Here is a 251755-nt window from a genome sequence, read left to right on the forward strand (position 1 = left end):
AGGAGATGCAACACCTGTCCCTTTACCTGCCCCCTCGACTCCATCCAAGGACGCAAACAGTCTTTCCAGATGAGGCAGAGGTTCACCTGTACCTCCTCCAACCTCATCTACTGTATCCGCTGTTCCAGGTGAGAATGGCTCTACATCGGCGAGACCATGCGCAGGCTCGGCGATCGTTTCGCTGAACACCTACGCTCAGTCCTTCTTAACCAACCTGATTTTCCGGTGGCTCAGCACTTTCACTCCCCCTCCCATTCCCAATCTGACCTTTCTGTCCTGGGCCTCCTCCATTGCCAGAGTAATTGGAGGAACAGCACCTCATATTTCGCTTGGGCAGTTTACACTCCGGCGGTATCAACGTTGACTTCTCTAACTTCAGATAGTCCCTGCTTTCCCTCTCTATCCCCTCCCCCTTCCCAGTTCTCACCAGTCTTCCCATCTCCTACTACATCCTATCTTTGTCCCGCCCCATCCCCTGCCATCAGTCTGAAGAAGGGTCTCGAGCTGAAACGTCACTCATTCCTTCTCTCGAGATGCTGCCTAACCCACTGAGTTACTCCAGCATTTTGTATCTACCTTCGATTTAAACCAGCTTCTGCAGTTTTCTTTCCTAACCATGTTAAACTAATCACCTCTGCCTCACAGAGTCCATATCCCTCCATATCCATGTACCTATCCAACATCGTACCTGCTTCCACCACCATACCTGACTACACGTTACAAATGCACATCACTGTCCCTGTTAAAAAACACTTGCCCCACACATCTTTCAGCTTTGCCTTCTCACCTTAAAGCTATGCCCTCTAGTCTGACATTTCCATCCTGTCAAAAATGTACTGACTGTCTATCCAATCTATGGCTCTCAGAATTTTATATACTTCTATCAGGTCTCCCCACAGCCTCTGACGTTCCAGAGGAAATAAAATGTCAGAGCAGTAAAATTACAGACATTTCATAAATGTGTTAACACGCTGAGGTAATGCTAATTAATCACAAAAAATATATATTTTGCACATCATTAGAAAAACAAGCACCTCATAGATAGCTGTATGGAAAACAGATGGGGAATCGGGAGGGTGGAATTGAAACCCTTCCCCAAAAAGATGATTGTGGGAGAGAAAGTGGTGGCAGATGGAGAAGGAGAGAGAGAGAGAGAGAGAGAAAGAGAGAGGTGGTGGATAAAGGAGAGGAGGGGAGGAGGGGAGGAGGGGAAAGAATGGGTGTGCAATGGAGGGGAGGGGGGACAAAGAAGGGGAGGGGGGCAGAGAAGAGGAGGGGGACATCCGAGAGTGGGGGGGAAGGAGGAAAGGAGAAGGAGGGGAGAGCCTGGAAGGAGGGAAGAGAGAGAGAGAGAGAGAGAGAGAGAGAGAGAGAGAGAGAGAGAGAGAGAGAGAGAGAGAGAGAGAGAGAGAGAGAGAGAGAGAGAGAGAGAGAGACAGAGAGAGACAGAGAGAGACAGAGAGAGACAGAGTGCGTGAGCAAAAATGAGGGTGGAGAATTAAGCAGCCCACAAATCTCAAGATCAAATACCAAACAAATGGCAAGTTGTCAAGATGGAATGCACATTTTAGTCTTTATCACTTTACCAGGGATTCCGCTGGATTTAAAAGATTTAACACACCCTCAATGTCTGTTCTCTTCCAAGACTAGCTTGGCTGAATGGAATTTGCCAGCTGCACAGGACAGCAAGTTACATCTGCGATTCACCTTTGAGAGCTCAAAGAGCTGTTATTCAACTTCCACGTTTGCCACATCAGCAGTTCTGGAAGGGCTACATTCTCCATTAACCTGAAACGGCCACGCTATCCCCGGCCACACAGCCGCTCCCACAGCCCGACCTCTGCTCGTCTGCAAGGGCCTCTAAACCACTGCATCTTTCGAATGAATCTTTTTTTAATTGACAGCTAAAATCTGGATCCATTATTAATGTGTAGTCACGTTGGCAAGGCGAAAGACATAAATGATTAACTATCTACATTAATAGCAGCTCATTATGTCACTTGGGCTGATTTACACAGGTGCATGGGGGCGCAGAAGGAATGTGCCCCAGGGCACATCTACCCCAGGACTGGGGCCCACAGTCTGTAACACAAGCTGCAGGTGCAGGGAACTATTACCACAGCAGTCAACTCACTCTTGTTCACACCACCTTCCCTGTGCTCCATGAAGCCAGCACGTAACCCATCAGGTCAACAGAGCTGGTGCACAAAACTTCACCCAGCATTCTCATCGGGTTTCAACCAATAAACCCACCTTGCTGAAAAGCCAACTTTAATAATACTAGTCGTACACATCCGCGTAATTTTAAAAATTCAGTGACGGTCTCAGTCAACCTTAAACAGAGGACTGTTCAGTATAAACAGAGATCTTCCTGGTAGCATTGAGTGTGATCCACTTAAACATGGGACTCTGTCATTCATAAAATCATTTATAATTTCTTTTTATTATGTAATACCAACCAAAAATGTCCAAAAGAAAAATATATTGAGAAAGGTACATCATACCAAAGGAATCGTTCACAACAGGTTTTTAGGCTAATGTTGGAGAAATAACTCCATTGGCATTTTTGCCCATGGATGCTGTTGGAAAGGCCAATACCTACTGTTCATCTATAAATGTCCCTTGTTTCGAGTCATTGTTAGAGCATTTCAGAAGGTAGATAAGAGTAGATAACATTGTTGGGTATGGAATCACATGTTGGCCCTACCGAGTGATGAGCAGTTTAGCTTCGGTCTACAATAACTTGCATCCCGACCCAAAATGTCATCCTTCCATGTTCTCCAGGGCTACCACCTGTATCTGAAATACTTATCCAGGAGATATCCAAATGCCCATGTGTAGTGATACTTGCACTAAACTGTCTGCAAAAATGAATTTCACTGCACCTCGGCACATGTGACAATAAAGTACCATTGAAGCTCAGTGTTCACACACATGGTCCACTCCAGTCCGGGAGGGGGTACCCAGTCTGATGGCAGTGGGAGGTGGATCAGAAACCTGAGCCATTTCATTGCAGATGCTCTCGACCTCCAGCTCTGAGTGGAGATGGTTAAGACCCAGCCACCCACCCATCCCCACATCACCGGCAACAAAAATACATTCGGAGGCCCGGGGACGGAGAGAGCACGATTCAAATCTTAGGAACCACACGACCATTTATAAACTGCTCGACTCCTCTGCTCAAGGTTTACTGTGCATCAAAAACATTCCTGAGGCTTTGAAGCTTCCTAATCATTCCCAGTTATCCCATCCTTCTCCTTTAATCAAGCTCATGTTGGATAAACATTGAGCAGAGTCGTCTGTTTGCTATAGTGTTGCACATTTTTATTCTTTAGACACAACCTGACGGAGAAATCACCATATTTTTAGCATTAGTGTCCAAGATTATCTATTTCTTTTTAAAACACAGATTTACACCTGCTTTTCATTCGTTCATTTTAGTCCAATTGTTCTGCGCGTACTTGTTAAAACTTGATAAATAAAACAACCACCATTTTATGTTGCACCTTTTAAAACAGCACATTTAAAAATTAAAAACAAACATTGATGCCATTGAGGCAGAAAGCCAAATTTTTTGGAGGGAGGTTTGAAGGAGTCTTAGAGGAGGCAGACAGGGGGACGACGTATAAAGGGAGCTTTGGATCACAAGCAGCTGAAGGCAATGGCCACTAAAGAGATCAAATTCAGGGATGAGCAAAGGACAGCACTGGAGGAGCAGAGATCTTGAAGAGTGATAGAGATAGGACGAACCTTGGTATGTATGAAGCCAAGGTAGAAATAGTCTGGTTTAGCTTTGGCCTGCTTCCAGAGAAAGGGAAAGAGGGATGAAGATTTCAGAGGGCAGAGCCACTGCCCCAGCTTCAGAGACCTCAGTTCAATTCTGTACACTGGGTACTGTCCATGTGGAGTTTGCACATTCTTCCTGTGACCATGCGAGTTTCCTCCTGGTGCTCCGGATTCCTCCCACATCCCAAAGACATGCAGGAAGACAGTTTAGTTTAGAGAGACACAGTGCGGAAACAGGCTGTTCAACCAACCAAGCCCGCAACAAACAATGATCACCCTGTACACGAGCACTATCCTACACCTTAGGGGCAATTTACAATCTTAACTGAAGCCAATTAACCTACAAACCTGTACGTCTTTGGAGTGTGGGAGAAAACTGGAGCACCCAGGGAGAGTTCATTGTTCACAGCAAAGTGTCCCAATTGTGGTGGAATTTTGGGAAGAAATTACGAGAGTTTGGGGAGAATAAGTTATTGGGCAAATGGGTGGTGGGGAGGAGGGGGAATAGGATTTTTATATGAGCTGGCATAGACAATAGGCCAAACGGACTCCTCTGTGTCACAAGGACATATGGAACATGGCAACGGCCATGGATTGGAGATGGCAAACAGAGATAACGCTGAGAGGTTCAACCCTTGTAATAACAACGAGAGGCCAAGGCCCTCCTCTATTCTCCTATCCACTTTCCTCATTCCAAGAGACAAGAAGTGTGAAAGGTGAATTTGGTGAAATAAATCCTGTGCAGATTATGCATACCCTTGAAATAAGATAACATGACAACCATGCAGATCATGTGACTGGCAAGATAGCCACACACCGACAGGAGAAGAAAAATAGTCTATGTTCATCTTTGTTTCCTGCAGGTCATAAGCGTCATGGTGACCAATGGAGCCATGTCTACCCAATGTGTGAGGCTACGACAACAATTCATCCAAAAATAATCCACACACATCAGTTATAAAACCTAGTCAGACTGACTATAGAATCTGACGAAGGGGCCCAATCTTCGTCATGTTCTCCAAAGATGCCGCCTGACCTGCTGAGTTACTCCAGTACTTTGTGTCTTTTTTTGTAAACCCACATCCGCAGTTGCTTGCATCTCCAGTTATAAAACAACGATTCTTTTCCCTTTAAAATCAACGTGCATCAAAATCATCTTGCCTTCCGTTTTCACTCCAATTTCAACCCGCTTTGGAAAGCAGGTCTTGAAAATATCCCGGGAAAATGGTTTAAAAGGTGGAGAACACAGAGTTTTTTGGGGGTTTTTTTTAAAGAAAAGAAAATGTTACTGGAGCGAGGGGAAGGACAAGATGTGGCCGAGGTTCTTGCAGGTTTTGTAATTTGCTGCTGAGCGCCAGCATTCCTGGAGCTGGCCGCGTCCACGACCCACAGGCGACCCCACAAAGCTGCAACCTGACGGCAACAACAGCGACAGAAACAGGTGGTGCTCCGTAAAAAAGTGAAATTACTTTATCCACATGCTTGGAAGGGAAGCTCCTGTCAGGAGTAAGATATGTACATTTCCTTGGGGTCCCGAACGTAACATTTTTAAATAAAGCAGCTGCTTTCTAATGGCTTTTGCCACGGCTCAGTTTGTAAAGCTAACCTCTCGAGACTGAGGTTGTGGGTTCAAGTCCTGCTCCAGGAAACCGAGCGCAGAAATCCATGCCGACCAGTGGAGTGGAGTTCCCCAGTGTCAGATGCCATCTTTTGCCGCAGAAGTTGAATCGAGTTCCTGTCACCTCAGGTGGTGTAAAAAAGGTCCTGCAGATATATAGGAGCCCACTTGGCCCCTTAGACCTGCCCTGCCATTCAACACAGTAAATCCTCGTTATAACAGAGCATGAGAGGGGGGGAATGGTGTCCGTAATTGCCGATTGTCCGCTATAACCGGGTAAGGAATTTACTCCAACCACCTAGCAGCACTTCCGTGAAACAATGCGGCTGTTTACAAATACAAGGTTCTTGTTAACAGATAAAAATGTGTTTTTGTTACTTCAAGTTAAAAATACTAAAGGCTTTTTGTCACGTCGTATAATGGAGATACGTGTCAATTGAAGTGATTGCTTGTCAATGCGAATGCCTCGTCAATTTCAATACGCTCTGCAGGGTAACTAGCTATGTTCTGACAGTCCACTATAACCGATATCCCTTATAAGCAGGTCTGCAATAACGAGGGTGTGCTGTATTTGCAAGGCTAAACCCCGCCAAGCCTCAGCTTCTCCTCTGTGCCATTTCCCAATACCCGAATCTTCTAGAAATTGGGGGCAGTTAAAGAAATAGATCAATGGTTCAGCCTATAGTAGAGTATTCCAGAGATTCACCATCTTGAGAGATGAACTTCCTGTATAACTCACCTTTAAGTGACGTGTAACTATATCTTTGCATTTGAGACTCTCCAATGAGATAAAGGCAGCTCAGTAATTTGAAGGCTCACCATTCAGATTTAATATGTAGGAGCTGCAGATGCTGGTTTAAACCAAAGATAGACACAAAAAACTGGAGTAACTCAGCGGGACAGGCAGCATCTCTGGAGAGAAGGAATGGGTGACGTTTTGGGCCGAAACCCTTCTTCAGACAGTCTGAAGAAAGGTTGAGACTCGAAACGTCACCCAATTCAGATTTAATATGTTCCTTTTACCACCTCACACACCAGAGCACTCCACCAACAATGCTGTGATTTGTTCAAATGCAAGCCCATCAGCCTGAGCCATTAACCTCTATTTCTCTCCAGATGCCCGATGATTTATTCAGATACCGTGACAATGTAGGAAACATGCTAACACGCACAGCAATCGCTACAACAACTGCAACGGGTTAATAATCAGAGAATCCGCTTCATTGATACGGGTTCATAGATAGCTGGGATAAATATCTCCCCGCCCTTTTTCAAAACCATTCCACTGGATCGTTGACTTCAGCAGACAGGTCTTGGTCCTGCATCTTGGCCGCAGGCCTACAGCCCTAATTGTTCTTCAATTATGCAGCAGAGTGCCAGCCTGGATCCTGTAAGTTAAACACAGGTGAGATCACCTGCTGGCAGCATTCCATTGGGATCCGTCCAACTCAAAGTACAACTGCTCGCGTTCAACCTTCCCCAGAAATGTCAGGAGAGAGAGAGAGACAGAGAGACAGAGAGACAGAGAGAGAGAGACAGAGACAGAGACAGAGACAGAGACAGAGACAGAGACAGAGACAGAGACAGAGACAGAGACAGAGACAGAGACAGAGACAGAGACAGAGACACAGACACAGACACAGACACAGACACAGACACAGACAGAGACAGAGACAGAGACAGAGACAGAGAGAGAGAGAGAGAGAGAGAGAGAGAGAGAGAGAGAGAGAGAGAGAGAGAGAGAGAGAGAGAGAGAGAGAGAGAGAGAGAGAGAGAGAGAGAGAGAGATACGGATGGGAGGGAGAGACAGGGAAATAGTTTCAAGCTGCAGTGTGATAGAACTTGGCTTCTTTGCAAACAGAATAGAGGTGTACAATAAAGTGATCTCGTTCTGCGTGCACGATTCCACCATTGGCATGGGAACCTGATACCACTACAGCAGACAAGGTTCGAAGAATGCACGCAAGCTGTTGTCTCACACATGTCCAAGCATTGCCCAGGGAGGGGGCACAGGGGAAAGTAAATGGGCAAGTGTTGTTAGCAGCAGGATTTGCAGAGCAGGCATCAGGAACAGAGCAGGTAGCAATAAAGGGTGACGCAGGGCATCAGGGACACACGTTCCCCGAGACACCAGGAGAGCAACCAAGGGAGAACAGATAGTTCTTTGTGGCATTGAGGAGTGTCTTTCTGTCTGTGTCGAGCATCCACCCATCTATCGTTCAGTTATCATTCATCCACCACCTAACAGTTCATTATATTTATTCACCAGTTTTTGCTTCTTCCCCTTTGTGCTCTTTAGGATCATTGTGCACCCTACACCATGGCTACTTCTGAACCAGTGTTTCCAGCTTCTCCAAAGCGTGACTTACTTTCAAGCAGCTGCAACACCTTGGATGGTTTCTGCTTTCTGTACTAGATCAGGGACATCTGCTCCGAGAATGCTCTCCCAGTGTCCAAATGCCAGTTGTAGCAGATGTTGGCAACTGCATGACGAGACTACTTGGCTCAGCGTCAACAGCAGCTTGTATTCACGTAAAGTCTCTAACATCCCAAGATGGCTAAATATGGGAAGTTTATTATAAGAAAATTAGCAAGGGTTCGTTTTGCAAGCATTACTGTGCGGCTGGTGTCAAAGGAGCGATTTTGTTCAGCTTCCTCGAGTTGACCCAACCAAGATCACATCAGTCACAAACAGCTCTGCACTCATACAAAATCGTGCAGTGCAGCTGGCCAGAAAAAGAAAAAAAACTATTTTGCATGACAAAGTTAATGCAGTTTGACTATACTGCGTTTAGTCCATAAACCACACACCCAGGAGTTTCCCACTTCCTGCAGACGATTGACCTTGGAAATATTCATATATACATATAAAAAAAATAAGAACTATGGAAAATGCAAAGGGCATATGGCAGATTCTGCTAATTCATTTAATATTTCTCTGGCAAGAACAGTTTTCCAAGTATGTAAATACTGTTCAGTAATCTCGAACTCAGTGTCCAAAGCAGTTAGAATCCTGATATTATCCAAAAGTTCAATGTGAAAACCAAAATGCCACAAATGAATCATATACTGCACTTTGAAAGCAAGCAATCTCCCAAAAGAGTAGGTAACAGTGTTCTACTGTAAATGGAATAGTGTTATTCAAGGGAAACCTAAAGAAGAGTTGGAAGGAATATGAATCGACATTCACGAGCGAATAGAAATCTAAATTGAGAATAAGTGTCAGACAGTCATGATGCAGTTTTATGAAACATTGGTTGGGCTGCATTTGGAAAATTGTGTGAAGTTCTTTAGTTTAGTTTAGAGACACAGGGTGAAAACAGGCCTTTCGGTCCACTGAGTCCATGCTGACCAGCGATCACCCGTACAATAGTTCTATCCTACACACTAGGAACAATTTACGGAAGTCAATTAACCTACAAACTTGCTTTGCAATGTGGGAGAAAACTGGAGCACCTGGAGAAAACGCACGTGGTCACAGGGAGAATGTACAAACTCCATACAAACGACACCTTAGTCAGGATCAAACTCAGCACTCTAGCGCTGTAAGGCAGCAACTCTACTGTTGCGCCACTGTGCTGCACTGGTCACCCCACTACTGGAAGCATGTAGAAGCTTTGGAGAGGGTGCAGAAGTTTCTGGTCAAATTGGTTACATTTATAGACAATAGACAATAGGTGCAGGAGGAGGCCATTTGGCCCTTCGAGCCAGCACCGCCATTCAATGTGATCATGGCTGATCATTCTCAATCAGTACCCCGTTCCTGCCTTCTCCCCATACCCCCTGACTAGCTCTCTCTTGAATGCATTCAGAGAATTGGCCTCCACTGCCTTCTGAGGCGGAGAATTCCACAGATAGCAATTTGCTGCAAACGCCCACCTTGCCTCCAATTCATCGGCCAGTGTTGTTGCAAACTTGCAGCACTGACTAGGACTGTCCTAGGTGTGACTCCAGTCCCACATTATTTAAATAACTCCAACACCCCCGCTGTTCCACTGCACGGTCGATGGGAAGAAGCTATTCCTGAACCTGAAGGTGACGGTTCTCACGATGTGCAGCATGGAGATGGCCTGGGTGGTCTGCGTCTTTGATGTTATGAACTGTCCTCGAGGCAAAGCTTTCTGTCCCTCTTGTTGCGGGAAGCCATGATCACGATGAATGGCGGTGCTGGCTCGAAGGGCCAAATGACCTTCTTCTGCACCTATTTTCTATGTTTCTATGATTCTATGTCTCCAACTTTCAAGATTCTCTTTGACCAAGTTTTGATCTGCTCTCCTAGTAACCCATGTGGCCTGATATCAGTATTCCACGTGGTAATATATATGGGAATTCCTCGAGATGTGGTTGCAACATCTTTGGTCCATACAAAGCGGTTAATGCCGCTATTGCATATAAAGAATTTCTACACTCAGCAATCCTGCATCCCGGGCAGTTTGACCAGCTCAGTCCCCATCTGTTGCTGAGGCTCTGAGGAAATGCACACAATTTGCACAGGGCATCAAGCTCACATTACAGAACCTATCTCGATTTTTGTGCTATTTATGAAAAGAAACCAACAATTTTGCAGTTAACAGCATTAACGTGGCACTGAAACTCATTGATCAAAGAAATCCTAGTTTCAGTCCCTGGTGGGTGTAGGTTGTGGGTGGCAACTGGAAAACCCCAAGACACCTTGCGCTGGTCCAGCACTACCTGCTGTGCCAGGAGTAACTGTCTATCAGTTATTCCCTTGCTCCACTTAACAGTCGTTTCCTTTATGTTGTTTACTGCCTATATCTCAAAGAATAAATGCCTGAAATCTCAGTCTAAGCGGTAGGTGTTGCATACCAAAGTTGCATTCACAACGAGAGGTTAAAATAAAAAGATACAATCAGGAAAAGTCTTTTGGACGTAAAAGGGAATTGATAAGATTGGCTTGGCAGCAACTGACAAAGTCTGATAAAGCACAAACAGGAAAGTGTTGAGTAGGCAGCTCTGCTGATAGACCAGTTTTGTTTTGTCTGCATGTATTATTTTTCATGTTCAACCGACATGGTTATGAACAATATTTTTAAAGGCTTTAAAAATTTGGTTAGGTGTAGATATGAAAAATCTATTTACTCTGATTTTTGGGATGTGGAAAATAACAGAAGCGTATCACATTACAAAGCTGGATAAATAAAAGAGAAATCAGAGCTGGGAATGCAGAGGAGGCCTGTTACTTCTTGTGAATTCCTCAGGATCCAGGATGATTTGCTTCAACTCCAACTCTGAAGTGAGAACATTTAACATAGAACAGTACATCAGAAGAACAGGCCCTTCCCACCCACAATGTCTGTGCCGAACACGATGCCAAGATCAACTCTTGTCTGCCTGCACATAACCAATATCCCTGCATTCCCTTCATATCCACATAACTTTCCAAAAGTCTCTTAAAATCCTCTAACGTATCTGTCTCAGCCTCCCCAGGCAGCACATTCCAGGCACTCACCACCCTATGTGTAAAAAACATGCCCCACACTTCGCCTTTAAACTTTGACCCTTTCATCTTATACGCACTCTAGTATTAGATTTTTCCATACTAGGAAAAAGGTTCCAATTGTCTACTCTATGTAAGCCTTTCATTATTTTTTACATACTCTTGTTGGGTCTCCCTGCAACCTCCAGCGTTCCAGAGAAAACAATCCAAGTCTGTCCAACCTCTCCCTTTAGCTAATACCCATTAATCCGTGCATTATTCTGGTAAATTTCCTCTGCACTTTCCAAAGTCTCCACATCCTTTCGGTAATTGAGTGACCAGAACTGCACGCAATACTCCAAATTCTGGGGTTTGGAGTAACTGAAGTCCAATGCGGCACCCACTGACTCAGACACAGGTGTGGTGGGCAGGTGGATTGTTGGAAACGTAGTGCTCATTGTTCACGACTTCCTGGGGAGACTTAAATTGCTCGATGCATTCATGTTCCCTACTCCACCAATTTGAGTGTGTATGGGGCCAGGGCATCTCATGCGTTGTAATAACATCATATTTGAAAACATCCTTGAGGCAGTTCCCCTGTCCTCCTGGAATCAGTTTTTCCACATCCCTGCCTGAATGAACACCTCAATTCATGCAGGGTGGGGTACACCACATCCATGGGAGACATGACTCACAATTTCCAGGACCTTGACATCCAGGACAACAATCCCACTGAGGAGTTGCTTGGGTTAAGGTAAGCTAGTTGACTAATACACCACCTAGGGTGTGTCTATACTTCCTCCACATGTGAATCAGCAGATGAAGGACAAGTGAGAGGGGTATTCATCAGTCTCAAGATCTGTGGAGACAGAGAGGGACAGAGAGAGAGAGAGGGAGAGAGAGAGAAAGGCAGATCATCCACCACCTCTCAGTCTTCCCACTGCTCCACGACAACTTTTGTGCAGAACATGATCTTTCCAGAGTAAACCTGCAAGCATTGGACCACAAAGTAGAGAAGCATAATTGAAATAAAGTAAATTGAGCAGATCTCGCTAGCCAATTTCCCTCAATAAACCACCAGCAAGGATTTATTGGTAATCCCCAGTGTTGTTTACATCAGGAAACTAGTCGTGGTTTATGGGGAGAACGGGGTTAAGGGGGAAAGATAGATCCGCCATGATTGAATGGTGGAGTAGACTTGATGGGCCAAATGGCCTAATACTGCTCCTATCACTTATGAACTTATGAATTAGCTCACAGTCACAACATTGCATTGATCTCTCCGGCCCAAGTTCCATACCTCAAATCCACAACAAAAAATTAAGATACATTCACAGTACAAGTGATATTTCTCGTGGCTGGTCACAGAGTCAGACAACACAGAAATAGGCCTTGGCCCATCTCGTCCATGTCAATCAAGATGCTCCATCTAAGCTGGTCCCATTTCCCTGCATTTGGTCCATATCATTCCAAACCTTTCATGTCACCTAATAATTTTTTTTTTGGTCTTTGTCTAACTATGTCATATGTCTAAACCAGCTATATTGCATTCAAAAGGAATACAAATCATTCAAATTAGGTTATTCACCAGCAACCAGAATTGATCCAGAAACCTACAACTTCCTCCACAAGCTCCTAGATGACAACACACAACATTCCAACACTCCATTATACTCACCCACACTGAATGACGATAATTGTAAATGGAATGAGAAAATGCCATTCCACCCATCACTGCTCCATTTTCTATGGCTAGACTGTAATCCAATCCTTCTACAAAACTGGCCCAGCCACATGGCTTCTAGGAGGGAAATTCCTGCATAAAGCTTCCTGATCTGCCGAGTTAAGCAATTGACGTTCTCATCTGTGCTAACCGCATCCGTGTGATTTATATCAATTCGCATTCATTGCAACTAGGTTGTTTACAGCAGCTGGTGATTCCCTTCAACCCACACGCATGGGATCAGCCTTGAGAAGAGGAGGACCGGGGGCTGGATGGAGCCTGAAAAGGAGTTGCACAAAATGGACCTTGAATAAAGGTCTTCAAGGGAACTGATGATTAGGCCCTTGTGTTGTATCCTTCACCACCTGGCTGACGGAAATTTAATTTTCTCCACAGGCATTTCACCTTTAGCACCCTCTCCTCCATAAAAGCAGAAACCCCCATGGGACAAGATGGTGTCAGCCCACATTTGGCCCCTTGGTGAATACTAAATCCAGACAATTTGCCGATGTTTTAAAAAGCAGATTAGCATACTTTAGACTGCTAGAGAATTCCACTGTTTTAAGGTTTGCATTAGCCTTGAACATTTCCCATTTCCAGAAGAACAAAAAAGAAAAATCAGGATATAATCCAAACTAAACACAATGTATTTATTTACCAGTCCTGCAGCTCTAAAAATGAATTTCTTTCTCTTTATATATTTTTTAGAAGAGTCAAATCATCAAATATTTTTTCCCTCTGGAAAGAAGAATTTGAAGTGTGCACTGAGAGTTAAGGGAGGCCCATATTTACTGAGCTAATGCACAAACCATGTAATGGAGCCAAATTAACAATTTTGATCAAAAAACACAGACACATCCACAATCCACAGCTGTTAATTTTGCTCTTCCTTTGTGTGCTGTAGTCCTTGCAACATGGTCACCTCCCTCATGAGATCATTGGCTACATAAATATTTTTTACATATTAAAAAAAGATGCTGGCAATTCAATCCATGAATGATGTTTAAGGAGGGATGATCAGACTCTTTTGAGCCCCCTTCACATCACCACCCCCGTTTTTATGGAGAAGGTGCTAAAGTGCTGTGTACAAGCTGCCAAGCATTGGGCCAAAATTAGTAGGAAGGAACTGCAGATGTTAGTTTATACCAAAGATAGACACAGAATGCTGAAGTAACTCAGCAGGTCAGGCAACATCTCTGGTGAGTAGGAATAGGTGATGTTTCAGGTCCGAATCCTACTTCAGACTCAAACTGAAATGTAATCTCTGCCTGACCCGCTGGGTTACTCCAGCATTTTGTGTCTATCTTAAGTATTGGGGGAAACCTGGCATCACAGTCAAGGGCAGATCATCAAGGAGCGATGGAATATGGTGGCAGGAGGTCACCTGGATCATGTTCCAAATGAGGTATTGGAGCATGGTCAAGAACTGAATCTGGGACACTAGTGCCAAAGAGTGACACTATGTGTCTGGGGGCTGTGTAATTCTTAAATGCAGAGCAGCCCCAGGCTACATCTGCAATAGGCAGCTGGAAACACAAGGCTTGCCACATGTTGACATTCACAGAACTATTTGTAGTTTTGAAAGACTGCCCGACAGCACTTGTGCCGTAAAAACTCTTGCCTGGCAAAGATAAGAAATGGATAGGAGAGGTTTGGAGAGAAATGGGTCAAACGCGGGTTAATGGGACCAGTGTAGGCATAGACGGGTTGGGCTATATAACTCCACAATAAGATTCACAGCGAGGAAAACTAACAGCATTTTGTAACATTCCACATCCTGTGTGGTCTGCATAAATAAATGATTTGTCATAAATCAGTTTTCGAAATATTATATAAGATTCCTTGTTTAAAAATCCCTCGGTGGCAACATACTGGAATACTTCCTCTAAATGCCTAGACCATTGATCTTCCCATAGAGAACAAGAATGATTACTATGTAGATAAAAGCGTAATTAATTGCAGTCATGGGTTTACTTGGTATGCAAAGTCTCCTTGCCTCAGAAACCAGTGAAGCAGCCAATAGAAAAGAGTCAAATAATGCGTCACAAGGAAATACGATCCTGGGTACACAATGGGAAGTATGAAAAGCAACAGAAAAGGACATTAAAGATAACAAAACACCACAAACACTTGTGGACTGTTCAGATAAGGCCCAGGACAGCAATAATGCAAATTGAAACAAAACATTAAAAAAACCCCAGGAACAAAATATTTAACCCAGTCCAATTTAAACATTTACAGAGTGGGAAAAAAAGGTATAATTACTCCTGGATGATAATCTGAAATCAAGCAGCTAATGTTTGCAAATCCCCTCCCACCATCCATTCAATCATTCTCGCTGTGTTTTCCCCACAGTATAATAAAAATAAGGTAGCTCTTGTCATGCACAACACACAATTCTCCCTGCAGATTTCAGGGCTGTAGTAAAATTGCCCACGTGCTTTACAAACCATAGGACAGATGGAAATCAGCCTTGGTGTCAAAACATATCACTGGGCTTCGCCAGATAACAGTGAAAAACATGTTCTTCCAATCTCAAAATCAGCCAATCGTGTTGTCAGGTTATATATTTCACCTCTGACTGTGATATGTTTATTATGAGAAGCAGTTACACAGCATTGTTTCTTACAAAATAAAATAGAAAATGCAGCACTCAGCAGGTCAGGCAGCATCTATGCAGGGAGAAACAATGATCAATGCTAAATTGAACATTGAATGTTATTTAAATTTCAGCTTTCCACGCTACACACATCACACCGCACCTAGCACCCCATTCTGCTGCCTCTTCCATGCAATCCTCTAACCACTGGAACACTACTCCTGAACCACTTCACACCTTCTTGTACCATACTGATTTAAAGTACAGAAAAAAGAAACTGCAGATGCTGGTTTACAAAGAAAAAGGACAAGAGCTGGAGTAACTCAATGGGTCAGGACATGGACATGGACTGGTGACATTTAGGGTCAGGACGAATGGTATGTTGGCATTCATAGCAAGGGGATTTGAGTATAGGAGCAGGGAGGTTCTGCTGCAGTTGTACAGGGCATTGGTGAGACCACACCTGGAGTATTGCGTACAGTTTTGGTCTCCTAATCTGAGGAAAGACATTCTTGCCATAGAGGGAGTAGAGAAGGTTCACCAGATTGATTCCTGGGATGGCAGGACTTTCATATGAAGAAAGACTGGATAGACTCGGCTTGTACTCGCTGGAATTTAGAAGATTGAGGGGGGATCTTATAGAAACTTACAAAATTCTTAAGGGGTTGGACAGGCTAGATGCAGGAAGATTGTTCCCGATGTTGGGGAAGTCGAGAACAAGGGGTCGCAGTTTAAGGATAAGGGGGAAGTCTTTTAGGACCGAGATGAGAACGTTTTTTTTTCCACACAGAGTGGTGAATCTGTGGAATTCTCTGCCACATAAGGTAGTTGAGGCCAGTTCATTGGCTATATTTAAGAGGGAGTTAGATGTGGCCCTTGTGGCTAAAGGGATCAGGGGATATGGAGAGAAGGCAGGTACGGGATACTGAGTTGGATGATCAGCCATGATCATATTGAATGGCGGTGCAGGTTCGAAGGGCCGAATGGCCTACTCCTGCACCTATTTTCTATGTTTCTAGGACGTCTGAAGAAGGGTCCTGATCCAAAACGTCACCTATCCATGTTCTCCAGAGACGCCACCTGTCCTGCTGAGTTACTCCAGCACTTTGTGTCTTTTTTTATTTAGAGTGTCCTCGTTCAGTAGTAATTCTGGTTTTCCATCAAAACATTTTTTGCATCAATTTATCTCAGTTAAATAGATTCAAAGTACAAGAGACATCAAAGGGTTGGGGGAGAGAGGGGAAATATGTTAGAGATAATGATCGTACTGAATGATGGAGTGGGCCTAATCTGCTCCTTTTTTCAGCGTTCTCTACCTATGAAATATTAGTCTTCTAACTTGCCTGTGCAAGTTTCCACATTCAATGAGTCAAAGCAAGTTCTGGAGACCCAGCAACCATCTGCACGACATCAAAAGCCATTCATGAACAGAGAACCCTCTTGGTGTCAGAGTAAACCTGCTACATGGGAAAAGCATAGGGGCTAGCATTTTAAAGTGCCTGTAAGAATCTCAGGTACTCCAAGGTTCTCTTTTTTATATATGCGCACACACAAAATCTCACACACACACACACACGCACCCGTACACCGTCAGAGAGGTATACAGAGACACAAACACAGGGCCATCAAGAATCCTTGCCAGAAAGACAACACAAAGACGTGGGTTTCAGGGGTTATGGGAGAAGGCAGGAGAGTGGAGTTAGGAGGGAGAGATTGATCAGCCACGATTGAACGGTGGAGTAGACTTGATTGGCCGAATGGCCTAATTCTGCTCCTATCACTTATGATCTTACGAAAGTGCTGGAGTAACTCAGCGGGTCAGGCAGCATCTCTGGACAGGGATAGGTGCTGTTTCGGGTTTCAGGATTTTTGCCACAGAGATGGAAATTCCACAGGAACAAGATAATGGCCAAAGCAATTATCAAGTGTTTAGTCCTGATAAAGCCAATGGAAATTGCCTCTAGGGGAGAAAAAGCAACCAGCTTTCACAATTCAGGAATGTCCTGCAGGATAGGTTGAGTATCGTACATTCATGTGGCCTTGAGAAACGTGACACTGACACACCTACAAAGAATGCACAATACATCATAAAAGAACACTTCCTGCACAACTTCTATTCCTCCTCCATCATCGCTGATTCCACCCACCGCCAACTCAGACATTTATGGTCAGACATACATTCTCCAAGATCATTACAAATCCCAACTCTCCGTCAATGCAACTCCCTGCTGGGATTGTGGATTGGTGGAATAATCCCACATCAATCAGCATGAGCAAATTTGAATCATCACACAGATCTTACCACATTTCAACAATATTAATTCATCAACTGCACGAAGTTCGTACACCAATAAAATATTATAAAACATATGTGTTAAAACCAAAACTGCTCATTTCTTTGCAATCTCAATTCCTGATTGGTTTTTTTAAAATCTGCATTTCAGAGAGCACGCTTGAATGCACTCCCCTCTGTCACCTTACGGGCCTCAAACAGCCCAACAAGAATAGCTAGAAACAAGAAACTGGCGATGTTGGTTTACCAAGGAAAGGCACAACATTCTGGAGTAGCTTAGCAGGTTTGGCAGCATCCCTGGGGAGCAAGGACGGGTGACGCTTTTGGGTCAGGAAAAGGGTCACAACCCAAAAAGTGTTCTCTGGGAATGCTGCTTGAACCGACCGGTGAGTTACTCCAGCATTTCATGTCCTTCCTCAACAAAAAAGGCTTCCTGGATTTCAAACTAATCACAAAGTGCTGGGGGAACACAGCAGGTTAGGCAGCATCTGGGGAAGGGGTGGACAGGTAACATTCCATTCCCTCCACAGATGTTGCCTGACTTGCTGAGCTCGTCCAGCACTTTGTGTTTGCTCAAGATGCCAACATCTGCAATTCCAGTGTCTTCATGTAATCCAAAGATGGTCTTAATAGGGAGAGAATATGACCAGCTACCACTGGCGACTTGTCTTAACTGAATACCTCCATCGCTTTGTCCTTTCTCACTGCTCCTGCGAAGAACTGCTCTCCACGCTCACCTTTCCAATGAGACCCATTTCAGAATGCACTGCCCCTCCAACCAGTGCTGTGCTTCAAATGGTTTACAGCATTTACTCTCCAAGCTTTCCTTTCAATAATAAACTGCTAACACTGTCCATCTTGCAAACGGTTGCCCCGAGCAACCACTGCTCACTCCTCAGCTCAATTGTTGAGGAAAATTGCAAAGGACAGAACCATGGCCTTCCAACATCTCCCACAGCATCCAAACAGGGTTTCACTATCAGTTTTTCTACTTTATCCCTACCACAGAAATCTCCTGGCAAATGCTTTCAGTAGACTCATTTTACTTTCAGACTGCTGAATATTGAGATAACATTTGACAAAGCCAACCTTGTCAACTCTTCTGTTGCAATACAACCAACTTCTTTCAAGATGCAGCCATTCAATATCTGGCTATAGACAGCATAGTCATATTGCACAGAAAAGGTTGCTAGAAAACATAGAAAAATAGGGTGCAAGAGTAGGCCATTTGGCCCTTTGAGCCAGCACTTCCATTCAATATGATCATCTAAAATCAGTACTCCGTTATTCCTTTTTCCCATATCCCTTGATTCCTTTAGCCCCAAAGCTAAACCTAACTCTCCCTTGAAAACATCCAACCAATTGGCCTCCACTGCCTTCCGTGGCAGAATTCCACAAGATTCACAACTCTCTGGGTGAAGAGGTTTTCCTCATCTCAGTCCTAAATGGCCTACCCCTTATTTTTAAACTGCGACCCCTGGTTCTGGACTCCCCCAACATCGGGAACTTTTTTCCTGCATCTAGCATGTCCTATCCTTTAAGAATTTTATATGTTTCTATAAGATCCCCCCTCATCCTTCTAAATTCCAGTGAATACAAGCCCAGTCGACCCATTCTTTCATCAAATGTCAGTCCCGCCATCCTGAGAATTAACCTGGTGAACCTACGCTGCACTCCCTCAATAGGAATGATGTCCTTCCTCAAATTAGACCAAAATTGCACACAATACTCCAGGTGCAGTCTCACCAGGGCACTGTACAACCACAGTCGGACCTCCTTGCTCCATACTCAAATCCTCTCACAATGAAGGCCAACATGCCATTGGCTTTCTTCACTGCATGCTGTACCTGCATGCTTACTTTTAGTGACTGATGTACAAGCTCACTCAGGTCTCGGTGCATTGCCTCTTCCCCTAATCTGACACCATTCAGATAATAATCTGTCTTCCTGTTCTTGCCACCAAAATGGATAACCTCACATTTATCCACATTATACTGCATCTGCCCACTCACCCAACCTATCCAGGTCACCCTGCAGCCTCACAGCATCCTCGTCGTGGCTCACACTGCCACCCAGCTGTGTCATCCGCAAATCTGCAGATGTCACATTTAATTCCCTCGTCAAAACTGTTAATATATATTGTAAATAACTGGGGTCCCACCAGTCACTGCATACCATTCTGAGAAGGACCTGATAATTCCTACTCTTTGCTTCCTGTCTGCCAACCAGTTCTCTATCCATGTCAATAGCCTACCCCCAATACCATGTGCTCTAATTTTGCACACTAATCTCTTGTGTGGATCCTTTTCAAAGGCTTTTTGAAAGTCCAGATACACCACATCCACTGGCTCTCCCTTATCCATTCTACTTGTTACATCCTCAAAAAAATCCAGAAGATTAGTCAAGCATGATTTCCCCTTCACCAATCCATGCTGACTTTGACCGATCCTGACACTGCTTTCCAAATGCGCTGCCATAACATCTTTAACAATTGACTCAAGCCCACTACCGATGTACAGCTAACTGGTCTAAAATTCCCCATTTTTCCTCTCCCTTCTTTCTTAAAAAGTGTGGTTACATTGAATCAGTTCCTGTGAACTGGAGGATAGCCAGAGTCGACAGAACATTAGAAAATGATCACCAATGCATCCCCAACTTCTAGGGCCACCTCCATGAGTACTCTAGGATGCAGACCATCAGGCCCTGGGGATTTATCTGCCTTCAGTCCCAACAGTTTACCTAACACCATTTCCTGACCAATGTGGATTCCTTCAGTTCCTCCCTCCACTAGATACTCAGTCCCCTAGTGTTTCTGGGAGATTGTGCCTTCCTTAGTGAAGATAAAACCAAACAAAGTACTCTTTTAACTGTTTTGCCAGTTCATTGTTTCCCATTATAAATTCACCCGTCTCTGATTGTAAGGAACCCACATTTGGCTTCACTAATCTTTTCCTTTTAACATATCTAAAGAAGCTTTTAGCGTCAGTTTTTATATTCCCCGCAAGCTTTCTTTCATGCTCTTTTTTTTCCCCTCTTAATTAACCCGTTTGTCCTCCTCTGTTGAGTTCTAAATTTCTCCCAGTCCTCCGGTTTGCTGCTTCCTCTGGCTTGATATCCCAGTTGAAGCGCACTAACCATCAAGCACAGAGACCACAGACTCATCAGCTCCCCCCAGATTCAACCATTCACCTACACTATGGCAACATAGCAGCCAATTAACCTACCAACCCGAAAGTCTTTGGGGCAGAGCTGAAACTGGAGTATTCAGGACACTAACATGGTCACAGAGAGCATAACAACTCCACACCGATAATGTTGGAGGTTCGGATTGTACCTATGTCATTGCACAGTGAGGCAGAAGCACTACTAGTTGTGTCACTTTGCAGAACTGTCAATAGAACTCTATTCCAATGATGCTTCCTTCAAGTAACTCATTGTGGTCATGTCATCCAATGAATGGATGTGGTCCATTTCTCCAACTAATCACTGTACTGTATGGTATTTTGATCAGCTGGGTATTACATTTTGGGAAGTCAAACTGAGGTAGGACTTGTGCAGTGAATGGCAAGGGTCTGGGGAACGTTGTAGAACAGCGTTCTACACATAGGAACACAAGTACATAGTTCTCTGAACGTGGTGCCGCTGGTAGACATGTTGGTGATAAAGGCTTTTGGCCCCCTGGCCTTCATCAGTGAAGGCATCGCGTATAGAAATTGGGATGTTATGTTGCAGTGGCACAAGATGTTGATGGGGTTATACTTGGAGTAGTGTGCTCAGATTTGGTCAGGCTGTTACAGGAAGAATGGCATTAAGTGCAAGATTAACAAGGATGTTTGAAGGACAAGGGACAAAATGAAAGGTAGAGGCTTGTCAAGCTAATAGTGCAGGAGGCTGAGAGGTGATCTTATACAGGGGTATAAAATCATGAGGGGTACAGTTAAGCTGAATGCAGGCCGTTTATTTCTCCCAGGAAGAGGGAGTGAACAACTAGAGGGCGTGGGTTTAGGGTGTGAGGAACGCACACACGAGCTGAACAGAACAAGCTGCCAGAGGAGGTAGTTGAGGCAGGTACAATAACAACGTTTAAAAGACACTTGGACAGGTACACAGATAGGAAAGATTTAGAGGGATATGGGTCAAACACAGGAAAATGGGACTAGGAATATGGGTACAAATGATTAAATGTCCAGCTGCATTTCATTTACCATGTTCCCACTGATAAAAGCTTTCTGTCAAAGTCAATGAAAAAAGAAAACACCATCCCGATACCACCACCACCAGTCAGAACTGTTAACTACCTGTTCTCTTAACAGCCAATTCTGCACAATAAATGTATCTTGCTTTTGCACGCTCCAAAGCAAAACAGATGTTCTGAACTACGTGCTCACAAATCCTGCTTTTGGTTTAGGAGCCTTCTAAAACCCCGGAGTGTATTATTACCTTATAATAGTTCCAGACATCTTGTTCACTACATCAGTATTCCCAGATGCTTATGTTTACTGCTGATTTATTTTTTTAAACAAGAACTACTCAGCAAGCATCCCAGTAGCCCATCACATTTACACAAGGTTTTGTGCCAAAGTAATATGATGCAGACTCACACCAACAAGCCAACTTCAGCCAGTCAAAAGAAAATGCTAGAATCTTCTCTGCACAAAGAATAACTCTGCCTATCGAACTACGACACCCAGAAGCACAAGATAAGCTCACAGGTTATAGGAGCAAAATTAGGCCATTCGGATTAGGCCATCTAGTCGACCCTGCCATTTTATCATGCCAGATCTATCCTTCCGTCTCAACCCCATTCTCCTGCCTTCTCCCAATCACCCCTGACACCTGTACTGATCAAGAATCTGTCAATTTCTACCTTAAAAATATCCACTGACTTAGCCTCCACAGCCTTCTGTGGCAATGAATTCCACAGATTCACCACCCTCTGAATAAAGAAATTCTTCATCGTCTCCTTTCTAAAGGTCTGATCAAATAAAGTACATATTTCCTGGGGATAGAATTGTTTGGAATCTGCTCCATTGTGGCTATTAAATTAAGTGGAGTTGGTTGTCATTGTGGCACCTTCAGTTGTTGAACTAGATCTGAAGATAACACAAGGAGGAAGTGACTGCACTACAGAGTTGCAGAGAACATTCACCAGGATGGTGGCTGGAATGGAACATTTCCATTATGGGCAGAGACTGGTTAGGTGGGTTTATTTTCCTTGGAGTGTAAGAGGCAGATGGGGGACTGGGTGGAAATGTACATCATGGAGAGGATAGACAGGGCAGGTAGTTGGAGATTTTCCCCACAGTCGAGGTATCTAACATAAAGTTGGAATAAGGAGCAGGAGATTTAGAGAGGATCAGAGGAAGGACTTTTTCGCCCAGAGGGTTGTTTGATTGAGTAGGTGGTGAAGGCAGAGACTCTCATAATCATAACATTTACGAAGCATTCAAATGAGTACTTGAACTGTCAGGGGAGAGAAAGCTAGAAATTAACTTCTAACCCTACATAACAAAGCCCAGTGAATGCCAGATTGGCCTCAAAAGATGTGGAAACTCTTCAAGGGTTTAATTATGCAAGTGTGAGTAAAATACTTGGATGAATATTTGCAAACACCTCTCACGTCAATTTAACTCACAGGGATGCAAATCTTTAAAATTAAGTGGCAATCTGCATTAAATTGTGTAGATAAACTGATGTTTACCAAGTGGACACGCTTTCTTCAAAAGCATAGTTTTGTATTTTTCTGGCAAAATCCAAATTATTTCCTTTCCCTGTTCTTTCCGAACACATCACCGTCAAGCAAGGATGTTTTGACTGCAGAGACTTACTATTTGCCCAATGGGAACCCACTTTAACAGGCATCATTTGCCAGTAGTTTTTTTTAATCTTCCCCCGCTTCGGAACACAGTAGCTGCATCGGTAAAGTCTCCAAACATCAGCCAAGATTTATGGCAAATAAACAGATGAGTCAAATAATCTGATGTCAATATTATGTCAGGAAGACCCCCAAGTCAGTTGCCACACAAACTGAGTGAAGACGTCGAGAGGTGGAGAATGGTGGCCCGCGTTACAGAGGAGAACCATCTCCTCAAATACTTAGGGATCCGACACTTTAAAATGTAAGATAAACACAAAAAGCTGGAGTAACTCCGCGACACAGGCAGCATCTCTGGAGAGAAGGAATGGATGACGTTTCGGGTCGAGACCTTTCTTCATTTAAAATGCATGTTTACAACTAATTACCCTTCAAAATGCGTGCCAATTAACGAAATGTTACAGCTGCAACATTGCAACATTGTAGGAGACGTTGCAAGCTGTTTCATTGACGAATACCAAAAGCAACAGTAACATTTACGAATGAAAATCTAGTCTCCAGTAAAATGAAATCGGCTCGTTTCCATCCAGGGAAACACGGGCAGCAGGTGTATTACACCTCATAAATCACACGAGGCACAACTCAGGATGATGACTTTAACATTTACAGTTAATATAATTCCCTTTCCCGCGTTATCACAGAGTATTCCGTTTCACAATGCAGAATTAAAACTCGCACCAAAATAATGTTTCCGAGTCTACACACCAAAGGGTTTTTTTTTTTTAAATTTACGCTGCATTTCACAGTTTATTCAAAGGAAGCCCCCAGCAGCAGGGTGGGAGATATCTAACTGAACTCCCGAAAGCACATGTCCTGACGACACCCACGCCGAGATCAATGGGCACTAACAAAAAAAGTAATTCTTGGCGCTAGCGTTCTCAGTACAAATGCGGGCGTGTTTAATATTTTGTTTTGTGGATTTAGAACAAAAAGCATTCATGCAATTTTAGGGACTGGTGCTGCGAACTACTCTGACCTGATAACATCGCTTCTAGTAAAAATGAACGTTTCTTTAGCCTTCATATCGATTCTTATCAGTTCAAAAAGGAAAGCTCCAAACATTGTAATCACTTTTTTTTTAAACGAGCTCTTTGCTGTTGACCTATGGATTTAAACCAGTGTGCGCTCGGGGAAGAGGTATGCATCTCTGTGTGTGTGCATGTGCGTTTAGTAAGATGTATGCGTGAGTAATTGGTGTGCATCTGTGCAACGTGCATGGCTGTTGAGCCAGATTTATAACGTTTCGGCTTACCTAGGTTCACGAAACTCATGACCATATCTGCCTGGTTAAGGAAAGAGCTATCCTGCAAGCTGGCCAACGGCGGGCTCTGCGTGGTGAACACCGGTCTGTACTGATGCGAGAAGCCTTCCTCCTCCTCCTCTTCGCCCCCGGTGGACATGGCATTGTACAAGTCAAGCATGAAGAGGGGCGCCGAGTTGTGCTTCCCGTGCGAGTGAGGTCTGGGCCGGTGGGGCAGCCCCAGGATGGAGAGAATCTCCCGCTGCATGTTCTTCTTCTCGTGGTGCTTGAGGCGGCGGTGCACAAAGCTGGAGTGGAGCTCGCTGTGGCTGCCCGTGTCCAGCAGCAGGCTGCCCGCCACGGACAACCACTCGACCACCAGGCAACAGCTCCACAGCAGCCCGAGCGCGACTCCCCGCTCGACTGCAAATGCTCCCATTGTCCAGAACGGACAGATGCAAAACTTACAACGTGAAGCAAAAGAGAAAACTTTTTTCCTATATATTTTTAAAAGTATATATATAAATATATATAAATCCACTGTGAGCCGGCCCCGGGGTACTGTGTGTATCCCACACTATCTCTGCTCTTCACATGTTATCAATGAACGATTCGAACTTCGCAGCAGGTAACACTCCAAACCCCCTCTGTTACGTCACCTGATTGACGGCCCGGACCAGCAACACAACGTTCCATCCTTTCCGCGCGCTACATTTGCGCCCAGGGAAGGCGGGCTTTTGCAACGGGCTCCTCCCATTCATGCCCCCTCTCTCCTAACCCTGGCTGCCCATTGCTGCAAGTGGGATATAACGTCTGATAGCCCCAAGACTTGGGATCTCAGTTTTACAGAAAATTAGATGACGTTTTTTCCCTCCCAACTATTCCAATGCCAAGGAGATGACATCCTTGTAAAGTAATCCATTGTTTGGATAATTTTTTTTGCTAACAGTCAAATATTCTGTTTCTTTCCCTCAGGAGAGGGAGGTTAAAAACATTATTTTAATTTAAATAAATAGCCTCGCGACCTTCTTATTCCAAGACTCGGTATGAATGCGGAGTTATATTGTCATTGCGAGTCACTGCATCCGTTTCAAGTGTAGCATTCACAATCGGGGCAGTTTTCCAAGTTGGCCATTAACTAAATGTTATTTTAGTCGTTATCTGGTGCATTCCTTGCTTCGTGATAATAGGACAGGGTGTTTCGCCGGAAACATTCAGTTTCGCACCACTTTATTTATCTGCAGGGATGAAGTCAGAGCGTTTGTTTTCCTATACAGTGGCCAGTGAGTTGACTTCTACAAATATAGGTGTTTTACGGAGAGGGAATTTCCTCTACCATTTAGTTATTAATTGTTTATAATCTGTTCAATTGATGTCACTGCCATCAACGCTTTGCACGAGTCATTTATCAAACGATTACATGATTCTGACTGAAACCAAAAGACTGAATTGTGCACAGCACTTTTACATAAACCGACTGACTATAAGGGAATAAATCGGGATCGAAACTACAGATTTTTTTGTAAACCATGCCGACAATCACTTGGTTTTTAACAAGCCGGGTGGGAGCGAAGGAGCAAACATATCTGCAATGCAACACCGGGTGGTTCCGATTACTTGTGAGTTTCACACCTTGTATTTGTGGTGGTATTTTCAGATGAAAATACTCTTTCACAGGCGCCATCTGGTGTAAGGGCTATGAAAAGCAGATACCGAAGACACTTCTTCGGGTCCTCCTCGAGATACGGCAGGGCTCCGTCCGTGAGAAAGCGTAGTAAGAATATAGGTGAGAGTGGGGCGTCCCTACAATTTGAGAATTCAATATACCGTTAGGTTGTAAGATGCCCAAACGGAATATGAAGTGCAGAAACCCACCTCACCCGTAACCACCCATCACTTGCCAGGCTTTGCCAATGCCCCTCCTCTTTTCCAGCTTTTTCCCAACTGCTCGTTCCTATGGACAAGCTGTACACAAGTCGGGTGTTTCTAACCGGGGTGGACCTGCATCAAGCTGGTTAACGCACATTGATTGATACACGGCCCCACACCACATGCTGGCTAATACCATGTCATCAATTGTTTTCTTTTGAGCTGAATTGATTTCTAAAGTGACCCAGGAAGATAGGTTGATCAGTTTTCATTCTATAAAACTTTAATAATCCGCTAGCTGACTCTGGAAATTCTGTAGGTTCAGCATCTGGCTCGCCCAGTGATGTTTACCGTGCTCCCAATTCCCGCGCTGCCTTGAAATTTACTAAGTTGACTATCGCAACGTTTAAGAAACATTTAGACATTAGACGGGTACATGTATGTATAGGACAGATTTGGAGGGATATGGGCCAAATGCAGGCAGTTGGCATTAGTGTAGATGGCACATGTTGGCCAGTGTGGGCAAGTTGGGCCGAAGGGCCTGTTTCCACACAGTATGAATATGTTGCCATGACAAGGAAATGTATTATTCTGCTATGTAGTATATAAAAATAAGTGAATTAAAATATTTTGGATATTTAATAACATCCAATGGTCTGAAAATCTACTGGCCTGGCACAACCACAACCCATGCTGGAATTACAGAATTTTAGTAGTTCTATAAACACTAGTTTATACACAGTGGTGTTTAAAGAATGAGAGTTATATAAAGTTATATAAAGATTCTGAAATGTTGAGTCTGAAACAAGGAGTGCCCTGAAGAAATATTTTCATGTCACTTCTCCTTGGGGGGAAATGGCTGTTCAGTTACAACCAAGAGTGATGTGGGAAATAAATGGGGAAAGTAGACAAGGTCTAAACTTATGGAATGGTGGATCAGTTGCTGCCTTACAGCACCAGAGACCTAGGTTTGATCCTGACTACGGGTGCTGTCTGTATGGAGTTTGAACGTTCTCACTGTGACTGTGAATTTTCTCCGGGTGTTCCTCCTACATTCCAAAGATGTGCACGTTTGTGGGTTCTGTACATTGTCCCTGTCCCCTAGTTGGGTAAATGGAAGTGGTCAGGGAGGGGTAGCACCTCTGGTGGGGGACATGTCGTGCGTGCTCCTTTGAGGGTATTTCATCCAGCTTTGGTACTCTGACAGCTCTGAGATGAGAAATATCTTCCATTGCTTGGCTGAGAATAAACAACAAAGGAATTATTTGACCACGTGCTGTACACAGGAAATATAAGGTAATGCCAACCAGTATTTTTTCATTGGGAAAATGCAGCTCAATTACTTTCAGTACTTGATGCTTGAAGGCATGAATGAAGTGTATTGAGATGTCATTTCAAAATCAATTTTAATCATTTTTTTCCGACTGAATTCTAGGAGTTTTCAGACTAAAGAAGGGTCCCAACCCAAAACCTCCACTATCCATTTCCTTCACAGAAGCTGCCTCGCTTTAGAGTTTGGAGATCCAGCATGGAAACAGGCGCTTTGGCCCACCGGGTCCACGCCAACCAGCGATCGCCCTGCACACTAATACTATTCTACACACTAGGGACACTTTACAATTTTTTTTACCGAAGTCAAATGACTTACAAACCTGTACGTCTTTGTAGTGTGGAGGAAACCGGAGCACCTGAAGAAAACCCACGAGGTCACAGGGAAAACCTATAAACTGTACAGATGGCACCCATAGTCAGGATTGAACCCGGGTCTCCGGTGCTGTAAGGCAGCAACTCTACCGCTGCGTCACTGTGCCGCCCAGATGAGCAACCCGATGAGTGACTCCAGCACACGATGTTTTATTGAGTGACGGAGTTGGGACGTCACTTTACAGTTGTACAAGACATTTGAGGTACTGTGTATAGTTCTGGTGGTCCTGCAGTAAGATGTTATTAAACTGTAAAGGGTGCAAAAAAAAAAAATGCTACTGGGTCTGGAGTGTTTGAGTTATAAGAAGAGGCTAGATAGGCTCGAACATTTTTCCTTAGAGTGCAGGAGACCAAGGGGTGATCTTGTAGAGGCATGTAAAATCATGAGCTGCATAGATAAGGTGAATAACCATAATCTATCGCCAGGGCTGAGGAGTTTAAACCGGGGAGAGAAACTGAGGGACAACTTCTTCACACAGAGTGGAGAAGGTACATGACACGAGCTGCGAGGGAAAGTGGTAGAGGGGGTACATTTATAATTCTTAAATGACACCCGGACAAGTACATGGATAGGAAAGGTTTAAAGAGAATGGATCTGGTGCAGACAAGTGGGACTAGCTTAGGGAGGCAAGTTGGTCGTCATGGTTGTTTCCATGCTATATTGCTCCATGTCTCTATGACTCTAATTCTTTGATTCCCCATTTATTCAACAAACAGCCACATGTCTATATCTTGTTCAGATACATAGTTCAGCAAGGTACAATACCTGCTGTAGAAGCCAAACTCAGAAGCTCAATTCATGGACCCACAACGAAACACTTGGTGGAAGCTGATGACAGGAAGTACTGGAAAATTTTAGGCACAAAACCAAAGAGACATGGTTTGGTTCACATAAAATACATGTTTAAACCATTCTAAAAAATTAACTCTTCTTACAACCACAAAGGGATGACATTCTCATAATGATCCATCAGTCCTCAGCTTTCTCCACAGCCACAGGCAAACTAGAAAAATAATACTTCTTATGGGTAGCCGATGGCATTAACATTGAATTATTTCATTTCAGGTCAATCACTCCCGTCTCAAACGTATCTACCCAGCCTCCCACTGTCTGCACACACCATTTGTTCCACTCCCCCTGCCCCTATAATCTAGTTCCTTTCCTCTCCTCTGTTTGCTCATCACCCATCCTCTCTACTTGTAACCCCTCATTTACTCACCCACTCAGCTCCCATTTACCTACCATCCCTCCCTATGGTTCTACATTTCAGTCTCCACCTTCCTTTCTTCTCAGATTTCACCATTCACACCCCTTTGTTTTCTCCACTTTATCACCTCCGGCCTTGGTTACTATATGCACCTATCTCTCTTCCCTCTGACTCAACGGCCAATTAAGCCCTCTTTACCTTGATCCTCCTAACATTTACCAGTCTAAAGAAGTGTCTCGACCTGAAACATCACCCATTCATTCTCTCCCGAGATGCTGCCTGACCCGCTGAGTTACTCCTGCATTTTGTGTCTACCTTCCATTTAAACCAGCATCTGCAGTTTTTTTTCCTAACATTTGCCAGCTCTTGGCCCACTCCTTCCCCTCATCTCTTTCTACCAGCTACCTCTCCTCTTCTCTATTAGGCTTAGGAAGGATTCCAACCCAAAAAAATCATCTGTCCATTTCCCTCTATAGATGCTGCCTGACCCGCTGACTTCCTCCAGCAGTTTGTCTTTTGTTCAAGATTCCAGCATCTGCAGTCTCTTGTGTCTCCTAAAGACCAACTAATCATCATATCATATCATATCATATATATACAGCCGGAAACAGGCCTTTTCGGCCCTCCAAGTCCGTGCCGCCCAGCGATCCCCGTACATTAACACTATCCTATACCCACTAGGGACAATTTTTATATTTACCCAGCCAATTAACCTACATACCTGTACGTCTTTGGAGTGTGGGAGGAAACCGAAGATCTCGGAGAAAACCCACGCAGGTCACGGGGAGAACGTACAAACTCCTTACAGTGCAGCACCCGTAGTCAGGATCGAACCCGAGTCTCCAGCGCTGCATTCGCTGTAAAGCAGCAACTCTACCGCTGCGCTACCGTGCCGCCCTAAGTTCAAGAATGAAAAACAACTTCTACAGATGTTAGAACTGAAATAAAACAGAAAAATGCTGGGCATTCTCAGCTGGTCTGTGGTGAGTTTAATCCTGTTTTACTGTGAATAGATGCTGTTTGAACTACTGAGTGTGTCGTACATCTTTCCTTCTTTTATGAAACAATTGATGATTGATCTACCAACATTTCAATTCTTAATGAGAACTTTCTCACATCTATTTCATGTTAAAATTAATCAACATCAAGTTAAATAACGACAAATTTTCACTGTTGTCAACTTCATTAAAACAAACATTTTTCTAATTTTTTTTCATTTTCAGACAATTTTTATCCAGTTTATGAGATTAAACAACATTCCTCAAACTGGACTCAATGTTCCCATTTTTAAAAAAAATACATTAATTATTGATAATCACTGGAATTGAAGCTGTGAGCCAGAACACTAACATTAGGCAATGCAATTAAGACAATCAAACTTGTCCCATCCATTCTTCCCTTTGCAAAAAAAAACTTTCTAGTAGTTTATATTGTTTAGACGGATATTTTAGTTTAACTGAATTTTCCTTGCCTTCCAGTTCCTGAGACAAAATTCCTTGCACAAGAAATAGATTCTTTCAAAATCACATTTTTAGCGTTGTCAAATTCATACGGCAGGGCTCCTGCGAAACTCGAGGCATCAAACATGCTGTAGTAGCAGAGGCTCTGTCCGTACACATGTAGTTCTGGGGAAAAGCAGATATCTGTTCTGCTAATTCCAGGGCACATTGGAAAAAATGGAAGAAAACAACAAGGCATGTGTGTAAGGTATGTGTCATATGGAATAGGGCAGTAACAATGTTGGAGCCGTGCCACTTGCATTCTTTCAGATAGAGGGTGAACAACTGATTTTCCAACACTCTTGGATTCAAAGCCTTTCTAGATTATCTGTTTTGCCGGACTAACAGAGGTCGCGGCCTTCGAGAGGAGAGGAGTCGAACGGTACTGGAACAGTTAGCCTTGGCCGCCGAGATACCGGCACGCAAGGTCAACCTCGGAAGTCGGCTACCAAAATGGATCCGCCATCTCCCGAGTTCCACAGCAGGGGGTAAATTCGACCCGCCGATTGGCCGCAGAAGTTTGAGATCGGCTGCCTCAGCTGGTCAAGGTGTAACATTTTCGGGGGACGTCCGATGCGGGGAGTTCAAGTGCACTCTCGGAATTTTTCCCGGATTACAGGAAGTGCCGGACTACCAGTTGCCGGAAAATCGGTGGTGGACCTTCACAACGCTGTTCAGTGTGGAATTTGCAAAAATCTGTGGGAGTCATAGTAAGAAAACATCCTGACATTGAACATTTTAATTTAGTTAAGTACTCTTGTTGTTATCTTGAATTACTTGTTCTTTTCCCAGTATCTTACAGATCATGTAGATTGGCAGCCAGTAGATGATCTGAGATGAGCTGGTGGTCAAATAACAAAACCCAATCAGATTTAGGTTCAGTAATGTCACGTGCACCAAGGTACAGTGAAAAGCTTTGTTTTACATGTTATCCAATCAAATCAGATGGGTTTAAGTGAGAGGGGCAAAGTTTAAAGGAGATATGTGGGACAACATTTTTACACAGAGTGTGGTGCATGCCCGGAATTTTCCACGCTGTATCTCTAAAGTCTAAAAGTAAAGTGTAAAGTGAAAACAAGTCTAAAGACATTGTGGGCCGAAGGGCATGTTCTTGTGCTGTATTGTTCTATTTTCGATGTTCTGCCTGGGCATAGATTCTCTAAGCTTTAGAAAAATGAGAGGTGATCTCAATGAAAATCCTCCAGATACAGATAGATACAGGGAGGATATTTCCCCTGGCTGAGGTGGCTAGAACCTGGGTGTCATCATTCTGGACTGAAGTGCAAAGGAATGACTTCACCCAGAGGACAATGAGTCTTTGGGAATCCCTACCCAAGAGGGCTTTTAAGATTCAATCATGGAGTATATACAAGACAGAAATTGCTACATTTTTAGATATGAAGCAAATTAGGGCTATGTGTTTGGTACAATAAAGTGGCTTCCTCTTACTGTGTGGCAGAGCAGAAATGAAGGGCTGAATGGCCAACTCCTGCCTCTATCTCTCATGTTTCTTACATAAGATGTTGGAGAATCTCATCTCCACCAAGCTCAGCTCCTCACCTCATCCACCAATCTCAGCTCCTCATCTCCACCAAGTCAATCTCCACCACCACACACTCTACACTGACAAACTGCATCACTGAAATAAAATCTTGGCTTCAATCAAATTTCCTCAAACTCAACTGCAACAAATCTGAAATCATCATCATTGGTCCAAAAATGCTCACCAAATCCACCCAAAACTTCATCCTCAATATTGATGGTCTCCCAGTATCCACCTCCCCTCACATCCAGAATCTTGGAATCATCTTTGATCAAACCCTCTCCTTCGACAAACACATCAAACACATCACAAAGACAGCCTTCTTCCACCTCAAAAACATTGCCCGTCTCCGTCCATCCCTCTCCTCCACACCTGCAGAAACCCTCATCCACGCCTTCATCACCTCCCGTCTGGACTACTGCAACAGCCTCCTCTATGGCGCACCCTCAAAAATCATCAGTAAACTTCAATACATTCAAAACTCCACTGCCCGTCTACTCACCCACACCCCGATCCGTGACCATATCACCCCCGTCCTTTATAAACTCCACTGGCTCCCCATCCCCCAGAGAATCCAGTACAAAATCCTCCTCATGACCTCCAAAGCCCTCCATAACCTGGCTCCATCCTACCTGACCGACCTCCTCCACAGGCACACTCCCACCTGCACCCTCCGCTCTGCTGCTGCCAATCTCCTATCCCCCCACATCCGGACCAAACTCAGATCCTGGGGGGACAGGGCTTTCTCCATCGCTGCTCCCACCCTATGGAACTCACTACCCCAAACCGTTAGAGACTCCTCCACACTCACCACATTCAAAACATCACTGAAGTCTCACCTGTTCAGTACTGCCTTCAACCACTGAAGGTCACCTCACCTTCTGTCTCGTTTACTTATTTATCTATGTATTCACTTCCCTATGTTCTCTAAATCCCTGTAAAGCGTCTTTGAGTATATGAAAAGCGCTATATAAATGTAATGCATTATTATTATTATTATTATTATCTCTGGTTATTTGCCTACATTCACTATCAAGCCCAGCATTGAAGCACTATCGTGCTGAGAAGACTGGCTAAACGCACTTCACATCTGGCCCATCAGAGGGAAAAGGTGTGTGCAGATTTGAGTTATTTCATTTAATATTTTGAATTATATGTTTGCACTTTACCATATTTTAAATTAAGCTATTTTCACTTTTTAATGAAGAAAATGACATATATTGATACACATCACTATCAGAAACACATGAAAACAATTCAAATTTGCCCCTTTGCCAATTTGGGGTTTCTGAGGTGGGGTCTCAATGATATTTAGTGTGGATCCTACTCATTACATCACTTCACCAGAGGCCTCTTAAGTATAAGTGGATGTCACGGGGGGGAGGGGGGTGGTGGGTGGTTGGCAGTAGGTGTGGTCAGTTTATTTGAGCGTCCACATCTGGAATTGTGCTGGTGCAGAAGGCACCTTGGGCAATGTGCACTAACCTCACCTACTGCATCAGATGTTCCTGATGTGGATTCCTGTACATCAGCGAGACCAAATGTAGAGTCAGCGACTGTTTTGATGAACACTTACGCTTGGTCTGCCTAGGCCTACTGGATCTCCCGGTTGGCAATCATTTCAACTCCCCTTTCCATTTCCATACCGACCTTTCTGTCCTGGGCCTCCTCCATTGCCAAGGTGATGCCACATGTAAATTGAATCATATTTTGCTTGGGTAGCTTACACCCCTACGGTATGAACAATGAATTCTATAATTTTAAGTAATTTCTTCTTGCATTCCCCTCCACTTCCCCATCCTCCCTTGCCCCCTTCTTCCACCCTGGTCGTTTTACTAGTGTCCCCCCCCCCCCTCCTACTTCCAGTCTGAAAGGTCCCGACCCAAAACGTCACCCATCTTTTTTCTCCAGCGATGCTGCCTGAACCGCTGAGTTACTCCAGCAATTTGTGTCTATGGTATAAACCAGCATCCGCAGTTCCTTGTTTCTACTAAAGGCCAAATTGTGGGCAAGGTCCAACACCACCCAGCCCAACTTGTAATACTGTTAAATGCGTAATAAAATGTAGACCACAGCAAACAAGACCAATAACACGGTTTTTCCTGTGCATGTTTACCATCTGCTTGGCAGGACACAGGGAATTCATTCCCTTCTGGAAAATTGTTTAGTCATTGGCGGACTCTTCGACGGTCCCATCCAATAGGGAAAGATACCAGTCATTCGGTGAGTGGGTCGTTTTCTGCCACTGCCGCCACATCCTGCACACTGATGGTTGCTTTCCTGGCAGCCGTCACACGTGGCTTCATTCCAACCCACCTTGGTCTGGGAACACTTCAGGGAGAGTCCCAAAAGGTCACGGCTACCCTTTAAAGCAATGACAGATGACACATGCACACTTTCCTGGTCCAGCTCATGAGTTCCATTCTCTGGCCACAAACCACACACACACTAACCTATTTCTGGAATGCAGAGCACATTTCAGCTGCTTGAGTCAGCACAGGTTTGCCTCACAATAGAGTCATGCTGAAGTCTGAAAGACCGCAGTGCTGCGTGATCCATATCAAATTAGTTTGTCATATAAGGATTATTTTTTATTTATGGGGTGTGGATGTTGATGACAACACCAATGTTAGTTGGACATCTCAGGTTGCCGTCTGAAGTTCCACGATCAATCAATTGGTGGGTCTGGAGCCATATACATGCAAGGCCAGCCAGGGATAGAAACATAGAAAATAGACGCAGGAGTAAGCCATTTGGCCCTTCGAGTCAGCACCGCCATTCAATATGATCATGGCTGATCATCCAAAATCAGTACCCATTCCTGCTTTCTCCCCATATCCCTTGATTCCGTTAGCTCTAAGAGCTATATCTAACTCTCTCTTGAAAATATCCAGTGAATTGGCCTCCACTGCCTTCTGTGGCAGAGAATTCCACAGATTCACAACTCTCTGGATGAAAAAGTTTTTCCTCATCTCAGTCCTAAATACCCCTTATTCTTAAACTGTGACCCCTGGTTCTGGACTCACCCAACATCGGGAACATTTTTCCTGCATCTAGCCTGTCCAATCCCTTAAGAATTTTATATTTTCTATAAGATCCCCTCTCATCCTTCTAAATTCAAGTGAATATAAGCCCAGTCGATCCATGCTAATCTCCTTCCATTTCACGGATTCATATTGTCACACAGTATAGAAACCTGCTCTTTGGTCCACCAAGTCTGCACTGACCAACAAGCACCCATTTACATTCATCATATACTAATTCCATCTATTCTCCCTACATTCTCATCAATTCTCCCCAGATTCTCCCACTCTGCTACACAGTGGGGACAATCAGCATGTCCAGGATGTAAGAGGGAACCAGAACAGTAGGGCGAAGCCCACATGTTCACAGAGAACGTGCAAACTTCATACAGATCGCACCACAGAGCAGGAGCGAACTGAGGTCACTGGTGCTGTGAGGTAAGAACTCCACAGCTGCACAACTGTGCCACCTCCTTTCCTTCTCCTTTCTTTTTAGAGAATGAAGAGAAAGGAAGTCATGAGAAGCAATACACCACTGGCTGTAACACAGAGAGACAGAGTACTAATCCTTTGTTGGCTGCAAGAAGGTTTCAGACCATAGTGATATGAAAGGTGCAATCCTGACTTCCAATGTCCTCATTGATCAATAGTTCCTGACAGTGCAGGTTATTTTCATCTCTGGTGTTAATTGAAACCAATGAGAGTGCATTTCCCCAAAGCTTCCATCACCAATCTTGGCAGTAGTGTCACAAACCCTATTAGAAACATAGAAAATAGGTGCAGGAGGAGGCCATTTGGCCCTTCAACCATTAACCATTTCACATGGATAGAGCCCTAACAAAATCCAAATTCACTTTGCTTTTTCTAGTTAAGTCAGACTTATTCCCAGGAGCCAATCTTAGTACATCTGTGAAATGTTTTCTCGGCCTATGAAAAACATGGCGGGTTTGCACTACGGTACATTTAAAAGAAGCACCACCTCTACATTTGGTTTATTTAAGTAGTGGAATATTTGGTTTGTAAGTCAGAATGTCTCACAATTTCCCTTGAAGAAATGTGTTTATCTCAAGGTCCGGTATGAATATTTGGGCATTTTAACCACTGGGTTTCTAAACCAGACTTCTCCATAGTTAATTCATCAACAAATATTCACGAGGTCCTGCAGACGTAAGTAGGGAAAATGCTGGACTTGGTCTATGTTTGGAATGGTTGTGTTCCACTTCAGGACATTTAAGCTTTATTTTTACACTCCGGGTCCCCGGACAGCAACCTTTAAATCACCCCGGTGACCATTCTTGTTGACTAATTTGAATTGCTGCCAGTTCTGGCACTGAAAGCCAATATTGACTCATTCACAAGAGCCCTGTTTTCCTAAACAGGGTGTGAGAGGATCTTGGTGTCATTAAAATAAACCAAAGACATAAAAAAATAAAAACTGACACCAAGTTTGTCAACAAATTGTAAGTCAGGTTGGAGAGTGAATAAGTCTGGGAACTGGTGTGGAGATGTGTCTACATAACTTCACATGTGCTCATGTTACAAGTCCAAATTTTAAGCAAGCGGATTGTGTGGGAGAGGCTCCATAAGTACAAGATACCAGTGGATCTCAGTGACCACAAAATGTCCTGGGTTACAACATTCTTGCATCCAAAGGCAACTTCCTCTGTTCTTGAGGGTGTCATTATATGATTCCACATCATCTTAATATTGGCTACCCCCCACCCTGCATGTGGATGACTACTTTGTCAGATAATTCCTCCAATGTGTCTGTTGGAGATGAGCTGGGAAACACATCATGGATGGCTCACATCATAAAATGATATGCAACCACATTTAGAGTGTAAGGTTTCCCATTTTCAGCTCAGCATCCACAGGAACCAGATCACCAAGACGGAAGAATGATGTGACTGTAGTCTATACACTACAATCTGCCCACTTGGCAAGCTGATGTTGCATGCTTGTGCTAGACACAAAGTGCTGGAGTAACTCTGGATACGTCAGGCAGCATCTCTGCATAAAAAGGATGTGTGATGTTTCAGGACCTTCTTAAAGGGTTCCAACCCGAAACGTCACCCATCCTTTTTTCCAGAGATGCTGCCTGACCTGCTGAGTTACCCCAACACTTTGTATTTATCTTTGGTATAAACCAGCATCTGCAATTCCTTCCTACACATTTAGTTACATACTGGTGTTGCTTTGCAGAGCATCTTTGCATTATTATTGCTCAACAAAGGATAATAACCCAAGAGCTGAGAGGGAATACAATTGCTCCTCATAGACATTCCACTTTCACATGAGGCTTATTCAATTTTTGATATGAAGGCAGCAAAGTAAATTTACAATTTACAGACGCCAATTAATCGACAAACCTGTATGTCTTTGGAATGTGGGAGGAAACCGGCGCACCCAGAGAAGACCCACGCGGTCACAGGGAGAATGTACAAATTCTGCACAGACAGCACCTGTAGTCCTCTGGATCAAATTCAGGTCTCTGGAGCTGTAATAGGCAGCAGCTCTACCACTGCGCCACCGTACCGCCCAAGGGATAGCCAAGATTATTCAGCAAGGGAAGTTTTACAGGGACTTTTCATAGAGGGAAAGGCAACGGAAAACCTTTGAAAAGAACTGCATATCATGGTTGTTTGAAGGGTCTGTCACCAACAGTGCCACCCATATCCTTGTTGAATTTTAAACAAAAGGCCAGAATTAACGGTGTCAATGCATCAAGACCATAATTCATGGTAATCTCACCAGTTGGATCACAGCAGACCCACGTATATGCAGATTGATGTCAAGCAAGGCTGTGTCATCACCCGCACTCTTTTCTCAATATCTCTTACTGCACCTTGCCTCAAATGAGCTGTGGCTGGATTGGAGATAATTTAGAGGACAATATTAAAATTCCAGAATGATGGTCACTCCAACCCAAATGTACAACCTAAGCTTGTACCTGTTTATGTTTGGAGGTTGAGCTCAAACTCACTGTTAACTGGTTGAGCTGAAATGTATGAGGCAATGGATCCCGCTCATCTCCCAGCCAAATTCCCCATTGCCTCCAGTGCACCAACACAGCAGCTGGCTGTCCTCTACGATAATCCTGAACACTGGTGCCCCACAAGGATGTGTTCTCAGCTCCCTCTGTAGACATTCACTCATATTGACTCATGAATGAGCAGCCAAATACCAATCCAACTCAAATTCGCAGAAGACACCACCAAAATGGGCTGGATATCAAATAATGATGAGAGGGAGTACAGGAAGGAGACCTGGTGTCAAGACAATAACCTCTCCCTCCATGTCAGCAAGACGAAGGAGATTGTGATTGACTTCAGGAAACGAAGCAATACTCATGCCCGAGTATACTATGATGGCATTGAAGTAGAGATGGATGAAAGCTTCAAGTTCTTAGGAATAATTGATACCAGCAATTTATCCTGGACCAGTCACATGGAAGCAATGACCAAGAAAGCACACCATTACCTCTACTTCCTTAGAAGACTCAGGAGGTTTGGCATGTCCCACAGCAACCTTCATCAACTTCTAAGGATGCACCGTAGAAAGCGTTTTACCTGGGATGCTTCACAGTATGGTTTGGCTCAGCCCCATCCAGGACCACAAGAAATGGTGGAGAATTCTGGACGTAGCCCACACTATCACAAATACAAGATTCCATTGACTCAATCTACACTTCACATTGCCTCGGCAAGGCCACCAGCGCAATCAAGAGCCAGTCTCACCCCAGTCACTCCCTCTTCTCCCCTATCCCATGAGGCAAGAGGTACAGATGTTTGGGAACGCATACCTACAGATTATGGGATAGTTTCTTCCCAGCCGTTATCAGTAGAGAGTGGTCCTGACCACCCCCCCCCCCCCCCCCCAACCACCCCATCTACTTCATTGGAGGCTTTCAAACTATCTTTAATGAGGCTTCTGGACTTTATCTTGCACTAAATGTAATACCCTTGATCCTGTATGAGGAATTGAGGGATTGTAAGGGTAAAAAGACCCTAATGGGAGTTATCTATAGGCCCCCAAACAGTAGCCTCGACATAGGGTGCAAGTTGAATCAGGAGATAAAATTGGCGTGTCACAAATGTAATGCTACGGTGGTTATGGGAGATTTCAACATGCAGGTAGACTGGGAAAATCAGGTTGGAAATGGACCCCAGGAAAGAGAGTTTGTAGAGTGCCTTCGAGATGGATTCTTAGAACAGCTTGTACTGGAGCCTACCAGGGAGAAGGCAATTCTGGATTTAGTGTTGTGTAATGATCCTGATCTGATAAGGGGACTAGAGGTAAAAGAGCCATTAGGAGGCAGTGATCACAACATGATAAGTTTTACTCTGCAAATGGAAAGGCAGAAGGGAAAATCGGAAGTGTCAGTATTACAGTATAGCAAAGGGGATTACAGAGGCATGAGGAAGGAGCTGGCCAAAATTGACTGGAAGGAGGCCCTAGCAGGGAAGACGGTAGAACAGCAATGGCAGGTATTCCTGGGAATAATGCAGAGGTTGCAGGATCAATTTATCCCAAAGAGGCGGAAAGACTCTAAGGGGAGTAAGAGACACCTGTGGCTGACAAGGGAAGTCAAGGACAGCATAAAAATTAAGGAGAGGAAGTATAACATAGCAAAGAAGAGTGGGAAGACAGAGGATTGGGACTCTTTTAAAGAGCAACAAAAGTTAACTAAAAAGGCAATACGGGGAGAAAAGATGAGGTACGAGGGTAAACTAGCCAATAATATAAAGGAGAATAGCAAAAGTTTTTTTAGGTACGTGAAGAGGAAAAAAATAGTCAAGGCAAATGTGGGTCCCTTGAAGACAGAAGCAGGGGAATTTATTATGGGGAACAAAGAAATGGCAGACGAGTTAAACCGTTACTTTGGATCTGTCTTCACTGAGGAAGATACACACAATCTCCCAAATGTTCTAGGGGCCGGAGAACCTAGGGTGATGGAGGAACTGAAGGAAATCCACATTAGGCAGGAAATGGTTTTGGGTAGACTGATGGGACTGAAGGCTGATAAATCCCCAGGGCCTGATGGTCTGTATCCCAGGGTACTTAAGGAGGTGACTCTAGAAATAGTGGAAGCATTGGAGATCATTTTTCAATGTTCTATAGATTCAGGATCAGTTCCTGTGGATTGGAGGATAGCAAATGTTATCCCACTTTTTAAGAAAGGAGGGAGAGAAAACGGGTAATTATAGACCAGTTAGTCTGACATCAGTGGTGGGGAAGATGCTGGAGTCAATTATAAAAGACGAAATTGCTGAGCATTTGGATAGCGGTAACAGGATCATTCCGAGTCAGCATGGATTTACGAAGGGGAAATCATGCTTGACAAATCTACTGGAATTTTTTGAGGATGTAACTAGGAAAATTGACAGGGGAGAGTCAGTGGATGTGGTGTACCTCGACTTTCAGAAAGCCTTCGACAAGGTCCCACATAGGAGATTAGTGGGCAAAATTAGAGCACATGGTATTGGGGGTAGGGTACTGACATGGATAGAAAATTGGTTGACAGACAGAAAGCAAAGAGTGGGGATAAATGGGTCCCTTTCGGAATGGCAGGCAGTGACCAGTGGGGTACCGCAAGGTTCGGTGCTGGGACCCCAGCTATTTACGATATACATTAATGACTTAGATGAAGGGATTAAAAGTACCATTAGCAAATTTGCAGATGATACTAAGCTGGGGGGGTAGTGTGAATTGTGAGGAAGATGCAATAAGGCTGCAGGGTGACTTGGACAGGTTGTGTGAGTGGGCGGATACATGGCAGATGCAGTTTAATGTAGATAAGTGTGAGGTTATTCACTTTGGAAGTAAGAATAGAAAGGCAGATTATTATCTGAATGATGTCAAGTTAGGAAGAGGGGAAGTTCAACGAGATCTGGGTGTCCTAGTGCATCAGTCACTGAAAGGAAGCATGCAGGTACAGCAGGCAGTGAAGAAAGCCAATGGAATGTTGGCCTTCATAACAAGAGGAGTTGAGTATAGGAGCAAAGAGGTCCTTCTACAGTTGTACCAGGCCCTGGTGAGACCGCACCTGGAGTACTGTGTGCAGTTTTGGTCTCCAAATTTGAGGAAGGATATTCTTGCTATTGAGGGCGTGCAGCGTAGGTTCACTAGGTTAATTCCCGGAATGGCGGGACTGTCGTATGTTGAAAGGCTGGAGCAATTAGGCTTGTATACACTGGAATTTAGAAGGATGAGGGGGGATCTTATTGAAACATATAAGATAATTAGGGGATTGGACACATTAGAGGTAGGAAACATGTTCCCAATGTTGGGGGAGTCCAGAACAAGGGGCCACAGTTTAAGAATAAGGGGTAGGCCATTTAGAATGGAGATGAGGAAGAACTTTTTCAGTCAGAGAGTGGTGAAGGTGTGGAATTCTCTGCCTCAGAAGGCAGTGGAGGCCAGTTCGTTGGATGCTTTCAAGAGAGAGCTGGATAGAGCTCTTAAGGATAGCGGAGTGAGGGGGTATGGGGAGAAGGCAGGAACGGGGTACTGATTGAGAGTGATCAGCCATGATCGCATTGAATGGCGGTGCTGGCTCGAAGGGCTGAATGGCCTACTCCTGCACCTATTGTCTATTGTCTATTGTCTATTGTATCTGTACACTGCGGATGGCTTGACTGTAATCATGTTTAGTCTTGTCGCTGACTGGAGAACATGCAACAAAAAGCTTTGTATTGTCCCTCGGTATACTAAAAAAGATCACCCCCTCATCCTTTTGGTGCTTGGTAGTCAGAATGGTGGGCCAGAGGATTTTCTTTGTGTGCTCTATAAAGCCAAAACACCGAAAACTATGACAAACATATGTTGAAAATTTAACTATAAACTTAAAAACATATATGAATAATTAAAGCCATTACTCTAAAGTAGAATAACTAGTAAGTTACTACCCTTCCCCTTAACTTGTGCATCGCTCATTTGAAATTGATGGGGTTTGGGACCCTGCCCCCAGTGTGACCTGGTGTAGGATCCATGAGTGGATTCCCACAGTGTAATGCTGGACAATGTCAAACTTCGAGCCCATATCTATTTCCACACTGTATAAAGTACAAGCAGAAAAAGCAAAACCACTGCTGGTTAAATGGGCAATGGTTGGCAGCAGTCTGCCAAATCAAATTTGGTATTATCCCTAGTATGTAGGATAGTGCTGGTGTACGGGGTGTACGGGGTGATCGCTGGTCGGCAGGCTGAAGTGCCTGTTTCCGCGCTGTTGCTCTAAAAGTTTAAAAGGATCCATGGCAGTGGTCAGGCTGCTCAGAGGAAACAGAAGAACGTCCGGCACACCTGGTGATGTCTTGGACTGGTAACTCAGAGAGCCGAGCTCAAATCCCAACAAAGCAGCTGATAAATGTACATAGTAAATTAAGGTAACATGGAATGATTGGGAAATAAGGAGCTGGTATCAGTATTGTGATGAAATGAGTGACACCATGCAATAATCACGATGGGATTACTCAGTGCAGAGTCTGTTAGTTCCTTGTCCCTGGAATTTCCAAAGGGAATTCTGGAAACTAACAAAGAATGTGCACTAGTCTCAATTAAGTTTAAGTCATGCAAGCTAGTTGTTGTTTCTCCTTTTTTACCAGGTCACAGCCAAAGAGGTTTACAAAGAGGAATCAATGCCCTGTGGGTGACTAGGAAACTGGTGGATTGCGCTAAAAAGCTATCTTGATCACTGCTGCATTTCAGCAAAGGAAACCTGTTGACCTTATCCAGTCTTTTCTGTGCAACTCCAGCCCGCAGTAAAATCATTGAACATAACTGCCCACTAAAATCACTCAGTTCAAGGGGAATTGGGGACAGGCAATGAATATTGTCCCCAGCAGGACGCCCACTTCTGCGAAAGTCTGATGAAATTAGTTTGTTTGTTTTAGATTGACCGAGGAAATAAAAATGATGCACTGGCTTAACACTATGCTTCATTAATAAGGATATAAAGATGCTTCCTCTATTTGTTGCAAATACTCATGTCTGTCATTTTAATTGTGATATTATACCTATTATTTTAAGCTCTTTACTCTCTGCATTTAAATACCAGGGAAATGCAATTCCTGCAGAATCCGTTAAGCATTCATAATGTTCACTCCGAGTAATTTCAAGGTCAATGATTGTAATGCAGGGACTAAAGCTTTTTTATTATTACAAACTATTGTGAAGCTTAAACATTCCTTCCCAGCTGAGTCAAATATTGGCAGTGTAAGAAAGTCTCTCTGTGGAGAAGCGAAAGTCACAGCGAAATGCTGGAGAGGTCAGCAGGTCAAACGCTATGTGACTGCGACCACAGACTGCAGTGGGAATGAAAAAGAATGGCACAATAAAGCTCTGGGTGAAGAGAAACACGATTCCCATGACCATGTTTAGCAAATGACCTTGCCTACAGTTAATGATTGCATTCTGTACTTTACTGGATGCCATGAACAATCTACTCTGATGGCTTTTTAAATCTCTCCATCTTTACATATTTGCCATCGCATCCGGACTCTTATCTTGATTCCATGCCGACAAAAACCATTCCTCCCTTGTGCTGTCCCTTTGCATTCATGGCAATTGACTTTTCCCTTATGGATCATTTCCAAGCATTCACGTTGCAATGCTGCCCCTAACTCAACCTACAGCATAAAACAAAGTGCTGGAGAAACTCAGTCGATAAGGAAACATCTGTGGAAGGAATGGACGGACGATGCTTTGGGTCAGAATCCTTCCTCAGACTGAAAAAGCTGGCCAAAGACAGAGATGCTGCCCGACCTGCTGAGTTCCTCTAGCGCTATATTTTTTGCTCAAAATTTCAGCATCTGCAATTATTTGTGTCTCACCTCAACCTATACTTGGTCTAATACATTCACAATTCTGTAAACATCAAGAGTCTTATAGACTCTGAACCCTTCCCAAGAATTTGCACTTTCAACAGCTCCATTTTCTTGCTGGATGCGATCAAGATTAGCTCACTGCAGCACCTTATGCTGAGCTCTGTGCTTCCTGCCTTGTGGACTCTTGTAATGCCACAACTGCTGCCATTTTACCTCTGAGCCTTCTGTGCTGTTTGAATAGATTTTTCCTCTAAACCGCCTGCCTTTGTAGTTCAAGAATAGCCCATTGTTCTAACACAGCCAAGATGCTGATGCTATTTACTAGGACTACTTATAATGGACTATCATCTTCCTGCCTTGGACTTGGAAATTGTTGCCCCTGGTACCTCAGCTGGACTAATTCTCTGACCAGCTTGTGACTTTTGAGAGTCTGTTTCCCAAACTCTTGGCCTTTCTTCAATGGATACCTTCTTCCCTCATATTTTGCCGTCTTCCACACAATACCTGGTTCACTTGTTGACCTGCAGTCAACACATAGCCAGCCTCTAATTGTTGACAACCAAACAGTTTTCAGTGCAAATTCACGACTTGCAAAGAATGAGTTCATGTTGGTCTTTACTTTTCTGAATGCATGTTTCTGAATACATCCCTGTTATCCATTCTCATTGCAAACCTATTCCTGGAAATATCCCATTCCTTTCACTACCATCGATTTCAACGTGGCTCTTGGATCCTTGTGAAATGATTTTCTTTCATGTCTTAGCCAAACGCCTATCATACCTCCCCTAGAGAAGGTCTTTCATTTACATGCTGGGATTTCTTTACAGCCCAAGTTTCAGATTCAAATATAGATATTTCTTTGTCATATACACCAGGGTGCAATGAAATTCCTTGTTCACTTGACGCACCCAGAATAACAGTATATTTACAGTAACCGCAATTGCCTTATGTCTGGCCATGTCTTCAGTAACTGTTCTCTCTTGTCCCAGGTTGCACTGCCAAATCTGCAGCTCAACATTTCCCAGAATAAAATGTCCCTTCCCAATTTTCACCGTGACCTAATGTGAGACCTTGTTTGCTGTTCGTGGCATCCTGTGTCGCTGGGTCCCCCATTTATCTTCTTCTGGCATAAGGGTGCGTTTCTCTGCTCTGCGTCCTATCCTTATGGTAACAATATTGTTCACCCTCAAGAGCATTTCAACACTTTCCTTGCACAGGAAGAAATCAGTTCCCGAACATTCCTACATGCCCCTTGCCTGCAATACCACTGCCCTACTTAGAGAACTCCATTTACACTGAATCACAGTTCTGCTTTCCGCTAACATAGAAATAAACCAAAGTCCACACCAGAGTGGTCCGGCTTTGCCGATTGTATTAGCAAATATTTGTAAGCACAGGTATAAACTGAACATCTCTTATTGAAGGTGGCAACTTTCAATTAAACTGCAGTGTCTGGTACAACAACGCCAATTTGTGCATAGCAAGCTATCAAAAAGCATCGCTGGGATACTGACCTGAATAAATAATGACGAGGATATCACGAAGAATAATCTATTGTTCAAAAAGAGTGATGGGATTTTTTACATCCACCACACAGAGCAGATAGAGCTTTAGGATTTAAATCTAATCCAAAAGACCACTGGAGTGTCAACGACAATTTTGTTGCTCAAGTCCCTGGAGTGGATCTTGAACCTATGACTTCTGTGATGGTTACGCATCAGCAATTTTTATTCACATACACAGAAACGTCTTTGCCAGATTTCAGCATCACTTAAGGACATATAACATAAACAATGCCATCATTACGGAGCATTTCTGATGTGTTACATCATGGGAAAATAACCAAGTGTTACAGGCTTATGCTAACATAGAGGGAGTCAGAGAGAGAGAGAGAGAGAGAGAGAGAGAGACAAACAGAGAATGACAAGAGATAGAGTGAAACAGAGAGTGACAGAGAGAGAGAGACAGAGTGACAGAGAGTGAGACAGAGAGAGAGAGAGCGAGACAGGGAGAGTGAGACAGAGAGAGACAGAGATAGTGAGACAGAGTGACAGAGAGAGAGAGAGAGAGAGAGAGAGAGAGAGAGAGAGAGAGAGAGAGAGAGAGAGAGAGAGAGAGAGACAGGGAGAGTGAGACAGGGAGAGTGAGACAGAGAGATAGTGAGACAGAGTGACAGAGAGAGAGAGAGAGAGAGAGAGAGAGAGAGAGAGAGAGAGAGAGAGAGAGAGAGAGACAGAGAGAGAGTGAGACAGAGAGAGATAGAGTGAGACAGAGTGACAGAGAGTGAGACAGAGTGATACAGTGAGAGAGTGATACATAGTGAGAGAGCTAGACAGTGAGACAGAGAGAGTCAGAGTGAGGCAGAGACAGAGTGCGAGTAAAACAGAGAGAATGCGAGTGAGACAGAGAGCGTGAGTGAAACACAGACTGAAAAAGTAAAACAGAGACAGAATGAGAGAGACAGACAGAGACAGAAACAGACGTAGAAATGCAAAGACACAGAGAGTAAGAGCGACCATGTGAGAGAGCAACAGAGAGAAAGAGAGTGGAATAGTGAGAGAAAGTGAGTGAGACAGAGAGAGTGAGTGAGTGTGAGAGTGTGCACGAGTGAGTGTAAGACAGTGAGAGTGAGAGAGATTATTTGGACTCACCATGTAAATCATCCCAAATTCTCCACCCTAGCAGGTTATCATTCTGGGCACAAACCCTCCATGTTTGCCCTCCAATTCCAGCACACCCATATTCTGCCCCATCACAGCTTTAAGTGCATTTCCACTGCTGGGGCTGTTCTATCCAAACCACTGAACGACTGCTGCAGAACTGCCACTGACTGCCTTAAGCTATTGAATATCAATAGCTGGAACATTCCCATTGGAACAGGCCCTCCAGACATCTGGAGAACTGCAGACGGCCAAAATTAAACACTATGATTCTACCCCCCACCCTCCCCACCCACACGAGCATTTGCAGCAAATGTGTCTCATGGACCCGAGACAGTCAATGTGGGTACAAGGCCGACTGTTCAGCTTCCCGTGGAGGTGGGGACGGAATAGAAATGGACCGTCTGCAAGGCCTTAAACTGTTTCCTTCCCAAGCAGGAGCCAACACAGTGCAGTGGGGCTGCACTACAACATCCAGCACCTGTGAACATGTCCATGCCCACTGCTGCAGTATTCAATCTACACTAAAACTCCGACAACTCGGCACCATCAGGGTTTCTGTTGGTCCTGGACTTTCAAACTTTGCGGACTGTTGGAAGTTGTTCCTCTACTTTCCACCTTCCCATTATGATTTAACCTGCACGAGACTGTTTATTTCTTAATTCCAAATGAAATACAGGAACATAAAATATCAGCTGAAAATCAATGGCTGTACAAACCTTGACCGTCTGGGATGACTCGATTGGCAAGGCCAAACTCGTGGGCTTCCTGTGCACTAACGGGACGACCAGTCGGTATTAGGTCCCATGCCCTGGATAACCCAATTAGCTTTGGTAGTCTTACAGTGCCTCCGTCGATGAGTGGAACACCTAGGAAAACAAATGCAGGCACTGCTTTATACGGCTTCAGCACTCTAGCCAATGCAACAAGTTACAGGTTTCTGCTCATTATATATAATTACCAAATCGTCTGCAGAAGACTCCATGACAGCGCTTTCCTCCATTACATGCAGGTCAGCTAACAAGGAGAGTGCTAATCCACCAGTATGGTACTGACATGGATAGAAAATTTGTTGACAGACAGAAAGCAAAGAGTGGGGATAAATGGGTCCCTTTCAGAATGGCAGGCAGTGACTAGTGAGGTACTGCAAGGCTCGGTGCTGGGACCGCAGCTATTTACAATATACATTAATGACTTGGATGAAGGGATTAAAAGTAACATTAGCAAATTTGCAGATAACACAAAGCTGGGTGGCAGTGTGAACTGTGAGGAAGATGCTATGAGGTTGCAGGGTGACTTGGACAGGTTGTGTGAGTGGGCAGATGCATGGCAGATGCAGTTTCATGTGGATAAATGTGAGGTTATCCACTTTGGCGGTAAGAATAGGAAGGCAGATTATTATCTGAATGGTGTCAAGTTAGGAAAAGGGGACGTACAACGAGATCTGGGTGTCCTAGTGCATCAGTCACTGAAAGGAAGCATGCAGGTACAGCAGGCAGTGAAGAAAGCCAATAGAATGTTGGCCCTCATGACAAGAGGAGTTGAGTATAGGAGCAAAGAGGTCCTTCTGCAGTTGGTGCTGGCTTGAAGGGCCGAATAGCCTACTCCTGCACATATTGTCTATTGTCTACTGTCTACCAGCTACTGCATAGCCAGTCACCACAGCAACCACTGGTTTTGAAAACTGCAGCCATTGTTACAAAGGTGAAGGAGACCATCATCAGAGATTTTTTGTTTGCTGATGACTGTGCCCTCAACGCCAGCACAGAGCAGAAGATGCAGCATGAAATGGACTGCTTCTCACAGGCCTGTGACAACTTTGGTACCAAAAAGTCTGAAGTTATGTGCCAGCCCGCACCTGGAAAGCCCTACCAGGAACCACACATCACAGTGAAGGGGCAGAATCTACAGGCAGTCGACAGCTTTACCTATCTGGGTAGTACACTCTCGCGAGTGGTGAACATTGACGCTGAGGTCAACAACAGGATTGCCAAGGCCAGCGCTGCCTTTGGGCGACTCTGTGAGAATGTTTGGGAGCAGAGAGGACTCAGCCTTACCATCAAGCTGAGGGTCTACCACTCTTCTCTATGCCAAACAGCTCAACCACTTTCACTTGAACTGCCTACGCAGACTCCTTCACATCAGGTGGCAGGACAAAATTCCCGACACAGAGGTCTTGGAACGGGCCGGAATCCCCAGCGTCCACACCCTCCTACGGAAAGCCCAAGCCAGATGGGCAGGCCATGTCGTCAGAATGCCCGAGAGTCGACTGCCAAAACAGCTTCTGTATGGAGAACTGTGTCAGAGCAAGTGCTCAATAGGAGGACAGAAGAAACGGCTTAAGGACTGCCTCAAAGTGTCCCTCAAAGACTTGGACATCAACCTCAGCACTTGGGAGTCTCTTGCTCTGGACCGTCCAACCTGGCGTAGCAAGCTCACCACAGGAGCCCGTGCAGCAGAGAACAGGCGCACTGCAGAGGCCCAGAGGAAACGCATTGCGGGCAAGGCCCGGGCTACCTCCACGTCCACTGCAGCACCCATCCACTTGTGTCCTACGTCTGGGCGTGCCTTCCGGGCCCGGATTGGCCTCACCAGTCACTTCCGGACCCACAGTCACCAATCCTCCAACTGAAAGTGAAGTCATGGTCATCTTCGAACCCGAAGGACGAACAACAACAACATTCACTGGAATTTAGAAGGATGAAAGGATATCTTATAGAAACATATAACATTCTTAAAGGATTGGACAGGCTAGATGCATGAAAAATGGTCCCAATGTTGGGGGAGACCAGAACCAGGGTCACAGTTTCAGCATAAGGGGTAGGCCATTTAGGACTGAGATGAGAAACTTTTTTACCCAGAGAGTTGTGAATCTGTGGAATTCTCTGCCACAGAAGGCAGTGGAGGCCAATTCACTGGATGTTTACAAGAGGAAGTTAAATTTAGTTCTTAGGGCTAAAGGAATCAAGGGATATGGGGAAAAAGCAGGAACGGGGGACTGATTTTAGGTGATCAGCCATGATCATATTGAATGGCGGTGCTGGCTCGAAGGGCCGGATGGCCTACTCCTGCACCTATTTTTCTATGTTTCTATATTCTATGTTTCTATCACACATGGAATAAAAAGATAAATTCAAGATAATCACTGCTGGTTAGAACACATACAAATCCCTGTAGTGCACGAACACAGGTGTGTGAACACCAACAATGTCTGAAGAAAGGCCAAAACGTCACCTATCCATGTTCTCCAGGGATGCTGCCTGACCCGCTGAGTCACTCTAGCACTTTGTGTCTTTTGTTTTGATCCTCAAGCTGAACCACATCCAAACCGACAGAAGGCTGTGGAGGCCAAGTCAATGGATATTTTTAAGGCAGAGATTAATAGATCCTTGATTAATATGGGTGTCAGGGGTTGTTGGGAAAAGGGAGGAGAATGGGGTGAGAGGAAATGATAGATCAGCCATGATTGAATGGCTTAATGGGCCGAATGGCCTAATTCTGTTCCTATAACTTATGACATGGCCGATCCCAACTGGGCATTGCCTGGTGATCCGGATGTAGGCGACGGCTGCAATGGGCCTTTATGGCCAGCTGCAGCTGGGACTTTGAAATTGCCGCAAAACCTGGTGTATATGGGCTCAGTGGGCTATATCTATGCATTATGTATTTAATCAAGAATTGTACTTAAGTCACTGAATATCAAAGAATATCACTGCACCTTGGTACACGTGATAGTAAAGAACCATTGAATGTCATTGCATTTATATATAACACCACGCCTTGATGATCCAGGGTGGTATATATCGCAAAATGTCTATCATAAAGCAGGAAATAGGAAGTAAGTTGGGAAAACCAAGTGGCCGTGTAGTCAGCAAGGGGAATTTTACAGGGACTTTTCCAAGAGAGAAAGGCGGACAGAAAATCTTTGAAAAGAACTGCACATCCTGGTTGTTGACCGGTCTGACACCAACTCTGGAGCTGTGGAAGAAAATCAGAACAACTCTACACAGAACAACTCTGCAGAGAACATTTACTAGAATGGTACCAGGGTTGGGGGTTTTATTAATCTGCAGTGGCCAATGTCCCCCGGGACGGGTTAAATTGGATTTGGTGCAGTTCAGTGTGAGTAGTTGGGTCAGTGAGTTCTGCCCTCTTTGCACAGCTACCGTTACACTTAGAGATGGCCACATTTCACACCAGGACCTAACTCCAAGACAATTTAGCTTTGTATATTTCAGGAGCCAGGTATCGTTGCTAAGGCTATTGTACAGCCTATTAAAAACAAAGTGCTGGAAATATTCAACAGGTCAGGCAGCATATGTAAAGAGATAAACAGAGTTAACATTTCAGTTCGAAGGTATTTATTCACAAAATGCTGGAGTAACTCAGCAGGTCAGGCAGCATTCCAGGAGAGAAGGAATGGGTGACGTTTCGAAACATCACCCATTCCTTCTCTCCTGAGATGCTGCCTGACCTGCTGAGTTACTCCAACATTTTGTGAATAAATACCTTCGATTTGTACCAGCATCTGCAGTTATTTTCTTACACTAACATTTCAGTTTAGTGAACTTTCATAATATGGCATCCCCTAGAGCAGCGTTTCTCAACCGGGGTTCCCTGGAACCCTAGGGTTCCGCGAGAGGTCGCTAGGGGTTCCGAGAGAAATAGTGATAAATAGGCTAATCGTATGTAAAAGCATTTTTGAGTCATTTTTGTGTTTAATTTCATATTCGTAATTTTATTATACACGTACAGCATATTCTTGGAAAATTCTTGGGTACTATAATAAAGTCTTCAACCTGTTATCTATTTGCCCTCGCCGTCAGCCACGTTCGACCTGAAATGGCACCCACCCGAGCGACGGGAGTGGCGGCCAATGAGGGGGAGGGGGGCTGCTGAGCCGTCCAGCTGCCGCTGCTGCTGAGCCATTGAGCTGAAACTTTAATAAATGCGCTCTCCCCACCCCCCCTCGTTAGCAGGACCAGCGCCCGTCCCGGCGTGCCGCGCGCCTGACCTTCCTCCCATGGTGTAGCGTGGCGGCGGAGGGTCAAACAAGATGGCCGTGGCTGCCGAGTTGCCGCTGCAGGAGAGGTTTCCACCCAACAGGTGGTCCACGGCTTGCTCTGGCCGACGCGATGGCCGTCCGGGGCCAAGGTGAGTGGCTCCCTCTCCCCTTTCCTGTCCACCGTCGCCTGCCAACGGCCCCGGGGGACACTCCCCAGACGCCAAACGGGTCCACGGACCGTCAGTTGGGGAAGGGTTGCCAGGCCCGCAGGTGAGGCTTGCACCCAACATGGGTTGCCACGCCCGCAGGAGAGGTTTGCACAGAGGGTTCCGTTTTATTTGTTTAAGTGTTATTTATCGTTAATAAAGATATATAATAATTTTTACGTAGGGGTTCCCTGAGACATGAAAATTATATCAGGGGTTCCGCAAGTGTAAAAAGGTTAAGAAACGCTGCTCTAGAGCTACAGTATGTCTTCGAGTAAAGTGATTAATTTACTGTATTACTATTCAGAGGCCCTAAACATTTGATCTGGAACCACAAGTTCATATCCCATTATTGCAGCTAAGGAGCTTAAATTTGATGAATGAAATGTAGAATCATTGAGTCTTTCAGCACATAAACAGGCCTTTAAGCCCAATGAGCCCATTACACCAATCCCACTTAATTCTCCCACCATTCCCATATCTTCTTCTTTGATTCTAATACTACCTACAGCTAAGCAACAACTTAAATGGTGAATTAACCTGCCAGCCCACATATCTTTGGCATGTAGGAGGAAATGGAACATTTAGGGGAAACCCAGACTGTCACAAGAGGAACCTGTAAACTACACGCCAGAGGTCGGGGTTGATTTGGAACTGTGAGCTGACAGATCTACCAGCTGTGCCACTGTGCCAGGCAGCTGCCATAAAGCTGGAAGAAACAGAAAATCTCTGTAAGGTGATTGAATTAAGCACCCACCCAGCTTACTTCAGGGAAGGGACTCTGCCAACCTTCCAAGTTTGGTTCATGTGCGACTCCAGACTCACCAACATGGTTGACTCTTATGGTCTTCTAAAGTGGCCCAGCATGCCACATTCAGCAGGAAATTAAGGATGGACAACCAATACTGGCCTTGCCAGTAATGTTCACATACCACAGATACACTAAAAAAAGATGCCAGACCAGATAGCAAAACGTCACGTTTCAGTTTTCATGCATTTTAGTTTACATTCCAAGCTTTCTAATATATTCCCTTTGAAACATGCACCCTCTACTGATCAAGACGGGAAACTTAAACTTGCAAAACAGAGAACAAAAAGTGCTGTAAATGCACACCAGGCCATTGGTAGCTGAGAAAAGACTAAATCAGGAACTTTCAACAAAGACTATGCTTGGCACAGAAACCTACATTTTCCACATCAGAACCCAATACAAAACCAAAATCCGCCCATCCAAAGCCACAAGAAATTGCAGAGAATTGTGGTCTCAGCCCAGACCATCACACAAGCCAACCTCCCTTCCATTGACTCAATCTACACCTCAAGCTGCCTCAGCAAGACCACCTGCATAATAATGTACGAGTCTCATCCCAGACACTCCCTCTTCTCCCCTTTCCTATCAGGCAAGAGGTACAGAAGTATGTAAACGCACACCTCCAGCTGTTATCAAGCAACTGAACCACCCTATCAACAACTAGAGAGCGGTCCTGAGCTACCATCTATCTCACTGGAAACCCTCAGACTATCTTTATTCAGACTTCATCTTGCTCTGTACTCTGCGGACAGCTCAATTGTAATCATGTATAGTCTTTCTGCTGACTTGTTGGCATGAAACAAAAAGCATTTCACTGTGTTTGTGAGAATATACTAAACTAAACAATTACTATTGTTATTGTGTTTTTCACATCTCCATTCAACAGGTCCAAATAAACCGAGGACACCTCTTGTTGACTTTATGTAACTTCCTTTTGTAGCCATGACAGGATCTAGCAGTTTAGTTTTGGTTTAGTTTAGAGTTACTGTGCTGGATCAGGCCCGTCGCCCACCGAGCCCACATCGACCAGCGATCCCCGTACTCTAGCACGAAACTACACACTAGAGACAATTTGCAATTTTTAATTGTAGCCAATTAACCTACAAACCTGCATGTCTTTGGAGTGTGGGAGGAAACTAGTGCTCCCGGAGAAACCCACGTGGACACACAGAAAACATACAAACTCCATACAGATAACACCCGTAGTCAGGATCGAACCTGGGTCTCTGAAGCTGCAAGGCAGCAACTCTACTGCTGCGCCACCAAGCTGCCCCCAGGAGTTTGCTTCATGAATGTAGAAATGTGAGTTAGCCGATCCTCACCTCGAGGATGCTCATCCACCTGTCTCTAACTAAATTTAACTGCCTTGGTTTCCTTCACCTGAATATCATTTAAAAAGGCAAATAATATTTAAAAACTGCTAAAATACAGGTGATGGAAATTGGAAGTAAACCTTCCTGAGCTCCAGAAAATGCTAGAAATAGTTAATCAGCATGTGGACCAGAGAGCAAGCTTAATGTTTCTGATGTGGATGGTGGTTGATCAACCCGAGTTCAACACTTTCTATTCTCTACATTCCCACTCAGCATCAGTAAGAGACCCAGGGGCGATCTTACAGAGGTTTATCAAATCATGAGGGGCATAACGAGGGTGAATACATGCAGTCTTTTTCCTCGGGTTGGGGAATCAAATACTAGAGAGCCTATGTTTAAGGTGAGAGGAGAAGAATTTAGTAGAAACCTGAAGGGAAACCTTTTCACACAGAGGGTGGTGGGTATATGGCACTATGCCAACATTTAATAGACATTTGGACAGGTGCATGGATAGGAAAGATTTAGAGGGGTGTAGGACAAATGTGATTAAATGGGTAAAATGTGTTTCTTGATCGGCAAAGATGAGTTGGGCCTGTTCTGTATGCCATGTCTTTATGATTTTATTTCCTAAATTTCCTCAGTACCAATTTGCTGGGTGCAGTACATCTTTTATCAATTAATCGGGTGGTAAGACAGTGCATCACCAGAGACCCTGCTTCAAACCTGCCTTCAGGCACTGTCTACATGGAGTTTGAACCTTCTCCTGTTGATTGCATGGGTTTCGTCTCATATCGCAAAGACATGTGGGTTGGTAGGTTAATAGGCTGCAATAAATCGCTTCCATCGCATAGATAAGGGGTAGAATCTGAGTGGGAGGGGAAGGTTGATGAGAATAAGAGCAGATTAAAAATTGGATTAATATCATATTAGTGTTTAAATGGATGGGTGGTGGTCAGCCTGGGCTCGGTGGGATGAAGGTCCTAGTTCTGTGCTACATAGATCTCTATGACAAGAATAGCAAAGGAGCAGTCATCTTTGTGCAAGAATATTGATCAGAACAATGCACAGTGAGTTGGTAGAGGCTTTTGGGGATCGTAAACACTGACAGGGGCTGCATTCACAATGAACCTAGAGCCTATTTCTGTCTCATGATTTTCTCTAACTCTGCACACACTTTCCATTTTATTGGTCTTTTCCTACTGTTCAACCACAATCTCTTTTTCAACCACGGAATCATGGAATTGTCATTGAACAGAAAGAGCCTGTCAGTCCAGACTGGATCTTCGCAGAGAAATCCTGTCATTCCCATTCTCCTACTCTTTCCTGTCCAATTCCTTTTTGAAGGCACCAATTGTCTCTGTTTCAATCAGAAGAGAATTCCAGATCATAACCATTTCCTCTGTAAAAAAAACCATTTTGCTTCAAGCCTCTTTTGTATTTCTTGCTTTCCGTTTCAAGTTTTAAATCTATATCCCCTTGTTCTTGCACCATCTGTTAATGGGAACAAGTTCCTTCCATTTCCCCGAATCCAGACTCAATCTTGGCCAGCTCCATTAAATTCCCTCTCAATGTTCTTTATTCCCAGAACAAACCTGGCTTCTCCACTCTAACCTTTGGAACTGAAATCCCTGTTCCCTACTTAATCTTTTCTGCATGAGAGCAAGCATATTGTTTAAAGAATAAAATCATAAATATGAGAGTCTAAAACATCAAAGATATATTTTTTCTTTACAAGTAAACCACAAGATCTTGGTATTAATGAAGGACTAGTTCCTTATTTTTGATCCCATTCCAACATCCAGGTGTTCCAGAGACAGAACTAATAGTCCACGCTTGGCTTCTTTCCCCAATCCCAGCCCTTATCTCTGTAAACTTCCACAACTCTAAACCCCCATAGATCTCCGTGTTCTTCCAATTCTGGTTTCCACCACTTTATTACTGGTGACTATGCCTTCAATTGACAAGCCCCCAAACCCTCAAACTCCCTCCATAGTGTCTGGAACTCCCTCTTTACCCTCTGTAGCTTCCTCCCGAACCTCTGGATCTCCCTCCTTAACCTCTGGAACTCGTTCCCTAACATGAGAAACTCCCTCCCCGTAACAACTGGAGCTCCCACTGTTATTCCTGGAACTCCCTCTGTAAAAGCCTGGAACTCCGTCCGTAATCCATGGCAATCCTTCCATTGTCATTTCACCTCTGAAGCCCCTAGGCTTCCTTACCAAAGCAGTTATCCTTTTTTTCTGTGGACCATTGTGGAATTATGTCTGATATCATTCCTGGACATTTCCCTCTGTTCGAATTTCTACACAAATGCATGTTGTTGCTGAGAGCTCTTCAGTGCATCATGCTAGTCGTCAACATATAGTGGATGAGAGTCTGCCTCATGGTATTTGATGATACATACCAAAGGACCTAGGTCTTTGGTGACATCTTATTCATACTTAGCAACATCTGCATCTTGAGCAAACTCCTTCAAGTCATAACCAACAGACGAGTTGCCTCCTGCAAAAATCCAGAGAGAGGACGTCAGCAACTGGTCCACTGAAAGACGCGCAAGTCATTGTATCAAAGGGGAATTCTTAAAGGGAGATTAAAAAGTCTTGTATTTCTATAGAGCCATTTACATTCCTTTCACGATATTGTAGCGACCATAGAGAGTGGTCCTAGGTGTCGAACCCTCAGATTGGCCAGCAAGGTCACGTGTGGGTGCGACCGTAAGGATTGGTCCAGGGAGTGAGACCGCTGATTGGACAGCGTCGTCACGTGCGGTTTTGGCGCCCAAAAGAGTCAGTTGAGAGACTTCTTCGAAGTGAACAGTTAGTTTTAATGGTTGTCTGTAATCTCGTTATGTAAACCTTGTGATCGAATATTGCTCTCGCAATAAACTTCTTCAACAAAGAACGAGCCTCCAGACTCGCCATAATATCCCAGATCACTTTGCAACAATTGAAGAAACTCTGAAGGCAGTTCCTGTTGTGATGGCGGAAAAAAACAACTAATCTATTCACAGTAACCTTCCATGCTCAACAATGTGATACATTTGCCAGATGTCATAGAAACATAAAAATAGATGCAGGAGGAGGGCATTAGGCCCTTCGAGCCAGCACTGCCATTCATTGTGATCATGGCTGATCATCCACAAGCAGTAACCTGTGCCTGCCTTCTCCCCATATCCCTTGATTCCTCTAGCCCCTAGAGCTCTATCTAACTCTCTTTTAAATTCATTCAGTGAATTGGCCTCCACTGTCTTCTGTGGCAGAGAATTCCACAAATTCACAACTCTCTGGGTGAAAAAGTTTCTTCTCACCTCAGTTTTAAATGGTCTCCCCTTTATTCTTAGACTGTGGCCCCTGGTTCTGGACTCCCCCAACATTGAGAATATTTTCCTGCACCTAGCTTGTCCAGTCCCTTTATAATTTTATACGACTCTATAAGATCCCGTCTCATCCAGTGAATACAAGCCCAGTCTTTCCAATCTTTCCTCATATGACAGTCCCGCCATCCCAGGGATTAACCTCGTGAACCTACACTGCACTGCCTCAATTGCAAGGACATCCTTACTCAAATTAGGAGACCAAAACTGCACACAATACTCTAGATGTGGTCTCACCGGGGCCCTGTACAACTGCAGAAGGACCTCTTTGCTCCTGTACTCAAATCCTCTCGTTATGAAGGCCAACATGCCATTAGCTTTCTTCAATGCCTACTGTATCTGCACGCTTACCTTCAGTGACTGGTGCACAAGGACACCCAGGTCTCGTTGCACCTCCCCTTTACCTAATCTGACACCATTGAGATAATAATCTGCCTCCTTGTTTTTGCCGCCAAAGTGGATAACCTCATATTTATCTACATTATACTGCATCTGCCATGCATCTCCCCACTCACTCAACCTGTCCAAATCTTGCTGGTGTTTTGGAGCCTGGAAATAGTATCTTTAGCCCATTGAGTTCATACCTACCATCACTCCCCATTTACACTTCTGAATGACAATACCACATGACTGGTAAGCTCCAAGAAATTTAGGTACTCCAGGGAATAGAGTTCCAGCCTGCTCAACCTCTCCCTATAGCTCAGACCCTCAAGTCCTGGCAACATCCTTGTAAAATTAAATGTGCTATCTCCAAGTTTGCAGATGACACAGTATCAGTGTGAGCTACGATGAGGTTGCTTTGAGGCTGCAGGATGACCTGGATAGGTGAAGTGAATGGGTAGATGCATGGCAGATGCAGTATAATGAGGATAAATGTGAGGTTATCCACTTTGGTGGCAAGAACAGGAAGGCAGATTATTATCTCAATGGTGTCATATTAGGAAAAGGGGAGGTGCAACGAGACCTGGGTGTGCTTTCAAATCAGTCACTAAAAGTAAGCAAGCAGGTACAGCAGGCAGTGAAGAAAGCTAATGGCATGTTGGCGTTCATTGCGAGAGGATTTAAGTTTAGGAGTAAGAAGGTCCTACTGCAGTTGCACATGGCCCTGGTGAGACCGCACCTGGAGGGCACCTGGTGTGCAATTTTGGTCTCCTAATTTGAGGAAGGACATTATTGAGGGACTGCAGCGTTAGTTCACCAGGTTAATTCCTGGGATGGCGGGACTGACATATGATGAAAGAATGGGTCGACTGGGCTTGTATTCACAGGAATTCAGAAGGATGAGAGGGGATCTTATGAAACATATAAAATTCTTAAAGGACAGGCTGAATGTAGGAAAAATATTCCTGATGTTGGGGTAGTCCAGAACCAGGGGTCACAGTTTAAGAATAAGGGGTTGGGAAAATAATGGCACCCAGACGGTTGTGAATCTGTGGAATTCTCTGCCACAGATGGCAGTGGAGGCCAATTCACTGGGTATTTTCAAGAGAGAGTTAGATTTAGCTCTTAGGGCTAAAGGTATCAAGGGAGGTGGAGAAAAAGCAGGAACGGGGTACTGATTTTAGATGATCAATCATGATCATATTGAATGGCGGTGCTAGCTCGAAGGGCCGAATGGCCTACTCCTGTACCTATTTTTCTATGTTTTTCGCCATGTCTCCCAAACCTCCATTGCAGTTATCAAGAGTCCACACAGTGGTCAGCTCTGGATTGAGACAGGCTGTTCGTTGTTTCCATGAAGCTTGAGAAGTGCCTTTAATCTCTACCTACTCAAGAATAGGGTGGCACAGTGGCGCAGCTGGTAGAGCAGCTGTCTCTAAGCGCCAGAGAGCCAGGTTTGATCCTGACCTCGGGTGCTGTCTGTGTGCGGTTTGAGCATTCTCCCTGTGACCGTATGGGCTTTCCTCCAGGTACTCCAGTTTTCTCCAGCATCTCAAAGACATGCAGGTTTGTACGCTAACGTGCTTCTGTAAATTCCGAAAGTGGGATAATATAGAACTAGTGTGAACAGATGATCAATGGTTAGCGTGGACCCGGTGGGTCTAAGGCCAGTTTCCATGCTGTATCTCTAAACTAATAGGCTTGCTGGGCATCACCAACAGCATATACCTGTGTGTACCAGCTAAGCCTGCATGTGTAAGGACTCTATCCTTGGTTTGCTTCTCAATAGACAATGGTTTCCTGGGATGGGATGGAAGGTGGGATTGAACACGTAAATTTCTTAGTTTAGTTTAGTTAAAAAAGATTCTTTGTCTCAAAAGGTTAATCCCGTTTCTCTTTCCACAGATGGTGCCTGATCTGCTGATGCTGTTTCCTGCGTTTTCTGCTTTAGTGCCAGATTTACAACATCTCCAATTTGCTTAACTTTCATTTACTGTGTCATCTAGATTTTGTCTTTCCAGTGGGAAGAAACAGCTCTTGTGTGTGAATTACATCTATTACTATTACTAATATCTATTACTAAACTCCAGTGCATGTCGACTCATCTTCCACAGTCGCTCTTCATAGGGCAATCCCTTGCCTCCACAATCAATCTAGAAATTTGGCACAGGATTAACTCCAACTAAGTGTACACATCTTTAGGTATGGACACCAAAACTGCACACATGGATCTTAAATTAACACTGTTACATTTCATCAGTGTACATGCAGATTAAGATACTAATTATGAATTGTCATTAAATCAAACTTCTGAGCTGACACTATCGTGAGAGGGCTGAGAATTATTTTTTCACAAGTTAACAGCCAGGAACATGGCCACAGTGCAATGATCCCAGGTTGAGATGGTACAACAGGGAATCCTCCCATCTCCAAGAAACACCAATGAACTGGTTGAGCTGTTCACCTCAATCTAACATGAATCTTTCACCAACTCCAGTTTTTTTGATAAATTTCAACTTTTACCTTGAAAGAAATTTAGTTCAAATCTTCAAACATCCACAATGGCATTTGACGACAAAATCTCCAAATTATTAATCCAAAAGTTTGTATTACCATATCCAGCATCATACCATCACACCACCACACTTCTCTGCTTCAATCCATTTGTCATAGGGCAATGTGCAGGAAGGAACTGCAGATGCAGTTTTAAACCGAAGATAGACACAAAATGCTGGAGTAACTCAGCAGGACAGGCAGCATCTCTGGAGAGAAGGAATGGGTGACGTTTCGGGTCGAGACTGAAGAAGGGTCTAGACCCAAAAAGTCACCCATTCCTTCTCTCCAAAGATGCTGCCTTTCCCGCTGAGTTACTCCAGCATTTTGTGTCATAGGGTAATGATAGGTTCTTGTATTTAGGTTGCAATAAATACATGATTGGTACCAGGAAACGATCTGAGTCCTGGACAAATTGTGAGCAATGACATTGTGGATAATATACAAACCTCTCCCATATAATACAGCTGCTGTGACAGCCCGGTCACTCTCAAAAGCGGTGAATGCTTCCAATAATTGTAGAGCGGTGGTCCTGTTTATAGCATTCCTTGTCGCTGGCCTGTTGATCCCAATAGTCAGTTACAATATGCATTATCTATCTTTAAATTACATTCAACAAGGGGCAGAAATCACTTTTACATTTTCATAATGAAAAAAATCATCCTGAACCAAGTTGGAAGAAAGTATTTCAAATTGAAGCCGCTGTAACATTTTACACTGCAGGAAAGTGTAAATGTAGTTATTAGTTATAGCATTTTTTGAACGCCAACCATTCATGAAGCAAGGAAACAGCCCTTTGACCCACTGAGTCCACATCGACCATCAATCACCTGAACACTAGTTCTATGTTCTCCCACTTCTGCATTCTTCACACCAAGGACAATTTACAGATGCCAATTAACCAACATATCTTTGGGGGGGGAGGGGAGGCCAGGGTGTCAAATTGGGAGATGACAAATAACATTATTTGGAATGAGCTGACGAGAGTACATTGGGAGCAGTTGTTATTGGGTAAATCCACATCTGACATCTGGGAGCCATTTAAGACCAGATGGCAACTGCTCTGCTCAATAAATTGCAGAGAGTTGTGGATGCCACCTCGTCCATCACATAAGCTCAGTCTCCCCCATATCCCCACTCCCCCAATCGACTCCAACTATACTTCATTCTGCCATGGGAAATCTGTCAAAATAATCAAAGATCGTTTACATCCTGGTCAGTCTCTCTGCTCCCCACTCCTGTCAGGCAGAATATACCAAAGCTGGAAGCATGTCCCCACTACCATCAGACTAACAAACATCAGACTAGTCATAAATTAAGGGTGTTTTCCCATCTCTCTGCCTACCTCACTGCGACTCTTGCACTTTTTCTAATCTGCATTTTCTCTCCAGCTATAACACTACATATTGCACGCTAGTATTTTTTTCTGTTACACTACCTGTTGTATATGTGTATAGTATGATTTGACTGGATAGGACTCCAAACAAAGTTTCTCCATCTCCATATCTCGGTACAGTTCCAATACCAATACCTCCGCAGATGCTGTTGGTTGCCTCTTGCAGTTTGCTTTTTTGCCCGACAGTTTGCACAGCCTAAAACCTGGCAGCAAGGAAGCCGGTAGGTCCAGGTATGAAGCCTGGCAGAGGCGGGCGTGCAAGGAAGAGGTGTTTCTGTGTATTTCCCCGCAGACTCACCTGCCAGCTGCTGCCGGCTGTACTGCAGCGAGCCCGTGAGGCCGGCGCTGCCCCAGCAGCCCCAGCAGCCCCAGCAGCCCCAGCAGCCCCAGCAGCCCCAGCAGCCCAGAGCGGCTCGAATGAGGAGCCGGCGGCATCGCCCGCAGCGGGACCACGCCCGGGGAAACCGGGACCCCAAACCGTCTTCACCCCCACTGCTGAACTAACCCACTTCTGCTCAAAGCAAAAATGCCCTCTACTTCCCGCGAGAGTGTCAAGAAAGGAAGGAATTCTGCAAGCAGAGGGTTTATCTTCCCAGTTTGTTGAACCTTTCATGCCTGTGACCGTGACCGTGTCCGCGCATCGAAATGTATCGGATCCGGCTACAATCTCACCGCCATGTAAAAGATTGCAACTGCTGTAATCTAGACTCTAGATTGCAACAGTTGCAATCTTTTACGTGAAAGAATCCACTAAATCCCCCCAGCACTTTTTGTCTTGCATACGTCACGGGCGGCACGGTAGCGCAGCGGTAGAGTTGCTGCTTTACAGCGAATGCAGCGCCGGAGACTCAGGTTCGATCCTGACTACGGGTTCTGCACTGTAAGGAGTTTGTACGTTCTCCCCGTGACCTGCGTGGGTTTTCTCCGAGATCTTCGGTTTCCTCCCACACTCCAAAGACGTACAGGTATGTAGGTTAATTGGCGGGTAAAATGTAAAAATTGTCCCTAGTGGGTGTAGGATAGTGTTAGTGTGCGGGGATCACTGGGCGGCACGGACTTGGAGGGCCGAAAAGGCCTGTTTCCGGCTGTATATATATGATATACATTCTTACTGATATTTGAGCTTGGTTTTCAAACGCCTTTCCCCCAGAAATCCCCCCTCCACCACTATTGGGTTCCCAACAAGAGCAATATTTGTATTTCCAAATTATCTTTCAGTATCTCCCAAGAACACAAGAAAACGGGAGCACGCGTAGGCCCCTCAAGCCCCACCCACGATGGCTCATCTACACCAAGCCTTATTCCTAAATTGTTTAAAAAAATAAACTTCCTCTTTAATAATCTATAAACGCTATCTATCTTCTAATACCCCAGGTGATCTAGCGTCTGCAACCTCCCAGGGTAGAGAACTTTTATACTTCGTGAAGTCCTCAGTTAATATTTGAAACACAACGATCAATTTACATACAGCAAGATCCGACAAAGAAATACAATGATCACCAGATCGTCTGCTTTAAATAAAAATGAGTGAGGGGTAAATATGAGCTGGAGAAAATGAGATGGGAGGTGGAGGGGGAAGGGAAAGTGCCCTTCTCGTGAAACAGTATCCAAATAGTACCACAAGGAATTGTCAGGCCTCCATCTCAGGATTATAACAGAAAATGTTGGAAGCACACAGCAGGTCAGGCAGCATCTGTGGAAAGAGAAACAGTTAATCGGTCCTGGTACCCTTTGATCTGACCTGAAAATATAACTTTATCTTTCCACTGTTGCTGCCCGACCCAGCAGCAACAGTGGAAAGACAAAGTTATCCAGCATTTTCTGTTTTTAATTTCATATTTCTAGCACCTGCAGTTTTTTTTGGTCTTATTCTCAGGATGTCTGGGAATTCTGTGCAAGCACTGATGCACTCTGAGGTCTGAGACATAGCAACTAAAATGCCAACGTTGAAAAATCCAACTGTTTGTCCTGTCGCTGGACTAACCACTGCTGGACTCACAAAATGCTGGACTCACAACTAAGCAGGTCAGACAGCATCTCTGGAGAGAAGGAATGGGTGACGTTTCAGGGCGAGACCCTTCTTCAGACTGATGTCAGGGGGGCGGGACAAAGAAAGAATATAGGTGGAGACAGGAAGACAGTGGGAGAACTGGGAAGGAGGAGGGGAAGGGAGGGACAGAGGAGCTATCTAAAGTTAGAGAAGTCAACGTTCATATCGCTGAGCTGTAAGCTGCCCAAGTCGAGTTTATTGTTGTATGCACAAATGCAGTGAGGTCCAGATACAATGGAAATCTTGTTCACAGTAGCAACACAGACATTTGGACTCAGATAACATCAAAAAAACATAAAATAGACAGTATCTGAATCTGGTGGAGTAAGACTTAAAGCCTCTGTACCTCTTATCTTATGGTAGCAGCAAGAAAAGTCATGACCCAGATGATGGGGGATCTTTGATGATAGAAGTTGCCTTTCAGAGACAGCACCTCATGCAGATGCTTCCAGTGGTGAGGAGGGCTGTGCTGGTGATGGACTGGGCTGAGTCCACCACTCATTGTTGCTGGAGTTAGCTTTGCTGTTGTGCTTGGGAGCAGAAAAGTTGATCAAGATGCCCATTCACACCTGTCCCTCACTGTTAGGGCAGGGGAGACTGGTGGAGGTTTGGCAACCACCGTCATTGAAACAGATGACAATCCCATGAAGAAGGCAAGAAGGTGAGTGTAAATCCAAAAATACAGATACTAGAATTCTGAAACAAAACAGAAAATGCTTGAAACAGGCAGCATTTTTGGAGAGAAAAACAATTTATGTTTCAGGTTGAAACCCCTTTGTCAGAACTGGACTGAGAGAAAAAATAGTTTAAAGTTGCAGAATGGGTGGAGACGTTTAGATAGGAACATCTCTGACAAGGTCGAGGTTGCTATAGGGATATGTTGTTAATGGGGCAATTAGATCACAAAGTAGTGTAATGTGCTGCAAGTGGTAGATCAGAGGGAGCTAATGGAGAGGGAAAACCAAACCATGCCCTCAGGTCTTTGAGATTTCCACCCTGTGAAAAAAGGCTGCTGTACAGCTCTTTGATTCAATATCACAGTTGGATGATTGACAGCAGAAATGGCCAATTCTGACATCGATAGAGAAAGAAGATTTCCAGAATTTAGAGAATTCGAAGTGGAGTCCAGCAGGCTGCAAAACATCCAGAGAGTTAAGGTGGAAGGCAATAGAATGCTCAGGTTGATTCCTGCCATCCGAATGCAGGTACTCCACAACTCTCATTTGGTTTCTCCCAAGAAGACCATATTGTGAGCACTAATTGTGGTACACGAAATTTGGCTTGGTTGCCTGGAGAACTGCACCCATCTTCTCTGGAGAATAATATAAGAAAATAACTGCAGATGCTGGTACAAATCGATTTATTCACAAAATGCTGGAGTAACTCAGCAGGTCAGGCAGCATCTCGGGAGAGAAGGGATGGGTAACGTTTCGGGTCGAGACCCTTCTTCAGACTGATGTCAGGGGGGCAGGACAAAGGAAGGATATAGGTGGAGACAGGAAGATAGAGGGAGATCTGGGAAGGAGGAGGGGAAGGGAGGGACAGAGGAGCTATCTGAAGTTGGAGAAGTCGACGTTCATACCACCGGGCTGCAAACTGCCCAGGCGAAATATGAGGTGCTGTTCCTCCAATTTCCGGCGGGCCTCACTATGGCACTGGAGGAGGCCCATGACAGAGAGGTCAGACTGGGAATGGGAGGGGGAGTTAAAGTGCTGGGCCACCGGGAGATCAGTTTTGTTAATGCGGACCGAGCGCAGGTGTTCAGCGAAGCGATCGCCGAGCCTGCGCTTGGTTTCGCCGATATAAATAAGTTGACATCTAGAGCAGCGGATGCAATAGATGAGGTTGGAGGAGGTGCAGGTGAATCTCTGTCTCACCTGGAAAGATTGTTTGGGTCCTTTGATGGAGTTGAGGGGGGAGGTAAAGGGACAGGTGTTGCATCTCGTGCGGTTGCAGGGGAAAGTGCCCGGGGTTGGGGTGGTTTGGGTAGGAAGGGACGAGTGGACCAGGGAGTTACGGAGGGAACGGTCTCTGCGGAACGCAGAGAGGGGAGGGGATGGGAAGATATGGCCAGTGGTGGGGTCCCGTTGTAGGTGACGGAAATGTTGGTGGATGATATGTTGGATCCGCTGGCTGGTGGGGTGGAAGGTGAGAACGAGGGGGATCCTGTCCTTGTTGCGAGTGGGGGGAGGGGGAGCAAGTGTGGAGCTGCGGGATGTAGAAGAGACCCTAGTGAGAGCCTCATCTATAATGGAGGAGGGGAAGCCCCGTTTTCTGAAGAACGAGGACATCTCGGAAGCCCTAGTGTGAAACACCTCATCCCGGGCGCAGATGCGGCGTAGACGGAGGAATTGGGAGTAGGGGTAGACTTTTTGCAGGGGACCGGGTGGGAAGAAGTGTAGTCCAGATAGCTGTGCGAGTCGGTGGGTTTGTAGTAAATGTCCGTCACTAGTCTGTCTCCTGTGATGGAGATGGTGAGGTCCAGAAACGGGAGGGAGATGTCAGAGATAGTCCAGGTATATTTAAGGGCAGGATGGAAATTGGAGGTGAAGTGTATGAAGTCAGTGAGTTCTGCATGGGTGCAAGAGGTAGCACCAATGCAGTCGTCGATGTAGCGGAGGTAGAGTTTGGGGATGGGGCCAGTGTACGTCTGGAACTGGGATTGTTCGACGTACCCGACAAAGAGGCAGGCGTAGCTAGGGCCCATGCGAGTGCTCATAGCTACGCCTCTGGTTTGGAGGAAGTGGGAGGAGTCAAAGGAGAAGTTGTTGAGGGTAAGAACCAGCTCTGCTAGGCGGAGGAGAGTGTTGGTCGATGGGGATTGGCTGGTTCTACGGTCGAGGAAGAAACGGAGGGCTTCGAGACCATCCTTGTGGGGGTGGAAGTGTAGAGTGACTGGACATCCATGGTGAAGATGAGGGAGTGGGGGCCTGGGAACCGGAAGTTATCCAGGAGATGGAGAGCGTGTGAGGTGTCTTGGATGTAGGTGGGGAGGGATTTAACCAGGGGGGATAGGATGGAGTCGAGGTAGGTAGAGATAAGTTCGGTGGGGCAAGAGCAGGCAGAGACAATGGGTCTGCCGGGACAGTTGTGTTTGTGGATTTTGGGTAGGAGGTAGAATCGGGTCGTGCGGGGCTGGGGAACTATGAGATTGGAGGCACTGGGGGGTAGATCGCCGGAGTTGATGAGGTCAGTGATGGTGCTGCTGATAAAGGTCTGGTGTTTATCGGTGGGGTCATGGTCCAGGGATAGGTAGGAAGAGGGGTCTGATAGTTGTCGTCTGGCCTCGGTGCGGTAGAGGTCAGCACGCCAGACTACCACAGCCCCTCCCTTGTCAGCGGGTTTAATGATTAAGTCCAGGTTGTTGCGGAGTGAGTGGAGGGCTGCACGTTCAGGAGGGGAGAGGTTGGAGTTAGTCAGGGGAGTGGAGAATTTGAGGCGGCTGATGTCACGCCGGCAGTTGGAGATAAAAAGTTCTAGTGAGGGTAGTTGGCCACAAGGGGGGGTCCAAGAGGAGGGGGTCCATTGGAGACGGGAGAAGGGGTCATCAGTGGGGGGTCGGGACTCCTTACCATGGTAAAAGGCTCGGAGGCGGAGGCGGCGGAAGAAGAGCTCCACGTCATGGCGGACGCGGAACTCGTTGATGTGGGGGCGGCGGGGAACAAACGTAAGGCCTCTGCTGAGGACCGACCGTTCGGTGTCTGAAAGGGGGAGGTCAGGGGGGATGGTGAACACCCGGCAATGGTGGGGGTTGGGGTCGGATGGAGGCAGGGGGGCAGGTGGAGGGGGAGGGGATGTATGGTGGGGGAGTGGTGGGTTAGCAGGGCAGAGGGGGGCATGAGGACCGATGTGGGGAGTACTGGGGGTCAACTGGCTGGAGGGGGAAGGGTGAGACCCAGTGGAACCCCTGCTGCAGTTACCTGTAGTAGAGGGTGGGCAGTAGGACCCAGCAGTGCTGAAGGGCTCTGCCTGGTGGGGGCTCTGGAGAATGCTGAGGGGGAGAGAGCAATTATGGAGCAATTGTAAGTGCTACTGACACACAAATCCTTCAACTCGCTCTCCTTGTTCCTTCCTTAAGACAGACCAGAAAAGCTGAAGAATGTTTGAAATGGGTTAGTTTGATGTGTGCACGTCACCCTGTGCTGAGGAACTCATCTACACCACCAGGTGGCACCACAGGACAATTGGACAAGTTTTGCTGGCATTACCATATGTGGGAACTGAAAACATTGGAAACACTAAGTTAAGATCTTTAAATGTAGATTTTTGGTAACTTATACTTCTGCTATGCAGCACAAATTGGGATTTAAGTTGCCAATTTGTACCAAACATCTTTCACTTCCTCTGTGAGCATGTGACAAAAATGGTTCAGGGATACGGGAACATAAGGAGAGGTGGTATGGAACCAATGGGATTACCCTGTTGGACACAAGGAGCCAAATGGCCTCTCTATGTCATGAGAAAAAAATTGTTAAAGTATAAAACATTCATAACTAGCCAGTGTTTGTGAACCTAGATGGTCATCTTTTAAAATAAATGTTCTAAAATATAACTGAACTCCAACAATCCCTGAGGCTATTATAATAATTTTACGGTCAAACATGAATTTGCAGATGGCACGGAACTCAGAAGTATGGTTACCCAGCGAGCAGCATAATGAAAGGTGGCAGGAAAGTACAGGCAAGCCAGAGGAATGAAGAGAGGCAACATGAAACTAAATGGCACAATTCAAAGTGGGTGCAGGGACAGGGACACTCGAATTTTGTTTTGTATAATCTGGAAAGTGATAGGCTGCATTGAGAGATAGCTGAATAAAAATGGCACCTTGAGATTCAGAAATAGAGATGTAGAATCAAGAAGCAAAAAAGATTTTTTTTAAACTTGAAAACATGTAATACCAGATTCAAGAACAGAACTTTTTGAATGGATCTTTCATTGGCTTAAGATGTATTCCCCACCCCCCCAATCAATCTTTAAAAAACACGAAGTGCTGGAGTTACTCAGCGGGTCAGGCAGCAGACCTGGAGAGCATGAATAGGTGACGTTTCAGGCTCAGAAAACTGGAAGAGAAGAGGAGCAGGACAAAGCGGGGCAGGTGAACACAGGCAAAGGACCCAGATGGTTGGACAAAGGCCAGAGATGAAAAAACAGAAGGTGTGAGACAAAAGGATTGAAGAGATGCAAATTGTAAAGCCAGACAAAGGAATATAGGTGGAGAGGGAGGGAGAAAGGAGATGTGCGTCTAGGTGGGACACAGGGGAGGAGAAGGGGGGAGAAAGGGGATGTGGGGGGAAAAGGGGAGAGGGGGTTGTTCAAGGTTACCTAAAATTGGAGAATGCATTGTTCATACATTGGGTTATAAGCCATCCAAGCTGAATATGAAGTGTTGTTCCTCCAGTTTGTGTGTGGTCTCATTCTGGCAATGTATGGCTGCCCAGGTCAGAAAGGTCAGTTGGGGAAAGGGAAGGGGAATTAAATTGGCTAACAACCGGGAGATCCAGAAAATATTGGTGGACTGACCGTATGTGTTCAGCGAAACAGTCACCGAGTCTACACTTGGTCTCGCCTACGTACAAGAGGCCACACCGGGTTCACCGAATGCAGTAGATGAGGCTAGAGGAGATGCACTTGAACCTTTGTTTCACCTGGAACGACTGCTGGGCCCCTTGATGGAGGCAACGGAGAAATGGGGACAGGTGTTACATGTCCTGATGTTGTTGGGGAAAGTATCTGGGGAGGGCGTGGTTTGGGTGGGATGGGATGAGTGAACCAATGAGTTGTGGAGGGCGTGGTCTCTGCAGAAGGTGGAAAGGGATGGAGATGGGAAGATATGACTGGTGTTGGGATCATGTTGGTGGTGAGGGAAATGTCGGAGGTTGGTGTTTTGAATGCAGAGGTTGGTGGGGCGAAAGATGATGACCAGGGAAACTCTATCCTTGTTCCATCTAGAGCCCTAAATGGCTTGGGAGTAGCATATCTTACAGCGTCCCTTCTTCCCTATGCCCCTACTCGAGCGCTCAGGTCTTCTGATGCTGGCCTGTTAGCCACTCAATGCCGCAGCAGTATGAAAATTGGGGAAGCAGCCTTTTTCAACTATGCTCCCAAGCTGTGGAATACCCTACCCAGGGCTTTTAACTGATTTAAAAGCTTAAATAAAAAGCTATGTTTTGAACTGCCGTTTAAAAATCTCAACTGAGATTTTACATTCTTTTACACTCCCAATTTTACATTTTATATTTTTATATAAGTCTATGCTTTGTATGCCTATGTCCTTACTGTTTTATATTGTATCTTTGTTTAAACATGTGTTTGTTTCTGTGGAAAGCACTGGGCTGCATTAAATTGCATGAAAAGTGTGATATAAATAAAAGTTATTATTATTATTATTATTATTATTATTATTATTATTATGATTTGGATGATGGGGTTGAAGGCTTTGTGGTCAAGTTTGCAGATGATATGAAAATAGGTGGAGGGGCAGGTAGTGCAGAGAAAGCAGGGACTCTGCAGATGGACTTGAACAGGTTGGGAGAGTGGACAGAGAAGTGGCAGATGGATTATAGCGTAGCAAAGTGCGGTATTACATTTTGGTAGTTGGAATAAAGGCGTAGACAATTTTCTATATGAGAAGGTAATCCAGAAATCGGAAGTGCAAAGGGACTTGGGAGTGCTGGTGCAGGATTCCTAAAAATCTAATCTGCAAGTTGAATCGGTAGTAAAGAAGGCAAACGCAATGCTAGCATTTATTTCAAGAGGGCTAGAATACAAAAACAGGGATGTAATGCTGAGGCTCTACAAGGCGCTGGTCAGGCTGCATTTGGAATATTGTGAGCAATTCTGGGACCATATCTGAGGAAGGATGTGCTGGTCCTGGAGAGGATCCAGAGGAGGTTTACAAGAATGATCCCAGGAATGAGTGGGTTAACATATAATGAGCATTTGACAGCACTGGACCTTACTCGCTGGAGTTTAGAAGAATGAGATGGACCTCATTGAAACATACTAAATAGTGAAAGGCTTGGATAGAGTGGATGTGGAGAGGATGTTTCCACTAGTGGGAGTGTCTAGGACTAGAGGTCATAGCCACAGAATTAAAGGACGTTCATTTAGTAAGATGAGAAGGAATTTCTTTAATCAGAGGGTGATGAATCTGTGGAATTCTTTGCCACAGAAGGCTCTGGAGGTCAAGCCAATGGATATTTTTAAAGCAGAGATAGATTCTTGATTAGTATGGGTGTCAGGGGTTCTGGGAAGAAGGCAGGAGAATGGGGTTAGGAGGGAGAGATAGATCAGCCATGATTGAACGGCGGAAGAGACGATGGGCCGGAAGGCCTAATTTTGCACCTATCACTTATGACCTTATGAAAGTAACTCTGTAAAGATCACCCTGGCAAAAGCAGGCACTAACAATGCCAAGGCTCAGCACATTGCCAACAAACACAGGTCAAATACTACAAGCAGCTACCAGATCAGGTCTGCAATAGGATGTAAGGTAATGCATTTTCCATTGGCGTGGTGTATCAGAATCTACAGACCCTTAAAGGAAATTAGAGTCTGACATCTATTTTAAGCGATTTAAAATCTGGCTGCTATGTCCTTGTGGTAAACTCCCAAAGTAAAGGTTCAACGCCTCCAAGAGCCCATCCAAGATTTTCACCATCTCCCAGATCTCTGCCTGAATCAGCAATACATTCATCATATGGGCAGCAGTCCAAACGGTGCCAATTTTTTCCTGCATTAAGAAAATGACAGGACAATCAGGACATGTTCTTCTTGCACCTGGCTGCTGGACCTTTGGACTTTGTGTTAGCTCGTCAAACCAAACTGTGCCTCCTGACCAAAAAGGGCTTTCACTTACAACAGCTAAAGTCCATTGGACGATGCGCAACAACATCAAGAGGCCTGCAATGAATGTCATCTGGGCAAGGATATCACTGGCTTAATTTAACAATGCCACTGCTGCGTGAATTGCTCAGGGAGAACCTGGCCGTCTACAGTAGCACAGGACTCAAAACTGAGTATGAGCTGTTGCACAATCGTACAACCATGCAGACTCATCAGTTTCCATTGCAGGAGGAGGGGGCAAAGCAGAAGAAGGGATGAGGCCAATGTAGGGAGAACCTTTCTGAATGGGGCAATCCGTGTACATCTCATTTGTCGAGATTCAATAAACGTAGTCAGTCATACAGTGTGCAAACAGGTCCTTCGGCCCAATTTGTCCATGCCGACCAAGGTGCTTGATCTACACTAGTTCCATCTACCTGCATTTGGCATTTATCCATCTAAACCTTTCCTATCCATGTATCTGTCCAAATTTCTTTTAAATACGCTAGTAGAGATTTAGAATGTGTTTTTTGTGCAGCAGTTTGATAGTTATTTGAAGGTCCTGCATACAGTCTATGCATCTGATGGGCTCTGTGTGCAAAGAGTGTTGGTTACACGATGGTAAAATGGGGAGAAGAGATCACAAGTGCAACATTACAAAGGTCCGCCTTTTGTTGGTTCCAAAGAAAACATTCCACGCTGAGGATCTAGCTGTTGCATATTTGTATGAATTATGTACAGACACAGTGCAACATCCATATCCACATGATGACACTCCATTACCTCATGAAAGATGTGGTCTAAAACATTGATCCAAGTGAAGGAATGCAAGCATGAATTTTAATTATCGTGGAAACGATGTTGTTTGGTTGGTGAACATATCATCCTAGCTACCAAATTCTCGCTAGCAGACACCATTACATTCAATTTAGTTCTTATCAAGGATAAACATGCACAGATGCACTTTTGGCAGAGAACAGAAATAGAAACTGATCGTCAAGGTTTATTTTGGATCTCCTGTTAGTCTTCTGGTTGGCATCTGCTTCATCAGAAAAGGCTCAGATTTAATTTTGTGAATTCCAGTGGGTTGCTTTGCCATTAACATCTTCTAACTGGGCCCTTTACCTGAGGAGGTGATGTAAATCTGAGATACGCAAAATATCTTTATATTTGCAGCTCTTAGAGTAAATGCAAGAGATAGTAAAACATTGATGATCAAAGCAACCAATGCCATTTTTGCACAGCATGTGATTGGAAATTGGAAATTATTGCCTAGGAATGGATGGATGCACATTGTGACAATCAAGACATAAGTTTTAAATATATGGTCAAAAATTGCAAGGACTACAACGAAAAGGCCAGTGGGGGGAGTTAAAAAATTGCTCCGGTCAAGTATAGGTTGCACATGATGGGACGAAAGGCCTGCTTCTGTGGTGTAACCCATTCAGTGATGGTCAGAAAGTAATCCTGATTAATCCGCACAAATGAAAACGTAAAATCCCTGCAACACTCAACCAGTCAGGCAGCATGTGTAGAAACAGAAACCGAGTTTATAGTTTTGATTGAAGACCTCGACACAAAAAGTTGACTCTGTTTCCGTTTCCATGGCTGTTGCCTGACAGGTGAGTATTTCCAGCATTTTCATGATTTTATTTCAGGTTTATGCTGTTGATTTTCATTTACTACTTGATCAGTTGCTCATTGGGGTCAATGAGATGAAAATCAGGTGATTTCTACCATGGGCGACCCATCAAGTTAATGTTTAGGTTAATGTTCATATTGAGGAAAAGCCTTTTCAGCCAAGAAAGTTGTGAATCTGTGGAATTCTCTGCCACAGAAGGCAGTGGAGGCCAATTCACTGTATATATTCAAGAGCGATTTAGATATAGCTCTTAGGACAAATGGAATCAAAGGATATGGGAAAAAGCAGGAACAGAGTACTTGTAGGAGCCATTTATGCTTAATTCAGTTATTGTCATTGTGTTATGGCTATGTTTTAATATTTCTAGTTTATGTCTTTTTTGCCTGCTTGTGGGTGTGACTTAATGCGTAATTGGGAGTGTCTAGATGGGAGGAGGCTAGTGTGTCGACAGAGGTTGTGGGTCAGTTTAGACTCGGAGGATGGTGAGCATACAGTTCTTTACCACGCGCTCGTACCATACGCTTGTATCATCTATATTTGTAAGAGCCATACGGTAATAACTGCAAGAATTTCTAGATATTGTTTGAAGAAGAAACAGTTGATAAAGTACGGAAACTGATGAATTACTCTATGATTTGTGCTACTTTAATAAAACCAATTAATGAAGAAAAGAAGTTTGGAAGATTCGTATTGTCATATCAGGGTGCGATGTGTGCGTAAGCTATAACTACATTTCATCCCCGAGAAGTAATGGCTATCGAAGTGGAATTTCAAGATGGTATAGAAACTGCCATTACAGTACTGATTCTGAATGATCAGCCATGATCATATTGAATGGCGGTGCTGGCTCGAAGGGCCGAATGGCCTACTAGTGCATCTACTTTGTATGTTTCTATGTTTCAACTGGTTAGGCTCAAAAGTTTCCCCAGAAAATCTGAATATTAGTCACTTTATTTAAATATGCAACAACTATTCACACAGAGAATAATACAGCTGTTATCAAGATTTATTTTTTTAAAAAGTAGGGAGATAAACATACATGCCCAGCACGCCATGTGTTTAAAGTGTTTATACTGATATATTCTGAAGTCAGTAGCAAACCAAGGTGGACGATGGAACCTGTAATAATTGGTTGGTTTGGCGTTGTGTAGGTTGCTTTATTTCCTGAGAACGGTTCCTCCTCTTTGGCAGCACAAGATGAGATATGAGATGACACATTGAGACTTAGCTCTCAGCACCAGAACCATGCTCCACCCTTAGAAGTTGGGTCCTTTGTTGTAAGCAATTGGGCCTCTGTCGTTGGAACTGTAGCAGCTGGCTATGTCGCAGACTCCCGGCGTTCCTGGAGGGCCACGCTTCCCTGGATTTCCTGGTATTCCGTTTCTTCCTGGTTCCCCATCCACCCCTGGCTGTCCGTGACCAGAAGGGCCTGGTAGCCCAGGAAGCCCTGGAATATTAAGCAAGGTTGTTATCATTACTGGTTATGTAATGTCTGACACAGATGAAACAGATAATACCCTTTAGGTTTTTGTACCTCTGACACAGCATGGCACAAACCAAAGGGGAAAATAAAGAAACTTGTGCACCAAAAATGTGCAGTTTGGTAGATGAATTGTCCACTGTTATTCCCCCTAGTGTGTGGGTGAGAGGTAGATTCAGGGTGGATTTGATGGGAATGTGGGAGAATAAAATGAGTCCAGTACAGGATTAGTGTAAAGGAAACTTGGTGGTCAGCATGGATTCAATGAGCCAAAAGGCCTGTTTACATGTTATATGACTCCACAGGCCCAATTTCCTCCCCCCTCCCACCTCCACCACCCTCAAAACCCTGCGGATCTCTCCCCTCCTCCTGACCAACCCACTGTCATTTGCCGTCTAGCTGGTTTGCCCTGAGAACTCCAACATCATCTTTCTGTGCAGTTTTCACCAGTACACAGCTCATTGGGCCTTGTGGCAATGATAGAACATTGCTGGCAATAAAGATGGCATGGGCACTAACACCAGGTACCCCACACCCTATATATTTTTAGTCTTTACAGAATTTTCAGATCCTTAAGTGTATTGTCCCTGAGGTACCAGTTACAACATCAGTCGGAAGATAGTTTCCCTTCAACTGGTTCCCTGAGGCTGATCGATTGAGTGTGCTGTTTCGCTCACTTCTTCCTTAGATTAGGAATTTACTGCCCACCACATGATACACACAGCCCCAAGTCATCTTATATAAATGTCCTTGGTTGTTTGAAGACCTACATCTTACCTGCTTGTCCAGGTGGGCCTGGTAAGCCGAAATGCTCTTCACCCTTCATACCTTTGGCTCCCTTCATCCCATGCTCGCCTACATAAAAGAGTATTGTTAAACTGCTGTATATGGGAAAAAAACTCATCAACATCAGAGCCCCTTCTGCAACTTTAAGCTTTGTTTTTCTGAAACAGCAATGAATTGGAGAGCTTTGGGACAAATGCAAAACACTTTCCATTTTCCTGTCAGCCACGTGAACAGCTCAGCATCTAATATCTAATAATGAAAACAAAGAAAGGTAACTCTTTGCATCCAGTTTTGTATCTAGTTTTGAATCTCTCCACTTTTACTACTTGCTCTCTCTTATCAGTATGGTGTGCATTTGATGCCTTAATTATCGTTCTCTGTAGATCTAGTTACCATATCTAGAGATTTTTGTGTGCTTTCTGACATGGTCCAAGTCGACTTATGGTCATCTGGAAAAAAGGGATCTATTTGTTATCTGGGAATGTAACGCAGTTTTTCTGTATCAATGTTTTTATTAACCAAAGCCATTTGGACATAAGGGAGAAAGATATATGGGATTATAATGTGGATCAACTGTGATCTCACTGAATCCTCAAACTGGCTTGAGAACTGTTCCACTGTTCCCAACTGCACGATGTGTTTTCTGACTACACATTACTGTACCTTTCATTCCTGGTAGTCCGGGCATACCAGGTAACCCCCTGTATCCTCGCTTGGCTGTTTGGCCTGGGTACCCAGGTAATCCCCTCCGTCCTGGCTGCCCTGGGGCTCCAGGTTGTCCAGAAGCTCCTTTAATTCCTTCACACTGGCAACTTGGTCTCATACTGTGAAGTAACGATGGCAACTGAGCTGTGTGATGGGGAGAATGTAAAATAGTTACTCTATTATATTTCACAGTTCTATTATTCTCCAAAGGCGAAATCAGTATTAATATTTCACGGTGCATTAAAAACCTCAAGCACAGTGGTGGTAGGGATCCTCCAATCAGGCACAGATCCAAACCCACACCCAATTCCTGATTACTACTCCATAACTCTTGAAGAAAGTTCATCAATGAGGACAATCCATTGTCTCCATTGTGATCAACTGCATAACTAAACATTCTTCCCATATTCATTCTCTAGCCTCAGACATGAAGAACAGCCCCTAAATGAAGTACTGGAACCTGGTAGTTCATACAACATGATTGAGCTGCAACTTAATATCTTGGGAACCAAATAATAGGGTTAGTAATAACACAATATTTGTTTCCTGAAAGTGTCTTCACAGGTAGATAGGGTCACGAAAAAGGCTAATGGCCTGTTGGCCTTTGTCAGTCAGGGAATTGAGTATAAACATTGGGATGTTATGTTACAGTTGTTCAATACCTTGGGAGGCTGCACTTGATATGTGTTGTGTTTAGTTTTGGCCACCCTGCTACAGATGCTATTAAGCTGGAAAGAGTGCAGAGAAGATTAACAAGGAATTTGCCAGGATTTTCCTGTGGGGGAGATCCACAGTCTATGGTCCTTCTGCTGGCGAACATTGAGGGGTAGGGTCTGATGGAGACACCCCTCAAACAAGGGAAGGGATATATCACCCTAGGGAGCCACATGAGTGGCAAGAGGTCTTGGTATAAGGATAGTTTGCAACCTCTACCGAGTATGACACGGATGCATGTACAGACGCTGAGAATGTCGGAAGAGTTTCTGTACTGTTCCTGTTTAGTATATATTTTTCACGCTGAATGAAGTAGTCAAAAGTCAAGTCAAAGTCAAAGTCAACTTTATTGTCAATTTCCAGTTAGTTTACACAGACAGAAAATCGAAATACCGTTTCCCACAATCCCGAGGAATAAAGTGCATTAAATTAAGTTAAAATTAAAAAGGCACAGCAAACAACAATCAATATAAAATATAGTCACTTCAATGAAAAAAAGATGAAGATGAATATAATACAATAAAAAAAAAATGAACAGTAGTGCAAAGCCTGTCCATAGCAGCGTTAAAAAAAGTGTCTGGTGCTGGATGTGCGTGTGTGTGGGGTGTTAAAGTCCAGGTCCAATGGGGGCAGGGGAGAGAGGAGGAAGGGAGGGGAGAGAGTTCAGCATCCTGACAGCCTGGTGGAAAAAACTGTTCTTTAGTCGGGTGGTGCTCGACCTCAGGCTGCGAAACCTTCTCCCTGAAGGCAGGAGGGTGAAGAGGCTGTTGGAGGGGTGGGAGGGGTCACCCACAATGCTCAATGCTTTGCGGGTGAGGCGGGTGGTGTAAAGGACCAGGAGTGTTGGGAGTGAGGCGCCAGTGATCCTCTCAGCAGTGTTCACTATGCGCTGCAGGGTCTTGCGGCTGGAGGCTGTGCAGCTTCCGAACCACACAGTGATGCAGCTGCTGAGGATGCTCTCAATGGCGCCTCGGTAAAAAGTGTACATGATGGGTGTGGGGGCTCCCGCTCTCTTCAGTTTGCGGAGGAAGTAGAGGCGCTGCTGGGCATTCTTGGCGATGGACGTGGTGTTGTTGCTCCAGGAGAGATCCTCGGTGATGTTCACCCCCAGGAATTTGGTGCTGCTCACCTGCTCCACAGCAGCACCATTGATGGTCAGTGGGTGGGGGTGTTGGGTGTGCGTTCTCCTGAAGTCGACAACAATCTCCTTTGTTTTCTCCACATTCAGGAAGAGATTGTTGTCTGTGCACCACGCGGCCAGCTGGTTCACCTCCTTCCTGTAGTGGGTCTCGTCGTTGTTGCTGATGAGACCCACTACGGTTGTGTCGTCCGCAAACTTGACGAAGTGGTTGGAGCTGTGGGTGGGTGTGCAGTCGTGGGTCAGCAAGGTGAAGAGCAGGGGGCTTAACACACATCCTTGTGGGGCCCCCGTACTCAGCGTGATGGTGTCCGATGTGTTGCTGCCGACCCGTACAGACTGGGGTCTGGCAGTGAGGAAGTCCAGCAGCCAGTTGCAGAGAAGGGGGCTGAGGCCCAGATTTGTTAGTTTACAAACCAGCTGCTGGGGGATGATGGTGTTGAATGCTGAGCTAAAGTCTATGAACAGCATCCTAACATATGAGTTTTTAGTGTCCAAGTGGGTGAGGGCTGGGTGTAGAGCAGAGGAGATGGCATCCTCAGTGGACCGCTTAGCTCGATATGCAAACTGAAACGGGTCCAGGGAGGGGGGGAGGTTGGATCTGATCTGCTTCATGACCAGCCTCTCGAAGCACTTCATGATGGTTGAAGTCAGCGCTACAGGGCGGTAGTCGTTGAAGCAGGATGGAGAAGACTTCTTGGGCACAGGTATGATGGTGGTATTTTTAGAAAGAAAAATTCTGTGCACCTAGAGCCCTTGAGCGTTTGATGGTTTGGCGGTGCTGTCAAGGTAGTCTAGGTGAGTAACGGCAGTGCAATTTGTAGATTGCACACATCGAAGCTGCAGTGCAGTAGTTGTGGAGGAAGAGGTGCCAATCAAGTGGGTTGTATTTGTGCTGGGTGGTTTCAAGCTTCTTGTATTGCTGGAGCTGCATTCATCCCGACAAGTGGAGAGACTTATATTCGTTTCAACCTAAAGGACACCTAATTCATAATGAAAAGGAGCACAAGACTCATGGACATATGAACTAGTGTTTGGGAGACCGGCATGAAGAATGGGTATGGATTTGCCAGCCGCAGGGATCTTCTGCTAGGTGAAAACGTGAGGATTTCCATGTGCCTTCTCTCCTCACGGCCACCTCCCTCACCCCCCCCCCCCTCCTCCCGCCTCCCCTCACTTTCACCTGAGCTGCACACAATCAGGGGTTGGGTTGGGTCGGGCCACGCACTGCTGGGAGAGCTAAGCATTCTCATCTGCTCACTCTCAATGGGGCTGGCTGGCTGGTTGCTCTCCCTGTGCCTGCTCGCTCTTCACCCTCAGCTGTTTTTATGATTCTCTCCCACACACTGTTCTCAGGAATGGGGACCCTGTCATAGTTTGGAGATTATCATGCAAACAGTGCAACAGGCTTTTGAGAAAGCATTCTAGTGATATTGTGTTAGTCTGAATAAGGGTCCGACCTGATATGTCATCTATCCTTTTTCTCCAGAGATGCTGCCAGACATATTGAGTTACTTCAGCATTTTGTGTCTATCTTTGGTATAAACCATCATCTTTAGTTCCTTTATATGACATATGACATAAGGGGTTTCTGCGCCGAGCTTTCGCCCGACCTAAGGTCCCCGTGCCTTGCTCTGATCCCTTGACCAGGCCGTGCACACTGGTTCCCCGTGAGTGGTTCGACCCACTCACCCCTTACGGTTCTAGACACTGGACTTAGGTGCAGGAGCTCTTATAGTGTTGGTGTTGGCTCCAGTCAACAAGTGAAACTGCAGGTACTTACCACGTAGCATGTTGTTGCATAATGTCATCACACGTTCTTCTGTGACAGGCTTTGCCTAATTAGAACAAATGGAAGTTATTTTTGTTGTAACTCAACATTCACAAGAAATCAGGTGGGAGCAGTTTTCCAATTAAACCTACAGGTTTCCCAGGGAGTCCAGGGGCACCAGGCAGTCCAGACAGGCCCTCCTGCCCTGATGGCCCGCGTGGTCCCAGGGGTCCCATTGGCCCAGGTTCACCATTCCTGCCTTCGGTGCCCTTCTCACCAGATGGTCCTGTATTCCCTTTCTAAGCAACAAGAAGGAAAAATATTTTTAAAGGTGAAAATAGAGTGTGAGAAGACTTGAGCAAAGCAGCAGGAGTATGGTTCCCCCAAACTGCTCCATTACACAATAAATTACATTTAATTATCAATCATGACTCCTACTAATTTCTTCAGATGCCCCATAGAACTTAGCCCGTAGCATGACTCTGAGTTTTGTGCGGACGTGAACAAAACAGTTGCCATTCCAAGCTATAATGCGCAAAACTCAGAGTCATGTTAGCAGCGCAGTTCATCATGAAAGTCAGCTGAAAGCCCAACCCCTCCCTCCTCCCCCACATTGACTCAATATACTCTTCACGCTGCCTCAGGAAAGCAGCCAACATACTCTCACTCCAGTCATTCCCCCCCTCGCATTAGGCAAAAGATGCAAAACCATGAAAGTATGTACCACCAGATTTAAGAATACCTTCTTTCCCCCTGTTATCAGACACCTGACCTGGCATGTCATATATGATGATGATGGAGCTGTCTACTTTGTTGTCAGCTTTTGTACATTTTTTCTTTATTTGCACATTCTCTGCATCAGTAACACTCTAGTCTGCACTTTGTTCACGTTCTCTTTTGCACCAACTAATTGAAAATATTGGTAATCCTCTGAGAAAAGGAATTCGTCCTCATCTTCATTTCAAATGGCCAACTCCTTGTTGTGAAATCATGCCTCCTGGTTTCATGTAGAAATGTTATCACCACTGTGGAGCTCTCTAACAAATAAGTCAGTATATGTATTCAAGAAGAAGGTAGATATATTTCTTAAGGCTAAAAGTATCAAGGATGTAGAGAGAAAGCTGGAAAAAGGGCACTGAGTGGTTGATCTGCCACGATGGTGTGGAATGATGATGTCGGCCTGAGAGCTGAATGGCCAACTCCTGCTCCTACTTCCCACATTCCTGGATACCCCCCATCCAGGTGAAGTCTCTTAGGATCTACCCTGTCAATCCCATTCAGATTCTTTTTCCAAATTCCCTTTCAATTCTTTCAGTGATTATATTAAATTTCTACTCTCGTGTTTTGATCTCACTGGCAAGTAGACATTGGCTATTATTAGCACCAGAGACACAGGTTCGATCCTGACATTAGGTGCTGTCTGTGTGGAGTTTGCATGTCAGGCATGTGAGTGAGGTAAAAAAAATAAGAGGAAATGAGCCGAGCGCTTGTGAGCGCTTGTACATGCGGGGGGCAAAAAATTGGAAAATTTTGAAAATATTCCCACAAAATCACCAGTTTCAAGCCTCTTTTAGAGCATTTCAAAGTAAAAACGGACATTACAAAATGTGAATATGTCACTGTATACCAATAACATTTTGAAGTAAATTTGCACATTAATTGATAATCAGTCCAAAAAAGTGGTAATTGGCTTTTCTGCTGTGTTTTATATTTTAACCGTCTTAATTAATTTTGTTATATAATCTTGCACTTAAATTTAATATTTACTCATTACAGTTCCATCACTGATTTTCTGGCACTCTTGGTTCCAGAGCTTTGCTGGTTTATCCAGCCAGCCAAGGATCCAGCCAGCCAAGGATCCCCAGCTATGGGGAAAGATTTGCTGGTTCCAGCTGGGCTGGAGTTCCAGAGCCCCGGCCGCAGGTTGCAAATTCAACCCACCGATCGGCCGTGGAAGTCCCGATGAGGTCGAGATTGGCTGCCTTGCCCAGCCTAGGTGCCACATTTTCGGGCAGACTTCCAGGGCGCGGGGGATTTCTCGCGGAACCCCTAGCGACCTCTAGCGGAACCCTGGTGTTCATTACAAGTCTCTTCCCCTCCCCTTCCCAGTTCTCCCTCTATCCCCCTGACATTAGTCTGAAGAAGGGTCTCGACCTGAAATGTCACCCATTCCTTCTCTCCTGAGATGCTGCCTGACCTGCTGAGTTACTCCAGCATTTTGTGAATAATTACAAGTCTATACATCGTTTATTTTCTTTTTTTTCCGATCCAATTTCTCCGCTGGTAAACGCGATTTTGGCAAAGTGAAAAACGCGGAAATCATGCAAAAATCACGGAAAATGGATTTAAATGCGGAAATCCGCTGAAAACGCGGAAAATTCACATGCCTGGCATGTTCTCCCTGTCACCACGTGGGGTTTTGCCAGGTGTTCCGATTTCTTCCCACATCTCAAAGACATGCGGGTTTGTAGCTAATTGAGCTCTGTAAATTGTTCCTCGTGTGTCGCAAGTGGAAGTGGGATGACAGAACTAGAACGGATTGGTGTGGACTTCGTCGGCTGAAGAGTCTGTATCCATGCTGTATCTTTCAATCAATTCAATCCATCATTGATCACTATAGATATCATTATCCTTCATAAAGATCTCTAGCAAGTTACCTTTTAACAAGATAGTTAATTTAATTAGTTTGTTAATGGAAATGCTTTCTTATAACCATTCCTCACGGGGCACAGGTAAGTGGGGAGTGGGGGAGGGGGAGTGGGGGAGGGGGAGTGGGGGAGTGGGGGAGTGGGAGTGGGGGAGGGGGAGGGGGAGTGGGGGAGGGGAGTGGGGGTGGAGTGAGGGTAGAGTGGGTGTGGGGGGAAGGAGAATGGGGGCGGGGAGGGGGAATGGAGGGTGAGGGGGGGAAAGGGCAGGGGGTGATTGGGGGGTGAGGGGGATGGGGGAGTTGGGGGGTGGGGGGGTAGTGTGGGTGGGGGGAGGGGGGGAGTGGGGGAGGCGAGGGTGCTAGACCTATGTAGGAGAGGCTTTGGGTCCACGGCTCGCTCTGGCTCCAGCGCCGGCGGCATGGGGTCGAGGTGAGTGGCACCCTTTCCCCTTCCCTGCCCCCTTCGCCCGCCCACGGCCCCGGGAGACACTCCCTGCCTGGCAACAGGCTTCGTCAGCTGGAGAGGGTTGCTGGGCCCACCGGATCGTCAGTTGGGGAGGTTTGCCCCAGGAGAGACCTGCAGGAGAGATTTGGACCCAACGGGTCCACTTGGTCTTGTTTTATATAAAATCTTAACTTTTGCAGATTACTTCCAACATATTTATTTATTATTTTTTCACATTGAACTGGATCAGCCATTCATTTTGTGGGGCTCATGACCTTGACGCAATATAGTTTCATGAATAAATATCCATTAATTCCTAATTAAATCGCTTTGTTATAGAGTTTAAAAAAATATGTATGTGTTTGCATATTTGGTGGGTCCTTCCCATTTTTTCCATCCTGTTTTCTTTCTCCCTCCAACCAATCCCAATTATTTGACCACATTCTCTTTAATTTCTCAGACATAGTCTGCCTTAAATCTCTTGTGTAGTAGTTGCAGATATCGTTTTGAAAATCCATTTGAATTTTCCTTCCGAATAACAAATTCGACAAATTATATACATCTGGTTGTGCCCAACCTATGCTTCTGATATGTAAGCTTCTGGACTGTTATAATACACATTTTTAGATGTGCATGAGAAATTTCAATCTCTATTACCAAGGATGGCATTTACCAACAAATGACATAAACCTGTAAATTCCTACTCTTTGCCTTCTGCCAGTCAGCCAATCTTCTATCAATGCTAATAACTTGCCTCTAATGCCATGGGCTCCCATCGTGTTTAGCAGCCTCACGTGTGGCACCTTATCAAAGGCCTTCTTAAAATTCAAGTGTACAACATCTACCGACTCTCCTTTGCCAATCCTGCTTGTTACCTCCTCAAAACACTCCAACAGATTTATCAGGCAAGACCCCTTAACAGAACCATGCTGATTTTGGCCTGTTTTATCTATGCTTCAAAGTGCAACTTTACACTGACTCCTTTGTCTTTGGCCTCTTATGCTGTTCCAACCAATCCCAATGTGAGCATTTGGGAGAGCACCTCTTCTGATTAGACCAGTTATAAACTTGATGACTTAACATTGCGTTCAACCTGAATAATCAGCCGTTCTACCTTGTATGTGTGCCAGTTCCAATCAAAGGTAACATTAATTCAATCTCTGCAAATTCTGCCAGATTTTATGGTATTTACAGTGTTCCCTCTCATTTCAGATTTATGCAATGATTTTTACCTCAAAGTCCAGCACTGTAATTTAATTCTCTCTTCTCTGTCTTCATTCACCTCCCTCTATTTACACCTCCTCCAGACAGAGCAGTTGAGATCAACAAATCTTCCCCACGTCTCACTCTCAGCCAGCTACATCACCATTTGTGTTATCCAATCTCTCTTGGTCTCCATCCTCTTTGGTCTCTGCACCTCTCTCACTTCTCTGCAACTTGATTTCTATTTTCTCAGTCCGAGTGAAAGGTCATTTCCCCGACACCACCAGATGTGCACCAACCTTGTCACTCTTCAAGTCACAGCTCGACAACTTGGACATGGATCATCTCACCAAACCTGCCCACATAAAAATCTAAATAACCTTTTTGCAACCAGTACCCACGCGACCAAAACCTGCACGAGATAGCCCAGCTGTTGGTGGTTGTGCAGTCTAAAACAGAAACAGAAACATTACCTCTCCACAGATGCTGTTCGGCCTGCTGGCTCTTCCCAGCATTCACTGCTTTTATTTGTTTTGTATTATTTCCCAGAAACTTACCATTCCCTTTACACCTTTGGTACCAGCAGGTCCCTGCAGAAATGTAAACACAGAAAGTTATTAATGAAACACTAACTGAGTGCTGTGATTTATAAATTATGAATATATTAAAGTAATTACCTGTGGCCCTGGAGAACCAGAAGGTCCTTCTCTACCTCTTTCAGCCTAGGTGAGCAAAATAAATACGTCACTCAAACACATATCTGCCCCGAGAACTCCACTCTCTGCCACATTGTAAACCAGTTATCACAGAATTTATCGTAGACTTATTTCACCGTATGCTCAAAATGAAAGTTGCAACACAATTCATCATGTTCTGACAGCAGTCTCATCAAAGCTACAGAACAGTCACTCATCTGCCAATGAAACCCCTTTCACCTGTATTCACCTATCACTGTGTGGGAAGGAACTGCAGATTCTGGTTTAAATGGAAGATAGACACAAAATGCTGGAGTAACTCAGCGGGACAGGCAGCATCTCTGGAGAGAAGGAATGGGTGACGTTTCGGGTTGAGACCCTTCTTCAGACTTCAGTCTACAGAGATGCTGCCTGTCCCACTGAGGAACTCTAGGGGTGTGCCTATCTTCCACCTATCACGTGCTAGGCTTTGTTCCACCCCTTCCCCTCTATTCCTGTTTTCCCTCCGTGCTCCCATCAATCTGAAGAAGTGTTCAGACCCAAAACATCACCTATCCATTCCCTCCACAGACGCTGCCTGGCCCACTGAGTTCCTCCAGCACTTTGTGTTTTGCTCAGGATTCTAGCATCTGCAGTTTCTCGTGGCTTTGTAGAATAGTCCCTCTGGACGCAGAATGCTTCAATCTACTCCAGGGGAGTTAGAATGGTTTTTGTCAAGACCCCAGGGCTCTTCTGCTCTATCACATCCATGACCCAAGGGGCAAATGTTTTCCATCTGTAACCTCATACTATTGCAATGAGTAAGTAAGGAACAGGAGCTGAAGACAATGATCTAGGAGCAGGAGAAGGCAGGAGGGGACTGGGGTTGTGGAGTGAGGCATGACAAGAGGATGATGATTATCAAGTTCACTGAGAGTGACAATCATTTTGCACAAAACAATTATTTGGCCCAATTCATCAATGCTGATCAAAATGCCCATCCCCACTAGTCCCATTTGCCAGCATTTGCACCCATATCCCTCTAAATGTTTCCTTTCCATGTATTTGTCCATGTGTTCTTCAGGCAGCTCGTTCCATATTCCCATGGCTTCTGTGTGAAAAAGTTTCATTCAGATTCCCAGGGCCAAGGGGATTTGAAAGCAAGATCCGAGGTGCTGTGAGGTTATTGGTGAGGAGAAGGATGACGAAAGAACCCATGGTGAAGAAGCAAATATCTAGGATTCTTGGCAATAGTACAAAGCAGGATCAGACCCTTTGACTAACAACAAAGTAAGCCTCTGCCATCTGGTTAAGAGAGGCTCCAGTGTTCAGGGCCTTGGCCATTTAGGAACTGATACATTTGGTAGATCCCAATATTCTCATCAAACCCTCCCACATACTACCATTTCCCTATGCACGAGACACTTTACATCTGCTAATTAAACTACCAACCTGCATGTTTTTGGAATATGGAGGGAAACTGGAGGACTTAGAGGAAATACATTCAGTCACAAGGAGAACATGCAAACTAATCACGGACAAAAAAAGCTGGAGTAACTCAGCGGGACAGGCAGCATCTCTGGAGAGAACGAATGGGTGATGTTTCGGGTCGAGACCCTTCTTCAGACTGGTATGGGATAAGGGAAATGAGAGAAATAGATGATGATATGGAGAGATAAAGAACAATGAAAAAAAGATATGCAAAAAAGTAACAATGATAAAGGGAACAGGCCATTGTTAACTGTAGGGTGAAAACAAGAAGCTAGTGTGACTTGGGTGGGGGAGGGATAGAGAGAGAGGGAATGCCGGGGCTACCTGAAGTGAGATAAATCAATATTCATACCACTGGGCAGCATAGCGCTGGCAATCAGGATCGAATCTGGGTCACTGGAGCTGTGAGGCAGCAGATCGACAAGCTGTGTCAATTGTGATGCCCATTTTAAGTGGTAGATCTGCCACCATAACTTTCTAAAGGGATAAATACCAAGTGGAGTGGAAGCCGAAGGGATGTAGAATAACCTGCAGGGACATGGGAAATCACATAGGTGTGGGACATACTGTATTGCCCTTTCACCCGGCAATTAGGGCTTAACAGACGGAATGGCCTCAAGTGGGATAATATCATGTAATTCTGCAAGTGAAAACTGTCCAGTTTGTAAGAAACTGATGCCGTGGATGTTTAGTTAAAGCAAAAACTGAGAAGGATGCAATTATTACCTGGCTGCCTTTCTTCCCAGGACTTCCTGCTTCACCCTGTAAAATATTAATACAAAACACTGCAAAGTATTATTGCATTAACTGGTTGAGAATGTTAAATGCAAATCATTCAGTTGCCAAATTGAAATTCATTTGTCATAATCTGTTGTTCAATATGTGGGCACATTGCTTTTGCTTAATGCCCTTCAGCAACAGCTACATTCCTACAAATACATGGTTCTTGAACCAACCCACATGCCCCTATTCTACCTCGACAATTCACCCCTTGTCACTACTTTGCATTTGTTCTTGTTCAAAATGTGTTTTGCACTAATGTCTTATTTTTCTGCACAGTCTTTTTAGAAATGTAATGTGTAATTTATGTATAATTTATTTTCGTCTGTGTTTGTCTGAGTCCATGCGCCTGTGATGCTGCTGCAAGCAAGATTTTAATCGTACCTGTACCTCAGGGTACTTATGTATATGACAATAAACTTGACTTGACTTTATTTTGTAATTTTAAAAACAATGAAAATTCTCTCAACAGAATCCTTGTTCATTGCACATTATTGAGGTTTCTTAACCTTTGTAAAGAAGGGTTTAATAAACCAAAATAAAGATGTTTTTCATTGGGTAGCATTTTTGGAAGTTGTTCAATTTAAAAATGCTTAATTTGTCCATACCTTGTCTCCCATTGTTCCAGGAATCCCAATTGACCCAGAGTGGCCTGGTATTCCAGGCTCTCCTCTTAACCCCTGTAAGTGATAACAAATTGTGAATTAACTTTATTTTAGTTTTTCTGGCATTTGTTATATGAGGGAAATAAATCAGACAGAAATTGTATTCATCTTGATAATGGAACTTTGGGCAACTCTTAATGACCCAAACATTTTCAGAAGAATAAAATTCTAGTGGGTTTAACACCGCTGTAAATGAGTTAATTCTTGTAAGTCCATTAGGATTGTAATGGTTTGTGAAAACCACTCTCCCTTCCACGAAGACAAGTTAAAAATAACACTGAGAAGTGAACATGTGTTGGAAGCGAACGGAAGTGAACAGACGTTGGCCAAAGGATGAGGTTGAGTCTTAGCTAACTGCCTCTTTAGCAGCCTGTTTATTATCTCCATTAAAATTAACAGATTACTATAGCAATGTACAACATTAGTTTTACAGCATGTTGTAGCTGGGGTTTGAAAGAGGACCACGGGTACAGGAGTAGATCACTTTGACCCTCAAACCTGGTCCACCATTGAATAAAATCATTTTCTAACGTTGTATTGCTCCTGTATTACTTATCCCACAATATCACTGGTTAACAATCCCAGATTTACAATTAGCAATTGATCTTGCTTTCATTTCCCTCAGAGGTTATGGTGCCAGAGAGCACAGAAATAGGCCCTTCAACCTCCCCGTGTCCATCTTGACCATTAAGGGCCTGCCTAAACTAATTCCGTTTATCAACACGACCTGTAGATTGGTAAGCTTGGTGATTTTAGTGCTTATATAAATACCTCACCGTGTCACAGTGTTTGCTTCCACCACATACCTAGGCAGTGCATTCAAGACTCAAACCACTCTCTCGGTGACAAATTCTTTCTTGGATTTGCTCCAAACCTTTTACCCTAAACCTATGCCCTCTAGTTTTAGACACTACTACTATCCAGTCTGTCCAATCTATGCCTCTACTTTTGTATACACACATCAATGGCCTCTTCTGCAACACTTCACTCCTGGTAATATCTTGGTGAATCTCCTCTGCACTCTTTCCAGTGGAATTGCATCTTTTAATAGACAATAGAAAATAGGTGCAGGAGAAGGCCATTCAGCCCTTCGAGCTAGCACCGCCATTCAATGTGATCATGGCTGATCATTCTCAATCTGCAGTGTGGCCATAAGAAATGTACACAATAATCAACAATTGTCTAATCAATGTTCCATAAAGTTATGGATGAGAGTTTAAAACTCTATCACTCATGTGTACAAAGTTGTCTGAAATTTATTCCTAATGGTTTGGCTCTGATGGGCCTTGATTGGAACAACTTGGTTATTGTGTTTGCTACAGTCCAACAGTGAGTATACAGGTACTTCATGTATTCTGCATTATCTGTAAAGCACAGTGCAATATCTGGAGACCATGAATGAAGCATAATAACTTACTATATTCTCTTGTCATTGAGTATTTTGCCACAAGGGTGGTTGAGGTAAGGAAAGAGTGCATCTTGGAAGGGGGAATTAGATACACTTTTGACAGTGGGTCTCAGGGAGACTATAGTTCAAGATATAGCATAAACATGATGGATCATAGAGGCTACCTCTCAATATAATTTATTGGTTCCATTTGGAAGGACTGTTATCAATTACCATCAAATTAAGAACTGTAATTTTATGAACATTTCATTATAAATCAGATGATCCGAACATGAAAGGATAAGCCCATATTTATGTGTAGGATGCATACAATCTCTTTAGATCGACATGGATCTCTATTGGTGGCACATTGGCACAGCGATACAGTTGCTGCCTGTATGGAGTTTGTACTTTCTATCTGTGACTGCGTGGGTTTTCTCCTGGTGCTCCGGTTTCCTCCCACATCCCAAAGACGTGCAGGTTTGTAGGTTAATTGGCTTCTGTAAATTGTCCCTAGTCTGTAGGATAAAACTAGTGTACGGGTAATCATTGGTCGCCGTTGACTCTGTGGGCCGAAGGGCCTGTTTCCGCGCTGTATTTCTAAACTAAACTCAATTACTGAGAGTGCCATTTAGCATTATTGTTTCCCTGAGAAAACAGCAGCCATTTACAGTAGTCAATGACAGCGGGCACAAGATGTAACAAGTGATTTCATGTTCATACTTCCTCATGACATATATAGAGGCTAAACAGTCCATCAAGTCTACATCCACAGAGCATTCTCCCTCCCCTTTTCCCCACTTATATTTCCTTCTAACCTATTCTCTCTTGCATGCCCAATGAATTCCTCTCCCACCCACTGATTATTCTACCTCCCTCTGATGCTAATTGGCAAAAGCCAATTAACCTATTACCGTGTCTTTGGGATGTGAGAGGAAACCGGACACCTCAGGGGAAATCCATGCGGTCATATGGCAAACGTAACTCAACACAAACAGCACCTAAGGTTAGAGTAGCTGGAGTCACAAGGCAGTGGCTCTACTAGCTACACACCTGTGTTTCTCAATCTGAGGACATTCCAAACAAGTTAATTCAGAAACTTAGATCCAGACACAAACTAACATCATAATAAACACCAAAACAACATGCTGGTGTGAAGAGTTAAAACTGTTACAAATTTATCATTAAGTACATTAATTAGGCAATCAATGAGATTTTGATGCTACTCACTGGTGAACCTGCACGTCCTGGGAGACCTGGCAGCCCCCACTCTCCAACATCTCCCTAAGTAAAAATAAAACATTAACAAAAAGTAGTCTGAGCATTAAGGTCATGCCCAGTGAAGCATAATAAAGATAGGGAGGAGTGTAAAGGTCAGAGGGGGGTTTACAGATATAGGAAAAATATGTAGCACTGAGAGGGGGTGACAGAGATGGGGGAGGGTTTATGGACCTGAGGGGTTAAAGGGATAAAAAGGAATGTCAGAGCAGAGGGGGTTTCAGAGATGTGTACAGGCAAGATGGATCTCAGAGACAGAAAGTGGTCTAGAGCTGGGATAGGGAGGGGTGTTGGGTCCAGAAGGGGCTACAGAGAAAGAAAGAGGTGCATTGGACACATAAACCATTTGATTCCCTGTATTGTCGCAGATGGGGAGAAGGACTTAGAGCATGTTTCAAGTGTAATCTAATTACGACAGGATAGAGAAGGGAAGGTAGAGGAGTGAGGAATTGAATTACTGAGACTCCTTTGTAGGGATCAAGGGTAAAGGGACCAGCAGGGAAGGGAAGCATAAGAGGGAAAGAAATGGAGAGGATGAAAGAGAGTATGGGGAATTAGATTTGGCATTGTTTCTCTCAGTTCAGAGATAATCTGCCTGCTAATTTGCCACATCCAACATATTAAATAACTTATTGAATATTTTAATGAATCTAAATTGTTGCTGAGTTCTTGTATGCTGCACTGTATTTCCTGTCTCAAGAATTGCTCCTGTTCCCTTGGTGCTATTCACTGGAAGCACAGCTGAACCTAACATCTATATACTAAAACTCTTGTTTATTTGTTTGTTTGTTCCTGAACTACAGCCAAAATGGTACCCGACAGCATGACAGTTTTAGGCCCACCTTACTCACCGTCATCCCTTTGGTGCTAATGGAAGAAGTTTCATTGAAATCGGTGTTATATTTTTTAAGTTATTCACATTTTAAAGTTTAAATCTATCTCCTAGAGAGAGAGGGGGAGGGAGGGAGGGGGAGGGAGGGGGAGGAGGGAGGATAAGGGGGTTTGAGGGGGATAGAGTGGGGGGGGGAAGGGGGAGAGGGGGGGGGGGAGGAGAGGATGCTGCACCAACGCAGGAGAGGTTTGGGCCCAACGGGTCCACTTGGTCTAGTTCATACATAAACAGGACATTTACTGAACTAACACCAATAAATCAAGACCTGCTCTGAGATATTTCCTGACCATTACACTCAGAACTGACTGATATTTTTTTTAATTGCTGTTTCTTTGAAGGGTTATTTATTGCCTTTTCTTTGTGACTCTGAAAGAGACTTAGTTAATTTTGCTTTAGCAGGAACTGCCACACATTAAAATGATACCAACTAACAAAATACATAATTGACATAACAAAATGTATTGTCAACAGTTAGCTTTATCAGTGGAAAGAAAACCTTCTTTGTGAAGGTTTCTTTTCAGTATTATCAAGCAAAGATATCAATATGTCAGCCCTAAAGATATTGCAATAGACAAAGGACAAGCAAAAGATTAAATGGAGATTACAATCATGAAGGAAAGAATGCACATTATTCAGCTAATGGTGCAGGAATGAGTTCCACATTTCCAACACTCTGAAAGAAGAGGCCTTTTACGAATCCATCATTTGATTTTCTGGTAAATATCATGTTGATAACAATGGACAGAGGGAGGCTACTTTAAAACTGGAGGAACAGCACCGCATATTGCACTTGGCTAGCTTACAACCCATTGCTTACAACCCATTATCAGCAATGTTGAAATTTCCATCTTCAAATCGTACCCCACTAAAGTCTCTTTTTTCTTTTGTCCCTCCCCACACCACCCTGGTGCACTTCCATTTCTCCCACCCAACCCCAGAAAACCTGCTGCTTGCCCCACCTTCGTTCATTCAACTTCCATACCTGAGATCCCATATCACCGCTTTCCCCTCTGTTCTACCCATATCCCTCTACCCGGATTTACATTTAATTCCTCCTCTCCTTTTCTGACACTCTTTTGTCTCCTTTTCACCTTTAGCCCTTGTCACTTATTCCACCTGTCTGCCAATCAAACCCTCTTCGCATGTATCCACCTACCACTTGTCCCATCCTTTCTTCCAGCTTTCTCTTCCCACTCCAATGAAATCTGAAGAAGGGCCGCAACACAAAACATCGCCTGTCCGTTCCCTCCACGGATGCTGAGCGAACCGCTGAGTTCCTCCAGCCCTTTGTGTTTTGCTCAAGATCTTAACATTTGCAGTCTCCATTTTGTTAGTCCATACTACTTTCTCTTGTCAAAGCCCAAACCTGTTTATTCTTTATAGGAAGATTTAATTTCAACATTTTTCTGTGCTTTGGAAAAAGAATGATATTAAAAGTACCTGCAAAAGACTTAGCTTACATAACATTAGGTGTGCACCCTATAACAATTATAACATGTAGCCAGTAGTATAAGAAAATAACTGCAGATGCTGGTACAAATCGATTTATTCACAAAATGCTGGAGTAACTCAGCAGGTCAGGCAGCATCTCGGGATATCATCTCGGATAATATGTAGCCAGTTGATTCTTGGACATTTCTAGTGCAAATCTCGGCTGGACCAGTTTTCCTGTGTGGCTGTAAAACACAGCAAGGATACTGTCCCTGGTTGTAGGATTTACTTCTGTTTAAATAAGCTTTCTGCTTGTTAGTTTGAACTAACTCTCCAGAACCTTGGAGAGAACTACTGAGGTTAAACATTTCAGGAAAAAACTATTAGATTGGGCCTCTGAAAAGACATGAACCTGGCTCACAAATAATTTCAAAATTATGCGAGATTTTGTTTGTCACCGAGTTTTTACACAAGGGTTAAAGTAAACACCAAGACTCATCAATATCGGATGGTCACCAAGAAATTAAATGGGGAACTCTAAGAGACTTCTTCACCCTGACTGTTGAGAATGTGGATCCCACTCCCCCACATTTGGAGTGGATAAATGTATTCTTTCCTTTATGATTGTAGCTCCCATTACAAAAATTGCCTTACTATTGAAATTATTGTATAATGCATATTCTTTTCTGCCACTCTACTCTAAAACTGGCTTACTATGCTGATCTCAACCCACCTTCCTGTTGTCTTCAATCGCCTTCAGAAGGGCTTGGAGATTTAGTGTTTAGTTCTGTGTTTCTCCTCTCTGACCTGTGGATTTGACCCTACCCGGAGGAAATTTCTCCCTAGCAAATCCCACTCCTCTTCCAACGCTGCCAATGACAATTCCAACTGCCAAGAACCACATTATTTTCAGCCATAGCATTTCAGATCAAAGAGATGCAAATAATTGTCCACTACCTTGAGCCCCAGATGTCCATCATGCCCAGGTAATCCTGGATATCCTTGCTTGCCCTGCAGAATTAAATACAAATCATCAATAGACCCGAGGTATTTATTTAGTGCAGATGGGGCATTTTCAAAAGGAAAGTATGTTCCCCTCATTCCTCAGGCTTCTGACCCTTATAAAGCAGTGACAGATTTAGGAGTGGATGGGTTAGAAGGATCACACAGGTAGGCAATCCCACCCCTGACCCTGGATAGGTCATCATGGAGATTACAGGTCCGTCACTACACAACCAATATTTTCAATCAAGAAAGGAAGCTTCAAAGAGAGGATGCATGTTTTTGCTGGATTACCTTTCTTGAGGCAGTGGTATGTGTGTGTGTGTGTGTGTGTGGGGGGGGGGGGGGGGGGGCAAGGAAGGAAGGCAATACAACCCAACCTCCAGCAGGCAGCTATGCTACTTTCTTCAAAGCATGTACTGCTCTGTTCATAACTGACCAAACAAAAATCAATCCACATCTATCCAGCCGAAATTTGATTCTTAGCCTGTCATATACTGTAAAAAAAAACCAGACCTAATCCCCTGTGCCAATGAAAGCTCAAATGGATTTCTTAACCAATGCCATCAACTCTTCCCCTACCAGCTCCTCCCTCCAAGATACTTTAATATCAGTTCTGAGCTCCCCGAATATAATGTAAAAGGTGATTAGCTTTTAATTCAGAGCTGGAAAAGGACTGGGATTGACAGTGACAGAGTTGGGGAGTTTGGCACAGAATTGGAAGGCAGTAAGTCAGTGTGATGTGGATTAATAAGAGGCATGTCAGGTGCCCAAAACACCCACATCAAGGTACTCCCTCATAGGCACCAGCACTTCAGTTTACCTAATACAATTTGCATGACTTTACTGTTGACTGGTAAAGAGCAGATGGTGAAAAACAAGCTGTTTAAATATTTTTCCTTGTAAGCAATTTTCTTTCTAAGAAGATAAAGATTATTACAAAAATCCCTACAGCCAGATATGACTGAAGGCTGTGTTCGGTGGATTTTATTTGCCAGCAGAGGAAATTATGAAAAATGCCAAGCAGGAAATCTTTGCCAATTGGATTGAAGTCCAAGGCAGGGAACCGACAACTATGATGTTTCACTGCTTCACCCAAGAAGCGTGGTCCCCACCACTTGCACTGTCTGCATTTACACAGGAAATTCTGCAAGGTGCCCAAAAACATCAATGTTTTCACCCATTTTCTGCATCGTTTTATGTTCTTCGCATGGAAATTGGAACCTCATGAATCCAAGTTTAGAATTTGTGGTGCATAAAGAATCTTTTTCAATGGGATGTATATAACCTGGCACAATAATGTCTAAATCTCAAAGGCCATTTAAGGATCAAAAATTAACAGTTGCACAGTTTCAAAAGAAACACTGCAACTGGCTCCAGAATATTCCTTCAGAGGTGAATTGAGAAAATGGCTGCTGCCAAAATATCAGTGTTGACAATAGCTTGAATGCCAAGAAATTTTATAGTGCAATGTTGTTTCCCAGAATGAACTACAAAAACAACCATTCTGGCTCACTTTGTGTCAACCTAGAAATCCAACTGGGAAGGAGTTACTTGAAACGCCATAATTTCCCATGCAACCTACCTCTTGCTGCTGTACTTCGCTACATGTCGGGTATCTGCCTCACTCCACAACCCATCTCCCACTCATTTCTGTTTCCAAATTAAAATCATGCTCTTGTTTGCCCTCTGCACAGTCAAAAGGTTTGGGTAGGACGAATGAAAGGTGAATTTCCAGCAGACGGTGAGAAAGATTTGCATTTTGATTGGATCTTTCACAGGCTCAGGATGACCCAAGCTTCTTGAAGACCAATTAATTCCCTTTCTACCTGCCCTCTCTGTTGCGATGTAGGCAATGAGGTCAACAATTTGTGCAAGGCAAGATCCCACAGAAATAGCAAATGCCATTGGCCTTCAATTACTCCATCGCCACCCAGTGACTGTGTCATAAACAAAGAATTGAACATTTCATTTGATGACATTAGCTGGGTCACTGAGATGAAGGGAAAATAGGCTGGGGTCAATTTCCTGATTATTATTTGATAGGGGAATGGAGCTGTATTTCCATCACTTAAAACTGAAGCATGAGTTGTTTAAAAAGAGTTGCTATTGTTTCTAGGTAGACTTAAGCAAGGATCTAGCTGAGAGTCTTGCATTTAAACTGATGGATGTTTAAGGTGTTTCTAAAGGACACCTAGAAAGACATAGAGAAAGGTCAACAAAGACTAATCAACAAGTGGATAACATTTGTTAGAAATAAGATGTATTCAACATCAGTACTTAAGTGAAGAGCAGACACTGAAGTCAATTCAAGCAGTAAACTTTCTCAATGCCAATTAGACACGAGGGTTGAATGCTGATGAGGAATGCTCACCTCCTGAGAAATGAATAAATAAGAAATCTAACATTTCTCATTCATTCTCCATTCTGTGCCAGGACCATATTGATTGAATATCCAAACAGACGGCTTATCATCCAAATCAGACTGCGTTGAATGGTGCCACTCAGAAATACCGTCATCCACAAGGGAAATTAAGCTCATCTGGCAAAGTGCCGTGAGTACGATACAGTAGGAATATCAACGGAATTAAACCTGCTTTGTGAGTTTGTGCTTTGGGAAGACAAATCAGAGGCTGGGAGTTTTTGAAACGTTATAAAAACAATTCTGTCACTCACAGGTATCCCAGGCTGCCCTTCAGCTCCCTTTTGGCCAATTAGTCCTTTCTGTCCCTGGAAAGAAATCAAAACATTTGACAAGAGACATTTTTCTTTTCCCCACTTCATCAAAAAGTCACATTAAGACTTTGTCAGTACTTTTAGATTTTCAAACTAGACTTTGACAAAGATTCAACATAACTGGTCCACTTTTAGGGGGGAATTTCATGCACACAGACTGTGAAATGCCCTATAATCAGTGGATGAATTTTTTCAGTTTTAATTTTTTGTTCTTTGTCATTGTGTGAGAAAATACGTGAGGCATGACGTGCAACAACTTTGGGTGCCTGTGGAGTACAAATAAATTGAAATTACTGACAGCAACAACAAGTGCACACTCAAAGTCACATTAGCTTATTTAATGAGAACGTGACCACTGTCCTTTGCATTCCACGGCCAAACAAGTTAATGAAAGTGTAAATTCTGCAGAACTTAATATATTTCTCTCTCAGAATTTTATTGTTGAAAGGAATAACAATCTTTAAAAAAAACATTTGCATGGGTGTTTTGATTTTTTGTCCTCTCAAAATCAAAAAACACCCTACATTGTTGAAATGTGGTTTCTGGCTGCTGAGATGACAGTCAAGCTCTCTGTCGCACAACTATCTCAGAAACATATGTTAATCAAGAGGCCCTAAGCTACAGAGAGAGGTTAGGCAGGCTAGGATTTTATTCCTTGGAGCATAGGAGACTAATGGGTAATCCTATAGAGGCATATAAGATCATGAGGGGAATAGATAGGGTGAATAGATAAGAACCTTTTGCCCAGAGTAGGGAAATCAAGGGAAATTAAGAATCAGAGGAAGTAGGTTTAAGGTGAGAGGGGGAAGATTTAACAGGAACCTGAGGGGCAACTTTCTATCAGAGGGTGGTGGGTGTATGGAACAAGCCGCCTGAAGAGGTAGTTGAGGCAGGTACTATAACAATATTTAAAAGACATTAGGACAGGTGCACGGATAGGACAGGTTTAGAGGGAAATGGGCCAAATGCGGGAAGGTGGGACTTCCGATGATGCGTCACCTTGGTCAGCATGGACAAGTTGGGCCGAAGGGCCTTTTTCCATGCTGTATTACTCTATGATTCTATCACCACCCTCAGATTTGCCATCCCCAGTTATATGTGGCAAATGTTCTCTTGTAGTTTGATTGGCTTCATACCCAGAACCACATCCTAGGTATCGCAAAACAACTTTGAGACAAGATGGTTTGGAATATGAAAATGCCCTTCAGAGCTGATTCATTATTTGATATTCGAGCTATTCTTGCAAATGTTGAGGATCGTATGGCAGATAATTTATATTTATTAATGCTCAGTGGAATTAGTGTTAAAGTAACCCGGTTTAAGAGGAGTGGGCCATAATTGAGATACGACACAGAACGTGCATCTCGTGTGCATTTGAACATATCAGCTTCGAACTGATTTTAAGACTGAGCAATATGGTTGTAGCCATTGTACACTGAGCCATTGAGTGTTATTGACACATTAATACACATTGACCCTGTAGAGCTTATACTCCAATGCTGCTGTACACAAATTGCATAAAAGAGAGAATGATTGATAGAAGACATAAATTAAAAAATAAAAGGAACTGATTAGGCTCAAACATAGATGAAATCTCTGGTCACCATTTTCCTCATGTCCATTGCCTTTAGAAGCTCAAGTATCTCTCTGCAAAGGCAGTGGCTTCATGGGTATATTAAGACAAAACATAATTCATTTTTCACGTGCATCCAATGTAATGGAGATTAGTTTACAACATGGCATCCTCATCACTACCTACATGTTGAAACTAAGACTGAATATCCCAGATAGTCTGTGGCAGAGCCAAGTAATTGAGAATAACGTTAAGTAACAGTGGTAAATGACCACTTCTATCCGCAGAGAGCAGAACACGTTATGTGAGATCTTTAACTGTAAACTGAGCAAAACAGAGCATTTGCTGGAATACAGAGCGAGAGATCTGTGTGTTATCCAAGTCCCCAACCCGTTGATAAGATGAACATACACAAAGCCTCGGCATCTGCTTTTACATTAATTACTTGCCTTATCATTGAGCAATTTTTTTTTCCATCGGCATTTCATAAGGTCCTGGAACATACAGGTACCACTGCACATTCACAAGTGTTTTCCATTCGCTGAGAGGCAGCACTGTGTGCTGCCGAGCGTTTTTAAGACACCATTTTAAAGTTAAACCTAATGCAAACAATACTTCCTTTGAAAAGCAAATCTTTTCCTCACCTCCACCTCCATTCAGTGCATATTTGAGGCAACATTTGTTTTTGGACTTCTTCATCCAGGATGTTCTGCTGCCAACCATTAAGGGGTCGCTTAACTTCAAAAGGCCAACTCTGCCTTTCTGACCTTGTGAACTGCGTCAGCATATGCTTCGACTTCTGCACTCCAAACGATGTTCCATTTCTCAAAAGCAGAACTCGAATAAGTCTGACCAGTGTTTTAAGAGCTGTTGGCTGTTAAGAACAAATTCAGCCACTGGCCCGCCCTACTAAGTGTTCAGTGCCAAAACCACCAGAATAAAATTCGAATGAATGATCTTGCACTATGGAACAGACAATATATTGGACTGCAGACTCATACAACACCCAAAGTGTGTTGGTCCTGGCACCAATGTGATTCTCGATTTTCATAACTATAAATGCTGCATGGACAATAAAATTCAGATCCGGATCAAATGTGAGCATAGACAGCAATTACCTTCAGTCCTTGTAGTCCTGGGGCCCCTGGAATACCTCGAAAACCCTGAAAAGGAGAACGAGTTTAGTCATGTCCTTCCTTGTGATCATCCAGAATCTTCACAGAGATGCCTTGTGAAGCTCCTGACATGTGCAACAGCAAAGAATGACAGCTTCACATGAATCAGATATACATTTTCATAGCTGAACTGGAAAGTAAGAAAGTAATGTTCCCTCATTTCCTGATCTACACTATTCTACTCACTCACTTCTGCTTTCAATACATGATCAACATAAACAAATGAAGGGTACAATGCAACTACTGTGTAACAATCGAATGTTTACAGACAATTTGGAGTTGGAAGGCAATTTTGATTTTGACCCAAATCGCTGATTTTTGGCATATGCAATCTTGTTCTTTACTGCAATTATTTTCTTCCTCTATGTCATCAGCTTTCCAAAAATAACACTACAAAACCTGAGGTTTGTCTTTATGCCCTTGGATTCCATCCAAATTGAGCAGTCCATTCTGTGTGCGAGTGAATATTTTTGCGCATTGCTGTTGTCCAAGCAGGTTTGTGCTTACGCCTTTGTGCCATCAAGATCTTTACCTTCAGAAGGTAGTTGAGTAGAATTGGTGATACGAGCACTCAGCTGCTCATGCTGGATAGAAGCTCCAGCACTTGCTCACCCATGGACGGGCGAAGATTTACCTGAACACCGCACTGTCCTTGCCTCAGTCTCTCAGTCTTTAAATACAGGATGGCCAACAAAGTTGTCTACACCTTGTCATACATTGTGCTTGTACATTACTGAATCAAAATAACTTTATTTCTTTGCAATATTTTCAAAGAAAGATGGACAAAGAAAACAACTGAGAACAGAAAGTCAAAGTAAAAGTAAAACCAAATTTATTTTAATTTTAAAAGGTTAGCAACAACATTCTGACTCCACACTTACAATGTTCTTTGTCAGTGCCAGATAGGTTGTTACCATGGCATTTAAAAATTTGCTCACCATGAAATGGACATGCCCAAACATTTAATTTGGTATCTGCCACGTAAATACCTGCATGTCACAACATTCCATATATTTCAGTCACCTTTCGCGAGGAGAATCTACTTTTCGTGTAGTATTTGGAAAATCATGGCATATCTTTCTGCAAGCTTCACAGGTCTATGTTTCCTACACTTATCCAATTGCTGGATGATACTGTCTCTTTGGTCATGTGTGGCGGTGCCTGACGGCTGCGGCTCGCTGGCAGTCTGTTTGTCCTTTGTCCTTTTTTTGTTTGTGTGTTGGTGTTGGGGTGTTTTTTTTTGGTTGTGTATGTGTGGGTGGGGGGGGGTGTATGTGGGGGGGGGGGAAATCTTTCTTTTTTTAGGTCTCTTCCTCAGGGCGAGGCTTGGCCGTGGGGCCTACCATCGCCTGGTGCGGCTCGGCCACGGGACTGAACGGTGCCCGGTGCGGCTCGGCCGCGGGACTGAACAGTGCCCGGTGCGGCTCGGCCGCGGGGCCTTCCATCGCCCGGCACGGCTCGGCCGCGGGGCCTTCCATCGCCCGGCGCGGCTCGGCCGCGGGGCCTTCCATCGCCCGGTGCGGCGCAGCCGCGGGACTGAACAGTGCCCGGTGCGGCTCGGCTGCGGGGCCTTCCATCGCCCGGCGCGGCTCGGCCGCGGGGCCTTCCATCGCCCGGTGCGGCGCGGCCGCGGGACTGAACAGTGCCCAGTGCGGCTCGGCCGCGGGGCCTTCCATCGCCCGGTGCGGCGCGGCCACGGGACTGAACAGCGCCTGGCGCGGCTCGGCCGCGGGACTTTCCAGCACGGCACGGCCGCGGGACTTTCCATCGCCCGGTGCGGCTCGGCCGCGTGGACTTTCCATCCCCTTGCGGGGGCTGTGCGGGTCGGTCGCCTCGGTAGGGGTCGAGTTGTCTGTACGTGGGAGGGGCATGGGGAAGAGAGAGGGGAAGTTTTTGGCCTCCATCACAGTGAGGGGGTGTTTGGAGTCACTGTGATGGATGGATGTTTGTGTTGTGGTTGTGTCTTGTGTTTTTTGTACTGCTGGCTAAGTATTCTCGTTCGGAACGAATGACAAATAAAGCTATTTTGGATTTTTTTTTTTTATCCCCATTGCTGCTTTTGCAAAATTCCTGGTTCCTTATTAGAAATATTACACTCCATCGGAAACATGTAGTTTTATATATTTTAGAAGAGCATAAGAGCACATCTCATAGATCAGCTGCTCACAGTTCCTGCTACCTTTAATCAGTGCAGTCTGTGTGCATGTTATGTTCTCTTTGTGACCACATGTTTCCTCCCCCATTCCAAACACATGCAGACTAGTAGAATAATTGGCCACTGTAAATTGCACCTCGTGCGTGGATAAGTGGAAGAATCTGCCAGTGGAGTGGTGGATAATAATGTGAATGCGAGGGGAATAAAGTGGGATTAATGTAGGATTAGAGAAAGTGGGTGCTTGATGATCAGCACGGACTTCATGGGCCAATAGATCTGTTTGCATGTCGCATGATGGTATGATGCCATTTGTCACTAAAACAAAGGAGCTGATTGTGGACTTCAGAAGGGCTAAACATCCAAGGACGTACACACCACTGGAGATAAATGGGTCTATTGTGGATAGGGTGAGCAGTTTTAAATACTTGGGAGTCCGCATCGCAGAGGATCTGACGTGGGCAACGCACATTGCCGCACTGGTGGGTAAGGCTAAGCAGCGCCTTTACCACCTTAGACAACTGAGGAAATTCAGAGTGTCTCTGAGGATCCTTCATTGCTTCTACTCTGGGGCTATAGAGAGCATCCTGTCCGGCAACATTACAGTCTGGTTTGGGAACAGCTCTGCCCAGGACAGGATGGCCCTGCAGAGAGTAGTGCGTTCGGCAGAACGCACCATGGGAACTACACTCGTCCCCCTGCAGGACCTATACATCAGGAGGTGCAGATCCAGAGCAAGCAAGATCATGAGGGACCCCTGCCACCCCAGTAATGGACTGTTCCAGATGCTACGATCAGGCAAACGCCTCCGCTGTCACGCTGTGAAAACGGAGAGGATGAGACGGAGCTTCTTCCCACAGGCCATCAGGACTGTCAACTTTTATAACTCCAGAGACTAAATTTTTGTCGACACTTCTGAAGTCCACAATCAGCTCCTTTATTTATATGCTGTAACTGTATTTCTTTTTGTGCACAACCCGCAGGCATTGCCACTTTCATTTCACTGCACATCGTGTATGTGTATGTGACAAATAAATTTGACTTGACTTGACTCCATATACAATACAAATCCGCTAAAGGGAATCATGTCACTGCAGTAATGCTTGTTTCATAAGCAGCATCAATTACGTTTTGCTGCATGTCGGAGCACCAAAAAAAATCAAACCTGAACAAATTACATTGAAAGTACTTCACTACAATCTAACTACATTTTTTAAAGTATCAGAAAGAAACCTGGAAAACAGAACACTGCACATTTTTCTGTCCTGACTAGTCATACTTTAAAATTCAAACCTGAAAATAAATTAGATCTTTATTCTCTGAAGATTAGAAAAAATGAAGGGTGAATTTAATGAAACATAAAATCCTTAAGAGCAATAACAGAACTGATGTAGACACAAGGAACTGCAGATGCTGGTTTACAACAAAAAAGACACAAAGTGCTGGAGTAACTCAGCAGGTCAGGCAGCATTTCTGGAGAGCATGGATTGGCGACATTTCGGGTCGCGACCCTTCTTCGGACTGATTGTAGGAGAGATAAGAAAGCTGGAAGAGCGGTAGCATTGGGACAGAGCCTGACAAGTAACAGGAGAATACAGGTGGGGGATGGGGGGGGGGAGAGGGGTTGTGGGTTGTCTGACAATCTGCCAAAGATGAAAAGACAAAAAGTATGAGATAAGGATAGGAAAGGTGTGAAATGAATTGAATTGAATAAGTTTATTGGCCAAGTATGTGCCTTGGTGCTCTGCTCACAAGTAACAACACAAACATACAGTAAACAATTAAGTATAAAGCATAAAACATTAAAATATTAAGAACGATGTTTGGAGGTACCGTATGTCTGATGTTAATGAGTACCTCTCTCATGAAAGTGATCTTTGTGGGATTTTCACAGACTACACAAACGAACAAACACATACAAAACAGCAAGGAGCAGTACACCGTGGCAGCCATCATCGGCACCATCTAGAAGTCTCCGGAATGTGAAGCCAGAGGAAGGAATATAGGTGGAAGGGGTTGGGGAGAAGGTGAAATGGAGAAAAGATGTGCATCCAGGTGGGGCACAGGGAAGGGAGGAGGCAAAAATGTGTGTGTGTACAGTAAGGGGGGCGGGGGCGGGGGGGAGAGATGGGGAGGGGATTGGGTTTGTGGGTTAGTTACCAAAAAGAGAATTCAATGTTCATACATTTGGGCTGAAAGCTATCCAATACGAGTGCAGTTTCTCCAGTTTATGTGTGGCCTCTGGCAATGAATGCGGCTCAGGACAGAAAAGTCAGTATGGGAATGGAAGGGGAGTCAAAATGGTAAGCCACCGGGAGATCCAGCAGGTCGTAGCAGATCATTTAACTCCCCTTCCGGATTATAACTCCGTTCCCCATTCCCAAACTGACCTTTCTGGTCATCATTGCCAGAGTGAGGCCACATGCAAACTGGAGGAACAGCACACATATTCCACTTGAATTCCCCAATTTTAGATAACTAACCTACAAGCACCTTCCCCCTCCCCCCTTTTCCCCCTCTCTTCCCTGTGCAGAACCTGAATGTGCACCCGTTTCTCTCTTTCCCTTTCCCGTCCCATTCCACCTATATTCCTTCCACGAGCTTCATATTCATGCCTCTTCGACCCATATCTCACATTTTTTGTCTTTTCATCTCTGACCTTTGTCCAGCCATCTGCCAATGAAATCCCCATCACCTGTATTCACCTATTGCTGGGCTTTGTCTTGCCCCATCTCTCTTCCAGAATTCTCCCCCTTCCTCCCCCCACTACAATCAGCCCAAAGATGGATCCCAACCCGAAACGTCACCTCTCTATATTCTCCAGAGATGCCATCTGACCTGCTGAGTTACTCCAGCATTTTGTGTCTTTTTTTCAGATAGATGTCGAGATGTTCCCACTATCTGGAGTTTCTGGAATGAGGGGACATAGTTACAAGATTTGGGGAAGGTCATTTAAAATTAAGTTGTGAAGGAATTTCTCGCAAATGGAGGTAAATCTCTGAAATTCTGGTCCTTAGCGGCATTTAAGAAGGAAGTAGATATATTTTTAGAACTTAGAGAATTGCAGGGGCTGAATGGCAACTCCTACTCCCCTTTTTTTGTTCTTAAGCAGTATCAATAAAAAGTGTTCCGCTAAATATGCATTTAAGTCAATACAGATATTTTCAGGCAGTGAATAAAGGATAATAATTTCACTTGCCCTCAAGTTCAATGAATAAATTTGCATATAATTATTGTTATAGCTCCTCCTCCATCACTTCCTATGCCAATGTGATGTACTGTAAACTTGCAGTGCGATCATGCAGTAAGAGTTTCCCCATTAATTCCTTTATGAATTCCTTTCCTCTCCTGTAATGTTGGAGCATTGCTATAGGTAATGTCAACATTTATTCGCAGCACAGTTGGCACAGCGGTAGAGTTGCTGCCTTTTGGCACCAGAGACCCGGGTTCAATCCTGACTACGGTTGCTGTCTGTACGGAGTTTGCACATTCTCCCCGTGACCGAATGAGTTTTCTCTGGGTGCTCCGGTTTCCTCCCACACTCCAAAGACGTACAGGTTTGTAGATTAATTGGCTTTGTTAAATTGTTCCTAGTATGTAGGATAGTGCAAGTGTACGGGGATCATTCATCGGCTTTACGTATTGAACTGAAAATCTTCCCATTAACAAAGTCCATCCAACTTACTAAGTTATGAAGTAAGTAGATTTAGTCTAGTTTTTGATCTTAATTTATAGTTTTTGATTTAGTGGCAACCGAAAGAATATTTAAGTGATATAAATATTAAATTATTAAAAGTCCTGTACACTCTGAGCCATTTATTTGCCTAACTTTCATTTTGATTAAATTTGTTATTATTGATTATGCAATCTTCTCTTGGGCTGTGCTAACCTGCATTATATATAGAATCGAGCTACTGCGGTTAATGTGGCTTAATTTGTTTATCAGTTCTTTTGAGAATCTCCTCATGAATGTATTTCCTATTATTTTCAGATGCCCCATTTAAGATCAATCATTTCCCAGCTGTGATAGAGTCAGGCTATCTTTGAAGCCAAAATGAAATTCAGTCATAACAGTCGTGTATGCCAAACAATGTTCCTTGAGTGTGGTTTTGAATCTCCATGACAAGAGTTGCCATTGTTATCAGTGGGTTGTTTCAAGTGCCAACACACAAAGTTCAGATCCACCCTAACGAGTTTTATTTCACAACTAGACCAAGTGGACCTGTTGGGCCCAAACCACTCCTGCATTGGTGCAGCACCCTCTCCTCCCCCACCCCTTCCCCTCTCCTCCCCCACTCCCCTCTCCCTCCCTCCCCCCTTCTTCCCCCCCTCACACATTCCCCCCCCTTTCCCCCCTAGGATTGCCTCTCCTGCATTGGTGCAACACTCTCTCCTCCCCGACTCACTCCTCCCCACTCACTCCTCCCTCCCTTCTCCCCCACCCTTCCCCCCCACCCTCCTGGGAGCCGCCCGCAGTTGCCATAGCAACCTGCCTCCCAGCCCGGGCGGCCGCCACAGGTGGAGCGGGGGTGGGGGGAGAGTCCTGTCCCGTCCCGGTGCAGGGATGTTCAGTGGTAGACAGCGGCGGCTCTCCTACTGTTACTGGGCCGCTGGACTCTGGGCCGCCTGGGGAAGGTGCTGAGCCGGCCGGGGAGAGGAGGGAGGACATGAGAGCTGAGGGCAGGCCCGTTTCGATAAGATCTCCTCTAATTCTTGCTATTGAGGGCGTGCAGCGTAGGTTTACAAGGTTAATTCCCGGAATGGCGGGACTATCATATGTTGAAAGACTGGAGCGACTAGGCTTGTATACACTGGAATTTAGAAGGATGAGAGGAAATCTTATCGAAACCGATAAGATTATTAAGGGGTTGGACACTTTAGAGGCAGGTAACATGTTCCCAATGTTGGGGGAGTCCAGAACCAGGGGCCACAGTTTAAGAATAAGGAGTAAGCCATTTAGAACGGAGATGAGGAAAAACCTTTTCACTCAGAGAGTTGTAAATCTGTGGAATTCTCTGCCTCAGAAGGCAGTGGAGGCCAATTCTCTGAATGCATTCAAGAGAGAGCTAGATAGAGCTCTTAAGGATAGCGGAGTCAGGGGGTATGAGGAGAAGGCAGGAACGGGGTACTGATTGAGAATGATCAGCCATGATCACATTGAATGGTGGTGCTGGCTCGAAGGGCCGAATGGCCTACTCCTGCACCTATTGTCTATGATATAAAGGGAACCTTCCTGAGCAGGTCCTGGCCTGGGACTGGGACCCTAGTTCAGGTAAATCCTGCTTTATGTTATTTGCCTAGTCTCTTCTCGTCCCTTCCCCATTGCATGAACTCACGATGTATGATGACAATCAACAGCCCATCCTATTTCTCCCACACAACTCCACTTCAAGGCTCCAATTCTTGGGGCCTCTCTCCCTCGGCACTCTCCATAGTCACCCACTTCATTCTGTGATCTTGGCGATGGCAGTATGTACGAAGGATCAGCATTCCCAATGTACTCGGCTAGGTAAGTAGCGCTGAGGGCTTCGACTGAGTTTTCCATGGTGCTTCCATGAATAAAATGACGTGGGTGTGCTTCAGGACAGCATTTCGTGAGCCTCGGGAGGGGAGGGTTGGTTAGTTTCCAGGCCACTGCGATAACTATCAACAGCAAACCCACCATCTGTGATTTAACATGGCAGGAGGCCCTCAAAACAAAAGGAACTGCAGTCCCACGTATTGTTTTGATGAAGTTTCGCAGAAAGGTTAATTCAATCTGTTTTGCCCATTAGAAATGTTCCAAAGGTTACTAAAATCATATGAATTTCATGGTTAAATGTTTAAGAGCTGACTGGTAACTTTGAATTAGTGGCTTGCATTGTTTGATCATGTAGCACAGTGCTTCTGTCTATTTGGCACTGAACTTCAATATAAAACCTCTGACTTTTTTTGAAATAGTAAAGTTTATTGTACAAAATGTTATGGCATCTGTCCCTTTCTCTCCCACCTTTAACATTTTCCTTCAAACAAATGGCATGTTGTGTTAGAGTAGGCCCCCATAAAGTCAAAGTTTAACAAGATGAAAATGTTCAGTATTGAATGCAAGCCACAAATGCAAAGCACTCAAGTGATTCTCTCTGGGAAAATATCGCACTTAGAAGGCCAGGCTTTTGTCAATACTTTCAAGTTCTGTGGAGAACTGCTGGCAAATGCAAACAAAAGTGCTCAGAAACATGGTGGTTGCACAGCCGAACTTGCCGATGGGTTCATCTCACTGGGTCTGCTACCCTGCACTGCACAAGGACCATGAACTCACCAAAATTCCCCAGTGCATAAATTCACAGATCATGCATCAGGCTTTACCTGCTGCAACATCTACATATTCATTGGTGCCCATTGCGATTTTATGGCTGAGGAAGAAAGAATAAAATAGGTCTTTAAAAAAAAAAAGAATGGGTTTTAAATCAATTGTTCTAATTATTTCAAATTTTTTGGGGGTAACATTTTTAAAAAAAATGATTTTAATAGTTTTTACATGCTTCTAAATATCTGTCATATTCAGAAGCACCTTTGGAAAGTGAAGCGGAGTTATCATCTTAAGTCCTAGATCCTCTGTCAGACTGAAGAAGGGTCTTCCACCTGAAACACTGAAACTGTTTCTCTTTACACAAAATGTGTAAAGCCTGACATGCTGAGTATTTCCAGGATTTTCTATTTTTGTCTCAGATCTCCAGCATCTGCAGTTTTATTGACTTTCATTGAAGGTTGTTGATACCTGACAGAGCTGGGGGTATGGCTTTGTCCACGATCTCAGCAACTGTTTTGTAGGCAAGTCCAGTCCTGGCCCACCCACGTGAACCATTCTAGAACCTTTTGCAGGTTTAGTCTTATGGATCAAAACCAAGTATTGGGTCAGAGAGAATCCAAGTTAGCAATGCATGTACTCACCGAAATCTAGGCTTTGGAAGCATACCGACGGGACCCCAACTCACTGGCAGGATTTGCCTCTCGTAATACCAATCTTTTTCCAGATGTGTAGAACCAATGAGCTAATCCCCAGCATCTGCCAGGTATCGGGTGAAGTGAAGCAGACCCTAGCACTGAGTAGGCCGTTGGAAGCCTGTCCTCGGGTTCTGCCTTAGGATAGGCAGACACTTCACAGAACTACAGAACTCTATGGCTTTTTATAAATGACTTTGGTAGTTAGAGACACTTTAAAACATCTTAGAATACTAACAAATAATTACAAACATTAAAAAACATTAACTTGAAGAGATGCAAGAGACTGCAGATGCTGTAATCTGGATCAAGAAACAATATACTGGCAAACTCGGTGGGCCGAGCAGCATCTGTGGGTGGGAAGGAATGGTCGACCTTTCATCATTTGTCCTATAACAAATTGCTGCACACGGGCTTACTGGGTTTAAAAATATATAATTTAATCCAAATTATCTTATTTGTTTTGATAGCTGGAGGATAGTAGAAACAATGCACCTAATATATGTTTCTGAATTTATCTCAATTCCAGCACAACTTTGAATGTGGATGAGATATGAAACATGCTAGTTTAATGAAATGTATATTAGGTTTGTATAGAACCAGATTTTGTTCAAATCGAATTAAATGTATATTTAACTATAAAATTCTTGCAGTCGATTATTTTTGTTGTGTTTCAAATCACAAATGACAAATTTAGAATGATTTCTCATATGGTATTAATAACAATCATTTTCAAGCAATATATCCTTTTGCAATTACTGGCACAATAGAATTCAAGGAAAAAATATGTAAAATCAAAAGCAGGAGGCAAACCATTCAGGAAAAGAGATAACAGATGTTCTCCTTCTGCTGTCATTAAATTATGTCAGGAAAGTCTGCAGCCACAATGTTCTGAATAGAACATAGAATAGCACAGCACAAAAACAGGCCCTTTGGTCCACATTGTCTGTGCTGAACATGATGTTAAGTTAAACAAATCGTCTCTACCTCCGTGTGATGCATATCCTTCCATTCCCTGCAAAACCATGTGCCTATCTAAAAGCCACTTAAATGCCCCCATTGTGTCTGCTCAATGAAGAAAAATTTAAAAAGCAGCCTTGCTATTTATAGTTCAAGAGACAAGAAATTAATGCAAAGTTGCTTGGACTAATGCCTTCATTCATTTTGGAGATTACAGAAAACTACATTGTAGGAAAGCATGAAAGGTGAAAATGCAAGCAAATTAAGAATAAAGTGTGCAACGCCCACTTATTTGTGGGTGCTACTGAAATTTGGATAATTCATCCTAGCTGGAAGCAAGGTGGTATACAGCTGAGATAACTAAAATACACACGTAGGGGAGCACTTTAGAAATTCTAACCAAGTGTTTCAATTTAACATCTCCATCTTTGATAATGAACCTTGCCTAAATAGCTGCAATGTATACTGCATTGCACCCTTTGCTGAATACTAACATTTCTCCAATTATTATTCTTTCTGCCGTTTCAGCAACATCATATCATCTTTTCCTTTGACCTAATTTATCTTTAACTTATCTTGACAACAGTTGCTGGACCAATTCTCTTGTTGGGATTTGGGCTTTAAGTGTATATATATTTGTTGTAAATGATGCATCAATGCTTTGAATATTAAGCACTGCTTGTTCAGTGTGATTTCTGTCAATGTAGTTTTCCAATCTATCATAGCCAACCTACACTGCATGCCTTTCATGGTTTGCTTGCTTGGACGATGAATACAGATTGAACTAAATCAATTTCAATCTTTATATAAAATTTGTTAATATTAATGTGTCAGAAGGAACTGCAGTTGCTGGTTTACACGAAAGATAAGACACAAAATGCTGGAGTACCTCAGCGGGATAGGCAGCATCTCAGGAGAGAAGGAATTAGTGATGAATCAGGATAAGACCCTTCTTCTGACTAAGGGTTAGGGAGGCTAGAGATATGGACGGGTAAGGTGTGAAAATGACAGATCAAAGCAGACATGATCAAGGAAATGTAGAATGGTTCATTGTTGGTTGAGGGGAAGATGACAACAGGCAATCAATCAGTAAAATGAATCAGGAGGACAGTGAAACTAGTCGGAGAACTAGGGTGGAGGAGGCCCAGGACAGAAAGGTCAGTATAGGAATGAGAGTTAAAGTGATTAGCAACCGTGAGATTGCGTAGGCCTAGGCAGACTGAGCGGAGGTGTTCAACGAAATGATTGTCGAGCCTGTGCTTGTTCTCGCCGATCTATGGGAGTCCACACCTGGAACAACAGATGAGGTTGGAGGAGGTGCACTTGAACCTCTGCCTCACCTGAAAGTACAGTTGAGGTCCTTGGACGGAGTCGAGGGAGGAGGTATAGGGACAGGATTATATTATATTAATAATATTAATGATTTACTTTATCATTTTCTGAACCACAGTCCTTTCTCTCAACTGCCCTCATCTCATCTATTTAGACTTTAGCTTTGCTAAAGCATGTTCAATTTGGTCTTTTTTTACCATACTTCCTGCTTAGTCCCTGTTTGCCATGACCTTTTTGCTACACTACTCCTCCTCTGTTTAGTTTAAAGCATCATCCTCTGTTTCACACTAGTTATCTTAATAATTAGAGATACTGTAACTGTAAATACCTTGTATCACACTTTTCCTAAACATCAACTGCAAACATTACACTTAAAATAGGCCAGTAACAACAGACAACTATTTGTATTTGGAAAGACCCTTGGAGAATGAAGATGTTCTCTTCCATATTGTCCTTATCCACAATCACCACAGTTTATAGAGCCCTGTGGTGGCTTATAAACCAAATCCTTTGAGGCATAAACTCAAGAAAGATATTCAACACAATGGCCAAGACCAGGATTGGTCATGCTCATGACTGTACTTTTCTGAATGTACTTTCTTTTTTCTCTGTTCTGCTTTCTAAAGAGGCAATGATCTTCAAAGTATGGGGATCCTCTAGACAGGGTTTGCCAAAAGAATGGTTTCTTTGTTGTGTAAACTTGTCAGCTGTGTGTGTAAAACTGAAATTTCTTCAGTGATAATTCAAGGGTGATCTTGTAAAATGTCTTTGAACCTCTCTGAGCTCATTGGGCTTTATTGTGCTGAGAATGGAGAACCTCTTCAGGGAGTTGCATATCCAACATGACCATAGTTGGATCCGGATAGGACAATAGCATTTGGATGGTGGTCTTCCCTTTCAATTCTCAGAATTTGGGTTGGAAGCACTGATGGTAACATTCCAAGGTGCCTCAATGCCTTTGATACAAAATTCAGGTTTCAACGATATGATACGATACAATAGAACTTTATTTATCCCAGGAGGGAAATTGATCTTCTAACAGTCATAAAAACACAGAATACATGAAACACATCCATTAAGAAGTGTTGATTGAAACCAAAGAGCTTGGTGGGGTTCTGTTTGTTGAAAATGCAATGCAATAACTTCTCTTAAGCAGAAATTAGAAACCGATCCTTCATTATATCCTCTATTAACCATCAACCAAGGGAATCATGTTCTCTAATAACTTCACACTTTATGACTGCCCTGTTACTTAGATGACAGGGGAGTCTTTATGTGATGTCAAATGTAAGTAGATTAGAGGCAACATGGAAACTAACTTGGTTTCACTGCCTTCTGATTTTAAGCGTGTCTCAAGGTGAATACAGAAAAAAAGTTTGTCTCAGAGCACTTCTAATGAATTCAGACTATGCCACACAGATAAACTGCCAAATACAACTCTAATAAATATTCAATTTCACCAGTAAAAGCAAGAAAACTGCTGAAACAAAAACCACCCACATTAACTCACCTATGTCCTGTCCCAGTTTCTAAAGGATCTAAACTTTATTCAAGCTTTTACAAATTTTGTTCTTAATCTGCCAAGATATACATTGACAAGAATGTTGGACTGAGAGCACTTGAAATAAATTAAGCTCTCGATAAAAGGTGGCTTTTGTTTAATATAAAGGTGCAGCAATTGCACTTAGCGTAATTAGTAGGAGCCAACTTGACTGATTAGTTCACTTCTGCCTTTTGATCCAATTCTCTCTGTAGTTACAATCACGGATTCCTTTTTTTTTGGTTTCATATTAAGTTACCTGTGGCTTCAGATCCACCATGCAAGGTTCAAACTGGATAATATTGGAGTCTTATATTAGGTTCTGTACAAGGTATTATACTGCACCATAAGTAAAATTCTCTCTAAGACTACAAAATGTTAACTGAACACCATGCAAATTGCTGTTTCAAGTTGAAAATCAATGATGAGTTTTGTTTTAAAAATTGCTTTATGTTTTTAACAAAGGTAGTTGGCATCTAAACAGTGACCAGCAGACACACTGAATACAAAGTTTCCATTTATATACTAGCAATCATTTGGATAAATATTCCAGTTAATCCACTTGGGTCTGATCATGGGGTGGTGCCGTCATGAGATGTGGAAGTTAATAGGGTGCAGTGGAAGTATACAAAGGTAAGCATGAACGGAATGGGTCTTTCTTCTGAAAAATAGTGAAAAAAGACCTGACAGATGTCTTTACAATGAGGAAAGGTTTTGATGATGTGGAATGTAGAGAAATGTTTCCACGTGAGTCTGAGCATAACTGAAGATCATCATTGTACAATGGTTGGCAGCCATCCATCTACAAGAGATGATGGTGCGGCTTTGACGTTGTCCTGCTTGGAGGGGAGAATTGTTCATCTGTGGTTGCCTTTCCTACTATGGCTGACTAGGCCTATCCTTGACAGGCAATAGTACGATACTCACCAAGAAATCCAATGGAGAATTTAGGACCTCTATACGTAAAGACTTGTGAAAATGCGCATGCTATTCTCACGGGGAGAGGTTGAAGTCAAGAACTCTCATGAATGTATAGGGAGGTTGAACGAGCATGTAAGGAAGAAGAGAACAGAGGGTCATGGTGGAGGTGGTCCAATGGAGCAGAAATGATTAGTTGAGTTGACTCGTTGTCCAATGTGATCCTTTTTAAGTTAGGATGAAGTTTTGGAACCTGTGTAAACTAGAAAGGGGCTCTGGCATTTGGAAGATGTGGAATAATAGTAGTCTGAATTACACATGTCAGAACTCCCAGGTACCCAGAACACTTCTTCTCAACTCACACTGTGAAGTTCCCAATTGAAACATCTAATCTCCGAGAACATAGTGGACCTTTGGCAGCACAGTAGCACAGCTGCTGCCTCATTACACTGGAGACCTGGATTCATTCTGGATCTTCGATGCTGTCTGTGTATAGTTTGCACATTCTCCCCATCTCCTGCAGGTGCTCTGTTTTTTTATCCCACACCCTTCAGATGGCAGGTTTGTAGGTTAATCGGCCTCTGTAAAAGTGTCCCCTATGTGAAGGCAGTGGATATGAAAGTGGGATAACATGGAACTAACGTCAACAGGTGGTTGATGGTCTTGGTGGGTCAAAAGGTCTGTTTCTGTCCTGTATCTCTAAACTAACCTCAACAATTTCTACCACCTCATCAACACAAGTAATAAAAGAAACAATCATTTAATTAAAGCAAAAGATTACAGTGGAATAATTCCAGGCATCCACACTTCCAATGGAGAGACGTCTTGTTGAATGGAACAAAACCTACTATCACTATGTTGCAACCTAGCTCTGTGAAAGTGTCTTTTCATCTCTGTCTTACAGAGCCACTTACCCCTTTCTTGGGTCCTTATAATTAAAGTAATTTCCGTCTTTATATCTGCCTTTTCAAAAATATCTAAAATCAAATCAAGGGTTTTGGGACGAGAAACATAGGCAATGTCTCTGACCGTAAAGGACATTGAAAAGATTTTCAAACAGGGAGAAATGATGAGGTGGATGTGTGGAGATAGGATTCAAAGTGAAAAAAAGATTCACAGCGCATCACGTGGATGCTTTAAGTGCATTTTTAGCTCAAAGAACAGAATCTACTAGTTATTGTCCACAAAATTAAACTCTATTGAATTTTCATGCTCCTAGGACCCAAATTGGATGTTTTATATGAGTGTTTTTATTTTCCACCAATGTTGTACAGTTTATACCTCAAAGATATATTATAGTCCATGAACTTAAGTGCATCCTAAATGGAGGAAACAGAGTCATGTCAATCTTGTTCTGGACCATGGGTTTGGGATATCAGAGAAAGGAAGGGGTAACAGGCCATCATTCCTTGGATGAAAGTCCAGGATCAGGATGGTAATGAGATAACTGGTAGAGTGAAGGAAAGGCAGGGTAAAGTGAAGGAGATAGACACAAAATGCTGGAGTAACCTAGCGGGTCAAGCAACATCTCTGGAGAAAAGGAATAGATGGTGTTTCGGGTCAAGACCCTTCGTCAGATTGAAGGAGAGATGGGTGGTGGGGAGAAATTGCATAGGTGATTGAGATAAAGGCCAGGGATTGGGTTAGGAATCAGGATATTTTCCAGGGTAAACATAGAAACATAGAAAATAGGTGCAGGAGTAGGCCATTCAGCCCTTCAAGCCAACACCGCCATTCAATATGATCATGACTGATCATCCAAAATCAGTATCCCGTTCCTGCTTTCTCTCCATATCCCTTGATTCCATTTCTCTTGAAAACATACAGTGAATTGGCCTCCACTGCCTTCTGTGGCAGGGAATTCCACAGATTCACAACTCTCTGGGTGAAAAGGTTTTTCCTCCTCTCATTCCTAAATGGCCCACCACTTATTCTTAAACTGTGACTGCTGGTTCTGGACTCTCCCAACATCGGGAACATTTTTCCTGCATCTAGCCTGTCCAGAATTGTATATGTTTCTATAAGATCCCCTCTCATCCTTCTAAATTCCAGTGAATATAATCCTCGTCGATCCATTTTTTCATCACATGTCAGTCCCACTATCCTGGGAATTAACCTGGTGAACCTAACCTGCACACCCTCAATAGCAAGAATGTCCTTCCTCAAATTAGATAAAAAATGCACACTATATTCCAGGTGTGGTCTCAGCAGGGTCCTGTACAACTGCAGCAGGACCTCCTTGCTCCTATACTCAAATCCTCTCGCTAGGAAGGCCAACATGCCATTTGCTTTCTTCACTGCCTGCTGCACCTGCATGCTTATTTTCAGTGACTGATGTACAAGGACACCCAGGTCTCATTGCACCTCCCCTTTTCCTAATCTGACACAATTCAGACAATAATCTGCCTTCTTGTTCTTGCCACCAAAGTGGATAACCTCACATTTATCCACGTTATACTGCATTTGCCCACTCACCCAACCTATCCAATTAAGGTGGAGATCAGAATCGCCATCAGGACCTCAAGGAAATTTGCTAGCTCAGGGGTCTAGGGCAATTGGGTGATTGGAGGATGGGATGTTGGTGCCGGTCAGGGGATGAGATCAGTTGGGGTTGGGTTCCAAAACTAATTGGGGTTGAGTTGGCAGTATTGTGGTGGTGGTGGTATTCTTGCTATGGAGGGCGTGCAGCGTAGGTTCACTAGGTTAATTCCCGGAATGGCGGGACTGTCGTATGTTGAAAGGCTGGAGCGATTGGGCTTGTATACACTGGAATGTGAGGATGCTGTTCATTGACTTTAGTTCAGCATTCAACACAATAGTCCCCAGCAGACTGGTTGAGAAGCTGCTGGAACTGGGGCTTAGCACCCCTCTGTGTGCCTGGGTCCTGGACTTTCTCACTGCCAGGCCCCAAGTGGTCAGGATGGGGGAACACACATCTAGCTCCCTCACCCTGAACATAGGATCCCCCCAGGGCTGCGTCCTTAGCCCCCTACTGTACTCCCTGTACACACATGACTGTAGGGCCAGGTTCAGCTCAAACTCCATCATCAAGTTTGCTGATGACACTGTGGTGGTGGGCCGGATCTCCAACAACGATGAGAAGGCCTACCGGGAGGAGGTGGCTGATCTGGCACTCTGGTGTCAGGACAATAGCCTCCTCTTGAATGTCACTAAAACAAAGGAGCTGATTGTGGACTTCAGAAGGGCTAAACATCCAAGGACGTACACGCCACTGGAGATAAATGGGTCTATTGTGGATAGGGTGAGCAGTTTCAAATACTTGGGAGTCCGCATCGCAGAGGATCTGACGTGGGCAACGCACATTGCCGCACTGGTGGGTAAGGCTAAGCAGCGCCTTTACCACCTTAGACAACTGAGGAAATTCAGAGTGTCGCTGAGGATCCTTCATTGCTTCTACTCTGGGGCTGTAGAGAGCATCCTGTCCGGCAACATTACAGTCTGGTTTGGGAACAGCTCTGCCCAGGACAGGATGGCCCTGCAGAGAGTAGTGCGTTCGGCAGAACGCACCATGGGAACTACACTCGTCCCCCTGCAGGACCTATACATCAGGAGGTGCAGATCCAGAGCAAGCAAGATCATGAGGGACCCCTGCCACCCCAGTAACGGACTGTTCCAGATGCTACGATCAGGCAAACGCCTCCGCTGTCACGCTGTGAAAACGGAGAGGATGAGACGGAGCTTCTTCCCACAGGCCATCAGGACTGTCAACTTTGATAACCCCAGAGACTACATTTTTGTCGACACTTTTTGTGCTATGTTTAGTAACTTATTAACTTTATTTATATGCTGTAACTGTAATTCTTTTTGTGCACAACCCGCAGGCATTGCCACTTTCATTTCACTGCACATCGAGTATGTGTATGTGACAAATAAAATTGACTTGACTTGACTTGACTTGACTTGAATTTAGAAGGATGAGGGGGGATCTTATTGAAACATATAAGATAATTAGGGGATTGGACACATTAGAGGCAGGAAACATGTTCCCAATGTTGGGGGATTCCAGAACAAGGGGCCACAGTTTAAGAATAAGGGGTAGGCCATTTAGAACGGAGATGAGGAAGAACTTTTTCAGTCAGAGAGTGGTGAAGGTGTGGAATTCTCTGCCTCAGAAGGCAGTGGAGGCCAGTTCGTTGGATGCTTTCAAGAGAGAGCTGGATAGAGCTCTTAAGGATAGCGGAGTGAGGGGGTATGGGGAGAAGGCAGGAACGGGGTACTGATTGAGAGTGATCAGCCATGATCGCATTGAATGGCGGTGCTGGCTCGAAGGGCTGAATGGCCTACTCCTGCACCTATTGTCTATTGTCTATTGTCTATTGTGACATACGTGCTGGGGAACGGGTGCTTGAAACGTTAAAGATGAAAATGGTTGTCCAAATAATTGTGAAAAACTGTTTCCAGGAGAATCTGACAATGATCCCCGGGCAAACTCATCTAATTACCCCAACAATATTTCAAAGGAACGTGGCATGGAAAATAAACTAAGCTGCAGTGGTGAAATCATGTCAAAAGTACAATAGATGTACAAGCATGACTCACAGTGGGAAGCACTCAGTCAAGCTACCAAAGAGAGGTGAAATGACTCAGAAATGGTCCACGTGAGATTTTATTCAGTCCTAAGCCATTGAGTCATACAGCATAGAAACTTGATTACTCTATAACTTACAAGAGAGAAATATCAGTGCATTTTCAATCACAAAGCACCAAAATACATAATGCAATGTGAACAAATTCCTCAGCCTATTCATCCTTACCAAAATGACACTTCAGTTTTGAAATTGTTCAACTAATTGTTCAATGTTGTACTCCAGTGCAAATAAACTTCAAGGGACAGTTAATAGCAGGAATGGATGCAGCAGGAAATCAGTACTTTAAAACCAATATTCACCCAAAAATTATAATTGCTTTTACTGCAGATGATAATGGTGTCAACCACCACTCAGCGAATAGCACTTTGGATGCAGCATTAGAACATATTGTGTTCCCAATCCAAAGCCTTGCATGTCTGATTCCCTTGTTGAGTACTGAGGTCACTGAACCTGTTGGAGATGAATCTTCAAGAAACTACACCTTGCTCCACTACCCCTCCAAGGAAATGCTACAAATCCAATGGAAGAATTATTTTATCTCCATCTTGTAGCGACCATAGAGAATGGTCCAGGTCGTCGAACCCTCGGATTGGCCAGCGAGGTCACGTGGGAACGCGACCATGGGGATTGGTCCAGGGAGCGACATCGCTGATTGGCCAGCGATGTCATGTGCGCGTTTGGCGCCCGATTTAGTCAGTTCGGCGAAGTCTTCAAGGAAGACAGTAAGTTTGTAATGGTTGTCCTTTACCTTGTTGTTTAACTCTGTATTCGAATATTGCGGCTGCAATAAACTTCTTCTACAACCAACAAGTTTCGGACTCGCCATATTGGTGACCCCGACGTGATCTGGACGATCACCGACTGAGCAGGAACCCGACGCCTCGTTGACGATGACCGAGCCGGGCACACCGGAGTCAAGCGCCGGAAGCGTTCATCTTCCGTTGTTTTTGACGCACGCACCGCAAGCTTGGTTTATCCACACCGAGGCTCAATTTCATATAAAGAAGGTGTCGGACGAATCCACGAAGTACTACTACCTCGTCAGCGCTCTATCGCCGGACACAACCAATCGCGTGATGCGGTTCATCGTGGATCCACCTGCGGAAAACAAGTACGAGGCCATGAAGAAAGTATTACTGCGAACCTTCGGGTTTAATAAGCATGGTGGTGCGGCAAAACTTCTGCACCTACCAGATCTTGGAGACCAACTGCCTTCCGTCCTCATGGCCGAAATGATGATGCTAGCCGGTGAGCATACGGATTGCCCTATGTTCGAACAGGCATTCCGCGAGAAACTCCCCGAGGATGTCCGACTGCTGCTCACGGATTGTTCTTTTAAGGACCCCGAAGCATATGCAGCGAAAGCGGACGCGCTCATAGCGGCAAAAAACAAGGCGAGTTGTTCGATCAACAAAGTCTCGACATCAGTGACCACGCCACAGCGACGGCAAGATGGCGACACGTCTCCCGCCAATTCTCCGAAAGCCCGCCAAAAAGATCCGCACAAGTGCGGCTGGTGCTATTATCACCTACGATGGGGTAACGAATCCCGCAACTGCCGTTTGCCTTATACCTTCGCGGGAAATGCCTCGGCCGATCGTACATAGGGGCAGTTACGATTGGCCAGAACCGGCGCCTCTATGTCCATGATCGATTCACGGACACAGAATTTTTGGTAGACACGGGAGCCATCGTCAGCATAGTGCCGCCGACCGACCTCGAAACCAGATCGGGTAAGACAGGTCCCACCCTCATCGCGGTTAATGGTAGCCCAATTCGCACTTTCGGTACACGGAAGATGTCCCTTGTGTTAGGCCTCCGCACGTACGAATGGCCATTCATCATAGCCGACGTCAAACAAGCGATCCTGGGCGCAGATTTTCTCTGGGCTTTTTCACTGGTTCCTGATGTCCGCGGTAACGACCTCCGACCCTCCGCCGAAGATGAGCACGTCGCTCCGACAATCGCCTCCTCGCCCAGCCCTACTGTCCAGGCCGTCGTTGCAACCCCCGACTCGTATGCTGCGATTCTGGCAGAGTTTCCGGAGCTGCTCGTCCAACGTTTTGACACGCCTTCGGCTAAGCACGGTGTGGTCCATCACATCCGCACCGAAGGCCCTCCCGTTTTCGCTCGGGCCAGGAGACTACCGCCAGACAAACTGGTGGTGGCAAGGGCGGAGTTCAGGAAAATGGAGGAAATGGGAATTGTCCGTCAGTCTGACAGCCCGTGGGCCTCGCCGTTACACATGGTCTCCAAAGCATCTGGGGGGTGGAGACCATGTGGCGATTATCGGCGTCTCAATGCTGTCACCACGGCTGATCGCTACCCCATACCGCACCTACAGGATTTTTCATCTGGGCTGGAAGGAGCGGTGGTGTTTTCCAAAATCGATTTGGTGCGAGGATACCATCAGATTCCGGTGCGACCGGAGGACATACAGAAAACTGCAACAATTACTCCGTTCGGGTTGTTTGAATGGTTGCGTATGCCTTTCGGTTTAAAGAACGTGGCACAGGCTTTCCAGCGACTGATGGACCGCGTGGGACGGGGTTTACCGTTTTTGTTTATTTATTTAGACGACATCCTGGTAGCCAGCCCCTCCGTGCAGGAACACCAGGCCCATTTGCGGACCGTGTTCCAGCGGCTCCAAGACCACGGGCTCATAATCCAACCCTCCAAATGTCAATTCGGCCTTCCTGCTCTTGATTTTCTAGGGCACAGAATTACCCCTGCCGGCGCCTCCCCTTTGCCCGAAAAGGTGGAGGCTATCCGGGCATTTCCTAGGCCCACCACAGTAAAAGGGCTACAGGAGTTCGTAGGCATGGTTAATTTCTACCATAGATTCGTTCCGGCAGCTGCGCGAGTCATGCGCCCACTCTTCCAATGCCTTGCAGGGAATCCGGTAGAGTTGTTGTGGTCCCCGACCGCTGAGTCGGCTTTTACAGCAGCTAAGGCAGCCTTGGCAGACGCCACCATGTTGGTCCATCCGAGCCCCTCCGCCCCCACGGCCCTGATGGTTGACGCCTCTGACGTGGCGGTGGGCGGGGTTCTGGAGCAGCAGGTCGGTGGCCGTTGGCAGCCTTTAGCGTTTTTCAGCCGGCAACTAAATTCGGCCGAGCTGAAGTATAGCGCATTTGACCGAGAGCTTCTGGCTCTCTATTTAGCTGTTCGTCATTTCAGGTACTTCCTCGAGGGCCGCCCATTTGTGGCCTTTACGGACCACAAACCATTAACATTTGCTTTTTTGAAATTGTCTGACCCATGGTCGGCCCGCCAGCAGCGGCACCTGACTGCTATCTCCGAATTTACCACCGATGTCCGTCATGTCGCGGGTAAGCTTAATGCCGTTGCTGACGCCCTGTCTAGACCTGCTTGTTCCCCTATTTCGGCGGTGGACTGCGAAGTGGATCCCCAGGAGCTTGCGGAGGCACAGCTTCTGGCGGATACCGTTTCGGCTTACCGGTCCACCACTTCGGGATTGAAGTTGGCCCAGGTAGCTTGTGGGTCGGCGGGCACAAAAGTCTGGTGCGATGTTTCTCTTCCCCGTCCCAGGCCGGTAGTACCGCCCTCCCTTCGGCGCCGGGTTTTCGATGCCATTCATGGGCTGTCGCACCCGTCCATCCGCTCCACCTCTGCCTTGGTAGCAGCGAGGTTTGTCTGGCATGGCCTACGGAAACAGGTGGCGGGGTGGGCACGTTCCTGCGTGCCCTGTCAGACCGCTAAAGTCCAGCGCCACGTCCAGCCCCCCGTACAGGATTTCGAGGTCCCGGCTGTTCGTTTTTTCCACATCCACGTGGATTTGGTCGGGCCCTTGCCTTCCTCCCGGGGCTACACCCACCTCCTCACGGTGGTGGATCGGTTCACCCGGTGGCCAGAGGCTTTCCCATTGTTTGATATTTCGTCAGCGTCTTGTGCTAGGACTTTGGCCCTTCATTGGGTAGCTCGTTTCGGGGTCCCGGCAGTTATTACCACTGACAGAGGGCCACAGTTCACTTCGTCCCTCTGGGCCGCGCTTGCAGAACTGTACGGGTCCAAGTTACAACCCACGACTGCATATCATCCCCAGGCAAATGGACTCGTAGAAAGGTTCCACCGCCAACTTAAGGCGTCCCTCAGTGCAAGGCTTGAAGGCCCGGACTGGGTAGACCAGCTCCCTTGGGTTCTGTTGGGCATCCGGACTGCTCCCAAGCTAGATCTCGGTGCGTCGTCCGCAGAGCTAGTATATGGCTCGACACTTCGAGTACCCGGAGATCTGTTTCCGGACCCTTCAGACCAGCTGCCTACAGTCCCATCAGTGTTAGCGTCTCTCCGGGAACGGGTGGGCTCCCTGGCTCCAGTTCCGACTTCACGTCATGGGTGTCCCATGGTACATGAACCGCCTTCCCTGAAGGACTGTGAGTTCGTTTTTCTGCGAAAAGATTCCCATCGCGCCCCGTTGCAGAGGGTCTATCAAGGGCCGTTCCGGGTTTTGCGTAAGGGAACGGCTACCTTCACCTTAGACATGGGCGGCAAGAGTGAGCTCGTCTCGGTGTCCCGGCTAAAACCTGCCCATTTGGATCCGGATCAACCAGTCCTGGTCGGTCAAACCCCTAGGAGAGGCCGACCTCCGTTAGTTCCGCTCAGTCCAGGACCCCCCGTTCCGACAGTTCCTCCAGGACCCCCCGTTCCGGCAGCTCCTCCAGGACCCCCCGTTCCGGCAGCTCCTCCAGGACCCCCCGTTCCGGTAGTTCCTCCAGGACCTCCCGTTCCGGCTGTTCCGCCAAGTCCGGAACCCCCGGCTCCTGTGGTTCAGGCTGTCCCTCTCCGTACTCGTTATGGTCGCGAAATCCGGCTCCCTGCTAGGTTCCGCACCTCGGGTTCTGGGGGGGGTCATGTAGCGACCATAGAGAATGGTCCAGGTCGTCGAACCCTCGGATTGGCCAGCGAGGTCACGTGGGAACGCGACCATGGGGATTGGTCCAGGGAGCGACATCGCTGATTGGCCAGCAATGTCATGTGCGCGTTTGGCGCCCGATTTAGTCAGTTCGGCGAAGTCTTCAAGGAAGACAGTAAGTTTGTAATGGTTGTCCTTTACCTTGTTGTTTAACTCTGTATTCGAATATTGCGGCTGCAATAAACTTCTTCTACAACCAACAAGTTTCGGACTCGCCATAATCTCTTATTTAATATTAATTTTTCACTACAACAATGACCACATTAATTGACTACAAGCACTTAAGGAAACCCTGAGGATGTGAAAAGGTCATATAAATCAAAGTATTTTCTTTTTAAAGTCTGCCATCAGAGGCAGTTATGGAAGTAGAGAAACATGTACACAAGGAACCATTTTGTGGAATGGTAATCCTCGTGTTCAGCCTTGCTTGTAAAAGGTACATAGTTGTAGAAACGCTCTCCTAGTTTCATCGACTTAAAGGAAATCAAATTTGCAACAGATACAGTATTTACTCACATTAATTTTCTGGGCTCGCTATTTGGATTGATTAAATGCAGAGCCTTTGGGCAATTTTTTGCCGTTTAATAAAGACCCAGCTGCTTGTTTTTATTTTGGAGGAAATTAAATGTTATGTCTGCCATAAAAAAACCCAGACCAGATGAATTTGTTGAGAATTGTGATTTTCCACTCCCTTTTACCAGGGCTATGAGCTAAGTGAAGGTAACAGGGCAGTTATCAGTTATTTATCAACCTACCCTTGGAAATTTGAACAGGTAATTTACACATATTCATCACGGACTGTGACATTTTGCAAGACAACATGCAGAGCTTCCCCTTCAGAAGGAACAGCAAACAACATGGAGTTCATCCGAATGTAGGGTTTGCTCAATCCTAATGAATCAGTACTGATATTGGAATTGGTATTAGTTTATTAATTGTCATGTGCAATGAGATAGTGAAAATGTTTGTTTTGCGTGCTCTTCAGCCTAATCATACCGTACACAAGTAAAATCATTTGCATGCACGCATATAATAGGTAATGCAAAAAGAAAAGAAAATAGTGTACAGAATATAGTGTTACAGCTACCGAGAAAGTGCAGATTTCAAGATAAAGTGGTTTGGGTGTAACAAAGTCGATTGGGAAATCCTTAGCTTATGAGAAGTCATTAAGTTGTACAACAGCAGGGAAGAAACTGTTTTCTAATCTGGTAGCCTTTCTATCTTCTGCCTGACAGGAAAGAGGTGAAGAGGGAATGTCCAGGGTGTGAGTGATCCTTGATTATGCTGGTTGCTGACCCATTGCAGTGTGAAGAGTAGATGGAATCAATGGAGGCGGGTGGGAATGGAAAGTTCCACAACTCTGCAATTTCTCATGGTTTTGGGCAGAGCAATTGCCATTCCAAGCACCAACGCATTCTGATAGGATGCTTTGTATATTGCATCTGTAGAAATTGATAAAAGCTATCAGACATATGCCGAATGTCCTTAGTCAACAGTCCAGCTCAAGCAGAGGAGGGAATATTGATAGAAGTTGGAGTGAGAATTATTATTAATTCCCTCTACTTGAGTTTACCCATCACATTGGAATCCTTTGCTCATCTGAAGAATACAAATTGTAAACCTGGAGGACATTATGTATATCACCAGCTGTGCTAACTTGTTCAGTCCCACATAATACGCTTGTCATGGCACCACAGATATAATGGATAAATGCCAATTTCAGTATGTTTCAAACTAATATGGATAACATGGCTTACCATCATACAATATCAGATAATAGCACGGAAACAAACCCTTTATTCCACCATGAACATGACCAAGTACTCCAGAGATGCTGCCTGACCCACTGAGTTTCTCCAGCAGTGTGTCAATCTCATTTATACTAATGCCATTTATCAACACTTGGCCCCATAGCCTTTTATGGTGTTGGTAATTCAAGTGCTTGGTTACTGGTCATTCATTGGTTACTGGTCATTCATTATTCATCATAACATTCACATTGATGCAAAGCAGCTCTAAATGCAAAAAGAGAGTTAATCTAGTAATGCAAAGTCATCAGTTATAATGAATTTGCTTCCCAGCATGGATAAGTTGAAATCATTGTTAGAGGCTTTTGTTCAGGGGCATATGTCCACAAAGTGGGAAGTTTTCTTGATAAATTTCTATATCCTCCAAGTCAACCTGTTTGGTAGGCTTCGCTTCGGTTAGATGAAGATTTGCAAGCTAGGTGAAGACAGGAGAATAGCCAATGTTGTTCCCTTTTAAAGAAGAGCAACAGAAACAAACCAGCAATTATAGGCAGTGAGTCAGTGAGGGAAATTATTGGAATTATTCTTAGAGACAGAATATACTCTCATTTGGAAAAGCATGAAGTTAATACGGATTGTCAGCATGGCTTTAAGCAGGGAATGTCTTGTCTTACAAATTTGATTCCGTTTTTTTGAGAAAGTGATGAAGATGATTAATAAGGGTAGGGCAGTGGATGTTATCTACATGGACTTTAGTAAAGCATTTGACATGGTTCTTCACAAAAAAGCTGGAGTAACTCAGCTGGACAGGCAGCATTTCTGGAGAGAAGGAATGGGTGACGTTTCGGGTCGAGACCCTTCTTGGTCATAGAAGACAAAGGGTAGTGGTTTCTGGGGTTTATGACCACTGATGTTCCCAAGGATCAGTGTTGTAAAATCTGTTGTTTGTAATTCATATTAGGATATAAATCTATTGGAAATGTTGGCGGAAAAATAACAGATGGAGTTTAATATGGACAAGTGTAAAGACATAGATTTGGGGAAGTGAAATGTAAGAGGAAAATATACAGTAAATGGCAGGACAATTAGGAGCATTGATGTACAGAAGCTGAAAGTCCATAGTGGCAACATGAATGAACAAGATATATGGCATGTTTGCTTTCATCGGTCGACACACTGAGTATAAATGTCATAGAAACGTAGAAACATAGAAGATAGGTGCAGGAGTAGGCCATTCGGTCCTTCGAGCCAACGCGACCATATAATATGATCATGGATGATCATCCAAAATCAGAACCCCATTCCTGCTTTTTCCCCATATCCCTTGATTCCTTTAAGGACTAGTAAGTTATGTGGCACTTGAATAAAACTTTGATTAGGTCACATTTGGAATATTATGTGCAGTGTGCACCACACTACAGGAATGATGTTGAGGCTTTGGAGAGGGTCCAGAAGAGCCTCCAGAAGACCAGGATGTTGCCAGGATAGGAGTGCGTTAGCTTAAGGGAGAGACGATGGATAAACTTGGATAGTTTTCTCTGTACCTTTCTCTGCAGTGGAGGAACAACCTGAAGGAAATATATTTAAAAGTCATTTGGACAGGTACATGGATAGGAAAGAGTTAGAAGAATATGGGCCCAATGGGGCATCTTGGTAAGCATGGGAAAGTTGTACTGAAAGACCTGTTTCCATAAGGTATGAATCTATGACTATATATAATTATGAAAGGCAAAAACTTGCTCTGGCAGCGGAGATGGTAGAAGAAGATATAATAGCAATGGCTAAGAAGCATACGGACAAACATGAACAGGTTGGTTATAGGGGTTTATGGACCATGTGCAGGCAGATGGGATAATCTAAATTGGCACCCTAGTTGGCATGGTCATGGTGGACTAATTAGAGTCATAAGGTCATACAGCATGGAAACAGGCCCTTCAGCCCATCTTTCACAGCCAACAAAGCTGCCCTTTAAGACTAGTCCCAACTGCCTGCGTTTGGCCCATATTCCTCTAAACCAAGGGTTCCCAACCTGGGGTAAATTTACCCCCAGGGGATAAATTTTGCCTACCATTATTGTTATTTGAACTTAAAATAATAATGTTAAAAACAGTATTTTAAAATTTCCCCTTTGTCTTATGAACAAAACAGGGTGGGGGTAAATTTATTTTCGAAAAGTTGCCAGGGGTAAACAGGACGAAAAAGGTTGGGAAACCCTGCTCTAAACCTTTCCTGTCCATGTATCCATCCAAATGTTTTTAGATATTGTTATAGTATCTGCCTCAGCTATCTTCTCTGGCAGCTCATTTCATATACCCACCTATGTGAAAAGGTTGCCTCTCGGATTCCTATTAAATCTTTCCCCTCTCATCTTAAACCTATGTCCTCTGGTTCTTGATTCCCCTCCTCTGGGCAAAAGACTGCATCTACTCTATCTATCCCCTCATTATCTTATACACTCTAAAGACCTCATCCTACTGCACTCCGAGGAAAATAGTCCTAGCCCGCCCAATCTCTTGCTATAGCTCAGGCTCTCGAGTCCCATAAATCTTCTCTGCACGCTTTCCAGCGTAACATCTTTCCTATAGCAAGCATAATGTGGCCTCACCAGCATCTTGTCTAACTGTAACATAACATCCCAACCTCTATACACAATACCCAGACTGATGAAGGCCAGTGTGCCAAAAGCCTTCTCTCAAGGAACTGCACTTCTGGGTCCCTCTGCTCTACAATGCTCCCCAGAGCCCTGCCATTCACTGTAAGTCCCCGCCCTGGTTTGACTTCCTATAATGCAACACCTCACACTTATCTGCATTAAACCTCTGAGCCCACTTGCCCTGCTCTAGGTGTGGAAGCATGGAGAAAGTTGGAGGTGGAGTAGATGAGAAAGTTAAGTGTCCAGAGATTTTATGGGAGTTGTGTCATTTGAAATGGGGAAGGGGTAAAGGTTTTGAAAAGTACTGGAGGATCCACTCCTGCATTACAAGCAGCAGCCGATATGTCAGAGAGAGCGTTTCATCATAGATCCACACAGCACAGGTCCTTCAACTCACCGAGCCCACACCAACCAATCAAGCATTCATTTACACTGAGCCCCAATTTTATTCTTTCCCCAGATTCTACTCAGCTACGCATTTGGGATCATTTACATTGGCCAATTAACCTACCAGCCTCTACAACTATGCGAGGAAATCAGTGCACCGAGGAGAAACCTATACATCCACAGAGAGAACATGCAAACACCACACAGGCAGCACCAGAGGTCAGTACTGAATGCGAGTTGTTGGAGCCACAAGGCAGCAGCCCCACTAGATGTGTCACCCTGCTCCCCGAATCCATTTCCCCAATCCACAAATGTTTTAGAAATGTTAACAAAATTCAGTGTTTTACAATAAATTCCCTTTGTCAGTATCATGCCCACATCCCTTGATTAATTTTAAATTGACCTCTAAAACCAAGTTTAGTTTAGCCATATGTGCAGAAGCAGGGACTTCGGCCCACCGAGTCCACACTGACCAGCAATCCCCACGATCCTACACAATTTACAATTATACCAAGCCAATTAACATACGAACCTGTACATCTTTGGAATGTGGGAGGAAATCAGAGATCCCGGAGAAAACCCACGCACGTCACAGGGAGAATGTACAAGCTCCAGAGATCCCGTAGTCCTGGACAGAACCCATAGTCTGGATCGAACCCGGGTCTCTGATGCTATAAGACAGAAACTCCACCGCTGTGCCACCATGCCACCCCTAACTGATGAAGGCTGAATCGATTCTGAGCATCATCATAAATCTCTGTTGCATCCATCATGTTCAATTACATCAAGAACTGTGAGACTGTCTGTTTAGGTTGACCCTAAGGTACGGAGGGAACATTCAGCCAATGTCTGACATTAGAATAATTAATTAACTTGGGATATGACAGGAAGACTTTTGCAAGTGATTTCCCCTGTGTTTGCGGTGGAACAGAACAAATTGAAGAAGATTTTTATTTGGAACAACCAATTTATAAAAACCTTCCTGGTTTAATGAATGTGTCTTCACCTCCATTTAGCTTACAGGTTCCCCAAGTACAGGAAAACCTCACAGTTAAACCCAGTAAACCACCTTATTAAAACATTTAATTTGACAATCTTCCTGGGAACCAGTTGGTTGCCCACCACTTGTCTCACGACCATGAAAAATGGAAGACAGCAGAAATAGTCAAGTTTGTGATTTTAATATTTCCACATCCGACCGGACTCTAGATTTAACTGGTTAAAATTTGCTGCATTGTAACGGTAAAGGTTTAATACCATCTAAACTGATGATCAAATATGATTATATCAAAACATCATGATTAAGTGAATGGACCAGAGGTTAAGTATTTGAAATACACTTTTATTTAAATAAATCAATTAGAAATTATATCAGTCCAGCTGGAGAAATGAAGTGATAAGACCAATGATTTAATTTAATGGTCTGGGATTAAACCACTTAAATCCTGGAAAAACAAACACGTTAAATGTACATTCCCATGTAACAAAATAACTTTTTTTTAAATTTAGAGGAAAACCAACCTTGAACAATAATGCAACTACAAACACATTTCAACTCCATGTGAAACATTTATGAAATAGATTGTTGTCTGTGTTAACATTTAAAATTGTTGGCTTCTTGATCTTATATCTAGATCTTTTGCCAAACAGGCAAATTGAAACCATTTTTCAAATGTGGTTATCATACATAAATCAGAAATGAAAGCTCAATGTGTTTTGCTGTTGATTGTTATCCAGCGACCCTTCTGAAGAGTATTTAGTTTTTTTTGTGTTTTTCAGTATTTCAGCTTCACAGGCAGGTCAGTATTTATTCTCAGCTCTAACTGCCCTGGAAAAGGTGAAGGTGAAGCACTTCCTTGAACTACTGCCATCCTTTTGATTAAGATACTCCCATAGTTCTGTTTGGCAGGGAATTTCAAGATTTAGACCCAACGGTGATGAGAACCCAGTGACGTTTCTAAGTCAGGATGGTGTTGAATTTAGGGGAAACGCAGGTACTTTGCTTTGCATCTTAAGTCCATGTCAAGCAAATGGGGTTGGGAAGTTCAACAGAATAGCCCAGGCTAGTAATTGAGATGCATTTTAGAAACATAGAAACATAGAAAATAGGTGAAGGAGTAGGCCATTCGGCCCTTTGAGCCTGCACCGCCATTCAATATGATCATGGCTGATCATCCAACTCAGTATCCCGTACCTGCCTTCTCTCCATACCCCCTGATCCCTTTAGCCACAAGGTCCACATCTAACTCCCCTTAAATATAGCCAATGAACTGGCCTCAACTACCTTCTGTGGCAGAGAATTCCACAGATTCACCACTCTCTGTGTGAAAAAAAACTTTCTCATCTCGGTCCTAAAAGACTTCCCCCTTATCCTTAAACTGTGACCCCTTGTTCTGGATTTTGATTATGGATCAAAACCTTATGGATCTATGCCATCTGATTTTGTAGATGGCATAAATCCATAAGGTGATCATGTGGGGTGAAATGCCGTAGATGGTGATAAGCTTCTTCTGGAATGCTGGAGTCACACTCAGCCAGGGAAATGAAGTGTATTCATCACATTCCTAAACTCTGTCTTGCTGATCATGGGAGAGCTATAGGATGTCAGAGTGAGAGTCATTCACTGTGGGATATCTATCTTTTGACCTGCTTTCATAGACTACTATATACGTGGAGTCACAGCTAGATATGGTGGTGAAGAAAGTTTTTTTGCATTTTGGCCTTCATCAGTCAGAGGATTGAGAAGAGAAGTTGGGATGTTATGTTGTAGTTGTTCAAGATGTTGTGAGGCTGCCTTTGGAGTATTGTGTTCTGTTTTGATCAGCCTGCTACAAGAAAGGTGCCATTGAGCTGGAAAGTGTGCAGAGAAGATTTATCTGCATTTTGCCAGGACTCAAGGGCCTGAGCTACAGGAAGAGATTGGGCAGACTAGGACTTTATTCCTTGGAGAGCAGGAGACTAAAGGGTGATCTTATAGAAGTGCATAAAATCATAGAGTGAATGCACAAAGTATTTTTCTCAGGGTAGGTGAATCAAGAACTGGAGAGAATAGGCTTAAAGTGAGAGGGGAAGCAATTAATAGTAACCCAAGGGGCAAATTTCACAGAGCATGGTGGGTATATGGAATGAGCTGCCAGATGAAGTAGTTGAGCCAGATATAATATGATAGCATGGGCTGCCTCACTTGCTGAGGATTTGGAAAGAAATCTGACATTTTTCAATCATCAGTATGTCTCCCGACCTGACCTTATGTTTACCTGATCATACTTGATGGCAATTCTTCACATTCCACTCCAATTATCAAATTACTAGCTTGTTGACTTGCACTTTATTAGTTAAGGCATGAAGAGAATCAGTGGAAGAGCATCATGCCAGTGATCTCTCCCACCCAGAGGAAAAGGAAGGGAGGTGAATAAACAAATGCAGGATTCAGAAGTTGGGAAAGAGTGATCCTACCAGTGGCCCAGGGCGTCCATCTCTTCCTGGAAAGCCCGGGTTACCATGCTCCCCCTAGAAGAAGGAGAGACACTGTTTAAGAAATCAAATTATTCAAGCATTGAATATATTTGTGCATGTCACTACCAATGGCAGCATTTATTATACATCTCTCATTATTCCCAAATTCAGAAAATAGTTGAGTCAATCACTTTGAACTTTTGTATGTCTGCAGTCACATATAGGCCAGAGGTCAGACTTCCTTACCTGAAGGGGATAAGTAAAGCCAATGGTTTTTTTTTCAGATAATCTAGTCATTTCACCATTTGGAACCAGCTTCAATTTTAATTCCAGATTTATTTAATTATAGGAATTTGAATTTCCCCAGTGGCCATGATGGGATTCAAACTCATGATTGTAATCAATGGTTGAGAGCTTTGGCTGGTATTTGAATAAATTAACCATTGCACAAGTATGTCTTTGTTTATATATATTTTAAACAATGAAGGAATAAACCCATTGAACTCAGATAAGGCAGAATTCCAGAACAGTTGCAAAAAGCTTCTGAAATAGAACCCAACACTCATGTCCGGACAGTGCATCTATTCTTCTTGTGGACACCACCTGTGATAGGATATTTATATCGTACAACACAGGAGGTCATTCATCCAGTCTTGTCCATGCCAGATAAGAGCAATCCAACCAGTCTCATTCACCCTTCTACTTCCCCATATCCTTGAACTTTCTCTCCAACATAACCATCAACTCCCCATTGATCCTTTCTTGCCTCTTACCTACATGAAGGAATCATTCATTGCAACCAATTAAACTACTGGCAAGTCTCTGAATGTGGAAGAAAGCTGAAACACACAGAGGAAACCCACATAGTCACAGGGAGAATGTACAGACATCACACAGACAGCACCAGAGGTCAGCATCAAACCAGATCATTTTCAAGTTATGTTTTCCAGTCCCCAGTCATCTGGGAATGTTCCTATTTTGAATACAGTTATGCCTTTTAAATCTGGCTTAAAGCATTCATGATTTTCAGCAGGGGGGACCAGGAAGGAGGTCAAGGTCTTGACCCTAAATTTATAGAATGCATTCATAGAGTCATAGGCATCGAGTGATACAGTGTGGAAACAGGCCCTTTGGCCCAACTTGCCAACATGTCCCAGCTACAACAGTCCCACCTGCCAGCATTTGGTCCATATCCCTCCAAACCTGTCCTATCCATGTACCTGTCTAACTGCTTCTTAAATGTTGGAATAGTCCTTGCCTCAACATCCTTCTCTGGCAGCTTGTTCCATACATCCACCACCCTCTGTGTGAAAAAGTCACCCCTCAGATTCCTATTAAATATTTCCCACTTCACCATAAACCTATGTCCTCTAGTCCTCGATTCACCTACTCTGGGCAAGAGACTCTGTGCTTCTACCAGAACTATTCCTCTCATGATCTACAACACCTCTATAAGAACATCCCTCATCCTCCTGGGCTCCAAGGAATAGAGTCCCAGCCTACTCAACCTCTGCCGATAGCTCAGACTCTCTAGTCCTGGCAACATCCTCATAAATCTTCTCTGTACCCTTTCCAACTTGACAACATCTTTCCTATAACACCGTGGCCAAAACTGAACACAATACTCTAAATATGGCCTCACCAACGTCTTATACAACTGTAACATGACTTCCCAACTTCTATACTCATTACTCTGGCTGACGAAGGCCAATGTGCCAAAAGCCTTTTTGCCCACTCAATCTACCTGCGACACCACCTTCAGGGAACTATGCACCTGCAGTCCTAGATCCCTCCGCTCTACAACACTACCCAGAGCCCTACCATTCACGGTGTAGGTGCTGCCCATGCTAGACTTCCCAAAATGTAACACCTCACATTTTTCAGTAATTTTTGCACATTTTTACTCAATGAAGATGTTGAGAATGAGTGCATTTACATAACTGAGGGATTGTGGAAAACAGAAGTCTTAAAACAAAATAATTTTCTTGTTTTTATTAGTCTGGAATCAAGTTGATGTAAAAACTAAAATTCTTTTGGACACACAAATTTGGCTATTTAAACTTAAACTGCTCGATGGTATAAGCCAATGAGACGAAGACTGATCCAGCAGGGAAACATTCCCTTTTGTCTATCAAGTCTGCACCAACCATAAATCCACCATCAACACTCATCCCATATAAATCATTTCTTTGTACTATTGTGATGCCAGATATCTCTCATTCTACAGTGAGTTTTTAGTTCTTTACACATCTCAGCAATTGCCCTTTCCTTCTCCCTGCCCCACCATTCCACAGGTTCCCTCCCAAAGTACAAAGCTTCTTTTCCATTGTTGCCTTTTTGCTGTTCTCTCTCTCTCTTGTCGCGTTACTTCCACGGTAATGCAAAATAGTTCCATATATACAACCTCAATGAAACAGTGCAGGCTAGCTCATTCGCCAGAATCTACCCACACGCTGTATACAACTGCTGCATGAAAATACTTCAAATGAGAACTTCTGCAAATATGACCGAAGATAGACACAGGCAGCACTCTGGGTGACATTTCGGGTCGAAACCCTTCTTGCGACTAGAGTCGGGGGAAAGGGAAACAAGAGATATAGACGGTGATGTAGAGAGATAGAACAAATGAATGAAAGATATGCAAAAACGTCACAATGATAAAGGAAACAAGCCATTGCTAATTGTTTGCTAGGTGAGAACGAGAAGCTGGTGTGACTTGGGTGGGGGATTGAAGGAGAGGGAATGCAGGGGTTATTTGAAGCTGGAGAAATCAATAGTCATACCACTGGGTTGTAAGCTGCCCAAGCGAAATATGAGATGCTGTTCCACCTAGCAAACAGCTAACAATGGCCTATTTCCTTTATCATCATGACTTTTTTTGCATATCTTTCTTTCATTTGTACCATATCTCTCGACATCACCATCTATATCTTTGGTTTAAACCAGCATCTGCAGTTCCTTCCTACACATTTCTTCTGCAAATATGTGTGCTTTACTAGATTAATGCATTGTTCTATTACTTGACATTTGAACTCGGGTATGAAATTAGTGCTGCCTAATAGAGTACTGTAAATTCTGTTACGAAAGCAGAACCGTACAAAAACCAGGGAACTGTTGAGAGCTGCTCATTAAATTCACATAAAACACAGTTCTATGAAGTGAAGAGTAACCACACATTTCCATGCAAAATAGACTGCTCAAAGTTTCTTTTGCCACTGATTTTTGCATAAACATTTTAAATTCAGATGACGTGTTTAGTTATTGGACAAGCTCTAGTTTAGGTCACACCTGAGCATGCCTTAAATCTTCCTGACAGAATTAAGAACATTGTTCATTTGCCAAAATCAATATTTTGCAGTAGAAATCCACATTTCCTTTTGCTACGAGTCCAATAATGTTTTACAGTGTGCAGACCACAAAGAATTCTTAGTCTCTTTACTTGAGGTTTAGAATCAGTTCATCACACACATATGGTTCACATTCATCTCAACGTAGTTTAAGTTAAATCAAATATGTCATTTTAGAATTACTATCCACCATTTACTGGTTGCCTATTTCTTTACTCAGCTTCAGATAATCTACACAGCCTAATGCCCAGTGACCAGCCCATCTTCCACATCACGTCACAGTTATTGAAGGTGGCACAGGGGTGCAACTAATTAAGCTACTGCCTCATGCTCCTGTGAAGCAGGTTCAGTCTTGAGTGCCAGTGTGTTTATGTGGTGTTTGTATGTTATCCCTTTGACTATTTAGGTTTCCTCAGGGTAGGCTTGATTTATTTCCACATCTCAAGGACATGCTGGTAAGTTAATTGGCCACTTGCCTCCGATGTGTAAGTGAATGGTAGAATCTGGATGGGGGGGGGGGGGTATTGATGGGAATGTGGGGGAAGTAAAGTAGAGTTGGTAAAGGATTTGTGAAAGTCAGTACAGGCTTGAAGGGCTGACGAGCCTGTTATGTGCTGCATGAAGAGTATGTTCCAACTATTTATCCCCTTATGTAACATTTTTTAAACTGGCTACACAATTAGCCTATCACATTATAACTACTAAGAGTCAGCAGTCATAAGAACAATGGATGTTCTTGACTAAGGAATGAAGCTGATGGGTAAAGTAAAACCAGATTTCAACATCGAAAGTCAAAGGTGGAAGCCAACCCCAAGGGAAGTTCCCTCGATGAAGATCTGGTGATATCTGTGCCAAAGAGGGATAGATTTCATCGAGGGGAGCGACCCAAGTTAGGACCAGTGGCGGGTGGGAATCTGCTCAAAGCCATCTCCCTCAAGTCAAGCAGGCATCACAGGTCCTGTGAAAAACCTGTTCTGTAGTACATGAGCAGCCCGTGCAGTGTGGGCCACACATGGACAGCTGAAAACTACAGTTGTGGTATGTAGGCATGTGTAGCACATCATTGGTCAGTACGCTGCATTTGTGGGAACCTCCATTCATCAGTGCATCAGATATATACATGCAGGAGCAAGAATGAAACAATGCGATCTGCGCATTAAGTTTACAAATTTAATTTACTTCTTTAAAAAGTAGAAATTGGATTGCATGCCGCACAAAAATGTAGTGCTGTGTGATATACGATATCTAGAACAGGCATCAGAGAATTATCGTCACCACCTCGATACAATAAACCTTAAAGAGTTAACAACCTTGCAGTATTGAAATCCTTTCCAGACATGAGATACCCACATAGAACATAGAAAATAGGCCATTCGGCCCTTTGAGCCAGCACCACCAATTCATTGTGATCATGGCTGATCGTCCACAATCAATACCCCGTGCCTACCTTCTCCCCATATCCCTTGATTCCACTAGCCCCATGAGCTCTATCTAACTCTCTCTTAAATCTATCCAGTGATTTGGTTTCCACTGCCCTCTGTGGCAGAGAATTCCACAGATTCACAACTCTCTGGGTGAAAAAGTTTTTCTCACCTCAGTTTTAAATGGCCTCCACTTTATTCTAAGACTGTGGCCCCTGGTTCTGGACTCGCCCAACATTGGGAACATTTTTCCTACATCTAGCTTGTCCAGTCCTTTTATAATTTGATATGTTTCTATGAGATCCCCTCTCATCCTTCTAAACTCCAGTGAATACAATACAGAAGCTAATGTAGCTAAGCTGATCCTTCTTAGAGAAGCAGAGCAACATCTAACTTAATGTGAACAATTATGTTATTACAGCAAAAACATAAACAGTCAGCATGTGTGATATTTTTTTTCAATTACATTTTTGCCAACAAATAACATTGCATGTTCTTATTTATTTCAGTAAACCTGAGCTTACCACAGAGTAAAGTGCAATAGCAACCATTTCCATCACTCTGGAAATATGGTCACACATTTCCCAATGTAAGTCATGAGAACCAAAGACCTAGAAGCAGGAGTGGGCCATTTGGACACTCAGGCCTTTTCCATCTTTCAATAAGATCATTGAAATCCAAGATTCCTTACCCCTATTGCTTGATGCCCTTTATATCTAACGATCCATCAATGTCAGTCTTGAATGTACAGCTCCTAAATCTCCATACTCCGCTAGATGCATGATGTTTACATATGTGGCCCAATTTCTACGTCAACTAAATTAACTCTGGGAAAAATGAACACAGTGTCCCTGGAGAAACTATCCTTGGGCTAACTAGGGAATTGTACAGTGCATTCAGAAAGTATTCAGACCCCTTCACTTTTTCCACAATTTGTTACGTTACAGCCTTATTTTAAAATGGATTAAATTCTTTTTTTTTTATCATCAATCTGCACACAATACTCAATAATAAGAAAAGCACAAACAGGTGTTTAGAAATTTTTGCCAAGTAATTAAAAATAAATAACAAATATCACATTTACGTAAGTATTCAGGCCCTTTACTCAGTACTTTGTTGAGGTGCCTTTGGCGATGATTACAGCCTCAAGTCTTCTTGGGTATGATGCTGCAAGCTTGGCACACCTGTATTTGTGTAAATTCTCCCATTCTTCTCTGCAAGTCCTCTCAAGCTCTGCCAGGTTGGATGGGGAGGGTCGATGCACAGCTATTTTCAGGTCCCTCCAGAGATGTTCGATCGGGTTCAAGACCTGGCTCTGGCTGGGCCACTCAAGGACATTCATAGACTTGTCACGAAGCCACTCCTGCGTTGTCTTAGCTGTGTGCTAAGGGTCATTGTCCTGTTGGAAGGTGAATCTCCGCCCCAGTCTGAGGTCCAGAACGCTCAATTTTGAGTGTCATAGCAAAGGGTCTGAATACTTATGTAAATGCAATATTTCAGTTATTTCTTTTTAATTATGTTGCAAAAATTTCTAAACCTGTTTTTGCTTTTTTATTATGGGGTATTATGTGTGCAGATTGATGATTAAAAAAATGAATATAATCCATTTTAAAATAAGGCTGTAGCGTAACAAAATGTTGAAAAAGCGAAGGGGTCTGAATACTTTCTGAATGCACTGTCGCTCAGTACTGGATTGCAACCTCATGAAGGTGCATTGCATAATAATCTTTTACACCTCATGTCTCAAATCAGCCGCTCACATCTTCATAACTCCCACTCACTGGACTCCCCCTACCCGTCAACTAAGGACTCAGATGGATGCCTGAACTCTGCCATCACACCAGCCATCTCTCTGATCACTAACCTGACCTGATTTTAGTTCAGTGTTTAGAGATACTGCATGGAAACAGGCCCTTCGGCCCACTGTCCACACCAACCAGCAATCCCTGCACATTAACACTATCGTACACTAGGTACCAATTTAATATTTTATACCAAGCCAATTAACCTACAAACCTGTACGTCTTTGGAGTGTGGGAGGAAACCAAAGTTCTTGGAGGAAATCCACACAGATCACGGGGAAAAGGTACAAACTCCGTACAGACAAGCACTGTAGCCAGGATCGAACCTGGGTCTCTGGCGTTGTAAGGCAGCAACTTTAATGCTGCGCCACTGTGCTACCTGATGTCTACATCAGGTGCTTATCTGATGAACCCAAGGACATATCCTATTCAAAGATACCCCACCACTTTTCTGACCAGATGCCAGTTGGCCACCTTTACTACCTCCGCCTCCCTCTCCACCCCATCCTGACCCCTTGGTACCTGTGGCACATTATCACAGGTAAGAAAGTACAATATCCATTCAGAAGTGCAGGTGATCTTTGCTTGCAATCAAGTACATTTTCAAGTTTAAAATCAATATCAACTACTTCATCCAGATTCTGTTTGAAATAATTTTGTGCTGAAACCTGGAGCATGGTGAAAGTAAAAGATATAAATCATGAAATATGACCTTTAGTCTTTGCATTAATATTTTTATAATTGATTGCACAATGTGTACTTTCAATTATTTTTATTAGATTGTTTAATGTTTGCTTTTGTGTTAACGTGTGTATTAATGTTAACAGTGATTGTTTAAGTTCCAGTTAAATTGGAAAGACTATAAATATCACTGATGTGCAGCTGGCATACAGATTAAAGTTTGCATTTTCTGCTAAAATTAAATGGCTTCATTTTCCAAAGCCTCACTTTAAAGCAGTGACGTGCAATCATGATTAAATATACTAACTTTGTGCAGCCTGCCTTTCTTTCTTACAACTCACCTCCCACAATTTGTCCTGTTTGGTTGTTGCGACAGCTGTTTTTCCTTCAGCTTGATGTGAGTTAAAGACTCCTCCGCAGTTTCCAGCCACATGGCTTGTTAACCAGCACTGCCTTCAGGTAAAGCGCTTGAGGAGTTTTAAGCTTGGGTGCTCCAGCTTGCATTTATTGATGACCCCGCAGTTATGTTCCAAAAACTTCTCCTCAAATGTTTTTTATCCCGAGTATATTACAAGCGGATATTAATAGAAGGAAGTTATCATTCTTCAGGGATTCCCGTCCACATCCTCAGTTTCCTTTATAGAAGTGTTCAATTTTGTTAATCAGCTGAGGAAAGGGAACATTTGTTTTATGGATCTTGTTGTGTGTCGTGAAGAATAGCAATTCTACTCAATGGGAAGAGCTCAGCCAGCAGTGACCGTGCACGTGGAAAATTATGATTCCCAGAGTTACTGGAACCCAATTTCTTTGGTAAGACTTTCCTTTCACATGTATTCAGATGTACTATTGAATCACAGCGTGCATCTGCATGTGCTAATGAAAATCTAATAGCCGTGTCAGAATTCCCAAGTGAAGCTATTGGAAATGGTTTGTGTGCAAAGCACTGTTGGAATTGTCTGTGTGTACCCATGTAACTCAACAACTGAACTTTGACTTTGGATTCAGTTCAATTGATTCAGCAAACCAGCTAAGATTATTGATACATTGATAAATATGGTCATCCAAATAGATATATAGCCCACTTGCCCTACACAACTACAGCTCATCCACAGTGTAAATCATAGTGGATATTTGCTGCTTCTATCTATAATCTAATTTTCTGTTGTCTTCCTGCAACTTCTTGTACTCAGCTCTTTAAGATTCACTCAGTACAGTCAACAAAAGCCAAGCAACCAGAGGCAACCCCGCAATTAATAAGTCTAATTGAACATAGATATGTTCAATTAGATTGTGTACAGTTTTGGTCTCCTCATTTGAGGAAGGACATCCTTGTAATTGAGGCAGTGCAGCGTAGGTTCACGAGATTGATCCCTGGGATGGCGGGACTGTCATATGACTGTCATATGAGGACTGTCATATGAGGAAAGATTGAAAAGACGAGGCATGTATTCACTGGAGTTTAGAAGGATGAGAGGGGATCTTATAGAAACATATAAAATTATAAAAGGACTGGACAAGCTAGATACAGGTAAAATGTTCCCAATGTTGGGCGAGTCCAGAACCAGGGGCCATAGTCTTAGAATAAAGGGGAGGCCATTTAAAACTGAGGTGAGAAGAAACTTTTTCACCCAGAGAGTTGTGAATTTGTGGAATTCTCTGCCACATAGGGCAGTGGAAGCCAAATCACTGGATGGATTTAAGAGAGAGTTAAATAGAGCTCTAGGGGCTAGGGGAAATCAAGGGATATGGGGAGAAGGGAGGCACGGGTTATTGATTGTGGACGATCAGCCATGATCACAGTGAATGGTGGTGCTGGCTCGAAGGGCTGAATGGCCTCCCCCTGCACCTATTTTTCGATGTCTCTTTCTATGTTTCTAGAAATGTCAAAAGCTCTGAATTTCTGCAGCAGTTCTCCAAATCACTTGCTGTGACTTTGGCGAGGGAACTACAAAATCCCAATGGGAAAAAACAGCAATGAGGAAAGACTAACTATTTTAGATAGCATTCCATCTCAGATATTTTAAATGACAGCTTATTGGACACCATCTTCTGCTTGCCACAGGTACAAATTTAGACCAAAAGCTCATATCAGTCTTCAGGTTAATTTCTTCCATTGAAATAATACCAAGCAGTTTCTTAAATTTTCCTGCCAAATCACTATGCTAAAAAAAACAAATTGTTCTGACAGCTCATGCTGAATTGCAAGTTTGTCATAATTAGTCATCAGCAGTTCATTATAGCTTGTTGACAGATGTGAGGTCCTGTCATGTTACAGGTCAACAATCTGCATTGCTACATATAAAATCTTAAAATCACGGTGCGCTTTTTTCCTTTTCAAATTTAAAAACAATTTTTACCAGTCCAGAGTATGGCACGTGATGTTTGCATTTCAATGTAATTGTTTTTCCTGAATCTCTTTCTGTTAAAAATTGATATTCCACTGCTCAATTCCACTGCTGCTCCAAAAGGTGTGACACGCACTAATTGATCGGTGTCCCGCTTTTCAAACTTCCATGGAACTAGCAATGTAGCAGCTTTTAAAGAGTTCCTGCACAGACAACACAGGAACAAGTGATGACAGATCAAGCCCATCTCATCGTTCAATTAGATCATGTCTGCTCCGTACCACCACACATATACCTGCCTTTCCTCCATATCCTTTAATGACAAAAGCTGCAAAAACCTATCCCTTTCAGCATTTGGAATTTCAACCAGCAGCAGCATTTGGGGCCTGGGGAGGAAGCCAGAGTGAGTGAGTGAAAAATCAGAGATTTCTATTATATTTTAAATGAAGTGCAGCTTTCATATTTCTTGAACAAGTTGGCACTAAGTTCAAGAATGTGTCCACTTTGGAATCCACTTAGGGGAACTGGTTCACAGAGTACAGAAATAGGCCATTTGACCCACCATGTCCATGCTGACCATCTAGGATCTAGTTCTAATTCACTGCACTAATTCCACTTGCCAATGCTTGGTCTTTAGTCTCACATGCCTTGGTGATTCAAATGATGATCCAGATGCCTCTTGAATTTTGTGAGAGTCTCTGCTGCCATTCCCACTTGAGGCACTGCATTCAGATTCCAACCCTCCTCTCATCATAAACCTATGTTCTCTGGTTCTTAATTCCACTACTCTGGGCACAAGAGTCTCTGCATTTACCCTATTTATTCCAATGTTCTCATAATTTGGTACAACTGTATCTGGACACACCCAACTTCCTCTGCTCCAAGCAAAGCAAAGGAAAGCAAACCCAGCCTATCCAGGGTCTCATTGTGACTGAAATATTCCATCGAAAACAACATCCTGGTGAATCTCAACAGCATTCTCTCCTGCACAATCACATCCTTCCTCGAACACAGTGACCAGAACTGTGCACCATATTCCAGCTGTGCCCAAACCAATATTGTTTAAAGTTGTACCAAACATTCCTACTTTTATATTCTATGCCCTGGCTAATGAGGCCTAAATATGTTCTTCACCACACCATCTATCCGAGTTGCTACTGTCCAAAACCTTTGGACATGTACACTAAAGACTCTTGTTCCTCAATAATTCTCAGGGCCCCACCATTCATAGTATACCTGTATGTCCCACCTATATTTGACCCCCAAAATGCATCACTTCATACTTAATTTTAATTTCCATCTGTCATTGCTTAGCCCAACTTTCCAGGTGTTCAATATCATTCTGTAGACTAAGACTCTCCTCCTCACTGTCAATAACACCACCAATGTTTACGTCATCTGCATTTTCATGTTCTGTTTTTTATTTAGTTTTGATATGTGACAAAGGCAGCTTTATTTTCTCTACATAATTGTCTTTGAAATGAAGGTGAGGACTCTGTGGACCTGCTGCAGTATTCTGGTGAAGGCATTTGTACTGTGCCTTTGGGAATAGTTCCAGGATTTAGAATCAGCGATGTTGATTGAGTGAGAAATGCATTTCCAAGTCAGGATGGTGTGCAACTTGGATGAAAACCTGTAGGTGGTGGTATTCCAACGCCCCTGCTACCTTTGTCCTTCTAAGAGAAGGACACATGGGTTTGGGGGAAAGTGTCAAAGTGTATTGTCATTCCATTCCATTGAATAGTGAAAGGCTTGGTTAGAGTAGATGTGGAGAGGACGTTTCCACTAGTGGAGAGTCTAGGACTAGAGGTCATAGCCTCAGAATTAAAGGATGTTCCTTTACGAAGATAAGGAGGAATTTCTTTAGTCAGAGGGTGGCGAATCTGTGGTATTCTTTGCTACAGAAGGCTGTGGAAGCCAAGTCGATGGATATTTTTAAGGCAGAGATAGATAGATTCTTGATTAGTGCGGGTGTCAGGAGTTATAGGGAGAAGGCAGGAGAATGGGGTTAGGAGGGAGAGATAGATTAGCCATAATTGAATGGCGGAGTAGGCTTGATGGGCCGAACGGCTTATTTCTATCCTATCATTTATGACCTTATGCACAGCTGTTGCAGTAATCGCATCATGTGTACCAGGGTCGCCACTCCAGGAATGTGCAGTTCTATTGTAGGAATGATGGAACACAACCCAGAAATGCTAATTATCTTGCCTTGCCCCTTAAAGTTAATGAGGACTGAGCTCTTGCCTGGGTATCCACAGGGCAAAAAGAAAGGTAGAAAGATGTCATTTGTTTTATGTTCAAAGTGCACAATGCAAACAAGTTGACTACTTTTATGATATAGTTACAATGACTTTGGGCATGTCCCCAACAACTGTCACCTAGTTCTACAGATGCACGGCAGAAACCATTTTATCATGATGCATCACACCATGGTTTGGGAACAGCTCCATCCAAGACCATGAGAAATTGTAGGGAGTAGTGGACGTAGCCCAGACCATCACAAAAAATAACCTTCCATCCATTTACTCCATCTATGCGTCACGCTGTCTCAGCGAAGACCACTAGCATAATCCCATCAGGCAAGAGGTACAGAAGTTTGAAACGCATACCTCCAGATTCCGGGACAGTTTCTTACCAACAGTTATCAGGCAAATGAACCGTCCTCTCACCAGCTAGAATGCTATCCTGAATCCCATTGAACTATCTTTAATCAGACTATATCTTACACTCAATGTTTATCCTTTATCTGTAATACTGTGGATGGTTTGATTGTAATCATGTACAGTCTTTTCGTTGACTGGACAGCATACAACAAATAGCTTTTCACTGCACCTCAGTACACTTGACAATGATAAACTAAACAGAAACTAAACTAAACTATTAGGCTTCAATGTGCATTCACTATTGCATCAAGTGTTCAATGTGGCCAACAAAGGGTGCATATCCACTGTAAAGACTGTCCACAATGCAACAAAAATGTCAAAAGCATTAAAAGCAGAAACACGAGTAGGTCAGTTCATCCTTCAAGTCTACCCCAAAACTCATTTAGATTATGACTTATCTACCTTCTAATCTCCCTGCACACCCCTCCATTATGCTTGATTCCCTTAATATCCAGATATTTACAGCCCTCTGTTTTGAATGAACTAAATAACTGAACTTCCACAAACCTCTGAGGCATAGAATTCCAAAGTTTGGCCACTTTCTCGTAAACAAATTTCTATTTTTTCCCAGCCTTTATTCGCATATCATTAAAATTAACCTGGAATCAGAGGAAGGAAATCCTTGAACGGGTTAACTTGGTTTGGACTAATAATTCCATAAGGTAGCACTGGCAGAAAAAAAGGAATGAAAATGATCTTTCTCGTGTGAACCAAATGCACAAACCACATCAACACAAGAGCTAATGTGAAATACAGGAGAGAATGTTAGCAACATCTGCTAAACAATTAAACTGGCAGATCAACCACACAATTATTTAATGATTTAAATATGCTTTGCAGTTTAAAAGGCTGCAATGGCAATTTCCAAAAGTATATTTCCCTTTTGATAAAATGCATCTTGTAATAAATGATCAGATTATTTTGGCATGTCATCATGTTGTAGTACAAGAAAATATACATCATAGATATAAATAGTTAGGGATATTTTACTTAAGTGATGCATAGATTCTGCTGTTCGTCTTTGTTTTATAGTTTGGAAATAGTAAATGATTATAGCAGGTGACAAGGTATTTAATTTTAACATTGATGAGTCAATCATTCCCATTTGAATTGGCTGGTTGGTGAGGAACCTCAACTTCAATGGTGTCTCCCGCACAGCTGCAGAATACAACTTTCAGAAGAGATCTTCCTCTACATATTAGATTTATATCTATCAAGCTATTCCTCCAATCCTTTCTTTCTCCAACATATTTCTACACTTGAGCAAAATGCAAAAGTACTGCAAAAACTCAGCAGGTCAGGCAGCATCTGTGTAGGGAATTGAGTGACATTGTTTCAGATCCAGACGTACAGCAGGCTGGTTGGAGTAGGGGAGAAAGCTGGATGAGGGAGAGGATGTGTTTGACAGAGGAATGGAGTAAATGACAAAGACTACAGATGAAGAAAGAGACCAAAAGGTGTCAGATGAGGAGAGAAGAGGAAGAGTGAAATATAAAGTAGGGGGAGGGTTATGGATGATAGGGGTGGGAGAGTGGAAGGGGGAAGGTAAAAAGGAAATGGGGCACTCAGAAATGGGAGATGAGTGTAGAAGGACGTGAAACGAGCATGATAACTGGGGAGGTGGGAGATGGTAAGAGAACTGTGTTCGCACGGGGTGAGGGGGGTGGGGGGTGAGGTGTTGCACCAGAGTAGTGGTGTATTGCTTGAAGTCCGAGAATTCAATCTTCATGCCACTGGACAAAGTAGACAAAGCTTGAGGAGGTGCATGTGAACATCTGTGTCACCTGGAAGGACTGCTGGGGATGAAAGTGGAACTAGATGTGTAGGGACATGTGCAGGTGCAGGGGTGGTATTGTGGCCTGCGGTAGATTTGCTGCTTACAACGCCAGAGACCCAGGTTTGATTCTGACTACTGTGCTGCCTGTACGGAGTTTGTACATTCTGCCCGTGACCAAGTGGGTTTTCTCTGGGTGGTCCGATTTCCTCTCACACTCCAAAGATGTACAGGTTTGTAGGTTAATTGGCTTTGTTAAAAATTGTAAATTGTCCCTAGTATGTAGGATAGTGCTAGTGTACGGGGATCGCTAGTCTGCCCAGGCACAGTGGGCCGAAGGGCCTGTTGCACGCTGTATCTCTAAACTAAACTAAACAAAACAAGTGTTACATCTGCAATTGCAAGGGAAACAATTTGGGGAGCAGTCAGGTCCCAAATAGGTGGTCAAGAATAAGTGAACCCAGGAGTTGCAGATGGAGAAGTCTCTCAGGAAAACCGAAAAAGGTGGTGATGGAAAATGTGACTGATGGAGGTATTACATTGAAGGTAATATCGGAGAATTATTTTATGAGTGCAGGGGCTGGTGGGGTAAAAGGTGAGGACTAAGGGAACACTATCCTAGTTGCCTTTGAGGGAGAGGGAGTGAGAGCAGAACTGCAGCACACAGAGGACACATGGGTGAGGGGCCCCATCCACAACAGCAGGGGGCAAACAACCTTTACTGAAGAGTTCACATTGGATGTCCTCGGGTGGATAGCCTCATCTTGGGAGCAGATGCGGCAGAGACTGAGAAGTTAAGAGTTTGGGAAAGCATCCTTGCAAGGGGTGGGTCGGTCGGTCCCCCATTTGCTTGTTTTCCCCCCCCAAGGGGCCAGTGAAGAAAGCCAATGGAATGTTGGCCTTCGTAACAAGAGGAGTTGAGTATAGGAGCAAAGAGGTCCTTCTACAGTTGTACCGGGCCCTGGTGAGACCGCACCTGGAGTACTGTGTGCAGTTTTGGTCTCCAAATTTGAGGAAGGATATTCTTGCTATTGAGGGCGTGCAGCGTAGATTCACTAGGTTAATTCCCGGAATGGCGGGACTGTCGTATGTTGAAAGGCTGGAGCAATTAGGCTTGTATACACTGGAATTTAGAAGGATGAGAGGGGATCTTATTGAAACATAAGATAATTAGGGGATTGGACACATAAGAGGCAGGAAACATGTTCCCAATGTTGGGGGAGTCCAGAACAAGGAGCCACAGTTTAAGAATAAGGGGTAGGCCATTTAGAACGGAGATGAGGAAGAACTTTTTCAGTCAGAGAGTGGTGAAGGTGTGGAATTCTCTGCCTCAGAAGGCAGTGGAGGCCAGTTCGTTGGATGCTTTCAAGAGAGAGCAGGATAGAGCTCTTAAGGATAGCGGAGTGAGGGGGTATGGGGAGAAGGCAGGAACGGGGTACTGATTGAGAATGATCAGCCATGATCACATTGAATGGCGGTGCTGGCTCGAAGGGCTGAATGGCCTACTCCTGCACCTATTGTTTATTGTCTATTGACCCATTTCCTTTTCAACACCATCCTTTCCCAATTGCCCTTCCACTCATATTCCTCCCTGCGGCTTTACATTTCACTCCTCTTTTCTGACACCTTTTTTGGTTCCTTTTCACCACCTTCTTTAAGTCATTTACTCTGCCTACCTGCCAAACAAACCACATGCCCTTTCCATCACCTGCATCCACCTATCCCCTGCAAGGCTTTGCCCCACCCCCACCCATCTTTTTCAGTTTTCTCTCCCCAGCGTCAATCAGTCTGAAGAATAGTCCTGACCTTAAACATCGTCTGTCCATTCCCTCCACAAATGCTGCCTGATCCGCCGAGTTCCTCCAGCACTGTGTGTTTTGCTCAAGATTCCAGAAATCTGCAATTTCTTGGGTCTCCATACTTCTATACTTGTTGTTTCACTGTCTCCACATAGCAGCAAGCTCTGCCATTTCAAACCTCTGGCATTCAATGGCCTTCACAATGTTCTCCAACATGGTGAAAATCAGCACAGGTAACCCTTAGAGAGAATGCAATTAAGTTGCCAGAAATTACCCGATGGAGTTCCTTAATACAAACAAGAAATCATGAAGATAGACAGGAGAACTCAGCTGCCAAAAAGAAATCATATTTTGGTTCACGTAAAACAGAAAAAAAGACTGACTCTTCATGGAGGTACAAGCTGAACATACATGATTTAGGAATGAATTCAACTCAGCATTGAAATTTCCAACTATTAAATTATTTAGAAATTAAAAGAGGAACATTTATCCTAGACCCCTCCCTTTTTCAATGGGTTGATTGATTTTTCCACTCTTATAGGAGTATACTGCACAACTATAGTGTACAATATGTCAGGCAGGGTAGAAAATCAGTTTTGCAAATCCCTTTGTGTATGGTTCACTGAGTCTAAAGGTAAAGTGCAATAAAAGTTCATAGCTCTGGTGAAAGACTATTATACATTTCTTGTTGCAAAACATAGACATCCGCCCTACCCTTCATAAGGTCCCAGTTCTATTCTCATCCACCATTACGCTGCCAAGTAATGTTTGGCTTGAAGTTATATATAAACAGAATAACAGTAGAATCTGAAACTGGGACTAGGTACCCCATCACAATATTTACGGATTAACATAAAATGGATCTTACCTTCAAACCAGGTGGTCCTGTATTTCCATTTACTCCTGGAACCCCAGGCTCTCCCTGAAAGCAAATATTACAACAGATCTGTGGTCAAACTAACTGTGCAAAAATAATTGATTTTATTTGAGCTTTGAATTCAGTCGATTCTTTCCAATTGATCTTGTTTAGCAGCACAGAGAAATGCCATTCGGTCCAACCAGTTTACACTAGTGTTTATTATCCTTGCAAACTTACTCCACCCTTCTTCATCTGTCAATGACTCCTCTGTTCCTCCGTCATTTACTTAGCCTTGAATACATCCCATCACATGGATCCCAGTTGTCTGCCGAGCTAACATGTTCCCCATTCGAAGCATGTTGTATTTTAACAGGTATTAGAACAGGGGTTCCCAAAGATTATAGAGACTCCATGAGGTTTTAACATTGAGGTAATTGAGTTAGAAAGCTAAAAGAATAACTAAGGATAAATTAAAGTATGCTCGTACACTGACGGCCCTCATTGAAAAGCTATCCATGATTCCTGGTCCACCATATTACTGGGCATTGATGTGAATAAATCAGGGCTTCTTTTAAAGAGTTTGGAATCATTGCTTTTGTGTACATAACAACCTGGCTGGATTGTATTTACCAGTGGCCGATGTTCATAAGGTCATAACTGATAGTAGAATTAGGCCATTCAGCCCATCAAGTCTACTCCACCATTCAATCATGACTGATCTATCTCTCCCTCCTAACCCCATTCTCCTACCTTCTCCCCATAACTCCTGACACCCGTACTAATCAAAAATCTATCAATGCCGTAAAAATATCCACTGACTTGGCCTCCACAGCCTTCTGTGGCAAAGAATTCCACAGATTCACCACCCTATGACTAAAGAAATTTCTCCTCATCTCCTTCCTAATAGAACATCCTTTAATTCTGAGGCTATGACCTCTAATCCTAGACTCTCCCACCAGTCTTAGAATAAAGGGGAGGCCATTTAAAATTGAGGTGAGAAGAAACTTTTTCACCCAGACAGTTGTGAATTTGTGGAATTCTCTGCCAGAGGGCAGTGAAGGCCAAATCACTGGATGAATTTAAGAGAGAGTTAGATAGAGGGCTAGGGGCTAGGGGAATCTAGGGATATAGGGAGAAGGCAGGCACGGGTTACTGATTGTGGATGATCAGCCATGATCACAATGAATGGCGATGCTGGCTCGAAGGGCCAAATAGCCTCCTCCTGCACCTATTTTCTATGTTTCTATGTTTCTATGGTAGAAGTGAGGAACTCTCTCCTCAGTATTACCTCAAGTAGTGAATCAATGATTCACTACTTGATGTAACTAAAACATATCACAGAGCAGGATGCCAATGCAGATAAATTGAATGATGAAAGATAAACAATGATATCACAAGATAGCAAAAACAGGTAAGAGAGGCCATAATTGTGTACCACTAGAAATCATGCGACATTGATAATATTAATTATATTATCTTGGGAACTGTAGATGGTTTATATGCAACCAATAACATAGTTACCTCAGTACCATTAACCCCGCCTAGTTAACATCAATCATAACGCCTTCCCTTCCTGGGTACAGTTCAGTAGAGGAACGTAGCCAGTGCTTGAAGATGTATGTAATACGCTGTGCTATCATTAAAAGATGTTGTACGCTTTAAGAGTTTGTGAAGTACTAATGTACATGGTGTCGGAAGTGGAAGACACTTGCGTCTCCTGTCTGTCGGGTTTTATTTCTTTTTTTTGATTTGTGCCTTTTTGTGCTTAATCTCTCTGACCATGGCGTCCTCTTGCAGAAAGCCCGCGCAGCTTGTCTTTGATGCTGACATTTCTGAGCGCTGGGACACGTTTGAGTTTGATTTCACCCACTTTGTCAACGTCGCACATCGCGCTGATCCTGACTCCCTTAAAGCCTCCCTCCTACTCAACCTTGTCGGACCTGATGCCATGAAGAGAGCCAGAACTTTCACCTATGCTCCAGCGGTCCTGGGCGACGACGACGTGGAGATTACCCCTGCAGAATCTGCCAGTGACCCCGCTTGCCTGCTACGTAAGTTCAGGGAGATTTGTGACCTGCCCTCGAACCGCATTCTGCAGAGGGCACGGTTCTTTACAAGAAAACAGTTGCCGGATGAACCTGTTGAATGTTTTATTGCTGATTTGCGTTATCTCGCCCAGCGGTGCCGTTTTGGTGACATGACGGAGCAGCTCACTAGAGACATTTTAGTAACTGGCATGCGTGACCAGCAGCTACGATGTGAGCTTCTAAGGGATCCGGATCTAACGTTGGAAAAAGCTATGCATGCCTGCAGATTGTCTGAGGTCGTTGTATTGCCAGATGACCACCGAGACTCGGCCAATAAGTCTATCAACCTGGCTGGGTGTAGGAGACCCCAGCCTCGGATGGTAAACAATGCTTTTCTGCCGCGTGCCAACCCAGGTCCTGGTGAAGTGCCCCAAAAAAGGTGCCCAAACTGTAACTACATGCACCATAGACTGTCTACCTGCCCTGCTTATGGCAAATTTTGTAACTTTTGTAAAAAGTTAAACCACTTCTCTGCGGCCTGTCGCTCGATCCGTTCCCGTGGGAGACAGGCACAGATTTCCAGACCCAGTCTAAACATGCTGAGGCAATCTGATGGCTGTTACGATTTACAGCCCAGCCTGGTCGACTCCTACGAGGCAGATCCAATTAATCCTCCTGAGAATTCGAATGTGTTTACCCTCCTACACACAACCGCCCAACGCTCTGATCCCTCTGTAGCTCTGACTGTCAATGGTGTGTCCTTCCTTGCAAAGCTGGATACAGGTGCGAAGGTCAACGTATTGTCAATAAATCTTTTCAATAAGATAAGGAATAATGAGCCCCTGGTTGTTGACAACGCTACGTTGCATGCCTATGGTGGAGAAATTCTAAGGCCTGTGGGGAGGGCTGCTTTAACTTGTGTGCTGCAAAAGGCAACGAGAAACCTCGTTTTCTATGTTTTGAACTCTGACTGTGTAACCCTGCTGGGCAACCGTGCGTGCCAAGATCTTGGCCTGGTGTCCTTCGACCGCACGGTCCACAAACCCGACCCCTTGAAGGCAGCTGCCATCTCCGAGATGGCAGCCCCCACCGACGTGCCAGGTCTACAACGATTCTTAGGCATGGTGAACTACCTGGGGAAGTTTATACAAAACCTCAGTGAGCTGAGTGCTCCCCTGCGGCAATTGACAAAAAAGGATATTGCCTGGGCCTGGCTCCAACATCACCAGCAGGCCTTTGACTGCCTCAAGTCGAAATTGATTGACACCCCGACGTTGCGGTACTTCGATGTAAGTCGCCCCATCACCGTCACCTGTGACGCTTCCAAGTTCGGTCTGGGTGCGGCTTGCCTTCAGTCTGTCGATGGATCGTTACATCCTGTCTCCTATGCCTCCCGCACCATGACGGACACCGAGCAGCGGTACGCTCAGATCGAGAAAGAGCTGCTCGCGGTGGTGTTCGCCTGCTCCAAGTTCAGAGATTTCCTGTTCGGCAGCAGATTTACGGTCGAAACCGACCACCAGCCACTGGTGACCATCCTAAACAAGCCAATTCACGCTGCCCCCGCCAGGCTGCAGCGTATGATGCTACAGCTCCAGCGTTTCGAATTCGACATCATCTACAAGAAGGGCACCGAGATGCACATTGCGGACACCCTATCGCGCGCCCCGCGGACCTCCTGTGATCGCCACCCCTACGAAACAGAGGACTTGCTTGTACTGGGCGTTAATTTCATTCCCACCAAGCAGCTACAGGTGTTGGCCGAGCACACCGCTGCCGATCCAGTTTTGCAGCGGCTTGCCACTGTGATTAAAGCAGGGTGGCCAACAAAGCGCTCCGCTGCGCCATCTGAAACACAGCCTTTCTTCCTGGTCCGCGACGAATTGGTGCTCCAGAATGGCGTCATCGTCAAGGGACATAAAGTTGTGGTCCCGTCCTCCCTGTTTGACTCTTACTATTGCGCAGCCCATAGCGGACACCCTGGGGTCGATGCAACACTCGCCCACGCTCAGTGCCAATTCTACTGGCCCGGAATGGCCAAATATATCCGAGACCGAGTTTCTGCCTGCTCCACGTGCAACAGTCTTGCTCCACACCAGCAGCGACAGCCCCTGCTGCAACAGCCTGCCCCTGCCTTGGCCTGGTCCTCGTTGGCTGCTGACATCTTCGAGTGGCGTGGTAACCACTACCTTGTCCTGGTCGACTCATACTCAAACTGGTTCGAGGTGGATTTACTGACATCCCTCACGTCGGAGATGGTGATCCGAAAGCTGCGGAAACACTTCTCCACTTTTGGGTCCCCTGTCAGGCTGCAGACTGACAACGGCAGGCAGTTTACCAGCCGAGAATTCAAAAGTTTTGCGGACAAGTGGAATTTTGTGCATTTCACCAGCAGCCCTGAGTACCCACAGAGCAACGGACTTGCAGAACGGGCCGTCCGCAGCGCCAAGCATCTGATGGAACAGGCGAGACTTTCCAACACTGATTTGTACTTGGATCTCCTAAACCTCAGGAATGTTTCCAGGGATCCGGCCATGGGGTCACCTGCTCAGCGTCTGATGTCAAGGAATACCAGATCTACTATCCCGATTGCCCAGCGCCAGCTGCAACCTCGGGTGCTGGAGCCTGCCTCCGTGCAGAGGCGTATTCAAGAGAAGCATGACAGCCAGCGGCGTTCCCACGATCGGTCGTGCAGACCACTCGATCCTCTTTTGCCTGGACAGGTTGTTCGGTTGCAGACCGCCGGCGGTCACTCCCGTCTGGCCACCGTGGTTGGGGTGGCCGACTCACCTCGTTCGTACCTGGTGGACCATGAGGGCACCATCTACCGAAGAAGCCGACAACACCTGCTTGCGGTTAATGAGCCAAAGCCGCAGCCCCCGGGACCCTATGCCCCGCCGCTCTCATACCAGCAGCCGGCTGCCGTCCCGGCCAGCGTTCCTTGTATGCCTCGGTCCCCATATCGCGCGCCCGGTTCCCCTCTGCGCGGGTCCCCTGTTGCCGGTTCCCACTCTCCCGGTTCTACCACCGCACCTCCCTTCCCTGGTTCCCCTGCTGCCTCGTGTCCTCCGGTTTCTTCTGCTCTTTCGGGGGGAGGGGGAGACATTCGTACGCGCTCGGGCCGGATTAGTAAGCCACCTGTGCGCTATGGCGATTTTGCTTAATTCTGTTATTAATTCTGTTGTTGTGACAACAATCTGTTTAATTTTCTAGGGGGAAGGATGTAGATGGTTTATATGCAACCAATAACATAGTTACCTCAGTACCATTAACCCCGCCTAGTTAACATCAATCATAACGCCTTCCCTTCCTGGGTACAGTTCAGTAGAGGAACGTAGCCAGTGCTTGAAGATGTATGTAATACGCTGTGCTATCATTAAAAGATGTTGTACGCTTTAAGAGTTTGTGAAGTACTAATGTACAGGAACATGCAGTGGAAACACCTTGTTTGAAAACAAAGCTAACTTTATTTCATTAAGAACATATCGAAAATTAAACCTTACAAATAGTAGAAATGTATCAGAAGTTTATAAAACCTCTGCAAACTGAGCAGTCCTTTATTTCTTTCAGACACGAGTATTTAAACCCACTTACTGAAGGGCCAACTTGTCCAGCAGAGCCAGGCTTTCCTTTTTCACCTCTGCTACCCTGTAATGACATTGATCCATAATTTAAAAACAAGTTATTGACCCAAGATTACACTGATATACATAATTCAACACTTCCTGTAAAGTAACTAGGCAAAACAGCAAACGAAACAAATGATCATGTCTTCGACACAGCATTTTGGTCACCTGTCCTTATATATTCACACATGGCCCGGTCTTACTTTGAAGTTTGAATACTTTGACTGCTCCTGTGAAGTTAGTTGGAACAGATTACTACCTTAAGTGTAAGTGGTTGTTTGCTGAATTTCACCCATCATAGTCTCATTAGCAAATAAAAAATTCAAGCACAATTTCTGGAATGGAGACTTTATTGTCACATGTGCTAGGCACAGTGAAATTCTTTGCTGCATACCCAATGTATACAAATAGCGGCCACCTACAGTGCTGACAACGTTACAAAGCACGCTGGCTCCTCCTTTTGTTCTCCCCCCCCCCCTCCCCACACAGCAGTTCCCCCATCCGGCGATCCCCATTGTCTTTTGTTCTCCCCCCTCCCCAATTGTCCATTGTTCTCCCCCCACTTCCCTCACAATGGTCCCCTCACGCCGGGTTCTCTGTTGTTCTTCCCCCTCCCTCACGGTGGTCCTCCACGCCCTCATTGATCGTTGACCACGGGTCGACCCGCGAGTCATCGCTGCCGCCATAAGGCTTCACCACCGCCGAGGCCCCATCATTGCAAGGCTTTGCCACCGCTTCACCGCCGCTGAGGGAGGCCTCACCGCTGTCGACGCCCCACTTCACGCCTCCGTGCTGCCAACCCGGGCCCCAGCTGCAGACTCCGTCGGCCGCCCTGCCGACCCGGACTCAGGCCCGCGAGGCCTCGGCTTCTCCGTCTGACCCGCGAGGCCCGGCCGGGCCCCGACCTGGGCTTCTGCGCGGCGATCCGGGAGCCATCGAGACCGCACCGCCTCGATAAAGGCCTCCGGCCACTTATTTCTATTTATAGCTCCACAATTAAACTGAAACAGGACTGTTCTGATTCTGTTTCTCTTTCCACAAACATTGCCTGACCTCCTGTGTTTCCAACAATTTGTGTTTTCATTTCAGATTTCTGGCAACAGTAGTTGTTTTTTAATTTTGAGGCAATATTGTGTTCCCTATGACCATTTCAATTCATTAAAATCTTGGGAGGAATATATGAATGGTAAGCAGGCAAAAGGCAAACTTTCACCCACCTGAATATACTGAGATGATTTATGCTTTGTTACTAGTGCAAATACAGGGAATTAAAATCACAGCCATCCACTCAAAAGCAGAGCAGAAAGCCAATTTGCACTGCCAGCAAATAATACAAGAATTAACCGGTTTCTGGTCCACTTAGAACTGTTTGTAAGGTTGAGGTTTTGCCTGCTATTAAAGTAGAACTGGTGAAGAAGTCTAAATATTATTGTAGAATTGTGGTCAATAACATAAACTGTTTCATAATCTTGCCCTTAATAAAAAATATCAGTTTCATGATATAGCTCTCTATTAATATGCAAATCCATAAGCAAGCTCAGAGAAAGAACACCTACATCAAGTTGCAAATTGGCACAAGCAGTTGGTCCATTTACACCACTGTATCGTTTGCCTGGCACAAATAACAGTTCACTCTCGGCTTCTCTGTGGTTCTGAAGAATTTGCCACAATTGCATATAAATTGCTTATGAAACACACAGAACTTTCATCTTACACGGTGCCTTTTAAACAATGGGATAATAGTTATTGCAATGCTAAATAAACTCATTGATGCTGGAACAGGACTGCTTAATCTGCTAAACCTCGTTTCTTCATGTGAAAAATCCTTTTGAGATATCAAATCATATTTTCTCTTTGCTGAAATCAATCTTTCTATTACCCTTTCTGTACCTGATTTGACTTAGGTTTATTCTCTTCATTGTGCCTCTGATTCAGTCTCAGTCCTTAAATATCATGAGTTAAGGGATTAATTTGTTGGTGGTCTACTTCACTAATGGCCCATATGCCCCAGTGACCTTCCCAACACATTTTTCCCTCCAGCAATTTATGAGCTGAATTGTATAGCAATCCATCCAACTACAGCAAGACTCAGAACATCTGCTATCCTATTGTCGGGAAATCCAGGTGGTTCAGCATCTGGCTCATCAGATGATGTTGGGTGCTCCCTTTCCACTCACCTGGGCCCAGTTACCATGTTTCCTGTGAACTAGAGCCTCATCTCCTATTCCCCCCCCCCCCCCCCTTTTAAATTACCTCGCTCACTGGGAAATATATCATAATGCATTTGGATAATGCCTGGTTTAGGGAGCATTAGCTAGAAGGAGAGCTAATACTCCAAACTTGGATTGTTTTCTCTGAAGTGTCAGAGCTGAGGGGCGATCTGATAGAAGAATGTAAAATGATGAGAGGCATTGCCAGGGCAGATAATCAAAGTATTTTTCCATGGCAAAATGTCAAATACAGGGCACAGTTTTAAGGTGAAAAGGGGAAAAGTTTAAATGAGATTTATATGGCAAGATTTTTCACACAGAGCTGCCAGGGAAAGTGGTAGAAGCAGATACAACAGCAAAGTTTAAGAGGAATCTCCACAGACACATAAACAAGCAGGAAATGAATTGATATCAGCCATGTTGAATTGAAATTGGCACCATGTTCAGCACATACATGGTGGACTGAAGGACCTGTACTTTTCCATGTACTAATGCTGTGTAAAACCTAACAAAAAAAAGAATTAACAATGTTTTTGGGTATCGATAGAACTTACATCCAATAATTCCGAAAAGCTGTCAATCCAGCAACACCAAAATCCCAAGTGTGTTAGAATATCAGAAATTTACTGTAATTGATTTTTGTGTTTTGTTGACCATGCACACAGCAGCCTTTGTGTGATGGAGGGTTTGAATTTGAATGTTTAGGGTGCGATGTGGATAACCAAGCAAGTAGACTGCTTTGGATGGTACTGTACTTCCTGAGAATTCTTGAAGCTACACTCAGTGGGACACAGTGCAGGCACGGTGCATCACTGGTAGTGGGAATGAATGTGTGAGGCTGATAGGGAACAGAGGGATGCCATGGTTGGCCTCAGCATTACAGGATTGTGAGGGTTCACAAGTTTAAAATGGGTTGGGAAAAGAGGATTGGGAGTATAATTCAAAGCTGTGACCAGTAGTGTTGAACAGAAATGGACATACAGTATCAGTCACATGTCAATGTAACTGTTTAGTGGATCATAAAATCCATCTTCCCAGTTGGAATTTTGGGAGCAAGCCAGCTGGAGGCTGTGTGTTGCCCAGTTCCCTGGGGGAGTCATTTTACTTGCTCCAAGTGCCCAATTTTACCTCCAAGAAGAAGATAACAATGAATGCCAATGACCACAACTTGGCCAATGACCACAACTTACTTGATGCTCCGAACAACAACAGGGCATCTGTAGGCAAGGCCTGTGCCAGAAGCATAGCCCCAAATGAACCAAATGAACCCCACGGTAGTGCAGCGGTAGAGTTGCTGCTTTACAGCGAATGCAGCGCCGGAGACTCAGGTTCGATCCTGACTACGGGTGCTGCACTGTAAGGAGTTTGTACGTTCTCCCCGTGACCTGCGTGGGTTTTCTCCGAGATCTTCGGTTTCCTCCCACACTCCAAAGACGTACAGGTATGTAGGTTAATTGGCTGGGTAAATGTAAAAAAAATTGTCCCTAGTGGGTGTAGGATAGTGTTAATGTACGGGGATCGCTGGGCGGCACGGACTTGGTGGGCCGAAAAGGCCTGTTTCCGGCTGTATATATATGATATGAAATGATATGAAAACCAATCTGAGCAAACACTAAAACTGGGGAATTGGTCCAAGGGGGATAAATGTGGAGCACAGAGCTGTGGAGGTTGGGGGGGGGGGGGAATGTAACTTGGAGTAGTGTTTTTGAACAAGATGGTAGGGTGGTGGGGAAGCTCATTAAATCCACTGCAAAGAAAAATGGCATAGAGCCAGTGTGAGGCCTATCTATTGCTTTGAAACAGGGTAGTGTACGAACATAAAAGATACAAAGTGCTGGAGTAACTCAGCATTCTCCAGCGATGCTGGCTGACCCACTGATTTACTCCAGTATTTTGTGTCTTTTTTTACAAACCAGCACCTGCAGTTCCTTGTTTCTAATATACGAAAGCTGGTGACAGGAGCAGACTGGAGCATCCGGTGAAAACCCATGTGGTCACAGGGACAATGTGCAAACTCCACACAAACCTCGCCCAATGTCTGGATTGAACATGTGTAACTGGCGTTGTGAAGCAGCAGCTCCTCAAAAGGTTATTAGTTCAAGTCTCAACTCACAACACAACATCTAGGCATATTGCAATGTGGTTCTTGGGAAGTGCTGCACTGTTCAAAATGCTGTCTTTCAGATAAAATATTAAACTGAACCATGGGGAAATGAAAAAAACTCAGTGGCACTGTGTTGAAGAAAGACAGAGTTATTATCCTTAGAAGCTTGGCCAAATTTATTGAAAGAACCTGATAAAGCAGATCTGGAGAAGTCTCATCTAAATGGAGCAAGTAGAACCAGTGGGCATGTTTCAGAATAAGGGTTTGCCTATTTAAGACTGAGATAAAATGGAATTCCTTCTCTCAGAGGGTGATGAATCTTAGGAATTCCCTACACTGCAGCTCTGTGGAGGTTGTGTCACTAAATATATTCAAGGATGAAGGTAGTTCATGGAAGAGTCAAAGCCTGAAGGAACATGTAGAAAAACGAAGGCCAAGATTAGATCAGCTGCGACCACATTGGATGGTGGGGCAGGCTCAAGGGAGGTAGATCCTGCTCCTGTTACTGTGGTCATATTCATCTCAGAAACTTTGATGTATTAGGCCACATTGTATTTGTTAGCGGGCTTGAACTTTCCATTACATCAAAACACACAGGAAATCATTCAAATCTCATTTACACAAGCCCAAACCTTATGGTGAGAATACGCAAAAAAACCCTACCCTTTTTCCAGGAACTCCTGGTAATCCGTCTCGTCCTATTGGTCCTTCAGGTCCCTATAAGATATGCCATGTGGACCAAATCAAGATTAATGGTTTGCATTAAAAACCAAAATTGTTTATTTGAATTGTTGATATGGTTTCACTCAATGCATACCTTTGCACCTGAAGGGCCTGGCACTCCTGGATAGCCCAGTTGTCCTTTTTCACCCTAATGGCACAATTAAACAAAAAGAGGGACATTAAGTTTTCTCTTTACAAACAATTCATTCTGTAAGTATTTCACCAGCACTACTCATTTCTAATCAGGATTATCTTTCATGACTTTTCCTTTCCTGTCTTTATGGTCCATTTTTCATTTCTTGAAGAATGATTATTGATGGCACGTTCCTGAGGGGAAATGTTAAATGTTGCAGCACTCAGTTCCTGGTGCGGGATTTTTACTGGAAAGGATGTGGAAATTAGTTTTATTTGGAGGTTTAGTTAGAGCAAAATAAGTTTGTGTGGGTTTAAAATCTTGGATGTGACACAGATGGGCAATGCTGAAGAAAAATCCGTGAAGTATCTGCTCCAGAGTCTCTTATACAATGAAAAGTAAAGAGATTCCAGTGAACTAACCATTCTCTTGTTGTGGCCCCTATGTTATTCATCACTGTATGTATAACATGACATTAAAGAATAGATCCTCATGAAAGGTGAACCACTGACTTATTAGCAAATTCTGCTTCATTCCATGAACCCAATGCTGTATCCAGCTAGCTCTCCCTGGATCCTATGTGATCTTACCTTCCACAACAGCCTACCATGCTGAACCTTATCAACGGCCTTTTAGAAGTCCATATAGACAATGTCTACCACCTTGCCCTATTCAATCTTTTTTGATTATTTCATCAGAAAAGGCAATGAAATTTATGAATAATCTCCCATGTAAAAAACCATGCCGACTATCCAAATGCACATATAACTTATCCCTCGGAATACTCTCCAGTAACTTAGTTACCACAAATATTAGGCTCACTGGTCTATAGTTCCCTGGCATTCTCTTGAACCCTTCTTAAATAAAGGCTAAAACATTAGCCACCCTCCAGTCATCCGTCACCTCACCCATATCTAATGATGATTCATATATCTCAGCTATGGTACCACCAATTTCTTCTCTAGCTTCCCACAGCAACCTCAGATATATCTGCTTAGGTGCAAGAGATTTATCGATCTTCATAGGTTCTAGGATGTCCAGTCCCCTCTCAACCATAAAATGGACTGTCCTCAAGACATGTGTAGGAAAGCACTGCAGATGCTGGTTTAAATCGAAGATAGATACAAAATGCTGGAGTGACTCAGCGGGTCAGGCAGCATCTCAGGAAGGAATGGGTGACATTTCGGGTCGAGACCCTTCTTCAGACTGATGTCAGGGGAGTGGGCGGTACAAAGATAAAATATAGTCCGAGACAGTAAGACTGGTAGGAGAACTGGGAAGGGTGAGGGGATGGAGAAAGAGGGAAAGCAAGGGCTACTTGAAGTTAGTGAAGTCAATGTTCATACCGCTGGGGTGTAAGCTACCCAAACAAAATATGAGGTGCTGTTCCTCCAATTAGCGCTGGGCCTCACTCTGAGAACAGAGGAGGCCCAGGACAGAAAGGTCAGCGTGGGAATGGGAGGGGGAAATTAAAGTGTTGATCACCAGGAGATCAGGTAGGTTTAGGCGGACTGAGCGGAGGTGTTCAGTAAAACAATCGTTGAGCCTGCACTTGGTCTCGCCGATATACAGGAGACCACATCTGGAACAGCGGATACAGTAGATGAGATAGGAAGAGGTGCAAGTGAACCTCTGCCTCACTTGTAAAGGCTGCCTGCAATTTCCCGGAATATTTGTTTTTATAATTTCCATTAACTATTTAGGGGTCTTTGGTATATTCCCAACAAGGTACTACTCCCCCTTTTAAGTATCAGCTCCACCCATATAGACTCACTGGATGAACTATTGGTAATGTCATCAAGCACCACTGCCATGACGTTCTCCGTAAACAGTAAAGGAACTCTCCCTCTTCATTTAGACAATAGACAATAGGTGCAGGAGGAGGCCATTCAGCCCTTCGAGCCAGCACCGCCATTCAATGTGATCATGGCTGATCATTCTCAATCAGTACCCCGTTCCTGCCTTCTCCCCATACCCTCTGACTCCACTATCCTTAAAAGCTCTATCTAGCTCTCTCTTGAATGCATTCAGAGAATTGGCCTCCACTGCCTTCTGAGGCAGAGAATTCCACAGATTCACAACTCTCTGACTGAAAAAGGTTTTCCTCATCTCAGTTCTAAATGGCCTACCCTTTATTCTTAAACTGTGGCCCCTTGTTCTGGACTCCCCCAACATTGGGAACATGTTTCCTGCCTCTAACGTGTCCAACCCCTTAATAATCTTATACGTTTCGATAAGATCTCCTCTCATCCTAAATTCCAGTGTATACAAGCCTAGTCACTATACTCCTGGTTCTGTCTTGACTGTAGCACCTACACCCTGATACATTAAGCTGCTGTCTTGTCCCACCTTAGATAGGTTACTGTAACGGCGATAAAGTCTCAGTTGCACGTGCCTATCAATGCACTGAGTCGATCTGCCTTGCCCATCAGATCCCTCACATTGAAATAAAGGCATTTCAGCTTTGTGCCCTGCCATGCTTTGCTTTGCTCTCCCCAGAGCCCTCATCCCTAACTCCCACCACCTCCCAAAACCTTTCCCTTCTCCCACAAGACACTTAACTCCAGGCAGTGGACCACTCCTTCCCCCCCCTACTGCCAGGATCTGACCACAGCAGCACCTGGGCCCGTTCAGGCCCCTGCCCATGGACTCAATAAGCTCCCCCCCCCCCCTCACTTTGCCGAGGGAGACATATGACTACAGTACAGCACCACCTGAGTCCTTGGTTTTCAGGGATTAATGAGGCTTGCAGAGATGGGCGCATGACCGAAACATACACTGGTATAACAGCAAAACATCATATAGATCACCTCTGGAGGCACACAGCAATTGTCACGTCATAAAATCAAGTTACAAACTGAATCTGTTGCTTAAGGAGTGAAAACAAATTTCCTACTCTGTATCCTCTCAGTCCAGGTTCCCCTTGAGGTCCAGCCAAACCGGGTTTACCCTGAAAAGGAGGAAGGAATACAAGTCAGATAACTAATTAAAAGGTGGAGTCACACAAGGCAAGAGGTGTGAACAGTTTCCTATTTTAAAAATGCATACACATATATAAAATCATGATGGAGGTTTACGCGGCTGGATTTACACTACATGTGACCACTGAAGGGGGGTGGGGGGATTATTGGACTCTAAGTAAATGGTCCGTTTTGCAATTTCCCATAAAAGTTGCGTAATCTGTACATGCGTCAAGAAACAAAAGCTGCAAAAAAATAAATTGTGCTTATTATCTACTTTTTTTAACACACATTTTCTTTCATACCTTTGGTGGTAATTTGTGAAATCTGTCTGGGCTAATTTTTGTAGCTGTGACGTGCGAGTTACAGTACCTATATTGCATTATTTTTCTATCTCTACATAATTAAAAGGAAGTGGAATTATTGAAGGGAACACAGAGCGAAGGGTCCTTCTGACCATCAAAGGTGGTTTATGAAAATATCCACTAAATCTGACAAGGTGCAAAAGTTTTGCTCAAAGCAAGTCATATGCTGGCAACGTTATTGCAACTGTTTTGATGAAGTGAACCATTAATCAATTAAAGAAAATACAGTTGTTCGTATGTTTTTTCAGAAGTATTCTGTAAATGTGTTGGTAATATGAAGAAAATGCACCATTGGGAGGAAGTTGGATGATGGAGAGGAGAGAGTGAGAATGGCAAATTTATATTGCTCAGAATAAGCAGACATTGACATTGTACATAGTCCTCTCGAATAGAAACTCAAAACCAATGGGTTATGATAACAACAGTTTAGCTACAGCTGCCAGTTTTATAGAAAATGTATTCCATGTAACACAAGTGATTGCAAATATATGTCCTTGCATAGTACTGAAAAATCTTCCACCATCTAATAATAATAATAATAATACATTTTATTTATATAGCGCTTTTCATATACTCAAAGACGCTTTACAGAGATTTTGAGAACATAGGGAAATTAATAAATAGATAAATAAGTAAATAAATAAATGAACAGAGAAAGGAGACAGTAGGTGAGGTGACCTTCAGTGGTTGAAGGCAGTACTGAACAGGTGATGGGTGAATCTGGGTACTAATGGGTGAATCTGGATAGCAAACATACAGAAAGATTACTTCCTTCAGCAGTGAATCCACGAGAAAGCATATGAATTTAAATCTGTCCCCCAAAGACAACAAGAGAATTTCCATCAGAATGATCAGTCTAAAGAAGGATCCCAACCCATTCCTTCTCTCCAGAGATGCTGCCAGTCCTCCAGCATTTGGTATCTACCTTCGATTTAAACCAGCATCTGCAGTTCTTTCCTGCACAAGAGATTTTCCATGATGGAATCTACCATTACGGTACAAGATGGTTCATGCTGGATGATTTGAGTCTCTCTGTTGTAGCAAAGGATGGAATTCTACTATATGAATGGTATGTAGTACGTTCCCACGTAGCAACCAGGGATTTATTTGGCAGCTGCAAGGCATATAACTCACAAATTGTTACAACCCTGGAGACCATGGGAGAGTCTCTCTCCCTGACATACATGTCACCATGTTGGGAATGGGACTGTTGGTGGAAGGTGGTGAGGTGAGATTAATATGGGTTAAGTGAATTTGGATCCAGCCACATTCTATCAGAAATAGGATCAAAGACAGTGGTTAAACAATTTAAAAAAATCAACAAAAATAATATCACAGAATAAACAGACAGTCAGGGTGGCTAAACAGATGATTATGCTAGAGCAAGATAACTCTTAAGAAAGAGAGGAGACACTCATTAGTTTTATATTTAGAAGAAGTAGGCAGACAATCAATGTGATCAGGTAGACCAGATGGACAAATGGTCTTATATGTAAGCCATTTCAATGATATGATCTTATGTTGTTGTCAGATGAATAGTGAGTAGTGACCTTTTACCTGCATGCCTGCGGATCCGAATTGGCCTGGAATACCCGGTTTGCCAAGCAATCCCTTCAAAATAAAGCATAAAGCGTGTAAGAAATAGTAACTCTACAATGAATATTCTTGATTATAAAAAAAATGAAAATTAGCAGAAGGTGTATCACTGGAAAATTCTGAGTCATAGCCACCTACACCCCAGAGATTGTAGGATGCGACGGACACCCATAGTCTAACATGACAAAGTCAAACACTCTTTCTGCAAAGGGTGAATTTAGGGTTCTTCCCCACTGTTTGTCGCATGGTGGCATGATGGCAGAATGAAGGAGGAGCATCAACCCTCGCATGTTTGTGAGGAATAGTCTCACTATTCCTCTATACCATGGGTAAAAGAAATCAAAGGATTTACTTCAGTCTTTTGTTGAGGGAAAGGTAAAAAGAGGTGTCAAACTGTCCCCCCCTTCCACTCTACATCAATGTGGGACAGAAAGCTCACAAAGGGATAGGAGAGTATGGCCAAGTGTAACAGTTTCACGATGTGAAACGTGAGGTGAGTAAGGGATAAAAAGTATTATATATGAATGCGGAAGTATAAGAAGTAAAGTGGATGAGCTTGAGGCTCAGTTAGAGATTGGTAGATATGACACTACAGAGACATGGCTGCAGGAGGATCGGGACTGGGAACTGAATATTCAGGGTTATACGTCCATTAGAAAGGACAGGCAGTTGGGCAGAGGAGGTTGGATAGCTCTGTTGGTGAGGGATGAAATACAGTCCCTTGCGAGGGGTGACAAGGGGACTGACGATGTAGAGTCTCTGTAGATAGAGTTGAGGAATTGTAAAGGTAAGAAGACACTAATGGGAGTTATCTACAGGCCCCTAAACAGTAGTCCGGATATTGGGTGTAAGTTGCAGCATGAGTTAAAACTGGCATGTAACAAAGGTGAGAAAATTAGAGCAAAATTTGGTGAGCAAAATTAGAGCACATGGTATTGGGGGTGGGGTATTGACATGGATAGAGAATTGGTTAGCAGACAGGAAGCAAGAGTAGGAATAAACGGATCCTTTTCAGATTGGCAGGCAGTGGCGAGTGGAGTGCCGCAAGGCTTGGTGCTGGGGCTGCAACTATTTACAATATATATTAATGATTTAGATGATGGAATTAGAAGTAACACTAGCAGGTTTGCAGATGACACAAAGCTGGGTGGCAGTGTGAACTGTGAGGAAGATGCTATGAGGTTGCAGGGTGACTTGGACAGGTTGTGTGAGTGGGCAGATGCATGGCAGGTGCAGTATAATGTAGATAAATGTGAGGTTATCCACTTTGGCAGCAAAAACAAGGAGGCAGATTATTATCTCAATGGTGTCAGATTAGGTAAAGGGGAAGTGCAACGAGACCTGGGTGTCCTTGTACACCAGTTACTGAAAGTAAGCGTGCAGGTACAGCAGGCAGTGAAGAAAGCTAATGGCGTGTTGGCCTTCATACCAAGAGGATTTGAGTATAGGAGCAAAGAGCCTTCTGCAGTTGTATAGGACCCTGGTGAGACCACATCTGGAGTATTGTGTGCAGTTTTGGTCTCCTAATTTGAGGAAGGATGCCCTTGCTATTGAGGCAGTGAACAATGTAGGTTCATGAGGTTAATCCCTGAGATGGCGGTACTGTCATATGAGGGAAGATTGGAAAAACTGGGCTTGTATTCACTAGAGTTTAGAAGGAGGAGAGGGGATCTTATAGAGACGTATAAAATTATAAAAGGACAGGACAAGCTAGATGCAGGAAATATGTTCCCAATGTTGGGGGAGTCCAGAACCAGGGGACATAGTCTAAGAATAAAGGGGAGGCCATTTAAAACTGAGGTGAGAAAAAACTTTTTCACCCAGAGAGTTGTGAATTTGTGGAATTCTCTTGCACAGAAGGCAGTGGAGGCCAATTCACTGGATAAATTTAAAAGAGAGTTAGATAGAGCTTTAGGGGCTAGTGGAATCAAGGGATATGGGGAAAGGCAGGCACAGGTTGCTGATTGTGGATGATCAGCCATGATCACAATGAATGGCGGTGCTGGCTCGAAGGGCCAAAAGGTCTCCTCCTGCACCTATTTATGTCTATGTCTAATGCTGAACTCACTTCCTCACATACAATACCAATCTGGTCTCATCAGAGATTCAGAGGTACAACTAACCATCTGCCCCTCCATGCCTCCCCCCCCCCCCACCCACAATCCTGCTCTACACTTCAGCCAATGATGCATTTTTCCACATTCCCAATTGTGCCCAGTAATCTTTCATCTTTGCATATGTCAGAAATCTATTTACCTGCGTCTTAAAATTTTTCACAAATTCCTTCCTAAACTCCAGCAGGTGCAATGCCAGGCAACAGCCAAAGCTCTACACTTTTGCTAATACCAGAAAAATTATGGATTATGAGGAGTTAAATATGCAACTGTGTATGACAGATATAGATTTGATGTTCAATAATGAGCAGATGGGTTTGAACAAAATGAAAACTCTGTCCCACGTTTTTATTGAGTCCTAAAACTGTCCCCAAAATTCCTCTCTGCATTTTCCTCTCCAGCTGGAGAGTATCTATTCATCGTTTCTATTTGCTTTTCATCCCCCAGTAAATTAAGTGCCCTACCACTGTGATTTGTTGCATGTCATGTACTTCTATTTCCTGAATCAGATTGTTGCATGGCACTGTAACAAACCCTTGTAGAACTTTGATACATTCACCATCCATCACACCACCATTGTTAACTCTCTGCTGTCCAGTCAAAGAACCAAGCCAACCAGTCAGGCACCATTTACCTTCATCAAATCTGTTCCCCATGATTTCATACAGACCCAAACAGTGGAAATTTTCTCCTTGAGAAATATGATTTTCATTTTAACCACTATTTGACCCACATTACCCAGCTCTTCCTCTTTAAACAAGACAAAAAAAATTGCAGTCATTCAGACCTACTATATCGAAGAGGCAATTTAAGGTTGCACTGTCAACCCTTGCACTGGCTTATGACAGAAAGCTAACCTACATCCCATTTGGACTGGTGACCTATTAGCTCGTTCACACTTTTAAAAAAGATCAATCTAATATCTCTTTACCTATCTCTTTACCTACCATTGACTTTATCCTCTTATTATGTGGTCAAAGGCCACAGGAGGGGTGATGAAGCATAGAAACGAGCACATCTGAGCTCTTTTCTCCACAAGCAACAATGTAGATAGAAACATGGGAATGTCCAGAAAACATCAATTGTGTTTTTCTTAGAGGTAATTTTTTCTAAATAGGTGATTATCTCGAATGAGTTACCAGAGGTGGTGCAGATGCATTTACAACACTTGAAAGGTGTTTGCACAAGGATTTGGGTAGGAAAAGCAAATAACGATATGGGCCTAATGTTTGTAGTCTCAGGATAAACACATGCAAGGATATGAGAAGCAGGTTTTTACAAGGGGAGACTTGGCATTCATGGTTTTGAGAGGGTGTTATTCGAGAGAAGGGGATCTCAGGGCCCATAAGGAAACTCGGCAATCAGCAAACTACTGGAATTAAGGTTGAGCGAACAGCAGGTTGAGCTCAGGAGCAGCACGGGAGGAAAGTCACAAGGGGTGCTGCCAATCTACCAAACCTGGGCCTGACGACATGTTTTGTGCCTCAGGCTTGATGATATATTCTGGTAATGTGTTTGGATTTGGGTCAAGCTGGGGTTAGCTCAGCTCACTACATTATCCAGGTCAGGATAACTTGCTTAGTATTACCCCATATGTCCTCTGTTACTGATCAGGAGGAATGTGTGTACAGCGCAGCAAGTCCTTCTTCCAGATCATCTGCAAATGCCTCTGGGCCAGATCAGGTGAGCAATATATTATTAATACCTGGGCTTGTGTCAGGATCAAGATTGACTGTGAACAAATTAGGTTCAGATTGATCACGATCTATCGGGTCAGGTTGGAATTGGTCAGGGTTGGATCAGGCTTGAATTTGTTCCAATCAGTTTGGATCCTGATTGTGGTCAGGTGAACTCTGGTCTGGAATGACCACATTCGAGTTGTGTTGAGTTAGATTGGCTATGATAAGATTGAGTTTGGATTGGCTGTGGACAGATCTGGTTCAGGTCCATTCTAATTTGACATCCAAGCAGATATAATAGAGAGGAACCCAGCTCGGGAGAGAAGGGGAAGTGAATGGATGCCTCAACTGTAATACCATAGATGTCCAATGATTCTTTGTGCAAGTTGGAGAGGAGGAAGCAGGGATGATAATCACTTGTGGAGCAAAAATGTCAGGGATTTTCTTGCTATTCTGGAATAATCCTGTGTTAGTAATTATAATTAGTTTTGAGGACAATTTAGTCCAACAAGGTCTAAAATATCTAAACCATCTGTGTACCAGTAGGCATCACAACCTAGTGTTTGTGAGACAATTCACACACAGTGCCCTTTTAGTAGATTCTCGAGAGATGTATTTGAGTTAGGTGGTTAGGTTTAGGCAAGTCCGACCCAAAGAACTCTACTGACTGCCTTTGATAAACAATAAAGCTTCCCTCAAAACCTCCCCCCCCCCTCCCATATTTGACCTCTAAATGTAACACTTTTGAATGCTTCTGAATCATATAAACAACATAAATATGATAGAAATAACACATTTAAACTTAAGTAAAAATAGATATAAAAATATAAAAACATTGTAAAACAATAAATACTAATATGGACACATATAATGCAACTTAATTTAGGGTTCCCGTTCCTCCCGTGAAGTAGTGAAGTAGAGGAACTCTTTGACTGCAATGCTTCCTAGCTCAGAAGAGGTTAATCTCTGTAAAATTTATATCCCAATCTCCAATTTGTGCTCCGTCACGTGGTGTTTCTCTTCAACCTTGTGCTCTCTATTACAGTTGTGTTTTCTATGGCTTGGCTTAGAACTGCTATTTTTATTATATATCAGTAGCTTGTGTTGGTGGCGCGAGCCACAGGGTGTTGCATGTGTCTAGTGCCCTGGTATAAATCCAGATACCGCTGGCTAGGAAATTTTGAGTAAAAGGGAGCCGAGTGCATAAGCGTCCTTCTGCCAGTACATAACCTCTGCATCATCAAGACTCTCGCAGTGCCTCCTCGTGGCAACACATAGTAACTGGGGCCACCTTCAGTCCCAGGCTAAACTGCACGGGGATCTCGGAGGAACTCTGGCCCTCAGGGATGCAACATGCATGTGGACATGTCCTGATGTCCATCAACCAGGTACCAACTATGGGTTAAATAGCACCCCACTGCCTTGTGGGTAAGGCTCAGGAGAGCCAAAGGTACTGGAGCTGGAGTCCCTAAAGACGGTCGGCTGATCCCTCTTGCGTCCGCCTTCCGACAACTCCTGCAACCGAGTAGGCCCCAGATGTAGCAGCCACGCCGTTCCTCTGGAATCAGCCTATTAGGTTGAGAGGGGAATGCAGATGCTGGGCAAGTTTGTATTCCCATTTACCTGCCCAGGCTCAGCGGCCAAATCAAATAGAGAGGACACTGAAAAATACCCCTCTCCAAGCAGGACAACACCAAGCCGCACCATCATCTCCCGCAGATGGACGGATGCCAGAGAGAAAAGAAAAAAAAAGTAGCCTTACTAATAGGCCACTAGTAAAAGTAGACTAATACTAGTAGTTATTAGTAGTATAACTAATAACTAAATTATTAGTTATAATTTCAAAGTATGCATATGTACCAATTCTGCACTAGTATTAATCATACTTTAGCAGCAGTGAACATGTTTGCCATCCCCACATTGTCCAGTCCTTCACGGGCACTGAACTCCCCACCATTGAAGGGATTTATGGGAGTCACTGCCTCAAAAAGGAGGCCAGCATCGTCAGAGCCCCACACTACCCTGGTCACACATTCATTTCACTCCTGCCTTCAGGAAGAAGATTATAGGAGTCTGAAAACTGTGACGTCCAGGTTCAGGAACAATTTCTTCCCTAGAGCCATCAGGCAATTATACACGACAACCTCCAAATAAACTCTGAACTACATAGGCTTGGGGGCATTGTTTTGTCTTTTGCACTATTATTGTTTGTATGTTTTTTTCATGTGTGTGAGCGTGCGCACGTGTGTACATACACTGAACTTTTTTCATTTATTATTTTGTTTATAGAGTACTATGTTTATGTATTCTGTTGTGCTGCTGCAAGTAGGGATTTCATTGTTCTGTTTGAGACATATGATTATAAAGCATTTTGTTCTTGACTAATTAGTGGACCAATTTGTTCCCATTCTTGTGTTGTAACTCCAATTATTTCCAGATGATTGGACTTTTTAGCACTCGTCCACTGGTCCACTCGTCATTTTTTAATGTTCAAATGACATAATAACAATATCAACCATTCATTATGAAATACAAAACTTCTATTTTAGTCCAGCTTCATTTAGATGCAAGGACAAAATCCTCGTTCTACCTACTGTATTGTAGAAACACACGAGTAAAGATTAAGTAGTCAGCAATATAATTCATCAGCAGCAGAATGCATTTAGTGAGCACATTGGTAGATATTGTTTCATACTCTGAGGAAATGAATCATTGTGAGCATGAAAACGAAGAGTGGGATGTAACCTCACTGTAAGCAATTGACTAAAAATTACCACAATGCCTCATGCTTTGGAAAGAAGACTTACTCCTAAAAATGTATACAGGACAAAGGCAGAGGGCATGACATTTCAAAATAATCTCATTAGATCTATGCCATTAGCCTAATTTAACAAAATATCAATGAATCAGCTTTTTAGAGACAAAGGCAGTGTATTAAAAGCAACACTGCCTACTCTGTATGATTCGTGTTATCCTATTTATCATATGTGCTTTGTGTACATGGTACAAATGTAAATTTACTCAAACATTTACAAGCTCAAAGCCCTTTATTCTTCTGTATGGGAACTTTAGCCTGCATAACTGCTATTCTAATATGAATAAACATAGCAGATGAATGCAATTATCACTGGATTTTTTTTTAAATTAATGAAATTTGACCATGAATCACTAACACATGTAAAATTCTTCGAGAGCTTCAAGGGGTGGATGCAGGATGGATCTTTCCCCTGGCTGAGCAAACTGAAGGTACGAGTCACAAAATGTTAGGCTATTTAGGATCAAAATGAGGAGAAATACCTTCATGATGGGTCATCGGGAACATTCTACACTTGCATTCAAAAATTAGTTTGAGCAATTGCAGTATATTAGAAAAATCAAGGATCAGGCGTGCACAATGGTTGAGATAGATCAGCCATGATCTTGTTGAAAGACATCCCTTGTAACCTATTTTTGTTGCATATTTTTTATACTGGGCAACCTGCCATTGTAGAATCATGGAAATTTACAGCATAAAATACCTGTTTTGCCTAATCCCATTTCTCAGTCATGTTCAGAGGCCTGAAAGCTGAGACACATCTAGACCCTGTCTGCCTTTCTAAGCAGGGACTTCCACGATTCATTGGCGGGAATAACATTTTACTCAACTTCCCTTTGATCCTTTAACCAGTTAACTTATATCTGTGCCCTGTCCAATTACTGATCATTCTGCTAAACCCTACATCATGTGTACACCTTTTTAAACTTTACACACCTTGAGTAAATCCTCTCTCAGTCTCCAATGGCATCCACCCTGGATTAGTCAGTTCCTTATCACAGCTAAAATTCTGCATCCTGTCTATTGCCATCCTGCTGAAGAGTATTTATACATACACAGTTATGACTGCTGGATCATTTAAATGCAGTACATACTTGACTTTACAGATGGCATCCGTAAGTTTTATGCAATATATTTTATGCAATATCTCGGATTTCTCTTTTCACAGAGGATACATGGGCAAAGATGCACATCACTTCCATCATATTTCTGCTACAATTTAAGCAGTAGTTTGTCAGGACAACCACAAAAGTGGCCAGGACACGTATGTCAAGTCTCAGATAAAATGTTTGAAATCTGGTCATGGACTGTCCTATGGCTGTTCACTGTGCCATCAACACTTAACATCATTATAAATAGGAGCAAGCAGTGCTATTTTTTTTTAACAGTACATCGATAAAGTTAAATGTCGCCTCTAAAAAGTTAAACATCATTATTTTGTTTCCCGGCCACATGACACGTATGTTTATTAAAAGTGCACACTGGCACCTTTTTGTCTACAAACAAAAACACTGGGAACAAGGATCGACCATGCAATCCTTCAAGCTGCTCCTGCACTGTATAAGATCACGGCTGATCACTTGCATTTCATCCCATTTCCAAGAGCCCTCAGATTTTCAGTCCAAAATTAGATCCTCTTCAGCTTAATCTATACTTAACAATTGAATATCCACAGCACTTCAAATATTTTCAGTCCACAACTTAAAGAATTTTCCTCTTGCCTTCATTTTAAATGGCCAATGTTAATCAGACATCATGCTTCCCAGTTCTGGACTCTCCACTGAGAAGTAATAACTTCACCGAATCTAACCCTCTTGGATCTAATCCTTCACATTTCATTGAGATCCTTGTAGCTTTCTTTTTAAGCACCGGATTTTTTAAATGTACATATTCATTTCCCCACCCTCTCCCCTGGAGACTTTTATGATAATTATTAAACTACAACTATGGTTTGGATAGACCGATCATTGTATCCCTGCTCAAACAAGCAACAACCTTCTGTGTTAGTAAAGCTAATTTCTTCCTGTCCATTCTCTCAGCCATTTACTAATATATAAATGTACTGCTGGTTTGCTTGTGGTGGCAAAGACCTCCCATCATTATTCATGGCAGATTGTCAGAGATTTAAATGTAAGTGACACTTGCAAAGTGTTGCACTCTGCATCAGTTTTCTAATGAGATGCAGGTGAGAGATGGTGCACTATCTACTCCTGAATATTAATTCTGCAGCCACTTCTTGAAGTTGTCATGTGGAACATTGCATTTGTGAGAAAACACCAAGGAAACAGGAAAATATCCAGTTTGAAAAAAATGCACACTTGCTTAAAAGATTATCAAAGCAATATTCTGGTAACAGTACATTGTAGTGAGTCCAAAACGAGCGATGTTATCAAAAGACTTTATTCTTGGTAAAAACCGTGACAAGACGCAACGCACTTACTTTGGACACACACTACTTAACTAGCTAATATAATCTAATCTAATCTCATCTCTCCAGTTTGGCGCCAGACACAACTATACCTCGCGCTCCCGCACCATGTGACCCGTTAGCCCAACCGAGGGTTCGAGACCCCCCCGCCAATCCGTATGTCCCTACATGACCCCCCCCCCCAGAACCCTCGAAACCATACCTCACGGGCGCCCGGACCTCCCTCCCGGAACGCGTACGGAGGGGGGGAGACTGATACCGCCAACGTGACGGGAGGCGGGGAGGGCGCCGCCGCCAGAGGCGATGGAGGGGGCACGGAAGCGGAGGGCGTAGGCGACGGAGACCGCTTGATCGGGAACGGCGGCCCGGGCCCAACCATAGGCGGCGGGGGGCCGAGAGGTGGCAAACAAGGCGCCGCTGGCGGGACCAGTGGGGCGGCCACAGGCCGGCCCCTGCGCGGAGGCTGGGCCACCGACACAGGGAGGTCCTGGTCCAAATGGGCCGGCTTGAGCCGGGATACCGAAACGAGCTCCTGGCGATTGCCCACCTGCAAGGTGAAGGTGACAGCCCCTCTTTTAAGCACCTGGAACGGGCCCTGATAAACCGGCCGAAGAGGGGGGCGGTGGGAATCTTTCCGAAGGAACACGAAATCGCAGTCCCGCAAGTCCGACGGGACGTGGACTGCCGTGCTCCCGTGCCTGGAGGTCGGGACTGGAGCCAGAGAACCCACCCGTGCCCGGAGGGAACCCAACACCGACGTGACGGGCGGCGGCAAGGCGGGGGCGGAAGGGAGAATGTCACCCGGCACCCGCAGGGGCGAACCGTAGACAAGCTCGGCCGAGGATGTGCCTAGCTCGGCCTTTAGGGCCGTACGAATGCCGAGGAGGACCCAAGGCAGCTGGTCAGCCCAATCATGGCCGGTCAGTCGGGCACAGAGGGACGCCTTCAGCAGCCGATGGAAACGCTCCACCATCTCGTTTAATTGGGGATGGTAGGCGGTGGTCTGCTGTAAACGAGACCCATACAACTGTGCCAGCACGGCCCAGAGGGAGGAGGTGAACTGGGCTCCCCGATCTGTGGTGATGATAGCCGGGACACCGAAACGGGCCACCCAATGCAACGCCAGGGCCCGTGCACAGGCCGCTGAGGTGTCCGACTATAGGAGCACCTCCGGCCAACGTGTAAACCGATCCACCACCGTCAGCAGATGAGTATAACCCCTGGAATAGGGCAATGGACCCACCAAATCTACGTGGATGTGGAAAAAACGGACTGGGGGAACCTCGAATCTCTGGTATGGGGCTGGACATGGCGATGAACTTTGGAGGTCTGGCACGGAATGCAGGCATGTGCCCAGGCCGCCATCTGCTTCCGCAGGCCGTGCCAGACAAACCGGGCGGCCACCATGGCTGAAGTCGCCCTGATGGACGGATGTGCCAGGCCATGAATGGCCTCAAAAACCTTACGCCGCAGGGCGGCAGGCACCACCGGGCGAGGGCGTGGAAGGGAAACGTCGCACCACAACTTGGTACCTGTGGGGCCACACGCCACCTGTTCCAAACGCAGTCCCGAGGCTGTGGAGGCGTACACCCCGGCAGTTCCTTCCAGGCGCTGAGCCTCTGCTAGCTTCTGGAAATCCACCTGTCCGCCTACCGCGGCTACGGAGGGAATGGCCGGCCGGGACAGGGCATCAGCAACGGCATTAAGCCTACCCGCAATATGACGGACATCGGTGGTAAATTCCGAAATCAGGGTGAGGTGCCGTTGCTGGCGAGCCGACCACGGATCAGAAACCTTAGCAAAAGCGAATGTCAGAGGTTTGTGATCCGTGTAGGCCACAAAAGAACGGCCTTCCAAAACATAACGGAAGTGGAGGACTACTAAATAGAGGGCCAGGAGCTCCCTATCAAACGCACTATATTTGAGCTCGGCTCGCGAGAGCTGCCGGCTGAAAAACGCCTGGGGCTGCCATTGACCTTCGACCTGCTGCTCCAAATCCCCACCCACCGCCACGTCTGAGGCGTCCACCGTCAGCGCCGTGGGGGCGGAGGAGCGCGGGTGCACCAGCATGGTGGCGTTGGCGAGGGCCTGTTTGACCGCGACAAAAGCCGTCTCTGCAGCTGCGGACCATACCAACTCAGCGGGGTTACCCGCGAGGCATTGAAAAAGAGGGCGCATGACCCGAGCTGCTGCAGGCACGAACCGGTGATAAAAGTTCACCATGCCCACGAATTCCTGCAAACCCTTGATGGTAGTAGGGCGTGGAAAAGAGCGTAGCGCATCCACCTTAGCTGGCAAAGGAGTGGCACCGGCCGGTGTAACCCGGTGACCCAAAAAATCCACCGCCGACAGGCCGAATTGGCATTTGGCCGGGTGCAGAATCAGGCCGTGGTCCTACAGCCTCTGGAATATAGTGCGGAGGTGGACTAAGTGCTCCTGGACCGAACGGCTGGCAATCAAAATGTCATCGAGGTAAATAAACACGAACGGCAACCCTCGACCCACACGGTCCATCAGACGCTGGAATGCCTGAGTTGCGTTTTTAAGGCCGAAAGGCATGCGCAACCACTCAAACAACCCGAACGGAGTAACGGTAGCCGTCTTTGGAATGTCCGGCGGGTGGACCGGGATCTGATGATATCCCCGCACTAAATCGATCGTCGGCCAACACTAGCCTGACGTCCCGGGGTAGTTTCTCCCGAAAAGCCGCTTCAAAAACCATGCACGGCTGATGGTCGCCCACCAAGGTCAGCATCAACTCCGACGGTAGCCGCTGCCCCAGCTCTGGTAAATGGAGGAGCTTCAGAGCCCGCTGGTTCTGGCTCCAGCCGAAAGTCCTCAGTAGGAGCCTCTTGAGCCCCACGTACTGCTCCGTTTGGGGTGGACTGATCAGGTATTGACTGACCCGCGCAGCCACCTCCAACTGCAGACAGCTCACCAGGTGGTGGAACTTCTCCTGGTCTTTCTCCACCCTCTTAAGATGGAACTGGGATTCCGCCTGCACAAACCACAGGTGCGGCTGATGGGCCCAGAACGGCGATAGGTGAACCTCGCCCGTGCTCGCTCCCACCTGTGACATTCTGCGTGTTCGCTTCAGATCTTACGTTCGGGGTCACCAATGTAGTGAGTCCAAAACGAGCGATGTTATCAAAATACTTTATTCTTGGTCAAAACCGTGACAAGACGCAACGCACTTACTTTGGACACACACTACTTAACTAGCTAATATAATCTAATCTCATCTCTCCAGTTTGGCGCCAGACACAACTATACCTCGCGCTCCCGCACCACGTGACCCGTTAGCCCAACCGATGGTTCGAGACCCCCCCGCCAATCCGTATGTCCCTACAACATAACAATATAGCTGATCACTTGATTGTTAAAAATGCAAAGACTGTGCAGGAAATGGAAAAGTACTTACAGGTATGCCATTGGCTCCTGACTTTCCTGGTTTGCCATGTTCCCCCTTTTGCCCCTAGTAACATAATAAACCATGGGATTAATTGGCGTGAATACATTGAGCCATATCCCTGGCACATTCATTCATCCTTGGCACACCACATAGATAGGAGGGTCAAAAGCAAGAGGTTACAATCAAATCTAGACCCTGTCTGCCTTTCTAGATCCTTCAGTTAGTTTCTCCAGAACAATAGGAGCTGACAAATTTCCTGTTCATTTTGTTCCTTGTTAGCCTTAGGCTTCCAGGAAAAGCTGCCAGCCACATTAAACACAGCCTGATGCAGACTTCCCTGCCAACTGCCACATTCAGTGTCTCTTCCCAAGGTCAGCTTGTGAAAGGTTAATATTGGCTGAAGTCCTATGACACTGGAGGCGGCAATTCGACCCATTAAGTTTATATCTACTCTCAATGCAATCACATTAATGTTATTTCCTCACTTATTTTCCTGTGATCTTTCTCTCACGTGCCCATTAACACTTCCTTGTTTCTCCCTCCACCCACAAGGGGTCATAAGGTCATAAATGGCAGGAGTAGAATTAGGCCATTTGACCCATCAAATCTACTCCGCCATTCAATCATGGCTGATCTATCTCTCCCTCCTAACCTCATTCTCCTACCTTCTTCCCATAACCTCTGACACCTGTACTAATCAAGAATCTATCTCTGCCTTAAAAGTATTCACCGACTTGGCCTCCACAACCGTCTGTGGCAATGAATTCCACAGATTTACCACCCTCTGACTAAATAAATTTCTCCCCATCTCCTTCCTAAAAGAACGTCCTTTAATTCTGAGGCAATGACCTCTAGTCCTAGACTCTCCCACTATTGGAAACATCCTCCCCACATCCACTCTATCCAAGCCTTTCACTATTCTGTATGTTTCAATGAGGTCCCCCCTTATTCTTCTAAACTCCAGCAAGTACAGGCCCAGTGCCGACAAACGCTCATCATAGGTTAAACTACTCATTCCTGGGATCATTCTTGTAAACCTCCTCTGGACCCTCTCCAGAGCCAGCACATCCTTCCTCAGATATAGTGCCCAAAATTGCTGACAATATCGCAAATGCGGCGTTACCAGCTCCTTATAGAGCCTCGGCATTACATCCCTGCTTTTGTATACAAGCCCCTCTTGAAATAAATGCAAGCATTGTGTTTGCTTTCTTTACTACCCATTCAACTTGCAGATTAACTTTTTGGGAATCCTGCACCAGCAGTCCTAAGTCCCTTTGCATCTCCGATTTCTGGATTCTCTCCCCATTTAGAAAATATTCTACGCCTTTATTCCTCCTAGCAAAATGCCTGAATCCACACCTTGCTTCACTATACTCGATCTGCCACTTCTCTGCCCACTCTCCCAACGTGTCCAAGTCCTTCTGCAGAGTCCTTGCTTTCTCTACACTACCTGTCCTTCCACCTATTTTTGTATCATCTGCAAACTGGGCCACAAAGCCTTCAGTTCCCTCATCCAAATCATTAATATACAACATGAAGAGTAGCGGCCCCAGCACACACCCCTATGGAACTCCTCTGGTCACTGGTAATTTACATCAACCAATTAGCTTACCAACCAGCACACCTGTGGAATGCGGGAGGAAACTAGAGCACCCAGGAAAATCCACAGATAGAACATACAAACTCCACACAGACAGCATTGGAGGTCAGGATGGAACCTGGATCTATGAAGCCCATGTGGCTCAAAAGAGGGGCAAACATTTGTAAAGGTCTCATCCCCCATCAGCTGAGGCTGAACATTAATGCAAAGGCCTTAATACAAATGACCTTGATACAGAGTCGAGTTTGTTTCTGCTCATCTCCCCTGCTTCCCATCAAGATTCTTCCATAAGCTACATATAATTTGGATTCTCTTTTTCACATTAGCAGATTTCCACTTGGCAGAAAGACTTCTGCTACCTGAAAATGGCCTCCATCGTGAAAAAATGGCAACATCGAGAGAGACTTACAAGTTCAGATGGAATTAGCACATTATTGGAACATCACCCAAGAAACCAAGTCTGGGCTTCCACAGTGAATCAAGTAACATTACAGAGCATCAATGTCTTTAGTGAAAGCAATGATTCATCAAAAAATACTTAAAGAGCCAAGCACTCAGAGGAATACTCATGTAGAAGAGAAACTTTAAGTAGATGACAATATTGTTGAAACTCAAATGTTTAAGAAATTTGCACCCGTTAGTTCACAGCAGCCCCATGGTCTCTTTACCTGATTCAGAAGATGGCAAGAAAGTTTTCAAATTCACCAAGAATTTTCCCTCCTTCATGAATCAAACTGCTGACTTAACTTATCACCAGCAAGCATTACTTTGCAAGGCAAAATTTTCAACAGAATAGATTGTCAAAACTACAGAATCAGTCAAAGCTGTATCTCCGTGCACAAAATGAAACAAGTAACCAGATGTGGGTGTAAGAGATGATAGTGAACTTACTTTTGCTCCGTATAAACCGGGGATGCCAGGTGGACCTGCTGGACACTCACAAGCTTCCTTGGGAGCCTTTCTGTCAGGTGGACACTAATCAACATTTTAAAAGAAAGAATTTAGCCCATGCCATATTTTGTGATCAAAATTAGCATTGAAATGCTCTTAGTTTTCATACTGTCTAAACCACATGCAAAAAAATGACTCACCCTTTCGTCGTCCTAGATAAGAGGAAACAGAAGAAGAATTAGTTTTGTGGTTTGAGATTGAAGACAGCTAAAATAACAGTGACCACACATACAGCTCAAAGGTATTTATTCACAAAATGCTGGAGTAACTCAGCAGGTCAGGCAGCATCTCGGGAGAGAAGGAATGGGCGACGTTACGGGTCGAGACCCAGGGTCTCCCATTCGTCGTCCATTCCTTCTCTCCCGAGATGCTGCCTGACCCGCTGAGTTACTCCAGCATTTTGTGAATAAATACCTTCGATTTGTACCAGCATCTGCAGTTATTTTCTTACACATACAGCTCAGGAGCACTCCAATACTTCATGGCATTCTGAAATTAAGAATTGTCGCAAAAAAATTAAATGTCAACGATCACCTAAAAAAACTTCCAGGATATAATCATTGAATGCAGATATTTTTGTAAACTAATTAATTTACCATGATAGCTTTTCTTTCTTTTGTTAAGAATTTGATGAAAATACATGGCATCAATATTGGGAATTAAAATCACCCGTTGAGAAAACTAAACTCTCTTGCAAAATATAACAGGACAAGGTAATGTGACTCCATTTGTCCAGTAGAAACTGAATGTTACATTCCACCTCTCTTCTCAATGATATGAAGAAAAACTGAGGACATTTAGCAGTTGAACAAAACATGTTTTAATGAAAGAATGAACAATTTTAAAGTTTACACATTAGGCCAATGTTTTGCTACCAAATTTATAGTACTTTAGTGCTTTGGATTTTAGATTTTAACCTTTGATGTTTTTAATGAAACCCATCAAATTAATTACAGAATAATTCTGACAATGGAAATGCAATTTTAAGTAACAAGGGCATTGTTATTGCTGACATAAAAAGTTATGAAAGGAAAAGACAAAGACAAACAAACTCTGCAATAACCTGCTACAATTAGACCAATGCTGTACATGCATAACTGAAACTGAACCTAACATACACCATGTAGGAGTGTGCTGAACAGAAGCGTATCTCCTCTCTAATTCAGGCCTACCATTTATTTATTCAATGTCTTGATCTCAGTTGAGATTTTGGGAGCTTTGAAATGAATTAATGGAATGTTTTCCTTTAATATCCTCAGTTAACTTTCCCAATTGATCCAGTGTCATCCCTGCTAGAGCACTGCCATAAATCTGGCTGGAGTCAAGCCATATACAATTAAGGTTGGGTCTTTCACCACAGCCCCTATGGAGGCCTTAGCTTCTTCCAGCACAGGAAAAATTAAACTGCAGGTCATTCCAGGTGACTCCCACATACCTGCTGATAATGAGCTAAATGCCACATTTGTTGAGCTTGTAAATTGGTCCCCCACCTTACGTAGAAGGTAGTGAAGGAGGAGACAAGAAAAATTGCTAAATAAGCATAGCTTCATAATTATCTTTTGAAATGGTTGAACTGCCGCGATCAACCTACAAACACACATGGGTCTTTGGAATATGGGAGTAAACTGGTTTACCTGGAGGACACACACAGACACAGACACAGATAGAATGTGCAAACTCCACACAGACAGTAACCGAGGTCAGGAGTGACTAGTGGGTCTCCAGCACTATGAGGCTGCAGCTCCACCAGCTGCACCATTGTGCCACCCATTTAATTGTCCAAAATTCAATTTAATAACAATATCAAATTGAATTTTCTTCTCAGGTTTCATGTGCTTATGATTAATGCCTTACACTTGGGTATATTACATTTTGGATTTATTTTTTGTTAACTTATTTAAACTCTCCCAAAAACTTTAGAACCCATTTAATTTAGAACTTTATCAGCAAACTGGACTAATTTCAAACCAATTTTAACATCCCCATAATTAATAATAACTAGAATTATTAGGTAACACCATTAGCTTTTCCTCTCGGTCAAATCATATGCTGTTGTTATGTATTAACCATTTTGTTGAACTATTTATATTACTGTAAAATTTTATTTTAATTACAAAACTTTAAGCAGGACTTCCAAAGATGCTTTCTGATAATCTAAACAAACAACCTTGCAGGTATATATAAAACATTTTGAAAGACCAAATGCCATCTATTTCTTCTTTTGCTATGTATGCTATGTTAACAGGAAGGTGAACGTGCAGACTACTTTAATTTCTATCCAAGACCTGGGCCCTCTGTTTACTCACCACAGAAGGGATTTCACAGGCCGTCTCCCGATCACTTTGGTGTGGATCACAGTAGAGTCTAAACTTCTGTATTTCTATCTGTTAAATAAAAATTACAGAGCACATCATCATGAAGGAAACATGTAAAGAAACTCACTGTTGAAAACGGTTTCCATGGCTCAGTGCAACAGACAGTGACAACAAATATAATTTGATTTTACCAAGTGGTTGAATGATATTTAGGATTTTGGAAAATAGAACATATTGCCATTTTCCCAATATGCTCCCATATTAATCGGAGTAACTATTTACCTTTTACTTATTTTATGTGTGTAGGGTTTGCTGCCGTATATTGCCCATCCTATTACTTCAGTTGGTGCTGATGATCCACCATCTTGAACTGCTGATGTCCATCTGTTCACGATACTCCCACAATGTTGTGGGGTAGGGAGTTCCAGGATCTAGACCCCATGACACAAAGGAGCAGCAGTCCCATTCGGTGTCAGAGTGGCCTGTGTGATGTGGAGGGGAACCTACTACTCTTTCCTTGTTTGGGTTTTACACCGTCCAGAAATGTGTTTGAATGTCAACTTAAGAAGAGCATTCATTGCCACAGCACATTGGCATTTCTGTCGCTCATTTCAGGCATCTATGTTAACACAGACTTAGACCAGACAGTTCGGGTTAAGATCTGGGCATGGGCAACTTCTGTCACAGATTCCCACTGAACGAGTGCCGACTCTGTCAAAACACCAGACTCTTACCCACTAGGAGTGTTCTAGTCTGGAATCTGCGGTGGTGGCAGTTTAACCTTCTCCACCACATGGATAATTGTTGGAGAGATTACCAGCATGTATTGAATGCACCTTTTCCATGAACTGAGGTCCGAGTAGTTAACGAGGTCTCTTTTGGAAAACCACTGCCCACTTATTATATTTTAAGTTAAAGAGAATCTTTTGTTAAGAAAGGAAATGTACCCAGCAACCTCAGCTTCAAGCTATCACCTTTATTAAGATTTACTTTGGAAGTTATAATTCTTGCACTCAATTGTAGGCTACCAAAGCTTCCAAGTGATCACACTCCTGCCATTTCAGCCGCAATATTGTTGCTTCAAGTCTGTGAGCAAAACAGGAAATTCTGGCACGTGGAGTGTGCCAACTGAAATGATGGGAGCAGTGGTGAGCCTAGTTCGGCTGCAATTAGAATACAGTTCTAAAAAAAAAAGGTGAGGTTGCTGAATGTTTTCCATTTCTCTGTGGATTTGAGAATTAGTGACTCTGTAAGCTCGTGTGAAAGGATTTGGCTAGAGAACGTGTTATTTAAAAAGTACTCATGATAATAATGTTGAATGTTTTGTTGAACTATTTCTGGACTGCTGCTTTGGCACTTGTGGGTATTGCACAGTAATTTGTCCAGCCTTGAACGTGGATGACCGAATCCTTTCATCAAGGTATAGGCCACCTTTTATAGAAAAAATATTGGAGAATATGGCATATTGGATGGGTTGGGAGGCTGAACTACAATTCACCCTTGATATTTCTTATAATAATAAACTCCTACTTCAGAATAACACTATGTTTATTAATAAATTCGCTCTTTGTTGAGCATGATAGCCTAAGTGATATAGAAAGAGAAGCAGAGAGTGAAATGGCGTGGAAACAAGCCCATGGGACCAGCAAGACCACATCATCCATCAAGCACCCATTTACATTAATCCTGTTCTATTCTCTCCACGTACCCATCAACATCCCCAGATTCTACCACTCACACAGGAGACAATTCAGAGTAGACTGTTAACTACCAACCTGCACTTGCTTGGGAGGTGGGAGGAAACCCACACGGTCACAGGAAGAACATACAAACTCCAAACAGACAACACCAAAGGCAAAATCTGAATCCAGGTCACTGGAGATAGGGGTAGGCCATTTAGAATGGAGATGAGGAAAAACCTTTTCAGTCAGAGTTGTGAATCTGTGGAATTCTCTGCCTCAGAAGGCAGTGGAGGCCAATTCTCTGAATGCATTCAAGAGAGAGCTGGATAGAGCTCATAAGGATAGTGAAGTCGGGGGGTATGGGGAGAAGGCAGGAACGGGGTACTGATTGAGAATGATCAGCCATGATCACATTGAATGGCGGTGCTGGCTCAAAGGGCTGAATGGCCTACTCCTGCACCTATTGTCTATTGTCTATTGAGATGTGAGGCAGCAGCTCGATGAGCTGAGCCACTATGCAGCCTGCTTATGCCCACGGTTATGTACTTTCAAAATCTTAATCTTATCCAGCACTTAACATCTCTATCAAATAATGGGCAATACTGATGTATGGTAAGAATCTGGGGAAATGGGCATTAATCTGCAGGATTATGCCCAGGATTCCAAGGCCAGGCAGACATGCAGACCCCAAGGACTGTAAGTAAGTACATGAATGGCTGCAGAGGACTATCTACCAGTCCATGTACAGGACAGCACAACGTTGCACCCAGTGGAGCTGCTGCCTCACACTTCCAGTGACCTAGGTTTAATCCTATCCTCTGGTACTGTCTGCGCACATATGCTAGTTTTCTCTGTGACCACGTGGGTTTCTTCTGGGCACTCCGGTTTCTTCCTAAATCCTGGGCGGCACAGTGGTGCAGCGGTAGTTGCTGCCTTACAGTGCCAGTGACCCGGGTTCAATCCTGATTACGGGTGTTGTCTGTATGGAGTTTGTACATTCTCCCTGCAACCGTGTGGATTTCCTCCGAGTGCTCCAGTTTCCTCCTAAATTCCAAAGACATGCAGGTCGGTAAAATAACTGAGCACTGTTTATTGTCCTTAGCGTATGGAAGGTATGTATAATCTGTGGGGAATGGATGGCAATGTTGGGAAGAATAGGTTACAGGGAAAATTAGTGGGCAATAGGATTGCTTTGTAAACTAGCACAGACACAGTTGGATATCTTCTTCGTCATCAGGGAATACAAATGGATTATGTCAGTCTTTTGTTCACAGCTCCTCCAGCATTAGGAAGACATGGGCAACAGGTGGTAGGGAGACCATCGCAGCCATTATGTTTTTCTCCAAGTCACCCATCCTGGAACACAAATATATTGCCTTTCCCTCATCGTTGCTGGGTTTAAATTCTGCAACCCTACTCTGTAATACCGAGAAAATATGTCCATCAGGAGATCTGCAGTGGTTCAAGGCAGCAGTGCAGGACACCTAGGAATGGGCAATAAATGCTGGCCTTGTTAGCGGAGCACTTAACCCGACGACTGCATTATGCTGCAGAATAAATAAGCATACCAAATTTTCTAATTTAACTGCCTCTTCTTTCCATAGCATACCCATATCCAATGAAAGTCATCTTCAGGCCTGCGAATGAGTACACAATATACAATACTTTGATCGTAGAAAGTGGACCTATCGGCATTTTGATTTTTTATTTCAAGTCTTTTTTCATGAAACTGTAACAGTTTTACAAATAGAATTAAATGTCAGGAGGCCAATTTTAATCTATCAGCAGAAGTCGACAAGGCCAAACGGGTGAAATAGGAGCAGGAACTTATCCTTCAGATGTCAAACCACTTCCACCATACAATAAGATCATGGTTGACTCTGTTTCATCGACACCATCGTCCTCTCTCCTGATTTTCAGAATATCCTACTCAGTCTTTAAAATACTCAACAAATGAGCATCCACAGCCCACTGAAATGGATCTGCAATCAACTGAATAAAGACAATTCTCTTCATCTCAATCCTAAATAACCAAGTCCTTACCCAGAGAATATAGATCCCTTCATTTTGAAATCATCAGCTGGAGGAATCTTGAAAGTCTCAATGATATCACCTCTCATTCTTCCTAATGCTGATGAAAATAGATCAAATTGCACAAACATCTCCTTGCAGAACAACCCTCTCACTCCAGGAACTGTTCCCAGGGTATGTACATTTTCCTTTATATGCATTCCGACACTTCACATGGAGCTATCTCACCAGGTACCTGCAACTATTCAGCAAGATTTCAGCCCTCTTGCAGTACAACCCCAAAGATATTTTGCCTTTCAAAATGAATTGTGAACCTGCATGTTTAATCTTTGCGATGTATGAACGAGTACTTGAAGATCCCTCAATGGCTGGTAATACAACCTCTTTTTCATTCCTTCCCACCAGACTGCATAATTTCACCTTCTTAACCATTATTTATATCTCTCTGCAGGCTTATTAAGCTCTCTCTTTACCCAACTAGTTGTGCACTGCCAGGGAGGTGGAGGAATTGAGAATGTGTGATTAAACTTGTTGTCAATGTTTCATAACGATATAGAAGGTGGCCATTTAACCCATTGAGTCAATGCTGACTCACAAAGCAATCGCTTCTCACTCACATACCCTGTAACCTACCTCCATCCCCCATTATGACTTCTACCATAAGGCAGTGGAGGCCAAGTCAGTAGATATTTTTAAGGCAGAGATAGATAGATTCTTGATTAGTACGAGTGTCAGGGGTTATAGGGGGAAGGCGGGAGAATGGGGTTAGGAGGGAGAGATAGATCAACCATGATTGAATGGTAGCGTAGACTTGATGGACTGAATGGCCTAAGTCTGCTCCTATCACTCATGACCTTATGACCATATGACCATTCATCTGCAGCCGACAGTTACCATATCCTAACAATCCAGTTATCCTAACGATCTGCACATTTTAGGGACTTGGGAGAAAAATGCAGTACCTGGTGGAACATACTACAGTAATGGGGACAACATTCAAACTTCACATAGACAACATCCAATATCAGGATTGAATCCAAGCTGCTGGGATTGTGAGGCAGCAGCTCCACTCGTTATGCCACTGTACTGCAGAGCTAGCAATAATGCACTATTCATTGAACTACATGAAAAAGAAAATCCTATTTCAGCTAGGTTTCAGTGAATCGGCCCCATTTAAAAGTTTTAAGTTGATTTGGTCCAGGTGAATATAAAGTTGCTTACCCATTCCCTGAATTAAATTATTTTGGTTGAGAGGCTAGTCCACAGTGCTGAGGAAAGTTTAGCACATTGCAGAAGAAACAGAGTAGCGGAGGAGCAAGAAAACATGATATGGTCCAGGGAACTTCCTGCTGCTTTTGACGAATGTCAGCCAAATGGAACCATTGTGGGGAAGTGAAAAGTGCAAAAGATTAAAAATGTGATCTTAAGCACGTCTATTCCTATCAAAGAAAATCACTTCCAATTATAACAACAATTTAACATTTTACCACAGGAATCATTACATTTTGGCATCTCAAAAAATTGCCCCAAGTGGTAGACATTTTAAAAACTAAATTTGCATTATGTGCAAATGTACGATTTTCTGTACAACTAAGTAAATCAGAATCGTGTAAAAAATGTAAATGTCCTTTTGCACGTAAACAAATCATACGTAATGTTATTTGAAAAGAAATGCTGTAGATACTGTAGATTGTGCATGCTAGTTCACTAGCATGCACAATCTACAGATACTCAGCAGCTCATCTGTGGAAAGAAGCATAGTTAATGATTCAGGTCTCTTGAAAGTACATTTTTAGTTGCAGGGAAGGCAGGGCAGAGAGAACAAAGGAATGCCTGTCGTACAATGGATTGGCCAAGATTGTCAAGGTGACACAACTAATCTTGATGCCAACTTAGAGGGCGTGATAAATGCTAGCTGAACTGTTTGGGGACATTTAAATAGAGGGAGATGGCTGACATAGCTAGGGTATCGTCCAATTTCCATCTCATTACAGACTGGACTTTGTCTTTAGAACTGTTGGGCTCCAATGCTTGGAACTATATTCAGCACTGTATCTTTCCCTCCACTCTCCTTGTTGTTTCCGACTTTGACTTAAATCTATTTATGTGTCATATTATCTGATTTGATTGGATAGCATGCAAAATAAACCTTTTCACTGTACTTCGGTACATGTGACAGTAATAAATCTAAAAACTAAACCAGTTGAAATAAAGAGAAAGCTGGAAGTTGAGGTGCAGAGTACAGAAGTTCCGTGAAAATCAGCAAATCAGATAACATCTGTGGAAAATCAGATAACATCTGTGGAAAGTGAAAAACTGAGTTAATGTTACAGATGAATGACTTTATATCAGACCTGGCTACATCTGGCATAAACAGGAAAGGCAGGTTATCTGAAATTATTGCAGTCAATGCTGAGGACTGTTCTTTGAATTTAGATTGAGATTTCATACATTCATGTTACCGTAGAGTTAAACCATTCGGCCCATCATGTATATTCTGCCATTCAGTCATGGCTATCTATCTTACCCTCTCAACCCCATTCTTCTGCCTTGCTCCCATAATCCCTGACACCTGATTTGTTGGAACCATGTAGGAGGCTAAAGACAGAAGGGTCAACATAGGAAGGGATGGTGAATTACAATGACAGGCAATTTGTAGCTCAGGGTCATTCTTGCAAACTGAACGGAAAGGTTCTGTAAAGTGATCATTAAATCTGTATTTGTTTTCTTCAATATAGGGAGACCACATCACAGGCACCAAAAACACACCAAATTCAAAGAAGTTCAAGTGAATTTCTCATGGATGGAATGAAGTGGGTCCCTGAATGGTGGGATGAAGTAAAAGGTCAGGTCTTGCTATTCCTATGGTGGAGAGGAAAAGTACCATTCCTGTGCTTCTGCATTGTCTTGCTTTTACTTTAACAGTAGATTCCTCTCCAACAAAGTTGACAAGAGCCATTAACTGGGCCTGTGCTATTCAGCCTCAGCCTCTCCCCTCCTGACCAGTACAAGGCTCAGATACCTCTTGTTCTCACTCTCCACCCCGCCAGCCTTTGCCTGCAATGAATTATTCCAAATAATTTCTGCCACCTTTAAAGTGATTCCGTCACCAGACACAGGGGCGGCATGGTGGCGCAGCGGTAGAGTTGCTGCCTTACAGTGCTTTCAGCGCCAGAGACCCGGGTTCGTTCCTGGCAACGGGTGTTTGTCTGTATGGAATTTGTATGTTCTCCCTGTGACAGCTTGGGTTTTCTCTGAGAACTGCGGTTTCCTCCCGCACTCCAAAGACGTACAGGTTTGTGGGTTCATTGGCTTGGTATAAAAATGGTCCCTGGTGTAGGATAGTGTTAACCTGTGGATAGTGTTAACATCGTTGATCAGCACGGACTCGGTGGGCTGAAGGGCCTGTTTCCGTACTGAATCTCTAAACTAAACCAGGCACATCTTCCCCTCTCTTAGTATCTCAAAGGAATTGTTTTCTCCATAACTCCCACATCTGCTCTTCCATCTCCAATATTCACACTCCTTCATACTGCACGTGCTCTTTTACTTCTTTCCTTACTACATCCACTTGCTGTTATTCATTTCCCTCAGTCTACACCCCTGCAGACATATCAGATGAGACTGATGAATTTCATCACACTCTCTTCAACACCATTCTCATGTGCATCCTGTGGACAATCCTAGGCTCCGTCCCATCACACCCATTCCCTTTATTCTTCCCACCCTTTCGCCTTTCTGTATCTAAACTTTGTTTTCTCAATATTACAGTTCTGATTAATGGTCACTGACCTGCAACATTAAGCTTGTTTTTCTCTTCACAGATGCTGCCCGACCTAGTTAGTATTTCCAGAACTTCCTGTTTTTATATCAGATTTCCAGCATCTGCAGATTGCACTTTTGCTTTTCTGTTACATACTAAACATATATTCAAGTACCAAGTCATTTTATTTAATAGAAATAATCACTTCCAAAGCAAATGATGACAGCTAAATTTAATGGTCGCATTAATTGACATTATATTAATGTGATAATATAAGCATTACTTTGACTTACGGGTACAGATGTCTCTCTTTTCACAAGTTTGGCCACCTGGGTCTTTCCATTTATGAAAATAGGAATCACTTGTTTAAGAGGTCTGTTTTGAATTTTTATATCATCTAAGAAGCAAGCAACCTCCATTTCCAGTACCAGCAGTTTTATTTGATGCCAGTCTTCATCGAACAATTTCTACGAGTTTAACAGAAATAGAATAGATTAAAATTGGAACTGAAATTGAAAAATCAATGCAATCTTACCTTACTTTGTGCACTCAGTAGTGTCTGAGTTAAGGTGCAATTATCTTGTTCCCACATCCTACAATGCAGAAAGTCTTTTAGAAAGCTCCCACTACTCCCCACCCACATCGTAATTTCCTTTCATCCATTTTCTGACAGGAATAAAAACTCAAAAGTATTCACCCTAAACAGTAGCATTTTTCTAAATTTGGCAACAAAAGATGATATCTGTTTACAATGCAACAATGCAACAATGCAACGGGCGGCACGGTAGCACAGCGGTAGAGTTGCTGCTTTACAGCGAATGCAGCGCCGGAGACTCAGGTTCGATCCTGACTACGGGTGCTGCACTGTATGGAGTTTGTACGTTCTCCCCGTGACCTGCGTGGGTTTTCTCCGAGATCTTCGGTTTCCTCCCACACTCCAAAGACGTACAGGTATGTAGGTTAATTGGCTGGGTAAATGTAAAAATTGTCCCTAGTGGGTGTAGGATAGTGTTAATGTGCGGGGATCACTGGGCGGCACGGACTTGGTGGGCCGAAAAGGCCTGTTTCCGGCTGTATATATATGATATGATATGATAATTCAGTATTTTTCCAAATCATAGAAAACACTGGAGTATATTTAGTGATTGAATGTACAGTACATAATTTTCCTTCAATAAGTAAAATTCCATGAATCCAGCATCTAATTACATGGATTTCCTGAATATTCAGCATTGGGCTCAAAGTGATGTTTTCCCTTGCTCCCTTATAAACTCACCGGAGCCCCATTTCCTATGCTCTCCTTAAACACACTTGGTCTTTCTCTAGCACTCCTTTTAAACTCACCAAGTTCATAGTAAATTTTATTACACTATATTACATCTAAAAAAAACAAATTAAAAGTGTATTGGTATATTAGGTTCGAGGTGCGAGGGGGTAAAGATTTGATAGGTTAGGAACTTTTTCTCCCAGAGGGTGGTATATACGTACATGGAATGGGCTGCCCGACGAATTGGTGGAGGCAGGTATGATTATGACATTTAAAAGACACTTCGGCAGGTATATGTCTAGAGGGATACGGGGCAGGCAAATAGGACTATCATGGACAAGTTTGGCAGAAAGGCTTGTTTCCATGATTTTATTAAAACAGTAAAACCCAAAATCCCAAAACATCTGCCTGTCCAGCACCACCAAAGTTCTGGACTATCTGAAGAGGTTTACTGTAAATGAACATGATGCCTATTACTTAGGGAGGCCCATCTGCATCGTTCATTGTCAAAATATGTTGACGTGTCACTTACCTGGCAAATTAATTTCAGCATCAAATAAATGACTGTATACAATTGGACAGATAGAAACAGAAACATAGAAAAATAGGTGCAGGCCTTTGAGCCAGCACCGCCATTCAATATGATCATGGCTGATCATCTAAAACCAGTACCCAGTTCCTGCTTTTTCCCCATATCCCTTGATTCCGATAGCCCTGAGCTAAAAGAGATACATGGATATGAATGGTTTAGAGGGACAAGGAGTAAATGAATGCAGATGGGGTTAGCTTTGATGGGGCGTCTTAATCAGCATAGATAAGTTGGGTCGAGTAGCCCGTTTCCATATTGTATAACTCTATGACTCTAAATATAAAATATTTTTAAAAATAAGATCTCAACTACTGTTTTACAAGAAGTTTTTTTTTCTGTTGCCAAAAATCACGTCTGCATTTTGACATTTTCCACACAGCATGTTTACTTTTGGTCAGAATCCTGGAATCTGACTTGTTTCCTCACAGCTGAAAGGCCCACTGCTGATTGTACTTGAAGTAATGGATGGGATGGTGGTGAGAGAATGTCAGAGTTGGAAAATGGAGCATTTTTCTACTTTGGATACGCACCACTGGCATTGAACACTCCGAAGTGGGATTACAGACAAATACAAATAACTCATCGTTGCCAAATAAATAAATAAGGGGAAGTAAAATGAACCATTGCAGCACTGCCTGTGTAAGCTTTCTCACAACAACAAACTATATATTTATTTTTAATTATTGTACGTAGAAAATGTCAAGTGATAGACATGAACCAATTGTTCAAACCCGGTACCTCAAAATAAATGCAACACCAAGTGCATTGCAAGTGGGAACTTCATTTTGGAAAGGAAGATTTTCTTCAACCACTTAAGTCCAAAATAAGTTAGCCCAATTCATTCACTAGTTGCTGCACTAGCGGGAAAGTCAGGGTCTGACATGATTAATGCTAGCCTACCTTTAATAAGATAGCCTTCAACGACTAACCAACAGCCAGATAAGGCTCTGACTAGTCAGTCACTAAATCTTGCCAAAGGGTGATTGGAATGGTGGTTGGAAATTAAGGAGTGCAGCAAAGGTATTTATACAGATGCATACTTAGTGATAGATAGTCACATAGAGTTGTCCGTTAAGTTAATACACATGCTAAGCTCCTCTACACCATTACAACTGGTTCATTAGTAACCTTTCATAGCAGATTCCAGCAAACCACACATTTACACTGTAATATAACGCAAATTTCTTCTAAATGCTCCATACCCCAAACCTGACTGGTTGCTTGCCAAGCACAGAAGATAGGATGTCCAATGACTACTTATTGGTATGTTTGTTCTTCTACAACTTACAAGATTTGAAGACTACTATTCCATTTGCAAGCGCACCAAATCCTACAGAACAAACTAAATGGTTTTAAAAATCCTTAATAGAAGTCCCCCTGATAACCTTGCATGCAAAAGAACGGAGTGGACAAAGATGTTGAAACTTTCTTACTAATAGTACATTTGGTTCCAATATTGCCATCACACAGGAGAGTGCTGATGGGTTCACAAATCAGGATGCCCCTCTTTATGCCGATAAAAATCAAAACGATTATTTGGTGGCTACCTAGTAGAAATCATCCCCACAGCAAGCCTAACCAGTGTTAGTAGTTGCATTCTAAAAATACATGCAGACCAGAAATTCACAGTGAATGGCAGCATAAAATGGGCTGATATACATTCTTTCTCCAATACTCTACCGAAAGAGATGAATATCAGGCTGCTCTTGTAACAGGCAGTCAATGTGATAAAGTTCATAATACATTCTCCAAAGACGTACAGGTATGTAGGTTAATTGGCTGGGTAAAAATGTTAAAAAAATTGTCCCTAGTGGGTGTAGGATAGTGTTAATGTACGGGGATCGCTGGGCGGCACGGACTTGGTGGGCCGAAAAGGCCTGTTTCCGGCTGTATATATATGATATGATATGATATGATATGATTTCCCCAAGACAATTTTCTATCCATTTTGGATTTTGCTATTCAGTGGTTAGCAAGTTATTCACTTAATCATTTAATTTATATTTATAAATATACAAACTTCAAAATTAAGGATTCTTTATAGCATCTTGCCCAGATCAGTCCATTTATTTATTGAAAAATTAAAACTTTGTGCATTAAGAATGAAATCCATGCACCGACCTTTAGTCTTTTGTCATTAAATCCCACAGTTTGGATCTCTTCAGCCAGACTGGTAGTAGTAAAAAACACAGTCTGTTGTTCTCCATCAAGTGTCACAGCCACTTGCATAATTCCTTCTTTGGACAGGATTCTCCATAAGTCGAATTTCATCTTGTTGGTTGGGCTTTTCAATCGCAATGTGGCAACAAATACATAGGAAGGAGGTAAACCCTCTGGAAATATCTCTCTGCAAAAACAAATAGCATTTTTAGATTTCATATATTTAAACCAACTGATGAACTCGTAACTCTGAATTCACAACAAAGGAAATAGTCATCGACTTCAGGAAGTGTGGTTCAGTACATGCTTCTCTGCCTGTAACAATGGTGCTGAAGTGGAGACGGTCGAGAACTTCAAGTTCCTAGGTGTAAACATCACCATCAATTCAGAATACTGATCAGATGGAAAGTTAGGTGGAGTACTGGCAGATGGAATTTATGCTCAATAGGCATGAGTTGATGCATTTTGGGAAATCAATAGGGGTAGTGTACAACAAACAAAAGAGTAACGGAGTTTGGAATCGACAGTACCTAATTAATCAATACCTAATTTTAAATCTGAGGCTATTTGGTACCAGATGGAAGAATTTAAAATTTTAATTTACATATGACCGGAAAAGAAAAGAAACTAGCAAGGAAACTAGTATAAGCACCGCAACTGAATCCAAAATATCTGGATGTCAGACAATTGCTAGTCTATGCATGGAAAAAGAAGAAAAACATTCATCATTCATTTCTTACATATATACAATTGCTAATGCAATAGCAGGGTGGGTTGACATTTATCTTGGGATTATATGGCAAAATATGCATGATATATTATTGCAGCAATGAATCTGGTTACGGGTGCATATGGAGCATTGTTACAGTATAAGTGGAAAGTATAGCACTTGCAATTGTTGTAACCTATCACACTCAAGTGTATTATAAGAAAGAAAGAATTTGGAGTAGGGTGTATTATCTGGCGCTTCAAGTCTGTTCAGTCAGTCATTAAAACTATGGCCGATCTTCTACCTCAGTGTGATTTTTCAGCACTGTTCTCATAACCTTAATCCCTTAATGCCCAGAGATTTATCAATCTGAGTATGCTTGAACACTGTGAGCTTTAGGGTCTGAAGAAGGGTTTCGATCCGAATTGTCACCTATTCCTTTTCTCCAGAGATGCTGCCTGACCAGCTGAATTACTCCAGCGTTTTGTTTCCATCTTCAGTATAAAGCTTCCTACACATAAGGTGTAGGTCATCAAACAGTTTAAGGCACACCTCAAGATTAAATCAAATCAACTGGTTCACCAAATTGGGGGAGGGGGGAGGAGAGGGTGCTGGACCAATGCAGGAGCGGTTTGGGGCCAGGACCTTTGGGTGTAAAGCTCTCCTTCGGGCCCAGCAACCCTAGCAATCCTTGGACCCATTGGCAGGCGGGGAGTGTCCCCCAGGGCCGTGCCGGGCCCAGCAACCCTACCGATCCGTGCTCCTGTTGGCAGGCGGGGAGCATCTCCCAGGGCCGTTGGTGAGATGCAGTGGCAGGCGGGGAGTGTCCCCCTAGACCGTGCCGGGCCCAGAAACCCTACCAATCCATGCACCTGTTGGCGGGCGGGGAGCGTCCCCCGGGGCCGTGGCGGGAGCCAGTGGCGGGTGGGAAGTGTCCCCCGGGGCCGCGCCAGACGCAGCAACCCTACCGATATGTGGACCCGTTGGCGGCGAAAGGCACTTACCTGTGCCCTGTGCGTGCAGCGCTGATCGGAGGCGGGGAACGACGGCAATGGCCATCTTGTTGGGGGACCCTCTGCCACCGCCTCTGGTGCCACACTGCACCAATTGAAGTAAGTCAGGCACGAGGCATGCCGGGACGAGCGCCGAGATGGATTCCGGGACGGGCACCGGTCCTCCCGGGGGATGGGGGGGAGCGCATTTGTTAAAGTTAGTCCCCCCTCATTGGCCGCAACTCCCTGGGCACCCCCCCTCCTTCATTGGCCGTCACTCAGGCGGGTCCCATTGTGACGTCACATGCTGAACATGGCAGGCAATCAGTTTAATAAGGTAATTTTTAAACTTTAAAATCTCTCTAACTTTTTTTTAAAAAGACCAATTTGAATGAAACTTGGGTGAAAGTGTCCCCAGGATAATGGTGAGTAAGGTGGTCCCAAAATTGTCGCACTATCATGTGTGTGTGGGTGAAAACCACATATACAAATGGAACAAAAAAGCACACAAGAAACGCAACGCACAAGATACGGACATCGGACAAACAAGAAAACAGACAGACAGACAGACAGACAGACAGAGAGAGAGAGAGAGAGAGAGAGAGAGAGAGAGAGAGAGAGAGAGAGAGAGAGAGAGAGAGAGAGAGAGAGAGAGAGAGAGAGAGAGAGAGAGAGAGAGAGAGAGAGAGAGAGAGAGAGAGAGAGAGAGAGAGAGAGAGAGAGAGAGAGAGAGAGAGAGAGAGAGAGAGAGAGAGAGAGAGAGAGAGAGAGAGAGAGAGAGAGAGAGAGAGACAGACAGAGAGAGAGAGAGAGAGAGAGAGAGAGAGAGAGAGAGAGAGAGAGAGAGAGAGAGAGACAGACAGACAGACAGACAGACAGACAGACAGACAGACAGACAGACAGACAGACAGACAGACAGACAGACAGACAGACAGACAGACAGACAGACAGACAGACAGACAGACAGACAGACAGACAGACAGACAGACAGACAGACAGACAGACATGGGAGGCGGGTTTTTTTTAAACACGGAGTATGGCAGGTTCCTGGAATACGCTGCCAGGAGAAGCAGATACGACAACGATTTTTAAGAGGCATTTACTCAGGCGCATGAACAAGCAGAGAATAGGAGTTTTATAGACTATATGCAGGGTTAATTTAATTTGGCATCATGGTTGGTGCAGACATCTTGGCAATAGGTCTGTTCCTGTTCTGCACTGTTCTGTGTTCTATGATCAAACGAGCAATCTGCACACTGACAACATTCATCGCACCAACTTGGATTATTAAAGTTCCAGCATCTACCTCTTGACATTAAATTAAGCCAGGATACACTTTCACAGAAGGTTGCCAAGACTATTGGCATTCAGGTCTATGGAGCGGATGAGCAAACCATTGGTTGTCATCTCCAAGAGTTGATGGAAAGAACTAGAACAATTAGGTAAAAACTAAATGCTAAGGAATGCATCACCAAGGAGAAGGGATGACAGTTCCTCAGAGTTCATGCACACCAGGCAAGGCTAAGCAAGCCCACAAAAAGTTAAAGCAATCATGGAGATGAAAGTATGAGGACAAGAAAGAATGAGGAAATTATGGGGGCATGAGAATTATTTCTGTTTCATATGTCAGACATATGCCAAGCCTGAGAGCTAATGAAAGATACAATCCCATGTAAGAAATGATAACAAATTTAAGGAAGTGGTGTTCACTGAGACAAACCAGACATAATACAAAAGAAAACAAGCCATCAATTTACAGATAGATGTTTCCTTGCAAACCCCGGGAGTAAAATATCTGCAAATAAAACCCTCCTGTTGGCAGAAGCAACACTTGCTAACATGGATAGAGAGCCATTGGCAACCAGGAAGTTCCACACCCATCTCAATGGAAGGAAATTCACACCAGAATTATTGACTCTGAAGCAAATCTATTAAAAGAACCTATGTAGAATGCCAACAAGCCTGAAAGGATTACTGTTGAGTTTTCAGTTATGATTTCATTCCGAAATCCAAACCAAGAAAATGATCGGTGCTGGCAAATGCCATCTCTCGCCTGTCACTGCAAGTAAAGAATGAAATGGCAGATCTGAATGTAAAGAAACATTACCTAGTAAATGTGATACCGACAATGCCAAGTGAGAGCCAAGTGAATGATTCAGAGGTAGTCTAAATTTGTGACACAAACACAGCAGGAGATTGTTAGTCAATCGGAGATGGTGCCTCAATGGAAGTTGGCTTTCTTTAGTTCAGTTGTGTTTAGTTTAAAGATAGAGCATGGAAATAGGCCTTTTGACCCACCAAGACCGTGCTGACTAATGATCACCTGTACACTAGTCAATTAACCTACAAACCTGCATGTCTTTGTGTAACGTGGGAGGAAATAAGAGCGCCCGGAGAAAATCCATGCGATCACAGGGAGAATGAACAAACTAAGTACAGATAGCACTCGTAGTCAGAATCGAACGCGGGTCTCTGGCGTTGTTAGGCAGCAACTCCACCACTGCACCATCCCAAAATAATTATTCCAAAACAAAACATGAAAGTCACAGGAAACTGAGAGTTGGATCAGCTGTATATCAGAATGTCAAATATAAAATGCAGTGGGAATGGTGTCATTATGCTGTGTATGTCAGAATCAGAGAAATACACATTAGAGCATGGCATAGAGTTTGAGCTGATCTGTTTATACAGATGGAGCATGTAAAGTATCTTTCATATTTTAATATAGAGGGCGAGGCCATTTTAAACCATCAAATCTTTGCTGGCTTATGAAGCAATCTCATTTCCCCACCAATTTTCCCTATAGACTGCAATTCCCACATTTCCATCAACTCCCTCCAGATTCTACCACTTGCCTACACACAAGGGGCAATTTACAGTAAGTAAAAAGGACCAACCCACTCATCTTTTGGGGAAAACCAAGACACCCAGGGGGAGCCCATACTATCACAGGGATAGCATGCAAACTCAACACAGCCTGTACCAGAGATCAGGATAGAACACAGGTCACTGGAATTGTGAGCAGCAGCTTTACTAGGTACGCTACCAAGATGCCCTGTATCTCACATTTCTGTCCAGTTATGGTGACTCAACAATTACTGTAGCAATCCAAATCCTGATCACAGAAGAAGGAATTTCTGAGAAAATAGTGAACAACTGACTTGCTGAATGATACAAGTTCACCATTTTGACCCCATCTCCACCCCATCAGAGAAGATACATGCTCAATGAGCCAAGAAGACTAATGTCAAATGCAGAGAGACCAAGGAAGGCACAACCCTTCCAGGGCCTACATGAAATCTCCAGCCTAGCTAATGATTAGCAAAAAGTATAAAACAACTTGTGTCAAACAAAATACATTCTCCACAAGATCAAGAAGAATTGACAATAACTGGCAGATACATTTGTGAATGGAAGGCAACATTACAACAGCCATATAAACCTTAACCCAGGTTTTTGAGGGGACATGCTGTGCAGATAGAGGATCCAGTTATGGAAACCTAAAACCCAGTTAAAATTATCAATGAAGTCAATAATCCATAGATTTATATTATCAGGACTAAGAGAGTAAGAAGACAAAAAGGAACAGAATCCATCTCAAGCCTGTACCAGCAAAAATAGAAATTTTGAGTGCACCTTCTACAATAGAGTAGTGAAAGGCACCTCACCACCTGCATAACACACTAACTCAGAGCGTAGACAACAACACTCAAATTCTTTCAATGAGGGCATAAAATCTTGCATTCTGAGCTATATTAGTTACAGTGCAATAACAACAAGACAGATTTAAATTTAGGTTTAAAAATTATTTATCCAAGTTTTAAGTTTTAAGTAAACTGGCATCAAAAACTCAGTTTATTGCTCCAAGTATTAATAGGAATTTATATTGCTGGAGCAACTATTTGTACGTATGGTACCAAACCATATATATGGCGCGGTCCTGTCCAGTCGCTGTCGTGGTAGTTCTGCGAGAACTGTGCGTTTTAAACTGGTATGTTTATTTTTTAATTATCTCTAAGTGGTAGCGTGTGCTAGCACTTAGCAGTAAACCAATGTACGACCGGGAAACGCTCGTAAAATTAAACTCGAGCGCTACCGGAGCACTATTAAACAGTATACTACTCACCGATATATCAATATTGCCGTTAGAGATCATCAAAGGAGCGCACCGCGGCATCAGCAGTGGGAGCGCAGATCCGTGGGAAAGTCGAAAAAAACACAGAGGGAAGCGAGGGGGGATTCGGAACAGGCTGAGAACCCAAGCCTTACATCCACCTCTGCCCAGCATACTTCTGGCCAACGTCCAGTCCCTGGAGAATAAGCTGGATGACCTCAGGGCAAGGATCAGATTCCAGAGGGACATAACGAACTGCAACATCCTTTGTCTGACTGAGACATGGCTGACCCCGCTGGTGCCTGACCAGGTGATCTGCCCATCTGAGTCCTTCACTGTTTTCCGGGCGGACAGAACGGAAGAATCCGGGAAATCCAAGGGCGGAGGAGTCTGCTTCATGACCAACAATAACTGGTGCAATCCTGGAAATATTAAGACGCTTTCTCCTTCCTGCTCGCCGGACCTGGAACATCTAACTATCTCATGCCGACCATTCTACCTACCCCGGGAGTTCAGCTCGGTGATCATCACAGCCGTCTATATCCCACCGCATGCGGACACCGACGTGGCACTGTCGACCCTACACGATGTGTTGTGTCGACACCAAAACAAGAACCCTGATGCGGCTGTGGTGGTGGCTAGAGATTTCAATAGGGGAAATCTCAAAAAGGTCATGCCTAACCTCTGCCAACACATCACGTGTGTCACCAGGGGGGGAAGAACTTTGGACCACTGCTACACGCCGTTCAGGAAAGGCTACAAGGCCGTTTCTCTCCCTCCTTTTGGAAAATCTGACCATGCTGCCATTTTCCTGCTGCCGGAGTATAAACAACGGATAGTACGGGAAGCGACAGTGACAAGGAATGTAAAGCGGCGGGCTGACCATTCAGAGGCCATGCTGCAGGATGCACTGAGCGAAGTCGACTGGAACATGTTCCAAGCAAGTTCCAGAGACGTAAATGAGTTTGCGGAAGTGGTTACGGACTTCATTGCCACAATAGCCGATACCATCATCCCCACGGTAAGGGTCAGTATCTTCCCTAACCAAAAACCCTGGGTGGACAGGTCTATTCGCGTGGCATTGAATGCTCGCACCGCTGCTTACAACTGTGGCCTGGCATCCGGCAACATGGACGACTACAAGGGAGAGTCTTACCGACTGCGAAGGGCAGTGAAGGATGCAAAAAGGAGGTACCGGGACAAGATGGAGTCACAGATGGAGCAGCAGGACACCAGGCGCCTTTGGCAGGGGCTACGGACTATAACTAACTACAGGTCCAGCACCCCCTCAACCGGAAGTGCCGGCTCCTCCTTAGCTGATGACCTGAACTCTTTTTATGCACGGTTTGAGACGGGTAACACCACCAGCTCGCCGTCTAAAAACAGCACCGAAGGGGCGCTGGCTAGCGAGGCTGGAGGGCGATCCATCGCCGGGGATGTGCACACATTCTCGGTGTCTGAGCATGAGGTGAGGTGGGTTCTGACGCGTGTGAACACGAGGAAAGCTGGAGGCCCAGATGGTATATCTGGGCGAGTACTAAAGTCTTGTGCTACTCAGCTTGCTCCAGTGCGCACCACAATATTCAACCTCTCCTTGGCCAAGTCCGTGGTCCCTGCATGCTTCAAAAGATCCATCATTGTACCGGTGCCAAAGAATGCCTCTCCAGCATGTTTAAATGACTACCGACCAGTGGCCCTCACCTCGGTTGTCATGAAATGCTTTGAGAGGCTAGTCAAGAAGCACATCTGTGCCCTCCTTCCTCGCAACATGGACCCGCTGCAGTTCGCATACCGTCCGAACAGGTCCACGGATGATGCGGTCTCCCAGGTTCTGCATACCGCTCTCTCTCATCTGGACAGCCAGGGGGGCTATGTGAGGATGCTGTTCATTGACTTTAGTTCAGCATTCAACACAATAGTCCCCAGCAGACTGGTTGAGAAGCTGCTGGAACTGGGGCTTAGCACCCCTCTGTGTGCCTGGGTCCTGGACTTTCTCACCGCCAGGCCCCAAGTGGTCAGGATGGGGGAACACACATCTAGCTCCCTCACCCTGAACATAGGATCCCCCCAGGGTTGCGTCCTTAGCCCCCTACTGTACTCCCTGTACACACATGACTGTGGGGCCAGGTTCAGCTCAAACTCCATTATCAAGTTTGCTGATGACACTGTGATGGTGGGCCGGATCTCCAACAATGATGAGAAGGCCTACCGGGAGGAGGTGGCTGATCTGGCACTCTGGTGTCAGGACATTAGCCTCCTCTTGAATGTCACTAAAACGAAGGAGCTGATTGTGGACTTCAGAAGGGCTAAACATCCAAGGATGTACACACCACTGGAGATAAATGGGTCTACTGTGGATAGGGTGAGCAGTTTTAAATACTTGGGAGTCCACATCACAGATGATCTGACATGGGCAACGCACATTGCCGCACTGGTGGGTAAGGCAAAGCAGCGCCTTTACCACCTTAGACAACTGAGGAAATTCAGAGTGTCTCTGAGGATCCTTCATTGCTTCTACTCTGGGGCTGTAGAGAGCATCTTGACGGCAACATTACAGTCTGGTTTGGGAACAGCTCTGCCCAGGACAGGATGGCCCTGCAGAGAGTAGTGCGTTCGGCAGAACGCACCATGGGAACTACACTCGTCCCCCTGCAGGACCTATACATCAGGAGGTGCAGATCCAGAGCAAGCAAGATCATGAGGGACCCCTGCCACCCCAGTAACGGACTGTTCCAGATGCTACGATCAGGCAAACGCCTCCGCTGTCACGCTGTGAAAACGGAGAGGATGAGACGGAGTTTCTTCCCACAAGCCATCAGGACTGTCAACTTTTATAACTCCAGAGACTAAATTTTTGTCTACACTATAGTAACTTATTAACTTTATTTATATGCTGTAACTGTAATTCTTTTTTGTGCACAATCCGCAGGCATTGCCACTTTCATTTCACTGCACATCGTGTATGTGTATGTGACAAATAAATTTGACTTGATTTGACTTGAAACCATTCACAAGTGCATTATATTTTATGTAGAAACAATGCATTACACGTCACAGCAGCAATTGAGCTTTGGTGTTAAAGCATGTAAGTTGCAGATCTAGGTCTGAAAGTAAATTGTAAATACATAATTCTGGAACAACAAAATGTAGCAAAATATCAGACAATTCTCCATCTATTTACACACTGGAAAGGCAATTCTGGTGGAATACAACACTGGGTGCAAATTATATTTTATTCCAAATCTGGTTTAGATATTCTTTAATGCACAATTATATAAATTAACAGTAATAATTCTGTAAAGGCATCAATCTGTTTTAACTCTGTAATCATTTTGTATAATATATGTATTTTTCATCATCTCAGTTCAGATTTAAGTTTTAAATAGACAACTATGGAGATTTTAAGGTTAACTTGTTTATATCTAGGGACAGTCAAACTTCAGATCTAAGAATGACATTTCCTGATGAGCCAGTTTTGCTATTGTAAGGACTGAACCATGTGAATATTTATAAATACTTATTATCATATGGAAGACTTCCTATCGAGATACTCCGATAATGTTCCATCCAACATAGGTTCCCATGAACTCTCCCAACAGATTATGCTCCCGACAAAATTTTAAAAATCAATTTAACTGGGTATATTCCAAGATAAATGTTGCAGATTTAAAATCATTGCATTCATCATTGCAAACAGTAGCCCGGATATTGGGTGCAAGTTGCAGCAGGAGTTTAAATTGGCATGTAATAAAGGTAATGCCACTGTGGTTATGGGACATTTCAATATGCAGGTAGACTGGGAAAATCAGGATGGTTCTGGACCCCAAGAAAGGGAGTTTGTATTGAGAAATAGTATTGGGTAAACTGATGGGACTGAAGGCTGATAAATCCCCAGGGCCTGATGGTCTGTATCCCAGGCTACTCAAGGAGGTGGCTCTAGAAATCGTGGACGCATTGATGATCATTTTCCAATGTTCTCTAGATTCAGGATCAGTTCCTGTGGATTGGAGGGTAGCTATTGTTATCCCACTTTTCAAGAAAGGAGCGAGAGAGAAAAAGGGGAATTATAGACCAGTTAGCCTGACATCGGTGGTGGGGAAGATGCTGGAGTCAATTATTAAAGAAGTAATAACGACGCGTTGGGAGAGCAGTAAAAGGATTGGTCCAAGTCAGCATGGATTTATGAAGGGGAAATCCTGCTTGACTAATCTTCTGGAATTTTTTAAGGATGTGACAAGTAAAATAGATGAAGGAGAGCCAATGGATGTAGTGTATCTGGATTTTCAGAAAGCCTTTGATAAGGTCCCACACAGGAGATTAGTGGGCAAAATTAGTGGAGAAACATATAAAATTATAAAAGGACTGGACAAGCTAGATGCAGGAAAAATGTTCCCAATGTTGGGGGAGTCCAGAACCAGGGGCTTCAGATTAAGAATAAAGGGGAGGCCATTTAAAACTGAGATGAGCAAAAAACGTTTTCACCCAGAGAGTTGTGAATTTGTGGAATTCTCTGCCACAGAAGGCAGTGGAGGCCAATTTACTGATAGATAGAGCTCTAGGGGCTAGCGGAATCAAGGGATATGGGGAGAAGGCAGGCACGGGTTACTGATTGTGAATGATCAGCCATGATCACAATGAATGGCGGTGCTTGCTCGAAGGGCCAAATGGCCTCCTCCTGCACCTATTTTCTAAGTTTCTATGTTTCTATTATAATTTGCTGATCAAATGCATTTTAACAAATGCATGAATATAAGAAAGGAAAAATTCCTACAGTCTCCACTGCTAGTCAACAAAATGAGGGTTCATTCTATTCCTTGACTTCACTCTCCACCTCCACCCCCGTACTTTCCTCATATCACTAGACCAACAATCTATGATCTCAGCCTTAAATAAACTCTGGCTGAGAATCAACAGCCCTCCGGGTTAGGGAATTCCACAGATACATGGCTTGCTGAATGAATAAACTTGTCCTTGTATCTCTATTAAATACCTGACCCCTTAATCTTAGACCCAGACCCTAAATTCTGGACCTGTCAGCCTATGGAAACACTCTCAACCACTAGGCATTGTAAAGATTTTAACCATTTCATGGGCTCACATTCCAGTCTGATAATCTCAACATAATATAGGTCCATTCTGCTCCATTTCTCTCACTGGATAATCTTTAAATCCCAGTCAAACCCTCACCACATACCTTCAATACAACCACAGTCTTCCATCAGCATGGAGACCAAAACATCACCATTGCAGCTAAACTTCTTTATTACATGTCTCCAATTTGACTGAAGTTTAGTTTAGATTAGTTTAGTTTAACGATGCAGCATGGAAACAGGCCCGTCGGCCCACCGAGTCCATTTCCACCGGCAATCATCCATGCACTGGTTCTATCCTACACACTAAGGACAATTTACAAAAGTCAATTAACGTACAAATCTGCATGTCTTTGGAATGTGGGAGGAGCACCCGGAGAAACCCCACGTGGTCACAGGGAGAATGTGCAAACTTCATACAGACTGCACCTATAGTCAGGATCAAACCCGCATCTCTGGTGCTGTAAATCAGCAGCCCTATGACTGACCCACTGTGCTGCCCTGAGTTGTTAACTGACCATTGCCTTCCCATATGCGTGTGTCTGTGTGGAGTTTGCACATTCTCTCTGTGACCACATGGGTTTCCTCTAGGTACTCCGGTTTCCTCCCGCATCCCAAAGATGTGTGGCTTTGTAGGATAATTGGTCTCTGGAAGATTATCCCTAGGGTGTAGGGAGTGAATGAGAAACTGGGATAACATAGAACTAGTGTGAATGGGTGATCAGCATGGACTCCCTGGGCCTTCAGACTTAAGAAGGCTTCAAACCCAAAATGTCACTCATTCTTTTTCTCCAGAGATGCTGCCTGACCCGCTGAGTTACTCAGGCACATTGTGTCTATCTTCGGTATAAACCAGCATCTGCAGTTCCTTGCTATCCCCAGGCCGAAGATCCTGTTTCCATGCTGTAACCTAAAACTGAATAAACTAAACATTTAAGAATCTGAATGAGCTCTTGAATCACCAAGGTTTTGAAGGCTACAGAGCAAGTAAATGAGATTAGGACAGATATGCATTTAATAGCCAGCATGGACGTTGTGGGCCAAAGGCCATGTCTCTGTAATGTACGACTCCATGACATTATTGTTAATTACCGCACAGCAAGAAGTTGGCCAACATGCCACCTGCTTGTTATTGTCAGCCGCTAATACCATTGATAGTCAGTGGCTGCCTTCCTGCAAGGGTGTAATGGTCCATTCACCCACAATCACTTTATAAACCAGAACATTCTTAGACAGGTCTTACATTATTGCATTTTTTACTGTAAATCATACCTAGTGTCTTCAGTCACATCAATTTCAGACGGCAGGAGGAAACCTGCTTGTGTGGTCAACGATCCAAATATTTCCTGAGCTTTTTGAGGTATTTTAAAGCCCAACATTAGTTCAAAGCCCTTCTCATCACGTGCAGCTACAGGAATTCTTGTAGGACACACAGATTCTGAAGAAAAGATCATGCAAAATTAGGAAAATAATTCTCTGTACAGAAATTATTTTCATTTTAAACACTATCATAATTATTCAAGTTTTATCAGTGAAATAATTTTATTCCCAATTTTGCGGGCATCTCACTTGAGGCAGGTAGTATAATCACATTTACAAGATATTTAGACAGGTACATAGATAGGAAAGATATAGAGGGATATGAGCCAAATGCAGGCAGGTGAGACTATCCTTGATAGGGGAAGTTGGTCGTCATGGACAAGCTGGGCCAAAGGGCCTGTATGATTTTATAGCTCCATGATGCTCTTGTTAGCATTTAAGCCCCAAACAATCTCTCAGAAAAACAAGATCCCTTGGCTGTTCATTTGATTGCAGTTTGTAGGATCCTGCTGTAGAGATATTGGTGGTAGCATTGTAACGGTGTTGCTATTTTAAAGGTAATCCAGTGGTTGTGAAGAACTTGATGCACAAAAGAAACCTATCCTTTTCTCTCTCTTACTCTGACACAAACATAGTTGCAAGGGTGAAGAGTGTGCCAAGAAAAAATTGTGAAACCAACCTAATTGGTGGTCAGGTTGAGCAACATAAATGGGAACAATCACACTGAAGTATCAAGGAGGGAAGTACAGAGGCACAAATACAAGATACAAAGCTTTACTTTTCTCTCTTATTGAAAGCAATAGTGTCCATGAAATCAGTTTTTCAAACCACAACACAGCCAGAGAATCCAAGAGAATTGGCATCATAAGTGCAGAATTAAAGGGAACAATTAATTTCACACTTCCATCACCAACTGCCTACTTAAGCCTGAGCCTCAATGGTTCTTCCGCAGACAAGTCCATAGAAATGAAAAAACTTCACATTGCCAGATTTCTAGACATCCCAATGCACTTTACATTAATTAAGCACTTTTCAACTATGGTTGCTGCTGTTAATGCAGGAAGTATTGGAGACAGATTCCTTTCCATGAACAGAAACATGCTAAAGACCAGATAACTTGTTTTAGTGACGGTGATTGAGATATAAATAGTATGTTAGTCGGCAGAGAGATTTCTCCCATTTGCCGACTCAAAATGGTATGATGGGATCTTTTAACGTTCATGCAGGAGATCACACACCACCCATGTTTGATTCCTAGTGGTCAAGCTGTGAAAATTCGATGCTCTCACCATGACAGCCTGGGATTATTTCCTGGTCAGAGAAATATATTTTTTGGATAGCACTGTAGCAAAGCTAGTAGCGTCACTGCCTCGTTGTTCCAGGGAAGCGTGTTCAATCTTGACATCTGGTGCTGTCTGTGTGGAGTTCACACATTCTCCTCTGACAATATGGATTCCCCGTGTCCTCCAGTTTCCTCCCACATCCCAAAGGTGTGCAGTTAGGTAGATTAATTGGTCACTGTAAATTTTTCCTGGTGTGCAGATAACTGGCAGAATCTGTAAAGTACTAATGGGAATGCTAGAACATAATAGTATTAGTGAAAATGAATGGTTGATGGTCAGAAGAGACTCAGTGGGCTGAAGAGCCCGTTTTACTGCTGTATGACTAGCCCAGCCAAAAAACATTTCTAACAGTAGTGGGAAAGCTAACACAGGTCAAGAATACATTACCCTCGCAATTAGGTTTCAAGTGGTTTAACTGCTACAGCATCAGAAGGCCTTTCTAATAATAAAATGATGTTTGGCCCAGTGCTGAAGTAGGCCTGAATGAGCCACCTCACACAAATGCTTGGATCATTGTGCCCCCAGTTTTGATGCTATTGACTTTAATTATCTCCAATGTCCTTGTTAAGGTAGGTATTTGCAGACTTTTGGTTTTCATTATGAAGGAAAGATTTTTGAATTTCCAATGGGAAGGATTCACCGTAACACATTTTCAAATGCAGCTTGAAAATTGAGTTTTCGGCATGGAAAAAGTTTCAATAAATTTTAAATAACATCTTTCCTGGATCTGTCTTATTGTTGTAGTTTTCCCATCAGTGGCTGTGTGCAGTTGTGTGGATCCAGAATATTATCATTATTTCCTCCCGTGCTGTCTGGCTCCACTCACTTGTACAGGATATACCGCAATCGAATATTTAAAGAAATGTATCACGTGGATTTCCTCCACCCCACACATTTAAATTGAAATCCTTGACATCAAGAAATCTGAGCTACTCAACAAAAGAGCTCATACAGATCCTGCCAAGTTTATTTTAAGCAATTTTTCTGCATGCCAGATTTGATTTAAGGACCCCTTTATTCTAAAATGTACTTGAATTTACCATAAATTTGCAAGAGAAGACAAGGGTTTGCAGCTGGATGCAGAGGAACAGGAGGAGGCTATTCAGTCACTCAAGCCTGTTCTATTCAGTGGCATCGTGGTTGATGTGTCGTACATATCCACTCTCACATCCTGGCAGTATTAAAGTGGTGGAGCTGGTTTCTCATGGTACTGGGGTGACTAGCGAGCAGAGGGCTTTGAATTTTACATTGGGGGACCACAGTTATCATAGCATTTGTACATTTTACTCAATCGGGAAGGTGCAAAGAGCCGAACAACCTTAATTTTAGGGCCTGGGGTAACAACTTCCACCACCCACCCCTGTCCCACCACTAACTCTGCTTGTGCCCCAATCCCTCAAGGGGTAATCAACCATAGAATGTCAATTTATTTTCTAAATAAAAGTTAGATACTTCTTTTTAAAACCAACTTTTTACTTCTTTTTAAAGCCACATCAAACTAGAGTCTCTTCCTGATCTTTGAACTGCCTGCCAAACATTTTCTGAACTCAAGAAGCTGAAATTGTTGGTACTTATCAATAAGTAGGTGTAAGACCATTTGAGGACAACCTTTCTAGGCGCAGGAATATGTAGATCTGCAGTGTGAGAATCCAAAATATAATTTCATCTTCGACTTCAGTACAATGAAGGAGAGGGGAACGATGGCTGGCAGATGGAAACAATTCAGTAGCTGGAGTAGCTTAATTCTCAAGATAAATGGATGAATTCTCTAATGGAGAAATGAAACACCAGCTTAGCAACTCTGGGAATCAAAGAGCTGCAGATGCTGAAAATCTGAAATAAAACAGAAAATGCTGCAAGTAAGGACTCTTTCATAGGAAAAGAAACAGTTTATATTTCAGGTCCCATGTAAGGTCCAAAGTTCTAGCAAAGAGTCCTGAACCCAAAACAATAACTGTTTCTTTTTCAACAGATGCTGCCTGACTTTTGTATTTTTATTGGCAACTGTAGAGCAAAAATGTGCAGGTAGGGAGAAACACTATTTATTTGGACTCCTGGTGGTACTGCCTTTTGGAGTCAATTAATTGTTATTCTCCCCACGCTCTCATGAGCATTACAATCTCACGTTGCCTTACACCTGTTCAGTTACACTACCCTAAAGCCCATGGTGTAGATTTATTATGCAGAGGTAATTTAAATACACTGATTATCAAGCATATTTTCTTTCAGAAGTGAAACTAAACTAACATTTCAGGTGAATAATCTTTCATTATAGATTATAACAAAGCTCACCAACCCGACATTTGCTGAAGTATCAAGTATTTTCAGCACTTGCAATTCTTTTAATCAGATCTCTAGCATTGTCAGGATTTTGGTTTTGCATCTTCAGTCCATGGCTCCATATAATAATATTATGTTTGTTTCTGTGGGTATCTGCAGTACGATTATCTAGTTGATTTATGTTCTATAACTTGGGGTGAACAGTACATGGTAGGGTTTCCTGCTAAGACTCAACCCTCCACCCCCCCCCAAAAAAACCTCCATTCTGTGGAGACACATGGCACTCGAATGAACTGACATTTACATGCAAAAGTCGTCTAGTTTCCTTGTACTGTCTAATAATGTGATGTTGTTTTCGGGGTATAAGACCAAAAGCAACAGGAAGAGGTCCAGTGATGAAAAAAACTGAACATGAACTCAAAAGAACTTTCCCATTTTATTGTCCATGAAATTAGCTGGAGGATTTTCAGTCCTTTAGTTTGTGGATGAAGATGTACCTCTTAAAAATCCAACAGCAGCATATCATGCTTTTGCAGATGGTTGCAATGTAATGTGAGGATGTGCAAATTACCAAGACAACCGAAGTATTTTCTCAGGAAGTACTAGAGGTTTGAATGGACAAGAGCCACATCATTTTACTCCTGCTTGTAGTGGCTAAGTGACAAACAAGCCAACAGTTCATATTTTTGAACATAGTTCTTGCTTTTATACATTTCTGAAGTTACTTACTGTCCGACAGCTTCTTTCATCTCCGTCCATCTATTAAACCATGGGGTTCTCAACCTGTGCATATGATGCTGCATAATTAGCTTTTGTAAGGTTCAATTCACACAGATTAAGCAACAACCGGGCAGTTCCCATCCTGCCTGGTGATGTGATGCTTTATTTTCAGGTTGCAACTATTTAGCAAGCTGCTCAAAACTGGAAGACTATTACTAATTTACACCCATAAAGCATGAATACAAAATGTTTTGACAGAGCTGGGGGATCACAAGGCCACAAAATAAACCATCAGTGCAAGTGAACGCTCACCTTCACATATCTTCTGATGCATAGCCTCCTTAATTCTGTCTATGGTCCTATAATCTTCTGCAAATATAACATAGGTTGTGGAAGGTTTATTAGCAATTTGTTTAAGTTCTGATTCTGTTATTTCCGATCCAACTCCGACAGCGAACAGGATGAGATTCTCAACACGCGCTTCAACAGAAGCGTCGATAACATCGTCCTGAGATTTTCCATCTGTGACGACAACAGCAATCTTATTTTTGGCTTCCTTGGTCCTTTGTGAAGACGGGAAAACAGACTCTGTGGCAAATTTAATAGCACGGCCTGTTTGGGTATTTCCACCAAGATATTCAATTCTTTGTATTCCAACAATCAGTTCTTCACTGGTCAGGAATTGGCCAAACGGAATTTCCAAGCGCGGAGTATCACTGTACTGGATAACAGCTACTTGCGTAAATTCAGGTCCAATGTCGAATCCACTTGAAACATTAACTAGCCACATCTTTGCTGTTTCAAAATTGTCAAGTCCCACACTCCAGGATCCGTCCATGATGAAAACCAAATCATTCATTGCTGTTCTACATCCTATGTGAGGGAGAAATAGAGACATTTATTTAAAATGTGATGGTATTATTTTTGATAAAACAGTTAAATGCTAAGATTTAAAATTTTCCTTTCAACATTTCTATAAAAATTTGCAAGTTAAACTGCCATAATTTTATGGGTTTGAAAGTATAAATAATGCACAATGTGCTACATATATTTTTGTTTAATGCGGTATCCATGAAGCGTAAAGCCATATGATGTGTTTGGGAAAGACTGACTAGGACATCATTTGATAGTTGCATGGTTCATCCAGTTGTGTTGGTCACCATAATAACTGATGTCATGATGTCCTTAGTGTGTGAAAATAAATAGTAACTTATTTTCAAAGAATATTTGATCAATTAACTGCTTAGTTAACAATTTAATTACAACAATGACAAAGGAATTCTTTCACATTTTTCATTGGACACTGTTCTGAGATGCTTTAAGGAGTCCTTACCTGCTCTTGTGTCATCATCTGGCACAGCCCCACTAATTAAATAAGATGGCAAACAGATCACTAAAAATCGTATTATACGCAAATTCATTGTACCTACAAACAAAGAAAACACATCTTTTATTGATATGCACATCCAGATTTTGTTACTCTATTGAGAACTGTGGGAGGAACTAAAATCCTAACTAAATGGAGCCATAAAGTAGAATTATAATTTTAAAATATTTAACTCACTACATTTTGTGATGACTACATTAAATATTAAACTGGTTTCAACAACTTGCAGATACACTACTGATGGTGTATCTGTACAGATACACTACAGAGGAACAGTCAAGGTGTCTCAAAGAACTGGTAATACCAAAATTCCAGTTAGTTATATGCTTGTTACTGTGAGTCCCCTCTGTCCTTACATATTTTGCAACTCATTGGAATATGAATAAGGTCAGAGGGGACTCACAGTAACAAGCATATAACTAACGTCTTTGGAATGTGGGAGGAAACTGGACACCCGGAGAAAACCCACCCAGACACTGGGAGAACGTACAAACTCCATACATTCAGCACCCATTTTCATGATCGAACTCAGGTCTCTTGCACTACAAGACCACAACTCTACCACTGCACCGCCCCTTAATCATTTATTTTCTGTCATTTTCATCTTCTCTTTGTCATACCCCAAACTCAGACGATTATAGGCATAACTCAATTAGTACTATTGGGGAAAAAAGCACATTCATGTACGATAATCAAAATACACATTTCTTGTTGTGTTAAAATTTTATACAAAGTTTTTTTTTCTAATATATTGAAGTTCAAATTAGATTGTATGCTACTGATTGGGTGGATGCTTGAATTTGTTCTCTCATGTAGTTTGGCTGGCTGGTAGAGGTGTAAACCACATTGCACCCTCATCCAAATTCACCAAATGAGGTCCACAAACTATTTTTTACTGTCCTACTGTTGTCTTTGGCCCAACGTAATTTATACTCCATTCTTCTGCTTGCTCTTTCCTCAGGAGATTTCCAATCCAATGGAGATACATTTACTTGCCTTTGAGGTAGGTGCTGCCTACCCCTTGTTGACCAGAATTGTGGTGTATTTACCATTTTGAGTATTTGTGTTTTGGCAGCTGAGCCTTGCCGTAGTTCCGGGTATAAAGCATTGTGGGATACCTGATAACACCCCCTGGTGGTGTTGAAGTAAAGCAGCTATATGTTGTATGCTAACCTGTCTCACTCGTCGATTCTTATCATAATACACCACAGTTAAAGTTGGCGACGAGGATAAAACAAGCAGAAAATGCCTATCATAGGTTCCATAGGGGAGTTCGCCCCGAAGACAGAGTCTTGGTCGGCGTATGTGGAACGTTTAGAGCAGTTTTTTGAGGCTAACGACATTGCAGTGGAGAAGCAAGTGGCTACTCTGTTAAGTGTGATGGGAGCATCTACATATGGTCTGTTAAGGAACCTGGTGCAGCCGCTGAAGCCAAAAGATAAGTCCTACGACGACATTGTGAACATTTTAAAGACTCATTTTGAACCCAAGCCGTTGCTTATTGCGGAGAGATTCCGCTTTAACCGATGCAACCAGCGGGCGGATGAATCTGTGACCAGTTACGTTGCGGAGCTGAAACAGTGTGCAGTTAACTGTGAGTTTGGAGCGACGTTGAACGAGACGCTTCGGGACCGTTTTGTCAGTGGGATTTGTAATGAGGCAAGCCAGCGACGGCTGTTGTCGGAGTCCAACCTGACTTTTGCACGGGCATTTGAAATCGCCCTCAGCATGGAGATTGCGGAGAGAGACACGCAGCAGCTGCGGGGACACGAGGTACGTCCGAACCAAGTGCATAAAGTGGATGCGCACACGGTTAAGCAAACGGGGAGGAACTGCCATAGATGTAACGGCAAAAATCACAGCCCACAGGTGTGTCGCTTTAAAGATGCAAAGTGTTACAACTGTGGTAAAACCGGGCATATTAAAAGGGCATGCAGAGGAAAAGTGGCGGCGGCACCGACACAGAGCAGATATAAACGACAGACTGATAAAAACACAAAGTATGTGGAGGCAGAGGAAATAGTGTTGCCAATGTTTTCATTAGTAAATGGCAACAACTGTAAACAAGCATACCGGGCATGTTTTGTGGTTAATGGCAAAGAAGTCAAACTAGAAATTGACACCGGAGCTGCCGTGAGCATTATCTCAGAGGAGTTGTTCCAGACCACCTTTTTAAAGCAACCACTAGGGCTTGCTGAAGTCACACTGAAGACATACACAGGGGAGGTTATTCCTGTGTTGGGACAGTTTGAAGCCACTGTCAAATATGAGAGTCAGAGTGAGCAGCTACCAATGATTGTGGTAAAGGGAGCAGGACCAGCTTTGTGTGGAAGGAACTGGTTAAAAAAGCTCACCTTAAACTGGAAAGAAATTAAACATGCCAGTGACAAGTCTTATCAGGAAGACATAAAGCATATTAAGGAGATGCCTCACCTGACATCAATACAGGATGTACTGGAGTTACACGCTGAAGTGTTTAAAGATGAACTTGGCACTCTGCGTGATGTCAAAGCAACAATTCTGGTGGAACCAGGGGCCCGCCCAAAGTTTTGCAAAAGCCGCCCACTGCCATTTGCCATGAAAGCACGAGTGGAGGCTGAATTGGACCGACTGGAAAAGGCCAACATAATTACTCCAGTCAAACATAGTGAATGGGCAGCACCCGTTGTTCCTGTTGAAAAAAAGGACCATACCATCCGTCTGTGTGGAGATTACAAACTCACTGTAAACCAAGCTGCCACTACAGAGACTTATCCATTGCCACGGATAGAGGAGCTGATGGCAACCCTCAGTGGAGGAAAGGTGTTTTCAAAGATTGACCTCGCCTCAGCGTACCAGCAGGTACATCTGGAGGAAGAATCAAAAAAACTGTTGACCATTAACACACACCGAGGCTTAATTTTGGTGTGAGCGCAGCACCCTCCATCTTCCAAAGAATCATGGAGAACCTCATGAAAGATCTGAATGTAGTGGTGTATCTGGATGATCTCCTCATCACAGGAAAAACTGAACGAGAGCATCTGCAAAACCTGCATAAAGTGCTACAGAGACTGCAGGAGAGCGGACTGAGAGTCAGGGACTCAAAGTGTGAGTTTGGAAAGAAACAAATCGAATACTTGGGTCATGTGTTAAACAGCCAGGGCATTCAGCCGTCACCGGAGAAAGTCAGAGCAATAAAGGATGCACCAGCCCCCACCTGTGTGAAAGAGCTGAGAGCTTTCTTGGGACTAGTGAATTATTATGGACGGTTCATGCCCAACCAAAGCACCGTGCTTGCTTCCCTGTACAGGTTGCTGAAAGACCAGGTGTCGTGGGAGTGGAAAAGTCGAGAGCAGAAAGCTTTTGACAAGTGCAAATCGCTGCTCACAAGTGACAAGATCCTGGTGCACTATGACCAAAAGCTTCCTCTCACTCTGGCCTGTGACTCCTCAGCGTATGGCATTGGAGCTGTCATACAACACAAAATGCCTACAGGGGAGGAGCGCCCCATCGCCTTCTCATCACGCACATTATCCCCTGCTGAGAAGAAATATTCTCAGATTGAGAAAGAGGGACTGGCGCTCATTTTTGGTGTAAAGAAGTTTCACCAATACCTGTGGGGGAGGAAATTCAAACTTGTGACTGATCACAAACCCCTGCTAACACTGTTTGGAGAACACAAAAGCCTGCCTACCATGGCTGCAGCTCGAATCCAAAGATGGGCAATAATTCTCTCTGCCTATGATTATCACATTGAGTACTGTGCCTCAGGGAAACATGGTAATGCAGATGGCCTCTCAAGAGTTCCGCTGCCTGACACAAACGACGCAGGGACCACAGCCATCACTGACAGCGTATACACACTGTTAACTGAACATCTTGAGCAAGCTCCACTGAACGCAGACCAAGTGGCACGTGCAACACGCACAGACAACGTGTTGTCAAAGGTGCTGAAATTTGTCATGGATGGCTGGCCTGCTGAAGTGGATGAGACTCTGAAAGCTTTCCACACGCGTAGATGTGAACTTTCAATAGAGCGAGGATGTGTCCTGTGGGGCACCAGAGTGGTGATTCCTGAAAAGTTGAGAAAAACTGTTTTAAAGGAGCTGCATTCTGGCCATCCAGGAATTGTGAAAATGAAAGCACTAACACGCAAGTACGTATGGTGGCCTAAAGTTGATGCAGAGGTGGAGCAAGTTTGCAGAGCATGTGAGTCATGTCAATTGGAGCAAAGGATGCCTCGTCAGGTGCCTTTGAATCCATGGGAATTTCCTGGCCAGAGCTGGAAAAGACTACACATAGACTTTGCTGGTCCATTTTTGGGACACACTTTCATGTTGGTGGGGGATGCTTACTCCAAGTGGTTGGAGGTGTTTAAAATGTCTAGCATCACATCACAAGCCACTATCACACGACTGAGAAGACTGTTCGCAGCTTATGGATTGCCGGAGCACATTGTCACGGATAATGGAACGCAGTTCACGTCAGAGGAGTTTAAAAACTTCATGCAGCAGAATGGAATCCTTCATTCTACAAGTGCTCCTGGTCACCCTGCCTCGAATGGCCTGGCAGAACGGTACGTTCAGTCATTCAAGGGTGGAATGAAAAAGCTGACACACACCGCAATGGATGTGGAGGACAGGGTCTCCATCTTTTTGATGCAGTATCGCACCACACCAAACTGCACTACTGGTCAGTCACCTGCTGACCTGTTTCTGAACAGACACGTGCGCACCCGTCTGGATTTCATCCGTCCGGACACAGCAGCCGCTGTTCGTAAAAAACAGTACAAGCAGAAGTTTCACCATGACCCCCGTGCAGCAGACAGGTGTTTCTCAGTGGATGACCCAGTGTATTTATACAATACGGCTGGGGGAGGACGCAAATGGATTCCTGGAGTCATAGTGGATCAAACAGGACCGGTGTCTTACAAAGTACAAGGAGGAGACACCGACATCACCTACAGGAGACATGGAGATCAGCTGAGATTCAGAGTCATGGGAGATGGACTGGATCAGGACACTGAAAACTCAACCACTGACACTTCTGCACCGAGCCAACCCGCACAGCCGGAGGACATGTCATCATGCAGCGAGCCAGGGACTGTGGACCGTACAGCTGCAGCTGCTGCGCCGCTGAGTCCACGCCGATCATCAAGGGTCAGGAAGCCTCCAGACCGCTATGTCCCTTAAGCTTCATTTTTTTTTTTTTTAAAAGGGGAAATGTTCGGCATGAAGGACTGTTTAGTTGTTTAAGTTGTTTTCATTAATATGAACACACAGATGGACTGAGACTTGTTAAAACTACAAGAGGGTCTCTAGTGATAACAAGTAACTTTGCATAGTAGTAATTTTGGGAATGGTTATTGTTAGTAATAAGGCACTTGCTAATTTCAGTTATTTAAGATTACCTTCATTTTAAAAAGGGGGTAATGTGGTGTATTTACCATTTTGAGTATTTGTGTTTTGGCAGCTGAGCCTTGCCGTAGTTCCGGGTATAAAGCATTGTGGGATACCTGATAACACCCCCTGGTGGTGTTGAAGTAAAGCAGCTATATGTTGTATGCTAACCTGTCTCACTCGTCGATTCTTATCATAATACACCACAAGAATATTCTGACATTGATCATAATTTGTGAATCGTTAAAACACTGCCACCATCAGGCAGGAGGTACAAAAGCCTGAAGTTCCATTCCACCAGAGTCAATCACAGCTACTTTCCATCAGGTTCTTGAATCAATTTACACAACTCTAATCCTACCTTGGCAACAAAATACTATGGTCCATTTTCTTCCACTACCATGGACTGTTTTTTTCTCTAATTGTGTTTTTGCGCTAATGTCTTGTTTTTTGAAAATGTTTTTTTTTAATTTTTACTGAATTGCAGATTTTTAATGTATGTACAATAATGTATGTAATTTATGTATGATTTATATTTTTGTATGTTTATCTGAGTCTATGTGCCTGTGAGACTGCTGCAAGTAGAATTTTCATTGTACCTATTACCTGTACCTGACTATACTTGTGCATATGATAATAAACTTGACTTGACTTAAATTAGATAGGATTATATCGAGACGTGCAAAGGAATAGTTCATTCAGCCCATGGCTGGCATGTTGCTCCACTTGGGACTTCCTGCTATCCATCCTCATCTAAATCTATCAGGGCAATCATTTATTGCATCTCCTTTACCTGCTTGCCCGATCTCCCATGAAGTGCATCCGCACTATTCCTTCAACCTGTTCTTAAAGAAGCAAGTTCCACATTATCATTTCCGTTTGAATAAAGAAGGTTCTTTCGAATTCCCAATTATATTTCCTAATCTGTTATTTTTCAATTTATCTTTGCCAGTCCACAAAAACTGCTGTCAAACAAAATGGGATGGTACAATTTCAACTGCATCCCTGTTAAAAATTATGATTCTTGGGACAGTATGACAATCACCACTTTTCCTTCACTGAACAACTTGGCATCAATGCCAAGTTCATTTAACATCTCAAATAACAAAGGACAATACATTAATCATTCTATTTGTATCCTCGATTGCCAAGGGAATTCAGCTGAATTTGCAAATTCTTGCTTCATCTCCAGTGTTAGCAGGGGTTGAGCTAAAATGTGCACAAGATTAACACCTCTTCTCAGAGGTGTCCTAGAAACAATGGCAGATGACAAGAAAACAGCTTTAATCAATGAAGAATAAAGTGAAAACTCAGGGAAAAATCCATGCACAGAAAGTTCAGCGTATGAAGCAAATGTCAAGGTACTAGATTCACACACAGACAAACACACAAACAGGAATGGAACATCCACACAGATCACACACTGCCATAGAGACAGAGTCATAACCCCTATAAACTGTTCAAGATGAGTCAGGCATAATGCAAGCTGCATTTCCGCTCTTGCCAAACCTTCACAAAGGCAATATTCTTCCTAGATTCCAATCTCTAATGAATTAGATGGCCTTGAGCAGTAAGCAAAACACGTCCGCAGTAAAGAGTAAATGTTTCTAGGAGGGAATGCAAGAAGCACAGGGTTTTGGGGACTTCGTTTATGGCCTGGTTAAAACTGGACATTTTCCAGTTTGATTTAGTCCACTTAATCTTCTTAACAATAATCTTGATTCAAAGGATATCCATTTTATTAAATAATTCAGTGCATTTGTACCTTTGAAGCAAACTGTAAGCTTCTAAAAATCCCCTTTGCATTATGAACAATTTCCACTCATTGGTTCTGCACAGTTTTCAACAGCCAAGAAATAAGGATTAATGCACTTTTTTCTCTCTTTTAAAAGTTAACAACTTATTAAGACCAACTTAGTAGCAGTTAAAATTGTTTCCAAGCAGCTTTCACATTTTATATTCCAGACAGCCAGCTGTCATCATGTTTTTTATTAAAGCTTTAAAGAGCAGAAACAAGTAGCTTAATTTCCATCAGCAGAAATTAGTTATATTGTGATCGGTGACTTGAGTTTGGTGCAGAGGACTAAGAAAAAAAGATGCAATTTCTCCATCCAGGCCACAAGTTCCTGCGGGGTATTTATAGAGAAAACATTCAAAGAAATACTTGGATTTCTATAAAGCTTGTCATGAAATCACAAAATGCCTTACATGTGGTGCCAATTTGTGTAGAGCAAGCTCCCATGGACGGTAATACGACTGCTGAACTATTTTTAAAAATCGTTCCCCCACCCTCCAACAATATTACTAAACCAGGAGATTTGGTCATTACCACGGTGCTAATTGAGTCTTGTTATACAGTCCCCAAGTTCTGACCATGTTCCGTTCATGAGAACTGTTCATAACAAGTCAGAAATGAGCAAAAACAGTGTATTGGGGAGGATCACAGAAGCACCTGTGACCAGAGAGGTGGAAGAGCACCCATCTGTCAGCCTCACTGACTCAGTGAGTGAGCGAGTGAGTCTGCTCAGTGCCCCCAGCTCTGCTCAGCTCAACCCTGCACTGCGGCCTCTGTGGCTTAGGGTGGGGTGGTGGAAAGAAAAAACATAAAGAAATTCCCTGGTCCCACCCAGTAGAAGATGCCTGTAGCCCCACAATAAACCGGTAAATCTATCCCCATCCATTCCATCGATTTCCCAAACTCCTGCTCAATTGTTGGGCGCATTCATTACCTGTGGTGGACCAGCACGCACATTAGCTTCATGTTATGTCTAACCTAGAACTGTCACTGCTTTGGACCGCTTAACAGGCTGTCATCCTGTCCACTGATAGAGATGTCACCCAAGGCTCATGAGACTCACGGTGAACTCAGGTTCTTCTATTCAGGCCCAGGCTAATTTCTACCCCATTGAACTTTGCCCTTTCTCTTTACATCGTTTTATAATGTTCCATGTTTCAATTTCCTTTTAAGTGTTATGACATTCTTTGCTTGCAACAGGAGACTCCTCCCTCCAGTTACCCCACAGAAAGTACATAAACTTTACACTCTTAATTCAATCTCTGGGTGATCATTATCAATCTATACTTTGCTTCAACCTGTCAATCATTTGGTTAACATTTTAAATAGTTCTCCTTTCAAAACTTTTGATAATTTCAAAACACTCCAATAGATCTTACCTTTGCTTTCTCTAGACAAGTACACATGGTCCAAATTTCACGTGGCTATCTTCCCATTTAATATCCTATGATATCCTTTCTTTGATATCCTTCTTTTAAAAGAACTATTTAACTACACACAGGGTTCCAGCTGTGGCCTTGCCTTGCCAACGGCTTGCACAAATTAAAAATTCTGCTGTTTGAGTTGAGTATTCAATGCCCCATTATCAATCCTTATGACATCTGATTCCAACTTTAAAGATTTGTATGTGTGTTCTTGGCTAATAGCTTTACAAGTTTGGATTTAATTGACTGTCATTCCTAAATGATTGAATTTGCACTTGTCTATTTCAAACTAATTTCAAGGTAACCAATCTGTCTACATATTTTACCTGCTATCTCCTCCTGCCTACTTCCTCACAGTTCAGTTTGCTCATAAGCTGGAACATAGAACAGTACAGCACAGGAACAGACTCTTTGGCCCAGTGTCTGCGTCAAACATGATGCCAAATTAAACATCCCTTCACTCTGCATGTGATCCATATCCCTTCACTCCCTGCATATTAATGTACCTATGCCACTATTTTAAGGTATCACAAAATGCTGGAGTAACTCAGCGGGTCAGGCAGCATCTCTGGAGAGAAGGAGTGGGTGGCGTTTCGGGTCAAGACCCTTTTCAGACTGATGTATTTTACTCGCTTCCATCACCACCACTTCAGGCAACGTGTTCTGGGCACCGACCAGCAGCTGTCCCCACTTTCACCCTCCCCTCCCATCACCTGACCCCGTCGGTCTTCTGAGCTCCTGCAGCCAGATAGTTCATAGCTCCAGATTCCAACATCTGCAGTCTCCTGTATCTTCAATTTGTGATGACCTGTATTTAATAATTCACTGCCACATCAGTAATTCCAACCACTTCAATGCTTTCACTCATAATAGTTTCCACAATTAGCTATGCCTTTTTTAGGTTCAGGTGCGGTGCTTTATAACCACCCAGCTGCATGTCCAGTCTGGCTCATCATTGTTGGCGAGGCCACACCATGAGTAAGTACTGTGCCCATTTGGTCCCCTTACCTAAAAATAATATATGTAGTAGCATTGGAGGTATTCACCAGGCTAAAACCTGGGATGAGCAGGTTGACATATTAAGAGAGCCTAAACAGTTTGTTTGTATTCCTTGGGAGTTTAGAAGATTGGGGAGTGATTTTATTCAAATGTACACGATGTTAAGGTGGCTTGATTGGATAGATGTCGGGCTGTTTACACCAGTAGGAGAGAACAAGGAGACACAGATACAAATAAGTGGCCAGTCACTTAAAACAGGTGCATAGAAAACATTCTCACATAAGATACATAGAAACATTGAAAATAGGTGCAGGAGGAGGCCATTCGGCCCTTCAAACCATTCATTGTGATCATGGCTGATCGTCCCCAATCAATAACCCGTGCCTGCCTTGTCCCCATATCCCTCAATTCCACTAGCCCCTAGAGCTCTATCTAACTCTCTCTTAAATCCATCCAGTGATTTGGCTTCCACTGCCCTCTGTGGCAGAGAATTCCACAAATTCACAACTCTCTGGGTGAAAAAGTTTTTTTCTCAACTCAGTTTTAAATGGCCTCCCCTTTATTCTAAGTGTGTCCCCTGGTTCTGGACGCGCCCAACATTGGGAACATTTTTCCTGCATCTTGTCCAGTCCTTTTATAATTTTATATGTTTCTATAAGATCCCCTCTCATCCTTCTAAACTTCAGTGAATACAAGCCCAGTCTTTTGTATCTTTCCTCATATGTCAGTCCCGCCATCCCAGGGATCAATCTCGTGAACCTACGCTGCACTGCCTCAATTACAAGGATGTCCTTCCTCAAATTAGGAGACCAAAACTGTACACAATACTCCAGATGTGGTCTTACCAGGGCCCTATACAACTGCAGAAGAACCTATACTGAAATCCTCTTGTTATGAAGGCCAGCATTCCATTAGCTTTCTTCACTGCCTGCTGTACCTGCACGCCAACTTTCACTGACTGGTGTACAAGGACACCAAGGTCTCGCTGCACCTCCCCCTTACCTAACCTAACTCCATTGAGAAAATAATCTGCCTCCTTGTTTTTGCCGCCAAAGTGGATAACCTCACATTTATCTATATTATACTGCATCTGCCATGCATCTGCCCACTCACTCAACCTGTCCAGGTCACCCTGCAACCTCCTAACATCCTCTTCACAGTTACACTGCCACCCAGCTTTGTCTCATCCACAACCTTGTTAGTGTTGCTTCTAATTCCCTCTTCCAAATCATTAATATATATGGTGAACAGTTGCGGCCCCAACACCGAGCCTTGCGGCACTCCACTCGCCACTGCCTGCCATTCTGAAAAGGACCTGTTTACTCCTACTCTTTGCTTCCTGTCTGCCAACCAATTTTCTATCCATGTCAGCACATTACCCCCAATACCATGTGCTCTAATTTTAGTCACCAATCTCCCGTGTGGGACCTTATCAAAGGCTTTCTGAAAGTCCTCTGGCTTCCGCTACTCCTTGCTGTGCTATACATCTTTTCTTTTAGTTTTATTCCATCCCTAACTTCCCTTGTCAGCCACGGTTGCCTCCGACTACCCTTAGAATCTTTCTTCCTTTTTGGAATGAAATGATCCTGCGTCTTCCGGATTATGCCCAGAAATTCCTGTCATTGCTGTTCCACTGTCATTCCTGCTAGGATCCCTTTCCTGTGTACCTTGGTCAGCTCTTCTCTCATGCCTTCATAGTCCCCTTTGTTCAACTGCAACACTGACACTTTCGATTTAACCTTCTCCTTCTCAAATTGCGGTTTAAAACTAATCATATTATGATCACTACCTCCAAGCGGTTCCTTTACCTCGAGTTCTCTTATCACATCTGGTTCATTGGACAACACTAAATCCAGAATTGCCTTTTCTCTCGTAGGCTCCATTACAAACTGCTCTAAGAATCCATCTCGGAGGCACTCTACAAACTCTCTTTCTTGGGGCCCAGAACCAACCTGATTTTCCCAGTCTACCTGCATATTGAAATCCCCCATCACCACAGTGGCATTACCTTTCTTAGATGCCAGTTTTAACTCCTGCTGCATCTTACACCCTACATCCGGGCTACTATTTGGAGGTCTGTAGATAACACCAATTAGTGTCTTCTTGCCTTTACAATTCCTCAACTCAATCCACAGACTCTACCTCGTCAGTCCCTATGTCTTCCCTCGCAAGGGACTGAATCCCTCACCAGCAGAGCTACCCCACCGCCTCTGCCCACCTGCCTGTCCTTTCTGTAGGATGTATAACCCTGAATATTAAGTTCCCAGGCCCGATCCTCCTGCAGCCACGTCTCTGTAATCCCCACAATGTCATATCTACCAACCTCTAACTGAGCCTCAAGCTCATCTACTTTACTTCTTGTACTTCGCGCATTTATATACAATACTTTCAATTCCTTACTCATCTCCACTTTCACATCGATCCCTATTACACTTGGCCATACTCTCCTATCCCTTTGTGAGCTTTCTTTCCCGTTAATTCTGGGGTCATTAACTATCCCTTTACTCTCTTTCCCTTTAACTCCATCCTTGACTATCCCATTTCACCCCCCCCCCCCTTATTTAGTTTAAAACCACCCGTGTAGCAGTGGCAAACCTGCCCGCCAGAATGCTGGTCTCCCACCTGTTAAGGTGCAATCCGGCCCTTTTGTACAATTCCCCCTTACCCCAAAACAGATCTCAGTGATCTAAGAATCTAAATCCCTGCCCCCTGCACCAGTTCCTCAGCCACACATTCAGGTCCTGTATCTCCCTGTTCCTGCTCTCGCCAGCACGAGGAACTGGAAGCAAACCGGTGATAACCACCCTGGAGGTCCTGCTTTTCAGCATTTTTCCAAGCTCTCTAAAGTCACGCTGCAGAATATTCATCCCCTTTTTTCCGACATCGTTTGTGCCAACATGCACTACCACTCCCGGCTGTTCACCTTAAGGAGGTGAATCTCTGTAATTCTCTGGGGAGTTGAGGGCCAGATCATTCAGCATATTTCAGGTGGAGAGAGATAAACATTTGATAGATCAAGGAATTAAGGCTTATGGGGAACTTCCATGGGAGAGGAATCAAGGCCAGCATTGATCAGTGTGGTCATACAACAGGGCAGGCTTGAGGGGCTGAGTGGCCTACTCCTGCACCTATTTTCTTGTATTCTTGTGTAACGCTACACAGTATCATCATGACTATCAATCTGTTTCATGCCAGGTTTGTCAGCACTTTTCTCATTAAATATTCTGAACACTTCCTCTGTACTACAGTCTTCACTTGTTCCTTTACATGGTGCGAATGATCGAACCAGAAATTTTCAGCGCCTTTCTTTAGTTTCTTACTTTCAACTTGTTTGTTAAATTTTATGCCTATTCCAAGAAGCTCTGGCAATGCGGACTTTTAAAATACATCTGTGACAGTATTCTTGCCAAAACCAACAATCATCAAGAAATGGACAGGCAATGTTTTGGATTAAAACTCTTCTTTAGATTGATTGGAATAGGGAGGAGAAATCTGGAAAAGAGAAGTGGGGGCAGGACAAGTGTTAGGATACAGGTGAAAGGGGTTGGGGGGGGTGACAGATGGGTGGAGTAAGTGACAAAGAATAGAGGTGAAAAGGAGACAAAAGAATGTCAGATAAGGAGAGCACAGGAGGAATGAAATGTATAGCCAGAGTGAGGGATGTGAGTGGAAGGGGAAGAGGGGAGGGGAAGGAGGGGTTATAAAAAGGAATTGGGGGACCCAGGGATGGGAAATGAGTGTAAGATGGAGCAGATTGACTGGGAGGGGCTGAGGGAATTTGGGAGAAATAGGACCACATTTGGGAAGAAGTAGGGGGTGCGGCAAAGTAAGAGAAATGCGGTGTGGGGATTACTTGAAATTGAAGAATTCAGTGTTCATACCATCAGGTTGTAAGCAAGTTTGTAGATGACACAAAGTTGCAGGTTTGCTGATGACACAAAGCTGGGTGGCAGTGTGAACTGCGAAGAGGATGTTAGGAAGTTGCAGGGTGACTTGGACAGGTTGAGTGAGTGGGCAGATGCATGGCAGATGCAATATAATGTAGATAAATGTGAGGTTATCCACTTCGGCGGCAAAAACAAGGAGGCAGATTATTATCTCAATGGTGTCAGATTAGGTAAAGGGGAAGTGCAACGAGACCTTGGTGTCCTTGTACACCAATCACTGAAAGTAAGCGTGCAGGTACAGCAGGCAGTGAAGAAAGCTAATGGCAATGTTGGCCTTCATAACGAGAGGATTTGAGTATAGGAGCAAAGAGGTCCTTCTGCAGTTGTGTAGGGCCCTGGTGAGATCACATCTGGAGTATTGTGTGCAGTTTTGGTCTCCTAATTTGAGGAAGGACATCCTTGCTATTGAGGCAGTGCAGCATAGGTTCACGAGGTTAATCCCTGGAATGGAGGGACTGTCATATGAGGAAAGATTGGAAAGACTGGGCTTGTATTCACTGGAGTTTAGAAGGATGAGAGGGGATCTTATCAAGACGTACAACATTATAAAAAGACTGGACAAGCTAAATGCAGGAAAAATGTTCCCAATGTTGGGCGAGTCCAGAACCAGGGGCCACAGTCTAAGAATAAAGGGGAGGCCATTTAAAACTGAGGTTAGAAGAAACTTTTTCACCCAGAAAGTTGTGAATTTGTGGAATTCTCTCCCACAGAAGGCAGTGGAAGCCAATTCACTGGATGAATTTAAAAGAGAGTTAGATAGTGCTCTAGGGGCGAGTGGGATCAAGGGATATGTGGAGAAGGCAGGCACAGGTTACTGATTGTAGATGATCAGCCATGATCAAATAAATGGCGGTGCTGGATCGAAGGGCAAATGGCCTCCTCCTGCACCTATTTTCTATGTTTCTATGTTTCAACCGAAATTGAATATGATGTGCTGCTCCTCCAGTTAGCACGTGCACTCAGTTTACAGTGGAGGAGGCCAACGACAGAAAGGTCTGTATGGGAATGTGAAGGAGAGTTAAAATGGCTATCATCTGCAAGTTTCAGTAGGCCTTGTTGGATGTAGCAGAATTATTTAGCGAAACACCAGCTTATTCTAGGCTTGGTGGAGCTGAGGCCATATGGGGTAGATCAGGCTTGAATAGGTGCTCATAAACACGTCTCACCTGCAAGGGGCACTGATAGAGGTGTACCTGATAGAGGTGAGTGAGGAGGTGAAGGGCCAGGTGTTACATCTCCTGTAGTTGTAGGACAAAGTGCATGGGGAGAGGGCAGATTGGGTGAGATGGGATGAGTGAATCAAGGAATTACAGGAAGGGAAAAGGGATGGGACCATGAAAATGTGACTGGCGATGGGAACATGTTGAAGGTGACAGAAATGTTGGAGAATGATGTGTCAGATGTGGAGGCTGGTGGGGTGAAAGGCGAGGACTTGGAAAAACTCTAACATTGTTCCATCTGGGGAAGAGACAACAGAACTGCGAGACACAGAGGAGACATAAGTGAGGGCTCCATCCACAACAGCAGGGGTGGAAAACCACGTTTACTGTAGAAAGAGGAGATCTCAGATGTCTTAAGATGGAAAGCCTCATCCTGTGATAAGATGCAGTGGATACGGAGAAATTGAGAGTAAGGTATTACGTCCTTGCAAGAGACAAGGTAGGAAGAGTAACTGGGATTCAGTGGGTTTGTAAAAGACATCTGTACACAGTCTATCCCCTGTGATGGAGACGGAAAGATCGAGAAAATGGTGAAAGGCATCAGATATAGTCCAAATGAATTTGAGGGCAGAGTGGAAGTTTCTCATATAATCCCACCCAACCACATCTCCCCAGCTCATTCCCCTTGCAATATCATATCATATCATATATATACAGCCGGAAACAGGCCTTTTCGGCCCACCAAGTCCGTGCCGCCCAGTGATCCCCGTACATTAACACTATCCTACACCCACTAGGGACAATTTTTACATTTACCCAGCCAATTAACCTACATACCTACATACCTACATACCTGTACGTCATACCTGTCACTACACCTCCTCCCTCACCTCCATCCAGAGACCCCAGCAGTCCTTCCAGTTGAGATAGAGATTCACATGCACCTCCTCCATTCACCTTCATCTACTGCCTCCGTTGCTCCCGATGTGGCTTCCCATACATTGGCGAGACCAAACATTGACTCAGCAACCATTTCACTGAACACGTGCTCAATCCGCCAAAGCCTACAGGATCTCTCAGTTGCTAACCATTATGACTCCTCTTCCCATTCCCATACTGATCTTTCTGTTCCTGGCCTCTTCCATTGCCAGAGTGAGGCCAAGGGGAAATTGGAGAAACAGCACCTCATATGCTACTTTGGCATGAACATTGCTCCGACCACTTGCCAATCAAAGCCTCCTCACCTGTATCCATCTATCATGTGACAGGTTTTGTACCGCCCACACCTATCTTTTCCAACTTGCTCCTCCCTACTCCAATTGGCCTGAAGAATGGTCCCAACCCAAAATGTCACCTGCTCATTTCTTCCCTAGGTGCTGACTGTCCGCTGAATACTTCCAGCATCTGCAGTTTCTTATGTCTTCAGACAACAAATGTTTCACTCCCTGGCCATAACAGCTTTTACAGTACTTGCCTTTTTGAAATTATGTGGATTTGGTTTGGAGCAAAGCTTTTGGCCACTTGTCCTTTGAGTCTGCTACTGCATGAAATTGTTGGTTGCACTTGCAAGACCAGCATGTTATTGTTTGTTGATTCCCCTGCTGGGGCAATTTTTAGTGTGTTCTCAAAGTTCAAATTTACCTTTAATAAAACAGTCTCTGAATCCAGTTATTATCAATTCCACACACTAACTTGTTCCTTAGCATCTGACAGACTGTGTTGCAATAACTTCAATCTTGCAATTCAGCTGCAGATTTATTCACTGTCTTACTAGCATTTCTTCATCATAGAATGTCATAGTCATACAGCATGAAAACAGGCCCTTTGGCCCAACTTCTCCATGCCGACCAAGATACACCATCTACACTCGTCTCACCTGCCCACATTTGGCCCATATCCCTCCAAACCTTTCCTATCCATGTACCTGTCCAAATGTCACAAATCAAACTTAAACCTTTGCATGACTTTGCGTAGCTTTATGTTGAATTTATGCTTAAACAAGTGCACCAATTTTATATTTTTTTAATTTCCTGGTGTCTCCAGGTTCAGCAAGTTTCTCATTAAACTTTACAAAGGAGCACTAATTGGGAGAGATCGCCAAGTGCATCATTGGTGTCTTATGCAGCAAAGAAATGCAACAGAATTTCACAATATTTCCAATTTCTATGTTTGAGTCAAATGAAGCCTTATTTTAGCAATTGTTGTTTTCATGACTTTTTACAAGAATATTATTGTTAGACTTTCTGTCTCTCCACATTTTGTTTTAAATATGTAGACAGTTACTCTTGGGTCCTGCTTGACTTTGAGTCTATTTTACTCTTCACCAATATGTTATATCTTAACTAATAAAAATATGGAAGCAAAGTTTCGTCCTTTAGGAAGTTTATTTACTTTTTTCAAGCCTGCAGTCCACATCTGTCACTAAAGCCTTGACAGAGATCAAACAGATTGGTGTACACCAAATATCTAAACAGTGACACAAGATAAGCCTGCAAGATCACCACAGCCATTGCCACATGCCTATCCTCTTCCTCCATGAGAACTCCACATATTTTCAGTCTCGCTGGTGCCTCACAGTCTCACTTTCATAATCACATAATCACAGGCCATCTCTTTTCCCTTCCTTGTATCACCCTCTACCATCTTGTTATTCCCAAACCACTTTTCATCTGCGCTTAGTGCCGATAAAAACCCTTTCAAAAGCTCAATTCTCTGACCCTTGTCACAACATTCTTGCAGCTACCAACCTGCCCGATCAAGATCTAACTTCCAATGAGTCCTTTCAAAAGCAACGCTCTTACCAAGCTGTCCGTGAACTGATCTGAACTAATTGAACTAATCCTACATCAGTAATGGAAAACTGCAGACCACCTCTAAAACTACCATGAAGGTGATTCCTAATAAGAGTATTGCATAAATGTTTTATTTTCTTTGCAGTCTTTTTTCCAGAGAATGTAGAATTAGTATAATTGATGTGTAATTTATGTTGTGTGTTGCCTGAGTCGACTACATGCTGTGATGCTGCTGCAAGCAAGATTGTCATTGTACCTGTACCACCCTGTCATTGTCCATAGGACAATAAGCCCAACTTGTCTTGAGTGTCTCTTCAATTGTACACATCTTAAATACAAGGAATTGCAGGTGCTGATTTACAAAAGTAAACAGAATGCAGGAGCAGAATTAGGCCATTCAGCCCATCAAGTTTTGTTCCACCATTCTAGCATGGCTGATCTATTTTTCACTCTTAACCTCATTTTCCTGCTTCCTCCCCATAACCTTTGACGCTCTTATTAATCAAAAGCCTATCAATCTCCGCTTTAAAATACCCAATGACTTGGCCTCCACCGTAATTTGGGACAATGAATTCCACGATTCACCACTCTCTGGCTAAAGAAATTCCTCCTCATCTCCACTCTTCATCACACACCTTCATCTTGTCTACGAGACCCCAAGCTCCCTGTTTCTCGTCCTATTCCCATTGAACTGTCCATCACCCATGTTCCTTTCCTTTCCCCATTCTGGCTGACATTGTTAACAGTTCTCTTTTCTCGGGCAATGTGGCGCTGAGATTTTGACTTGCAATCATCTACTCTCTCTGCAAACTAACTGCCTCTCGCTTTTTCTATCTTAACAAATTGCCATCACATCTCCGATCTCATTAATGTCTTTGAACACTCTGGAAATCTCAAATTCTTCCTCATTTTCCCCGAAATGCTTTGCTTGAATGCTCCTAATTGAAGGATTCATCCTGGTGTGCTAATGAACAGCACTAATCACAATCCTCAATGATTATAACCAAAGTAATCTTCCCTCATGAACTGCAACCAGACACTCCATCCACTTCCAAAGTCTCTCTGTTACATTCCAGCTGCCTGGGATTGGATCTACTCTTGCCTGCTAGCATGCTCATCTTTACAGTGCTCACCAGGGAATCACCAGGATTGTTATCCCTGGTGTCCTGCAGAGACCTGTCCATGGCCAACATAATTCCCAGCCTTATGCTGTTCCTTAAAAACACTAATAAATAGCATGGCATAAGATTCCATGTGTATACCTCATCTTCACCTCTCCCAACACCACCACCATCATTTATATCGAACATAGAACAGTACAGTGATGCAACAGGCCTTTCAGCCCACAATGTCTGTGCTCAACATGATGCCAAGACTAACTCTTATCTGCCTGCTCGTCATCCATATCCCTCCATTCCCTACATATCCACGTGCCTATCTAAAAGACCCTTAAATGCCACTATCCTATCTGCCTCCACCAAAACCCACAGTATCAACGTTCGGCACTCCCTATCATCTGTGTAAAAAAAATGGGCCACACATCTTTGCCACTTTCACAGTATTCCCTCTAGTATTTGATATTACCATCCTGGGAAAATGACCGTCTTCCTAATCTATGCCTCACATAATTTCATATATATCCATCAGGTCTCCCCTCAACCTCTGACCTTCTAGAAAAACCAATCCAAGTCTGATCAACCTCCCCTTGTAGATAATATTATCATATCCAGGCATCATTCTGGTAAACCTCCTTTGCACCCTTTCAAAGCCTCCGCATCCTTTATGTATTGGAGGTACCAGAACTGCATGCAATGTTCCAAATGCAACCTAGCCAGCGTCTTATAAAGCTGCATCATGATTTCCTGACCCTTACACTTAGCGCCTGGACCAATGAATGTAAGCATACCATATGCTCTCCACCTTACATCTCTATCTGCTTGCATTGCCAGCTTCTCTTATGTAGAATCTTATTCTGTTTAAGCACAGCCAGTACCAGGGTTACTTTAGGTTTCCATCCCTGAGAACTGACCATGAAGTGTTTTATCCGTAAGTTAGAAACAAATAATTTCCCCCAAAATAAGATAAAAATCATTGCCTGAATATTTGAGCCTGTTCTTCCTAATGTACAACTTTATTTTCCCTTTATTATTCCAGTATTGCATGTGCTGTTAGCTGTTTTGAATCGTATCCACATTGTAGAACTCTGCACAAACTTTCTGTAATCCTTTCATTGCATTGAATGTTTTCTATGTTCACCATTACTCTACCCGTAATGAAACTAAAGCAACATACACTCTATCCAGTTGATTAATTCTTGAAAATTTGAAATTGGAACCTTGAAAAATCCTTAAAAAACATATTAGAGGATTTGCATAAAGTCTTATTTCCATAAATAAGGACTTCCGTAACCCAGGGAACCACTATATTGGGAACACAGACACCATTATTGTTTGTCCCTGTCAGGAACCTTGTTGTCCACCCACCAGCTCTATGCCTCTTCCTGGCAGTTTCCTGACACTGACCAGTGCCATATTTGATCCCGAGTTTCAGAACTCATTATTACCAGCTCCAAACCATTATCTAACCTTAGTGTTAACCAACTCATCTGCTGCTGAAACTTCACCCTTATCTTTATCCATTCACATGCTTACTTCAGTGTAGTACGAGGTCTTCCAGTGTAGTACGAGGTAATGAATGACCTCTTGCTCTCTTGCTATCCACTTTGCTACTGTAAATTTCCCCGGTGAGGGACGAATAAAGGAATATATCATAAATATTGCCTCCCATGTCCTATCATGCTAAATGCTGTTTCTCCCATCAGGCTTGCACTTGCTGATAGAAGATTAAGCCACCCACACTATCTTTTTAATCAGTTCCCATCCAAGGAGATATCTGCACATCTTCAGTTAGGGATATATCGCCAAATTTAATTGCTTCAACACTTACACCATAGCTTCAGTAAACTAATCCTAAACATCTGAATTTGCCAAGCAAACACTTCTCCAACACTCTGCCTCATTCTTCTCCTTTATGTATTGAAGGTATGCGAATACACCTCTGATAATTGCCTGATTGCCTCCAGAACGTCACTCAATGCAGCGCCATCGTTTTAGTGACATCACATTCTCTTTTGCAACGAGTCTCTCACTTGGAACCTTATCAAATGCCTTTTAAAGTTTGATGTAAATCCCTCGCACTGCCTTTATTCTGACATGACTTCTCTTTCGAAGTGAAAGCTAATCAAGAATTGTTTACACTTTACAATGCTTGGTATTTGTGAAAAATAAATCGAGCCAACTTTGAGTTAAAATGTAGGTATAAAACCCGCTTCCGACCCTCCTCTTATGAAATACCTTGAAAGAGAAAAACTTCCACGGTGCTGTATTAGGAAGAAAGGCTGGTTGCTGAAAATATGTAGTCACATCTTGTAGCAGCAGTATGTTGATGATAACAGAAATAAATCTTTCAAATGTTAATTAATTCATTTGATAACATCTCAGGAAGCTGTACTAATTCATCAAACTATCAACTTGAATTACTCAAACGGAAGCTGGAATCGTTACAAATCTTAACGGAAATAATGGGTTGGGACTTGTACAGTTGATTGCAGCCAGCAACATTGGATGAATGGAGACGCAAGAGACTGCAGATGCTGGAATCTTGAGCTTGAGCCCACCGAGGTCCTCCAGCAGTTTGTCTTTAGATGAATAGTACTTACGCTTACAACTGATCTTGCAGCAAAACTCGTGTCGACAAATACATCACTATTGGCAAAATAATATGTTGAATAAACTTATTCCAATTTATATGGCAATGGAGCATATAATACAACATTGTTGAAAGAAAGACCAAAACACTTGATTAGCATCCAAGCTACCACAAAGTGTGAGCTTTGAATGGAAGAAGAACTTTTTGCAGATAGTTACACACTTACTGTTAAAGACGAGTTTCTGGGATGCTGGCTCGGTGAATAGTGCAGAGGCTTTGGCTGCTGCTGTTCCCTGCTAGGTTTTCGGTGCTTACAGTTTAGTCGCTCTCTTGTCGCCGTCTGCACAGTCACTCTCTCCTCCTCTTGCTCTCTCTCTCTCTCTCTCTCTCTCCTCCCTCACCTTACCGCCGGTTATCCCCTGCGAGTCTCCTGTACATGTAGTCCTTGATCCCTCAGAACTCAATGCATTGCACTCCTTTTGCACTGTTCAGTTTTTCTCATCTACTCGCCTGCCCCTCTGCACAGCCTCTATCTCCTCGTCTGTATATCTGTCCTGTGTCCCTCTCTCTCTCTCTCTCTCTCTCTCTCCCCTCACTTTCAACGCCAATTGTCCTCTGCAAATCTGCTCTGCATCTAATCCCTGATGCACTCGTCTGTCAGGACTCAATGAAATGCACTGCACTCCCTCAGCACTGTGTTTCAGTCCTACTGCTGCCGACCCCTGTCGGAGTCCAACCCATAGCCTGCACCTCTGCCTGCCTCTGCACTGACGCGCCCCGGGGAGGGGGGGGGGGGGGGGGTCGGGAGGTGCGCCACTACCCGGGGAGCGCGCTTGCTCAGACCCCACACAGCGCGCGACCTCCCGGGTTCAGGTGTGCGCTGCACGCCACTGGCACGGTGCATAAACCGGCGCTGCAAAGTTTCGCGTCCCATGCGAAACTGCATGCATGCCCATCGCTGCCTCCGATAATTATTGCGGGCACTTTCTCCCAATTTCTGTTGCAATTGTTGCATCTTCACAGTGAAAATAGGCAATGTGCAAAATAGTATTTCAAATAAACTTGGAAGCAAACAAATGAACGCATTCAAATATCTCGAAATAAGTTCTCAATCAGATAAAGGTGTTCCTCTCCATTGTAACAAATAGAGGAATTACCTCTTCTACGCTCCAAGTCTAAACTGGCGCAGGTTGTGTGTGGAAACGCACGTTGATAGTGAAGAATTACTGTAAATCCCGGCTCCCACGACTCTTTATTCTTTGGATTTGCAGACACCCCGGCTCTCTGTGTTCCAGGGTGCTTGGAGAGAGTCCTGTGTGTAATCTGCAGACTGTCACAGGTGGATATGCTGATGTTCAGGGCTCCCAGTGCTGTTTGCGTGTCTAAACCACTCAGGACTTCGATTCAAATAACCTCTCACTCAAAACGATAGAAGATACAAATTTAAGGTGACTAACTTTTCCTCAAAACACCCACTCATTCCATTAGTCAAGTAATCTTTCTCTGAACCGTTTCCAATGCATTAATATCCTTCCTGAAATAAAGTGCACAAAAGTTCAGATGTTATATTGAGCATATCCTTCCTATTTTTGTGTGCAATCGTCCTATTAATAAACAATAATGGTGTGAGCTTCCCAAAGTACATTCTGTCAAAGACCTTTGCCACCCTGGTCACTCCTTCATCTTCCTGCTTCCGCCGGGCAAAAGATACAGAGACATGAATGTGCATACCAGACTCGAGAGCAGCTTCTTCTCCTGTGTTATCAGGCTTCTGAACAATCCTTCCTTAACTTATGGTACAGTCTGATACTCCTCTCCCTCTTGCAGACATTGGACTTTGTCTCTGAAACTGTTGAGCTACAATGCTGAGAACTATATTCTGCACTCTGTTTCTTTTCCTTCACTCTATCTATTGTACTTGAGTTTTGCTTGTTTGTATTTATATAATATTGTCTGATTGAATTAGATAATATGTAAAACAGAGCTTTCACTGTAACATTAATAAACCCAAACCCAAACCTATACCGTCATTTTTGCCATTTGCAAAACATCCCCTGAATATCCCAGGCGACTCTCTGCATAAATCTCCACCCAGGATCATCTGCCTCTGAATCTCACAGTTCTGCAATTACCCACCCTTGGGATATTGGACCATCTCATTTTTCTTGTGAAATGGGATGATTAACATTTTCCCACCTTGTATGCCTTTTGCTCTTGCACTTAACCTATCCATACTCCTATGTGGTTTCCTTGTGTCCTCTTCACAACTTACCATTGAACTAAGGTCAGCTTTAGGACCCCAAAGAGCTAGGTTCAGGTGTGTGTCAATGAATTTACACAATGCGTTTGTCAATCGCACCATACCAGAGTATGAAATTCAGCAATGCTATACTCTAATGAGTGATGAGGCCATAATACCCAAATAAGCAGCAGGTGAGAGTTTGTGAATTATTTTAATCCATGTTTTAGTTTGAAAACAGCCTTTAGCAGCTGCTTTCAGTGCCCTGGGTTTTTTTTTTCTCTCTGGGCAATGTTTTGCTTGGATTTGCGATGAAAACCAAACCTGAATCCAAAGAGTTTTAACCCTTGATGAAGAATAATGAACACTTGTGGTAACACAAAGTATATCATCCTGACCTAAATAAAGGCAAGGCCTGACCCAACCCAACCCAAACATAGCACATATAGTAAAGTCCCATTGTGCTTGGGTGAAGCAGCTACATTCTACTCAAAGGTTTGTTGGTATGGAGTTGAAGAGAATGTTCTCTCCACCAAAAGGTAACAGTGAGTATTGGGGTTGCCAGTCAGTGAAAAGCAATGAAAGGTTGAACTTCAGCCAGCCTGGAAGATCAATCACCTGAAGATCTTTCAGGTTCCTGGGGGGTTTACTACCAAAGGGTCTCGACCCGTAAGGTCACCCATTCTTTCTCTCCTGAGATGCAGCCTGACCCGCTGAGTTACTCCAGCATTTTGTAATACCTTCGATTTGAACCAGCATCTGCAGTTATTTTCCCACACCTGTGTCACAGGTGGTGTACTGGAGGTCCCTACTTAAGTATAACATATTTTGAGGTATGGAGGAAATGGGTTTAGTTCTTGTGTTGAAGTAATGAAGACTGGCTCCCAAATCAAATTGGATGTAACCCAACCATCAACAAAAAGGCAGGTCTTTGGAAGGGGATTATAAATGACCAGGCCATCTCTTTATAAATAGACTGTGGGACAATGCTTTATTTACTTGATGACCAGGTGACATGAGCGCAATGGGGCCTGACCATATATATGTATTGTGCACACTTCCTGTTTAGATTTGCCATGGTTCAGTTGAGTTTTAGCTTTACACTTGACCAGACCTCAACCAGGGTATGGATAGATTCTGGGTTCTAAACAATTTGCATAATACAGCGCAGAAACAGGCCCTCCAGCCCACCGGGTCTGCGCCGCCCAGCGATCCCCGCACATTAACACTATCCTACACCCACTAGGGACAATTTTTACATTTGCCCAGCCAATTAACCTACAAACCTGTACGTCTTTGGAGTGTGGGAGGAAACCGAAGATCTCGGAGAAAACCCACACAGGTCACGGGGAGAACGTACAAACTCCGTACAGTACAGCACCCATAGTCAGGATCAAACCTGAGTCTCCGGGGCTGCATTTGCTGTAAGGCAGCAACTCTACCGCTGCGCCACCGTGTCTCCCACGGTGCAATTGTTGTGCAAAAATTATTGTGCAAAATTATAATTATGTAATTACCCATTATTACATTTTAGAAGAACTTCTGTAGATTTCTGCAGCTGAATAATCAACCAAATGTTCCAAAATTGTAATCTTCTTTGTGGCAAATGGACATTTTATCAGGCAATCTAAAAAGTCTTTTTTTGCTATTGTTTGTGATGTCTCTATGGCTCAATGAAGACAAACTTAGGTCCCTTACAATCAGAGACAGGTGAATTTATAATGGGAAACAAGGAAATTTCAGAACAATTAAATGAGTGGTTCTGTCTTCACTAAGGAAGACACAAACAATCTCCAGAAATACTGGGGACCGAAGATCTAGTGGGAGGGAGGAAGAAATCCACATTAGTCAGGAAATGGTGTTATGTAAACTGTTAGGACTGAAGGCAGATAAATCCCCAGGGCCTGATTGTCTGCATCCCAGAGTACTCAAGGAGGTGGCCCTAGAAATCGTGGATGCATTGGTGATCATTTTCCAATGTTCCCTCAACTCTGGATTAGTTCCTGTTGACTGGAGAGTAGCCAATGTAACCCCACTTTTTAAGAAAGGAGGGAGAGAGAAAACGGGAATTATAGACCAGTTAGCCTTAGAGTGGTAGTGCAGAAGATGCTTGAGTCGATTGTGAAAGATATTATAGCTGCGCATTTGGAAAGCAGTGACAGGATTGGTCAAAGTCAGCACAGATTTATGAAGGGGAAATCATGCTTGACTAATCTTCTGGATTTTTTTGAGGATGTAACAAGTAGAATGGATAAGGGAGAGCCAGTGGATGTAGTGTATCTGGACTTTCAAAATGCCTTTGACAAGGTTCCACAGAAGATGTTATTGTGCAAAATTCGAGCACATGGTATTGGGGGTAGGGTATTGTGATGGTTAGAGAACTGATTGGCAGACAGGAAGCAAAGAGTAGGAATTAACAGGTTCTTTTCAGAATGGCAGGCTGTGACGAGTGGGGTGCCGCAACGCTCAGTGCTGGGATCCCAGTTACTTACATTTCTGTTAACGATTTAGATGAGGGAATTAAATGTGACATCTCCAAGTTTGTGGATGACACGAAGCTGGGTGGCAGTGTGAGCTGCGATGAGGATGCTATGAGGCTGTAGGGAGACTTGGATAGGTTGGGTGAGTGGGCAGATGCATTGGCAGATGCAATATAATGTGGATAAATGGGAGGTTATCCACTTTGGTGGCAAGAACAGGAAGGCAGATTATTATCTGAATGGTGTCAGATTAGGAAAAGGGGAGGTGCAATGAGACCTGGGTGTGCTTATACATCAGTCACTGAAAGTAACCATGCAGGTGCAGCAGGCAGTGAAGAAAGCTAATGGCACATTGGCCTTCATTGCGAGAGGATTTGAGTTTAGGAGCAAACAATTACTACAGTTGTGCAGGGCCCTGGTGAGACCGCACCTGGAGTATTGTGTGCAATTTTGTTCTCCTAATTTGAGGAAGGATATTATTGCTATTGAGGGAGTGCAGCATAGGTTCACTAGGTTAATTCCCAGGATGGCGGAACTGACATATGATGAAAGAATGTGTCGATTGGGCTTGTATTCACTGGAATTTAGGATGAGAGGGGATCTTATAGAAACATATAAAATTCTTAAAGGATTGGGCAGGCTAGATGCAGGAAAAATGGTCCCAATGTTGGGGGAGTCCAGAACCAGGGGTCACAGTTTAAAAATATGGGGTAAGCCATTTAAGACTGAAATGAGGAAAAACCTCTTCACCCAAAGAGTTGTGAATCTGTGGAATTCTCTGCCACAGAAGGCAGTGGAAGCCAATTCACTGAATGTTTTCAAGAGAGAGTTGGATTTAGCTCTTAGGGCTAAAGGAATCAGGGGATATGTGGAAAATGCAGGAATGGGGTACTGATTTTAGATGATCAGCCATGATCATGTTGAATGGCGGTGCTGGCTTGAAAGGCCGAATGGCCTCCTCCTGCACCTATTGTTCTATGTTTCTATGGTTCAATGAATTGATTGGAATTCACTCACAACCTGCATTCGCTTGGTCATGTTTCAAGGAAATGAACCCGCATGGTCCTCTACCGCAAGCAAACAATATAGAATTAACATCAGTGAACACTACATTTGTGCAAAGATTTACACATATGATACAAGATTAAGAATTTGTTTAAAAGAAAGACTACATGAAGGGTCCTTTATCAGGTGAAAAATCAAAGCAGATGCATTCTTGGAGCTGTGAGAGAACCAAAACAGTTGAATGAAAAAGGTTGACGTTTATCTATATTCATGTCATGTGGGTAACTTAGACCTAAACTCGACATTTTAAGGCTAGAATTTCTCAGTTCAAGCTATGTAGACGAAACACATTATTTGCTCTTCACATGATTGAAACCACAACAAGCTCCTTGGGCAAGATGAAGGAGGCACTGGTTTTGCACAACTTATCGAAAGGTGTTTCACTGCCTTGCGTCTTGCTTGTACTTTTTTAATCGCAGTCTGGTCTTGAATAACTTACCGGCACCATACCTGTTAGATTACTCTATATCTAACTCTGTAAACCTAATATAGCAGAAGGGACAAATAGTAAAACAAATCAATGCAGATCCAATCAATTGAATATATTTGCAACATCAAAAGTCGCAAGAACTTCAGCAATTTATTTGCGATGCAAAATATTTGGCAGTGTGACTTACACTATGACCATGCCCAATAAAATAAATGTTTATCCATTTAGCATGCAATCATGAAGCTATCAATGCATTGTATATGCCAATTCTGTCAAGAAATATTCTTGTGTTCACAGATGCATTGTTTTCAGAAAGGTGAATCTTTCTTGTTCATTTTATTTCTAATTATTTTGGCAGTTGAAACAGTAAGCCAGTCTTATCACTTTGCATTTCTTTATTCAGCATCTAGTACATGAAAGGAAGTAAATAGATCTGTTCTGTTCATCAACCTGAAACATTAACTATTTCTGTCTCCATAAATGCTGCCTGATCTGCTGTGTTTATATTGGGCAGCTACTCTCTCTAATGTTTTTTGACAGAATTGGCATATATTATGCATTAATAGAAGACTCAATGCAACATTCCAAATGGGGATCTGAACTGAAACATTACTTCTCACTTCTGCATTCCAATTCCTTTGAAATAATTGCCAACTTTTCCCAGGCCCCTTTGATCCCTCTGTGTGTCGGACACAACACATTTTTGAACACGTAGAGGTCTCAAATATCTCCAAGTGTCCTTTTGCTAAAAAAAAATGCAGACAGGAGTCTCGGCAAAGGAAGATTTTATTCTTGAAAGACTAGAAAAATTATTGACACTGGAAAAAGCCATCTGTACCTAGAGTGTATGAACCTGATCTAAATGGAATGCCTCTCAGAATGCCAAGAGAAATTGTGAGGGCTATTTATTGCAGAGGCACTAATCATAATGCTCCAAACTTCTATAGCTTACGAGTGATGACTGGAGCGTGGACAATTACATATGTTTGACCTTTTATCGAAAAAAAATTGTATGAGTTAAATTGAGTAATTACAACCTCATTTAACCTGGTAGTGGGAAGAGTAACAACCAGAGATAGCGTCAACTGTAACTTTTCGAATTATAGAGTCAAACAGTGTGGAACAAGGCCCTTTGACCCAACTTGCCCAAACCGATCAACATGTCCCATCTACACTAGTCTCCCTTGCCTGCATATGGTCCATATCCCTCTAAATCTGTCCCATGTAGCTGTCTAATTGTTTCCTAAACATGTTTGATAGTCCCTGCCTCAACTGCTTTCTCTGGCAGCTCATTCCATATACCGACCACACTTTGTGTGAATAAGTTACCCTTCAGATTCCTATTAAATCTTTTCCCCTTTACCTTAAACCTATGTCCTCTGGTTCTCAATTCCCCTACTCTGGGCAATAGACCTGATCTATTCCTCTCATGAATCTGCACACCTCTTATCCCCCTGTGCTCCAAGTCCCAGCCTGCTCAGCCTCTCCCTAAAAAACCCTGAGTCCTGCCAATATCCTCATAAATGTTCTCTGTATCCTTTCCAACTTGACAACATCTTTCCTATAACATGGTGCCCAGAATCGACACAATGAGAGATATGGATTGATTAGAGAAAGCTAGCATGCATTTACTGAAGGTAAGTTATGTCCAACTAAATTCATAGAGTATGTGATTAAATAACTGAGGCTGATGAAGGAAATTAATCTGATCTGATATATATGTACTTTTGGAAGGTTTAATAAGGATTATCATCAAAACTGAAGGTCATGGAATAAAAGAAAACTCGGAAGCAGAGAGCAATAACTGGCTAAGTAACAGGAACAGGAAGCAATAGTGAAAGGTTGTTTACAGAATGAAGTAAGTGTACAGTGACGATCCCTCAAAGTCAGTATTAGGACCACTGATTTTCCAAAGGTATATTTATGAATTGGACTGGGGTGTAGAAGGCACAGTTTCCAACTTTGCAGATGACACAAAACTTGGTAACAAAGAAAGATAGCAATATACTTCAAGTAGATAAAGAGAGACTGGTGGAGAGGGCAGATGGATGGCAGATGAAGGTTAATGCTGGAAATATGAAATATTACATTTTGGTAAAAATAATGGGAAGAGCCAAAATAAATCACATATAATACTCTCTAAGGTAGAAGAAATAAAAAGGGGGCATACGTGCGTTGATCAGTAAAAGTGGACGGCAAGTTGCAAAAACGGTTAAAATAGAGAAGAGACTCATTAAATTCATGAATGAATGGGACCTCAGTTATGTGGAGAGACTTGGAAAGGCCGGGTGGTTCTTGAAACAGAGATGGTTTTGAGGGGACTTGATGGAGCTAATTAAAATTAGTCTAAATAGTGTAGATAGAAAGAAATCATTCCTTGATGGACGAGTCAAGAAATAGGGAAGAAAGAGTGAATATTATGGACAAAATGACTCAAAACTAATTTTTTTATGGAATGTGTGTTTAGAGTTTTGGAATCCACTGAGATGGTGGAATGTAAATGCTCAAATGGAGAATTCAAACGGGAGTTAGACAGATACCTGAAAGAAAAGATTATACAGTGGTCTATGAAGAGTGAAGAGGAGTGGGACTAGCTGGATTATTCTTACATTATGCTAGTTTAGCTTTGATGGTTGTATGGCCTCCTGCTCTAGAAGCATTCAGTAAATTTGTGATTCTGTGGTTCACTGCTTTTCCCTCCATGGACATTGCCTGACCATCTGAGTGTTTCCCACATTCGCTGCTTTTATTTTAGATTTCCAGCTTTTGCCTTTCAGTTGCTTACCCAGCACCATTTTCCCTGTTCAATTACTGGTAATGCAGATAGACACAAAATGCTGGAGTAACTTCACGGATCAGACAACATCTCTGGAAAAAAGGTGTGCAGAAACCGTCGTTTACAACAAATTATCCTCTAACATTTCCGCCACCTCCAACGGGATCCCACTACTGGCCACATCTTCCCATCTCCTCCCCTTTCTGCTTTCTCCAGAGACCGTTTCCTCCGTATCTCCCTAGTCCACTCATTCCTTCCCACCCAAACCACCCCCTCCCCAGGTACTTTCCCCTGCAACCACAGGAGATGCAACACCTGTCCCTTTATCTCCCCCCTCGACTCCATCGAAGGACCCAAACAGTCTTTCCAGGTGAGGCAGATGTTCACTTACACCTCCTCCAACCTCATCTATTGTATCTGCTGTTCCAGATGTCAACTTCTCTACATCGGCATGACTGTGCAGGCTCGGCAATAGTTTCGCTCAACACCTCCGCTCAGTCCGCCTTAACCAACCTGATCTCCCAGTGGCTCAGCACTTCAACTCCCCCTCCCATTCCCAATCTGACCTTTCTGCCCTGGGCCTCCTCCATTGTCAGAGTGAGGCCCATGCAAATTGGAGGAACAGCACCTCATATTTCGCTTGGGTAGTTTACACCCCAATGGTATGAACATTGACTTCTCTAACTTCAGGTAGTCCCTGCTTTCCCTCTCTATCCCCTCCCTCTTCCCAGTTCTCCCACTAGTCTTCCTGTCTTCTACTACATCCTATCTTTGTCCCACCCCTTCCCCTGACAACAGTCTGAAGAAGGGTCTCGACCCGAAACGTCACCCATTCCTTCTCTCCCAAGATGCTGCCTGGGCCGCTGAGTTACTCCAGCATTTTGTGTCTACCTTCTGGAGAAAAGGAATTGCCGATGTTTTGGGTCTCGATCCGAAACGTCACCTATTCCTTATCTCCAGAGATGCTTCCTGACCCACTGAGTTACTCCAGCTTGTTGTGTCTATCTTCAGTTTAAACCAGCATCTGCACTTCCTTCCCACACACTGATAATGCAGTGCTAGGTTTAAGCAATTCGACAAGAGTGCAGGAATCCTGGGATCTTTTGACTCTCGGGTAACATGTGGTTAAAACATTGACCAGTATATCATTCTGTGGAAGGATCTCATTTGCCCTATTTCACTCCACTACTGGAAACAGCTCTTCAGTAAGTCACATTTCCCTGACTTTTTCATAGCTCTGGATCATATCCCTTTTCATTTTTATGTCCAATGTTCCCTGAAACAGTTTCCACCATCTTTTCAGGTCAGATCAGAACAACTCACTGCAATTTGTATTATCTCCCTTCATCTCTATTTTAGTCCTGTTAGCAATTATCTTAAATTTGGATCACCACATTACAAGCTCACCTATCAATAGGAACAACTTCTTGTATCTACACTATCAAAAACACTCAGGTCCGTAACAAAATATTTCTTTAACCTGTGATGCTACAATGGACCTAAATATGAAGCATGGCCAAGGATACATGACCAAACATATTCCTTCCACTTTCCTCCCCTCCTCTGATGAAAGTATAGTTTCTGTGGAATGTCAATAGTGATTAACATTCGCTCTTTCAACATTTCAACCACTTCCCCGGTATACACATTTGAACAAGGTTGCCTGTTAAAATAAGTGGATAAGTAAAAGTCATGATCCTGCAAGCAGTCAAAATATTTAACCTGAGTAATATTTAAAAGCTGAAAATCACACCTGGATGATGCCCTGAAATGCAGACCATGCACACAAGTGCAACACATCATTGCTGTGATCATTGTGAATCTGGAATTTAATCAGAACACATACCAACTGACTTCATTTAGAGTTGGGCTCAGTTCAAATCCACTAATGTCTGAGCTGGAGAAGATATAAAGAAATGGACAGAAAAGTTATTTTGCAAAATATTTTGCAGAGAAGAACAAAGATATTAAGTTTGTAAATGGGAAAACAAATTAAAACACATCATCCAATAATTGGAGAATAAAACAGCAACCCAGGTTTGAAACAAGAGAGCGATAATTTACTTGGACAATAAAGAACAGGAATGATGTTTTTTCTTATCAAGATGAATGATTTTTGTTTTTACTAAAAGAGTCTTGTGTTTTTTGACCATTAACTCATTGAATGGCAGGACAGACTGAAGGGTCCCAATGGACTTTTCTCGGGACCTTGTGTAATGTTCCAGAGCAATAAGGTTTTCACTGAAGTTAGCATAATTTTATAATATAGCTGGTTACTCCCCAAAGTCCAATTCCGGAGCCAATTCCAAATTCATTCAAGCCTCAAAGACCTGAAAGAGTGCTCCTGGGCTCCATTCAAGTCTCAAAGAATTAAATGATTTCATGTCTTTTGCAGTGTCTAATGAAGCAGAAACAACTCTTGCCTAACAGGTAAATTAAGGTCACAGGGATATATGTGGAGAACTTGATACTGATAGATAGCCGTACAAAGAAATATGATGGGGACCCAGTTAAAATGAAACTTGTGGAATCCATTTCAGGAGATGTCATCAATATGCTGTAGATGCTGGAAATCAGAAAGAAAATGAAAATATTAATACCCAGAAGGTCAGGCAATGTCCCAGATGGGATGAAATTATATCAACTGGAAACATTAACTGTTTTTCTCTCTGCTGATAATGCCTGAACTATTGGATATTTCTCACATTTCAGGATGTCATATATGAACTTCAGCAAGCCATCATGAACACACCATTGAAAGCATTTTGTAGATATTACAATATATTTTGGCTAAATAGACTAATAAACTTGGTCAAATTAGAATATAGGTGCTTAAAGTAAAGTATGAAGAGCTATAATTTAACCAAGCATTGATGTATCAAGATTCAAGAATATTTTATTGTCATATGTTCCTAAACAGAATAATAAAATTCTTACTTGCGAATCCACAAATATATAAATGTAATGCTCTGTAAACACCATAACAACAAAAAAGTTCAGTATATAAGAAACACACAATAATAGTGCAAAGACAAAAACAATGCCCTAAGGCGGCATGGTGGAGCAGCGGTAGAGTTGCTGCCTTACAGCACTTGCAGCACCAGAGGCCTGGGTTCGATCCTGACTATGGGTGCTGTCTGTACGGAGTTTGTACATTCTCCCCGTGACCTGCATGGGTTTTCCCCGAGATCTTCGGTGTCTTCCCACACTCCAAAGATGTACAGGTTTGTAGGTTTAATGGCTTGGTGTAAGTGTAAATTGACCCTAGTGCATGTAGGATAGTGTTAATGTGCAGGGATTGCTGGTTGGCATGGACTCGGTGGGCCAAAGAGCCTGTTTCCGTGTTGTATAACTAAACCAAACCAAAGTCTATGTAGTTCAGAATTAGTTGGAGGCGGTAGTTTTTAATAGCCTGATGGTTGTTGGGAAGAAGCTGATTCTGAAACTGGACATTACAATTTTCAGGCTCCTATACCTTCTTTCCGATGGAAATCAGAGTGTGGTCAGAATGGTGTGGGTCTCTGATGATGCTGGATGCCTTTTTGAGGCAGAAACTCTTGTAGATCCCTTCGATGGTGGAGAGGTCAGTACTCATGATGGACTGGGCAGTGTTTACTAGACAAAGCACAAAAAGTAAGGAAATTTGTGTTTGATAGATTATTTCTTTGTTGTAACAATGCTTCTTGGCAATAAATCCTATACCGTTGGAAAGCCTGTTTATTTCCCTTTTAAATGGTGCCACATTTGTAAGGAACATGCATTTGTGGGATGAGCAGCAGAGCTGAGTATGTGGGTTGCGCCCATGAAAAATCTGCCAAATCTTCTCTGCCAATGCCAAACAGCTTATTCTGCCATTGACTCTTGTTCGGTGTTGTTTGGTGGATTGGATGATTGAAGTCTGAAGAAACAAGACATATTGGCAATTTAACAATTTATTCATTTAATAAACAGGAGCCTCAGTAGCGTGTGGAAGAACCATACACAGCCACAACAGCCTGGCACCTCCTCCTCATGCTGGTCACCAGCCTGGGCACACACTGTTGTGGGATGGCATCCCATTCTTCAACCAGCATTTGTCGCAAGTCAGCCAACGTGGTTGCGTTGGTCACTCTGGCACGAACAGCACGCCCAAGCTGATCCCACAAGTGTTCAATGGGGTTGAGGTCAGGACTGCTGGCAGGCCATTCCATCCTCTCCACTCCCAAATTCTGGAGGTAGTCTCTGAGAAACCCTGCTCTGTGGGGGTGAGCATTGTCATCTTGGAGGATAGAGTTCGGTCCCAGACTGTGGAGATATGGGATTGCCACTGGTTGCAGAATCTCATCTCGATATCTCTCTGCAATGAGATTGCCTCCAATGATGACAAGTCTCGTTTTTCCAGTGAGGGAGATGCCGCCCCACACCATCACACTGCCTCCACCAAAAGATGTTACTATCAGTGCAGCAATCAGCATAGCGTTCTCCGCGTCTTCTCCACACTTTGACCCTATGATCCAACTGCCGTAGGCAGAATCTGGACTCATCGCTGAACATAACGTTCCTCCACATGTTCAGGTTCCAGTGCACGTGTTGCCGACACCAGCGCAAACGGGCCTGACGGTGAAGGGCAGTCATGGCAGGCCTCCTGGCAGCCCTATGAGACCGGAGATCGGCTGCATGCAATCTGTTCCGAATTGTCTGGGCAGAGAGCCGTCGGCCATATCGTCCTGCAAACCTTGACTGCAAATCTGTAGAAGACAGCCTACGGTTCCTAAGTGCTGACAGGGTGAGGAAACGGTCTTCTTCGGGTGTCGTCTTCTTGGGACGCCCACTTCGCGGCCTGTCTCTGACATCCCCCGTTATATGGAACTTGGCCTTCACTTTGGAGATGGTACTAGGGCTCACTCCAAATAATGCCGCAACTTGGTTTTGCGGAACACCAGCTTGAAGTTGCCCTATCGCACGGGCCCTATCCAGATCAGTCAAACGTGGCATGCCGATTCTTGGAGCAGACACCTAATGACCACTGTAGCAGGGCCCATGCTCACAGATGCTGCCAATCAGGTGCCAATCAGGCACCTGATTGTCAGCACCTGGGGGTACCAGAAGCTCAAAACAAGAGTCAATAGCAACAGCAGAATAAGCTGTTTGGCATTGGCAGAGAAGATTTGGCAAATTTTTCATGGGCGCAACCCATATACTCAGCTCTGCTGCTCATCCCACAAATGGATGTTCCTTACAAATGTGGCACCATTTAAAAGGGAAATAAACAGGCTTTCCAACGGTATAAGATTTATTGCCAAGAAGCATTGTTACAACAAAGAAATAATCTACCAAACACAAATTTCCTTACTTTTTGTGCTATGTTTTTTATATGCAATCATCTCGTTGTTGGACATTCGAGTTGCTGAACCATGCCATGATGCTACTAGTCAATATGTTCTCTGGTGTACACCTGTAGAAGTTCAGGAGTGTTAATTGACATACCAAATCTCTTCCAACTTCTAAGAAACTGAAGGTGTTGATGGGCTTTCTTTATGATTGCATCAATATGTTGGGTCCAGGACAGATCTTCAGAGGCATGCACGTCCAGGAGTTTGAAGCGTTTGACTCTCTCCACCACTGACTTGTCGATATAGACAGGTTTGTGCATCCTCGGCTTTCTTCTTCTAAAGTCAACCATCAGTTCCTTGGTTTTACTGATGTTGAGAGCAAGGTTGGGTTTTTTTTAATTAAAAAAACCTTTTTTTTTTAAGAGACACAGTGCCGAAACAGGCCCTTCGGCCCACCGGGTCTGCCCCGACCAGCAATCCCCGCACATTAACACTATCCTACACCCACAAGGGACATTTTTTTTACATTTACCAAGCCTATTAACCTACAAACCCTGTACGTCTTTGTAGCATGGGAGGAAACCGGAGATCTCGGAGAAAACCCACGCAGATCACGGGGAGAACGTACAAACTCCGTACTGACAGCACCCGTAGTCAGGATCGAACCCGGGTCTCCGGCGCTGCATTCGCTGTAAGGCAGTAATTCTACCGCTACGCCACCGTGACCGATGGTGTTATTCTGGCACCATTCAATCAGACGATTGATCTCCCACCTATACTCTGACTCCTCATCATCCATAATTCACCCAATAACAGTGGGTCATCGGTGAATTTAAAGATGGAGTTGGAACTATGTCCAGCTACACAGTTGTGAATATGGAGTGAGTAGAGCAGGGGGTTGAGCACACAGCCTCGAGGTGCTCCTGCGCTGATGGTTATCGAGGAGGAAGTGTTGCTGGAAATTTGTACTGAATGTGGTCTGTGGATGAGAAATCGAGGATCCAGTTGGATCCAAAGGGATGAGCAGAGACCCAATTCCGTAAGTTTGGTAACCAGCTTTCAGGGGATGATGGTGTTGAACACTAAGTTGTGGTTTTATATGTGTTTTTATTGTCCAAGTGGTGCAGTGCAGAGTGGAGAGCCAGCGAGATCACATTCTCCGTTGACCTGTTGTGGCAATAGGGAAATTGTAGGTGGTCGATGCTCTTGTTGAGGTAGTTGATGTGTGCCATAACCAACATCTCAAAGCACTTCATCAACACAAACATTAGTTCCACCGGTCAGTAATTATTAAACAGGTCATCTTGCTCTTCTTGGGTTTTATGATGGCTTGGGCGGTATTAATGATGCCCTTTTAAAGCAGGTGGGAGCCCCAGACCTCAGCAACTAGAAATTGAAGATGTTCGCAAAATCTCCAGGCTGTTGGTCCGTGCAGTGATTCAAGCTATGAAATGCGATTTAGTTTACAACATGCACTAGTTTCTAAAGATATGACACATTACAAACTACAAATCAGTGATAACAATAATGTATAAATGATATAATTTATTTTTAATTTTCTTCAATTGGCAGCAAGTCGTTATTAGTGAGGAGTTTTCACATTTTCCCTGTGACGATATGGATTTACTCCAGATGCTCTGGTCTCCGCCCACAACCCAAACATACACTAGGTCACTATCTCTTGCCCCTAGCGTGGAGGTGAAGAGAGAATTTGAGTGGGGGAAGGGAGTGGGAGTTCATAGGAAAGTGCAGAGAAAAAAATAGGATGAGTTATAGAGTTATTGGGTTTGAAGTAGTAGAGCTACTGTCTTCCAGTGCTGGAGACCCTGGTTCGATCCTGACCTCGGGTCTGTGGGGAGTTTGCATTTTCTCCCTGTGACTGTGTGGGTTTTCCTCTAGAAGCCCCTGTTTCAACGTACATCGGAAAGGCATGCGGCTTTGTAAATTATTTGGCCTCTGTAAATTTCCCCTAGTGTGTAAGGAGTAGAGTTATTTTAGTCTGAAAAGCATGACCACCCAGGTTCAAGAATAGCTTCTTCCCAACAACTATCAGGCTCTTGAACACTCCAGAACACTAACTAACTAAACAATGAACTTTCACTGTCTTTGGTTGTACTCAGGATTTCAGGCTTTTTTTTGCACTTGTATTGGGTTATTCATTGATTAAACTTTTTTGTTTTTTTATGTCGTATCTATGAGTATCGGGTTTATAAGCCTGTTATGTTGCTGTAAGACATTTTTTTGTCCATTGACGATCCATCTGGCAATTTAACACTCGACTCGTGAGAATCTTGATACGTGCTGAAGCACCTGTTGACATTTACCTCCATCTGGTGGCCAAGTTGCTAAAAATGTGCTTTACTTGTGTTCTCTCTGTTGCAAGCATTCACTTAGTACAGAAAGTAAAATATCTAGTAAACTCTGCTAATCGTTTAAATAGAGGGATAAAAACGGGCACTGAGTGCATATAATAATAATAATGCATTACATTTATAAAGCGCTTTTCTAAACACTCAAAGACGCTTTACAGGGTTTACTAAAACATAGAATCTTTTTTTTAATAAAATAAATAGATAAATAAGTAAACGAACAGAAAAGGAAAAAGAAGGTGAGGTGACGGTCAGTGAGTGAAAGCAGTGCTGAACAGGTGAGACTTCAGTGATGTTTTGAATGTGGTGAGTGAGGAGGAGTCTCTGACGGTTTGGGGTAGTGAGTTCCAGAGTGTGGGAGCAGCGATGGAGAAAGCCCTGTCCCCCCAGGATCTGAGTTTGGACCGGATGGGGGGGGACGGGAGGTTAGCAGCAGCAGAGCGGAGGTTGCGGGTTGGAGTGTGTCTGTGGAGGAGGTCAGTCAGGTAGGATGGGGCCAGGTTATGGAGGGCTTTGTAGGTCATGAGGAGGATTTTGTACTGGATTCTCTGGGGGATGGGGAGCCAGTGGAGCCTATAAAGGACGGGGGTGATATGGTCACGGATCGGGGAGTGGGTGAGTAGACGGGCAGCGGAGTTCTGGATGTATTGGAGTTTATTGGTGATTTTTGAGGGTGAACCATAGAGGAGGCTGTTGCAGTAGTCCAGACGGGAGGTGATGAAGGCGTGGATGAGGGTTTCTGCAGCTGTGGAGGAGAGGGATGGATGGAGACGGGCGATGTTTTTGAGGTGGAAGAAGGCTGTCTTGGTGATGTGTTTGATGTGTTTGTCGAAGGAGAGGGTTTGATCAAAGATGATTCCAAGATTCCGGATGTGAGGGGAGGTGGATACTGGGAAACCATCAATATTGAGGGTGAAGTTGTGGGTGGATTTAGTGAGCGTTTTTGGTCTAATGATGATGATTTCAGATTTGTCGCAGTTGAGTTTGAGGAAATTGAATTGAAGCCAAGATTTTATTTCAGTGATGCAGTTTGTCAGGGTAGTGTGTGTGGTGGTGGAAATTGACTTGGTGGAGATGAGGAGCTGGATATCATCGGCGAAGCAGTGGAACTTGAGACCATGACGGCGGATTAATTGACCAAGGGGGAACAGGTACAGGATGAAGAGGAGGGGGCCGAGAACTGAACCTTGGGGGACACCTTGGGGGAGGGGAGTAGTGGGGGATTTGCAGTTATTAATGGAGATGAACTGGTGCCTGTCGGAGAGGTATGATTTGATCCAGGATAGGGCTGTGCCGGTGATGTTAAAGGTGGTTTCAAGTCGGGTGAGGAGGATGGAGTGATTTGAATGCAAACAGGAATGCACTTGATTTTTTAACTGAGCTGATGAAGTTGAATGCACTATGTTAAACTGATGTGGGTACCAGCATCACATTCCACATAAAAAGCTGTAAAAATACACAAGCTACAAAGCAGGAGCTCAGTCTGTGATAGAAAATTGAGACCAAGCGTATTATCACACGATAGACAGTATTATCACATGGTGTTTTGCAACACTACATTCAATTACATTTTCCTTCATAATTTAAATGTAGTTAATTTTAAGTACTAAAATTGAGAAAATTAGAAAATGTTAAAAAAATATATATAGGAATGATGATTGCAATAGATTCAAACATTACTAAAATTCAATACTTAAAATTTTGCTTTGCTAAAATATGACAAATAAATAATTATATTGAGGTAATCATCTTAAAATTAAGATTTTACTCCAGAATTTTGTTTAAATAATTATGGTAGAGGTCTTTACTTCTTTAAACAGCACCATTCAGTTAGTGTGGAATCAGGAACTTGCCTTGAGTTACTGGCAATTTGTGGAATAGTTGTTGACTTTATGTTCAAATATTTCCTGATTGTATCCTAACACAAAGAACAAATGTAAACAGAAGGAACTGTAGTTGCTGGAATCTTGCACAGAATACAAAGTGCTGGAATTACTCAGCAGGTCAGGCAGCATCTCTGGATAACATGGATAAGCAGCGTTTTGGGTCGGGACTCTTCAGACAAATTGTAATATTGCGATTCATCTCATGCCTATGTTCACCCATCTGCTAGGGTCTATTCAGACTGTTGATGAATGTGTTAACCAACTGAGATATTTCCACCCCCCACCCCCACCAACTCCCTCTTCAAACGTCCCAGGCCCTGCACTATGTTAGTGGAAATCAGCCATCCATTTTATGAAAGTATTTGATGGTCCCCTTAAAATGCATTGGTGGAAGGATTCTTCCTGCTAGTGAACGTGTGGTGAATAGTGAACTGTGAATAGGTTTAAGGGGGAGAAAAAGCTGAAGCTTTAATAGCCACAATGTTAGAGTTGTTATCAAATTAATATTTTTTTGTGCTATTCAGCATTCTTCCAACAACATCCAATAAACCCAATCTCACACAATAAATTGGGGTCTCATCTCATCTGATTTATACCACACATGCTTGAACTGGACTACATTTTGGAATAAAAGCATCTTCACTAGGACCCAAGGATGCCCACACCATAGTACAGAACTTTACAATTACCAGCACATTCAATATTCCATAATTCAGTGTTTGCACAATTAAAGGAATTATTTTGATTTTCTGCAATCAACTGCCAGGGATTTTTAAGAAGCTTTCCAGCATCCAGAAATATTTATGGAAACTCCTCACAATTTTCTTTGAATTTCAGTGGAACCTAGATTCTATCAATGTTTTTAGTGGCAGGCATTAGGATAGATTCATCAGGATAGATTGATCAGGATGGTGCTTGGACTAGGGAGAGGTTGGATAGGTTAGGACCTTTCTTCTTTAATAATAATAATAATAATAATAATAAGCATTTATTTTATATAGCGCTTTACCAGGTGCTCAAAGCGCTTTACAAAAACAGTCATAACATAAAAACAAACAGACAAACTATCCTGACGGGATGTAGGAGACTGAGGGGTGACCTTATTGTGGTGTACAAGACCATGGATAAGGTGAATGTTCAGAGACTCTTTCCCAAGGTAGAGGATTCTAAAACTAGAGGGCATAAACTTAAGGAGGGGGGGGAGAAATTTAAGAGGGGCCTCGGGGATCAAATGTTTTCACAGAGGTTGCTTGGGTATTTAGGTATATAATTTTAGGTATATAATTTATACCAGCATCTGCAGTTTTTTCCTTCACAGAGAGGGTAGTCTGTATCTGGAAAAAGCTGCCAGAGGAAGCCATAAAAGCAGATACATTTTGTAACTTTCAAAAGACGTTTGGAAAGATATGGTTAGGAAGGATTTAGAGGGATATTGCCCAAATGCATGTAAATGGGTCTAGCCTAGAATATCAACTTTGTTGAATAGGTACAAAGTGAACCAAATGGCCTGTTTCTATGCCGTCAACCTCTATCAATCTAGAACTCTAATAGAAGAGCAGAAGGACACTTGCAAAACTACCATTGATGGTCTTGTTATCTTGTTACCTTATGGTCTTGGGTTATCAATCATGGGCTAACTCAGGGCACATGCTAAGACATTGTTTATTGTACTCACCTTTACATTATCTTCTATCATT

At 43.7% G+C, this 251755-nt stretch overlaps 4 protein-coding genes across 4 annotated transcripts in view; 1 reads left to right on the plus strand and 3 right to left on the minus strand.

The window, feature by feature from the left end:
* The window catches only part of bmp6 (bone morphogenetic protein 6), a 133270-nt gene extending 108156 nt beyond the window's left edge, over positions 1-25114 (minus strand). Inside the window, exon 1 of the mRNA XM_078397728.1 lies at positions 24584-25114. Coding sequence (XP_078253854.1) covers positions 24584-25010 — 427 coding nt within the window. The 5' untranslated portion in view covers positions 25011-25114. The remainder of the gene's footprint in view (positions 1-24583) is intronic.
* Positions 25115-30804: 5690 nt separating this feature from the next.
* Positions 30805-62375, minus strand: LOC144593015 (putative enoyl-CoA hydratase). Its single transcript, XM_078398429.1, is given in 12 exon segments — positions 30805-30950; positions 30953-31027; positions 47622-47771; positions 47864-47887; positions 47890-47946; positions 48544-48586; positions 50790-50880; positions 51917-51982; positions 55849-55886; positions 56642-56739; positions 60994-61118; positions 62239-62375. Coding segments are annotated over 12 exon segments (1050 nt in total).
* On the plus strand, positions 31049-33260 carry LOC144592536 (uncharacterized). The gene is made up of 3 exons (XM_078397113.1): positions 31049-31059; positions 31200-31561; positions 32404-33260. Exons 1-3 carry the CDS (start codon positions 31049-31051, stop codon positions 33258-33260), a joined length of 1230 nt encoding a protein of 409 aa, XP_078253239.1.
* A 12399-nt stretch (positions 62376-74774) lies between the features above and the next one.
* On the minus strand, positions 74775-232109 carry LOC144593016 (uncharacterized). The gene is given in 30 exon segments (XM_078398430.1): positions 74775-74903; positions 75703-75791; positions 76386-76571; positions 80063-80117; positions 80203-80349; positions 84903-84935; positions 85023-85067; positions 87237-87272; positions 87899-87970; positions 90573-90626; positions 93901-93954; positions 96622-96675; positions 99373-99417; positions 131100-131153; positions 147803-147856; positions 153415-153468; positions 158424-158477; positions 158578-158631; positions 161513-161566; positions 163499-163552; positions 175995-176048; positions 178477-178560; positions 178677-178688; positions 180843-180920; positions 188621-188794; positions 192305-192530; positions 204521-204686; positions 209224-209784; positions 210245-210337; positions 231728-232109. Coding segments are annotated over 29 exon segments (2820 nt in total). The 5' UTR covers positions 210333-210337; positions 231728-232109.
* Between the last annotated feature and the right edge of the window lie 19646 nt (positions 232110-251755).

The sequence above is a fragment of the Rhinoraja longicauda genome, chromosome 4, assembly GCF_053455715.1.
Source record: "Rhinoraja longicauda isolate Sanriku21f chromosome 4, sRhiLon1.1, whole genome shotgun sequence".
NCBI lineage: Eukaryota > Metazoa > Chordata > Chondrichthyes > Rajiformes > Arhynchobatidae > Rhinoraja > Rhinoraja longicauda.

Coding starts and splice junctions, on each gene's coding strand:
- LOC144592536 (XM_078397113.1), top strand. Junction 31,562..32,403: donor AAAAATCTGTGGGAGTCATA/GTAAGAAAACAT, acceptor CACCAAGCTCAG/CTCCTCACCTCATCCACCAA.